At 41.2% G+C, this 288,358-nt stretch overlaps 2 protein-coding genes across 2 annotated transcripts; both read right to left on the bottom strand.

Annotated features, from left to right (window-relative positions):
• Positions 1-2,433: 2,433 nt before the first annotated feature.
• RNF146 (ring finger protein 146) lies at positions 2,434-14,299 on the bottom strand. The gene is made up of 2 exons (XM_082250006.1): positions 14,169-14,299; positions 2,434-3,733 (listed from the first exon to the last, which is right to left on the bottom strand). Exon 2 carries the CDS (start codon positions 3,730-3,732, stop codon positions 2,692-2,694), a length of 1,041 nt encoding a protein of 346 aa, XP_082106132.1. The 5' UTR covers position 3,733; positions 14,169-14,299; the 3' UTR covers positions 2,434-2,691.
• A 57,681-nt stretch (positions 14,300-71,980) lies between these two features.
• Positions 71,981-193,856, bottom strand: RSPO3 (R-spondin 3). The gene is made up of 5 exons (XM_082252401.1): positions 193,017-193,856; positions 113,677-113,868; positions 112,604-112,750; positions 100,404-100,593; positions 71,981-72,665 (listed from the first exon to the last, which is right to left on the bottom strand). Exons 1-5 carry the CDS (start codon positions 193,111-193,113, stop codon positions 72,533-72,535), a joined length of 759 nt encoding a protein of 252 aa, XP_082108527.1. The 5' UTR covers positions 193,114-193,856; the 3' UTR covers positions 71,981-72,532.
• Between the last annotated feature and the right edge of the window lie 94,502 nt (positions 193,857-288,358).

The following is a 288,358-nucleotide window of genomic DNA, read 5'->3' as shown; positions in this document are numbered from 1 at the left end:
TGGAAGGTTGATCTAAAATGGAAGCCATTTGCGTATTCGACCACATTACTTCAAACTTACAAATACATGTCATTAAATAACATTTACTCAGCTCCTGGGCTTTGAAATATGGTTTGTCTTTCTTGCAGTCAAACTCATGCAGAGTTAATGGACAAAGGTCTGGACTTCAACGAAGAGAGCTTTTAGATGGTGGATCTCTCTTGTCAATGAATATGTTGGTTCAGTTACAGCATCACAACAAATTGGAAAACATGCCAAGCTACACAGTATCGAAGTGAACACCTACAACAATAGTTGTAGACGATTTTCCTTTAATCCATATGAATTTAGCATTTATTTGTAGCATATTTAAATGGAATGGCAGCCTGTTACATCCAATTGATGGCTTGAACTGAGTGAGGGGAATTTTTGAGAACGGAATAGTTCTTCAGAAAGAACCAGGAGAAGCAATTACAAAGCTAAAACACACACACTCACTCACACACACACACACACACGAAAGACAAGTAAAGACAAAGTGTAAGAGGAGACTAAAAAAGTATGAGGTGCTGAACAGGCCCTGTGGTGTTTATTGTCATCCAAAAGAAATGACCACTTACATCAATGGGATGTCATAATAGCCAAAAATATATAGATGAACAAAAAAGAAAAATTAGAATGCATCTTGAACATAGTTTTGATGGGTTGCAAACTATGGAATTCTCATATCAGAGAAAGAGCCAGAATACAGATTCCAAGGCAAGAGAGAATAGCTAGGAATGATGGTGTGATTTTCTTGCTAATAGTCCTTAAGAAACATAAGAAGCCACAAAACAACTCAGCCCAACAGAGTCCAAACCTGCCTTTGGGGGACTGAGCATTTTACAGCATTTAAAACTCACTGGAGTGATCTAGTTCTTTTCTGGAAGTTCTTGAATGACCATGATTTGATTACTGCAGTACGGTATACAGTATAGTAAAAACCCAGCTCTGTATTTCCTCTACTAAAATGAATGGTGAAATCTGGATGCAGGAAACTGACCTGTGTGTTTCATAGTCAACTGCTAATAAAGTCAGGTAAACAAAGAACACTAATTGGGCAGATTTAGGAATGCTTTGGATCTTATGATCCATGCTTTCAGAACAAACCGTCCCCTATTGACAAACAGGTATTTATTAGGTGTGGCAAACACTTTAAACGTATGCTTTCCTGTGCTTCTCCATAAAATGTGCTGAAACTGTGATATGGCAAAGCCCTTTTCTATTGCAAAGGGTTTAAAAGCCTTCCTCACCATGATATACATAAAGGAACATTGTTGTCCCTACCTCCTCAAGGAATAAATGATTGTTCAGATATTTTTGATGGGGTTCTATTTTGCATCTTCAATACGAGGTGGCATGCTTAAAGAGAATCTGTCGCTGGAAACCGCAATTTACAAACTTCCATGCCACACCCAAGTTCAGTGGTTGTCAACATGCAAGGTATACCTGAGGGCCATACTTTATGTTCTGTTAATGAAATGCTACAGGCATCTGTCAGACTGCAGACATCATAAAGTAAATGATGATCAGAGATGGGGGGGGACATGCTATAGGTTGAATTAAGAGACATGCTGCTGATGACAGAGACTGAAGACATGGTATATAAGGCTAGTAGAGATCTCTGCTATTATATCTCTACAAATTACTCCCAGACTACAGATTTCTGACTTTAAAACCATGAGTTACTAACCCAAAAGAAAGTGGAGTCTGACTGATTTTAAAACCCCCGATCTCTGCACTTTTTTCTATGTCAGTGACAAAGGATTAAAGTCTGGCAAAAAAAAAATTAGTGCAAGGAACTTATACTTACAGTCAATGGGATCGTGTCCCTTATGCTGATTCCGCTTTTTTTTTTTTTTTTAGGTGAAATCCACCTCTGTCCATGACCCCCCACCCCTGCAGTGGGGAGTTATGTCCCAGGCATCAAGATTGCCTGACAATACATGGCTTTTCTGTCCAGCTCCTCCATACACAGAAACTGTACTACAGCTTTGAATAAAACAGGATCCATAAATGGAGGGGACGGACCTTTCAATCATCTGCCTGTTCTCCATTAACAGATTACATTTAATTTATGGAAAGCTGTAGTATGGCTTCTATAAATGGTGGAACTGGGTGGAAAAGGGTGGGCATAGTTGGGCACTCTTGATGAGAGCGTGACAACCCCTTTGTTTCTATTAAACCACTAACAGAAGAATGAAGAATATAGTGAGGGGGGTTGCTGTATTTTTGTAAGCCTATTGGTTATTGAATTTCAATTGGTCCAGCTCTGAGTGTATATTTTCTAGATTTATTCAATTATGACAGTGGAGCACGTAATTACTATACTATACAAATGACACTTTTGTTGTTTATTCTACTTTTACAAGACCAATTTAAAAGTGCTGTAACCATCAGACAGTAACTTAACAATACCTTCTAGATTAGCAGCACTATAAAACATATAAAAAAAAACATAGGCCAGTTCAGCACTTCAATTACACTAACTCAGTCTCTTCACTCATCTACTAATAAATAGACCTTCCAGCTTAAAAATAAAACAACTCAAGATATACTTTATGTTAGGGGGTCAGTACGTTTTATTCAAATAACCAGCTGTCTAGGTCTGAGCTCCAATCTAAATCAGTGACATCTTGCATGGCTTGTTAAAAGCACAGGAACCTCACTTCCTTAAACCTCAGTAACTGTGCACTGTCCATCAGGTCTCCTAGACCTCACACTGGCACTCTGTGCACCGTTAGCTGCTGCAACTGCATGATCTGGTGCTTGCTGTGTAGCGCCTATAATGACGTGTCTCTGCTGAGCAACAAGTGGGTTCTGTTGAAGTGAAAGAATCCCTTGATCGCGGCTGTCATCCGATTCAGGTTCATCTACAGTGGTATCAGGAGGTGGCACTCTGCCTCCAAGTTGTGGAAGTCCTTCTTCACCTTCCCCTATGTTATTTCTCCCCGTATCGTGATCTCCGATCTGAAGTTGGGAGAACGCACTGTCAAGTGAACTGCCGTCGGTTTGCGAGTTTGCAAGGGTTGGATTTGCAGTCTGACCGCCAAGGGCTGTATGATGTCTAACAGGTAAAAGAGCAGTAGGCTGGCCTGAATTTGCAATGTTATCTGCACCATCAGCTGAGCTTTCTCGAGCAGGATTTACATTTGCTGCATCACAGTCTAGTCGTAGCCCAGCAACGCCTTTTTTTGGTATGTCCACAATATCCCGTTTCATCTTTCTGCGGCGTCCATGCTCATTTCGTCGGTACTGTACCATGTTCTCAAAATCGGCTACATAAAGAAAACCAGCTATCAGCATCTCAGTGTTCTTTTTGCCTTTTGTGAAGGCATCTTCCAGCTCTCTGCTCGTCCGCTCATCATATTGCCACCAACCATTTCTTCCCTCATAGTACCAAGCATACTCCCCATTCCCACGGCTGGCAGACTTTAGCTCTTCGGGGGAAAGCAAAGTTGGCTTATCCAGGAAGTCCTCAGGAATCTCTTGCCTGCACAGTGCACATCGTCTTCCAAGCCACGATGCACCTTTCACACACAGATAGCAAAATATGTGCTTACAGGGAAGGCTGACTGGGTGAACACAGGTTTGGAGGCAGATAGCACATTCTGGAACTGGAAGGCTTGGGGCACCATTGGAACAAGCTTCTCCTAGCTTCTTATTTGTGGGCAACATATTTGCAGTGTGGCTAACTTCACCACAACCAGCCATCCTGTTAAAGATTTAAAAGATATTAGGTCAAAACTGTTAAATTAGGAAGGTAACTAATTACAGGCATACCTCACTTTTAAGTACACAATGGGACCAGAACATGTATGTAAAACGAAAATGTACTTAAAGTGAAGCAATACATTTTTTCATTTCTCAATGCATGTAAATACACTAGCTCCATAGGAAATCTTGGTCTGCTTGACATGGCACTGCTGACAAGGACACCAAGCTTGGGGAGCATGTTAAGGGGATCCAGGACTATGATATGGTAGATTACCTTGGCAAGCTGGCTGGCCACAAATAGGATATGTTGTAGTCCTGGGTCCCCTCTCGGCGCTCCCTACATTTGGTATCCCTGTCACTTATGGTTTGGGAGCAGTGCCATGTCAAACTGAACAGGCTGTGTCTGTACTCGCGAGTGTATGTAAAGTGAGTGTACTTAAAAACAGGGTATGCCTGTATAGCTAAATTATAGAGCTGTTTACTGTATTACAAATAAAAAATTAATAAAGGACCTGATGTATCAAAATAGTATATTTAGATCATTTCAGAAGTCCCATGACAATAGAGCACATTTAAAAATATTACTATAGTGTTTAAATCACATTTCCTTTCTGAAACTACTGGTTACCTGGCAATTATGCAAACCTCCTGTCTTAAAAATAAACTGGTATGGAAATCAGAAAAGTCCCCCTCACCCTCTCCATCAACCACATATGCCTCAAAACAGACACTGAATCAGCACATCACCCTTCTCATCACTTTGTTCAGGTTGGTGTGTCAAATTACTATACAAGCTGGATGGTCAGGTTGCAAAGCATGCATGGCTTTTTGCCATAGCCTCTCAATTATCTCCCCGGAGCAAAAAGCAATCACAGACTAAAACAACTCAAATGTGAAGACATTCATTAAAAATAAAAAAAGCTTTTCATTTCCCAATACTACTTCTTTTCCTAAAATCGGTGTATAGCATGTTAGTCCAAGTTCCTCTATTATAATTAAAAGGGATAATAAAAAGGAAGAATCAACAAAAAAAAAAAAAAAATAAAAATGCTATACTTACTAACTACTTTAGGGCTGAAACAACTAATCGACTAAATCGATAATAATCGATAATGACAATCGTTGTCAACGATTGTCATTATCGATTAGTTGCTCCGTCGATTAGTTGTGCTGCTTTGTGAACTTTCCCCGTCTGTCAGCGAGCTGTCTGCTCTGTGAAGCCGACGGCTGCATTCAATGTCTCTCTCACAGCACTGCACTTCCGTGACTTCCCCCCTCCTCCTCCCCCCTCCTTCCCTCCTCCTTTCCTCTGCCTTTCCTCTCCGCCCTCTTGCTGATGTCAGTGAGGGGAGGCAGAAAAGAGGACAGAAGCAGCAGAACGAGAGTGCCGAGATTAGAGCTACAGTGTCCTGTGATTGTCCATGCAATGCAGCCAGCCAAAAAATATAATAAAAGCTTCTCCAGATAAAAGTTAATATTCCTTATAAAGTGCAATATTCTAATAGAAAAATAAGTGATTAAAAACGTCCATATAGCACATAAAGGGGGTCTTTCTATGCTGCCTATTTCATATCTATGGCTGACAGGGATGTTTTTATTCACCTATTTTTCTATTATAATATTGCACCTTATAAGGAATATTAACGCTTTTATCTAGATAAGCATTTATTATATTATTTACAGTATATAGCAGCTTAATTAAGAAAAAAAAAAAAAAGTTTTGGTATAAGTCTCGGTTCACATTTGTGCGATGCGGGAAGGCTGCGAATATGCAGCGTGTTCCCGCATCGCATCCGCACAAGAGGCAGTTCACACTGCCATATGCGATATGCAGGGGGTGTCAATTAAATGTTAACGACACCCCCAGTTTGATTGCATATCGCAGTGCGATCTGACAGTATGCACAGAATCGGATCACACAACTGTGAACCACTGTGCGATCCGATCCTGAGGCGGCTCAAAAAATGCCTCGTGCAAAATTGCTGCGGAAGCGCTGCGAATTCAGCCATACAAAGTGTATGGCTGAACTTGCATCCGCACATGAGATCGCATGTAATTTAGGAACAGTGCGCTCCGAATTACATGCGATCTCGCAAACCGCACAAGTGTGAACCGGCACTAAGTGCTGGTTCACACTACTGCGGGTGCGCTGATTCGCACTGCACACGCACAAAAGTCGCACATGACCCTTTTTTTCAGCCGCATCAGGATCGGATCGCACAGTGGTTTACACTTGTGCGATCCGATCCTGTGCGAACTGTCAGATCGCACTGCAATATGCGATCAAACTGGGGGTGTCGTTAACATTTAACCGACACCCCTGCGTATAGCATATGGCAGTGTGAACTGCCTCTTGTGCAGATGCGATGCGGGAACAGGCTGCGAATACGCAGCCTTCCAGCATCGCACAAGTGTGAACCGGCACTTACACTCTGTTTGCTCATTATTATTTTAAATAAATGAAAAAAAAGGCATATTGAGTTTTTTTTATTATTTTATGCGATTAATCGAAAAAATAAATCGGCAACTAATCGATTATTAAAATAATCGTTAGTTGCAGCCCTAAACTACTTACCTGCTCTGTGCACAGAGCAGCCCCAATCCTCCTCTTCTCCGATCCCCTTCTGGTGCATCTGGCCCCTCCCTCCTGCCCCAAGAGCTAGCAGCTTGCTATGGGGACACCCGGGCAGGCTTGCTCCTGAGCAGAAGCTCTGTGTGTCCATTTACACACAGAGCTTCAGCTCAGCCTCCTCCCCTTTCTCTCCTCTTTCGCTCACTAGCTGTGACTGACAGCAGCGGGAGCCAATAGCGCCCGCTGCTCTCAGCTAATGAGGAGAGTGTGTCCCTGGACAGGCAAGGCTCTTGTGCACATCACTGAATCGAGAGGGAGCGCAGGTGGGTATTGAGGGATGGGGGCTGCTGCACACAGAAGGTTTTTTACCTTCATGCATAGAATGCAAGAAGGTAAAAAAACCTTGAGCCTTTAGCCACTTTAAAGCGGAGTTCCACCCTAAAAATTAACTTTCCACTGTCTGTTAGCTTAAAAAAACCTGAAAAAGCATTGGATAATTAAAATTTTTTTTTTTGTTTCACTTACCTTGTTTTTAATTAAAATAAACGTACCTACCTTCCTCTTCCTCCCCCTGCGGCCGTGGCCCCCCGACGTCACTTCCTCCTTGCATTGACTCCTGGGAGATGAGCGTCATCAATCCCAGGAGTCAATGTGCCTGCATCGGAATCACTCATCACTTCTGGTGCAGGCATCATTCCCTGCTGAACAGCTTTTGGGCATGCGCAGAACCAGCTGCGGGATGACGCGTATGCCCCTGAAGTGACGAGCAGGGCATTCTGGGACTCCGACATCACCGAAGAGAACACTCCAGCTTCAGCTGCCCACACCTGAGATGGCAGCGCTGGACAAGACAATTTTAAGGTAAGTATTTCTTCTTACAGGTAAATGAAACAGGGGACAGTTCAGAGGCTATCGTTGCTTAAATGCATTAGCCCTGACTGTCCCGGGGTATTTTTTATCTAAAAATATTTTTTTTTGCCCGGAACTCCGCTTTAAGTCAAACAGAAAGAAAGTAAACATTTGGAGAATTTTCTTTTTTTAAATCCTCCCATAGAACCCCTAACAACAATCTTCTTGGTATGAGGATAAGAACATTGGGCTGATATACTAAAAAGATGAAAGATATTCACACAATAAATGGTGTGATTAATAAGTTAGTGATATTGAAGGGTTGTTTTTGTTTTCCTAAATAACAAACATGTCATACTTACCGGCTTTGTGCAGTGGTTTTGCACAGAGCAGCCCCAATCCCCTTCTTCTTGGTCCCCACGCCGTCACTCCTGGCTCCCCCCCCCCTTGACAGGTGCCCCCAATAGCAAGCCGCTTGATATGGAGGCACATAGAGCCATGCTTGGCCCCATTCCCTCCTCAATGGCTCACCGGCTGTGATTGACAGCAGTGGGAGTCAATGAGGAGAAAGACTCAGGACAGCTGAAGCTATGTACATATCGCTGGATCGAGAGGGGACTCAGGTGAGTATTGGGATGGTGGGGCTCTGGAGACATTCTTCTTGCCACTCTTCCATAAAGGTCAGATTTGTGGAGTGCATGACTAATAGTTGTCCTGTGGACAGATTTTCCCACCTGAGCTGTGAATCTCTGCAGCTCCTCCAGAGTTACCATGGGCCTCTTGGCTGCTTCTCTGATTAATGCTCTCCTTGGCTGGCTTGTCAGTTTAGTTGGACGGCCATGTCTTGGTAGGTTTTCAGCTGTGCCATTTGCTTTCCATTTTCAGATGATGGATTGAACAGTGCTCTGTGAGAGGTTTAAAGCTTGGGATATTTTTTTTTTTTTTTTTTAAACTTAATCCCGCTTCAAACTTCTCCACAGCTTTATCCCTGACCTGTCTGGTGTGTTCCTTGGCCTTCATGATGCTGTTTATTCAGTAAGGTTCTCTAACAAACCTCTGAGGGCTTCACAGAACAGCTATATTTATACTGAGATTAAGTTACACACACAGGTGGACTCTATTTACTAATTAGGTGACTTCTGAAGATTTTAGTTAGGGGTATCAGAGTAAAGAGGGCTGAATACAAATGTACGCCACACTTTTCAGATATTTATTTGTAAAAAATGTATCATTTTCCTTCTATCTTGCAATTTATGTGCCACTTTGTGTTGGTCTATCCCATAAAATACATTTACCTTTTTGGTTGTAACATTAAAAAATGTAGAGAATTTCAAGGGGTACGAATACTTTTACAAGGCACTGTATGTATATTGGCCGTTTGTACCCGTAGAACCCACAAAACACATCTGCTGTTTGAGGCATCTGTTCATTGTTCGGTCGTGTTTTTGGAGAAATAAAGACTTTCTCCGCTGACACTGGAGTGCTGTCAAACCATTTCCTATACAATCGTTTGTACCCGTAGTAAGGCCCAAAAACAATAGTGCACATTGGGTGTGGTTTTTTTTTATCCTACCTAAAAAAAAAACACTGACACAAATACCCTGAGCTCTACTTTACTTTAACCCTGGCCTATTTTTTATCTTATTTTTTTTTACACACAACTCTTGTTTTTGTTTACAGTTTTCTTCTCCAGCAAATGAAATTCAAAAGAAGAAAAAAACAAAACAAAAACACAGGGGCAGGCTGTACAGTGACTGATCACTGTGATAGCCAATCGGAGGCTATCACAGTGATCAGGTGATTGGTAATTAGGCCTCCTGATTCCAACAGGCAGGTGCACCTATACAATTTACCGGTCTATGGGTTTGACCCTGTGCTAAAACGAACCTTAACTTACATGTGAGCTGATGTAGCCTTTGCTTAGGTTCTACACAAAAAGATACAGTAGAAGTGGCCCCGCTCAAACGATAATTGCAGACTTTTTTTTTTTTTTTTTAACATTTCAGCTGTCAGTGGGGAATCCTGCTGACAGCTGAAAGAACTGATTCTCTTCCTTAACCACTTTCCGTTGGCTTACTGTCTATTTAAAGCAGTAGTATACCGCTTTTTTTCACTTTTAACTACAGGTAAGCCTATAATAAGGTTTACCTGTAGATACAATTAATATCTCCTAAACCTACACGGTTTAGGAGATATTACCACTGCATGAAGCCGCTAACAAGTGCGGCGCATGCGCTCTGAAGGTTTGGAGGGACCTTCAGAGTTCCTTGCCGGGAATTGCCGGAAAATCACTCCCGGGAGTGACGTCATCACGGCTCCGGCCAATCACAGCGCCGGAGCCGCCGAACCCAGAAGAGACGCAGAGGGATCATGTCAGTGCCCACAGCGATGTCCGGGGGTCCGTGTCGGGGCTTCATTCAAAGGTGTTTCATAAAGAGCTAGTATGCGGTGCATACTAGCTCATTATGCCTTTGTCTTACAGGTTTTTTTTTTTTTTGGATGAGTATACTAACGCTTTAAGTCGGCAGAAAGGCTCTCCCAGGCAAAATCACGTTAATAAGTGGCATCTGCCTGGGAGGAGCTAGGGGGCGCGCCCCCGATCGTCAGCAGGGAAGCTGGCGCGTGTGTCAGGCGGCTCCGATTGCCACCTGACACCCTCAATCACTCCCCGCTGAGAGAAAAGGACGGATGGCTGATGTAAACACAGCCGACCGTCCTGTCTGCAATGATCACAGAGCCCATGGGATCCTGCTATATAGGATCGCATGCCTCTGATCATTTCAAAAGCCCAACCCCCCACAGTTAGAATTACTCCCCTAGGCTTACATTTAACCCCTTCCCTGCCAGTGTCATTATTACAGTAACAGTGCATATTTTTAGCACTGATTACTGTAATTCACTGATTACTGTAATAATGTCACTGGTACTCCCAAAAGTGTCAAAAATGTCAGTCAAGGTCCGATCTGTCCGCCGCAATGTCGCAGTCCCGCAAAAAAAAAAAAAAAAAAAAAAATCGCAGATCGCCGCCATTACTAGTAAAAAAAAAAAAAAAAAATGCCCATGTCTTTCCCGTAGTTAGTAGACGCAATAACTTTTGCACAAACCAATCAAAATGCACTGATTGAGATTTTTTTTTACCAAACATTTGTAGCAGAAAACAAATTGGCCTAAAATGTTAAAAAAATTTAGATTTAATTTTTTTTTTTGGAAATGTCATACAAAAGAATGTGAACAATATTGTTTTTTTTTCAAAATTGTCGCTCTTTTTTTGTTTATAATGCAAAAAGAAATATCACAGAGGTGATCAAATACCACCAAAAGAAAGCTCTATTTGTGGGAAAAAAAGGATATCAATTTATTTGTGTAGTGTCGCACGACTGTCCGTTAAAGTAACGCAATGCCGAATCCCAAAATAGGGCCTGGTCATTAAGCAGGAAAATCTTCCGGTCCAGAAGTGGTTAAAGGGCAATTTTTTTTTTTTGCTTTAAGTGTAAATGTGAGATCTGAGGTATTTTTGACCTCAGATCTCACAATAAAAATAGGACCTGTTTGGGCCCTTTCACACGGGCGATCCGATCAGATCCGCCTGTCAGTTTTTTAGGCGGATCTGATCGGATCCTCCATGCAGCTCTATGGGGCAGCGGAGACACCTCCGCTGACACCCGCTGCCATCCGCATCCGATCCTGTCCGTGAAATCCGGACGGATGGAAACCCTATTTTTCCATGCGTTCAGTAATCGGATCGGATCTGATGAGAGCAGACAAGCGGTCCGCTCTCATCCGATCCCCCATAGAGGGCAGCGGGTGCTGCGACACCTCCCTCTCCGCACTGCAAGCGGAGACGGAGCTGTCATCCGCCGGCTCAGCGGGGATCGCGGATCGATCCCCGCTGAGCAACACGGATCCGCCTACGGAGGCGGACCGTGTGAAAGAGGCCTCATGCTTATTTCTATTACAAGAGATGTTTACATTCCTTGTAATAGTAATAAAAGTGATAGAAAAAAAAAAAAGAAAAAAGGGACAGAGTGTAAAACGGTGTTCAAACCACATAGTTTGTTGCCATTCCACGAGCATGTGCAATTTTGAAGTATGACATGTGAGGTATCTATTTACTCAGCATAACATTATCTTTCACATTATAAATCAATAAAATTATATTAGACAAAAATTGGGCTAACCTTATTGATTTTTTTTTTTTTTTTATTAATGAAAGTGTATACAGTGTAACAAAATATTGCAACGACCACTATTTTATTCTCCAGGGACTCTGTTACAAAAAAAATATAAATATATATAATGTTTGTGGGTTCTAAGTAGTTTTCTAGCCAAAAATACAAATTTAAACCAGTAAACAAGTGACAGAAAAAAGGCCTGGTCCTTAAGTAGTTATATTATACGTACCTAGCTCTGATCCCCGCGGGTCAAACACAGAGATCTGAGCCATCAAACACCGCCGATCACTAGGTTTCAGTCACCGCCTCTCTGCTCCCCCCTCACTCATTGGACTGCGGAGGGTGGGCGGGAGTGGCCAGCTCAGGCTCTCGGCGACTCACCGAGCTGGGTGCCGGTCAAGGCATTTGGGCAGATCCCAACCATATATATATATATACATATATATATATACACACACACACACACACACACACACACATATATATATATATATATATATATATATATATATATACACACACACACACACGATCTTCGCCAAGCCTAGCTCAGCTCTGTGACGTCAGCCGGCTACAGCCTGCTGTCTGCTGAAAATGGGTCAAAGGAGTGCAAAATGTACTGCACTCCTGTGATCCACACTGCACCAAGTTGCATGGTATTGCATTATCATGCAATTTAAGGTGGTATTAACAATACATTGGAACCTGCATGCAGATCGTAGGGGTAGCGCATTCTAACATGGTGTAGGAAACACGCACAAACACATATCTTTCCTACACTGTGTTCTGGTGTGATCCGGCGCTTAAGAGGGACGAAAAAAAATAAATGGACATGGGGGTCCCTAAAAGTGAGATCTATTCCATTCTGCAACAATTTAGCAGGGATCAGTTAATGGATCCCCTACTGAAGGGAACTGACGCCCTTTATTAAGTGGCCTTAACGTGGTTGTAAAGCCTGAAGGTTTTTTTTACCTTCATGCATTCTATGCATGAAGGTGAAAAACCTTCTACATGCAGCCCCATCCACCCCAATCCTTACCTGAGCTCCCTCCGATCCAGCGATGTTCACGATAGTCTTGGTTGTCCTGGGACTCTCCCTCCTTATTGGCTGAGACAGCAGCGTGAGCCCATTGGCTGTCAATCACAGCCAATGAGGGGTGTCTTATTAATGCATAGAGCAGTGACTCCGTAGCGAGCATGCAGCAGTGCTCCCAGGGCAAGCAGCTTTCTCTTGGGGCACTGCTTGAGGGGGGAGAAGCCAGGATTTCCAGCGGGTGTCCCAAAAAGAAGATCGGAGCTGCTCTTTGCAAAACCACTGCACAGAGCAGGTAAGTATAACACGTTTGTTATATATATATATATATAAAAAACACATGGAAGCTTTATTACCACTTTAAAGTGGAGTTCCACCCTAAATTTATACTTACCTCCATCTTCTCGCTCCGGGTCACCTGAAAAACGGATAATCGCAATTTTTTTTTTTTTTACTTACCTCGTAAAGAAGTAAATATACTCACCTTACTTCCTCTTCCTCCCCTCTGCGGCCACGGCCCATCGTCACTTCCTGGATTTGCAATGATTCCTGGGAGCTGAACGTCATCGTTCCCAGGAATCATTGCGCCTGCACCTGCCCCGACGTCAGTTCCGGTGCGCGCGCGTCATTCCCTTCTAAACAGCTTCTGGGCACCGGAAGCGACGTCGGGGCCGTGCAGTGCATCGTGGGACCGAAGAAGACGCCGAAGAGGATCGCTCTGGCTTCAAGCTGCCCACACCTGAGATGGCAGCGCTGGACAATACTTTTTCAAGGTAAGTATTTCTCCTAAAAGGTAAGTGCAACCCGGGACAGATCAGAGGCTAGCTATTGTGGAATGTACTAGCCCTGACTGTCCCGGGGGTATTTTTATTAAAAAATTTATTCCCAGGGTGGAACTCCGCTTTAAGCTACATTCACACTGATGATTTAGGCCAGTGCAATTTGAAACAGCAGGAATCACAGAGGTATGCTGCGGCTCTGAGCAGCAAGATGAACTACACAAAGTGAGTCCAGCAGTGATTAATGCAGTTGCCGGGGACCTGTCACGACAGCCGACGGGGCCTGGAGCCAGCCGGCAACCTGTCAGAGTAAACGGGGCCAGCGACCGGTCATTACAGTGGATGGGGCCAGCCGGAAACCTGTCAGAGTAAACGGGGCCAGCGACCGGTCATTACAGTGGATGGGGCCAGCCGGCAACCTGTCAGAGTAACCTGGGCTGATGGCTACACCAGGAATCTGATTTCTGATGCTACAATTTGCACCATTTATATGGCCAGTGTGAACTTAGGCAGCCTGAGCTGTACTGTGCACAATAGGTTTTCAGGCACTGGGGGCTGATCAGACGAGGTAAGACCACAAAGCTGATCTCGGTGGTGTAATAAGGAAGAGGTGATCAGCAGTAATACTTCATAGTGATGTCATCGTCCATTCTGTGCAGCATAGCCCAGATATGTAAACCACAACAACAACTGAACAGGATTACACGTATTTTGGCCGATTAAACCTCTGACATCCATGGAGCCCTGAACTCTCTATCTGCTCGGGGTTCTACAACAATCCTACCAAAAAAATACACATCCATTGTGTAATGACAGGCACACCTCCCACCACTTACGCTTATGTGAGCGCCATTTGTGGTCCCCTCATAGAGCAGTGTAATGGGGGGATAGGCGACAGGACGAAGCATCATATTGGAAGAATGACGTACACTCGGCAAAACAAACGGGATCGGGCTCACCCCTATGGAAGCCCTCACTCCGCGGTAATAATCCCTGGTCAGACACAAAGGACACACACCATGACATACCTCTCCACAGTACCGTGCGAAACGGCACTACCCGCTGTCAATCCGAGGGACGGAACAATAACCCGGAAGTGAAAGCATGAACTGGTTAACCTCCCTCCCTAACATCATTTCCCTTCCGCGTCTATCCCCGCCCAGCGGCGGCTCAGCAGCCATTCCCCGAGCTGTGTGATTTCCGCCAGTAGGAATGGAGATTTTTGTGGCGTGAGAGCCGTGATTGGCTGCAGTGTTGGCAGGGCTGTGTGTGTTTCGTGGGAGCTTAGTGGAGTACTCAGTCAACAAAGAAACAAAGCATAAGTGTAATATATACACTAATAGAATATAAATGTCCAATGTCTCAAATAGCCCCCACCTCACAGGAATGAGATGAATGTGAAGTTATTTATATATATATATATATATATACACACTATCCGGCCACTTTTTTATAGGTACACCTGTTCTATTGCTTGGTAACACAAATTGCTTATCAGCCAATCACATGCCAGCAACTCAATGCATTGCATCTAGACCAGTGGTTCTTAACCTGGGTTCGATCTGCATGGAGAGTTTAGCGGTTGTGGGGGAAGGACTATGAGGTGGCTGCAGAGATAATCTGTGAGAGATTTGCTTTAAAGCGGAGTTCCAGGCTTTTCACTCACCTCCAACGGTCCAGGGATGCGGCCGCCCGAAGCCTCGATCCTCTTCCCTCTGGTCTCGGCGGCGCCGGCATCACTGCTGTGGGCACCCGGCTGTGACAGTTTGCGGCTTCACAGCCGGGTACCCACTGCGCATGCGCGAGTTGCGCTGCGCGTCTTGATTGGCTGGCAATCTTCTGGGACCTCTGACGTGTCCCAGAAGATTGCAGGGAGGGAGGGGGAGAGGAGAACTTCCGTTCAGGGCGCTCCGAGCGGAAGTGGGAGCGGGTACCTGTCAAAACTAGGTACCCGCTCCCCCCTCAAAAAAATGACATGCCAAATGTGGCATGTCAGGGGGTTAGAATACCTAAAGCGGAAATTCCACTTTTGGGTGGAACTCCGCTTTAAGTGAGACACCCAAAAGTCCCAAAATTGCCCATTTCTTGTATCTTACCAGGGATGGAGACGCTTGCTTTACAGGCGGGTGTCTCACTCAAAGTCCCCATTTGCTTTTAACATCTTTACTAAAGGGATGGGGGTGTGTGTTTCCCAGCTGATCACATCTAGTTTGCACCCTATGGCTATTATACAGCCATTCGTTTTTCATTGCCAGTCATGGATTGGAGCAGATGGGGGAGGATTGGGCCATCTCCAATCCCATCTGTTTCCCATCCATCTATTAGCAGCATGTTCTTCCTTTGTGAAGACACTCAGGTTGAGCCGTGTTATTTAGTGTTAGGTTCTGCAAGTTACACAGGATGCCTTGTTGTTGGCCTTGCAGCTTCCGCATGCATTTGCAAATGTGTGTTAACTAAACTCCTGTTTTTAACTTATATTGTTAGACAGGTTTATTTGGTTTGTTAGCAGACTGGTGGGTAAGTATTTCAAACTAGGGAACGGCTGTTTTCCACACACCTTCATTTATCCCCCTTGCTTTTCAATTGACTATTCACAAGGATGGAGACACTGAGCAGTGCTCACCAGTGTCTCACTTAAAGTCCCAAAATTGCCCATTTCTTGTGACTTGCTGAAGTTCAAACCGAGCATCAGAATGGGGAAGTGACTTTGAACGTGGAATGGGTGTTGGTGATAGACAGGCTGGTCTAACTATTTTAAAAAACTGCTGATCCACTGGGATTTTCATTCACAACCATCTCTAGGGTTTATAGAAAATGGTCCTAAAAAGAGAAAATATCCAGGGAGCGCTAGTTGTGTGGACGAAAATGCCTTGTTGATGTCAGAGGAGAATAGGCAGACTGGCTCGAGATGAAAGGAAGGCAACAGTAACTCAAATAACCACTCATTGCAACCAAGGTATACAGAATATCATCTCTTGATGCACAACCTTGAAGCAGATGGGCTACAGCAGCAGCAGACCATACCGGGTGCCACTCATGTCAGCTAAGAACAGGAAACAGAGGATACAATTCGCACAGGCTCACCAAAATTGAATTATAAAAGATTGGAAAAACGTTGCCTGGTCTGATGAGTCTCAATTTCAGCTGCAACATTCAGATGTAGGGTCAGAATTTGGCATAAACAACATAAAAACATGAATCCATCCTGCCTGGTGGTGGTGATATAATGGTGTGGGTGATATTTTTTTTGCACACTTTGGGCCCCTCAGTACCAATTGAGCATTGTTTAAATGTCACAGCCTACCTGAGTATTGTTGCTGACCATGTCCATCCCTTTATGACTACAGTGTACCCATCTTCTGATGGCTTCTTCCAGCAGGACAATGCACCATGTCACAAAGCTCAAATCATCTCACCACTGGTTTCTTGAACATGACAATGAGTTCACTGTACTCCAATGGCCTCCACAGTCACCAGATCTCAATCCAAGAGAGCACCTTTGGGATGTGGTGGAACGGGAGAATCGCATTATAGATGTGCAGCCAACAAATCAGCAGCAACTGCGTGATGCTATCATGTCAATATTTACCAAAATCTTTGAGGAATGTTTCCAACACCTTGGTAGATTTAAGCCACAAAGAATTACGATAGTTCTGAAGGCAAATTGGGGTCCAACCCGGTACTAGCAAGGTGTACCTAATAAAGTGTCCAGTGAGTATAGTATCTCACAAAAGTGAGTACACCCCTCACATTTTTGTAAATATTTTAATAAATGTGACAACACTAAATGTAATAAATGTAAATTTTACTAAATGTGACAACAATGAAGAAATAAAACTTTGCTACAATGTAAAGTAGTGAGTGTACAGCTTGTATAACAGTGTATATATGCTGTCCCCTCAAAATAACTCAACACACAGTCATAATTGTCTAAACCGCTGGCAACAAAAGTGAGTACACCCCTAAGTGAAATTGTCCAAATTGGGCCCAAAGTATTAATATTTTGAGTGGCCACTGTTATTTTCCAGCACTGCCTTAACCATCTTGGACACGGAGTTCACCAGAGCTTCACAGGTTGCCACTGGAGTCCTCTTCCACTCCTCCATGGTGATATCACGGAGCTGGTAGATGTTAGAGACCTTGCACTCCTCCACCTTACATTTGAGGATGCTTCACAGATGCTCAATAGGGTTTAGGTCTGGAGACATGCTTGGCCAGTCCATCACCTAACTTTACCCTCAGCTTCTTTAGCAAGGCAGTGGTCGTCTTGGAGGTGTGTTTGGGGTCGTTATCATGTTGGAATACTATACTGTGGCCCAGTCTCTGAAGGGAGGGGATCATGCTCTGCTTCAGTATGTCACAGTAGATGTTGACATTTATGGTTCCCTCAATGAACTGTAGCTCCCCAGTACTGGCAGCACTCATGCTGCCCCAGACCATGACACTCCCACCACCATGCTTGACTGTAGGCAAGATACACTTGTCTTTGTACTCCCGCACCTGGTTGCCGCCACACATGCTTGACACCATCTGAACCAAATAAGTTTATCTTCGTCTCATCAGTCCACAGGACATGGTTCTATTAATCCATGTCTTCAGAAAACTGTTTTCTTGTGCGTTTCCCCCAGTAGGCCATACCTTTACATTTTCTTGTCCCCATTGTGGGACCGTGGCTGCGACCCAGGGCGCCGCTCCGTTTGGGTTTGGCCCAGCCCTTAGATTCTCTCCCCTTGGGGGTGAGATATGTTTGCCACTCGTTGTGGCTTGCCTAAACTTTTTACTGTTATGTTTTTGTTATTACATGCCCTGCTCTTATCTTATTTTTCTCTTTTCTTCTTCCTTTTCCTGTTGTGCCTGCCAATCTGGATGTGTTCTCCTCTCCGCTGTCTGTGCCGTGCCCACCGCCTCCTGAATGTCCTTCCTCCCTGCTGGACTGCTGATGGCTTCACTTAAGGTAATATCCTACAATGTACGAGGCCTCTGCTCCCCGCACAAGCGTAATTGGCTTTCGTGGGAACTGAAGAAACCTAAGGCACAGGTGGTCCTCCTGCAGGAGACCCATTTCACCCCCAGGTCCCTTCCGAAGCTCCCCACGCACCTTTTTAGCCAGTAGTATCACAGCCCTTCCCTTGTCAGCAAATTCCGGGGTGCTGCTATAGCCTTCCATAGGACTTGCCCCTTTCAGCCTATGGACCACTTGGTGGACCCTCAGGGTTGCTATGTGTTCCTGAAGGGCACGATCATGGGTAAGGTGTTCACGTTCACCTCTGTTTATGCCCCCAATGCCGTACAGCTTACTTTTCTAGATGCGAAGCTCGATCGCTTGGCCGAGTTCAGGGAGGGGTCCCTGGTTGTCGGGGGCGACTTCAATGTCTGTTTTGACCCCCTATTGGATACTTCCCATGGCAGATCCTCCCACTCCTTTGCCTTTCTTAAGCACTACCGTAAGACTCTGCAGTCCCACCTCCTCGTGGATTCCTGGCGGATCCTGCACCCCCAAGAGAACGATTTCAGCTACTTCTCTTCTATGCATGAAGTTTATACGCGGATAGATGTCATTTATGTTGACCATCCCACCCTGGAGTGCCTGCTGGGGTCGTCTGTCGAAAATATGACGATCTCTGATCATGCCCCTGTCACGCTGGAGCTTGCCCTGCCGGTCTGCTCCCATAGGTCTTGGACCTGACGGCTGAACGAGAATTTACTAGATGACTCCTAGGTGGTCTCCAGGGTTTCGGAAGTCTTGCGGTTTTACTTTGCGGAGAATGGGTCGGAGGATCTGAGTGAGGGAGTGGTGTGGGAGGGTCACAAGGCCGTTGTGCGAAGGGAACTCATTTCCCTGGGTGCTAAGCTTAAGCGGAAACAACAGCGCTGACGTCCCTTCAGCGGGCTGAACTGTCCCATAAGCAGGCGGATGACCTTGTCGCTCTGGCGCGACTGACTGACTTGCGGATGCTCTTCTCTCGCCTTCTGGACCGACATACCCGCGTCCGACTGCGATAAATGTCTCATCATGAATTCTACGAACATGGCAATAAGTGCGGCCGGATGCTTGCCCGGGCCTTGCGTAAGAAACGGGTTCAGATGTGAGTGCCCAAGATACGTTCCCCTTCGGGTGGACTGGTTTTTAAACCATCTAAGATTGCGGAACAGTTTCGAGCTTACTACGACGATCTCTATGACTTGTCAGACCATGCCACTGCGGACTCCCAGTCAGCGAGAAAGACCGCGATACAGCACTATTCATCGGATCATGCCTTTCCCCCCTGGACTGTGGACCAACGTTCTGACTTGGACTCGATAGCCGAGCTGGAATAAACCGTACTCTCCTTGCCCAACGGCAAAAGCCCTGGCCCTGACGGCTATACTAAGGCCTATTATAAGACGTTCTTTCCTCTTTTACAGCAGCCCATGTGTGACTACTTCAATTCGTTGGCCACAGGTGGGGTGATACCCTCGGAGGCATTGTTGGCCCATATCACGGTGATCCCGAAAGACAACCACGATCCGGCAGGTCCACAAAGTTACCATCCTATCTCTCTGCTCAACACAGACGTGAAAATACTGGCCAAGATACTAGCGAACTGTCTGAAGCATCTCATGCCCCAGGTCATCCACCTTGATCAGACCAGGTTCATTACCAGTAGAGAGGCACAGGATAACACCATTAGGGCGGTGCAGTTGATACACTGGGTTAACTCCCGCCCCGATTGTCCACCCTACTTGATCCTCTCGACCGATGCTGAAAAGGTATTTGACCGCGTGGATTGGGGCTACCTGCGCGGGGTGTTGGAGTCACTGGGCTTAGGCTCCCACATGATGACCTGGATTATAGCGCTGTATGCGGATCCTAGTGCTAGGGTCCACGTTAATGGATGCCTATCCGCAACATTCCCGATCCGGAACGGCACTAGGCAGGGGTGTCCGCTCTCGACTCTCCTCTTCGCCTTGGTTCTGGAACTATGGACATTAAAGGTGTGACAGTAGGCACGACGGTACACAAGCTCTCAGCTTACGCTGATGATGTGCTGTTCCATCTCACTGACCCCCTGGTCTCCTTGCCGGTCCTGATGCGGGAACTAGAACGATTTGGACATATCTCGAATTTTAAAATTACCTCACGAAATCTGAGATTCTCCCTATCTGTGTGCCTTTGTCTTTATCTAGATCCCTTTAGGCTGCCTTCCGTTTCACTTGGACCACCTCCTCTCTGACGTACCTAGGGGTTCAAATTACCGACCGTTTTGACACACTGTACACGGCTAACTACCCACATCTACTGAGCGCTATCAAACAGGACCTTCTACATTGGACCAAAACGGCCTTTACCTGGTTGGGGAGGGTGAATATCATCAAAATGAATGTCCTTCCACGGGTATTGTTTTATCTGCAAATGCTGCCTATACCCCTGCCCCGGAGTTTCTTTCTCCTTCTCGATAGCATGATCACAGGGTTCGTTTGGAATGCAAAACGTTCCCGCATAGCTCTAGTGACATTGAAGCGCCCCAAACATCTGGGGGGTCTTGGCCTGCCAGATGTCCAACGTATTACTGGGCGATCATCCTTCAGTATATCCTGAACTGGCGCTTCCACACCCATTCCAAGTTATGGGTCTCGATGGAGAACGTACGTCTCTCCCCTCACGGTCCATGCACTCGCTGTATGGGACTGGGTGAACAGGCTGCTGGACCTGGCACCCCCTGTTTCCCTGTTGGCGCCACTGGGAGGCTTCCTTTGGTTCCCCCCTGGGGAGCAGTTGGCCTTTTTTGGCCCTTGGGTGGATGATGGAAATGCCAGTTGTGGTAAGCTGCTTGAGAGGGGCAGGCTCCTGCCCTATGAGACTTTGAGAGACCGTCATGGCGGTTCTCCAATGAACTTCTGGAAATACAGACAGTTGCATCACTTCTTTACAGTCCATGGCTCCTCTATCCGTCCGCCTGCCTCTCTCAAGCCTTTTGAATGATTGTTCATACAGGATGCTCCCGTCCCCGTATGGTCTCTGAACTGTATCAACTATTGGGTGCAGCATCGTCCACCTCTGAGCCCAAATGCGTTTGGAAGTGGGAGAGGGACCTGGGGTTGAGGTTCTCAGACACTCAGTTGGCCCATCTTTACCAACTCACCCACTCGAGCTCGGTCGACTCTAAAATGCAGGAGACAAATTAAAAACTGCTGATGCGTTGGTACCGTGTACCGGCGGATTTGGCCAGCATCTACCCTTCTGCCTCAGCCGCATGTTGGAGGAGCTGTGGGGGACGTGGTACCCTGCTCCATCTGTGATGGGAATGCCCAGTCATTGCCCCTTTCTGGCACGACGTTAGGGACCAGATCAAGTCCATTCTGGATCTTGATGTCCCGTTCGGTCCCCTCCACTTCCTCCTGCACGTTACCTGCATGCCGCTCAGCCATTACTGGCATAGCATACTGCCTCACCTCCTCAATGCTTCTAGGAGGCTGATCCCGATTTACTGGAAGCGGCCGCAGGTCCTGGGCAGGTCAGAGTGGAAACGTGTGGTGGATAGTATACGGAATGCGGAAGACTGGATAGCTAAATGTAGGGGGACGTGGGAGCGCAACGATGAGAAATGGCGGTCATGGCTCGACTATGCGGGCAACTTGGCCCTGCTGCCCTTGAGCCTCGACCAGGCCTTATTTGTGCTGGCTGACCCGTCCCTGGGTGGGCCCTCTTTGCCTCCTACTTAGACCATCTGCAGTACTGTGTCTTGAGCTTCTAGATGTTGGGGATGGCCTCGGCGGAGCGCGGCACTCGGAGGGCTCCGGATGTCGACAGGTACGACACTTTCCACCTTTCCTTCTCTTGCTTCCTTTTTTCTTTCTTTCTCTTCCTTACTCCCTTCTTCCCTTTACTTTCCCCTCCATTTTATGATGTTTATCCTACCTAAAGACGATTTGTTTTTGGACTTCACTGGGCGGCTTGCCGGCGCTTCAATTGCCCTCCATTTGTGCTGTGAGGGGCTGCCTGGGAGCTGCCTGTGTTTCCCACTGGGATCCGGGCTGCTACTGCGCTCCTCCCTTCTGCCCGTCTTGGGTAGGGGGGACAGGATTTAGGGGGTCCCTGGTTGGGGGGGCTGCATCGGGGGAGGTCTGATGGAGGCTAATCGGCCCCCCTCCCTCTGGGTGGGCCCTGACCTGGGGTCCCCTGGAGCTAGCTCTATGTCATGGATGGCGTTTGTGGCTGCCAGCGGTTGCCACGTGATTTTGTTTGCCGGCAATCTGTCCTCTGTCCTGTTCTGCTATGGTTATGCTACTTGCCAACTATGTGCCTTGTATTCTGACCTGATATCTTGTGTCCATGGGTGTGTGGCACTGTTTGGCCTCCCCCTTGCTCCTATCCTTCTGTTTTGTTGTTTCTTTGTATGTGTTTTACATGCAAAACTAAATAAAGATTCCTTAAAAAAAAAAGATAAAAGAGACCAGAAGAAGGAAAAAGAAGGCTAGGTTGAGGTCTGGATGGGAACAAAATCTGCAGAATTCAGCAAGAAAATTCAGGTACTGGCTCTGGAAACCCTGAATAGGCCAGGGATTTAATTTTACCTGCCCTTGCTTGGGGAGTCTTTATACAGCCCAGGTGGTAACCTTACCAGTTTTCCACAAGAGGAGCCAAAACTAACCTAGCTTGGGCTGGTGAATTTGTGTGTGAGATCAATGCCCAGAAAAGTAGTATGCACTTTTCATCTGCAAAGTAGTTATGCCTTTAGGAGATGCCTTATATTCCAAGACATTATATAATTTATGGAAAATACATTTGAACTGCTTTTTTTGTTTAGGATTGGTGTGAGAATTTCAGTGACAGGGTTAAGTGTGTTTAGCAGTGCCTTCTAAAGCTCCTGCATGCCACAGTTTTGCATAGAAACCTCATTGAACAGTTATTACCACATACTGTAAGTGAAATGGTAATAAGGGTGTTTGGTCCTTATCAATGCAAAGTTCTCAATGAAGTTTAAGACGTCTAGTTTCAAGTGCAGATGCCCTTTAAAGGACATTTTATCTAAAATGCTAGTTAGATGAATGTTATGAAAATCTAATGGTTTAAGCAATTTTTGAGTTACTGGCCAAGAACAAATAGTTATATCAGTTTTGACAATCTAAACTTATCTTGATTTTTTGAGTTGAAACATATTTGAATTTTTAATCTTCTTTAGTGTATTTGCTGCAGGGGTCAACGACAGTGACAGGGGGATCCGGTAAAACGACAGCTTCTCATGGCCCATCTCCCTGTCATACCTCAGAATGCGCCTGACCTCATCTTTTGAATCTTTATTCAAGGCAAACTACCCCCCCCCCTTATTCAGGGACTTGGTTGGTCTTCTTGACTCCTGAAGACCCCTACAGATCTCCTGGTTTGGCAGCATTTATGACCTCTGTATGACTTACCTGCCAAAACTCCTTTACTAATTCAGAAACTTACCAGTTCCCATACCAAACTATATGCTGAAAACTGAACTGAAGTTGCTCCACTTCACTTTTCAACATTACAGGCCAACACAACACTACCCACTCTTGTCCAATACCATGGAAGACTTGGCATTACCCAACTTCAAACATTATTATACCTCTGCACAAATTGCTCCCCTTATCTACCTCCACGCCACCTCTGAAATTCCCATTTGGGTCCACCAGGAAATTTCTGAATTCAACTTCTTCCCATCTATAACCTTATGTGGCTCCCCCCTGCCATATGCCTAGAATATTAGACCCCTCCCTGCTGCAATCCCTGCATCAATGGTACTAAGTTAAATACTACAGCAACCTGCTTTCTCCCCATTTGCCTCTTTCAGGTATCATGGACTCCCCCAAATGTTTGCAGCCTATGAAAACCCCTTGACCTTTCATTAGCAGCACAGGAGAGGGATAAAATACATCTACAATCACCTTGCCCTTGATGGTATCAAATCCTTTAGATATCTACAGGAGCACTGGCAATTGCTGTCCAAAGAGGTTTTTCAGTACATTTAAATAAACCACCACATTCACAGCCTTCTCAGATGCCATACGGGGCTACCCAAATGGCTTACTCAGTTTTAGAACCCGATGAGGGAAAGACCCCCACTTAAAGGGGTTAGTTTCTGACCTCTACACCTCTCTCCTTGACTCATTTAGCTCCTGCAAACTTCCCTACGTAGCAAAATGGGAAATGGATCTTGCCACAACCCCAGATCAAGTCACCTGGAATAATATTTGGCTTATTTTCTTCAAATGCTCTTGGAATATGAAAATGCCTACAAACTAATCTCATGATGGTACATGACCCCCTAACCTAATATCTAAGTTTGTCCCCACTGCATCACTGACCTGCTTTCAGGGCTGCAGAGCAAGCTTTTTCACATTTGGTGGTCCTGCCCAAAAACAACCTGATTCTGGACACAATTAGGACAGTCCTAAACATCTCCCTTGTTTTGTAACCCTTAAGAAACCCAACTATAAAAGCCAATCCCAACCCTCACCCGCAACCGGAGGAGGCTGGTGGGATTTATGTTCCTGGCAGCCCTGCAGACGTTAGCCAGAGCCTGGCAAGAGCCATTCCTCAATTTCACAAAGGTTAAACAAGGACTCATGGGAAATATGATGCATGAGAAACTTATATCTATACTTGATAATACTCGCACCAAATTCTTACAGATCTGGGACCCTTGGATAACTTACAATGATCGCTTGAATATACACTGCATCCTACTTTTGGTATAAAAAGCCATACATAGCTATCAGTGATATGCTTATCTGGTTGGGTCACATGGGAACATGCCTTATCTTTCTCCCCCGCATCCTTCCCCTTTATGCAAACACCCCCTTCTTCACTTTCCCCTTCCCGTTTATCTCTCTGTCTTTTCCCTTGCTCCTTTGGCCATATTCTTTCTCCACCCTCTTTTCTCCCCTGCCCTTGAACCCCCCCACCCCTTGGTGGCTTTCATTATGCAGAATTCGATGATTGGCTCAATTTTTACACCTGCTGCCCACAGTGTGCGTCCGCTCATACGTGTTGTTGTAATAACTGGGATTTTCCTATGTGATTGAGACTTACACGATTGAGAATATCAACCAAAAATTCAGAAAAAACACATGATACAAATGTTATGAATTGAGTTGCAGTTCAGTTAGTGAATTAAGTATTTGATCCCCAAGCAAAACCTGCCAACCCTTGTTGAGGTAAGACGTTTCTTGTAGTTAGTGACCAGGTTTGCACACATCTCAGGAGGGATTTTGGTCCACTCTTTTTTACAGATCTTCTCTAAATCCTTAAAGTTTCTTTGCTGTTGCTTGGCAACTCGAAGTTTCAGCTCCCTCCATACATTTTTTAAATAGGATTTTACAACACAAGGCCCCATCCATTGGCCCCTCAATGAGGCAAAGTTGGTGTGTACTTTTAGCAGAGAAACAGCTCCAAAGCATAATGTTTTCACCTCCATGCTTGACTGTAAGGATGGGGTTCTTAGGGTCATAGTCAGCATTTTTTTCCCTCCAAACACGGCAAGTCCCCTTCCTCAAGAAGGCATTTGTACAGTCATAATCAAAAGGGTAAAGTTTGTTATTTCTTATGTGCACAATATTTATTTTTAAACTCTAGTGGAGGGTAACTTACAAGGCTTCTGTTTCCCTCCGGTTGCTTTGAATGATATGTTTTGAAGTGATCTACACGGTCTCTCTGAGGACATCTTGTGGCGAATTACTGGCATCACAAGACCCTTGGGTCTTAATTTACTAAAGGTGCCGCCAATCAAGGGCCTTTATAAGAGAAAAGATGGGTCACTCCCATAGCTCTGAGGAAACCAGCGATTGGCTGGTGAAACGCTTCAACATCGTGTCATTCTGACAGCATCTTCTGGGACTTCAGTGATACTACGCCCAATAGCCGCGGGGAGAACGCAGTATTCACCGCTACTCTGCAGCATGCACATTTGGATTCCCTAAAATGTGACATTGGACGGGACAGCTCCTAATATCCAAGGAAGGTATCGTATCTCTACTCCTACTATACAGAGTCTCTGTGTCCCATTGAAATTGATTAACCAGCCTCCATGCTTTGGACTGTCTAACCATCTATACACGTGGATTGCCCCACTGGGCAGCCCCAGGACCAATGTCACCATACCATCTATCCTGATCTATGTTTCCCAACCTGGGCTAATATCGATCTCCCACTGGATCCAGTTTGTCTTATACTTAGCAATACATCAAGTGCAAGATTATTTGGGACTGTTTAACTGTTGGTGGAAGGTCCGTTTCCCTATATATATATATATATATATATATGTGTATACTGTAGATGCACCCCACGATCTGCACCCTATATGCTTGTTTTGCTGCAGCAAACCCCATTGTGTTTTTAACTACATGTGTTTTATATTATGGTGTTTTCTGTTTTTAACTACATGTGTTTTATATTATGGTGTTTTCTACACTACGAGTCACCTGTTTGAATAATGTTTTGTATATTTAAAAAAGTTTATTCACTTACCTTTTAGTGTTCCTAGTTCACTCCTTTAAGGAGAACCTCTGTTTCTCCTCTTTTTGATATTTATATGTACAGTCATGCCAATGAACATCTAAATCATTTAAGGAAGGATTGGGAGAAAGTGCTGTGTCCAGATGAGACCAAAATTGAGCTCTTCGGCATTAACTAGACTAACCCTGTTTAGAGGAAGAAAAATGCTGACTGTGACCCTAAGAATACCATCCCTACAGTCAAGCACATAGGTGGAAACATGATGCTTTGGGGCTGTTTCTCTGCTAAAGGTACAGGCCCACTTTGCTGCATTGAGGGGCCAATGGACGGGGCCATGTATTGTAAAATATTAGATGAGAACCGTCTTCCCTCAGCCAGAACACTGAAGATGGGTCATGGATGGGTCTTCCAGCATGACAATGACCCAAAACATACTGCCAAGGCAACCAAGAAGTGGCTCAAGAAGAAGCACATTAAGGTCATGGAGTGGCCTAGTCAGTCTCCAGACCTTAATACTATAGAAAATTAATGGAGGGAGCTGAAGTTGCCAAGAAAAAGCCAAGAGACAGCCATGAAACCTTAAGTTTTAGAGAAGATCTGTAAAGAAGAGTGGACCAAAATCCCCCCTGAGAAGTGAGCAAACCTGGTCGCCAACTACAAGAAATGTCTTACCTCTGTGCTTGCCAACAAGGGTTTCTCCACCAAGTACTAAATCATGTTTTGCATGGGGTTCAAATACTTATGCCTCGTACACACGCTACGATTATCGGCCGACCGATCGGCCGTCTTTTGTCCAGTATTGTTGTGTTGGTTGGAATGTGCTCTAGACTGCACACAAATTTTCTCGGCCAACAAAAATATACTTCAGAAGTGATGTCATGTGCTGGTTTACTTTCCGTGTGTTTTTTCTTCTCTGAGCATGCCCAGTCTTGCTCATCAGATTTTTGTCTGTCGAAATCTGTACTGATTGACGGAAAATCGGCCGTTGTGTTGACGGCCAACAAAAATTTTATAGCCTGCACACCAGATTTTATTCGGCCGAAAAGTCGGTGTCGGTTGTCGAAAGCATCATACTAACAAGCCGAAAATCGGCCGATCGGACGTTGCCCGAAAATTCCCGGCCAATAATCGATGCGTGTGTACAAGGCATTAGTTTACTCGCTGAACTGCAGCTTAGTTTAAAGCATTTGTTTTATGTGTTTTTTTTCTGGATTTGTGGTTGATATTCTGTCTCTATCATTTAAAATACACCTATGATAAAAAATTCGACCCTTCATTTCTTTGTAAGTGGGCAAACTTACAAAATCTGTAGTGGATCAAGTAATTATTTTCCCCATTGTAAATCAAGGGAAAACTTGTTCAAGTTGTACAGTATATATCTATTGCATAGAACATTTTTCTTGTTATTTACACATGCCAGGAGATGGCGATATTGTACTTTTAGGAGATGCCTCCTTTAATTATGTTTTGCTTCTTCATTGTTGATAACTAGTTTAGTAGCATGTTTATATTAAAACACTTTAAAATCCTGACACAGACATTTGCAATGTCTCTCAACCACCTATAAGACTTTCTATACTGGGTGCATGGGGTGAATGATGACACATATGGACATTTTAGGCAATGATCCTTATTTAAAGGACTTTGAAAGAGCAGTGAATATGTGTAAGTGATGAGTCAGCAGTTGGTGTTCTATAAGGGCTCACTACTCTGACAGTTTGGTCCGGTCATGAACTCATTGGAGACACAGCAGCTCCTACATGAACAACTTCAGTGTTTGGCGCTTAGAGTTGACATCCAGCAGGCCGATCAAGTGCTGATCATGCAATGTTTACTGTAACTTTCCTCCCATTTGAAAAGCTGCCTCTGCCACCTTTAGGCTTCATCAATCAGTGTTCAATTCATTTTGAATTTGCAGCCCGCCATTTCCTTACTGACCACTTCAAGGTGGTATACATTATACCACTTCTTGCCGTTGATGCCTTAGCCTGGGCCTCGCCACTGTGGAAGCATCAAGATCCTGTAATTTCCAGTCTTATTATCTTTTTGGGAGCTTTCCATAAGACTTTGGATGCACCACGTCTTACGGAAGCACTTCTTTGGCTTCATCAAGGAAGCAATACTGTTGGTCAGTGGTTCAGTTTCGCACCTTGGGTCCAGAACTAGCAAGAAATAATGAGGCCCCCTACTGCAAAGTTTTGGCAAGGCTTAGCGGATCATATTAAGGACAAACTAGCTGGCAGAACTTTACCCTCTACTCTGGATGATCTGATTATCCTTAGCATCCAAATTGATTGATCCAGGAGCGAGAAATGGAGAGGATTTATCCATGTCACCCCCAGTAGGTCGTTTAGCACCTGTGTTCCTGAAAACCTTTGAACAACCCACCTCTGCAACTATCCTGACATCAGAAGAAACCATGCAATTAAGGCTAACACGCCTCACGTCACAAGCGTGATCTTGTCGCCTATGCCTAAACTTGGCCTATGCCTTTACTGCCCTGTTTGCCTGGGATAAACTCTTAGGTCTAGGTATCCCAAAAGGGAGGTGATCTCAACCTGAAATTGAATTCTACCACATATGGTTACTAATGCCCCGTACACACGTGCAGATTATCTGAAGACTTTTGTCTGCAGACTTACCTTTTCTATGTAGTGCAAGGGCCTGCCGGATTGCATACAAATTGAAAGTGTTTAGGTTTGACCTCATATTATATGGTTTTTGGAAGTCTGCAGACAAAAGTCTTCAGATAATCTGCACGTGTGTACGGGGCATTAGTCAGTCTGCTTGAAAAAGACACAAGTCCATCTAGTTTAGCCAATAAAAGGGAAAATAAAAACCTTCAATTCTATATACATAATCTTATACCCACATGATCCAGAGGAAGGCAAAAAACCCCAGCAAAGCATGAGTTAATTTGAACCAGCAAGGAAAAAAATTCCTTCCTGATCCCCCAAGAGGCAATTGGATATTCCTTGGATTAACTTTACTTATAAATGTTAGTATCCAGTTATGTTATGTACATTTAGGAAAAAATCCAGGCCTTTTTTAACCACTTTAAGACCGGAGGATTTTCCTGCTTAATGACCAGGCCACTTTTTTCAACTTGGCACTGCGCGACTTTAACTGACAATTGCGCGGTCATGCAATGCTGTACCCAAACAAAATTTACGTCCTTTTTTTCCCACAAACAGAGCTTTCTTTTGGTGGTATTTGATCACCTCTGCGCTTTTTATTTTTTGCGATATTAATAAAAAAAGAGAGAAAATTTTGCGAAAAATTGACATTTTCTACTTTGACAGTTAAAAAATATCCAATATACTGTATTCAATTTTTGTCATATATTTAGGTCAAAATGTATTTAGCTACATGTCTTTGACAAAAAAAAAATGTATCAATTAGCATATTTTTAACCACTTTAAGAACGGAAGATTTTACCCCCCTTCCTGACCAGGCCATATTTTACGATTCGGCACTGCGCTACTTTACCGGACAATTGCGTGGTCGTGCGACACTGTACCCAAATTTACGTCCTTTTTTCCCCCCACAAATAGAGCTTTCTTTTGGTGGCATTTGATCACTTGTGCGATTTTTAATCTTTGAAAAAAAAGCGACAATTTTGAAAAAAAAAAACAATATTTTTCACATTCTGATATATAACATTCCCCCCAAAAAATGTACAAATCAAATTTTTTTAACATTTAGGCCAATTTGTTTATTCCCCTAGTTATACTCCCCCTGATATGTATGATGCATGCATATTCTTAGCCCCCAAGTGCATAACTTTACATTTATCAACATTAAACCTCATCTGCCACATAGTTGCCCAATTAAACAGTGCACTGAGGTCAGCTTGTAAGTTGGAGACATCCTGTAAGGACGTTATTTCACTGCATAGCTTGGTGTCATCTGCAAACAATGAATTATTACTTTTAATCCTAGACCCTATATCATTTATAAATATATATTAAGGGTCCCAACTTTACACTATTCAGAGTAAGGGTAATTAACCACTACTCTCTGAATTCAGTCTTTTAGCCAAATTTCTATCCATTTACAAACAGATTTTTCCAAGCCTTTCGACTTTACCTTACACTTTAGCCATGTGTGGGAAACTGTGTCAAATGCTTTGGCAAAATTCAAGTATACCACGTCCACAGCCACCCCTCTGTCAAAGGTTTTACTTACCTCCTCATAAAAATAAATCAGATTTGTTTGACAACTTCTTTCTTTAATGAATCTGCTGTCTGTTGCTTACATTTTTTTTTTCCAGAAACAAAATCATGTATGTGGTCTTCTATTAAACTCTCCAGTATCTTCCTGACTATAGAAGTTAAACTAACAAGTCTATATTTACTTGGTAAAGACTTTGATCCCTTTTTAAATATAGGCACCATATTGGCCTTTACGCCAATCTAGTGGTACTATTCCAGTATTTATTTAAAGAGTCCCTAAAATTAGAAACAATGGCTTTGAAATTACAGAGCTCAATTCTTTTAGGATCCGTGGGTGTATACCATCTGGTCCAGGTGCTTTTTTCACCTTTATTCTGTCTAAATATTTCTGGACCATATCAATTTTGAGCCATTGTGGATCATTTGGGTCTGTGTTAATACCATCCCCATTATGGATTTGAGCTCCCCCATGCTCCTTTGTATACACAGAGCTGAAGAAGGTATTTAATAGGGATAAGCTTCGAGTTCGAGTCCAAGCTAAGTTCGACTCCAACATCAGTTGCTCGATCGTTTGTCGAATGACGAACAAATGTGCTTCTTCGCGGGAAATTCGAGATTCCCATAATGCACTGCACGCGCGCCGTCAGTGAGAGTATTGTTATTCGGTCACTTGGGTACATCCTTTATGCAGCACAGATCATATATAAGGCTATAGATTACATCATATCAGTGAGAGTATTGTTAATCGATCACTTGCGTACATCCTATAAGCAGCACAGATCATCTATAGGGCTATAGATTACATCATATCAGTGAGAGTATTGTTAATCGATCACTTGGGTACATCCTATAAGCAGCACAGATCATCTATAGGGTTATAGATTACATCATATCAGTGAGAGTATTGTTAATCGGTCACTTGGGTACACCCTACAAGCAGCACAGATCATATATAGGGCTATAGATTACATCACATCAGTGAGAGTATTGTTAATTGGTCACTTGGGTACATCCTATAGCCAGCACAGATCATCTATAGGGCTATCGATTACATCATATCAGGTCATTGAGTATCTATTGGTCAGTTGCATATACCCTATATTGATCTGTATCAACATCATGTACGAAAGGCCGACAAGGAGAGGCCAACGCTTACAGGCCGCGAAAATTGGGCAAGCAGCCTCTGTGTCCATTGTGAAAAGTGGTGGTCACAGTCGACATAGTGCATCCTCTGCAGGCGGGGCACGCCCGTCCTTTATTTCCGGTGCTGCCCATGCTATTCAGCCACAACATGTGGAAGAGTTGGTGGAGTGGATCAATAAGCCATTCTCATCCTCCTCATCCTCTGATACCCATGCTCACAGTAGTTTGCCTTCCACCGCGGCTGCCAAAATGGCCCATTCTACAGGCTCCTTTTCCACAGCTACTCCTTCTGTCGCCCCACCATCATGCATGGAGGAGTCACCTGAATTATTTGATCATAGTGTCAGTGACATGCTGATGGAGGATGCGCAGCAATTTGAAAGCTGTGATGTTGGTTCGAAGGTTGATGAAGGGAATAACGGGAGCCTAGAGAGAGGGGGTGACAATGACGGACAAGAAACCAGCAGTCATGTTGCCACAGCTGAAGCATATTGCCAAGTTTTCTCCAGTGATGAGGAGGGAGGGGCTTATGAGGTCACTGACTGTACTTGGGTGCCTGACAGGATAGAGGAGGAGGGGGAGGATGAGGAGGATGCACAACTCCAATGAGGCAGGATGTGCTCCAGGGGCCGCCATAGGAGTAGCCAACCTATTGCATCACAGCACAGAGCTCCACAGGTGCAGGGTGCTGTAAACTCCCCGCGGACTCACAAAAGTTCATTAGTGTGGGCTTTTTACAGCACCTGTGCAGTAGACCGCAGCGTTGCTGTTTGCAACATCTGTTCTAAAGCGGATCAAGCCTGGCCAGAACACCAGCCGCTTGGGCACCACATTCTTGACAAGGCATATGACAACCTGCCATGCAGTCCATTGGCAACAGCACCTGAAAGAGGCACCAGATCAAAACAAGCATACATCACCTTGCTCCTCATCTGTGATCTCTAACCCTACTATACCTCATGCCTTCTCAAATACCAGCATTGAGAGGGATAATGGTATAGCAATAAGTGCCACAGAGACTTGCACCCAATCTGCTAGCAGTACACCACCGCTTGATTTGAGCAGCAGGCAAATTTCCCTACCCCAGTTTTTGAACCGTAGAAAGAAATGCTGTCCCAGCCATCCACATGCTCAGCATCTTAATGCCAGCTTGACCAAATTGATAGCATTACAGTTGCTTCCTTTTCATCTGGTAGACTTGGCTCACTTTCGCAAATTTGTGGAATGTGCTGCACCACAGTGGCAGGCCCCATAAAGGCATTTCTTTTCGCGTAAGGCCATTTTGGCTCTCTACCGTCATGTGGAAGGTAGTGTTTTGGCCTCGTTGGACAAAGCGGTCAGCAGGAAGGTGTACATTACTGCTGACTCTTGGTCCAGCAGGCATGGACAGGGACGTTACATTTCTTTCACGGCGCACTGGGTATCTCTGCTGGCAGCTGGGAAGGATGCAGGACAGGGTTCGGTGTTGCAGCTTGTTTTGCCACCATGCCTCCAAAAAGATGGTGCTGGTTCTGCCACATCTGGCTACTCCCCCACCTCCTCCTCCATGTCCTCTTCTGCTCAATTGTCCTCTAAAGCAGCAGTGCTCCCCTAAGTGTTCAAGGGGCTACGCAAGCAGTCAGGCTAAAAGATGCCATGCTGTTCTTCAGTTGGTCTGTTTAGGGGATAGGAGTCACACCGGTGCAGAGATTTTGTCAGCTCTGCAGGGGCAGGCTCAGAGATGGTTGACGCCACAACAGCTTGAGCCAGGGATGGTTGTATGTGACAATGGCACCAACCTTCTCTCCGCCCTCCAACAGGGACACTTGACACATGTTTCATGCTTAAGGATGCATGCATCGTCCTGTCACCATTTGAGGAGGCCACAAGGATGGTGAGCCGGGACATTGCATGCATCAGTGACACTATCCTGCTAGTCTACCTGCTGGAGCACACGCTGCGTGGAATCATGGACAGGGCACTTGAGGCAGAACAGCGGCAGGAAGAGGAGGACTTCCTTTTCTCACAAGGCCCCCTTTATGCAGATATCATTCCTGCAGGGCCACAAAACACACAGGAGGAAGAGGAGGATGAGGATGAGGATTTCGGCAGCATGGATGTAGAGGATAGCATACAGCAGTCTTCAAGGGATGGTTTTGATTCCCCAGAAACCCCAGGAGTTGTACGTGGTTGGGGAGAGGTTGCTCCTGCTGACTATGTCATCCTTAGTGACCCAGAGGATTTAGAAGCTTGTTATCAAGGAGAGGGATAATTACTGGTTGGCAACCCTTCTTGATCCACGTTACAAGGGTAAAGTTGCAGAGCTCATTCTTCATGCTTTCACAGACGGAGCAGAGAATGAAACATCTTGAGGAGGCCTTGAAAAAAAAATTGTGTACCACCTTTCCAGACACTGGGAGGTCAGCGATTTTGATAACGCTCTGATTGGCGGAGCGAAACGCGTCAAGCCGTCCGAATACGTAATACGTCACTTCCGGCCGCAACCACTTCCGGCTTCCGGCTTCCGGTTACACGGGTGGACCGCACGGCCATTTGTTTGGCGACCCGTGGGTTTGCTCAAGGCGGATTGATTCTTTATACATTGTAAGTGTATCTTTATGTTGCGTGTATAATAAATTGTTGAACATACTACACGATGATGGCCCTTTTCTTTACATGAACTTGGGGAGCAATATCTGGATAAAGTGTGGGGCAGTGGATCGGTACCCTCCTTCCGCTGACGAACTATAGAGGTGCCTGTCTCCTAGGACCACTTATAAGGCGAATTTATACTCAGCTTCTGGTGAGTGGGGAACTGAGAGGGGAGCACCAACCCACTAGGACTGAGCACCGGCACTTTATTTAAGCACGAGGCACTTGTATGAGCACAGAGACTTTTACTTTAAGATTATTGGAAGAAGATTCTACGAATTTTATGAACTATATAATTTTTTACACATGAAATGTTTTACACATGAAATTGATTTTGCAGTATTTATATTCAATATTTATTGTTAGTTAACTGTCGATATTCAGTTTGTTTGCACAATATCTGAATGCACATTGTTTATAGTTATACAAAAGCACAGTTTTGCACGAGCACTTTAATTATTAAGTCAGCACAAGTATTTATTTGATGTTAAGGGTTTCGGTTATAAGCAGCGCAGGTACATAGTGTTTTTACTGGGAGGTCAGCATTCTCTGGACGTGTTTCTGAGGCATCATTCAGCCAAAGGAAGAGCGGTGGAGAAGGCGGCCGGGTGACCGGTGCCTTTAAACAGTTCTTTTGTCCTCAGCAGCACCCAGGGCTGTTAGGTTTAAGCAACCATCGGCAGCATCTCCATCATATGGTGCATGATTATCTAGGCGCAAGAGCAGACTTGGAGACCTTTCCAGCTGAGCATCCGCTGGCTTACTGGGTTTTGAGGATGGACTACTGGCCAGAACTTACTCAATATGCAATGGACCTGCTGACCTGTCCTGCTTCCAGCGTGCTTTCCGAACGGACGTTCAGTGCTGCTGGAGGTTTTGTGACGGACAAAAGAGTGTGTCTGTCCACAGACTCTGTTGACCAGCTGACTTTTGTCAAAATGAACAAGTCCTGGATCAACAAGAGCTATCAAGCCCCTGATGCTGATGTAACTGATTGAATTTGCTAGGGGTCTGCCATCCATTGAAGACTGCATATGCTGCCTATCCTATTCCTCTACCTTAATTCTGCAAGCTTCCAACAATTTTTTTGGTTTAGGTCACTACCAACCCCCAAGGCCTAATTTTTCTGCACTTGTATGACAGGTGCATACAATTGAAATGTGATATGTCATTTTTAACAGCAGGCCCTGGGCCTGTGCCCTGCTAACTGTGAGGGGTTATGGTGTTCAGGCACCAACAACACCAAAGGCCCAAAATGTTTGCACCTGTATGACAAGTACATGCAATTTCAAATTTGTATGTAATTCATACCAGCAGGTCCCGTTCCTGTACCCAGCAAGAGTAACTGCGAGGGCTTGGTTACGGTGTTCAGACACCACCAACAGCAAAGGCCCAATTTTTGGCACCTGTATAGCACATGCAATTTCAAATTTGTATGGAATTCTTACCAGCAGGTCCCGTTCCTGCACCCAGCAAGAGTATCTGCGAGGGCTTGGTTAAGGTGTTCAGGCACCACCAACAGCAAAGGCCCAATTTTTGGCACCTGTATAGCTCATGCAATTTCTAATTTGTATGAAATTCTTACCAGCAGGTCCCAATCCTGCACCCAGCAAGAATATCTGCGAGGGCTTGGTTACAGTGTTCAGGCACCACCAACAGCAAAGGCCCAATTTTTGGCACCTGTATAGCTCATGCAATTTCAAATTTGTATGTAATTCTTACCAGCAGGTACCGTTCCTGCGCCCAGCAAGAGTAACTGCGAGGGGTTGCGGTGTTCAGGCACCACCAACAACCAAGGCCCAATTTCAGTTTCAGTTCCTGCCGATGCTAACCTTCCAGGTCCCCATCACTCCAGCCAGTTTGCATAGCCACCCAACCTTGGCCAGGTCAGATGACAGCACAGCGCCCCCACTAGATCTTTGATAAGAACACATACAACACTTAATCTTTGCAAATGTGAAATTATTATGGAATTTTTACCAGCAGGGCCCGTTCCTGCGCCCAGCAAGAGTAACTGCGAAGATTTGCAATGTTCAGGCTCCACCAACACCAAAGGCCCAATTTTTCTGCATATGTATGACAAGTACATGCAATTTCAAATGTGTATGGATTTTTTAGCAGCAGGGCCCGTTCCTTCGCCCAGCTACAGATACTGCGAGGGGTTGCGGTGTTCGGGCACCACCAACAACCAAGGCCCAATTTTTCTGCACCTGTATGACAAGTTCATGCGATTTCAATTTCGTATCTAATTTTGTAATGGCAGGGCCTGTCCCTGTGCCCAGCAAGAGTAACTGTGAGGGGTTGGGGTGTTCAGGCACCACCAACAACCAAGTCCCAATTTTTCTGCACCTGTATGACAAGTACATGCGATTTCAAAATTTGTATGGAATTTTTAGCAGTAGGGCCCATTCCTGCGCCCAGCAAGAGTAACTGCGAGGGGTTACGGTGTTCAGGCACCACCAACAACCAAGACCCAATTTTTATGCACCCGTATGACAAGTACATGCCATTTGAAATTTGTATGTTTGCTTTAGAAATGTCAGTATTGCCGCAGCAGGCTACATACATCGTAGAGATGCACTACTTTACAGGCACATTCAGGGGACCCCCTAGGCGAGATATTTGAAGGAATTTTTCAGTTTTAGAGTTTCACTTTAAGCCTCATTAAAATCAGTAAATCACTGCTCCTTTAAAAACGATCGTTTTTAAAAACTTTTTTTTTTCATTGCTACATGTTCCCCAGGTCAGTACCCGGACCCCCATACACTTTTTTGGGCCAATAACTTGCATTTAAGCCTTCAAAATGAGGCCATTTGATTTTTGAGGTTCGACTCCCACAGACTTCAATGGGGTTCGTTTGTTCAAACAAACTTTTCCTCTGTTTGCGGTGTTCTGGTGCGAACTGAATCGGGGGGTGTTGGGCTCATCACTAGTATTTCATAAATTTGCCTTTTCTTTGTCCCCAATCACCCACTCCAGATCATTTTGTAAAAGGCCTACTTGCTCAAACCTGACCTTTTTACTAATAATATATTTGAAGATTTTTTGGGGGTTTGTCCTACTATCTTTTGTAATCTTTCATTCCTTTTGAGTTTTTGCAGCCTTGATTTCCTTTTTACATATTCTATTATATTTTTTGTAACATTAAAACAATAATAGTGTTCCTTCATTTTTATATTTTTTAAAAGCTCTTCTCCTATTATTTATAACTTTTGAGCCACATAGGTTTTATTTTTTGCATTTTAAACCTATTGCCCATGGTTACATACTTTGTGCTTGTTGCTTACAGCTTACATCAGTGAAATAATGTAATGGTCACTGCTACCCAGATGTTCTTTTATATAAACATTAGTAATCAGCTCTGCATGGTTCAGGTGTAGCAGAGGACCATTCCTAGTCAGGGCCTCAATGGACTGTACCATAAAATTGTCTCGTAATGGGTTTATACATTTTTGCCGTTTAACTGTTCCTTCAGTGTCAACACTCCAGTCAATTTATGGGTAGTTAAAATCTCCCATTGTTATCCCTGTCCCAGCCACTGCAGCCCTTTCTATCCATGCAAAAAGCCGAGTCTCCACCTCCTCATTAACATTAGGTGACCTATACCAAACTCCAATGATTACTTTTTTAGTAAGCACACCCATGTGCAGTTCCACCCATAGTGCCTCATCACACTCTCCATCAACTAGGTCCTCATTCACTCTCACTTTGAGATCACTTCCCACATAGAGACTGACACCACCACCCCTCAGTTTTACCCTGTCTCTCTAAAAGAGAGCATAGCCAGGAATATTAATAGCCCAGTCATGTGAAGAATGAAGCCAAGATTCAGCAATACCAATTAAATCATACTTCTCTTCACCAAAGCTTCCAACTCACCTATTTTGCTTGGCAGACTTCTGGTATTGGTAAACTAACACTTTAAATCATTCCCAAATTTGGACACATATTTTGCTTATTTTTTATTTTAGTACAAATAGTACATTTTACAATGGTTGTTTGTAAACTTCCCTTGATTCATCATTCCTGTCTCCATTCACTTGGCCCTGAACTCATATCAAGTATCTGCATAAGTGGACTCTGGGGCAGCCAGGAATTTAATTGAGCAGTCCATGGCCTCTGAATAGGGCATTCCACTATTTCCCTTGGTGATGCCCCTTGGTATCTACGGTCGATGGCTCTACCTTGGCCTTAAGACCCCATGCGGTTCTGAACCATATCTGTAGTTATCCATGTCGATGTGCCTCTTCCTGAGCCTCCCCAAGTCTTCTAGTCCTATCATTCTTGGTCTTCTGTGGTTGCAAGAACACTTGCCCCATCTATAATTGGAACTCTGGTCAGGTGTTGTCATGGGGATCACAATATATCAGACATGATACCTGTGGCTTAGGTCCCCACCTCTCTGATGCTCCCATGATATTATCAGGCCTTTCAAGATTTCTTTTGTAAAAAAGCTGCTGACTGTCTACCCCTCATCATCCTATGACCGCCCCATTTATCTTCAACCTAGGACTACTCCGCCTCGAGGCTGTGTCTACCCTCTCTTCATTCTGAAGACTCAAGCCATGTCTGAGTAAAATCTACAAAAAGGATTAATCAGAAAGTCCAGTTCTCCTTCTGTTTCCGGCTTCTTCTTTGTGCAGAAAAAGGATGGTCTGCAAGGATTCATCACAATTAAGAATTGATATTCACTACCCTTGATTTCTGAACTTTCTGATAGGCTTCGGGGTGCTCAAATATTCACAAAGTTAGACCTTTGTGGTGCATACAATTTCATTAGGATCCGAGCGGGTGATGAGTGGAAGACATAGATGGTGTCACGTGCATCCCATGCCTTTGAGGAGGGGTAGGCTCCCTCAAGGCATACCTGCCCTCAATCTATCTATTCCTATATGTGCTCCCACTATGGAGGCTCTGGAAATTTAGAATTAGGACCACAGTATATACAGAGGTCCCTTGGCATGGACACTGTGGCTTATTCCTATACACTGTTCAAATAAAATAAAGGAACACTTTGAAAACACATCAGACCTCAATGGGGAAAAGTATCATGCTGGTTATCTATACTGATATGGACTAGGTAATGTGTTAGGAACGAATTGATGCCAGATAGTTTCATGGAAATTAAAATTATCAACCTACAGAGGGTTAAATTCAAAAACACCCCGAAAATCAAAGTTAAAAAATGATACAGCAGGTTAGTCCATTTTGCTAAAATTTCATTGCAGCAATCAAAAATGGTACTCAGTAGTTTGTATGGCCCCCACGTGCTTGTATGCATGCCTGACAACGTCAGGGCTTGCTCCAAATGAGACCATGGATGGTGTCCTGGAATATTTCCTCCCAGATTTGGACCAAGGCATCACTGAGCTCCTAAACAGAATGAGGTACAACCTTGCAGTGTTGAATGGACCGAAACATAATGTCCCAGAGGTGTTCTATTGGATTTAGGTCAGGGGAGCCTGGGGGCCATTCAATGGTATCAATTCCTTTATTCTTCAGAAACTGGCTGCATACTCTCACCACATGAGACCGGGTATTGTTGTGCACCAGGAGGAACTGAGGATCTACTGCCCCAGTGTAGGGTTTGACAATGGGTCCAAAGATTTCATCCCAATACCTAATGGCAGTCAGTCACAACAAACCTTCTGGCAATGGCACGTACTGATGTGCCATCCTGGAGGAGTTGGACTGCCTGTGCAACCTCTATAGGGTCCAGGTATCGCCTCATGCTTTCAGTAGTGATACTGACCCTAGCCAAATGCAAAATTAGTGAAAAACAGTCAGAAAAAATAAGTAGGGAAAAAAAAAATTTCAGTGGCCTCCACCTGTAAAATAAATCCTATTTTGGGGGTTGTCTCATTGTTGCCCATCTAGTGCACTTGTTGGTGATTTCATTAACTCCAAAGCAGCTGAAACTGATTAACAACCACCTTTGCTACTTAACTGACCAGATCAATATCTCAGGAGTTTATTGACTATATGCTGTACTCTGAATAAAAAGTGTTCCTTTTTCCTATTTTTTTTTAGCAGTGTATTTGCCAATGTGTGCAAACAAAACCCTCTGTTTTTTGTGTAAACTCTGTTTTTTTATGTAAACTGTTAGACAAGGTCAATTTGGTTGTTTTGCAAGATGGCTGGTAAGTGTGCTGGGAAATCTCTTTTGTTTGTTTGTTTGTGATGTGTATTGCCCTTCCATGTGCACCTTGCTGCAAAGGCCAGTTATAGGTTGAGGTGATTGCCACTTTTTTAGTGCAGATGGTTTAATTGGGTGCAGGGGCGCACTGGAAGCCTTTGCTGCCATTGTGCATTTGCTGGGCATTATGTGCATCCATGTGCCTCTAAGGAGGGGTGGGCTTCCTCTAGGCATACTTCCCCTAATCTATCTATTCTTATATGTGCTCCTACTATTGAGGCTCTGGAAATTTAGCACTAGGACCGCAGTATATACAGAGGTCTCTTGGCGTGGGCACTGTGGCTCACAGTTGGTTGAATTGGGTGTAGGGACGCATTAGATGCCTTCACTGCTGATGAGTGGCAGACAGCTTTTAACACCAGAGAAAGGTATTATGAGTATTTTGTGATGCATTTTGGCTTGTGTAATGCCCCAGCAATTTTTCAGAACTTTGTTAATAACATTTTCTCTGATCTTGTATACCTTTGTGTCATGGTTTATCTTGACAACATACTTATTTTCTCTCCATATCTGAACACTCATCATCAGCAGGTATGTTTGGTCCTTTGTGATGTACGCAAAGCTGGAGAAATGCCTGTTCGAGCAAACCTGGGTTCCTTTCCTTGTTTACATAGTTTACCAATTTCTATCACCAGTTTATTCCTGGTTATTCAACTGTGGTGACCCCAATCACTTCTCTGACACACCTTCTGAAGTGGCTGGGGCTTTCCACAAACTCAAAATGACCTTTCTCCCAGCATCTGTTTTCAAACGTCTCAACATTCTCCAGCCCTTCTACTTGGAGATAGATGCTTCATCCTTGGGTATGGGGTTCATTCTTCTCCAAGTGCATAAAGGCAAGCTCCACCATTGTGCCTTTTTCTCTAAAAAGATTTCAAATGCCAAAAGAAGATACACCATCAGGGACCAGGAACTTCTGGCTATAAAGCTGATGCTGCAGGAATGACGGCATCTACTGGAGGGATTTCCACACCGTATCCTGATTTAAACTGATGTCCAGTTTTTGCAATCCGCCCGATGCTTGAATCCTAGACACGATTGATGGGCTCTCTTTTTTGCCCATCTAGCCCTTCTTCTTGGAGGTAGATGTTTCATCCTTGGATGAGGGGGTCATTCTTCTCCAAGTGCATAAAGGCAAGCTCCTCCGTTGTGCCTTCTTCTCTAAGTTTTCAGATGCCAAAAGAAATTACACTATTAGGAATCAGGAACTTCTGGCTATAAAGATGGCGCTGCAAGAATTGGGCCATCTACTGGAGGGATTTCCACACCGTATCCTGATTTACATCGATCTCCAGTTCTTGCAAACTGCCCGAAGTTTGAATTCCAGGCAAGCTCAATGGGCTCTCTCTTTTGACAGCTTAAACATTGACATTACCTTTCAGCTTGGTTCCAAAAATGTCCACGCTGATGCCTTGTCCAGATCATTTGAAGTTGCTGGCACTGGGTGTCATATTGAACCAGAACCCATTATTCCTGACAATCATATCCTGGCCACTAAACATCTTCTGTTTTCACGTATCCCACCCAGAAAGACCTTTGTGGTGCCCGCCCTTTCCTCCAAACTCCTCAAATGGGCACATGACTCCAAACTCTCTGGACATCCTGGTGTACAAAGTACCTGTGCTTTCCTGCAGCATCCCTACTGGTGTCGCTTCCTTTGGAAGCATATTTAGGATTATGTTCAGGCTTGCTCCATTTGTGTGCATTCTAAGTCTTCCGCGTCTGCTCCAGCAGGTCTCCATTTACCTCTACATATTCCAGATGAACCTTGGCATTACATTTCCTTGGACTTTGTATCTGAACTACCACCCTCAGCAGGATCCACCGTTATCTGGGTGGTTTTGGACAGGTTTTCTAAAATGTGTCACTTCCAGGTCCACCTTGTCTTTTATAGAGGAGTTCAATTTACAGCTTGTTTCTGGAAGGCTCTTGCCACATTCTTTGGAATCAAGTTGGACTTCTCATTGGCCTTTTATTCACAGTCAAATGGGCAAACTGAAAGGGTCAAACTGAATGTTGAATGGTATCTTCGTGCCTTCTTTTCTGCCAATCGGGATCATTGGGTAAACCTTCTACCCTGAGCTGAGTTTGCCCTCAATAATCATGCTAATGCCAGCACTGGGGGGTCTTCTTTTTTCGCAATGTATGGTCGTCATCCTTTGGTACCATTTCCCATTCCCATGTCTTCTGTAGTACCAGTGGCTGCAGAGACTGAATGATCCTTAAATTCCATCTGGGCAGATGTTTTCAAGAACTTACATTTAGCAACTTCCAGGTACAAAGTAGCTGCAAATGCAAATTTCTTACTGAAGAAGTACAAAGTTCGGTCTCCACTAAGAATATTTGGCTCAGAGTACCCTCAAATAAATTCACTCCTCGTTTCAATAGTCCTTTTACTATCCTTTGCCAGGTTATTCCTGTTGCTTTCAAGCTCCATCTCCCTTCACATTTGAGGATTCCCAATGATTTCCATGTTTCACTCCTGAGCCCGTACATCATCACAATGTTTTCAAATCTGCATTAAATCAAGCAAATCTTGGATTCTAAATACACCAGGGGAAGACTGGAAGTCATATGGTCCTGAGGAAAGATGTTGGATTCCTTACACAGATGTTTCTGCTCACCATTTGGTGAAATCTTTTCATTTGAAGTTTCCAAGCCTGGCCCTAAATGGGTGGGGAGGCCTTGTAAGGGGAGGGAGGGGGTGGGCACTGTCACTGCCTAGTCTGCAGTTTTCTGTTTGTGAAATTCTTATCTCTTTGCTGCAGTGGTTCTGCTGGATCTGTGATTCCATTCACATGGGCTGCTGCCTTCTCTGTTCACCTATGGGCATCATCTGCTCTACTGTGGATTTATATCTTTTTCCTTTCTATCACTTCCTGGCCCAACTCCCAGTCTGCTTTCCTATATATAGCCATAAATCCAGACTGGATTGACTAAGCAACTTCCTAGTTTTCTGAGCTCATGTTTGCCTAGTATTACTAGTATTCAGTGTCTGACTTCCTGTGTATGGACCCCAGCTTTGTCTACTGTTTGTACTTGCCTTGCACCTGCCCTGACCTCAGTTTTTTTCCTGGATGTTTTTCATTATCCAGCCCTTGTCCTCTGCATGCGCGAGTGGTTCCGCATCCTCAGGTGGGCGTACTTGGGGACCCCACCTGGTTCCCCGAGTTTGCACTTTCCCACTGGCCACTGTGTTGGGGCCCAAATCCTGAGTTGGAGTGCTGAAATGTGAATCCCAGAAACTCAGGTGTAAGTTCCTACACAGTGTCCCAATTGGCAATACTGTTCCTTTGGACTAGTGTAAGCCAACCTATGAGCTAAAGGGGGCCTTTAAATGTGGCCCCCTGATATCACCAAAGGGCTGTACATAGTGTTCAATATATGCAATGCTTAAGATGACTGTCAGAAACTTCAGACCTAATACAGGAAATGAGAGTCAGAATGTGGGGACATGCTACATTTTTTTGATGGGGATATGCTGAAGAAGACTATAAGAAACTGGAAACATGGTACACGAGGCTGGTAGAGATTGATATTACCTTAATCAATGTTCCCACTACAGACTGCTGATTTCTAAGGGCCACATATCATATGAGAAATGGCCACATGTGGCCCTTGGGCTGCAGATTGGGCACCAGGGCTTTAGACTCTGCATCATCTTTAGAGGAGACTTCCTTCTGGGAGGACAGCCATGCAGACCAATTTGGTGCAGTGTGTAAGGTCTGAGCACTGACAGGCTGACCCCCCCTTCCCTTCAACCTCTGCAGCAATGCTGGCAGCACTCATACGTCTATTTCCCAAAGACAACCTCTGGATATGACGCTGAGCACGTGCACTCAACTTCTTTGGTTGACCATGGCAAAGCCTGTTCTGAGTGGAACCTGTCCTGTTAAACTGCTATATGGTCTTGGCCACCATGCTGCAGCTCTTTTTCATGGTATTGACAATCTTCTTATAGCCTAGGCCAATGATGGTAAACCTTGGCACCCCAGATGTTTTGGAACTACATTTCCCATGATGCTCAACTACACTGCACAGTGCATGAGCATCATGGGAAATGTAGTTCCAAAACTTCTGGGGTGCCAAGGTTTGACATCACTGGCCTAGGCCATCTTTATGTAGAGCAACAATTCTTTTTTTTTCAGATCCTCAGAGAATTATTTGCCATTAGGTGCCATGTTGAACCTCCAGTGACCAGTATGAGAGAGTGAGAGCGAAAACACCAAATTTAACACACCTGCTCCCCATTCACACCTGAGATGTTGTAACACTAATGAGTTACATGAGGGAAATGGCTAATTGGGCCCAATTTGGACATTTCCACTTAGGGGTGTACTCACTTTTGTTGCCAGTGGTTTAGACATTAATGTCTGTTGTGTGTTGAGTTATTTTGAGGGGACAGCAAATTTACACTGTTATATAAGCTGTACACTGATTACTTTACATTGTAGCAAAGTGTCATTTCTTCAGTGTAGTCACATGAAAAGATATAAAAAAATATTTACAAAAATGTGATGGGTGTACTCACTTTGTTTCTCAGGAAAACATCCATGCTTGTCCCAATGAAGATGGATGAGGAAGTCTTCTTTTGACACCTGGTCTCAACCCTTTACAGGTGAAAACCATAATAATCATGGGAAAACCCATCCTGGCTGATCAATTGCCCACCCAAGAATGTACAGCCAGAGAATGTTGTCGAAGGCATACATATACAGTGGGGATCGAAAGTTTGGGCACCCCAGGTAAAAATTTGTATTAATGTGCATAAAGGCAAGGAAAGATGGAAAAATCTCCAAAAGGCATCAAATTACAGATTAGACATTCTTGTAATATGTCAACAAAAGTTAGATTTTATTTTCTTCATTGACACTTTCAAAAGTACAGAAAACAAAAAAATGGCGTCTGCAAAAGTTTGGGCACCCTGCAGAATTTATAGCATGCACTGCCCCCTTTGCAAGGCTGAGACCTGCCAGTGTCATGGATTGTTCTCAATCATCGTCTGGGAAGACCAGGTGATGTCAATCTCAAAGGTTTTAAATGCCCAGACTCATCTGACCTTGTCCCAACAATCAGCACCATGGGATCTTCTAAGCAGTTGTCTAGAAAACTGAAACTGAAAATAGTTCATGCTCACAAAGCTGGAGAAGGCTATAAGAAGATAGCAAAGCGTTTTCAGATGTCAATATCCTCTGTTCGGAATGTATTTAAGAAATGGCACTCATCAGGAACAGTGGAAGTTAAAGCAAGATCTGGAAGACCAAGAAAAATATCAGACAGAACAGCTCGCAGGATTGTGAGAAAAACAATTGAAAACCCACATTTGACTGCACGATCCCTCCAGAAAGATCTGGCAGACACTGGAGTTGTGGTACACTTTTCCACTATAAAGAGATACTTGTACAAATATGGTCTTCATGGAAGAGTCATTAGAAGAAAACGTCTTCTACATCCTCACCACAAAAATCAATGTTTGGACTTTGCAAAAGTTCTGTGGACCAATGAGGTTAAAATTAATCTTTTTGGCCGGAATGAGCAAAGGTACGTTTGGAGAAGAAGGGGCACAATTTAATGAAAAGAACCTCTGTCCAACTGTTAAGCATGGGGGTGGATTAATCATGCTTTGGGGTTGTATTGCAGCCAGTGGCACAGGGAACATCTCACGAGTAGAAGGAAAAATGAATTCAATAAAATGTCAGCAAATTTTGGATCGTAACTTGATGCCATCTGTGAAAAAGCTGAAGTTAAAGAGAGGATGGCTTCTACAAATGGATAATGATCCTAAACACACCTCGAAATCCATGGGGGATTATATCAAGAGGCGTAAACTGAAGGTTTTGCAATGGCCTTCACAATCTCCTGACCTCAACATAATTGAAAATCTATGGATAGACCTTAACCACTTCAATACCGGGCACTTTCACCTCCTACCTGCCCAGGCCAATTTTCCCCTTTTAGCGCTGTTGCATTTTGAATGACAATTGGGCGGTCCTGCAACACTGTACCTACACCAAATTTATGTCAGTTTCCCCCCACAAATAGAGCTTTCTTTTGGTGGTATTTGATCACCTCTGGGTTTTTTCCTTTTTGCTAAACAAATAAAAAAAGACCGAAAAGTTTGAAAAAAAAAAAGTTTTTTTGTTTATGTTATCCAATTTTGTAAATAAATAAGTTTTTTCTTGCACTGATGAGCACTGATGAGACTGCACTGACAGGCACTGATGAGGAGGCACTGATGGGGTGGCACTGATGGGGTGGCACTGATAGGCACTGATATGTGGCACTGATAGGTAGCACTGATATGCAGCATTGGTGGGCACTGATAGGCGGCACTGCTGGGCACTGATAGGCGGCATTGATGGGCACTGATAGGTGGCACTGATGGGCACTAATGGGCACTGATAGGCGGCACTGGTGGGCACTGCTAGGCGGCACTGGTGGGCAATAATGGGCACTGGTGGGCGACACTGATAGATGGCAATGATGGGCACTGAAGGGCAGCACTGATAGGGAGGGCACTGGCAGGCAGCACTGATGGGGAGGGCAATGGAGGGCTCCCTGAGCCCTGATTGCCATCCCTGGTGGCCATAGTGGGCATCCCTGGGGTCATAGGTGGGCATCCCTGGGGTCATGGGTTGTCCTCCATGGTGGTTCTAGTGGCACCCCCCCGAGGGTCTGCACTGGTAATCAATGATCTGATTACCAGTGCCGACCCCCCCCCCCGTCAGGGGAGCCGCCGATCGGCGCTCCTTTACTTGTGCCTGTCAGGCACATACTGAGGAAAGCCGATCAACGACTCTTCCTGTTTACTATGTGACCAGCCGTGATTGGACACGGCTGGTCACATGGTAAAGAGCCTACGTCAGTAAGCTCTTTACCGAGATCGAAGATGCAGGGAGTCAGACTGACACCTCGCATCATCGATCGCCGCTCTGCGCACCCCCGGGGGGCACGCAGACCTGTATTATCCTGCCGCCGTCATATGACGTCCGGTCAGGATAATAAAACCACAATCCCGCCGTAAATTTGCTATAGGGCTGGCGGGATGTGGTTAAAAGAGCAGTGCGTGACAGACAGCCCAGAAATCTCAAAGAACTGGAAGACTTTTGTAAGGAAGAATGGGCAAAGATACCTCAAACAAGAATTGAAAGACTCTTGGCTGGCTACAAAAAGCGTTTACAAGCTGTGATACTTGCCAAAGGGGGCAGTACAAGATATTAACTCTGCAGGGTGCCCAAACTTTTGCAGACACCATTTTTTTTTTCTGTTATTTTGAAAGTGTAAATTATGGAAATAAAATCCAACTTTTGTTTACATATTATAAGAATGTCTAATCTGTAATTTGATGCCTTTTGGAGATTTTTCCATCTTTCCTTGGCTTCTTTATGCACATTAATACAAATTTTTACCTGGGGTGCCCAAACTTTCGATCCCCACTGTATATAAACCCTCCTTAGTTTGTCTATTTATGGTCAAAGAAGTTGAAAAAATACTTTGATATCTGTGTGTACCTTAACCTTAGGTCTACACAGGTGAATAAAAATCTTTCCTACTGAGATATGTATCCATGTTGATATCAGTGTGTTGTAGTGACTGCCAAAGTGTAGTTAAATCTTTCAGAAATGTTAGCTATAGTGAAAACATGTTTAGTATAACAAATATAAAAAATTGCATATAATTATTTCATATTACATTTGCAGGCAAGATTAAGCTCTTGGCTTATTATTTTCTAATATTTACTTATCTATTCTTAGCTGTTATGTTGAAAAAAAGTCTGTTGTTTAAAAAAGCTCAGTAGCTTAAGCTCAAGTTTGCACACCCTGACTAATCCCCCACCCTGCCCTCCAACCTGCTATTTTCAGAATAGACTGTATTCAATTCAATCAGAAAGAGATAGAGAATCTGAAGGCAAACAGCTTCTGTGCTCCCTCTTAAGAAAATCCTCAGTGCTATTGGGGCACCTTGTATTAAACATTTATTTATAAATTCACATGTGTACATAATATAAAGGATCTTTAGTGATTCAAAAAATGTTCACAGTAAATATTTTTCTTTGCACTACTATGAAAAGGATTAATTTTGTTTTGTATATCCCTTTTTTGTACTGGAGTGTATTTAGAATACCATATTTATCATTGGCTAAACTGGTGCAATAATATTTTTCTTAATATTTATGCATATTACAAACTGGTTTCTAACAACCAAACATCAACATAGTCTACCTTTTGCATAGTTCAGTGTTCTTCTCAGGAGGATGTAACTCTTTCCTTGAGAAAAAAAAAAAAAGTCTGCTGAAAACAGGTGATATGTTTCTCATGACCTCTCTGGTATGTTAATAATTACTTATCAGCATATGCATCTGGCTGGCTACTACTGATAACAGTTGTATATGACAGACCATCTTTTCCCAGTACTGATTTCTTCTTTAACCCACCATATGCCTCTATGTTCCTCTTGCTGGAGATCATATTCTGTTTGCAATTTCAATCATTTTTTTCATGATTTTTTTTTTCAACCATATGAATTAGATTAGATTAGATTAAATATATAAAGATATTTAAGAGTGTTGATAATGTAAGAAAAAATAAAGATTTGGACAGGTTTATATATTTAATAGTAAAAGGACAGCCTTAAGGAGATCATGTTAAGAAACCGTGTGACGTCTTTTTAGTTTGACATTTTGCTCCACATCTGTAGAAAAGCAAAAGCAAATTTAATTTTTTTTTTAAAGGAATATAAAAGTATTTCTTTATCATCCACTGAGGGACACAAGAATTTGGGTTATACTGCCGCTTTCAGGAGGTTTGAGCACTTACAAACAAAAAAAGCAGCCCCCATATAACCCTGTATCAAAGTGACCTGCCCTGGTTTTTTTGCTAGTATCCTAGGAGGTTGGATACCATTTCCAAAGTCTATATGTTTGCTAGCTTCAGGAAATAAATACTTCTACAGCTAATGCTAGTGCGCATGTGCCAGTACACAGATGGACTCTGTAACTAGCATGCACTGACACGTCGGCGCATTTGTGTGCGGACTGGCGCACACCGCATGCAATAGCGCATGCTTGCATACTCTCAATCCTGGGGATGGGGCCAATATGACTATTTAAAGATGCCAGTGATGTTTGGTAATCATTGAATGTTCTTTAGCTTCCTGTGACCTGTGTTCCTTCTTTCCTGCTCTTGCTGTCTGACCTCCTATTACTGACCCTGCCTGCTCCTGAGTCCTGACTTTGCTCTGTGAATTCTGGACTCTGACCCTGGCTTGCCTCTGATTACGCTCTGCTGTCTTCCTGGTATTGACCTCAGCCTGCTGCTTGATTATGTTTACTCTTGCTCCTCCTTGGCTACTGACTAATTTTCCATTGTCCAGTTTTGAGGTCTATCTGTGAACTGCCATCCTTAATCCTCTTCTGGTGTGCCTCCACTGCTGCTGGCTACAGTCTGGAGACTACTGCTACCTTCTTGGTATTGATCTCAGCCTGCTGCTTGAAAATGTTTACTGTTTTATGTTTATGTTTATGACCCAGGCTTGGCTACTGACTACATCCTTGCTGCCCATTCGTGTTGACCCTGGCTTGCAATCTGGTCAAGTCCTGGATCTTGATGGGTACCTTCCTTGCAGTCTCTGTATTGATTTTCCAAGGTCCAGTTTCCTGGTGTCATTCAGTGGACCTCCATCCTTAGTCCTCTTCTGGTGTGCCTCCACTGCTGCTGGCTACAGTCTGGAGGCTACTGGTACCTGGTTATTGGCACCTGTGCTACTTTGTGCCCTGTACCTCTGTCTCCATACTTGTGGTGTACTCAGACTAGAGCCACAAGGGGGACCCCTATTATTACTTCGTCCTCCCACCAAGGTGCATGGCAGCTAGCCTTTATTCTTGCTTTTGAATTTTAGTTTTTCTTTAATCAAGATACCTGGTACATCATAGATATTTTTTATCCGGATGCCTGAATCCTTCATTAGTACCAGCTGCCAGGGTTTGCTTGCTTTGCCTGACATTGGGTCTAGTTGCTAACTACCACACAATAAAATACATCTTAACAATACTGTTGACTTAATATACTTAACGGCACTGTACATGGCTGCATCTCTTCTCCCCTCATCTTCTTCACACAGCACTCAAGCAGCAGACTTTGGCTCCTGCTGCTGTTAAACAAAAGCAGTTAGGAGGAAGTGGAGGGCGGGGCTAAGTCCCGCTTTGTAAGTCTATTAAGCTTGTCTCTTTGGACATACAGCTTGGGAGTGCTCAGACACTGTAGGGTTGATTTACTAAAGGCAAAAATTCTCTGCAGTTTGCAAATTACAGTTGCACTCTGCAAGTACAGTTGCTCCAGAGCTCAGTAAATGAGCAGAAGCTCTGCTGACTTCCATCATCCAAGCATGTGCATGCAAAAATGCTAGTTTTCTTTGATTGGGTACTCTTTGCAAATTAAAGCCTTACCTCATTTACTAAGATCTGGAGAAACTGCACTTGCAGAGTGCAATTGCACTTTGCAAAGGGCACAGTCTATTTGCCTTTAGTAAATCAACCCCTGTGTGCCTCCATAACAAACTGCTTGCTATGGGGGCACACGAAGAAGAGGAGCTAGGAGTGCTGCTGGGGGACCTGAGAAAAGGAGGATTGGGACCGCTCTGTGTAATACCACTGCACAGAGCAGGTGAGTATATCATGCTTGTTATTTTAAGGAAAAAAAAATCTTTGACTTTAGTAACACTGTAAAAGAGATGATCACAGATTAAACTTACATTTTTCGAAGCAATGCAAACAATAGGTATTTTTGACAATCCAATATAATCTTACTTGGAAAATCTCTTTTCATGTTAGTTTTGCTTGTCTGCTGGTTCTCTTTCCAGAACTCCCTGGATTCCTTGCATGCTTTGCAGCTTCTCCTCTGCTTTTTACTTTCAATATCTAAGTGCTACATATCCCAGGGTACCTTGCTACCTGCACACTGTGATAATTGTAATGACTCTGCCTCCTGAAACGCTTCCTCTCAGCACCTCTGTTGTTCAGAAGGCAGGCTCTGTGAATTATGTGACACATCAGTGTCTACTCACAGAGCATTGTTATTACGTGTCACTGAATTCAAGAGAGTCAGTGAGGTTGATTTACTAAAACTAGAGAGTGCACAATATGGTCCAACTGTGCATAGTAGCCAATCAGCTTCTAACTTTACCTTGCTCAATTAAACCTTGACAATAAAAACCTAGAAGCTGATTGGTTAACCACTTCCCCACCAGCCTATAGCAAGACAACAGGTGGGCGGGACTCTCGCCGACCTGGGTGGCCAGATCACGCCTCGGCGGTGCAATCTGTTACTGGCTGTGTCCACCAGACACAGCCAATGACTGATCACTGTACCGGCTCACTGCCAACACCATGTGACTGCTGTAACTGATCACAGCAGATCACATAACAGTTGTAAACGATGGATAACTTCTTTTCAAGCCATCCATTGTGTACAATTGTGTTGCTTTTTCTGATTGGTCATAGTGATCACATGGTACAGACTGGGCCAATCTTAGCCCATCTGTGCAATATAATCAGCTGTTGCCAATCATAACTAATAGCAACAAAACAAACTGAATGAATCAATCTAATTCAGTAAAATGTCTACTTGTAGCAAAGATATTCATTCCTATAAGCAAACATAATGTGTAAAAAAAAATACTGATCAATTCCCCAGAACAGTACAGTGTTACTATGGTAACATTATATTGCTCTGGTCAAAGTGTATCAAACAAAATTGTAAAAAAAGAAAGAATATATAATTATATATATATGTATATATATATATATATATATATATATATATATATATATATATATATATATATATATACAGTATCTCACAAAAGTGAGTACACCCCTCACATTTTTGTAGATATGTTGTTATATATTTTCATGTGACAACATTGAAGAAATGACACTTTGCTACAATGTAAAGTAGTGAGTGTACAGCTTGTATAACAGTGTAAATTTGCTGTCCCCTCCAAATAACACAACACACAGAAATTAGGGAAATAGACTTATGAGTGCAGCCAACATTGCTGCAGAGGGTAAGTCTGTCAGTGCTCAGATCATACGCCGCACACTCCATGAAATTTGTCTGTTGGAAGCCTCTTCTAAAGATGATGCACACGAAAGCCCGCAAACAGTTTGCTGAAGACAAGCAGACTAAGGACACGGATTACTGGAACCATGTCCTGTGGTCTGATGAGACCAAGATAAACGTATTTGGTTCAGGTGGTGTCAAGCGTGTGTGGCAGCAACCAGGTGAGGAGTACAAAGATAAGTGTGTTTTTCCTACAGTCAAGCACGGTGGAGGGAGTGCCATGGTCTAGGGCTGCATGAGGGCTGCCGGCACTAAGGAGCTACAGTTCATTAGGGGAACCATGAATGCCAACATGTACTGTGACATACTGAAGCAGAGCATGATCCCCTCCCTTTGGAGGCAGTATTCCAACATAATAATGACCCCAAACACAACTCCAAGATGACCACTGCCTTGCTAAAGAAGCTGAGGGTAAAGTTAGGTGATGGACTGGCCAAGCATGTCTCCAGACCTAAACCCTATTGAGCATCTGTGGGGCATCCTCAAACGGAAGGTGGAGGAGCGCAAGGTCTCTAACATCCACCAGCTCTGTGATGTCATCATGGAGGAGCGGAAGAGGACTCCAGTGGCAACCTGTGAAGCTCTGGTGAACTTCATGCCCAAAAGGGTTAAGGCAGTGCTGGAAAATAATGGTGGCCACCCAAAATATTGACACTTTGGGCCCAATTTGGACATTTTAACTTAGGGGTGTACTCACTTTTGTTGCCAGCGGTTTAGACATTAATGGCTGTGTTGAGTTATTTTGAGGGGATGGCAAATTTACACTGTTATACAAGCTGTACACTCACTACTTTACATTGTAGCAAAGTGTAATTTCTTCAGTGTTGTCACATGAGAAGATATAATAAAATATTTACAAAAATGTGAGCGGTGTACTCACTTTTGTGAGATACTATATATATATATATATATATATATATATATATTTTTTTTTTTTCTTGTACTGTCACCAGTCAGTGCCCCTGATCACCGCCACACCAGTTATATGATGATGATGATGTACTGCACTGGTAAATTTCTTAATTTTTCCAAAACAACATGACAAAAAAGTTACAACTTTAAAAACACGCCATGCCTCCTACTAAATACCCTGGACTGTCTACTTTCCAAAAAGGGGTAATTTAGGAATATCTGTACTGTCTTGACATTTTTGGGCCTCAAGAAATGAGATAGGCTGTTAGTACATCAGGATTGATCGATTTTCAAATATATACCATAGTTTGTGGACTGTATACCTTTCCTTCAGATAAATAACATACACTGATTTGGGATATTTTCACCAAAGAAATGTAGCAGAATACATTTGGCTGAAATATATGAAGAACAATTATTTAATTGCAAAATTTTATAACAGAAACAAAGAAAAATATATATTTTTTTCCAAATTATGGTCTTTTTTTAGTTTATTTAGCAAACAATAAAAAACTGGTGGTGATTGAATACCACCAAAAGAAAGCTCTAGTTGTGTGAACAAAATTATAAAAATTTAGTTTGGGTACAGTTTTGCATGACTGCACATTTATCACTCAGCAAAAGCGCAAAGAATTGGCCTGGGCAGGAGCGGGGTAAAAGTGCCCTGTATTAACCACTTTACCACCGGAGGATTTTGCTGTCTTCCGTCCAGGCCACTTTTTGCGATTCGGCGCTGTGCGACTTCAACTGACAATTGCGCGGTCGTGCGACGCTGTACCCAAACGAAATTTACGTCCTTTTTTTCCCACAAACAGAGCTTTCTTTTGGTGGTATTTGATCACCTGTGCGATTTTTACTTTTTGCGCTATAAACAAAAAAAGAGCGTTTATTTTGAAAAAATAACAATATTTTTAATATTTTTTTATATGAAATTCCCCCCAAAAAAGATGTAAAAACCAATTTTTTTAAAAATTTTTGGCCAATTTGTTTTATGCTACATATGTTTGGTAAAAAAAATCGCAATAAGCGTATTTTGATTGGTTTGCGCAAAAGTTATTGCGTTTACTAACAAAGGGAAAGATTTCTGTCATTTTTGGTGTTTTTTTTTTAACGCGTAATGGCGGCGATCTGCGATTTTTTTTGCGGGACTGCGACATTGCGGCGGACAGATCGGACCCTTGACTGACATTTTTGACACTTTTGGGGGTACCAGTGACATTACTGCAGTAATCAGTGCTATATATATGCACTGTTACTGTAAAAATGACACTGGCAGGGAAGGGGTTAATTTTATTGGAGAGGGAGGGGTTAATGTATGCCTGGTGCTTACTGACGTGTAGGGGGGGAGGTGACTGTGTGAGTCATGGACAGATCGGATGTCCAGCTATGCTGAACAGTCCGATCTGTCACTCCCTGTCACTATGGAGATCCGCCCGCTGTGTTTACACACAGCGGGCGGATCTCCAGACTCGATCCCCGACGATCGGGTAAGAGCAGCGGCGATCGCCGCTGCTCCTCCCCTGGCCCGACTCCCGCTGTGAATGGGGGAGTGTCTAACGACGTTAATACTACGTCGCTGGACGATAACGAGCCACTCTGCCGCAGTAGTATTACTGTGAGCGGTTCTAAAGTGGTTAAAGTGGTTAATATGCACAGCTGCACCAGATTCTGTGTGCTCCAGTTTTAAGCCTGGTACGCACTACTAGTTTTTTTGGTTAGATTGAAAAAAAAAATCCTGACTGCTCCACAGAAGCCGCTGTACTAACCATGTGATGTTAGTACTGCGATCTCCTCTGCTGTTTTATTGTGTTCTGACAGGGGGACGACCCCCAAGCCAGAACACTCTAGTCAGAGCTGCCTTTGGTTGGGAGCGCTGATCAGGACCTGTTCGCTAGACCTTTTTTGGTCATGCCTCATCTACAGAAGCCCGTCAAAGGCTTCTGTCGGATCGGCTGCAGTACACAAATGTTGGCCAGTTTCTATTGAACCAGCTGATACCATCCGACATTTGGCCTTTGTGTGCTAGGCTTTAGTATAGCCCAGTGTGTGTAGATCATCCCAAAGTAAGCTTATACACCTCAAGATTGTTCAGATTTATAGGAGAGGCTAAAAAATAACTATAATACAATTCAATGCATTTTAACCTTAGATATGCATTAACCACTTAAGGACCGGGAAGATTTGCCCCCTTAATGACCAGGCCATTTTTTCCGATACAGCACTGCGTTACTTTAACTGACATATGCGCGGTTGTGCGACACGCACCCAAATAAAATTGATGTCTTTTTTTCCCCACAAATAGAGCTTTCTTTCTTTGATCACCTGTGCGATTTTTATTTTTTGCGCTATAAACAAAAAAAAAAACGACAATTCTGAAAAAAAAAAAAAAAACAATAATTTTACTTTCTGCTATAAAACATTCCCAATTAAAAAAAAAATAAATAAAAATGTTTTCATAATTTTAGGCCAATATGTATTCTGCTACATTTTTTTGGCAAAAAAATCCCAATAAGCATATATTGATTCATTTTCACAAAAGTTATTGCGTCTACCATCTAGGGGCAAGATTTGTCACACCTAACTGACATTTTTGACACTTTTGGGGGGACCAGTGAAATTACTACAGCAATCAGTGCTAAAACTATGCACTATAACTGTACTAATGACACTGGCAGGGAAGGGGTTAACACCAGGGGCGATCAAAGGGTTAAATGTGTGCCTAGGGGGTGCTTTCTAACTGTGTGGGGGTGGGCTCACTGGATGAATATAGAGACCTGTGTTCCTAAATAGGAGGAACACAGGATCCCTGTGTTCATCACTGACGGAACTGCGGTGTGCCGTGTTTACATCGGCAGACCGCCGTTCTGTCTCCATGGGGAGCAATCGTGGGTGCCCAGCAGACATCGCAGTCGCAGACCCGCTGATTGGCTCCCCCTCTAGCCAATCGGCGTATGCGCGCACCAACACTAACTGCTACACGAAGCGATTGCACGTTACGTTGTTTTGCGTAACAGAGCTGGCCTGCTGCAGTAAAACTACGGCAGCTGGTTGGCAAGTGGTTAAACACTGTTTGACACATCCCCTGGGTGCAGTTCTGGGTTGCAGAACAACATATTATTGTGCATTTGACGATGGAAAACTAATAGAAGTTGTGATTTGAGGATGTAGAGCTAACAGAGGGTGTAATTTGAGCAGTGGCGGGACAAGGTCACCTAGTGCCCAGGGCGAACATGCCAAACTGCGCCTCCCCAAAATGTATGAGCATTATGTCAGCAAAAGTCATCCCTAAAAAATTGAGCGCTAATCTGCATGCTTATCCTCTATGCATAAACCTCCTCCACCCAGGACAAATCCACTCCCCTGATGAAATACCCCCCCAGCACAAATATTTGTCCCCCCTATTCCCCCCTGGCTCAAATTCTCTCTCTCTTTCTGCAAATCCCCCCCCCCCACACGCAAATTGACCACCTAAAAATCACCCCTCCTAGCACAAATCCTCTACCCTTCAAATTTGCCCCCCCCCCAGTATACATCCCCCCACTCCTAATCCCCCTCCCAGCATGAATTCCCCCCATTAACCCTTCTAGCAAAAATCTCCCTCCCCAAATTACCCCTCCTAGCACAAATCTCCTCCCCCAAAGAAAAACTTCCCCTCCTAGCACAAATCCCCTCCACCATATCACTTTTTCTGGCATAAACCCCCCAAATCCCACCTTCTAGCACAAATCCTCTTCCCCCAATCCCCCTCCCAACACAAGTCCCCCCCAAATCACAACTCCTAGCATCCCCCCAAATTTGCCCTCCTTGAAAAATGTATACCCCCTACCGCCCCCAGAATCCCCCTCCCAACAAAAATCCCCTTCCCACAATCCCCATGCTGCACTTCCTCCACCTCTCATGATACCACAGTGACCAGGGCAGCTGTCCCCTCCTGCCCACCCCTTGTCCCGGCACTGCATTTGAGGATGGAGAGCTCATAGAGGGTGTAATTTGAGGATGGAGAGCTAATAGAGGGTGTAATTTGAGGATCAAGAGCTAATAGAGGGTGTCATTTGAGGATGGATACCAAATAGAGGGTGTCATTTGAGGATGGAGAGCTAATAGAGGGTGTTATTTGAGGATCGAGAGCTAATAGAGGGTGTCATTTGAGGATGGATACCTAATAGAGGGTGTCATTTGAGGATGGAGAGCTAATAGAGGGTGTCATTTGAGGATTGAGAGCTAATAGAGGGTGTCATTCGAGGATGGATACCTAATAGAGGGTGTCAATTGAGGATGGAGAGCTAATAGAGGGTGTCATTTGAGGATGGAGAGCTAGTAGAGGGTGTCATTTGAGGATGGAGAGCTAATAGTGGGTGTCATTTGAGGATGAAGAGCTAATAGAGGGTGTCATTTGAGGATGGAGAGCTAGTAGAGGGTGTCATTCGAGGATAGAGAGCTAATAGAGGGTGTCATTTGAGGATGGAGAGCTAATAGAGGGTGTCATTTGAGGATGGAGAGCTAATAGAGGGTGTAATTCGAGGATGGAGAGCTAATAGAGGATGTAATTCGAGGATGGAGAGCCAATAGAGGGTGTCATTCGAGGAGGAAAGCTAATAGAGGGTGTCATTCGAGGATGGAGAGCTAATAGAGGGTGTCATTCGAGGAGGAAAGCTAATAGAGGGTGTCATTCAATGATGGAGAGCTAATAGAGGGTGTCATTCGAGGATGGAGAGCTAATAAAGGGTGTCATTCGAGGATGGAGAGCTAATAGAGGGTGTCATTCGAGGATGGAGAGCTAATAGAGGGTGTCATTTCATGATGGAGAGCTAATAGAGGGTGTCATTCGAGGAGGAAAGCTAATAGAGGGTGTCATTCGAGGATGGAGAGCTAATATAGGGTGTCATTCGAGGATAGAGAGCTAATAGAGGGTGTCATTCGAGGATGGAGAACTAATAGTGGGTGTCATTTGAGGATGGAGAGCTAATAGAGGGTTTCATTCGAGTTTGGAGAGCTAATAGAGGGTGTCATTCGAGGATGGAGAGCTAATAGAGGATGTCATTTGAGGATGGAGAGCTAATAGAGGGTGTCATTCGAGGAGGAAAGCCAATAGAGGGTGTCATTCGAGGATGGAGAGCTAATAGAGGGTGTCATTCGAGGAGGAAAGCTAATAGAGGGTGTCATTCGAGGAGGAAAGCTAATAGAGGGTGTCATTCGATGATGGAGAGCTAATAGAGGGTGTCATTCGAGGATGGAGAGCTAATAGAGGGTGTCATTCGAGGATGGAGCGCTAATAGAGGGTGTCATTCGAGGATGGAGAGCTAATAGAGGGGGTCATTCGAGGATGGAGAGCTAATAGAGGGTGTCATTTGAGGATGGAGAGCTAATAGAGGGTGTCATTTGAGGATGGAGAGCTAATAGAGGGTGTCATTTGAGGATGGAGAGCTAATAGAGGGTGTCATTTGAGGATGGAGAGCTAATAGAGGGTGTCATTCGAGGATCGAGAGCTAATTGAGGGTGTCATTTGAGGATGGAGTGCTAATAGACGGTGTCATTCGAGGATGGAGAGCTAATAGAGGGTGTCATTTGAGGATGGAGAGCTAATAGAGGGTGTCATTTGAGGATGGAGAGCTAATAGAGGGTGTTATTTGAGGATGGAGAGCTAATAGAGGGTGTTATTTGAGGATGGAGAGCTAATAGAGGGTGTCATTTGAGGATGGAGAGCTAATAGAGGGTGTCATTCGAGGATGGAGCGCTAATAGAGGGTGTCATTTGAGGATGGAGAGCTAATAGAGGTTGTCATTTGAGGATGGAGAGCTAATAGAGGGTCTCATTTGAGGATGGAGAACTAATAGAGGGTCTCATTCGAGGATGGAGAACTAATAGAGGGTCTCATTCGAGGATGGAGAGCTAATAGAGGGTCTCATTCGAGGATGGAGAGCTAATAGAGGGTGTCATTCGAGGATGGAGAACTAATAGAGGGTCTCATTCGAGGATGGAGAGCTAATAGAGGGTCTCATTCGAGGATGGAGAGCTAATAGAGGGTGTCATTCGAGGATGGAGAACTAATAGAGGGTCTCATTCGAGGATGGAGAGCTAATAGAGGGTGTCATTTGAGGATGGAGAGCTATTAGAGAGTGTCACTTGATATTTAATGTACCTGTTTAGGTTAGTTAGTATTATTGTAGCTAGCTTGAATGTGTGCTGGGGGGACCCCCTTTGTATTGGTTTTTATTTTGCCCTGCACATGGCCGCCTTTCTCCTTTTAGCAAATTTTCAAACGAATTTGAACAGCTGCCATTGTCGGTTTCTGTTTTTTAGGTAAAATCAGTAAAGTAATCAAAGCAATGTTTGAAGAAGTAAAGTGTCTATTTTAGTTACAAATATGAATTACTGGTGATGTTGTTTCTCTCTCCCATGGCATCAGAAGCGGATGGTTGATGAAGCATAAAATGCTCAAGGCGAAGAGGTGGCCGTTTTATGACACGTTTTGTATTTCCTTTCTAAGATTCACCATTCATAGTAACATAAACATCAACAGAACACAACTGCGTGTGATGAGACTAAAAATAGGTATGAAGATAAAATAAATATTCATTTATTTAAATGTATACAAAGTGACATAATGGTTTACTAAACATGAAGAATGGTAAACACATTCATACTGATGTTGCTGCATAAAAAATGATCCTTTCTGCAATTACTTATTATTTATTTTTTGTATTGTAAATATTTAACAGTGTATAAAATGTTTATTTTATGTATCTAGATATTTTTTGGGGAATTTGGTCATGAAATTAAACAACAGGCTTTCAAAGAACTAGAAAAAAGAAACAATATTTTGCATTAATAAAAATTAGCCCATAGTGATCCAATTAACCCATGAAATGATAGTTGACCTTATTATCACTTTCCGTACAGCTACGTTTTTAGCCATTTTAAAATGTAAAAAGTAAAAAAAGGTCAGCACCACAAGGTGCCTTCTATTCACGTTACATGCCGGAAAATCTTTCTGTATGTGGATCTCTAAGGCTCCATTTACACCAATGCGTTTTTTCATGCTTTTTGCAGAAATGCATTTTTGGAAAAGATTAGGGACTTTAACGCAAAACGGTGCCTTTTTTGCTTTTTTGGTTCAATAGACTTCAACGGAGAAGCTGCAGAAAAGCATGTAGTGCGTTTTTACCGTAATAAAAAATCAATTATTTTAGGCCAATATTTATTCTGCTACATATTTTTGGTAAAAAAAAATCCCAATAAGTGTATATTGATTGGTTTGTGCGAAATTTATTGCATCTACAAACTAGGGGAAAGATTTATGTCATTTTTATTTATTTATTTTTTACTAGTAATGGCGGCGATCAGCGATTTTTACCGGGACTGCAACATTGCGGCGGACAGATCAGACACCTAACTGACATTTTTGACACTTTTGGGGGGGACCAGTGACATTACTACAGTAATCAGAAGACAAGAACACAGAGAATTCCCAACGGGGTTTCAACAAGGGCAAACACGTTAGGGGGGCTGTCATAACACTTCTCCAGCCTTTCTATCCATCTATATTTTTTTGCAAGGAAGGGGTTAACACCAGGGGCAATCAAAGGGATAAAAGTGTGCCTAGGGGGTGCTCTCCAACTTTTCGGATTTGTACTCACTGGATGAACACAGACACCTTTGTTCCTAAATAGGAGGAACACAGGATCCTTGTGTTCATCACTGACAGAACAGCGGTCTGCATTGTTTACATCAGCAGACTGCCATTCTGTCTTCATTGGGAGAGACTGCTGGTGCCCAGAGGACATCCTGGGTGCCTGACCCGCTGATTGGCTGCCCCTTTAGCCAATCAGTGCGTGCACGTGCCCACACTAACTGCTACGCAAAGTGACGTACATATAGGTTGTTTTGCATACAGAGCCGACCTGGCGCCGTATAACTACGGCGGCTGGTCGGCAAGTGGTTAAGCATTTTCCCCTAAGAAAGATAACTGCTTGGCCAGTACTTGAAGCCCAATTGAATCTTTAGTCTAAATTAGCTAAAAAAAAATCCAAGTGCATCAAAACAAAAGGTGTTCAATGTCTTACATTTAATTTTCTTTCTAAAGCAGCCATGGCCAGAGTAAAGTTACCTATTACCTGACAGCAACTCTGTATGGAAGCAGTGGTCTCACTGCAGAGGCCTGGCATGCCCCCTAGTGGGTTAGACCTATAGCTCTGCAAATAGCTTGCACTCGCCACAACTCTGGCTTTGTATGCTTCAAACGTAGATAGTGTATGTTTGCAGTGTACGTCTGTAAGCATGCAGGTGCTTTATGCAACCGCCGGTGCATAACTGTATACATTATCCAATTCATCTCAGTGGGTGGCTGTAGGTTGTATTAATGAGTCCCGGGAAAGTGATTACGCAGGGTCAGCACACTGTACGTACGTCCCCTGTATCTCTGTGTGCATGAAGCCTAACACAGAAAGTCTGGAGTTATTTTCAAAAAAAAAAAAAAAAAAAGAATTGATTTAAATAATACCTGCTGATGTTGTGATGAAGGGCCTTTTGCAAGCAATTCTTATTATGGAATGTCAAAACTCTGTCCTTGTCCTTGTCTCCCAAATGTGGTCCTGTGTTATCACTTGATCACTTTCAATGTAGACTACAAGTAGTAGTTTCAACACACATTGAACCACTTGCCAACCGGCCCATAGGAAAAATACGTCAATACTTTGACGTTTATTACCAGTTTTATGGCAGCAGCTAGCTGCCATAAACTCCGATATAATTTTTTCTAATGGGGGATTCCACGTCTGATAAAAGTTGATCACTTTTAGAGGCAGCAGGAGAGGTGCCCCCCCCCCCCCCTCTAACGCCCCTTCCGGTTCTTGGGCTTTTTTTTTTTAAAGTCAAAATGTCAAAAAAAAAGTGTTCTTTTGTTTTTAAAGGTAAATTAGAAATCTAGGGTCTTTTGGACAGACATGTGGAAACCTTACAAGCGGACCTGAACAAAATAACGGGGTGGGCAACTACATGGCAGATGAGGTTTAATGTTGAAAAATGTAAAGTAATGCACTTGGGGGCCAGAAACCAGAAAGCAAGCTACTCACTAGGGGGGGGAACCTCTGGGTGAGTCTAGGATGGAAAGGGACCTGGGGGTACTGGTAGACAACAGGCTTGGCAGTGGCATGCAATGCCAAGCCGCTGCAAGCAAAGCCAACAGAATACTGGGATGTATAAAAAAGGGGATTCACTCCAGAAATAAAGAGAGTATTCTCCCTCTCTACAAGACTCTGGTCCGGCCACATTTGGAGTATGCTGTCCAGTTCTGGGCACCGGTCCTCAGGAAGGATGTGCTGGAATTGGAAAGAGTCCAGAGAAGGGCAACAAAAATAATTAGGGTAATGGAGGACATCAGCTATGAGGAAAGGCTACAAGCACTGAACCTATTCTCTCTAGAGAAGAGACGCTTGAGGGGGGATATGATATCAATGTACAAATACTGTACTGGCGACCCTAGCATAAGGAACAAACTATTCAGAGAGAGGAGATACAATAAGACACGTGGCCATTCACTAAAACTAGAGGAAAGGCGGTTTAACCTTAAAATACGTAAGGGGTTCTTCACTGTAAGAGCGGTAAGGATGTGGAATTCTCTTCCACAAGCAGTCATATCAGCTGGGAGCATTGATAGTTTCAAAAAACTATTAGATGGGCACCTTGGAGACCACAACATACAGGGGTATACAATGTACGGTTAAAAGCAAACACACACACATCATAGGTTGAACTGGATGGACTGATGTCTTTTTTCAACCTCACTAACTATGTAACTAACTATGTAACTATGGGAGTAAGTCATACATGTGAAATTCCCAAGCAAGTTTCAAGTCTTAACCTTCAAGTCTCAAGCAAGTCCCAAGTTACTGTGGCGAAAAGCAAGCAAGTCAAGTCGAGTCCCTGCTAGAAGTCAAGCAAGTCAAGACAAGTCATTTATTTTGGTCAAGTCACAAATCAAGTCAAAATACTGATCTACCCCAATTTTCACCTTTAAATCAGTTAAAAGTCAGTGGTCAGGAAAGGTTTTGATTTATTTTCAACATTAACAAAACTGCTTAGTGCTTTTTTCTTGGCATATTAAAGAAACACTTTGAATGCCCAAACAGCTCAAAATCCTTCGTCCGGTCATGTTTCAACACCACAGTCACTAAAAACATGTTAAGTATTTCCAACATAACTTAAACAGCCAGTGTCCTAAAAATCAGAACACACTGAGGGGTTTTAGGTGACCGTGGTGTCAGAAACATAACAGGCACATTAATTTTGCTTTAACACATCTTGAGAAAATGCAAATATTTAATAACTTAAAAAAGTAAAGTCATTTTGAGTCATATGTCTCAAGTCAAAGTCAAGTCTCAAGTCATGAATACCAAGTCAAAGTCAAGTCAAGTCTTTTATTAATTTTAGTCAAGCAAGTCTCAAGTCCTCAAACTGTTGACTTAAGTCTGACTTAAGTCAAGTCATGTGACTCAAGTCCCCCACCTCTGCTTTTGGACCACAGTTCTCTCAATAAAGAGGACCTGTAATGTTTAAATTCCTTGTAATAGGAATACAAGTGATAAAAAAAGTGAAGAGACAGTAAAAATATAAACTAAAATAAATACGATAAAAAAAAAAATGAAAGCGCCCCATCCCTCTGTGCTTGGGTGCAGCTAACGCATATGTAGTTCGCGCCAGTATATGTAAACTGTGTTCAAATCACACACATGAGGTATCACCATGGTGTTTAGAGTGAGAGCAGAAATTTTACACCAAAACCCCTATGGAGATTTTTAAGCACCGTAGTTTGTTTTCATCCCAAGAGCGTGCGCAATTTTAAAGCTTTATCTATTTACTCGGCGTAACATCATCTTTCACATTATACAAAAATATTGGGGTAACTATTGTGGTTTTTTTTTTTCCATCTTGTATTCGTTGTATTCTTTGTGTATTTTTTCCCCAAAAATTGCGTTTGAAAGCAAATACAGTGAGACATAAAATATTGCAACGATTGTCATTTTATTCTCTAGGGTCTCTCCAAAAACAAAAAAAAAAAAAAAAAAAAAAAATATATATATATATATATATATATATATATATATATATATATATATATAATATTTTGGGGGTTCCAACTAATTTTCTAGCAAGAAATACAAATTTAAAGCGGAGTTCCAGGCACAAAATCGATCTTTTGTTTTTGTGCCCGTCCGCTAGTTCTGCATCACCTGAAAAGGAATTGGATAGTTAGGTTCTTTTTTTTTTTTTTACTCACCTTGTAATTGAAGATCGAAAATACTCACCTCAGAGTACTTCCTCCCTCAGCGCCGCGGCTCCGCCGTCACTTCCTGTCTCGCGATGATTCCTGGGAGCTGAACGTCATCGCTCCCAGGAATCAATGCGACGGCACCGGCCCCGCTCGTCACTTCCGGGCGACGCCACATTCCCCTGTTAAACAGCTTCTGGGCATGCCCAGAAGCTGTGTAGGAATGCGGCGCCACACCGGAAGTGACGAGAGGGGCCGGTGCAGGCGCATTCTGGGAGAAGAGCACGCGGAAGAAGACGCAGAAGAGGACCGCGCCGGCTTCAGCTGCCCACAAGAGAGATGGCAACGCTGTGGAAGAAATTTTATAAGTAAGTATTTCATCTTGCAGGTAAGTGCGAACCGGGACAGATCAGAGGCTAGCCATTGTGGAATGTGCTAGCCCTGACTGTCCCGGGGGTATGTTTATTGAAAAATGGTTTCTGTGCCCGGAACTCACCTTTAAACTTGTAAACAAAAGGTTTGAGAAAAGGCCTAGTCAGCAAGTGGTTAAGCAGGCGTGTCTAATGTTGTCACCCGTCCTGAGTAGTGACATGCAGCCAACACTGGAGTTACGGCACGTAGACGAAAAGTGGTTTTAGAGAGGCTGCAGGTGATCAGCAGCACTCTGATGCAACAAAGTATAAAATAAGTATTTCGATTAAAATAGGAAAATGGCAAATGATTATACTGCTTTAGCAAATTTAAAACGTTTGGTACCCTAAAAAAAAGCAAAAAAAAAAAAACAGATCCTGTTCCCTTGAAGGATGTTATACAGCACAGTGCTTATGCTGTATAATTTGGCCCCTTCTATCACCTACAATAAAAAGGAAAGAGGAAGGTGCCTCTAAGTACAGTGTAAAACTATTTATTGACATACACTTAAGAATCACTTACACGACGATCTTTGGTGACAGCAGGCATGAATGGACATCACGGAGGTTAGTTCCAGAAACTCCCTGTCCCTTTGACAGAAGCCATCCAGCAGTGTAGGGGGATGGAAAGGAGAGATGTGGAGCACTAAGTAGAAGGTCCCGAGCCAAGGTTGTGGTGGAATGCACACCTCGCTCAATGACTGCAGGAACATGGTGATGTCACGTATCACCTAAAATACCTGTTGATCCTGCCAGTTTCTACCCTCCTCCCTGTACACTGACCATGGTGTATCATGGCTGCTGAGCCCTGACACCGTGGTCAGCATACGTGTCTCCGTCATCCGCAGCTATCTGCAGCTCTCCTCTGTCTCCCTCCCCCCTCCTCCCCCCTCCCTGTCTGTCTGCTCACTAGCACCGCTCTGCTCCCCTCCCAGCTGCTACAAAACTATGTGATCTTTACATCATCTCCTCTGTTAGATTACAAACTGTATCCTAGTGCCTGTGCTTTATTAAAAAAAAAAAAAAAAACAGATTTCTACATGGTTTTACAATGCCGCTCGGCCGTCACGTGACTCACCGACTCTCTCCTCCTTTCCTCCCCGCCTCCCCAGCTGACATCAGATGAAGTTCTTGGCCCCGCCCCCTTGGAGATGTCAGATGGGAGAGAAGAGAGACGGGAGTCACGTGATCGCCGATAGGAGCTGTAAAAACAGGTAGAAATCAGCTTTTTTTTTAAATAAAGCACAGGCACGAGGATACAGTTTGTAATCTAAAAAAAAAGATCACATAGTGGCTTAACAACCACTTTAATGTCATCCGCAAAGGTTTGACATATACATTAATGAAGAATCTGACAATAAATATAGAAAATAAAATTGTTTCAAGGGTGAAAATGAGTGCATGTAAAAACCCATTATACAGTAGGTAGTAATAAATTATAGACAAATAATAATGTTTTGTTCTTACCAGCTCTGTATTTTGCTCTGCCAGTGTTTGAAGATGGCTCTTCAGCTTGGTGAATTTGCAAACTTGTGACCTGTAATTTTCAGGCAGCCAAACGATTACATTTGCCCACAGATATGCTTCATATTTTATAAAATATTGACATTTTTTTTGGCATGCAAAAAGGGGCAGCAGGGTCTACAAGCCTTTGCTCAACCTAAAAGAGTATTTTTTTTCTTATTTGCAGAATAAAGAAAAACTTCCAATGATCAATTAGTTCAGACTAATATTGCTAAAATGGGTTTTTAATCTCTGAGCTATTGATATTTTAATAATGAAAAGCAATGAATAGGTCAGCAAAGCAAATCCCAACAGTTCAAGGTTTTGCTTGCCTCCGCTTACTTTAATCGTAAATGGAACTTGGAAATCGCATTGTCATTCGATATTTGTCACTGTAGTTGTGGACAGTTAGGTGTTCCAAACAACGGCATCAAAGCACTGCTGATTATGGTATATTTTATATTTAGTGCATCCTTGTATGTTGCATAGTCATTTATCATAAAGGCAAATAACTGGCTCATGTGGAAGCATTTACTCTGTCATCTTCAAGAGAGGATATGTGTTGATGGCTGCAACAAAACTTCATGGTGCTAGACATGTTCTTCAAAACAATGCTTTTCATTGTAACAAGTTCAATAATGGGGAACACGAGGAATCCTTATGTTCTCTTATATTGTTATTTCCATATGAACTTTAAATACTAACCTTTGGCTCCTCAGCTGCTGTTGGATTGACACTCCCAACATGTTCTTTTAATGCAGCAGCTTTTATATATTTAACGATATATATATATTTCTCTCACTCAAATCTGTTTTTATTTAGGTAATTAAGCATTGGCTAGAAATGAAGTAACTAGTTTAATAATTTGCAATTATTCAGCTGACAGTCAGTAATATGCATAATGAAAAGAGTGTTGGGTTGCAAAACAGAAGGGAGAATTAACCAGCTATGGTGTCCTTTGAAGGGATTCCCTGTCGCCAAGAGGTCCCACTGGTTCTGGCTGCTGGCATAGCACATATATTCATGCTGTTAGACAAGAAAGACCAAGAACCAATGCATTATGTTTTCAAGACTTCTTGTAAACCTAAAGTAGAAGACAAGATATCATCCATGACCCAGATGGTACCTCTGACATGGCATCTTCAATCTGCTTTTTTAATCGGAAAAAATGCCGTAAAAAATACTTTTATTCTTTGTTTTTCATTACGGTCATATGAGTGCTAACCTTCACTGCTGGTCCTTCCTACAGTAAGCAGCGGGTGGAGATTTCCCTGAGGACACCGGGATTGGAAAGGACATTGCAATAGAAACAATGTGGGCAGGAAGGGAATTTAATTATAATGCTATTTCTAAAAAAAAATTTGAATTTTTACTAACAGCTCTCCTCTCCTTAATGCAAAAGTGTGGGATGAAAGAGGAGAGGAACTGTGTTTTTGGAGCTCATTCTTTAATACCAGAGCATGTACACTAGATAGCACAGTCTGACGGTCCCCAAAGACTAAGCATTCCTAAGTGGCATAGCTTTTGGGTCCCAACGGTGTGGGATTAAGGAGGGGGGGGGACTGTGTTTTTGGAGCTCATTCTTTAATACCAGAGCATGTACACTAGATGGCACAGTCTGACGGTCCCAAAGACTAAGCATTCCTAAGTGGCATAGCTTTTGGGTCCCAACAGTGTGGGATGAAGGAGGGGAGGAACTGTGTTTTTGGAGCTTATTCTTTAATACCAGAGCATGTACACTAGATGGCACAGTCTGACAGTCCCCAAAAATAAGCATTCCTAAGTGACATAGCTTTTGGGTCCCAACAGTGTGGGATGAAGGAGGGGAGGAACTGTGCTTTCGGAGCTCATTCTGTAATACCAGAGCATGTACACTAGATGGCACAGTCTGACGCTCCCAAAGACTAAGCATTCCTAAGTGCCATAGCTTTTCGGTCCCAATAAGGCTTGGGGAATCAGCCATTTCAATAGTGGCTGAATAGTGTTGATGGCCATGGACAGGAAACAGTAGGTCATTTTTTTTTGCAATTGCTTAAGCTAATAAAAAATTGCATAACAGGAATACATGCACATTTCCCTACCTTGTTTCTTCAAATATTCTGCAAGCACTGAAAATAATTGTCAATGTGCCTGAAATATAGCATGCTCTCAACTCGGAGACATGACAACACAGCTCTGAATTTCTTACACATGTTGTCAGCCTTGCCTACTTCATTTCTATTGTAGTACAAAGAACACAGACCTCTCTTCACCCCCCCCTTTTCCCCCCTTATCTCCATAATGGAATTATCTGCCTACATGTTTTATGGAAATATGGCATAGGTCCTGACATTATGGATACCAAATATTTCATCCTTTACCTACTTGACCTCTGGAAGATTTACCCCACTTCTTGACCGTTCCATTTTGCGATACAGCAGTGCATTACTTTAACTGACTGCGAGGTCGTGCAACACTGTACTCAAATAAAATTTATGTCCTTTTTTCCCCACAAATAGAGCTTTCTTTTATTGATATTTAATAACTTAATTGTTTTTTATTTTTTGCGCTATAAACTGAAAAAAGGCAGACAATTTTGAAAAAAAATGTTTTACTTTCTGCTATAAAACATATCCAATAAAAAATTAAAAAAAAAAACAAATATCTTTATCAATTTAGGCCAATATGTATTCTGCTACATGTTTTTGGTAAAAAAAAAAAAAAATTCCAATAAGCGTATATTGATTGGTTTGTGCAAAAGGTATAGCGTCTACAAACTATTGCATATTTTTTTTAAATAATTTTTCTACTAGTAGTGGTGGCGACCAGCGACTTATGTATAACGGGATTGTAATATTGCGGCGGACATTCTGACACTAACTGACACTTTTTAGGAACCAGTGACACTAATACAATGATTAGTGCTAAAAAATATTCACTGTATTGACACTGGCAGGGAAGGGGTTAACATCAGGGGCAATCAAAGGGTTAACTGTGTGCCTAGCCTGTGTTTTACTACAGTGTGGGAGGTACGTTTACTAGAGGAAGACATGAATCTTAGTCCCTGCTTTGCAGAGACACAGGATCCATACCTTCCCTCCTGTCAGGACAGCAATCTGCCTGTGTATAATCACAGCGGGAACAAGATGCTGGTGGCGTGCATTTGTGCCCCCTACCTGGAAGTGCAGGATCACGTATATATATATGATCCTGCGCACAGCAGCCACCCTATAGCAGTAAAAATGCTATAGGGCAGTCAGCAAGTGGTAATATACAGTAAACCCCCGCTCCATCGCGGTTCAGTTTTTGCGGTCCCGGTATATTGCGTTTTTTTTTTTGTAATGTTATTTTACTATATAAATCATTAAAAATGAAATATTTTTGTGTTTTCCATAGCTCTTGCTATGTCTCTCGGTATCTTTTATGTGTTTAAATGAGTTTCTATTATTTTAAAAGTGTGTTTAAAGACCTTAAAATGCTTTTACACGTAAAGTGACAGTAAAAAAAACATGCCTACAATGCATTTTAATAGGGTTTTTCTATTTCGCTGATTTTCACTTTTTGCGGCTGGGTCCGGAACGTAACCCCCGCAATGGAGGGGGGTTTACTGTACATCCTCAAATAATTTTGCAATTTAGCAGCATATAACATATTACCACAATTAAGAAAATGTGTAGCCAACTAAAAACTCAACTGTGTCATGAAATATATTTATTGTAGTGGAATTTCGCTCAATAGACACACACAACATTATTGAAGTTGTACCCCTTTCTCCATGCTGATCAACAAGCAGATTATAAAATAATATTTTTTTTTTCCAGAAGATAACAATACTGGAAAATACACAAAGTTTCCATGACATACTGCTTTTTTTTACTGTATTACTTAGCTCTTTTGCTATTCACAGCCAAATACTTATGTAGCTGTTAGGATCTGCTGTGACTGGCAGATCAATGCTTCGCAGATCCTTCCAGAAGCAGAAGGATTAAAGGTTTTGGTCTGTAGATTTTTTTTAACATGCAGACAGATGCATGATAGATATAGCAGTAAAATGAAAGCAGAGGGATAGAACATGTTGCCCTGCACAAAAAGCAATTATGTCTGGGACACTACGTCCGTCTGGAAACCATTCTGATGTTCAATACATTAAACAGCATTTCTAGCAAAGCACGATAATATTCCCTCCAAGAACGTCTTCCATGGTTGCAAAGAAACAACCACTACAAGCTTTTATGACTGCAAACTGCTCCTTTACAACGCAAGAGCATATTATATTTAATTTTTTTCACCAGAAAAAAAAAAAAAAGAATGGTAGGCCAGGCCCAGTGCTATTTTTGAATTTTTGTATTTGCCATCTAACATTATGTGGTTCACATCCTGCTCTTTGCTCAATCACACCATCTAGCCATACCTTTTTATAGGACTATGACAACACACTATGAGTGACACCTTGGACACATTTTGGAGACGCCCCAAAGGCACTGTTTAAATGTTTTTCACATTCTGTCCTTATTTTTGCATGGATGTGGTTAAGTCCTAGGGATGTAAGGAATTCAGTACTCTAGCTGATGTTAAGCCATATCCAATATGAATTTTAGACAAAGGATCACGGCTGTCTCGACTTGGTAACTTCTCCTTGTTATTCTTCTAGAGTTTACAGGGATATCCTAAGACGTCATTCTCCACGAATTTTTCCTTTGCAAACATTTAAAGGCTAAAACTACAACAAGCATAGGAAAATGTCATTGACCAAATTTGTGAGTGCTAATAAATTAAAATATGTCTAACCATAGAGCCGCTTTGCTTTGAGATTAGTACCGCATTTTGTTCCTATACAACATATAAATGTTATCCTCCAGCACTGACTAAACTTAATATTGCTCATTATGACTTTATGACTTATGAGGCAGCGTCGACCCAAATAAAACTCAGTTCACACTACTGTAACTGTAAAGAGAACCAAAAAAAAAAAAGAACAAATCTTGGAAATGTTCCAGTCCTACAGCTGGCATGGAGTGAGGTAACCATAATTTAGCTGGATATGGTATGATAATTTCCTCAGTAATGTGTACATGCTGGTAAATGCTTTTTTTTTTTCTTTTTTTTTTTTTTTTTTGTGATTCAACCACAGAAATGTGTTAGAGAACAACTGTGCTGTAGATTTCCATATATAACGTGTCTATAATTCTCCAAAAAAAAAAAAAAAAAACAGTTTGAAAAAATACTTTACAAAATAGGCTAAAATGTTGCTATTAATAATTACAAGGAAGAGAGTCTTAATTGAAGAGAGTCTTAATTGTCTTTTACCTATGCATAAAAGCATAAAAATATAAAGCATCCATGGAGCACATCTCATAATCCTTTCCTGTTAGGTGTCTCTGATTCTTTTTCAGCATATCAGTAATTCAAGAGAGAAGCTTGAAATGTTGTTAAGGCCTAAGTTGTATGAAAGCTGTCCACTCCATCTAAAGGTTTAATCAGCCAGGGATGTGATCAGTATAGCAGCATTCAGAAGTCGGTCATAGAGGCATGCGGCCTTACATGTCCGATAAGAGCACAAGAAGGTTATGGCTGCATCGTCTGCATTTTCCAATTTCTAGGCTTTAACTTCTCGTTGCTTTCCTTCGCCTCGCTGAGGTTTTTCTTGTTTTTTCTGCCTCTGTTTCCTCTGTACATCTCCTTCCTTTCTTCTCTGCTTGTTCTTTTTTGTCTCATCTTTGCCTTTTACCCTGAAATGAAAATCAAAAACTGTTTAGTTCCACCATCCCTCAAAAGTAAAGCATATTACCTGATTTCAATGGGTTTGATATTTTATCATTTTTTCTGTTTTGTAAATGTTTGTGAAGAAGAAGTAAATCAAGATGGAGGGTAGGAGTTGTCAAGAACAGTGGTTTTCAACCATTTGTGACCATGGTCTGGTAAATTTTCAAAATTGTCTATTCACCAACAGTAAAAAATACAGTTTATACTCAAACAATAAATGTGTAGGAATGCAAAAAATGTACAGAAATATTGGATGGCTTTGGGTGGGGCTGGGTGTCACTGTAGGGGGTTGGAGGTTGTGGAGAGGGCTAGGAGATTCTGCAGTAGACTTGGTTGCCCTGTAGGGGATGAGGTTTCTTGAGGAAGCTGGTTAGCACTATGAGACACTGTTGACGGTTGGGGGCACTATGGAGGACTGGAGGGTCTGCAGCAAGCTGGGGGGCACTGTGGGAGGCTGAGCTGCACTGAGAGAACCTGGGCATAACTGTGGATGCTGAGGGCTCTGTGCACTGAGGCAACTATGGGAGGTTGGGGGGCACTATGGAAGCTAGGAGGAACTGTGGGAGTTTAAGGGATCTGAAGCTGGCTGGAGGCCTGAAAGAAGGAAGGCTGCAGCCCAGAAATAGTGGCTGAGAACTACTAGTCTAGAACATTACAGAAAGCATTTATTGATGGATTGGAGCTCATTAGTAGAAATAGGAGGTAATATAAATTAAGTGTATTAAAGTGACCCTGTCGCAGGATGCATTAGTAATGTGTGGACGAGCAGGAGGAACCAGTGAGAGATGCGGGGGAGCCAGCAGATTGACACCCCAGGGAGTGTTGATTTCTTTGGAGACTTCAGGAGACAATTTTTATTGAAGGAAGCATTGTTTGGTGGTGCAAGTGGCAGGAATATTTTGCCATTTGAAGACTGTGCTGGAGAGAGGGTTGCTTTAATAGCTCATGCAATAGGCAATTTTTTATTTTTATTTTTTAAGCTGCACTATAAAATATGATAGGAATGTTTTTATAGTGACTAACTTAATTTTTCATTCCCTTTAGTTTATCTAAATGAGACAAAATGCAAAAAATAAGATAAATGAGATACACTTGAAACAGTATATAGTTATTGCAATAAATGTTACAGCTGAAACCATTTCAAGTAATGCATATGTTCAAGTACAAGTAAAAATTCACTAATGTGATGATATGAGTGACATAAATGTTTTTTTTGTAGTGATTATAGCTACTATATTTTCTTACTAATCTTCACATATTGCATTTTTTTTTTTCATTTTAGCTTAATATGTTAAATATCTTCTGTATACGGAAAAGCAATACATTGAAAATACAGAATGCCTTACAAACGGGGAGAATGAGCAAAGTTTGGTATAATGCATGAGGAAAAAGAAATGTAGAAAAATTCTTTAACCTGTGCCTGCCAGCAGAGCACATTCAGAGGCCTAATGTGATCCAGTTTTACTTTCTTTATGGAACCAGTCCAGGTATGGAATATTTTATATTATTCCCCAAATGATAACTTAACACTTTACAGCTGTCATATGTTCGCACCCAAAACCAATTATATCATACTTGAAAAACATGTTTGTACTATGTCTGTAGCTCATATGTTCAACAGCAGAATTTTGAAAATTAAGGGGGCAATCAAGCGACAGTAATCACTGAACCAACAAAATATAGCATTTCCTTATGACAGTTGATATAGTGCTTTTTATGTCTAAATACACATGCAAAGGTTGAAAACTGGTGTGGGGCTCTGCATTTGTCATATCTCAGACTTATACTACTATATATTTTTAGCTTGAAGTTAAAGTGTAACTATACCCACATTTTTGAGGAGTGGGGAAGGGTTAGAATCCCGTCTCTGGGACTCCCTCACTTCCTGTTCTGGGGCCAACATTTTACCAAAAATTTGCAACATGGAAAAAGACAATAAAATGCTGACAGAGGTTCTAGCATTTCCTTACGTAACTAAAAAAAAAAAAAAAAAAAAACATTTTTACTTCAGTCTTTGGTGCTGTTAGAGAGTTTCCTTTACTTTGGGTCTGGGAAAAGGTTGTCCCCTGGACAGTGAGTAAGAGGAAAGCTCTCTAATGGGGTCCTCGGACAACTGATAAACCTGTAATGGGCTCAGATCTTTTCTCATTCTATCCATAGCGAAGAAAAGTTTTGACTAAAGATATACTTTAAAGTGCATCTTCTTTACTGTTGATCCTCTCCTCTCATAACATAAAGAGCCATAGCTTTGATGAGTGTCATTTGTAGAGTCTTTATTTTTTTGAGCACAGAAAAAAAGAGCTAGGACCTCAAAAGTAAAGCATAATGCAAATGGAACAGTAGAAGTTATGGGTCTGGAAGTGGCTGTTGGAGAAGGGGTTACATTGTGGTCCTCCTTAATGCTTGGTCACAGTTGCCTGAAGTACAACATAAAACTTGTGATGCAACCTCAGTTACGTACTTAATTAACTTTCGTCAATGAAACAATTTGTGTCCAGGCCACTCTTGTAATACTTGCATAACTCTGACCATATAGGCAGCCATAATTCTGATCTAGAAAACATGCCTTTTGATTTGAACATTGGATCTACAGAATTTGCAAACTTTGTAGTGGGAGGGTCTCTCTAACTGGGTGCAGTAAAATTTGAATTAATTGTTCAGGCATGCCTTCATTTTACATAGTAATTTGTTGAACTGACAAATTAAATCCTAAAATGTATTTAAAACGAAATTCATTTATTTTTAGATAGAGTAGTTAGGGTTAATACCTATGGCAGGTGTTGATTGCTGTCTATGTCCCTGCTTGTGGCATTTTCCCTTTATTTTCCCTTTAATTTTTCTTTATTCGTACTGATGACCAGTGTCATTGGGACTAAAAGTAAAGGGATTTCAGTTGTCAACAGAACAGGAATAGAAGGGAAATCTTCCAATGAGAACAATTGTTCTGGTGACAAATGTCTTAGTGGGGATTTACTTACTTTGGAGAGATTTGCTGTAATTTCCTGTTGGAGCTACAGCACAGGAAGTGAAAGGAAATTTCTGGAGTGGGATACCAATAGCAAAAAATGTAGACAGGGTTTTACTACTCCCTATACACAATGAAAAATGTTTTAGCTATATTTTTTTAAGAAAAATATATGTTAGACCATCTTATTTGCGTATTTTGTAGATCTTTAACAAATTTTGGTGGGAATATGACGATACCTCCCAACTTTTTGAGATGGGAACGAGGGACACCTATTAGCAAAAGTATGTAGGCATAGGACACACCCCATACCATGCCCACTTTAAAGATAATTATAAAAAAAAAGATTAGGTAAGCCCATAAGTGCTTATTTTTACCACTACTATTCCTTTATACTGGCTTTTTACATTTACAAATGCGGCCATTTAGAAATTGGATGAAAGTTTTAGCACTAGGAAACACTTTTGGAAAGCTAAATGGTGCATTTTATATACAACTATAAAGATCAGACCAAAATAATGGACAAATGAGGAGGAAAGAGGGACATAGGGACTTTGTTTCAAATCAGGGACAGTCCATTAAAATCAGGGACAGTTGGGAGCTATGATACGAAAAGAGGGGCAGTGTTGTGTCCTGACGTCTGGGAGGCAAAATAGTTATAGAGTGTTTTATTAATAATTCTCGGATGTCAAAATATTTCATAACACTAATAAGAACTGAGAGAAATTTGGACAGAGTATAGACAGTATCAGGGCTGCTGTTAGAAATCGCGGGGCCCCGTACAGACTACCTGGCAGGGCCCCCCCAAGAAAATATTAAAGATATATTTAGCTAAAATTACAACAAAATCACTATTAGCAGACACAAATATAACATAACTCGCATACTTCCTGCTAAATCTAAAAAAAAAAAACTATGTTAACTAAAAATGAAGATGAGATGAGAAAAATATACAGACTGGGCAGTTGGAGCTCAGTGATCAGAGAGACAGAGTGAGAGAAACAAAGTTACAAATAAACTCCTGAGCAGAGATAACATTAGAGCCAGTGCTGGGAGGGGGGCCCAAACAGGGAGGGGGATTAGTGAGGGACAAATGTCTCTTTTCTCAGCAGATAAAAGCTGATAGCAAGGAGAGGGGGACAGATCAGATTCAGGTACTGGGGGAAGATTTCTGTATTTGTTGTTCATCACTAATCCCCCTCTCTGTGTGGGCCCCCCTGTGTGCTCGGGCCCCCTACAAAAGGGCTGGTGGTCCCCCCCTATCAGCGGCCCTGGACAGTATTATACATATACCAACTGTAAATAGTGACATCCCCAAGCCCAGAGGCAGGAGCTCTACAGGTATCATGTTTCCATTTATTTCATTTGAGTCCCTTCACGGTTTGATGGACTTAGCATGCATGATCCCAAAGCATGTTAAATTTAACCTATCATGCTTTTAAAATTATGGATAGCTATGATATAAATGGGAAGTGGTTCAATCTAGTGCCTTTGACCTCACAGGCTGTTAATAGGAAATGGAGGTTGTTCAGAATAATATTAAAGAAAGAATGTCAGGATGCAGAATTTATATTCAAACCTTTTCTTTTAGAAAATCCCACTGCAGTTTGATAACAAAAAATACTGTTCTTGGGGTCCCCTGTGGCTCTAACAGTCCCTGAAATTGGAGAGATCTATGGCTTACTCTTTTCTATAAAATATCATTGCAGACAGCTCAACCATACATAAATTTGTTAGGCTGGGTTCACACAATTGCGATGTTAGACATTGCATGTGATTCTCACCGCATTGCCGTGCAGATCACATGCAATGTCTATGTGATGCGAATTCAACCATATAAACTGTATGGCTGAATCTGCATCGCATTCGGACAAAAATGGCGAATAAACCCTTTTTTTGGTCCGCACTGGAATCAGATTGCTTGGGTGTTCACACCCATGCGATACAATTCCTGCCTCATTTGGCAGTTGGCCAAATGGTGAACCGATCTGGGAACCAATCTGGGGGTGTCATTAACTTTTGATTGACACCCACAACGGTTCGCATAGGGCAGTGTGAACTGCCTGCCAGAGAAATGCGATGTGGGAACCCCCACTGGAATGGCGCTGGTTCCCGCATCGAAATAGTGTGAACCCAGCCAGAAGTCTAGCATCCCTTTGTAGCTGTAAATATAAATATCTAATTAGATATCTAAAATATCTACTTAGACGATAGATAGTTCTGTACATTTAGATGTATAATCAGGACCAAAACTCAAAATCACATCCTATAGATACTACATTCCACAAAACATGCTTCATTCATCTACCTAGAGAGCAAATTTAGTACATAAAAAAGGGGGGGATTTTTGTAGTTTGGAAATAAAGGTAGGTCTCATTCCTATAATTGTAGACAAGAAAAGCAGATTCCCCACTAATTGGGACTATAACAACCTACATGCAAAGTATAGAGAGTAGATGTAGAAAAGTTGTATGAAAGTATAATTTTTTATTAAATAAATAATAATAAATGCATGAGTGATTTCAACAAAAAATAGAACATGGTTGTTCAAACAGCAAATTCATAAACATGTCTAATGCATGAATGCACACATGGACTTTCCATAAAAGATGGTGGCTCACACAGATGGAAAAATGTGGTACAAGGCAAGCAAACCCAACGCGTTTCAAAATAGTTAATTATTCCTTCTTCAGGGGTATCATGTGTCTCGTAATAACCTAGTTGCTTACAATGGAAGTCATTAGAGGCATAGAACAACCACATATTTAAATCCAAAAGTGGGATGATCAGCAGCAGAGAGAGATAAAGGAGTAGATGGGAATTGCCATCCCAGGATCCCCCACAAGCAACAGTTTCTCTGACAAGACCAGACGGACTTGAGGCAGGGTCAACACATGGGGGATATATAGAATAGTAGAATTGGTCTGTATGCAGCAAATTAATAAAGAAAAAGGTAGGGAAGAAATCCTCCTTGATGGTTACTCTCTGCAGCAGCATATAGACCAAACCGCCATCATTAAATGTTTGTCCATTGAAGACAGCAAATTATATCTAGTTTTTGGGTATGCTATGCAGGCGTTTTTCATATTAAATACCTAGGTAATTGTAATCAGGTACTATTTTAATAAAATATATTTCTACATATTTGCAGCATAGTTATGCAAATGTATGATCCTGTTTGGCTAATTAAAGACATCTTCATTAAATGCGGGTTGATCCTTGACTTTATTTTTATATACAGGTTTATAAATTATAGTAATGCAATCTACATTTTCAATATTTTAGCTTATAATCGATGCCCTTCTTTTGTGCTTTGCATTTATGACTATCACTTTTGCTGTTACTAAAGTAACTATTACTTTATTGGCAGCACCACCATCTAAATAGATTCCTAGCCACTATGGAAAGCTAGGAGTTTGTCTTTTTACTCCTGGTTGCCAGCTTTCTAGAAGAAGCCACCCAGTCACTTATAGTCCAACCATCAATCACTTCTACAGTGTTTTAAATAATTAGAATGTATTTATTACTCAAAATATTCATTCAATACACAATATCATGTGACAAAAAATGACAACTGCCACTAATGTTACCTGTGAGGTCTCTGCCTTTAGAAAATATATAATGTTTTGGGGATTTTTAAGTAATCTTAATGCCTTAAAACAGTTTAACTTATTGTTGCAAATAAAATAAAAGGTGAACTTATTATCTGTATTTGTATTGATTCAGTTCTGCTTTTAGTGCTTAAATCACATACTGTTTTATGAAATGTTTGTAGCAACTTAAAACACCAGGCCATCTGTAAGTATTGCCTAAGTTACAGTTCCAGCTGCAATGTATTAGGAACTAGTACATGAAAATGTTCCATTTCATTGCAGAATCAATATTGCTCTCATGAAGAGTTGTTTTTCTTTTCATTTGCTATTATAAGCCATTTTTCTTGCCATGTAAAACAACTTAGTTGTGAAAATACATTTATTTGGGAATCGAATTCGCTTATTGTTATGCGTTTTATTCTATTAAATATGACATCCTGATAAATGTAAGGAAGCTTGCACTGCAAGAAGTATTGGGCATGCTATTGTGAACCTCCTTCTGGAAATACTAGTTTCCTCCACTGGCCTAAATCTTTTCATTTACTGACCTAGAAAAAGTATACAACAAATGCAGTCAGAGTTGTGATATGCATGCTTGTTCCATGCCAGTGACTTAAAAAGTAGTGGTGTTCTTGGATCAGCATGACAGCCGTGCAACCAGCATTTTCAGAATGAAAGGTAAACATGGCAACTTACATGATTCCTTCATCCACCTTACTACCACCTTATGTTTAAGAATGGAGAAGTGGTGAATGTGTATTTCTGGAGTGCTGTTTATAAGCAGCACTTCAGAAAACACACAGGGGCAACCAGTGCATCCATGAATGGCTATTATCTGGGGTGTCATTGGAAGGCTTAGTTCACAGACACAATGTACAGAGCTAATCAGAGTGGCTCTGTACTTTGGGATGCCGTGATGATCATTGACGGTAATCACAATTTTAAAAAGTGCGAGCTGATGTCTTAAGCCCTCCAAAGACTCAATTCAACCATTTGACTATGCTCTGGAGGATTATTCATTCAGGAAATTTAAAAACCTGCTTTATTTACTATTGTACTCCCCTGAAGGTATTGGCAATGGTGTCTTCTGCTAAAACGTATCTACTCTCGCTACGCTAGCCTCTCTATTCATCTGAACAGGCCTCAAGTCTTTATTTGTTACCCTGGGAAAGGGGACCTGCATGTCTGCTAAACATTGGGGGATTTTTATCTGAATCACACGGATCTTCAGTAAACATTTCTGTTCACAATTCAAAATGCTGACCATCTACCTTCTGATATGCTTTGAACAATATCTCTCTAAGGCAGTGGTCTCCAAACTGTGGTCTGGGGGCCAGATGTGGCCCTTTGCTTGCCTTTATCCAGCCTTTGGAGCACCATTCCTCCCACTGATATGAGACACTATTCTGCCATCTGACACCAAAAACGGGGAAACATTTTCCCACCGACACCAATAATGGGCATATTATTCTTTCCTAGAATACGAACAATGGGGCACCATTTTTCCACCAACACCAATAATGGGGATACGATTCTTTCCTAGAATACCAACAATGGGGCACTATCCCCCCCCCCCCAATACCAAATGTGGTGATGTTTACTCCCATTTTTTCTCCGGCTGGCAACAATCCGGCCCTCCTAAAGTCTGAAGGACAATAAACTGGCCCTTTGTTTAAAAAGTTTGCAAACCCCTGCTCTAGGGTAGTATGCACCCACCAACATAAGGTGGTCAAGTTATAGGTACAGGACAGGCTGTTTGCAAATAACTACAGAAACAATTGGGTACAGTCTGTGATACTTTTTTTATTTACACTAACATACAATTTTTTTCAGGACAAGCTTTCCCTTTCATCATGGTCCAAGCAGTACTAATGCACAAACATACCCCAAAATCTTGTCCTGAAAAATGGCATATTCATGCAAACCAAAAACGGACGGACAGTACTCAGTTGTTTCTGTCACAAGTGCACTAATACGGCTACAATCACCTCAAGCAAAAAGCTGCAAAAACCTGACAGAGGTCCTAACCCCTCCCCACTTTATGCAATACTAAAGGAAAAGTTTTTATTTTAGATGCACCTCAAACTAATTTAACCATGAAACAGCAGTTAGGTCACTGAAGACGTGAGCCATTAATTATCGTTTCTGTTTTAGATGTTTAAAGAGGAAGTAAACCCTCCTCTGCAAGTTGTACCTATAGGTAAGCCTATGATAAGGCTAACCTAATAGGTACTGTAAATATCTCCTAAACATGTACCGTTTAGGAGATATTTACCTTACATGCAGCCAGTGACATCACTGGCGCATGCGCTCTGAAGGAACGGCCCCCGGTGCCGTTTCTTCATAGCCCCGTGCCGTGACCTTCGGCTCCCGCGCGCGCGCGGGAGTGACGTCACCGCGGCTCCGGCCAATTAGATTACCGGATGCCGCGATCCCGGAAGACGGGCGACTAGACATTTCGCCTGTCATACAGGTAAGCGGACGGCATGGCGGGGGCTCGTTCTAAGGTAAGTATTTCATAATGAGCTAGTATGCTGTGCATACTAGCTCATTATGTGTTTCTCTTTCAGGTAGCAAAAAGAAATAAAACATTTTTTGGGGGTTTACAACCTCTTTAATGTATATTTTTAAGAATCTGTAAAATGTATGTTTTTTTTTTTTTTTAGAATCCGTCTACCACTTTTGCAGCTCATACATCCTGATAATATACTTTGTAAAACCTATCTTCAATCTATTACATTCTTATCACTCCTTGGCAAGGGTTAACAATTTGGCTAACAGTCAAGTAAGATATGCAGCTATAGATCTTCAAAGACAAAATTAGTGCATATCATAGGTTACATGGATTACAGGATGTGAACTTCATGTGTTAGGGGCTCTGCAGTGGTCTGCATAGATAAAAGATAGCTACATTCCTGAGATATCAGGTCTAAAGCCTCCTTCTTCCTAAACAGAAAGTTGATGACTAATGGCTAAAAGTTATATCAAGGGAGCAGTGTTCAGTGCCGTAAATCTTGATGTTTGAGCTACTGTTTTTTTTCGTACTACCTAATACTCTGCAGTGTAAATGTGTGGCTAAGTAAAATGGTTGAGGGAAGCCCTCCTTTCTTGTAGACATGTTAAAAATCTTGCCTGAAGGAACTATTATTTTGTATTGTATTAACAAACCAAATGCAGATGTCAGCTTTAGTTTGGCTGTACAGTTGCGCTCAAATGTAAAACTTCAAAAAGACCAACTTAGTGGACATCCTTGTAAAATGAAAGATGATCCTCTGGTTCATCAACAAGCATGCTCCTGGATATTGTGAAAGGACGTATAAAGTTTTTTTTTTTTTTTTTTTGGGCAAAGAATTTGCATTTCACCTTGATGTGGGCAGGCAGTAACACATGCTTTTTTCAAATTGCACTATTCATTTATTGTTATACAGTGCTGACAGCATACTGCCCAAGAGAATCTAAGACACTAGACAGATTTGGAACTAATTAGTATGAGCGTAGAATAACGGATACACCACTGAGAATGTTGTTGCTATTGTTGTAAAGAAAATAAAATCTAAAAAAGACAGCACATGGACTTTTTTTCAAACTAGACCAATGACTATTATAGATAACCTTACTTCTCTTTCTTATTTATTTATTTTTATCTATATAATATATCTAGTACCTTTTATTTTATGTAATATTACACAGGAAAATTATTACAGGACAATTTAACATGAATTGCATTATTTACTGTGGAACTCAGCTTATATGTTCCTCCTGAGTACTTTTAAAATGTGTTTCTTTTTTTGTCCATTTTATTGCAGGAAAGCTTATGAATGGTGTAATTAACACCATGCTGCTGCTAGAATCCTGGGACATTTTTACTCTGGCTATAACTGTTTTTAATTTTTTTTTTTATAAACAGATAATTTATTAAACATTAGCCTACTTTGGTAAATGCCTTCCGGTAATGCTATAATTGTACTCTTCCTCCCCTACCCTGCTGCTCTGTAAATATAGTGAAAGAGAAGAAAATTGCTAGTACTTCTAGGTGATGGCCCCAGCACTGTCATACGAGGACAGGAAGTGAGTAGTAAGTCCTGTACAATTGTCATATAGAGTTTCTTGGTATGAGCCTATCGGGTTTATTGGATAAGTAGCCTGATTGGCAACTGAAGGTGCCCATATAGCAAACTAACAATGCTAAAGTGAACACCACTGTACTCTCGTTAAAGAGGAATTAAACCCATTAATTTAACGGTTTTAAAAAAAGTTACATTCCTGCCACGACGGGAAGTTGCTAACTCTCATATTTGCTTGTGCCCTCGACCAAACTGTCAAACCATCAAATGGCTGGTATCATAACTGATCACACGTGTAGCACCATGGCAGTAGCAGATCAAACAGATGCTAAGATGGCAGCTTCTTTGGCTGAAAAGAATAGTTACATAGTTACATAGTAGTTGAGGTTGAATAAAGACAATAGTCCATCCCGTTCAACCAGTGTAGGTGTGTGTGGACGTATTCATTTTCCATACCCCTGAATGTTTTGATCTTGGAGATGTATGTCCAAGAGTCTTTTAAAAGTAGGAGAAAAGACAAAAAAAAAAAAGGAGGGCGCACCGACCTAGTGCATTACCATTAAAACCATTTATTAAAATATTAAAAAGTGTACAGAATACTCACAAAACTGGTGTGATAATACACACATTAACATAGCATGTACAATCTCCAAGGTAGCCAAGGTCCCAAATGTAGCGAATAGGCATGCAGATGGTCGCATGGGGCTGCTGTGGCTAGGCTGACGCGTTTCAGGGACGAACCCCCTTCCTCAGAGCCAGCAGCATTTTTCTGGCTCTGAGGAAGGGGGTTCGCCCCTGAAACGCGTCAGCCTAGCCACAGCAGCCCCATGCGACCATCTGCATGCCTATTCGCTACAATTGGGACCTTGGCTACCTTGGAGATTGTACATGCTATGTTAATGTGTGTATTATCACACCAGTTTTGTGAGTATTCTGTACACTTTTTTAATATTTTAATAAATGGTTTTAATGGTAATGCACTAGGTCGGTGCACCCTCCTTTCTTTTTTTGTCTTTTCTCCCAGTTGGTCCTGGATACCCTTGATCCTAAAGGGGGCAGCAAGACCGGTAGCTTTTTTAACACCTGAGTTTGAAGTGTACCTCTTTCTACTCCGTCAGACTCTACTTGAGCGCAGGAGATTTTGTTTTACTACTTGTCTTTTAAAAGTAGCCATACTCCCCGCAGTTACTACCATTTGTGGAAGAGAGTTCCACAATCTTATTGCCCTTACTATAAAAAAAAATACCTGCGTAGCCTGAGGTTAAATCACTTCTCCTCTAATCGCATTATATGGCCTCTTGTCCTCTTACACTCCTTGCGACTGAATAGTTTTTTTTCTATGCTGAGATCACCTTTGAGGTATTTATAAATCACTATCATGTCTCCTCTCAGTCGTCTCTTCTCTAGGAAGAATAAATCGAGCGCTTGTAAAGGCTCCTCATAATTTAGGTCCTCCAATCCCCTAATTAGCTTAGTTGCCCTTCTTTGGACTCTTTCCAGTTACAGCACATCCTTTCTGAGGACCAGAACTGGACAGAATACTCCAGATGTGGCCAGACCAGAATTTTATAAAGTGGTAGGATTATAGTTTTATCTCTGGAATACATCCCTTTCTTTATGCATGCTAATATTTTGCTGGCTTTGGCAGCTGCAGTTTGACATTGCATGCTATTGCTTAGTCTATTTTCTACTAAGACTCCCAGATCGTCCTCCATTTTTGATTCCCCCAGAGGTTCCCCCCGAACGTGTATTTTGCATTTATATTTTTAGTCCCCAAGTGCAAAACCTTACACTTCTATACATTAAAACTCATTTGCCACGTAGTTGCCCACTTTGTTTTTTTGTTCAAGTCATTCTGTAAGATTTCTGCATCATGATGTGAAGTCATTGACCTGCTTAATTTTGTGTGGTGGATTTAGTTCCTCTTTAGCGCACATAGAAAATAAATCCATAAATAAAACACATATACATAAAAAAGATAACAAATAAGCAATTTTTCATGCCTTACATCACTATGACCTAGCACCCATTATTGTAGATCATATGCATTTGCATGTATTTATAATGTTTAAATAACAAACATTAATCGAACCCACATTCAGAGACATGGAAATATATGGGGCATTAACCTTCCCATACAAGACAATAGTCTGCTGTTCCCTGATATTCTTTTATATTGTGGTATCCATTGTTCAGGGCTCCCAAAACCACATGTTCTAACTGCCTACCTTTCCCCCCACTGAAATCAAGTTTTATGACAACACTCTTTGTCCAGATATATCTACATATTTCTGAGTCTTTAACAGACCTCTCAATATTTTATAAGCTGATAAAGTCATAAAAGTCAAAGGACTTTCTGCTCTGAGTACATTGTTGAGGTTTATACATTTGGCCGGGGAAGCTGTCCCCTCTGGGAGAAGACAGTGATTATCGATAGCAGCTATAGTAGCTGCTATCTATAATTGCACGTGAATTCTGCAGGCTGGTTGTACTCAAGTTGATCGATTGATCAACTTGGTACAATCAGCCTGCCCATTGATGGTTCGAATCTCAGGCTGTTCATTAGATTCGAACCCTGTATGGCGGTCCTAAGGGTGACTACTAACTCAATATTGCGTGAATGCTATTCAGTGCAGTAGCACTCTGACTAGCACTCAGGCTGTGTGATGAAACCTTCCCAGGGGGCAGGTCCATGGCATGCTGGACTCAGGGAAAGTGTATTGAATGATGCTGACTGTCATTCAACCCAGAAGATTGAGAACATCTAGTGGTGGAAAAGATTCACTTCTTTATTTTGAAGGTGATTGTTGCCACAGATTTGCTTTTTATTTTATTTATGGACTGATTATTTCTTTTTGGCTTGCTTTTTGCATTAACTTAGACACAAATAAGCAAGGGATCATTTTTGTTCTATCTGGAGATGCGCTTTAAAGTAACGTATTGGTTTTTTGCCTTGCTTACTGTTTGGTTTTGCTATAGCTTTTTGTCACCTGGTGAATTGATCACCAAAATTTTTGACAAAATTGATAAACCTCCCTCTTTGTGTTTTTTACTACTGCAATTTGTTTTGTTGTCTTGTTTTGTCATATAATTGTATAATGTTGTCCTTGGTAACACTCTGTACAGTACATAATAATTAATAATGAGCATATGCTTGCAAGATTCTTTACCCTATAAAAGATTCTGTTGTAGTTTTCTTACTATTCTGATTTTTTTTTCGAATCCGCCCAAGCATCAGTTGTTAATAACCTAATACTCAATTATATAGAGAATCACACATTCCATTTTGATAACTCAGGACTGCTCTGTATATACTATGAAGTAACTTGCTATGTCTGTAACTCATCTTGGAGGTGAAAGTTCACCTTGGCAAAGTTGTTGACCTCCTTATATTATAAAACTTGTTGAGTCATCGATTGCAACACTGCTAAAAATGTGATTCCCTTAAAGTAGAAAGTACTTAATTTAATGATTAAAGCAGTATTACCCCCCCCCCCCCCCCCCAAAAAAAAAAAAAAAAAAAATTATTATATTGCAGCTTAGAAGTCCTTCAATGCGATGGCCACAGTTTTCCTTTTTTGTAAGCCTTCTTTATTTCACCTGGTCTTAGTAACACACCTACTGTTTTAGGATGCCCATACTCTGAATGAAGGAGAAACAGAGACACCTTTGGACAACAGCATTGTCAGTATGGTGGGTAGGTGGTGTTAGACTAGCAGATTTAGATGGACTTGACAAAAAAAAAAATCTAGGCTGAACCTCAGCTCACACTTTAAAAGCAGCAACAGCAACAGTGTTTTTCTCCTTTTGGTATAAAGAATTTACATAAATTAATAAAAGCTGACCATTATAAGCCCTCCTTTCAGTGGTAAAGTGGAGTTCCACTCAAAAGTGGAACTTCCGCTTTAAGTGGTCCTGACCCCTGGCATGCCACATTTGGCATGTCATTTTTCTTGCGGGGGTTCCGCTCTGGCCGCCTAGGCAGCTTGAGCGGAAGTTCTCCTCTCCCCCTCCCACCCTGCAAACTTCTGGGACACGTCACTGGTCCCAGAAGATTGCCTGGCCAGTCACACCGCGCAGCGCGACTCGCGCACGCCCAGTGCGCACCCGGCTGTGAAGCCACAAGCTGTCACAGCCGGGTGCCCACAGTAGTGATGCCGGCCTTTCGGGAAGAAGACTGAGAGAACCGAGGCTCCCCCCGGCCGCATCGCTGGACCATGGGACAGGTGAGTATGTGTTTATTAAAAGTCAGCAGATACGCTTTTTGTATAAATAAATACAAAAGCCAGTGGAACTCTGCTTTAAGTGATTTTTCCCAACCCTCTAACTGCTACTGTGTCTGGCCAGCTTGGTCTGTTAAAGTAAGCTGAAAAATACTGAAAACTCACTGGCTGGATCACCAGGTGAAAATAAAATAAAAAAGCTTAAAAAAGAAAACAAATACCACATCTAAGAATTGGTAAGCTGCAATTTAATATATTATTGTTTTTGGGTTTAATGCTGCTTTAATAAGGATTATGGACAAAATGACTAAGTGACTAAATGGAACTAAATGACTAAAAAAAAAAATGTAGATCAGTGGTGGTCAACTTGTTAGTTATAGTGAGCCTACCTTGTCACGTTAACTCAAAGTGAATAATAACCATAGCTGAAGATTTTCCAAAAAATTATAGAATGCAAACTATTTATGAAACATATTTCATTGGTGTGTGAGTATTACCACAAAGGTGGAGTTAATCTTAATTTATTCCCCTTTTTTTTTTAATAAAAGAGAAGACCCAGCATAGGGGAAGATAACCGCTTTCTAATTTGAAAGCCCAGCACTACCAATGGCCCTTCATTTTAATGTCACAGTTTAAAGGAGTTGTAAAGGCAGAAGGCATTAAAGGCATTTAATGCCATCTAGTTGTAAAGGCATTCTATGCATTAAGATAAAAAGCCTTCTGTGTGCAGCAGCCCCCTTCAGCCCCCCCTAATACTCTATCCAGCGATGTCCACAAGTCCCTTGGCCATCCGGGACTCTCCCTCCTGATTGGCTGAGACACAGCAGCGGCGCCAATGCCTCCTGCTGCTGTCAATCAAGTCAGTTAGCCAATCACAAGAGAGAGGGGGCGGGGCCGAACAGAAGCTCCATGTCTGAATGGACACACAGAGCTGCGGCTCGGCTAGGGTGCCCCCAAAGCAAGCTGCTTGCTGTGGGGGCACTCGACAGGAGGGAGGGGCATGGAGCAGCGCAGAGGGACCCAAGAAGAGGAGGATTCGGGCTGCCCTGTGCAAAACCAACTGCACAGGGGAGGTAAGTATAACATGTTTGTTATTTTAGAAAAAAAAGCACAAGACTTTACAATCACTTTAATGTTTTGTATCTGCAGAGAGAAGTTCCTCCTGATTTTGTTCATGTTTTAACATAGTCAATTTGGCTATGTAACTGTCTATTTTTCTTGTCATTTCTAAAAAACAATAATTATATGCAAGTGAAAGAAAGCTCAGCACTAGCAATGTTCTTTTACAGCTCCTGCAGATAAAAGATCCAGGCACATTCAATAGCTATAATAAAAGAGAAAAGGTTGTGTGCACTTCCTCTGGTATATTCTGCCGTGTAATCTTGGGAAATCTTTCTAAAATTAGCTTCTGAAAAGTGATATAATGCTTTATAATAAGAATAAGGCAGACAATACATTATGCAATTTTCTTGTACAGTTTTTATTAAGATGTACCAAAACCATATAATAGGAGGTCAAACCTAAACAAATTGAAAGTTGTATGGAATCAGGCCGGCCCTTGCACTACATAGATCTAAAGGAAATTAAATAAGAAAATTGTAAAATGTACGGCCAGCTTAAGGGTATCTATTGTAGTGTGGAAGACAATGAGCAGGTCAAAACAGAAAATGGATGCTTAATTGTACCCATTGCAGAGTCACAAGCCCCTTCTCAGTTCTGAAACAAGATCCCAGAAAGCCTTGGAAATACCGGTAGATCTGTTTATACAAATAAGGGCTCCTGTATGACATTCCGAACAAGTAACATTTACCATTCCCACTGTAGTGTAAGCAGGCGAAGCCTACATGAGAGTGGCAACTCTGCTACATGAGAATGACAGTGCTTAAGAGCAATGCAGCACCGTTGCCACACTATAATAGGAAACTACATTAGGTGAACTTCATTGGCAGACTCAGCCTTTGTGGGATTTTCTGGGTGACTAATTTCATGCTTCAGAGGCCATAGTTCTACTTTAAAGTGTTACTAAACCCAGGACCCTGCATTCACTATATCTGGTTTCCCACAGTACACAGAACATAGAAATGCAATTATTGTTGTAAATATAAACTGCTAAATACCTTTTCTCATCAGCAGTTAGAGCAGTCTTGTGACTTCTATCAGTGTCTGCTTAAAGCTTGTAGGAGGGGTTTTCATACTGAACTGGCTGTCCTATCAGGATGCAGGACTCCTGACCCTCTGTCTGGAGAGTCCTGTGCTTATCACATGCACACTCCCAAGAAAAAAAACCTCTCTAGCAATACACACTAAACTGGGCATGTGTAGCCTGGCTCCAGTAACTCTGTCTTATTGGGCCTTGTAGTAATCAAGCAAGCCTTGTAGTAATCAAGAATAAGTTAGCTTTAATTTATTTGGATACATTAAACTTCCAAAAAACTGCAGTTTGAGTATCTAGAGTTTTTTATTATGCAAATTACACATTTCTAGCAGAGTATAGAAGGGTTAGTACTCCTGACAGTGTTTCTATCGCTTTCTGTGCTGTAAAGATGTCACCAATGGGGTCAAAGTTTGAATCAAAATCTAACAAAGTGTCACTGAGCCCACAACAGTGTAATCAGTCTGTATATGCAGTAAAGCATTCTTGTTATACTCACTGTGAAACCTAACAGGTTAATCCTCTGCATTGTGTAAAAAGGCTGTTAGATCCTGCCTTCTCTTATCCTCCCCTTCTTTTACTGTCCCCAATCCATCTGCTGATAGAACAGAGCCCTAGGAGGTACTGTGCACATGCTCAGTTTGGTGTGTATTGCTAGAGAGTTTTTTTTTTTTTTTTTGTCTTGGCAAGGTGCATATAATCAGCACTGTCCAGACAGAAAGTCAATGGTCATGCAGTCTCATAGGACAGGCATATGAGAATGAAAACTCCTCCTACAAGCTTTAACCAGTGCTTAGCCAGACACTGATAGAAGTCACAAGATTGCTATATACTGCTGATGAGAAAAGGTATTTAGCAGTTTATATTTACTAAAATAATTGCATTTCCATGTTCTGTGTACTGTGGGAGACCAGCATAGGCTTGCGCACAGGGTGTGCGTCGGCACACCCTAATCACCCTGTGTGACGCAGTTCCCCCCTGTTTAGACTCCTGATATTTCACCAAAGCCCCATAATAGGGCTCCTAAAAAAATTGTTAAAAAAATAAATAAAAAAAAATAATTGTAAAATAATAAAAATAAAAACTACTGACACCATCTACTGCCCTACTGACACCAATCCCTGCAATACTGACATTTTCCATTGCTCTAGTGACACCGTCAGTATATATACACATGCACACATATAAACTGTATGTGTTTGAGCTTTGGGGTGCACACCTTAATGCAATAGGCTGTGCATACCTATGGAGACCAGATATAATGAATGCAGGGTCCTGGGTTTAGTAACACTTTAACTCTTCTACGCTCTATCTATATCTAAAAAAATGGCTGTAATTAGGCTTTAAACATATCCTGATATGTCACAAGTTGAATCAATAGGGAATGTGAGCCATTATCAATAGCTCAAAAATAGAACGTCGACATAATGGGTTCTTAAACACCCACTGTTGACCTTGTAGTATATGCATCGTATAAACATCAGGAAACAGTAATTAGTTAATTTTAGAATCTAAGAGGCCCGGGGAACAATCACACAGTAAGGTCATTAACCAGCCTAGTGTCTTTAACATATAAAACACATCTCTCAGCTGTGTTACTACAATCTGCTGTCTGTTATTTTACAAGCTGTTTTGACTCTGATTAGTGTTCATAATGCTACATAGGCTTACGTGTTTATTTTTTCCACTGATTAACATGTCCTCTTGCTCTGAACCATGCCTATAATGTGCGCAAAAACACTCACTGCTCAGTTAAAATGTCATAATGATGGCTCTGTTAGCAGCACATAGTGGTTACCTTAAATAAAAACTCCTACATTTGAGTGTTTGACACCACTGTGCTTTGTTTATGCTGTCATATTTGATAAAGTAACCGGAAATATACCAGAACTCATTTATTTCCACGCTGCGTAAACTGTGAGATTAGGAACTAATTTTCCTGTTGATTTTGTAAGCTAAACATTTTTATTTTTAAAGTAAAACGATGTTTGTAAGCTCTGCATTTTAAATGTAGACATATGATTTTATTATATTAAGCAACTGCATGACGCACGTTAAGGGTTTTTGCAAACTGATGACAGCTAAGGCTCTAGATCAAACAATATATTTTCAAAAATGTGTTTTAAAGTCACTAACAGTAATTAATTCACTTCGTACCACGAAATTTACCATGGTGAGAGTCAGGGCTTTTTTTCAGCTGTAACATGGTGGAACTCAGTTCCACCACCTCTGGCTTAGGCCCTATGCTCCCTGCCTACCCCTATCACTTGTAAACATAGAAGACCAGCTTCTGTGTTTACAAGTGATAGCTTGTCTCTCAGTGGCTCCCACAGATCTTATCTCCTGAGTGGCTCCCATTGAGTGCAGAATGGGGACAAGGGAGATGTAGGTGCCCGGGGTGCAGTGCAGATGCCGACACCCCTCCTGATGATCTCCCTGTAAGTGAGAGAGGCAGAGCCAACTACAGTGTGTGGGGAGGTACTATAACTGGCTGCAGGCCTCAGCTTAATATGGCAACACAAGTAAGACATGTGGAACGTGGTTTGCTTCTAAGAAGGGGGGGAGAAGGTGGAGGGGAGGTAGAAGATGAATGCAGTGGAAGGAGGGGTTGCATGGAGAGGTCAGAGATGAAGAGGGGTGAAAGTGAGATGTGGATGGGGGATGCAGAGGTAAGTGGATGTGGAGGAAGGCTGAACTCTGCCCTCTGTATGCAGCGCATCCCTGAAATCTGCACTATGTACATAGCGCACCTCCAAACTTTGCCCTCTGTATGTAGCGCACCCCTGAAATCTGCACTATCTACATAGCACACCTCCAAACTGCACTCTGTGTGTACCCCCCGCCCCCCCCCTGAACTCTGTACATGTTCCCAAATCTGGGAAGATTGAACCATGGGGATTCATATTCTCAGCCACCCATGTCACAGGCAGAAATGTCTTGCAATCAGCATATGATGGAAGCCCTATCCCCTATCCAGACCTATACATGGATAGCTGTGGGTAGTGATGGTATAGGGCAGGGATCCTCTAACTATGGCCCTCCAGCTGTTGCAGAACTACACATCCCATGAGGCATTGTAAAACTCTTACATTCACAGACATGACTAGGCATGATGGGAATTGTAGTTCCTTAACAACTGGAGGGCCATAGTTTGAAGACCCCTGGTATAGGGACTGCAATAACTCCAACTACAGTATTGCAATGGTATTGGTGGAAGCTGATAAGCTTCCTGCTCTGTTTCCATCCCTATACCACAGAGCATGAGCCTGGACAAATCACATGACCTTTAAGAAATATATATACTTAAGGTATTTGGAGGCTGTTTTACAGAATATTGGTAGATAAAGCACCCAAAGCAATCAGCAAAACTCCAGACCTGTGCCTCTCCCTTGCTGCGGCAAAAGTAGGTTACCTGCTTGACCTCCATACCATTTACCTTGCTTCATGACCAGGCCACTTTTTGTGATAGGGCACTACATTATTTTGACTGACAATTGCAGGGTCATACAACACTGTAAAAAATTAAAATAAACAACTGCGCTAAACCAACCAAATAAGTGTGAAGCTGCAACTTCAAGTGTGACTGTCACCTTAAAAGTAGTATATATAAATAAGTTGCGCTATAAAATGAAAAAACATATGTGATTATGTAATAAAGTCCATATAAAGTAAACAGCATGTCTGACGAAATTGTCTGTACAGGTACCGCTTACCAAAGACAAATAGTATATAAGCCCAATAATACTTCAAAGGATCCACAGGAACCAGATATCAATCGGACTCCGTGTTTCTGGATGGATCTCCTCAGTGTTGGGTATTCATGTGGAATAAATAAAAAACGCCATAGCGTAAAACCACAATAAATTGAATAAACACCCCGAGTGATTGGAATGTCAGGAAAGTGCTAAGGTAGTGTAGATAGAAGACACAACACCTCCAATCTTGTGAAAATACTCCTTACCAGCGTAATAAAAATTGTGCAGAGAAAGCAGAAAGAGACCTCCCCCAATAGGACTGCAGCTTACCAAAAGCAAAACATATTATGCATATAGGTCCCAATCGTGTCACCAAAGAGGGCTGACATATATATGCCCTTACCAGCTCCAGAAATTGAAAGGCAGAAAAGATCCAGAATCCGACTGAGCACTTCCACTGATGGCACAGCTCCAGATAAAGTTATGTCAAAGACACTCCAGACCAGATCAAACGCCTCCAATGGGGACGCTAATAGAGGCTCAGCATACAGGGGATATCAGCCACTCGCCCGTTCCTTCGTGAGACTGTAGCGTATGGGTGACGTCAGCACGCCGTGACCTGACGCTTTTCATCAGAAATGATGTTCTCAAAGGTGTTTTCTCTGCACAATTTTTATTACTCTGGTAAGGAGTATTTTCACAAGATTGGAGGTGTTGTGTCTTCTATCTACACTACCTTAGCACTTTCCTGACATTCCAATCACTCGGGGTGTTTATTCAATTTATTGTGGTTTTACGCTATGGCGTTTTTTATTTATTCCACATGAATACCCAACACTGAGGAGATCCATCCAGAAACACGGAGTCCGATTGATATCTGGTTCCTGTGGATCCTTTGAAGTATTATTGGGCTTATATACTATTTGTCTTTGGTAAGCGGTACCTGTACAGACAATTTCGTCAGACGTGCTGTTTACTTTATATGGACTTTATTTTGGACTTTATTACATAATCACATATGTTTTTTCATTTTATAGCGCAACTTATTTATATATATCATACAACACTGTACCCGAATAAAATTGATGTAATTTCTTTTCTACAACTAGAGCTTTCTTTTGGTGGTATTTGATCACCTCTGCATTTTTTATTTTTGGTGTTATAAACAAAAAACGACTAACAATTCTGAAAGAAAAAAAACAATATATTTTACTTTCCGCTATAAAGCATATCCAAGAAAAAAAAAAATTGAAAAAATCAATTTCTTCATTAATTTAGGCCAATATTTATTGTGCTACATATTTTTGGTGAAAAAAACTCCAATAGGCGTATAGTGAGCGGTTTGTGCAAAAGTTATAACGTCTACAAACTATGGGATATTTTTATTTATTTATTTTTTTATTAGTAATGGTGGCCATCAGCAGCTCATAGCAGAACTGCGATATTGCGGCAGACATTCTCACAATAACTGACAATTTTGACACTTTTTAGGAATCAGTGACACTAATACAGTAATCAGGGCAAAAAAATATGCACTGTCACTGTACTAATGACACTGGTTGGGAAGGGGTTAACATCAGGGACGATCAAAGGGTCAACTGTGTGCCTAGCCAGTGTTTATATGTACTGTGGGAGGTGCTTTTACTAGGGGAACACTTTGGGTGATTGGAGAGGAGCGCCCGATGTCCAAAAAAGTGGACGGTCTCAATTGATGAATTTTATAGTTATTTTTTGGAGAAGTAAACAAGTTGAGCCAACGTGTTTCAGGGGCAATGCCTCCCCTTTCTTCAGGGCTGTATTTATATATATATATATATATATATATATATATATATATATATGTGTAATCGGGCGCAGAGGTGACACCCTGTAGCAATAAAACTGCTATAGGGCGGACCCTAAGCGGTTTTGGCTCCTGTCTAAATTGGCCCTAGTGTGTGTATGTATAAATGTGAGTTAGAGACCTTAGATTGCAAGTTTCCTAAGGGCAGGGACTGATGTGAACGTATAATATATATGTAAAGTGCTGCGTAAATTGACGGTGCTATATAACTACCTGTAATAAATAAATGCTTTTAAAACATGTGGAGCAGTGTACTGAAGTGAACTAATACAACTGCCTGGCCTCTGTTTCAACTATAGAGCAACAAAAATACCACTCACTATTTCACATGACAAGTCTACCATATACACTATATTACCAAAAGTACTGGGACTCCTTTCTTTTATACGCACATGAACTTTAATGGCATCCCAGTCTTAGTCCTTAGGCTTCAATATTGAGTTGGCCCACCCTTTGCAGCTTTAACAGCTTCAAATCTTCTGGGAAGGCTGTCCACAAGGTTTAGGATTGTGTCTATGGGAATGTTTGACCATTCTTCTAGAAGCAAATTTGTGAGGTCAGGCACTGATGTTGGACTAGAAGGTCTGGCTCAAGTCTCCCCTCTAATTCATTGCAAAGGTGTTCTATCAGGTTGAGGTCAGGACTCTATGCAGGCGAGTCAAGTTCCTCCACCCCAAACTCCCTCATTCATGTCTTTATGGACCTTACTTGTGCACTGGTGCGCAGCCATGTTGGAACAGGAAGGGGTCATCCCCAAACTGTTCTCACAATGTTGACAGCATGAAATTTTCCAAAATGTCTTGGTATGCTGACGCTTTAAGAGTTCCCTTCACTGGAACTAAGGGGCCAAGCCCAGCCCCTGAAAAACAACCCCAAACCATAATTCCCCTTCCACCAAATGATTTGGACCAATGAACAAAGCAAGGTCCATAAAGACATGGATAAGCGAGTTTGCTGTGGAGGAACTTGACTGGCCTGACTTCAACCCGATAGAACACCTTTGGGATTAATTAGAGCGGAGACTGCGAGCCAGGCCTTTTCTCTAACATCAGTGCCTGACATCACAAATTTGCTTCTGGAAGAATGGTCAAACATTCCCATGGACACACTCCTAAACCTTGTAAACAGCCTTCCCAGAAGAGATGAAGCTGTTATAGCTGCAAAGGGTGGGCCAACTCAATATTGAACCCTACAGACTATGACTGGGATGCCATTAAATGTCATGTGCGTGTAAAGGCAGTCGCAATACTTTTGGTGATATAGTGTATGTACATAAGTTACAGAATAGATCAGAGGCAACTTAGTTACACAATTGGACAAGATCTATTTTTCGACAGGAAGAAATATCGCTGAATATAGCGAATTCATTCTGCATTATCATCAAGCACATCATTAAACGTGATGGTTGTCTTTTGCCCTTCTGTGTTACATCAGATTGTGTCTGTGATGAGTGTGAGTGGGTGGATGAGAAGGGAATTTAACACTTAATATTTTAAGCCTCTCGGTATTATGTTACATTATCTCCAGCTAAAGTAACATTTACTCTAATCTTGATGCATGGTTTTGGGAATTTTTTTCCTCAGCATATTTTTGAACTCCAATCAAAGTATGATAAAACACAGCGAGTGTAAGCCAATTGCATACTTATCAAATCCTCTGCCTAGAAATTTCACAAACATTGCATGTAACTGCTGCTCTCCCACCCAGTCCAGCCACACATATGCTACAATATAACTATCTATTTCTCTGACAGGGGAGTATATAAGGAATTAACAACTTGTTTGTGAGATGGGGGATTTTATATAGTTGCTAATTCCGGCATGTTGATCACCTAGATTCGTAAAAAATCCTGATAGCAATCATAAATAATTTAGACAGCTCATCTTTTTTTTTTTTTCCATCGGTCTTACAGATTTTCTCCCTAGCACAATATGTATGCAGCTTGCCAGGAACACAAAACCAAAACTACTAATGTTCGAGAATGGAAACTTTTCTGTTGTGCCAGCAGATAGTAATATTATAAGTCGTATTTATTCATACACATCATCCTCCACTAAAACTACTATCTCTAGGAAACTGGAATAATCCATTGACGAAATGTTACTGCTAAACTTTACTGTGTATAATAAATCTGAAATTAATTCCAACCAATATTTTATTTTTATGACTATACTAACGAAAAGAGCTTTTCTGCTTTCTCTCCGACACTCCTTTAGAGTAAAATGTTTCTGCAGGATTAGGTTTTTCATGCTATCAATCACCATAATAATGAGCTTAGAATACACAATCACTGGCTGCCTTATTAGCTACACCCGTTCAATTTTAATCTGAGAAATACTGCATACAGCAACAGCCTTAATATATATATATATATATATATATATATATATATATATATATATATTTTTTTTTTTTTTTAATATGTTTTTGATGATTATTTTGTCTGGGTTTATTTTTATTTGTTCACTTTTCTGCCATACTTAAACAGCATTACACCTGTTCAATTGCTTGGTAACACCAATAGCTAATCAGCCAACCACATGGCAGCAACTCAATGCATTTAGGCATCTAGATGTGGTGAAGACAACTTGCTAAAGTTCAAACCGACCATCAGAATGGGAAAGTAAGGGTTATTAATGCCTCGTTTCCACTGAGTGGTACGGTGCAGTTCGGTTCGGTATGGTACGCAATTTTTGCTGTTTCCATTGTCAAAAGTTGTAAATGGTACGCTAATTCCGAACCGTACTGTACCACTTTTTTTGTACCCTTTCGATGGGGTACCAAGCACATTAGTACCGTACCAACAGGGTGGAGCAATACTGTTGAGGTACTGTTGAGCTTAGTTACTGTTGGCAGTGGAAACGCAAGCCTGATCAAAATGTACCGTACCGAACTGTACTGAACTGTACTGAACCATACCATACCGCTCAGTGGAAAGGAGGCATAAGTGACTTTGAACGTGGCATGGTTGTTGGTGCCAGACGGGTTGGTCTGAGTATTTCAAAAACTGCTGATCTACTGGGATCACGCACAACCATCTCTAAAGTTTACAGAGAATGGTCCAAAAAAAGAGAAAATATCCAGTGAGTGGCAGTTGTGTGGAGGAAAATGCTTTCTTGATATCAGAGGTCAGAGGGGAATGGGCAGACTGGTTTGAGATAATAGAAAGGCAACAGTAACTCAAATAACCAACGGTTACAGCCAAGGTATGCAGAATACCATCTCTGAATGCACAACACATTGAACCTTGAAGCAGATGGGCTGCAATAGCAGAAGATCACACTGGGTGCAACTCCTATCAGCTAAGAACATGAAACTGAGGCTACAGTTAGCACAGGCTAACCAAAATTGGACAATAGAAGATTGGAAAAACATTGCCTGGTCTGATGAGTCTCAATTTCAGCTGTGACATTCAGATGGTAGGTCAGAATTTGGCATAAACAACATGAAAGCATGGATCCATCCTGCCTTGTATCAATGGTTCAGGCTGGTGGTGGTGTTGTAATGGTGTGGGGGATATTTTCTTGGCATACTGTGGGCCCCTTAGCACCAAATGAGCATCGTTTAAACGCCACGGCCTACCTGAGTATTGTTGCTGACCATGTCCATCCCTTTATGGCTACAGTGTACCCATCTTCTGATGGCTACTTCCAGTAGGACAATGCACCATGTTAATAAGCTCATGAAAGTAGACATATAGGGGTTGATTTATTAAAGGCAAAAAGACTGAACTCTGCAAGAGCAGTTGCTCCAAAGCTTAGTAAATGAGCAGAAGCTCTGCTAACTTCCATCATCCAGCCATGTGCAAGCGAAAATGCTGTTTTTTTTTTCCATTTTCTTTGCATGTGATTGGGTATTCTTTGCAAAGTTAAGCTTTTTACTAAGCTCTGGAGAAACTGCACTTGTGGAGTGCACAGTCTATTTGCCTTTAGTAAATCAATCCCACACTCCACTGGCAACTTGAAGCCAGCTAAACAGCCTTACTAGAATTGATATATAGAAATTAAAAAAAAGGCTGAACTACTTATCGTTCATGAAAACATTACTGAACTAGGCTCTCTTTAGGGCTACTTGCATGACCAAAAGCCTATATTTTAGTTACTTATTTCCTGTTGAAGGAAAGTGTTCTGATTGGCTGCCCCTCACTTTAGCAAAGATAAAGTGACCAGATGATTAGGATTTTGGTCATGTGATCAATATTAAGTGTATTCTTCAAAAGTAGCATTCTGCTCCACAACTTTCTGTTAATCTTTATGTATTTCAACCAGCAAACCTAGCAACTTCGCAATCTGATGAATGATGTCTGGTCCAGTGGTCTCCAAATTTCATTGGAATCCAAACATTGGTGAGACCGCTTCCAGGTGAGGTATAATTCAGGTGCAGGTCGGATCCATCATCCGGTTAGATAATGAAATATAGAAGAAAGTGACCACACTCCGAAAGTTCAAATCAAAATAGGAGTAGTTTTATTCTTCATCACGTACATCAAAGATTAGACAAGTGAGACATGGGACAAAGGAGGTTGACGCGTTTCACGACACAAGGGGTCGCTTACTCATAACCATATGGTTATGAGTAAGCCACCCCCTGTGTCATGAAACGCGTCAACCTCCTTTGTCCCATGTCTCACTTGTCTAATCTTTGATGTACGTGATGAAGAATAAAACTACTCCTATTTTGATTTGAACTTTCGGAGTGCGGTCACTTTCTTCTATATTTCATTCTCCAAATTGCATCCCTGGGACCAGGTGTGACCCTTTGCTCAGTCCTGCCCTTGGGGCACTATTCCATCCAAAACTGACACTAATGATGGGGCACTATTCCTCCCACTGACACCAGTGGTAGGGCACTATTCCTCCCACTAATACCAATGATGAGGTGCTATTTCTTTCACTGGTATCAACAATGGGGCACTATTTTTCCCACTGATACCAACAATCGGGCACTATTCCTTCAACTAAAACTAATGAAGGGGCATTGTTTATTTCCACTGATGCTGGGACATTGTTTACTCCTACTGGCCACAGTCCAGCCACCCTAAAGTCTGAAGAACAGTAAACTAGCCCTTTGTTTAGAAAGTTAAGAGACCACTGGTCTGGTCTTTTTACTCTATTTGCCATCATGGCTAAAAACATTTTGGAGAAGCATTACAAAAAGAGAATACGTTACCTTTCTGAACATTTCTTTCTCTGCACTATGCATTTTCTTGTTTCGTTTGTTGGCGGGCAAGGTGTGCCTCGTGCTGAAGGGTGTTGTAGTATCTCACGGGTTCTTGTTTCATTCCCCCGCTTGAAGCCACATGTTTTCCCCCTCTTTGTACATGAACCCCAAGGACTCCACTCACTGACTGCGCAATGTACTGTGGGGGCAAAACAGAATTATGAGTCAAAAAAATTTTTACATTTTATTTAGCTTACAGACCTGCTTATTCACAAGATTGTTCAGTCAAAAGGTTACCGTGGCAAAAGAAAAACCATGAAAGAACACCTGAAATAATTATGAGAGATAATTTTAGGACCTAATCTATCACCAATTTAATAAAGTTAGTCAATTTTGTAAAAAAGAGTTCCAAACATACACAACTGTGGTGTCCCTTGGTGGCTCTGTCAATTCATTAAATAAGGGGAACCAACAAAAACCAACAGATATAGCCTTCAACTACAAAAATGATTGGACAGTACATAAAAAGTTGGGCACGTTTATGCCTAAACTGAAAAAGGAGCACACTATTACTACCTGTAATATTCAACTTGACATTTTAAGAGAAAGGAACATGAAATGATACTGAAATTATACTGAAAATGCATACATTTCATTGTATAGTTTCACTATACAATGAAATGTATGCATTTTCAGTATAATTTCATGATGCAGGTTATCACTTGCATTAACAAAGCAGTGTTGGTTTTCTGAGTCCCCCATGATTTTATTTAACAATTGATCCTGCTGTTATTTTTCAACTTCCCTTAACAGATCAAGCTGGACAGACAAGTTGGAAATTAGAGTGTTAAGACAAAACATTTAACATTGACAGGGGTGCTTACAGTAGTGAGCTTTGATCCATGTAGTTAAAACCTTTCTGTCAAAAGAAAACAAAACTGTTTCTATAATTGCTTAAAAAGTGTTAGCTGGAATTGGGCTTTAATTTGTTTTTCATTTATGTAAAGTTCTATCTATATATACTGGTCCATCCCACACTACCCTCAACAGACAATGCTGCTGTCCAAGGTAGACTATACAATAGACAGAGGATCCACCTTAAGAGAAAAGGAATGCAGCCATGACATCTAAAAATTTGCAAGCTGTAATATATTACATGTTTGTTTTTATGTTTAGATACAGTACAATTTAATGGCTCACATTTAGAAAGTCCCTTAAATAACTGTCATTGCTAAGAATGTCTGCATTAGCTAGAGCATCCTTTTCCAGAAATCCCTGAAGAAGCCACGTGAGCGGAAGTGGCGTAACGCGTAGGGACGCTAAACCGGAAGTGACGCATGTACGCGGAAGTGAGGACCGCGATCTTCCCCGTTTGCTTACCGAATGTGCAATGTTTGAGCGACAAATGTGAGTTTGTTTTATCCTTTTGAAATAAAGTCGATTCTATACGACAATATTGCACTATTCTGAGCCTTTTAATTTTGAGATTCGCTGGCTATCTGGAAAGGATAGGAGGCTGATCCATCCTAGGCAGTTCGAATACCGTCACTCATTAACAGAGTAGGAGTGGAGAGGAGCCCCTGGGATTTGTGATAAGGCGCACGATCTTAGAGATTAAGGTGAGCGACTAGCACACCCAGAGGGGTACACGAGAGAGAAGAAGCACCCCACTTGTATTTACACGGTGTTAGGTGGAGGGTCAACACCTTTCTGAAATCCCCTTATCTGGATACATCATTGGACTATTTTCTCACTTGAAATTTTCTTGGGTCACCTACGGCATTGTATAATGGACTGAGTGATCCTATGCACAGTTTGTTTAATGCACTGAGCACTTTACCTGTCACTATTTATTCATAGTTTTTTAGATTAGAGTGTGAATTTATATTTTACTATTTATTTAAATTATGAACTACACCAATTTACTTTACCCCTGATGTTTTATATGGAGATTAGAGTATTTTACATTTTATTTAGGGATTGTTTACACTATTACACTTTTTGGATATAAACCAACATCATTTAAAATTTCCCCACAATTTCCCCATCCTTTGAGGGATCTTATTCTATATCTATTCATATTTATATATTGCACATCTGAGTTTTATTGAGTATTTATTGTAAGTCTAGTCATAACACCTCCCAGAAGCGCAGTATCCCCCACCCCTTATTATCAGCTTTTTTACTGCATGGATTGCAGTACTGGTACATGCAGCATCTGGGAAAGGTATATCTTATGCCTCGTACACACGTGCAGATTGTCGGCCGAACGATCGGCCGTCTTTTGTCCAAGGGCTGTCGTGTCTGTTGAAAACTGCAAAAGACTTCACACGAATTTTGTCGGCCAACAACAGCCGACTGCAGAAGTGATGTCATGTGATGGTTAACTTTCCTTGTCTTTTTTCTTTTATGAGCATGCCCAGTCTTGCTAATCTGCTGTCTGTCAGCCGAATTCTGTACTGACTGGCGAACAATCGGCCGTTCTGGTGTCGGCATACAAAAATTTTAATGCTTGCACGACAGATTCTGTTCGGCCGAAAGTGCGCTGTCGGCTGTTGGAAGCATCATACTGACAAGCCTACAATTGGCCGATCGGTCGTCGGCCGAATCTTTTCGGCCGACAATCTGCACGTGTGTACGGGGCATTAATTACACAATTCCCCCAGACAGCGCGTGACTCTCCTCATAATTTCTGATCCTTTCTCAACCTTTTCAACACAGAGGAACCCTTGAAATAAATTTCTGGTCTCGGGGAACCCCTGCTAAGAATTAAAAATCTACAACTCATGACACATTAGTGTGACAGTCAGTGGGAAGAATGCTCCTTACTCTTGTCATCATTGGGAAGAATTGCCCCCTTACAGATAGCTAAAAGGAACAATGGTGTCATTGGGAACTTATATGAGAGGCAGAAATTGCCCATTGCCCAAGGAACCCCTAGCAACCTCAGGAGGAACCCTGGGGTTCCACGGAACCCTGGTTGAGAAATCCTGAGCTAGAGTAATGTACATATATATATACAAAAGCCAGTGCTACTGATAACACTTAACTGTTGGCAAAAAAAAAAAAAAAAATAGAACTGGATGAGGGTAAGCTTCCCTACGCACAAAAAGGCCACTTAACTAAAACTTACCTTTATTGTAAATCATAAAAGGTATGGAATTGACCATAACATGGATAACTATAGGATGAGGTCAATGCCATCATATATGAATCAATGTTCTATCTCTATGTGGTATTATGAACATCTACCAAGTTTAAATGGTGAAACTTGTCTTGATATATACATATAGACAATACAAGGGTTATAATCTCCTCCTTTATTCAATATAAAGGCTCCAGGCTGTTTAGAGGATATATAAACTCAAGGTCTACTCACCAACACCAACTGGTATAAAGAGATGGGGGTATATCTGTCTCTCCTCGCATCTATTGGCCACATATACAAATTAAATGAACAGAAAAAGAGAAAGTATACTAGTAAATACTGTCTTACAGAAGATGTGGGCTATCTGTCTTCCGGTCTCTCAGATATGTAATAGGGGTACACTCATCCACGTGGACACAAATAACCACTGATGGATGAGCCCTGAATATTACCATGTCCACAAAAAAGCTTCTCTCTTAATCAAGACTGCATTGACACAAGGCATATCTCACCTCCAAAAAAAGAAAAATGGTGGGGAGGGGGGAAAAGACAAAAATGAAATCATGTGAATCTAAATGAAAATAAAGTCAGAAGGTGCTCCTAAAATCAAATCACCCAAACCTAACATGTTTCCCTCTTCAAATAGAGCTTTGTCAGTGTTGAAAAAAAAAAAAATTTAAGAAAAGTGAAGAAAATGAGCAACCAAGAGTAGGTAACTGTCACATGGTGAAAAGAAAATGGAGTAATGTACATGTAGATGTCATGGAACATTTCTTTATCAGATTGCTTTCCTCAATTACTTTTGATGCTAAGTTAGGTACAAGGGTTTTTTATATACCCTCAGGGGTTGATTTACTAAAGGCAAATAGACTGTGCATGTGGCAAAGTACAGATGCACATTGCAAGAGCAATTCCTCCAGAGCTTAGTAAATGAGGTAAAGCTTCACTTTACAAAGAATACCCAATCACATGTAAGGAAAGTTAAAAAAAAACAGCACTTTTGCTTGCACATGATTGAATGAAGTCACCAGAACTTCTGCTCATTTACTAAGCTCTGGAGCAACTGTGTCTGCATATGTCTTTAGTAAATCAACCCCTTAGGCCAGGGTTTCTCAACCAGGGTTCCTTGGAAACCTAGGGTTCCTCCAGAGGTTGCTAGGGGTTCCTTGAGCAATGAGCATTTTTTGCCTCTCACATAACACCCTGCTGACACCATTTATCTATTTAACTATCTGTAAGGGGGTAGTTCTTCCCAATGATTACAAGTGTAAGGGGCATTATTCCCACTGACCATCACACACATGTATCCTGTGTTATAAATAAAGACATTTTTAGCAGGGGTTCCCTAAGATTGGAAACTTTTTTCAAGGGTTCCTCTGTGTTGAAAAGGTTGAGAAGGGCTGCCTTAGGCTCTTTTGGCTCTGGCACTTGCAAACTATCATTCTGGCTGCTAATTTGTATGAGCTTTACTGTTGGTAAAATTACAGCACACAACAAGCTTTTGCACATTGCTTTTTTATATAGGAAGGCCTCATGGATGGACTTCGGAAGCACATTCATGTGCATGTGAAAATTAGACAGGAGGTTAATATATTTTATTTTACTGTCCTTCCTTGAATTACCATATCAGCTTTGCAAGAATAGGTGAGTTGGGCTTCAAGCTACCAAGAATGTATTTAGTCATAACATAGAGAATTCATAGATGCAAGTTCATCTTTTAACAAGTTATTACATGTTTTTTTGCCATAAACCCGTGGATTACTTTCAGGTGAAAAACAATTTTCCACATGGCAAACACATTTTCTAAAAATAAAAAATAACATTTAACGTCTAATAACGTGCTTTGAATTCTAGATCATAACAGATGTTAGATTTTGCAAATACCTCTAAATTACCTTGTCTCAAGTTATGAGCAGAATTTTTTTAATACATATTTTTGTTGTTTTCTAACATCAGAAGTGTTGTTACAAAGGAAACACAAGGTACATTTTAACCAGTCGTAAAAGCATATTGAAAATGAGCCAAAACAGACAAAATTAACATGTTTATATATACATCTATTTCAAAGCCTAGATTATATGTTTTATTTCACACGTGTGCTTAGTCAAAGGAGCGTGTAGTGAGTTATATTAAGGCCAAGTATGAGTACATTAATCACACAAATTTACCAGCAAAGATGTGCTTGTCTATTAACCACTTTACCGCTGCTCACTAGAGCTCTACTGCGGCAAAGTGGCTCGATAACGTCTGGCGACGTAGACCTACGTCGCCAGACACTCCCGTCTCTTGGCGCTGCGTGCGCGCCGCCAGAGGCTCGCTCCCGCTGTATTCAGTCACAGCGGGAGTCGGGCCAGGGGAGGAGCGGCGGGGAATCGAGTGTGGAGATCGGCCTGCTTTTGTAAACAAAGCGGGCGATTCTCCTAAGTGACAGGCAGGGTCAGATTGCAGGGTTCAGCATAGCTGAACCTGCGATCTGCCCCTGTGTCACTCAGTCCCCTCCCCCCACACACGTCAGTAAGCACCAGGCATACATTAAAAAGGACAAATCCTGCACATGCTGATATACAACAAGTACAAAGAGGAGTACTTCACCAGCCCATGGCGCTGTCCATGTGTTCACCTCCTTTGTTTGTATGTTTTTTAGCTGAAATGTCCTGGTTGCTGCTGCTCCTCTCTCACTCCACTGGGGGGGGGGGGGGGGGGGGCGGATCAAAACAATTCAAATCTGTAAAGAAAAGCGCACGCAACCTCGGGCAATAACGCTTTAATAAAGGACAATAAAACAGTACATTGGAATTGCACTCACACTTTTTCTTTAAGACAATCGCTTTACAGCATTCCAACAGGAGGTACTCGCACCTCCCGTCCCTCCAGATGGTGACTCTGCCGTCTCCTCATCCGCGGCTGCCGCCACTGTATCCCCACTCTCCTTCACTTCCTGTGTTGCCTGGTCACCGGATGCCGGTTCTAGTGCGCCTGCACACTATACCGACGTGATCTACGGCGCCTCAGGAGAGCCTCAGCCAAAGCCGGAGCCACAAGTTGTACGGAGCTGCGAGGTGGGGGATTCAAGGCACGGGTGCACTGCCTCTGCTGTTACTACGGACCGCCGCGGATGAGGAGACCGCAGAGTCACCATCTGGAGGGACGGGAGGAGCGAGTAGCTCCTGTTGGAATACTGTAAAGCGATTGTCTTAAAGAAAAAATGTGAGTGCAATTCCAATGTACTGTTTTATTGTCCTTTATTAAAGCGTTATTGCCCGAGGTTGCGTGCGCTTTTCTTTACAGATTTGAATTGTTTTGACCAGGCATACATTAACCCCTTGATCACCAATAAAAATTAACCCCTTCCCTGCCAGTGTCATTTTTACAGTAACAGTGCATATGTATAGCACTGATTACTGTAGTAATGTTACTGGTACCCCCAAAAATGTCAGTCAAGGGTCCGATCTGTCTGCTGCAATGTCGCAGTCCCGCAAAAAAAAATTGCAGATCACCGCCATTACTTGTTTAAAAAAAACACCAAAAACGACAGAAATCTTTCCCTTAGATAGTAAACGCAATAACTTGCATACTAGCACATTATGTCATTGTCTTGCAGGGTTTTTTTCTTTTTTAAAGGATGTGGTTTACTACCGTTGTAATAAGCTGTTCCTAAAACATTTGGAAAGCTTAAATTGTCTGCCAGTTTGGTCCCTTACAAAGTCCATATAGTTCACACATCACAAGCCAGAAGTGCAGATCAAAATATTAAGGTCCCCTTTACACTATGCTGTTCCATTGTGGTGCACTACTGCATACAAGTTAATATGCATTGCATTAAGGCAGACGTTTAATCAAGAATGGGCTTCCAAGGCATTGAAATGGAAAAAAAACACCTTTTTTATTGTGGTGTGGGTCCGTTGGCACCTGCCGCATGTGAACCCCACTCTTAATGAACCTCAACACACCCCCACATACTGTATATCTTATGTTAGCATTGCAGTAAAATGCACATTACCACAATACATAGGTCTGGGGGGATATAAGTACAAGTATAATTTTAAATACTTTAAGATTGTAAGCTCTAACAAGCAGGGTCCTCTGATTCTTCCTGTATTGAATTGTATTGTAACTGTACTATAAATCCTGTATAATAGTAAAAATAATAATAATAATTCTAATAGCCTCTGTCCCCATTTTAACTAAATCCCCTTGCATTCACGTTAGATTAGAAGGTTATGCGATTGATTCTGCAGCCTGACATTGCACCCCCCTGTCACCCTAGACCAAACACCTCAACACCCTAGATACTGCACCCTAACACCTCAGACACTGCACCCAAACAACCCGGACACTACACCTTTCTGCTAGCCAGCACCTCCCCTACCAGCCATCAACTCTGCCACTGCATGATCCACCACATCTTCAACATTCCCTGCTCATCCTTGTCAACTTTGCTGAGACATGCAGAGAGCAGAAGAGGCTGAGCCTGGAATATATGGGCTCTCCACCCACTTCATTTCCCTCTGGTGCATCACCTCTTCTCCAGTGCAGCCTGTAGAGACCAGCCAGTCCACCTGCCTCGGGGGGAACTATGTACATTGTACATTGTGTGTGTTCCCGGGAAACGGGAGGAAGTGCATATTTCCAGACTGGGAGGAAGAAGGAAACTGAACACCTCAGGAGGGATGTGTTGGAGCTGGAGAGAGTCCAGAGAAGGGCAACTAAACTGATTATGGGATTGGAGATCCTTAATTATGAAGAGCGTCTGCAATCGCTTGATTTATTCTCCCTGGAGAAGAGACGCCTGAGAGGGGACATGATAGCAATTTATAAATATCTCAATGGTGATCTCGGCATAGAAAAAAAGCTATTCAGTCGAAGGGATTGCATGAGGACTCGAGGGCATACAATGTGATTAGAAGAGAAGCGTTTTAACCTCAGGCAAAATGGGGGATTCTTTACTGTTAGGGCTACAAGATTGTGGAATTCTTTACCACAAGAGGTGGTTTCTGCGGGAAGTATGGTTGCTTTCAAAAGACTCTTAGATGTACATCTCAAAGATCAGAACATTCAGGGGTATGCGAGATGATTACGGCCACACACACCTACACAGGTTGAACTGGATGGACTATTGTCTTTATTCAACCTCACCTACTATGTAACTATATGTAACTATGTAACACTGGGATGTTATAAACCTGCCCAAACCTCCATTACTACAGAATCCTTCCAATGTAGCAGACATTTTCTAGAATCCCAACATCAAAATGTACTCTTTTTTTCTTTTACTTTCAAGGTAAGCATTTTATTTTAGTTACAACCCCACTATTTATCACCCCTCCCTCTGAAACTTTAGAATCCTCTATCCTTGAAGGCTTGACCACCCTTGGCACACTTTGAAACCAATTGTAATTTTGCTGAAGTACAAGCTAGTATTTGATTCTTTTTTTTGTATTTTGGCATTGGAAACTATATATGTACTCTATATTTTATGTCTGATATGTTGACTGGTGTTTTATACCATTTTATTTATTTTTTTATTTGTTCTTGTTTTATTGTGGAATTTATTATACAACTTTATACCTGAAATGGCACTGAAATAGATTTTCTTTTTTAATATTATATGCAACTGAGTAAAAATAACCTAAACAAGGCCTAATGTATTTGGAGTGTTTAACATTGTTCCAGATAATATGTAGAACCAAGTTGATGGTCTGTTTGATTTAGCACCTTACTTTATACAGGACATAAGTCTTTTCATAATAAGAGATAAAGTCTGTTTTATACAAAAATGCAGAAGAGAATGTTTAGACTTCTGGATTTAGCTATAGACTCACACTGCCAAGCAATGAATTGCTTTAACAGGTATAAGATCTCTTAACTGAAACCTGTTATCCAAAATTTTCTGGAATGTGAAAAGACAAATAGAAGGCTAATAACCGAAGCTTCTCAGTAAATAAGGCTTATATATTATGGTTGCATTTACTATGAATCTACAGCTACAGGCTTTCAGATGATATTTTTAATGTGACTGGAAAGTGTTGAAGGCATCAGGGGCAATTTTTAGAAATGTAAATTATCCTGGAACAATATCAATAATTGTATAACCCTCATTTCCAAACCATCAAAAGCATGCTGGATAATAGATCCCATAACTGTAGTTAGATATTGCAAAATAAGAAGCTCGTCATTCAGGGGCAGTAGGTGTCTCTCAGTCCCATATTGTATATTCATTAAAAAAAGTTTGGCCCAAGGGACTTTGAAGAGCGATACCAAAATGCAAAAGAAAAACAAGAAGAATATATATATATATAAATATATATATGTATATATATATATATATATATATATATATATATATATATGTGTGTGTTTTATTCATCTGATGCACTCATATATAGTACAATAAAAACAATAGCATCATCTGCCAAATCATGTATGACGCAGCAAGGTTGGACCTGGAAACTGCACACTTATATTCTATCCTCTGTGGCTCTGCAGATTTTTCACTGGCCATTCTAGTGGTCCTTTTCACCGGGGATTTGACGATTGAACTCCCCCACCCCTCCTCATCTCTTGGAAGGAAACGAGATGACCAAGGGTGTGTCCCATTCAGCTTTCAATATGTCCATTTACTGAGAAGATGTTTTTGAGTATCTATGACCATTTAGGGTCCATCATGTACCATTGAAGACTACTCAGAAACCTTCATGATATTTTCCTTTTTGCACCTCCTGAAGAAGCGAGCTGTGATCTTGTGAAATGCGTAGAGGACTTCCAAGCACAGCACATCTTTGTTGGATGGCAATGCTCTTTTTTTCTGCTTTGTATGCCATTTAATCCTGTGTCATACATGTTTTGACCGAAATGATGCTGTTGTTTTTAATATATTATATATAAAGTGTATCAGATGATTAAAAACTTTTTGTATTATATATATATATATCTAGAAGAATATATATATTTTGGTATCTTTCACCAAAGTTCCTTGGGCCAAGCTTTTTTTTCTATGTAGTTAGATATTGATTGGAATGTTATGCAACACGCCGCACAGTTCCAGCCTACCGTCAGCAAGGCTGTATTAAAGGAGAATTATGGCCAAACCACTTTTGGCCATACTTCTGCTGTTGGTCACAGGACTGCACTTAGTTCTGCACTCCTGTGACCCAGATTCAGTGTCACAGGTCCAGGCTCTGTAAGGATCTCTACGATATTGTTGGGATCCACCCAAATGCCTGACCGGCAGCTGCTCTCTCCTTCTCCAGAGTCCAATGCTCCAGTGAATGCTGGAGGAGCAAAGCACAGAAAAATGACTGACAGTCACTCACCACTCTGTGTTCATAGCAGACACGAGAACTGAGTGATCTTTGGTCTTTGATTGCTTAATTCTTGGTGTAGAGTTGGCGGGGCAGAGCTGCAACATCAGATTGATGTTGCAGCCATCTAGGTGAGAATGTATGTTTGTTATTTTTAATTCCTGCACTACTCTTTTAAGACATTTTTTCTGCCACAGGCACATCTACTAGCTCTTGCCCTTATAATTAAACACTATCAATAGAATGAGCTATTGGAGCCAGCTTACTGTCTACTTTATATTCAGACCTACTTCTGCAGTGTACAGACCACCCAACTATTGATTACATAATCACCACTTTTCTTAGCTGCATAAAGGGTCTTTAGAGGTGGGGATGGAGAAACAGCAATATACTGATTTTCCCAGTGAATGGTTGTGCAGGGGGGGCTGTCAGCACAAGTCTGAACAGGCAAGTTGTGCTTCCAGCACAGACAAAAACTGACCACACTGAGATGAATGTGCTACCATGCCTTGTGTGGTCAGTTTGAAACATAAAAGCAGGAGAGAGCTGGCAGATTCACCAGGTATTACACACAAAGGAAACAATAAAAAGAGAAAATTACACTTTTTAACACAAGTACATGGCACAACAGGCACATTTTAGAAATATGAAATGATGGAGTAAGATATTCTTTAATGTTTCCTGACCAGCAAAGTGCCTCTGACTCTTCTGTCACATACTATGTCCTCTTTCACTCTGCAGTACTCCTGATTTAGCTAACACATGTCCAGAAGAGGGAAAAAGTACTGTAAGGCAAAGGAAGAGTGTATGCGATCTGCAAAAGAGTCAGAAGGCACTTTGCTAAAACATTAAAGTAGCTTTCATTTTTCTAGTTTGGTGGTACAGTTCAGAAGTAGCTCTGAATATATAGTGGTTTTCATCCCATACATTGGAAAAACATTTAACCAAGTAAAGTATTGCCTTTGTTTGCTTGCTTGCATCTATACTCTGTTTGGATCCAGTTTTGTAAAAAATAGAGCTCACCTAGTCTGAGTCAGTGCGTATGAGTGTTCAGAGATAATGCAATAAAAAATATCAGATTCCCCTCTGTTGATGGTCTATTTATTGCTTGCTTACACTGTCTGGTGCTTAGCAGGCTAATGCAAAGGGCTAAGGCATTGTACCTACTAATCAATCGTCTCTGGAGAAGAGAAGATTGAGTGGGGGGGGGGGGGATATGATATCAATGTAAAAATACTGTACTGGTGATGACCCTAGCATAAGAAACAAACTTTTTAGAGAAAGGGAATATAATAAGACATGTGGCCACTCACTAAAACTAGAGGAGAAACGGTTTAACCTTAAAATACGTATGGGGTTCTTCACTGTCAGAGCAGTAAGGATGTGGAATTCTCTTCTACAAGCAGTCGTATCAGCAGGGAGCATCAATAGTTTAAAAAAACTATTAGATGGGCACCTTAAAGACCACAACATACAGGGGTATACAATGTACGGTTAACAGCAAACACACACAAAATCATAGGTTGAACTGGATGGACTGATGTCTTTTTTCAACCTCACAAACTATGTAAGCATACGATTACATATACAGTAGTTGTGGCTGAGCTTTATGGCCCCTGTGGTTCTGGTGAGCAGAACTCAGCAACAACAGAACACGGGTCCAAAAAAAACATTGTTACACATATTATATATAATCCAAATGATTGTTTTCACTAATGCTCACATCTACTATGGTTTACAACATTTAAGTAATAACTTACCAATAGTACTGCATTCCATGCTGTGATTATTGTTTTCAAACCCATCCGGACATGTGTCAAGACATTTTCCACTGTGCAAATAAAAACCACCTTTACATTTCGTGCAGAAGCTTTTGTGGAAACATGTTTCACAGTCAGCTTTACATCCTAAAACCAAAGAGAAGACTCAATTAATTCCAAAGGGAAACGATAATGGAATTGTATCTATTTTAATGCCTAAAGGTTTATAAAATTAGTAGCAACCTACAAGGATCCTGGGTCCTTGCATTTGAAATATTGACATATTATCAACGTTTTTAGGATCACAGGATGGAAAAGTATCTTTGTTTTTTTTGTTTTTAAAGTAAACTTGTTTTCTTCATATACTTAACTTCCTTTCAACTCCCCAACACTCTGCCCAGCCCCTAGGAACAAAGCAAAATACCGGGTACTGGTACAAGATATGGGGAGCACTGGTGATTAACCCCCCCCCCCCCCCCAGTCAACATGCAATTAATTATTTTTTTATGAAATCATTTCATTTTCAAGAAATACCTCTTGTATGATTTAGTGGTGTCATCACTATGATTTTCTGCTGGCATTTGCTCTATAGCAAGTTTGAATTTAGTGGAAGGGGCTTGCAGGCTCCTGTAAATACCACAGAACCTTACTTCAGATCTTCTTTAAAAAGCCCTTGTGGCATATGAAAGAACACATCCCCAGCATCTCTTTATACAGGCATGCTTCTCTCTGCTGGCTACTGTGTGCTGCAGACGTTAGACGTTCAATCTGATTATCAATTGCTTAATTACACTCTAATAGAATGTAATAAAGCAACTAATAGATAATACTTTAATATAGTGTAGATAGGCAACTTATCAGTTCTGGTCGAACCAAACTTTTCAAAAGTTCGATCATCCCTAGTCCTAAAATGCACATAATATCAAACTATACATCTACTGCTGAAACGAATCTTCAAAATAATAGTCGTTTTTGGAGCTGTTTGTGCAAATAATCACATTGCTCACATATTGCATTGAAAGTGTAACAACTTTAGTAAATTGCGCATTATGTTCTATATATCCATTACTTACTTTTACACTCATTAACTCCTGGAGAGCGCATTCCATAGTATCCATTTGGGCAAGATGAAAGACAAACCCCAACTTGCTTCATACCATTCCTTACTAGAGCAAAAAACAGTCTTGGTTTACATGTTATGCAGCCATTGTAATCGGAACATGTGGCACATCCCCCTTGGCAGCCCTGGCTCACATTGGGATGCACTGAGAGAAGAAGATAAAGATAGATAGATAAGATTACTTTAGTATTCATTCAAAAAGTTTATAATATAATATAGTTCTAATATGTTGTTTTAAATCAAATATAATATTCACTATAAAATACAATATTCCATATAATATAATATCCCATATGAGTCTATGAGACATATGACATGTTAATAAAATATGCATATACACCCATACTAATATGGAAGTATATCAAAAATAGCTCATATTTTTAAATGTAGTGATTTTAAAGGTACCACATCCCATGCCATTCAAGATAGTATAGGAACAAAATGGGGCATATATCGGGATTTTAAGGGTACCGTCAAAGACCAATATCAATGGTGTCACACTGTTGCACAAATTGTATTAAAAATGTCCCTAGTGCGGTCTCCTGCGGTATCTGCAGATCAACAGCCTATCAGGTGGGATTATCCATGCGCTACTTTGATCTCTATGTCTACTTGAAAGTTGTGATTTTCTATACATACATATTTAGATGCTAATCATCTTGTGATACGTGTAGTGGTCCAAGTGGTTGTCTCCATATACACGTAAATAGACTATATATATTGTATTGCGTTTAAATGCACATGTTCTATTATAATTTTTGTTTAATTGTTCTGCAGCCATCCTCTTGAGTATCCCTCTATACCCCTATACCCCTGAAGAAGCGGTTCACACCGTGAAACATGTAAGGTAGCGGGTTGGGGTTCACCTTAGGAAATACCAGATTGGTTTGTCTGGCCCAACAGTACTTCCTGGTGACGCCTCTTCAAGATATGAGGATATGCACATGCTGATTTCATGTATTGATTGATTTTATGCATTGATTTATGTATAATTGATGTGTTCCCCTGTCTTTTCCGTGTAGTTTGTTGTAAATATTTATTTTTTTCATATTAAAGCAACATTTTTAATACAATTTGTGCAACAGTGTGACACCATTGATATTGGTCTTTGACGGTACCCTTAAAATCCCGATATATGCCCCATTTTGTTCCTATACTATCCTAATATGGAAGTATGGTCATGAGGAATCAAAACAAAGGTCTATGGACTGCATAGTAAAGTTTCATGTCCTTATAGCCAACAGTAAACAAGAAAGACATATGGAGAGAAGTCAAGGTATTGTGGAAATCTTCAGCACAATACCAACATTTATTCTTGTTAAATCATCTGCAGTCGTAGATTAACTTCTCCTTTGGTTGATAGAGGCCCATTAGTCCATTAGTGACTTGTATTTTATCACTGGGCAGACACATTGAGCCCTGAAGAAGACCAGGACAGTGTAGAAAATATATTGAGGCTCCTCCACCACAGTATTACCTATATTTGATCAGCCTACACCACCAAAACATTGATTGCATTGCCATTCATCACACCCCTGCCTAAAAGATAAAGAGGGAAAGGGTTCTCTACACTTTGGAGAGTGTCTTAGCAGTAATTAGTGCTTAGCAGTCATTTTAATAAATTAACTTTTTTTTTTTTTCACTGTAATCCATGATCTGAAAATGAAATTCTTGCATTGATAATCATAACAAAACACATTTTATTTTTGTAAAGGTATTTTTATAGCGCCAACAATTTACATACTGTACTTCACATCATGCCCTACTCTCTAGCAGCTTACAATCTAAGGTCCCTATTTCACATCCATATACTGTATACACACACACACCAGGGACAATTTGAACAGGAGCCAAGTAACATCAACAACATTATCAGCATATCATTGGAGTGTGGGAGGAAACCCACACAAGCACAAGGAGAACACACAAACTCCATGCAGATAGCATCCTGGCCAGGATTCAAACTAGGAACCAAACTGTGCTAACCACTAAGTCAGTGTGTGGCTTCTGTCAGGATTGTCAATTCTTTACAGAATCTGCAGCATAAAGCCATATGTGTAAATTAAAGATAGTCAGGGGGATAAGAAAAGGGGATTACATAATTTTTTTCAGAGTAAATATAAGTGCATTTACTGTGTGCCAAATCAACAATTGCATTACACAAATTCAATATCTTGCCACACCAATTGGACCAAATCACATCAAAAATGCTATGCGACACTTTCTATAAAAGTTCAACTGTGTGCACCAAAGCAATAAAGCTCTTGTGCCAATATTTTAATTTAAAAACAGTTCTAAATTATATAACATTACTAGAGTGACATAAGTACAGTAGTAGGGGGGGGGGGGGGGCAGAAAACAATGATCAGCACTGCAGCAAGGAGAGAGTATAACACCACCACCATGAAACAAATTAATGAGTTGCTGTGCATCATTTTTATTAGATTGTTACAGGAAGTGCTAATAAAGTGGTAATATAGATATATTGACACATTTTTGGCATGCACTAGTCATTGTTAATCCCCCATAATGTGCCACACATGTTGGAATTTCAGGTTAAATCAGCACAATTTTGAAATTGGATGTTGATATGTAAACAATCTTGGCTTGAAATAGTTCCCCAGTTTTAAAGCTATTTCCATTTGATGGGTATCATTCCTCTTAGGTTAGGTTTTATACTAATGTTGACAATGGATTCCCATCTGCAAATACTTATTAATATCCTCTAGTTCCTTAAAGGAGTTGTAAAGGCAGAAGGTTTTTTCATCTTAATGTATACTATGCAATAAGATAAAAAGCCCTCTGTATGTAACAGCCACCCCAGCACCCCATAATACTTACCTAAACCCAATCTCTATCCATAGATGTCCACGAGTCCCTCGACTGTCTGGGACTCTCCCTCCTGGTTGGCTGAGACTCAGCAGCGGCACCATTGGCTCCCACTGCTGTCTATCAATGTCAGTCGGACAATCAGGAGAGAGAGGGTGCGGGGCTGAAGGGCAGCTCCATGTCTGAATGGACACACGGACTTGCAGCTTGGCTCGGTTGCCCCCTTAGCAAGCTACTTGCTGTGGGGGCACTCAACAAGAGAGAGGGGCCAGCACCAGTGAAGAGGGACCCGAGAAGAGGAGGATCTGGGCTGCTCTGTGCAAAACTACTGCATAGAGGAGGTAAGTATAACAAGCTTGTCTAACCTTCCTTGGTGAGAGTCCATATTACATAGTTACATAGTTAGTCAGGTTGAAAAAAGACATAAGTCCATCTGGTTCAACCAAAAAAAAAAAAATAGTATTGAAAACCCAACCATACAATCCCATATACACAATCCTATACCCGCAGTTGATCCAGAGGAAGGCGAAAAAACCCAGCAAAGCATGATCCAATTTGCTACAGCAGGGGAAAAAAATGATTTCCTGATCCCCGAGAGGCAATCGGATATTCCCTGGATCAACTGTACCTAAAAAAAAAATGTAGTACCCACTTACTGTATATTAAGTACACCCAGGAAAGAATCCAGGCCTTTTTTTAAAGCAATCGTGTTTGTTATTTAAATAAAACACACAAGACTTTACAATCACTTTAATATGTGCTGCCCTGATCAAACATCATCCCACTATGCTATTGATTACTCTTTGCAAATTTGATTGTATCTTTTTTTTCCTGAATCCATGATTCCTTAACAAAGATTGACACCCAGTGGCTACCCATCAGCCTAGGACAACTACAAAGCAGGTCAAAGTGGACACTCCCTCTGCCACAACTAATGGCCCATACACATGATCAGAAAATGGTACAAAAAATACCACTTTTGAAGTACTCGTACGATAATCTGATCATTAGTACACATCTTTCAAAAACCGATCGTGACAATTTGTGCAATATTATCTGATGGGACAAGCACGAAAATTTTTCTCATACAATACCAGATAGTACGAATTTCCCTTTAATCAGTACAGTTATTGTTCGAAAATACAGCGCCTGGTTATGCGCATTTGCATGAAACCTACATAGAGCTACACTGTGAGGGGCTGGAGGTCGTGCTGCCATTCTCTGCAGGTTTGGTGGCCCCTTATAGCAGTCTGGTTCTGCCATCTGTGGAGCAAAAGTGGGGATGCTGGATGCCATTTACACAAAGCTCCTATTGTTGTTCTAGACAGCATATCCTCTGGTGAGTGTGTATTTTTACTGTTGGTGAAGCACTGGCACTACGGGTGTTTCCAAGCATTGGGTGAAGGCTGAAGTGGAGCACTTTTATATGTTTTACATCCATAGCCATAGCAATATGAACTGTTTTATTTTTGTTGTTTTGACGAACTTCAGTTTATGGTCAAATTTTTGTTGACACTTTATTATATTTTTAGCGCAGCATTTTTGTTGTAATTGGTTATTGGTGTACTATATATCTACACTTATTGCACACGGCTGTTTAAATTTTGCTGAAAGAACACTTACTTTATTTTGCTATTTTTCCATTTGAAAATACAATACAAAAACACTACAACACATTACATCACTTTTACATTTATATTCTGTTGTGTGAAAGTTTTCGTGACTTTAGTAAACTTCATTTTCGATATGAGACTAGCATGCAAAAAAAAACAGACGATCATTTGTCTGATAATCATATCCTGTGTACCAGGCATTAGATGAACATGGGGTTTTCCCTTTCCTCTAAGTAAAACACCTTTAACATAAGTAGCTAGATTATTGTAATGAAAATTTGCATAAAAGTCAAGTATATCTAAAATCAAGGATTTGATGAAGTAGGAAATGTGTAAAATCCCTGTTCGACACAACCAGAAGTGATGGAAATACCCTATTAGCAATTGTTACCGTAACTGTCTCAAAGATTTTCCCTCTGTTATGGTAAAACTCAAATTTGTGGATTTTCCCTTACTTTTATTCTTGGTGATAATTTTTACCAGGCTAAATAGAGTGAATCTCCATAACCTGGATGCAAATAGCAATACAAGCCTGACTCAGGTTTTAAACCCTTACCACCCTATTCAAAACAAAACAAAAAAGTTTTGACTTTAGATAGAATTTGATGTCCCACAACATAACGAGCCATTCTTACCTCTCATATTAATTTCCTTATAAATGAAAAATAAAGACAGCTGACATTTCATATTCAACAGTATCCAGCCACACATCAGTAAAGGAATGTGATTAAATAAAGAATGTAAACTGCTCGAAAGTTCACATTCATTGCTGGGAGCTTGTGGTTACAAGCAAATTACAATGGGGTATTTCCAAAAAAACTTGTCTATGCCTCATTAGAGTAAAAAAGAAAACTGTGAAAAAATTGTCACTTTGCATCACTCAAATTCCCAACATATTCCAAGCAGAAGTGATTGATGACACTAAAAAGATAACAGTTTGTAAAAGGATTGCTTGAGAATTTAGCAGAATCACAGTTTGAAATTGAGTGAAACAACTTGATAGCATTAAAAATTTGAAGGGTTTATATCACCTAAAACAATGGAACTCACAGCTTTTACGTTTTTAGCCAATACTTCTCAACTCAAAAGGCGATCCATAACTGACATCAAACTATATTTAAAGTCACATAAATAATGAAACAACAAATATAACTAATAATAACTTTCTCTTTTACCTGAAATCTGTAGAAATCATTAGTTTGTTTTGGGTGCTGAGAAAGGTATTGTCCTTTAGACTCTCCCAAGGCAGCACAAGTTGAGATTGTAAAAACTGCCACACCAGCTGGTAACTGATTCCAGTGTCCAGTAAAAGTTTTTTCCACCATCAGTTCACTTCTGAACAGGTTATACTGTTAGATCAATTGACATTAGGCTTGATTCACAAAGCTAACACACCAGGATGAGGTTCCTTTTCTTTAAAAAAAAAAGTGACAGTTATTTTAAGATGAGCCAAACGAGATTTGAAAATTACAATTGCATGGCTGAAATGAAGGATACTTATCCTGGTGTATTTGATTTGTGAATTGAGCCAATGGTGTGCTATCACTGTTCCGGCAGAGCAAGGACTTTAATAAAACACCTTTTTTTTCCTCCACAGAATCCTTAAAAAAAGACCTGAAAAATTCTAACCCAATAATATGTGAGATTACAGAATGAAGTTCTCCTTTAACAAAGATTTAAATCCTGAATAGACTCTAATAGTTTGGGAATTAATTAGATTTTGTTTCGTTTTTCATTTTCACCGGAATCAGGGAATTAGGGAGCTCACTTATGCTACTATTGTAAATAAGAGGGACCATCTACCCAATCTGGTATATAGTTCTGGCAAAGATTTCTGAAAAAAGGGCAAAAAAATATGTGACTATCATATATTGCTGAAATGTCATTGAAGAGAAGAAAACAAAGAATGAGAAGGTTGCATGTAATCTGACTCTGCTGATTACATACTTAGCTGTTCTATGTTTTTGTCCATAGACTAAAATCTTTTTCTGCACTCTCTCCTTTCTCTCATCACCATTAATGTGCTAAAATAGAGATGTTCTCCAGAGGCAACGTGGGACTTGTGCCTAATGTTTTTGAGTTCAATCTAATTTGCAGGGATAATGCTCCAGCACAGTGAAGATTCATGGTACAAGGTTCAAGCTAAGTAAAGTGTTTCATTATTTGCCAAAAATATAATGTCAATTGCACGAGTTTGTCAGGGGTTGCTGGCCATAGTACAGATGAAGCTTCAGGGTGCATACAGATGCTCATTTTATTGTGCATAGCCGTGTACCTTTTTGCACATGCACGTGTGCATGTGCAAGTTTGCGCGCACCCGCCGCTGACACTGGCACCAAAGGGACTATTTAAGTGCAGCAGTTGTTTTAGCCAGTGCTGTGTGTTCTGCGGCTCTTTTCATGTGTTTCTGTGCCTGTTCCTGAAGAAACTATGCCAGCACATAGTGAAATGCGTCAATGTCACTGGTAGGTCACGGACAGAGGCAGTGAAAGCCGTCTTTGAATTCTGCATTTGCGTGAAAGGCCGCAAAAGGACTTCCGAACTTCCGGTTTGGCACGAGCCATGGATAGCTGCAGTCAATCGGCATTCTGGACGCTGAACAGTGATCTTACCTACATCACCTTACCTTATCCATCTGGATACATTCACAATGGGATAACAACAGGACTATACACTTCCCTGAGAAGACCCTGTATCATCGACTACTAGACATCACTGCAAGGCAGTAAGTGACATCCTATGAACTATGGATACCGATAGGAGGGCAGTAAGATTCACTAGGGCCTTGAACATTGGAACTCCTTATAATCATTCTGTTATATATACAGAAAATGTCTTGGAACTATATACTTTATCCATATTAGCGTTCCACATCTAATTCTGCAGTTATCCATATTGCTAATTACCATCATAGTCCTCATCACATCCGTAGGTATACTGTTGTCATGCATAACAGGGGCCCAATCAATTTGGAAAACGCTGATAGTCACTATCCGTTCAGGATACGAAACTACTGGGTTCCCCTATGGACATTATGTTAACAAATAAGTGACAATGACACAATTACAGCTATACATGGATGTTATACTACATAAGATTACTTGAAATGGATATCTCCATAATCATCAGGCCGATACGGGCATAGTGCAATATTGATGTTATTTATTTAAATTTGCACCTCGTTGATCAATTTGCACATCATTTCACACACGTCCGGACGTTATCATGTGATTTCTTTGTTTTTATATTGTCTTATTTATTGCCTTAGTCTTGTGTGTCCATTCAAGTTTTTTTGTTGTTTGTTTTACTAAAAATATACATATCTGACCCTTCGGGCAGGTGTATGTGCACGCTGTGTTTATATCACTATTGTACTTTAAGTTCCTGTATTTTTCAAATAAAATATTCCCTTTCATTCCATTATATACCAGTTGAACTTGTCTAGTTATTAACCTCTTTGCTATACCCCTGTGGGGCTTTACCTCCATCAGTATGGCATTCTCTATATACTTGCCTGCTGTGATTGACCCGGCTCGTCCCAACCACGCTTGATCGCTATGTGCCCTGACCTTGGTCTGTCTTTGGATTCTGCTCTGCCTCTTGCTCATCTACCTGCTCCATTGTTGCTTGTTGATTCTGGCTTGTATCCTGAACATTCTTCTACCTGCTGTTCATGCCTGCACCTGAGTGTGTGTTGCTGACCTGGCTCGTCTGACCATTCACCCTGTTTTATTGACTGCTCGGCTCTGTATGCTACTTATCTGGTCCTTGCTGGTCATCCACCTGCCAGATGTTACAAGTCTAACCTGCACCTGTGACCAGTCACCTGCCAGCCAAGCAACCGCTAGCCTGTTGTCTGCCAAGTCCTGGGTCTGCTGCTCCTGCTGCTATCTTCTGTTTGGCCATCTGATCTGTTCCTGGCAAAGCACCTGCACCTCATCCGTGTGGTCTGCTGGACACTCTCCAGGTTCTTGTACCTCACCGTGCTCTTGTGGCCACTGTCTCACTAACAGTGGTCCCTGAGCCAGAGCTGTGGGAGAGGCCTTCCTCTACACTTCAGACTCTCCCATCAGGTACATGACCGAGTTCTTCAAACTAGCTGCAACATCATTAGGTAGTTTCTGTAGTGAAGGAAGCCTGAAAGTTGCCAATTTATACCTCTCCTTCCAAAAATGTATGCTTGCCTAATTTTCACAATGGTTTGGTGACTTTAATATCTTTAAGTCACTCTCTTATAACAAATATGCAGATTAGGAGTATTAAAACCAGTGATTGCCAGACAACTAGCATGATCGTAAGGAGGTATGCAATGGCTGGCCCCTCATATCTCTCTCAGTACTTGTTTTTTACTCTTGTTTAAGATAAATGTAAAGACTGTCATCACTAAAGCCTTTATGAATATGCTGGCTGCCTGGCTGTCTCTGCCTTTAATACCCCGAGTCACAGGCAAACAGCCAATAAAAAATAGTGAAGAAAGGAATCCTTATTTGTATACTGTTTTAGATCTAGAACTTGGAAACTCTTGAAACCACTAGATAAGCACATCAGCCAGACAACTAGATTTTCCATAAAAAAAGATAAGCAATGGTATGTTTGTTCTGGCAAATGAACTCTAGTGTAACCCAAGGTATCCGACCTGACAGTTCTGATCCAGTCTCATTACATGCTCCAAAATCGTATCACACCACTAGTCCAAGTCTGTTCATTTCTTCAGCGCTGATGAAGGGGGCGCAGAAATGCGTTGGAATTACCTGGGAACTGTGAACTCATATAAATTCCTTAAATTTACTTTCAAGTGTGATGTACCTTTATACCTAATGCACCTTTATACCTATTTAAAAGCCACTAAAATATAAGTAATGCTACAGTTACCAAACAGGTGAATTTGGAAGGAGAAATATAGTGGAAAATAAGCTTAAGTACCCAATTGAATAAGTATGCCACCTCGTATAACAGAATAAACTTCTGTTCTGTAAAGTGAAAGACAATCTGTATTCATGAAACATTTATAGTATACCTTGATCAATTATATTAAGAGTGTTTTCACATTGTTGCTTATTTTTATTTATTACAGGTATTTACAGTATAAAGAGCTGACAATTTATACATTGTAAGTTTTTATCAAGCCATGTCCTCAAAAAGCCAACAATCTAGGGTCCTTATCTCACATGCATACAGTACATACTGTGATATAGTGGGTGTTTAGCTCAGTGGTAGGTGTATTTTTACTGTGAGTCCATGGCAGACAGCATTTTGGTTTAAGGGCGTGACAGCCTGTTTTTATTACAAAGAAGAAGAATGATAGTTCTTATAACAGCAGGTTTTCCAAGCAGGAGTCCTTCTTCAGCAAACACAACAAACAAAAAATACTGAGCCACCTGGCTCACTCAGCCTTGCTGCCTGGGCCCACTCCTGGTCTCCAAACATGGTTCTCCAGCCCCCCCAGGGTTTCTTCACTCCCTCAGAGACTTCTGGACTTGACCTTCCCTGGACTCACTGGCCATCTCAGCTTTCCTAGCCTCCCAGACCATCTCTCGTACTCCTAGGTTGGCAAAGCCATCCTGACCTTCCCAGTTCTTTGGTCAAGAGGTCCCTCTCACCAGAGATGCAATTCCCAACAGAAACAACCAGGTCTCCTGACAGGGGTCTCTTTCTAAATGGCAGCAACTGCAACTGCTCCAACTCCACCTGCCTTGAGCTATGTTCAGTTCTGCCTTATATGGCCCCTAAACATCTTGCACAGGCTGCCGGTAATTACAACACCCTGGACAATGGACTGAAGGCTCCATCCCACCCAATACTCTTTGGAGCCTTTAAGCTTCCAGCCCCGATCTAGACTTACCAAATCCAGAGAAAACGTAAGACACAGTTTTCTCTGGTCACAACATATCTGTCCTGTGTCCAGTTAAAACCCATTTATACAGTGACAGGAACTATCACTCTCACAATACATATACTAAGGCAATTTAGACAGAAGCCATTTAACCTACCAGTGTGTCTTTGAAGTGTAGGGGGAATCTGGAGTATCATCCGGAGGAAACCTGTACAAGGAGAACATGCAAATTCCATGCAGCTAATGTACTGATTAGGATTTGAACGATAGCAAGACAGTAGTTTTAACCACAAAGTCACCGTGCTGCTAAAAATAAAATAAATATATATATATATATATATATATATATATATATATATATATATATATATATAGTAGTGTTGCCAAAGGGGTTGAACCCTAAAATTTATATCACCAAAAGTGAGTCAAGTCACCATGTGATGAGCAGGACTCTGTGTGCCATTCTCAGACTATTCTGACCATAATTCAATGGCTAGCTGTGGTTTGTGTGCTTTTTCCCACATAGACTCGGCAGGTCTATTGCAATGGACAAGCTCCTTTTTGGATAAAGTTTTTTTTATTGAAATTACACTATTTTTTAATAGATGTAAACAGTTCTGCTTTTGTCTTCATGTTTCCCATACACAACCTCTTTATTAATCCATGTGATCCTTTGTTAACAAAAAGGATACATAAAGACATATGTTTCATTCAAGCATATGCAGTGTGTATATATATATATATATATATATATATATATATATATATATATTATTATTATTATTATACAGGTTTTATATAGCGCCAACAGTTTGCGTGGCGCTTAACAAAATGAAGGCAGACATTACAGTTACACTACAATTTGGAACAAAAGGAATCAGAGGGCCCTGCTCGTTAGAGCTTACAATCTAAAATATATCTCACTATGGCACTGGAAGAATTTAAAAAAATCTGACCAAAGTAAAGAGCTATAGATGAGCAGTTGATTGTGGCAACCAGTCATATTCCTTTGCAACTTTAGGATTAGAAGCCAGTTTTGGCTGTAATGGGTAATGAGCAACAGCCCTATTTTTCTAAACTTTTTATAAATCAGCCCTATTGAGTCGCACAACCGTTTAAGATTAAACTTTGTTCTTTCACCTGGTTTATCACTTTTATGTAATGCAGGAGGTACCAATTGACCTGTACTTTTTTCCTCATTATTTTTTCTTCTTTTATAGGGGATTTAATGTTATTGCATTGAAGATTGCAGGTGATACACTCCATGTGTACTGTAAAGGAATTTTCTTTTGACATCAGGTTTGTATTCTTACATTTGTGCCTCTGTAATCTTTATCATAAACCAGACTTAGAGTTATTTCATCTTTTCCATTTCTGCTGTTATTATGTGTTACTATACTGTGTAAATTACACTATAACGTAAAGGTACTGTTACTTTAAAGTTTATCTATACCCATATATTTTTTTATTTTTGGATGGTGTAGGGAAAGGTTAGGATCTCTGTCAGGTTTGCATTACCTCTCTGGTGACCTTTATCAAGTGATGATACATTTTACAATTTATACCAGTTTTTATTACAAGTTATTTTACAAGTTTTTCCATTTGGTGTAGAACAAGTTTCCACAATGGGATTTCTGTTCTAGTCACAAGTTTTTATTTTGAAGAGATCTTCACTCACTTCTTGTTTCTGTGACAGGAAGTGAAGGAAAATCTCCTGATTAGATCATAATTCGATTCAACACCCCCTAAATACAACTTTGGTTGGGAAAAAAGGCTTGTTTGCATTGATTGCCACTGACATTTGTGCAAAAAAATATTTACTTAAGTGCCATACCATTTTCATTTGTTTTAATAGTTGATATATTCTGTTGAATCAAAAGCAAAATCAGATTTTATTAAATATAGAATAAACAATGATGGCTGCCAATTGCTTTTGTAAGTATCTAGTTATTTCAAAGAAAATTGTGGTGTTTTTTTATTTATTTATTTATTTATTTATTTTTGTAACAATTTATTTTTTATTTTTTTTAACAAATTTTTCCATGGCTGTACCAGACAGAAAGAAAAATAGAACTAGCACAACAAAATGGCAACAAAATGGCATTCTCTGTATAAAGTTATATTTTCAAAGATTCAGACAGTATATGGCAATACAGATTTTGACCCCTTTCACGCGTGTGCGACTTGTCCTTGGGACTGCAAAGTTGCATGACAAGTCATACCACATGATTTCCAATGAGTGCAATTCACAACTGTGTGACTTCAAGTCGCAGCGACTTCAGAGTAGTCCCTGCATTACTTTGGTCCGACTTTAAAGCGACTTGAGGTCCATAGACCTCAAGATTACACAGAAATTGCTTCAAGTCGCGGCAAAGTTGCGGCAAAGTCACACAGCAAAGTTGTGTCAAAGTGATGCAACTTTCAGGTCGAACAAGTGTGAAAGAGGCTTTATACATCTGACCATCGAAGTCAACAAAATACATAAATAGTTAGGCGCTAGTACATGTACATCTATGTATGAAACTGCACTGTAAATGCAAATGATAAGTCCATATAAAAGTCCTTATGAAGGAAGATGAAAGTCCACTATGCAGGGCTACCCTTTGGATGGGGGGGGATTATAAGCTGCTTCCCCAAACATGTAAAGAAAAACAAGCAAAAAGGCACCTCTGAATTAAGACTGTACAATTACATTTTATTGCAATAAATGTAAAACTCACATTGACGTTCGTGAGAGGAAGCATGTAGGGTGATGTGATGCCCAAAAAGGACGTCATCTACTACGAATGCGCCGAAACGCGTCTCGGACCAGTGACATCAGAGGAACAATGCTGCCTTCCATCGTACGTCTCAGCCCTTGCTCCCAGCTTGTGGTTTCATCGCTCTCCATCACCGGCCCAATTCAGTGGGAACTGAGAAGAAGACCCTGAGACAGCACCAGCACAGGCATCACTGCCCCAACTCCTCCAGATGTCATTTTTGGGCATCTCATCACCCTACATGCTTCCTCTCATGAACTTCAATGTGAGTTTTACATTTAATGTAATAACATTTATTGTACAGTCTACACTCAGAGGCACCTTTTTTCTTGTTTTTCTGACCATCAAAGTCATCCTAAGCAGACCGAGGCTACTCATATACAGAAGTTAAAGAATACAATTTGCCCCATGGGAATGGAGATCACGAGGCTAATTTACTAAAAGTATCCATATGCAGGTAAAAAAAAAAATGAACAGGGATTTTCTTTTCACATGATTGGATTATAAGTAAAACTCAACTGGACCAACTAACGCACCACATTCCTGGCGTAAATGTACAAACAGCAATCATTGGTCACTGGGACTTTTTAAGTGCTACTTCAATAGTTCTCAAAAGCAATACGACAATAAAATCAATGTAATTTATTATATTACAAAATTTATAAAATCAGCATTTTTAAAAAATAGAAGTGCTTTTGCTTATAAATAATACTAAGTCAATTATGTCCACAGGTATGATACCCTGATATACACGCACAGTTAGCTGATTTCTCCCTATCTGATTTCTGAATTATCCGATAAGGTAGTATGCATTTTGCAGTTGCAATACAATGGTTCTTCAGGAAAAGTTGAAGATTTATCTGCCAATTTTACGGTTGTTACACATAGATTCCACATATGAATTGTTACAAAGCCATAGATCAATGGATCAAAGTTATGCTTTCTGAACCATATGTCTCTGACAATCTTTATGTTTCCAATGTATAAAAGTGATAAAACCATCTAACCGGGAATTCCCAGTGAATGATAAGCAATGCATCTTAGGATCTCTCAAACTGGATACCCAGGTACAGCAGATACCTATTGTTGGCATTGCATGGCTGACCCCTCCACTTTTAGGCTACGTTCACATCTTGGCGTTGCTATTTACAGGCGTTTTTTAGGCGTTATTTCAGGTGTTTTTATGGGCGTTTTTTCAGGCGTTTTACAAGCGTTTTTACATGCGTTTTTTTTCAGGCGTTTTTAGGTTGACAAGTGACCAATGGAAAAAAATAAAAACACCTACAATCTGCCCAAAAAGAAGCTCATGTGCTTTTTTGAGCGTTGGGTGTTTTGCCTAAAACGTTTAAACGCTCAGATGTGAACAGGGGCCATTGAAATGAATAGGATTTGTCTTGTTGGGCGTTTTTTGAGCTGATCCCAGAGCAGAAAAATGCCCCAAAAACGCCCTAAAACGCCTACATGTGAACTTAGCCTTAACAGGAGGGATATATGTGGCAGATCTCCCAAATATACAACATTACAAACATGAAAACAAATTTACTTAAAAAGGTAAAAAAGGCTAAGGAAGGTGAATGAATTATCAAGAGTAATTAGGGTTAACTAAATTTTTAACTACAGATAGATGTTATTCTGCAATTTTTCCCTTTTATAAAGGCATTAGAATCATATTGCTGAGCATTTTTGAAACTTGGCTTCACAAACACAGGCATTCATGAAACTGATTAGGGTTTGCTAAGGGGAAAAAAAATATTCTAAAGGAAATGTTTTTTTCAATCATTTTTTTTTTTTTTTTAATGTTTTAAATCAGCCAAGGAGATATCACATTAATCATTACAACAGCCAGACCCTGGCACATGCTTTCAAGGACAGAGAATGATGAACAGGCATTGATTTGCAAAAAAAGTAGGCTAAAGTCTAAGTAACCTCAAACTATTTCCATCTCAAGTAAAGGTTGGGTAGCATCACAGAGCTTAATAAAAAATAATTTTCATTCTCTAAGGGGCTTAACCCATGAAATAATACAGTTGGATTTCCTGACATTCTTTTTGTTTAGAACTTAGAACAGTGATGTAACCAGTTATGCCCTGTTAGCTAACTCAATGGACACGTGGAAATACTCTATTATTTCATGGGTTAAGCCCCTTAGAGAATGAAAATGATTTTTTTTATTAATAAATATGTCATACCTACCTGCTCTGTGAAATGTTTTTGCACAGAGCAGCCTTGATCCTTCTCTTCTGGGGTCCCCAATCGACGCTCGTAGAACCTCCTACCCTTTGAGTGCCCCCACAGCAAGTTGTTTATTATAGGGACAAATGTGCAGGCTCACTCCTAAGCCATGCTGTGTGTGTCCATAGACGCTCCACGCTCTCTCCTCACTGGCTATGATTGATAGCAGCGGGAGCTAAAGGCTCCCGCTGCTGCCCTCACCCAGTGAAGAGAGAGATAAACACTGCTCTCGGGCACAGCACTGGATCGAGATCTGTCTCAGGTATAAACGGAGGTGGGGGGGCTGCACACAGAAGGTTTTTTACACACCTACCTAAACTACCTTGTGTTTTTCATGCTGAAGGGTCCAGAATAGAGCATTTAAAAGTAAGCTGCAATCTTTATCTTTTTAAGTTATGCTATGTAAAAAAATATATAGTAGGTGTTATCCCAATTTGGCTGCAAAAGCTGGAAATACGCTTAAAAAACTCTGTATTAATGCCTGAAAGTGACAGCTGCTCATGCTATTGGGGCAGGGAACTGAGTGTGCCTCTTTGTGTTCCTATAAGTGTAAAAGAAATGGTGTATGTTTGGAGGCAATGGGATTCATTTGCTAAAGTTGAAGGGAGAAATCACTTAGAAAAGCAAATGGTTACAATGCAAAGTGAAGCTCTGTTCATACCTAAATACTTTCAGTGAAGAGAAGATAACAAACAGGATTTTTTGGATAATTGACATGTTTTACTTTATTCACTTTGCTACATGGCCATTCTCTACTGCTATAAAGCTGTCAAAAATGTTGTCCACCAGATGTCGCTCTGGTTGATGATAGTATTGTGAATCCCACATAACTTATTCTTGACACTTCCTGTTGACCAATCCCTTTTTATTGTCACATTGATATAATAATTCTATATATATTTTTATGTAATTTGAAATACTTTCTTGACATTGATATATATTTGTGACCCCAGGTGCCTGGCACGTGTAGCCCCCTCTTGGGTTGTTTACCAAAGGGGGGCATTCTTGGTGGTGGTTGGGGTGCCTTTGGGTGTCCTGCACCCACCTGGTGTCTTGGGTGGCACTAGTTGTGTTCACACAACTGTCGTCCATCGCCACAACTACCCCTTCCCAAATGGCGGTGGCCTCACTTCCGGTTCCGGCTGTGATGTCACCGCCCCTGGCTGACTTCAACATCCGGCTTTTGATGACGGGTGACAATAGGAGACATCTGTCTCCAATTTCGGCAGCATTCAAGGAGGCGTTCCTTTTAACTTTCTTACTAAGTAGGTCAGCTGGAACTGGTTGCCAGCAAGAAGGATGGGATTGGCTCTGCCGAGTCACATTTAAGGGAATGTGTGTATGGCACTGCTCTCTCTTTGCTGTTTGCAGTTGCATGGTGGATGTATGCTATACCTGTTTGTGCTAATCAGCATCATTGGTAAGACCACATTTAAAAGAACTTTTTTTTTTTTTGCTTGCCTTATGAAAACCTGATCTGCTTGGTTGGCCATCGTTTATTGTGTGATCTAGGTGGAGCTGTGCGAGGCTAGATTGGGGGTCCATCTGTATCCTTGCTCCCACAGGGACACAAAACTGTACTTATATGACTAGGAGTCTTGCCTGGGAACTGGTCTCCACACACAGGTATGTGATCTATTTTTGTATGTTTTTTTTCTTAACTTCATGTAGTATAATTTGTGGGCCTAGGATTGGTATTCCTATAATTCCCCTCATGAGCGATATGACATTTATTCATATATGCTTTAAGAATAGGGTGAATACTGGATTGTATTTAATCTGATGAGGGCGCTCTTACCGGTATTGCTGCCAACTAGTCCAATGTATCTGGGTTCTTCTCCCTGGGATGTTCTTTTTGCCCCGGGTGTGTGTGTGTGTGTGTGTGTGTGTGTGTGGGGGGTACCATCGCCCCCCATTATTTGTCTCCTGTGCTCGGATGGATTCCCAGCACAACCTTTTGTCATTTTTGTAATTCTTTCTATCCATTTTGTGAGACCGCTTGAGTAGGTTGTATTCTCATATATACATATGTTTGAATATATGTTATAATTTCAGAGATATCAGTATTATCCTACTGTCCAGCATCCCCCTGAAGAAGACTTGGATAAGTTGAAACACGTTGGAGCTTTGGACAAGAACCAATGGGACTGTACTCTGCTGTGCACTAACACTTTCAGTTTCATGCTGTGTTGTGTTACATGGGTTTGATTGCCTATGTGGTTGTTTTAAACATTTATCATTTGAGTCCCACTTTGTGGGGATGTTTTAACTCATGTTAACAAATTTATAACTTTTTATTTAACATTGTTCCTATTGATTACGTGATTTTTGGCATCACTTAAAGTCCCACTTCTTCCCCTTCTGGCCTATTTGGCAATTTTTGTCTAAGCTGTCAACAATTCCTACCACTCCATTGTATCCAGTGTGGTGAATGTAGTGAGCAGAGCACAGCAAGGTAGAGAGCAGCTCAGAGCTCATGTCAGAGGGTCCCGACAAAACAAGGAACCTTACTAAGCCATTGCATAAAAACACAGATCCCATTTGTTGGACTCATTTAGGATGCAGGAGAATCAATTATTCAGCTCCAGTGAAGAGCTGCTATTTGTAAAACACAGTGAGAAGTTGGTCTGCAGGCAGTCCTCAACGGGCAGCCAAGAAAGTTCCTATATTTTTAGTTGTTGCAAAGCTATATAGTTTCATTAGAACCTTATTTACACACAGGAAACAAGTATTTTGCAAATGCAAATCCAGAGTATTCTGCAAGCCCAAAGTATCTTGCAAATCTGCATTCAACTAGCCATTTTTTCCTAAAGTGATTGTAAATCATCACCTTGTAAAACAACCTATTCCGTTTTAAAAAAAGAAATGAAAGGTAAAACATTGATTAAAAAACAAAACAAAAAAAAAAAAACCCTCGTAAATACCCTTTTCTCCCTTTTTTATAAGAGATCACATTACCTCTGTTCTCAGCTGCATAAGAGCTGGGGGAGGAGAAACAGCAGGACACTAATCTTCCCTGTGAATGGCTGGGCAGGGGGAGGGGGGCTGTAAAAACAAGTCTGGTCATTGGAGGAGAGTGGACTGATTTCCCAGCATAGCTAGAGAACTAACCACATTGTGCTCTCCTGCTTAGTGTGGTCAGTTTTTAATAGGAAAGCCATGGACACCAGGGATTTCACGCAAAGAAAGCAATACAAAGGGAACAGGATACTTTTTGTATGGAATATGAAATGTTGGGTTTACGTATTCTTTAATGGTATATAATGTATGTGAAAAAACTTAGCCCCCCCCTTTTAGCCCCCCCTTTTTTTTATTTCACTGTTCTTATGCTATTTTTATCTATAAAACTTTTCTTTATAAATTTTAAAGTGTAATGAAATTCATTTTTAGCATGACTTTTCACACCTTTCACACACTCTTTTTATATTTAAAATATGTCATATTTACTATACTTTTTTTCCAGCCTACTGTCATATACAACCCACTATATAGGCAAAATGACACATAAACTGCAAACTGCTATATAGACAGCCAGCAACATGATAAATATTTCTGAATGGGATGAGTTAAAACCTTATAAAACATTTTGATGTATATGTTTCCCCAATGTTAACAGAATGTGATAGACATTTTAATAATAGTTTGATTTATGGCCGAAAAGAATTCAGTTTTGCAGTACGGATTATTTTTAAATGGATGTAGCTGGAATTAATTTCAGACAGCGGTGTTGAAATTAATAATGTTTGAATGGTTACAATCTGAAATATTCATCTTGGTATTTATTGAATGGGATTTAAGGAGAATGTTGCGTGAAAGGGTCAAACTAGTCTTTTAAATTACACCAACACATTAGAAATTCATCTGTCACTGATAGGGGATATGCTTTACAAACGGTTTATGACTGCTAATTTAAATATGTGTTATAAAGGGAGAGTTCATGTTTACATTGCTGCACTGGCAGTTTCTCCCTTTACTGAAATATAAATATATCTGCACTTTGTGATATCAAACAATAAAAAAAAAAGTGTTCATAAATCTAATATTTAGCAGTCTGAATAAAAGACATTCATAAAATATATATAAAAAAAAAACAAAAAAAAAACCAAAAAAATGTTTCTTCAATCCTTTAAATATATGTGTACAATTGAAAATCAGATTATGCCTAAAATTCAGTGCATAATATTCAAGCAGATGTGTAATGGTGGAAAAATGTATTCATGTAAAGCAGGGGTGGGGAACCTTTTTTCTGCCAAGGGCCATTTGGGTATTTATGAAACCATTCGGGGGCCGTACAAAATTATCACCTTAAAAATTAGCCTGTTATATTTGGTCAAACATTTAATTAACTCACCCCTAATGTGATGGCTGCAACTGCTTCTCTTTGGTGAGGTGTGTGATGTTAGCTGGTACTGATGATGTTGCTACTCGCAACAGGTTTTCCAGGTTTGAATCGGTCAGTCTGGAGCGCAGACGACTTTTTTGTGGTGGTAAGTTTTGAAAAAGAACTACTGGCAGGTACTGCTGGTGGGTATAGCTGGCTGGTACTGCTGTGGGTACTGCTGGCTCAGGCTGGTACTGCTGGCTTGTACTGTGCTGTGAGTACTGCTGGATGGTACTGCTGGTTCAGGCTGATACTGCTGTGGGTACTGCTGGCTGGTACTGCTGGCTCATGCTGGTACTGTGCTGTGGGTACTGCTGGCTGGTACTGCTGGCATGTACTGCTGGCTGGTATTGCTGTGGGTACTGCTGGCTGGTACTGTGCTGTAGGTACTGCTGGCTGGTACTGTTGTAGGTACTGCTGGTACTGGCTAGTACTGCTGGCTCTGCTGTGGGTACTGCTGGTTCTGGCTGGTACTGCTGTGTGTACTGCTGGCTCTGTCTGGCACTGCTGGCTCTGGCTGGTACTGCTGGCTCTGGCTGGTACTGCTGTGTGTGCTGCTGGCGGGAAATGCTGGCTAGGAGAAGTGAAGCAGCGCCACGCTGGAGGAAGAGGTGATGTTTCCTGTATTGGTCACAGGCGGAGTGCATTTAATATCACTCCGCCTGTGACTCACTCAGACTGTCAGAACGGAGCCGAAACTATACAGGAAGCATTGGCTCCATTCTGACAGATCAGCTGAGAGACACAGACTCAGCTGCATGGGGGGCCGGACCAGATCACTTCGGGGGCCGCATACGGCCCCCGAACCATAGGTTCCCCACCCCTGATGTAAAGCATTGTTCCATAGTTTATAGTTTGATCCAAATAGCAAGTAAAAATAAAGTATAAGTTGGCCATTTCAGTGTACTGGTCCCTGAAAATATTCTCCTGTGATGAAATGCGTTGGACAGAGCCTGAGTGGTTGACGTAATCACCCACCGGAGGACAGTGTTTGGCTGATACTTGCTATACTTTGCCTTCCTATGTGAGTACCCATTGGGGCCTTTTATTACAATAAAAATGTGTATTGCAGTATTGTGCTGTGAGGTTGTCCTCTTCCTTGCTCTATGGTCCATTTATGATGTATTGAAGACATATGATGCCTGTTTGTGGGAATTCATCTTACAGTCATCCTGGTTAGTCCTCATGCACTTGTGTAGAGGTCTGACATTTCTGGTAAGATGTTGTTTTTAGTGTTGGAGCATGTGATGCTCCTTCGCCGTGGATTGACTCTTCCTATATTGTAGGACATTTTCACTTGTACATTATATTTACTTGCTTTTTTGGTGTTGTGGAGTAATATTTAATATGAATGATGTTTTATTATGGATTTTTTTTTCACCATTACACATCTGTTTGGATAATATGTACTGAACATTGGCATAATCTGATTTTCCGGTACTGTGTTTTTATTGACATATAAAGGGAAACCAGATAACAAATTCCCACGCAGGGGATTTAAGCATGAAGCATAAAACAGAAGTTCACACTAAACTTCAAAGTAAAACATGCTATATGATATAAATTATATACTAACAACGACCCTCAGGCCGGAGTTGGGGGTCTATGCGGAATGCCTGAGCCTGCAGACCCAGGGGCTGAGGGGGGCAAGGGGAGTGGAGCTGTCCTCAATAATGGGGAGAATAAAACCAAAAGCAAACTAAGCATGGGACAAACATAGAGAAACAAAAAAACAACAACAAAAAAAAACTCCCCACACACAATGGCGGGGGCGAGAACAGAGCGGCGGACAAGAAACCCAGAAATAAAAAGGGTAAGAGGAGAGGCAAAGAGGAAGTAGGAAAAGGAAAAGGATGGTCCCAAAGGCTGGGGATGGAGTCAAGTTAGTTTGAGAGGCCTACACTGGTTGGGTGCAGAGTAGGGAATGCATAGGACCACCACCATACCTTGAGAAATTTGGCATATGAGTTGTGGAGGCATAATCTGATTTTTCATGTGCACATTTTTTTTTTTTATATGGAAAAACAAAGAAGACTATTCATAAGTTAAGAAAATATGGGGTTGGTTTACTAAAGGCAAATAGACTGTGCACTTTGCAAAGTGTAGTTGCATCTGCAAGTGCAGTTGCTCCAGAGCTTAATACATGAGCAAAAGCTCAGCTGACTTTCATCATCCAATCATGCGGTACAGTATAATAAATAATCATCCAAAATCTATTAAACACCAAACTGCAGTAGTGGTGGCAAGAAAACTGCATCTTAGATTACTTTCTGTTGGATAAGTACATGAAAAAGAATTCTGATGAAGACTTGAATGGTGAAAGACAAATGAAGAAGATCCAACAGAGAATGTCAAATCATGGATCAAAAGCAATAGACAGATTTAAGATACAGTGGCTTGAAAAAGTATTCATACCCCTTGAAATTTTCCACATTTTGTCATGTTACAACCAAAAACTTAAATTTATTTTATTAGGATTTTATATAACAGACCAACACAAAGTGGCACATAATTTTGAAGTGGAAGGAAAATGATAAATGGTTTTTAACATGTTTTATAAATAAATATGTGAAAAGTGAGACGTCCATTTATATTCAGCCCCCTTTACTCTGATACCCCTAACTAAAATCTAGTGGAACCGATTGCCTTCAGAAGTCACCAAATTACTAAATAGAGTCCACCTGTGTGTAATTTAATCTCAGTATGTACAGCTGTTCTGTGAAGCCCTCAGAGGTTTGTTAGAGAACCTTAGTGAACAAGCAGCATCATAAAGACCAAGGAAAACACCAGACAGGTCAGGGATAAAGTTGCAAAGAAGTTTAAAGCAGGGTTAGGTCATTAAAAAATATTCCTAGCTTTCAACATCTCACGGAGCACTGTTAAGTCCATCATCCGAAAATGTAAAGAGTATGGTACAACAGCAAACCTACCAAGACATGGCCAGCCACCTAAATCGACAGGCCTGGCAAGGAAAGCATTATTCAGAGAAGCAGCCAAGAGGCCCATGGTAACTCTGGAGGAACTGCAGAGATCCGCAGCTCAGGTGGGAGACTCTGTCCACAGGACAACTATTAGTCGTGCACTCCACAAATCTGGCCTTTATGGAAGAGTGGCAAGAAGAAAGCCATTGTTGAAAGAAAGCCATAACAAGTCCCGTTTGCAGTTTGCGAGAAGCCATGTGGGGGACACAGAAAACATGTGGAAGAAGGTGCTCTGGTCAGATGAGACCAAAATTTAACTTTTTGGCCTAAAAGCAAAATGCTATGTTTGGCGGAAAACTAACACTGCACATCACCCTGAACACACCTCCCCATTGTGAAACATGATGGTGACAGCATCATGTTGTGGGGATGCTTTTCTTCAGCAGGGACAGGGAAGTTGGTCAGAGTTGATTGGAAGATGGATGGAGCCAAATACAGGTCAATCTTGGAAGAAAACCTGTTAAAGTCTGCAAAAGAGTTGAGACTGGGGCAGAGGCTAAGCTTCCAGCAGGACAATGACCCTAAACATACAGCCAGAGCTACAATAGAATGGTTTAAATCAAAGCATATTCATCTGTTAGAATGGCCCAGTTAAAGTCCAGACCTAAATCCAATTGAGAATCTGTGGCCAGACTTGAAAATTGCTGTTCACAGACGCTCTCCATCCAATCTGACAGAGCTTGAGCTATTTTGCAAAGAAGCATGGGCAAAAATGTCACTCTCTAGATGTGCAAAGCTGGTAGAGACTTACCCAAAAAGACTTGCATCTGTGATTACAACGAAAAGGTCATTCTACAAAGTATTGACTCAGGGGGGCTGAATACAAATACAAGCCACACTTTTCAGATATTTATTTGTAAAAAATGTTGAAAACCATTTCATGGTTTTCACATAAAATCACATAAAATCCTAATAAAATACATTTATATTTTTGGTTGTAACATGACAAAAGGTGGAACATTTCAAGGGGTGTGAATACTTTTTCATGGCGCTATATATATAATGTAATACCGGAGGCCACAGCCTTTTAAAGTCTGTAGTACCACAGGGAGACAGAGTGGTACCGTTCAATGCAAATATTACAATCAAGGCGAAACTTCTTTGAAAATTGAGGTGGGGCATTCCTTTTCAACAAAACAAACAAAAAAACATAAATTAAACTACAAGAATTTAAAAAAAGTTACTCCTTTATTACCTCATGTTTTCCAATTATCAAATGTAACTCTGAGTAAATATAATTTTTAAATCATTTGATTTAAAAGTTAGGCAGCCTAGCTTGTGAAACAAAAGTTTATTTTCTGCAAGAGAAGAAAATTGTCCTTTCACATGTAGTTTGTACATACAGGTCTATGTAAAAGTGTTTCCAACATCGGAGGTTATAGCCCAATAATGTCATCACACTAAGCTTGTGAGGACATGCCGTTGTCAACTGGTCCCAAACAATCGTGTTCCCCAAAAGTGATGTTTAGAAGCTTAGTTTTTTAGTGTCTGGTCAACATTTTTCCAGATTGAATCAACCAATAACAGTCCCATACAACTAACAATATTTAAGAGATAAAGAGATTTCAAGGTATATATGGCAGGGCATAATAAAAAAATAAATACAGTACATTTAAAAAAATGTTGTAGTTCAAGATAAGAAAAAGGAGGGCTTATTAGAGTCCTGGAGATAACATAGGAAGTGTGCACAGCATAAATGACAACTTTGAATTTCTAGCAGGACAAGTAGTTATGTTTTCACGCTTATTTAAAAAATATAACAAACTGATTCTAATAGTATATTTAACAGACCAAAAGGGACCAAAAAGAAAAGTTTGTTGTTAGGTTATACATACACTTTAAGGTTAGATTCTAGTATGAAGTGTAAGACTATAAATGGAGAAAGCATTTGCATGTAGCCAATTATCACACATTAGGAAAACAGAAATTGTACAAAGCATATGCCACCTTCAATCAACAGAAGCAATTTCAGTCCAGAAAACTGGAACTGTTGTGTCTAATGTCTTTTATATAATTCAAATACCATAATATTAAAAAGAACATAAAGCAAAACCAGATATAAAATTCTGTTGATTGGATGACGGGTTTCCAGGTGACAGCTATTTTGGCTTTCTTCACAGGAAATAAAATGTCCATGCCAAGCTTCAATGTTGCTTCTGGGAAGTGATTTACGGTTGCCCAAAAGAACGACTCAAATTAATTGTTTATAATCAGCTCTAAAATTGTACCAGTATTGGATTTTAGAACTAAATTAGAATTAAAGGGATCTGTATGAGCAAAGCACAGGTTCACTTGAAATATTTTCGTCTACTTTTTAATTAATTTAATTTAATTAATACTATTTATTCAACTAAAATAAGACTAAATTGTGAAAGAAAATAGGTGCTCGAACCTAAAAGTAATAGAAAGTGAAGTGAAAGCAGCACTGAAATATGAATTAAACGTGGAAAAATAGTAATATATGAAACATTACAAAAGTGCGCTAAACAAATTAAGAAACAGATGTTCAAAAATTCATGGATGGTGTCTGGGTAGACACCAAAAACATATGCATTCAAATCCAAACAAGTGCAAAAACTATAAAAAGTCTTTCTTTTCAAATTGGAGTGAAGGTAAGGGAGTGTTAGGAGGTGGGTGGGGCCTCGTCCCAAAAATGGTGATCCAAAGTGGTTTTCAGTGACCTGGTATACACATGTGAACACCCAGTGTTAGGAGTGGACTCTTACCACAATGTGGAGAGATGTGAGCATGTACTGTGTTATGTCCAGAAGTCCCAACTGATCAAGCTGACAGGGATGGCTCTCGGAATAGACCGGATCAATTGGAAGCAGCTGATTGATCCGGTCTATTCCGAGAGCCATCCCTGTCAGCTTGATCAGTTGGGACTTCTGGACATAACACAGTACATGCTCACATCTCTCCACATTGTGGTAAGAGTCCACTCCTAACACTGGGTGTTCACATGTGTATACCAGGTCACTGAAAACCACTTTGGATCACCATTTTTGGGACGAGGCCCCACCCACCTCCTAACACTCCCTTACCTTCACTCCAATTTGAAAAGAAAGACTTTTATAGTTTTTGCACTTATTTGGATTTGAATGCATATGTTTTTGGTGTCTACCCAGACACCATCCATGAATTTTTGAACATCTGTTTCTTAATTTGTTTAGCGCACTTTTGTAATGTTTCATATATTACTATTTTTCCACGTTTAAAATAAGACTAAAACTAAAAGAATTCAGATGAATAAATTATGACTAAAAACTAAAATCTCATTTTAGTCAAAAGACTAAAATAATTCTAAAGCTAAAATGGCATTTTAGTCAAAAGTCTATGTCTAAAACTAAATAAAATTTATATCACAACGGCTAAATCTGTGTCTGTAGTGCATGTTCAAACCTTAATACCATAAATAAAAAACATGTTATTATATTTTTACTCCAGGAGTATATAATGTTTGGCAGTTCTAAAGAAATAATGCATTAAAGTTTAAAGAGGTTGTAAACCCCAAAAAAAGAAAAAAAAAAAACCCTGTAAGACAAAGGCATAATGAGCTAGTATGCATCGCAAATTAGCTAATTATGAAATACTTACTTTAGAACGAAGCCCCTGCAGTGCTGCCCGCTTACCAGTGACACAGCCGACATATTCAGCCGACCATCCTGCTTCCTGGTTTGCGTCCTCCGACCATCTGACATGCATGCATGCGGGAGCCGCCATTTACTGCACAGGGCTCTGAAGGAACGGCACGGGGGGCTGTTCCTTCAGAACGCATACGCTGATGACGTCATCGGCTGCATGAAAAGTAAATATCTCCTACATGGGGCAAGTTTGGGAGATATTTACAGTACCTATAGGTAAGCCTTACTAGTAATGGCGGCGATCAGTGAAATTTAGCGGGACTGCTACATTGCGGCAGACAGATCGAACACCTAACTGTCATTTTTGACACTTTTTTTGGGGGGGGGGGGGGCAGTGACATTACTACAGTAATCAGTGCTAAAAACATGCACTTTTACTGTAATATTGACACTGGCAGGAAAGGGGTTAACACCAGGGGCGATCAGGGGGTTAAATGTGCATAGGGGGTGCTTTTTAACTGTGTGGAGGATGGGCTCACTGGATGAACACACAGACCTGTGTTCCTAAATAGGAGGGACTTAGGATCCCTGTGTTCATTACTGACAGAACAGCGGTCTGCCCTGTTCTTTCCCCACGAGGGGCGTTTGCGGCCGTCGGACCCGCTGATTGGCTCCCCCTCTAGCCAATCAGCGTCTGCGCGGAGGTCCATACTAACTGCTACACGAAGCGGCGTACATGCAGTAAATGTATATATTACTGTATATATATCATATCTGGTACTTTTCAGTTTTCCCTGTCTTATATGACAGTAAAATGATGTTCTTGATACATCACTTGGTTCAGTTATTTAAAAAAAATATTTTTTTGTTGTTCTAAACTTTACAGACAAGGAGCTGTTATTTTAAAAAAAAAAAAAAATAATAATTTTCTTCCAATATAATACAATTATATGGCAGTCAAGGAAATTATAAACATGTAAACAGAGATGTATAGTAACGAAGTAGAACTACTTAAGTACTGTACTTAAGTACCGAAATGCGGTATCTGTACTTTCCTAAAGTAGAATTTTTTTCTCCTACTTCTACTTTTACTTCACTACATTTTTCCGATGATTTCGATACTTCTACTCCGATATTTTTTTTTTGTGCTGCATCGTTACTCGTTACTTTTAAAAAAAATTACCACTGCCAGAACAGTAGATGGCAGGTTGCATAAAGCTCCAAAAAATGTGTATAATGTCATTCATTTGTAAATCAGCGCATACGAAAATAAAGGCAGTGTATAATAAAAGCTGCTATACCAAATCTTTCCAATAAAAAGAAAATATGAAACAAACAAAGGTGCTACAGCGGCAGCGCTTAAAGTGCATCAAGAAACAAACTACTAACAAACACAACTTGGCTGTGCGAATAAAGTGCCTGTGCAATCGATATAATATCATCGTTGCCCCCAGTGTGCCCTGCCCACACTTCGAGTCCACACAGTATCAAAAAAAACAACAGTGCTAAAGCCTAAATGCATTGAAAATAATTATTCCCACAATGTAGTAACAGTAAATTCAATTCATATAAAAATAAAATATGAAAATAAAATCACAATAAAATAAGTTATGAAATAATAAGTTAGGTGACTTAGGGTCAGGTCAGGTGCGTGCAACAAGTTGAAGTGTGTAAGATTAAAGATAAGATTGCTTTAGGTGATGAACTTCTTGGCGGCCCTGGCAGGATGACGGGGACACCCGCCATTTCTGGAGCCGAGCCACTGTGATTTCCCAACATGTGACAAAGTGACAGCCAGGAGATCTAGTGTAGTGCTCAGCTCAACAATACCGGTCCGCTTTTATAAAAATGAAATAAATATACATACTGACTCACAATTTAGTAGTAGTAGTAGTAGGTAGTAGCGTGTAGCAGGCAGCACAACTCAATTCAATCAATCCCACAGCTTCGCTCGCGCCGCGGCCCGCGGAATCACTGTCGTCATCATGATCATCAAGTTAAGAGACCGCACTGGAGGAGCCGTGCTGCCACTTCCCGCTTGAGGTCTCTCCGCCTCTAAACGTGATGTGTCACTCAGACTCCACCCCTTAGGGCCCTTACTGAGTCTGAGAGGAGTTGTGACGCGGGAGCAGGACTCGGAGCATTTTCTTTGGCATCTCTCTCATCTTCTTCTTCTATGAGGTGAGGTGAGTGAGGTGGACCGTGGAGAGACTGAGAGGGCCTAATCCTTGCCATCTGCCACCATGGCAATGTGCCATTTGAGAATCAAATATCAATATAAAATATATATATTATATTAATATACACACACACACGGGCACGGCCTGGGCCGGCCCGGGTCATGGGCGGCTGGGTGGCTTTTTTGAACCAAGATGACGGTGATGGCTATGATGATTATTTATCCGATCATCCATGGTCCATGGACTCACCTGGACCATAAGTGTGTTGTGTGTGTGGGTGAGGTGGACTGGTGCCTGTGCTTCCTGCGGCCTGCCTCTGCCTGTGCGGCTGTGCCCGCACTGCAGTGGCCACTGGCAGTGGCACAGGCACTTGACTTGAGCAAAGCAAATGAGCACTAGTGTGAAGGAGTCAGGACTCAGGACAGGTGGTGTAAGCATGTTCTGACAAGTTCTTATAATGAAAATAATATATATAGACAGGTTTTTGAACCAGTGCAGTGCCAGTGCTGCTCCTAAGGTGAGACTGAGAGAGGCTATCCAGTCCACCACTTTACTTGAGCAGATCACAGAAGAAAGGTGGAAGCATCTGACAGCAAGTGACAGCACTTCTTAGATTGCACACTGGAATTCAGTTATGGACTTTTCCTTATAAAGTTTAGTTTACACACTTAATCTTGCACCTAACTTATTCACAATCACAACTTATTTTATTGTGGTATTGTCATATAATATATTTTATATGAATTAAATTTACATTGTGGGAATAATTTGCACTGCATTTAGCACAGACATGTCACTTTATTTTTGATACTGTGGACGATTAATCTGATTTTGAATACAAGAAGAATATATATTATTATTATATAATTGCATTTGCAGGTACTTTATTAGCATTTTTAGCACAGCCACTTTGTTAGTAGTTTTTGATGCATTTTTCACTTTTTAAGCGTTGTAGGTTAAGGTTTGTGATTGTGAAGCTGGCCTGGCACATCATCATCCATCATCAAGCGAATCAAATCAATCCGCGGATTCCGTGATTAGACTGCGCATGCTCATTCTGCCTCAGCTGAAAAGATGGACGAACCAAAAACACCACCTTCCACCCCTGGCCCTTCAACTTCAAGTGATCTGCCTGGCTGTGAGAGTGAGGAAGCTCATGAAGGAGACCACCCCTGGCCCTACTTAGAGTCGATGTTCTCATATGTCGGTGTGAAAGACAAGTCATATAGAATGAGGTGCTTACTCTGCCGCCCGAAAGGTTGTGAAATACTGGCCTTCAAAAATTCACCGTCGAATTTGAAGAAACATATCAAGGTAAGTTACAATTTTTTACAAATATCAAAATCACACCAGCTTGAGCTATCAGCTGTAACTGTAAGCCCTTTAGCGTAGCGATTAGCGAGTTAGCGACATGCTTAACGTTAACGCGTTAACTAGCTGTCATAAATTTCATAAAGGCTATGACGCAGCGTTGAATCGTGTTTTTGACCCATCCAGTAAGATTTAATCTTACATTATGTTAAAAAAATCATACAAGTTTTTTTGGTCACATTAAAAAAGTTCATATATAAAGACACAAACAACAAGGCGTCTAAAAACAACACAGATAAATGAAGGAATGGAATACTTTCATCATGACTACCACAAAGGGACACACAGTGGAGTGCCTATGTGTAGATTTCTTGCCCTGTTGCTGCCTATTGGCATTGGCATTGCCCAACATGTTTCGCGGTATCTTCTCCGCTTCCGCTTCGTAAGGGCCAAGGGGTCTTATCATGTTAACAGAGACTTTTTCCTCCTACGTCCTTCCTAAACAAACAGAGAGCTTGCATTCAAAGCAAAGATCTATCAAAGGAATATAGATAAGTTAGAAAAATAATATAAGAGAGCAATATATCAAAAAAGCCACTGACCAAAAAGCAGGTCAGAGCCGCTCAGCCTGGTAATGTAAAGTAAAGCATAGCATAACATCATTTATTTTATTTATACTGTCATCATTATAGCTTGATGGTCCTATGTATGTTGGACTGAAATGGACGGTACAGTAACTAAAGCATAATATTGGAAATGTGTTGCATTTAATGATTTAATAATTAAAACACCTATATTAAAGTGTATCAAACTTGTAATGTTAAGGGATCATAGGACCAGTCCAGGACCAGGAGAGAAAGAGAACTTTCCTCCAAAATAGAAAGATATGTTCATGATATATATTCATATTCAATTAATTTGCCTCTATTTGCAGTTGATCATCCCTTGTTAAACAAAACAGGTGCAAGCAGAAAAATATATGTTAAGTAACTAGTTATTAAGTTAAGTACTGTCTTGTGTCTTGTTTCCCCTTTCCATCATGGCTGCTATATGGTTACGTTACGCAGCGCTGGTGAGTGTGACTGGTCAGATGCGCCCATAACCATAATAACCCGGCCGGAATGGCTCTCCATTCCGAATTTCCGGGTGCTGATTGGCTGGGCGGGGGGTGTGGAGATGTCCATCATCTGCCTCCCCGCCTGCCGTCGTACAGACAGTCAGCTGCGCTAGCCATCTGCGCATGCGCATTATGGGTCCGGGTCCGGCCGCGTCACACGCCGATGGGCGTGAGCGGCCGGACAGGACTCGGAGTCCTATAAAATGTTGGCAGATGCCTGTCAGCCAGCCTCGGCCACGACTACACAGACATTAGCACAGCAGGCTCCACGGACGGCCCAGGACGGGACGGAGGAGGTGGTTAAACTACTTGGTAAAAAATGCATTCGGGGTGACGGGGTCCACACTCTTGCTATCCTATCATGATGTCAGGCACTCTCTTTCTTGTGGCTCATTTAACTTTTATATGACTCTCTTTTCTTTGCAGTGAGCCCAGCATGGTAGTCTGACCACGTGGTCCCGTCCGGGCCGTCCGTGGCTTCCACAGTGTGTGTTTCTGTTTGTGACCTGCTGCTGGTCTTCCTTTTCTAATTGACCAGTTTTTTTTTGAGGCACCTCTCTTTGGCTCTTTACCATCCCTCCTTCCTTCCCTGCCCTGGTGAGTCTTTGTCTGCAGTGTGCTGAGCCTGAGTCTGACTGAGTGCTGCTGACTGGACTGTCTGCTGATATTATTATATAACAGTACTTTTTTACTGTGTGTGTAAAAATAATATATATATACATATATTTTTCTGCTTGCACCTGCTTTTGTTTAGCAAGGGATGCGAGGCAAACATAATGATCATGATGAACATATCTTTCTATTTATTTTTACAATATGGAGGAAAGTTCTCTCTCTCCTGGTCCTGGTCCTTATATCCCTTATTCCCTTTTAATTTTACAATTGTTTGATGTCTGCAGAGTGCAGACTGTGCAGCACTGCACATTTTAATATATGTTTTGAATCGATTAAATGCATATTTAGTAACACTTTTCCAATATGCTTAGTTACTTTCTGACTGCCATTTGTCCATTTCTTACTCCAACATAGGACTCCCATGTCCGTCTAGGAGGCGTTTCCGCTCAGTTTTGGTGGTTGCCTCCCCCTCCTGCCCGGCCTGGACCATCTTCTTGGCTAAGTCGTCGTCGTGGGGCCACCTTCCTTCGCAGGAATGTCATCACCAGCTATGTATGTATAAATGTCATGTTATTGCTGCTATAAATAAATCTATCTATCAAAGAAATAGATAAGTTAGAAAAATAATATAAGAACAAATCAAAAAGCCACTGACCAAAAGAAGGTCAGAGAGGTAATGTAAAGGCGTCAAGCATAGCAGTGCTATGCATGCTTGATGCCTGACCTTCTTTTGGTGAGTGGCTTTTTGATATATTGTTGTTATATTATTTTTCTCTAACTTATCTATTTCTTTGATAGATTTATTTGAATGCATTATGCAACTAGCTCTCTCTTTAGATGTTTAGGAACTCTCTGTTAACATAAGACCCCTATACGAAGTGGACAAGATACCGCAAAGCATGTTGGGCAAGAAATCTACACATTAGGCACTGTGTCCTTGTGGTATCATGAGAGTATTCCTTCATATGTGTTGTTTTTAGACACCTTGTTTGTGTCTTACTTACTCTTTCTGAACTTTCTTAATATATTGTTGTGAGTGAGAGTGACCAAATAAACTTATATGATTTTTTAACATAATGTAGCCTTAGTGTACCCAGAAAGTCCTCATGCCTCCTCCTCCCTTTTCCTTTCTACAATTGATTTTAGGACCTAGGTACTTCTTTATTGGGTATTTGTCATTATGACACCCCAATTAGTACTAGGATTTAACTTGGTGTACTGCAGTAATTTCAGGTTATTTATAAAATTATATATAAAATTATATATGACAATGTGTAGAAAAATTCCCTAAAAAATATTTTAGCCTAGTTTAGACTGGAGTGAGGTGAAAACAGGAAAAAAAGTGCAAAGTAAGTTGGCTAGCTGTTAATTTTATTCAATTATATGGTAGAAAATTAGACTATTAGTCAAAATAAACTTTTGGTGATGAAATCAAAGTGCTGAGTGCTGACTGACAACAACAAACAAAGCATCTCAAATTGTCTGCTCTGCATGCATCTCAAGTGGTCTTCTTCGCGCACTCATGTTTCTCATCATGAACCATGCTTGTTGTATCAAGTGTTAGGCCTACAGGGTTTTGCAGCAAGAATGCAGAGAAGTACTAAAGCAGAATCCATGAAGGATCTTTGCTTATGGGGGTTTCTTGCTTAGTTTTTTGTATATAGAATTATGGTGGATAAGTATAACTGACTTTAATTGAATTATTTTTGCTTTTTATTAATAGTGTGGGTTATACACTCACCTAGCTATGTTGCTCAGTCACGTAAAACTTTATAATTCTGTGAAGGTAAAACAATATATTTTTTGGTCTCTTTTCAGAGCAAGCATGACTGCCACTTGAATAGATACGAGGAACTCACATCTGCAAAGCGAAAGAAGAAGACACCGATTCCCTCCCCTTCCATCAAGCAGCCGACATTAATGGGTAGCTGGAGCACAATGCCTCAGAGATCCATTGACAAGGCAATCATGAAGTATGTTGTCCGAGGACTTCAGCCTTTCAACATTGTAGAGCAAGCAGCTTTCCGCGATTTTGTGTTAGACCTGGTACCAAATACCAAAATAATGACAAGAATCACACTCACATCTATGATTGATGATGCTGCCAAACAGATGAAGATCAAGATTATTGAGGCCATGCAAACTGTTGACCACATCGCGACAACCACTGACTGCTGGTCAGCCAGGCGGCGTAGTTTCATTGGGGTCACAGCTCACTGGCTGGACCCGGAAAGTTTAAAAAGGTGCTCAGTGGCCCTGGCCTGTAAAAGATTAAGAGGCTCTCACACTTTCGACCTTCTGGCAAATGCACTTAATGATATCCATGCTGAGTATGACATTCGAGGGAAGATAGTCAGAACAACCACGGACAATGGCTCCAACTTCATTAAAGCCTTCAAACTCTTCGGTGAAGATGGAAATGCTGGTGCTCTAGTTGAGGTGGAGGAGGAGGAGGAAGAAGCAGACAAAGATGAGGAGGAGGTCGAGTTTGTCGATGTATCTTCACTTTTGGATGAGGATGATGGTTTTGAGTTCCAGCTCCCGAAGCACCAGCGGTGTGCATGCCACATTCTTAACCTAATAGCCACTGCCGATGCCAGCAAAGCAGTGTCCAATGAGGCGTACAAGAAATTATACTACTCAACATTTGCCAAGTGCAATGCACTTTGGAATAAGTGTTCAAGATCCTCAACAGCAGCTGAAATTGTGGAAGATGCTTGCTCCCTCCAGCTCGTGCGACCAAATGCAACAAGGTGGAACTCTGTCTTCATGGCTGTGGAGAGACTGCTCAGGATAGTGAAAGAAAAGGGAGAGGCAACAATGAGAGTTTTCTGCACAGATTTGAAGGTTCCAATGTAAGTTTAAAAATGGTTTATGGTACTCTTTCTGTTCAAACTCAATTCTGGTCCATATTGTCTACTTGTACAACATTTAATTGAATGGTTAACATTGAACGATGTACCAAATTCATTGCATGATAATCACCACATCCAATCATGTAGCAATGCTGTTTTTTGTTTCTTATTGTTTATATGTTCTTGTCTTCTTCATAGGTTTAATCCAGCTGAACTCGCATTCTTGTCTGAGTATTCTGCTGTCATGTCTCCAGTCGCCCAAGCAACTAACATTTTGCAAGCTGAAACCAATGTCCAGATGGGGTGGCTGCTCCCAACCGTCAAGCTCCTGAAAATCAAGCTGAACAGGATCAAGATGCCTCTGAAGTATTGCAAGCCACTTGTGGATGCCTTGCAGGTGGGCATTCAGAATCGCTTTGGCCCTATGATGGAAGACCCAGAGCTGGTGGCCGCTGCTATTCTGCTTCCAAAATTCAGGACAAATTGGACACAGGAGGAGGAGACAATCAAAATGGGTAAGATATATAGTGTAGTATGGGTGAATTATTGTGTATTTTTTGTGCAATCACAAATTTACATACCATACAGCAGTACAGCTCAAATATTGGGGGATTACTTTTAATTTTTTTTTTTTTATATGAAAACAAACACACATGAGCTTGTCCTGCATAGAAGATATTGCAAACATACCAGGGCATTATGATGTTAGAGTGAGAAATGATGTGGTAGTATGGGAGACTTCCTCTTTAGCATAGCGGTATCATGGCATTGGCAGCCAAGCCTTCCTGTCTAAGGTCTGCCACCAGGCTGTAAATGCTGCAAAAGGCTTTTTGTTTAAGGGAATTATTTGAATTATAAAGTCGCCACTATTATTTCCATTAAAATCATCTACCGACAATGTCATCATGTCAAATCTGTGTTTACTTTCATGGGTTGAAACTCTTATTATTGTATAAGTTCCACAATAATTCTATATAAATCAAACTTAAGCAAGAAACCCCATAACCAAAGATCCTTCATGTATTCTGCTTTAGTACTTCTCTGCAATTACTTGCAAAACCCCTTAGGCCTAACTTCATACAACCAACCATGCATCTCATTCATGAGGAGGAGTGCGCGAAGAGTAGACCACTTGATGCAGACAAGTTGAGATGCTTTGTTGTCAGCACTTTGATTTCATTATTTTGACTAATAGTCTAATTTTCTACCATATACAATTGAATAAAATGAACAGCTAGCTAAGCTAACACACTCTTATATTTCAGGAATGGAATATATCAAACGAAGTATTGAAGACCCCTCGTTGCACTGTACAGAGGTCAACAGGTCCAGCTCATCTGATGAAGACTACTTCTTTTCTGGCATGCAGGGTTCGAAGGCACAAGACAGTGCCAAACAGCTAGATGCGTACTTGTCATGTTCAGCAGATAACATGGACTTGCTCAAGTCTTTTCCAGCTGTGTGCAAGTTGTCTGTTAAGTTAAACACACCTCTTCCAGCATCAGCAGCCTGCGAGAGGCTTTTTAGTATCGCAGGATTAGTCTTTAGCCCTAGAAGAGCGAGACTGACTAGTTCCAATTTTGAAAACCAACTACTTTTGAGGATAAACCAAAGATTTCTAACTTAAACTGGTATGCATTAAGCAGTCATATAAATATATTTAAGAAGGGAATAAGCTGTGGAGAAAAAAAACACAAGCAGGGAAGAGAGGGTAGGGATGCTTTAAAGGGGCATATTTGATCTGCTTTTGTTTAAGCTCAATGTTTTGCTCTAATCACTTTTGTTGTTGCATAAGAAATACTTGAATGTGGCCTACTGGCCTTTGAGATCTTTTAGTTGCCCTAACAAGTTGAGGATGAAAAGAAAATGCGTAACTTCCAAAAATGACTGCTTTATGCACACTGCAGGGAATAAGCTGTGGAGAAATAAATGTGAATATTAAGGGTGCGCTGCTGGCTGCTGATGCTGATATGTAAAAAAGCTGCAACCAGGACAAAAATAAATGAATATGTGATAAATTAAATATATGGTGCACTAAATCGTATATAAAGCAATATACAATATATTCCAATAATGGAACAGTGTATGAAATGAAAGTCCAAAATATTGTGAATCTTGAAATATGTGACAAAACAAGATGAATATATTTTCAAAGGTGCAGGAATCAAACAGGACCTATTCCAAATAGGTGCAGACTCCCACCACCTTGTGGATTTCCCCCTTACCCGGCAGATGAAGGTAAGTGCAAAATAATATCCAAAATAGATCCAGTGAAACAAAATTGCAAAACCTGTGCTCTTAACTTTCAGTGAAAAAAACAAAATCAGCCTCTTACCAGAAAAAATGTCTATGTACGCTTGTGACTCTCCTTGGTTGGGAGCAGGGCCGGCCTTTGGGGTGTGCGAGCTGTGCGGCCGCACAGGGCGCCATGGGCAAAAGGGGCGCCGTGCGGCCATCGCAGCTCGTACATGATCAGGCAGCACAGTGGGAGGTAAGCGGCGACCGCGGCATGGAGAGAGTTAACACAGGCCACGACCGCCGCTTACCTTCCACTGTGCGGCTGTGCCTGTGTCTTCTATAGCTGCAGGGCTGAGTGCCCGCCACTGACAGATCCCCTCCTCTCCAGGCCAGGGACGCCAGAGGAGAGATCGTCGGCTCCCCCTCCTCCCGCCCCTTCTCCTCCTCCTCCCGCCCCTTCTCGTGGTAAGCCTCCATACTAAGGTAAGTAAACTCTCTCCTGCATCAAATGTAAGGGGGGGCTCTGTGTGGGGGTCTCGGATGTAAAGGGGGCTTTGTGTGGGGGGGTCTTTGGTGTGGGGGGTCTCTGATGTAAGGGGGCTCTGTGTGGGGGGTCTCTGATGTAAGGGGGGCTCTGTGTGGGGGGTCTCTGATGTAAAGGGGGCTTTGTGTGGGGGGTCTCTGATGTGTGGGGGTCTCTGATGTAAGGGGGCTCTGTGTGGTGGGTCTCTGATGTGGGGGGTCTCTGATGTAAAGGGGGCTTTGTGTGGGGGGTCTCTGATGTAAGGGGGCGCTGTGTGGGGGGTCTTTGATGTAAGGGGGCTCTGTGTGGGGGCCTGGGGTCTCTGGTGTAAGGGGGCTCTGTGTGGGGGTCTCTGATGTAAGGAGGCTCTGTGTGGGGGTCTCTGATGTGTGGGGGTCTCTGATGTAAGGGGGCTCTGTGTGGGGGGTCTCTGATGTAAGGGGGACTCTGTGTGGTAGAGCTCTGATGTGGGGGGCTCTGATGTAAGGGGAGCTCTGTGGGGGGCTCTGATGTAAGGGTGGCTCTGTGGGGATGGTCTCTGATGTAAGGGGGCTCTGTATTGGGGTCTCTGATGTAAGGGGGGCTTTATGTGAGGGGTCTCTAAAGTAAGGGGGCTTTGTGTGGGCATGGTCTCTGATGTAAGGGGGCTCTGTGTTGGGGTCCCTGATGTGTGGGGGTCTCTGTAAGGGGGCTCTGTGTGGAGGGTCTCTGATGTAAGGGGGACTCTGTGTGGGAGGGCTCTGATGTGGGGGGCTCTGATGTAAGGGGAGCTCTGTGTGGAGGGGCTCTGATGTAAGGGGAGCTCTGTGGGGGGCTCTATGGGGGGCTCTGATGTAAGGGTGGCTCTGTGGGGATGGTCTCTGATGTAAGGGGGCTCTGTATTGGGGTCTCTGATGTAAGGGGGGCTTTATGTGAGGGGTCTCTAAAGTAAGGGGGCTTTGTGTGGGCATGGTCTCTGATGTAAGGGGGCTCTGTGTTGGGGTCCCTGATGTGTGGGGGTCTCTGTAAGGGGGCTCTGTGTGGAGGGTCTCTGATGTAAGGGGGACTCTGTGTGGGAGGGCTCTGATGTGGGGGGCTCTGATGTAAGGGGAGCTCTGTGTGGAGGGGCTCTGATGTAAGGGGAGCTCTGTGGGGGGCTCTATGGGGGGCTCTGATGTAAGGGTGGCTCTGTGGGGATGGTCTCTGATGTAAGGGGGTTCTGTATTGGGGTCTCTGATGTAAGGGGGGCTTTGTGTGAGGGGTCTCTAAAGTAAGGGGCTTTGTGTGGGGATGGTCTCTGATGTAAGGGGGCTCTGTGTTGGGGTCTCTGATGTAAAAGGGGCTCTTTGTGTGGGCTGGGGGGTCTCTGCTGTAAGGGTGATCTGTGTGGGGGGTCTCTGATGTAAGTGGGGCCTCTATGGGGGGTTTCTGAACTCTCTGTTGTAAGGGGGCTCCGTTGGGGGGTTTCTGTTGTAAGGGGGGCTCCGTTGGGGGGTCTCTGATGTAAGGGGGGTCTCTAATGTAAGGGGGGCCAAGTTTGTAGTGATCATAAAAAAGAAAAGTCAAATGAAGTGCAAGAAAAAATGTGCAGGGCGCTGGTGGGGGCGCCACAGGATCAGCTCGCACAGGCCGCTTGTCTTGAACACCTAAGGCCGGCCCTGGTTGGGAGGTTCACTTCTTTCTTTCCCATTAACAGCAGATATGAAATTATATTCATCTTTTGTCACATATGAATATGATATATATATTTGAAGATTCACAATATTTTGAACTTTTTATTGACTTAGATTTCATACACTCTTCCTTTATTTCATTATTGGAATATATTGTTGTATATCACATTGGTTTATATATGATTTTGTGCACCAATAAGCTGTGGAGAAAAAAAAAACAGGCAGGGAAGAGAAGGAGGGATGCTTTAAAAGGGGAAGGGAGGGACTTTATCTGTTTTTGTTTATAAAAAGTTACAGCCTAAGGAATTGTGATTGTCCTTTAGGTTAATCATTTGAATAAATCATTTGAAGTAATAAAAACAAATATTATGTTCAAACTTTTGACTTCTTTCTTTAATAACTACATAACACAGTACTTCTACTTCTACTTTCAGTACTTGAGTAGAATTTTTTTTTCAAAACTACTTGTACTTTTTACTTTTTCTACTTAAGTAGCAATTTTTTGGAAAAAACTACTTGCAATACTTAAGTAGAAAAAATGTTGAATACTTTTGTACTTCCACTTAAGTAACTTTTTCTGTGAGCACTTCCACTTCTACTTAAGTAACTTTTTGATCGAGTACTTGTACTTTTACTCAAGTAGAAATTTTGAGTACTTTATACAAGTCTGCATGTAAATAAATGTTATCTTCCCGACTGTGGGGTTGATTTACTAAAACTGGAGAGTGCAGTGTAGCTCTGCAAAGAAACCAATCAGCTTCTAACTTCAGCTTGTTCAATTAAGCTTTGACAAAATAACTGGAAGCTGATTGGTTTCTATGCAGAGCTGCACCAGATGTTGCACTCTCCAGCTTTAGTATATCAACCCCATTATCTCCAACATAGTAGACCAATGCCAATGAATGTGTGATTCATGCTTAAATGGTATATATACAGTATACACTTTGTACAGTATATATTAAATCTAGGCTTATCTTCAATTATTAAATATTTCTTTAAAAGTTTCAAGTGATACTAATAAATTATAATTTCATTTTTACATATGAAATATTGCATATGACTATCTCATTTTTACCACTCGCAGCAAGCAGCTGGACCCTCCCACAAATCTGAGCAGCTGGAGTCTAAAATAGCAGCTGTTGTGCTAAAAATAGGCCTGTGGAGGGGTAAACCCTTGCCCCATTTATAGCACAGACCGCATTGGCTTAAAGAAAACCTGTACCAGAGGAAGATGTAGGCTGCCATTGATGACCTTTCATTCTAAAACTGCTAGTTGCCTGCCTTTCAGTGCAGATCCAATGAATTTGATGCTTTTTTGTTTTTCTTACCTGGAACAGGTGTGCAGATCAAAATTTATGACTTAGCTCTAACTTCACTTGCTGCATGCATCGGAAGCCAGAGACTGCCAAGTAAGAAATATTTCCAGAGGGAGGTTACTAATGGTTGGTTACATAGTTCTCTTCTATAATAGTAATACATTTAAGTAAAGAATTAACACATTCTTCGAAATGTATGAAGGCAAGCTGAACCTTCATGTTTTCTAAAAATATATCATGCATCTTAACCACTTCTGGACCAGAAGGATTTGCCCTCTAATGACCAGGCCTTTTTTTGCGATTTGACACTGCTTTATTTTAATTGACGATTGCGCGGTCGTGCAACGCTGTACCCAAATAAAATTGATGATTTTTTTTTCCCACAAATAGAGCTTTCTTTTGGTGCTAATTGATTACCTGTGAGAATTTTATTTTTTGCGCTATAAACAAAAAAATGCAACAATTCTGAAAAATAAAAACAATTTTTTTTTCACTTTCTGCTATATAACATTCCCAATAAAAAAAATGTAAAAATCAAATTTTTTCATCATTTTAGGCCAATTTGTATTCTGCTACATATTTTTGGTAAAAAAAAAATCCCAATAAGTGAATATTAATTGGTTTGCGCAAAATTTATAGTGTCTACAAACTAGAAGAAAGATTTATGTCATTTTTTTTTTTTTTACTTACTATGACTGCGATCAGCGATTTTTAGCAGGACTGCGACATTGCGGCGGACAGATTGAACACCAAACTGACATTTTTTACACTTTTGGGAGGACCAGTGACATTCCTACAGTAATCAGTGCTAAAAATATGCACTGTTACTGTACTAATGACACTGGCAGGGAAGGGGTTAACACCAGTGGCAATCAAAGGGTTAAATGTGTCCCTAGGGGATGCTTTCTAACTGTGTGGGGGGTGTACTTATGGAAGGAACACAGGGACCTGTGTTCCTAAATAGGAGGAACACAGGATTCCTGTGTTCATTGCTGAAAGAACAGCAGTCTGCCATGTTTACAACGGCAGACCGCCGTTCTGTCTCCATGGGGAGCAATCGTGGGTGCCACCGGACCCGCAGATCAGCTGACGAATGGGCGACATACAGTTACGTCGTTTTGCGGGACAGAGCCGACCTGCCGCAGTATATGTACTGCTGTCGGTCGGCAAGTGGTTAAAACAAATGTTTAATTGGAAAATAAAGATTGGCAACAAATCTTATCAAATTCTAATAAAGTATAAATAAAGGCAAGCCCTTATTTATTTTTTCTTTTTTTCTTTTTAGTTTTGGATAGCACGGAGAGGAAAATCTTCAGTGATCAGCGGAGTGTGAGAGCGAGAAGTCAGAAGGACATACAGGAGAACCCACAATCAGGAATTGCGGGAGGACCAACAGTACCGCGGACCTTACTGGGAGGAGGAAAACGTTTCCCCTGAGCCTGAATGATCCCCTTGCCATAGGGTAGGAGTGGGTCCACCATCTCTGGTGAGTTTTCCTGACACACACCCCCCGAGCACAGCGGTGGTCCCTCAATTCCCACTCCAAGCACTACTCTGTCAGGATTTGTCCCTGGGCTCCTTTTGGATTTACATCCCTGCATGGCGTATATTTACATCCAGCACAGGCGGACACAGGATTGTTTTCTATGGACACCATATAATTGGTTACCTTCAATAAGGACATTATTTCTTCTTCTTTTTTTTTAATTTTCTTCTAGAGTTGTTTGTTTTATTACCTATTACATTAGTGTCTATGGTGTGTGCAGGTTTTTGCATTTATTTATAGTATTGTCTTACACCTCACTATACCAATTTTGTATTTATTGATATTTGAAGTATAACTCAATATTTGTATTTTAGTTGCAAGCGCAAAAACCATGGGGTATATTACCCCTCTTCATCTTTTTACTCTATTTTTCTCCGTGGCAGGAGGAGTTTTTTGCGGCTGCACATTTAACCAATATATTCACATTTATTCTTATATTTACACTAGATATCTATGGTGCACACATATATGTAAAAAATAATTATTTTGTTTAATATATTTCTTTATCTGTTATATTTTAGAGGTGACCCATAGGCGCAGGTGTACAACCCCCTTTTTTCATGGTGAAATATGTATGTTTTGCAGGGACGTGGTCATTTTTATTTTTTTGCACAGACATACCCTTTAATAATGGAGCACTCATGTATATACGATATAAGAATGCCAAATAACACTTTGGTTGCCAAAAGCAAATATTCCTGCTGCTGTTTTCCCATAACTGATCCATACATTCCAGACAATTCCAATGTCCTGGGTCTGCACATTATTATTATTATTAACATTATATGGTCAGTGTCAGTGGTATAAAAAGAGTAAACCCACTGTAAATAGTAGCAAAGAAATCATATGTTCAGGAAACGATATTTCTTGGGGCATTCCATACACAAAACACGTACAGAGTGCCTCCAGTGTTGTCATTTTTGCGCTACAAGGAGGCAACATTTTTGGAAGTTTTGAAGAAATGACATGGTTTTGATTGAAATGGAATGGCAAATTTTAATACTGCCAAAATAAAAAATAGCTTGTGTAGCGATTATAAAGGTTATATAATTGTTAATGAAATAATCGGTGCTTTAAATTATTTCCAAATGTAGATCACAATGAATTATGAGTTATCATGTGCTATTTCTGCAGCATTTTAAAAAAAGAAAAATGATGCTGAAATTTTTCTTTAAAATGTATCATTGCCTTTATTTAAAATAAAGCGCTGACATTTTGAAGAGAAAGAAGCCTATTTAAATAAAGAGACATATTTGCCAAAAATGAGTCAGTGGTAGAAGGCTGCATTTGATATTTTTCTTGTTAGAACTGCCTATGTACACTCTAAAGGTCTCTAAACTCAGGTGCATAATACTGTATATGCTTATTCTGACTTGTAGCCTAAGGTTGGCACCATGCCACATCACAAATTACAAACAGCATGCCTTTCTGCTTGCCAGCATGGTCTGTGGTGATTAGTATGCCTTAAAGTATGGAAATTGGGGTATGCCAGAGGTCTAAACTTGGGTTTAATGTCGGAGTTATCATTTAATGAACATATTGTAAAGGTGTTAAGTAGCATGAGAAAAGAAGATGTATGTAAGTACCTTGATAAAAAAAAAAAAGCGCATGATAACCAGGAGTAAGCTGTAACACCTATTTGGTTGCAAGGTTCCGGAGGTTCTAAAAGCAACATTTGTAAATGTCCGTGATATTACCAGATATTTTACAATAAAAATGTTCGAATGTGCAAACCCACAACCCAATTCCTCTAATCCGTTTATGATTGTATTAAAAAAAAAAAAAAAGAAAATCTGAAAATAAGTGAAAAAAGCAAACATGCCTTTGTCAGCCAGCTGTAGTCACTTTCACACATCTGTAAAATATTTGTGATGTGGAAAAAAAAATGTCACGAAGTTGATGACCAATGAGATAGACAAGCTTTTCCTGTATACATATTTGTAAAGACTTCTGACGTTGATTTTTTTCTATATGTTTTCCCATAGGCCTTTTGTTGCCACACATCTCATCTATCATTTTTAGCGCTTATCGTGTACAATAGAACTATATGTAATGACACAGATACCACAATAAATCACATATGTACCTAAAAGCTAAAAACCCACATAGGATCACATAAGAGTTATTGTCATCTGGGGAATATACAACCTACATGTGTGCAGGTTCACTATACATTGCCATCTGAAACAACTTATGTCCTTGGTCTTAGTTAGGGCTTTCAACCCTTATGCAACAATGGCTTGACGAGTGAGACAGTGGGAAGAATGAGAGAGTTATGCCCCATACACACGTGCAGATTATCTGCAGACTTTTGTCTGCAGACTTACCAAAACCATATAATATGAGGTCAAACCTAAACACTTTCAATTTGTATGCAATCCGGCAGGCCCTTGCACTACATAGAAAAGGTAAGTCTGCAGACAAAAGTCTTCAGATAATCTGCACGTGTGTATGGGGCATTAGAGGAGAGGCAGCTGCAGATTCAGAGAGGTAAAGAGATCAGCTTGATTTTATGTGATTGTAACCTTATGGGGAAATACATGAAAAATATTTAGGTCCGCAAGTACAATTATTCATAAAACAAAATTATTATCTGAATTTTCATCATCATCGTCATTGTCATCATCACCATTATCATTTTAAGTTTAGTACTGTTTATCCCAATGACAGTTCCAAAGTATTCAGGTCTAGCCTGAGGAATATAAAAATTATTTCTCAACAAAATAGAATTTGAAATCTTTCCACCTTGCCTAGGGTAGGACCCAGGGCTGCTGTTAGAAATCGCGGGGCCCCATACACAAACACGGGGCCCCAACACAAAGATTGTGTTCACTGCACCCCACAAAGATTGTGTTCACTGTACCCCACAAAGGTTTTGTTCACTGCACCCCACAAAGATTGTGTTCACTGTACCCCACAAAGATTGTGTTCACTGCACTCCAAAAGGATTGTCTTCACTGCACCCCACAAAGATTGTGTTCACTGTACCCCACAAAGGTTTTGTTCACTGCACCCCACAAAGATTGTGTTCACTGTACCCCACAAAGGTTTTGTTCACTGCACCCCACAAAGATTGTGTTCACTGTACCCCCCAAAGATTTTGTTCACTGCACCCCACAAGGATTGTCTTCACTGCACCCCACAAGGATTGTCTTCACTGCACCCCACAAAGATTGTGTTCACTGCACCCCACAAAGGTTTTGTTCACTGCACCCCACAAAGATTGTGTTCACTGTACCCCCCCAAAGATTTTGTTCACTGCACCCCACAAGGATTGTCTTCTCTGCACCCCACAAAGATTGTGTTCACTGTACCCCCCAAAGATTTTGTTCACTGCACCCCACAAGGATTGTCTTCACTGCACCCCACAAGGATTGTCTTCACTGCACCCCACAAAGATTGTGTTCACTGTACCCCCACAAAGGTTTTGTTCACTGCACCCCACAAAGATTTTGTTCACTGCACTCCAAAAGGATTGTGTTCACTGCACCCCAAAAAGATTGTGTTCACTGCAGCCCACACACAGAAAAATGGATGTGGATCACTGACACCTGCCTATCTCCTATCCCACACCACACAGCAATATCGATTGTAGTTTGTAGAACACACTTTCCCTAAAATTCAGCAGACTCTGTCCCTAACAGGATTGAGAAGAGATCGTAGATCAGGAGAACTAAGTGCAGACCCCACCCCACACAGCAATATCGATTGTAGTTTGTAGAACACACTGACCCTATAATTCAGCAGACTCTATCCCTAAAATGCCTACAACTCGCCCTGCCTAAACACTCCGACCTGTCCCTCAATTCTATCCGGACACAAATGGTTTTTTCCTGCCTATCTTTCCCTAATCAGCAGCCAGCACGTTGATGTGTGCTCTGTCCCTGATCTAAGCAGCATAATGACGCCGCTGCGGCTGCCTCGAACTTATAAAGACTTGGTCACATGCTTCAGACGGCCAATCACAGCTACTGAGACATTTGTAGGCATGGCTGGGATGGCTTAAGGCACACCAGTTAAACGATTGTTGATTGGCTGTTGAAAGCCCGCCATGAAAAGAGCGCCAAAGCATGCAAAACCCGGAAATAAAACGACCGAACACGGATTTTTTCCCGAATATACAGTAAAGTGTCCGTGTTCGTGTTCGGGTAACAAAAATCCAATTATTCGGTACGAACACGAATAATACAGTCCGTGTTCGCTCAACACTATAGGTTACCATTAGAAAAAGAAAATGTATAGACCATATTCACAGCTTACCTTTTTTATCAAATAATCTAACCATTGCTCATAAATTAATTGGTTTCAAGCAGTATAACGCTTTGTTTGAGTACACAGCTGGAGCAGAAGATTTTGCTAAATTTAAAGTAAACCCCATTTGACATCTTAAATATGTCCTGCATAGATAAATATTCCTATAGTCATAAAAAAGCACAGCATGTCACTTCCACCAACAGTCAGGTTAGGATTTTAAGCTCATGCACTAGCTAAGCATTGGCTCCTCTTCAAAGAGGAAACATTTTAATTAGACACACATGAGTTTAAAAATCATACAAATGTATAAAAATAGGGAATGGGCAAAGTTTAGATTTGCCAAGGGTTGATCAAATCCTGTTTTACCTTCATCGAACATGGAGGCAAACCCTCTTTAGGGCTATCTGTGGGGGGGGGGGGCATCCCTTTTTTAAATTCTAACCATTTAAAAAGGCTAATAGGGAAACTACTGTCCAAAAATGGCAAGAAAATCTGGGTATTGCCATTGTATATCAGTACAGAAAATAAATACCATACAATGTATGTGTGTGTGATCTTTCAGTATCAATAAACCTACATTATAAAAAATGGTCTATTACATGTTGTTCATACTCTTTAGTCTGCACAAAAAACCCTGCTGCTCTCTATCTCCACCTTCTGTCCATGTTCCCAGTTCAGCTAGGGATTTTGAAGCTGTGGTGGCAACTCTGCATGTGCTATTTTTTTCAGTGAGTTGCTATGCTGAGCATTTCCTTCCTATCACATCTGAGCAGCCCGTGTGACTATAGAGTCACACATGTGGGTGTATACACAGTGGTAAATGACAGCCCACTCTCATATTTCATTCCCTCCCTCCTCCTCCATGTCCACTTACCAGCTCAACACAATGGGCGCGCAATAATACATGTAGATTAAAGGAGGCTTCACCTCCCTCTTATTCTAAGACACAGGTTGGAAGAGCGTGACTGGCAAAAATCTGCCCACACCATGTTATTGCCAAAAAATAATAAAGATTTGATTTAAAATATATAGTTATATGACAACATTAAACATTCTGTTGATATGAATTTTTTATTTTACTCCATATTCCAAAGGCTGTTTTTTAAAAAAATATATATATATTTTGAACATGTGACCAGCAGCAGAGGACTAGAATCTCCTCCTGCTAACATTTCCCTGCAAACAGGCTGGGAAAGATTTGGGTCATGTTACAGCTGTATATCGATTAGGAAAACGGTAAAAAGATTTTTTTTTTTTTAATTAAAATAATTACAGCGCAATCTTTCATAAACAGAAATAGAAGGAACAATGAAAATTAAACAGTGTGTTTTGTACCACTTTAACATTGGAAATACACATATCCTTTAAATACCATGCTTGGGGAAACTAACAGACCACAGATGACACAGCAGTCTATAACTTGCCAACAGCAAAACAAAATACACAGCAAAGCTAAGCCTAAATTCACTAGAAAAAGCAGGAATGGTTGGGATGGATGGGACAGCAGCTAAAAGTAGCTATGCCTCTCAAATGAACCATACAAAACAAAAATGAACAAAAATGGTTGATTGCCCAATGAGCTAGCAATTAGAATTAGAAAAAAGATTTTTGTAAATGACCCTAATCTCTTCTTTTGACATTTGTCATCTTTCCGTATCCTATCCTTAAAGCAGCTCCCATACGGTGACACTATAACTGCCCATCTATTTTATAGTGAGGTCCAAAATCCCCTTGATTGGCTCTTCTAAGCCTGGTGACCATATTTCAAAGGTTATTCATTGTATTATGGTTTAACCAAATATTCTCCCAGGTGAATCTGCACACACATTCACCAATCCTACAGGATTCTCCTCAAACCCATGGTAGAGGAAAACCCAAACCGCATTACTATATACTTTACAGACATCACATAAATGCTTGTGTTAGTTGTCCAATATCTAAAAAAAAACATATTCACTTGGTATCCTTGAACTTCATTGTGCTGCCACTAGTAGTGGAAGGCACCTGGAAGTAACTTATCAAATGTTGGCAGATAAGGTTTGGTGGATTTTACACATGGAAAATATTATGTACATTCTAAGGTCAGACATGTATTACTTTGAACAGCATTGGCTCCCATGGTTGTCTCTGATGGTATTTGATCAGACTTCATCTTAAGCCAATAACTTTCTAGCTTATCTCCCCTGTGGCTTCGAGCCAAAGCATAGCTTTATATAACCTTATAGGTGTAATTTATTTTATTAATACTTGAATTTCTTTCTCCTATCACATGGTGTTTTTTGTACTTTATACATCTGTGTACTTTTATGTATCTACTGTATGTACATGCATAACACAGCAGTGGATTATTTTATATCATATAACTGTTATGGTTTCAAACAATAAAATATGTTTTATTATAAATGGATTGCGCAAACAACAAAACAGTAACAGATGGAAGATGATTGCTAAAGGTGTTTTTCTTTTTCTGCTTGTTTCATGAAATGGCCATAAAAAAAAAAGAAAAATTCACGAACCATGATTTTTTTTTCATTCTACAAAGAAAAAACATTGACAGTATAAGGATAGTCCTTGGAACTATGATTTATATATGCTGTATGCACATATATTTGCATGGTGATACAACACTCAGATTGTGTATGGCCCAAGAAAACTCCAAAGAATCTAAAAACACCAACATTAAATAAATGTAGATAAAGAATGTTAAAATGCTTGTCAATCAATTTCCCATTGACTTCATTGTGATAGAAAGACAAGAGTATACTGTTTACATCCTATAAAATGTTTGTATGTGAGGGGGTTCGCTTTTTTGGGTGAAAACACAATTGCACAAAAGAATGACAAAAAAATCTAAGCTACAGATAGATACCTGATTGCTATGAGTTATTGTGTATTTCCGTACATTTCTCTATGTCACTGGGCTATGCCCACTTACAGTATCTCACAAAAGTGAGTACACCCCTCACATTTCTGTAAATATTTTATTATATCTTAGAACACTGAAGAAATGACACTTTGCTACATGTAAAATAGTGAGTGTACAGCTTGTATAACAGTGTAAATTTGCTGTCCCCTCAAAATAACTCAACACACAGCCATTAATGTGTAAACCGCTGGCCACAAACGTGAGTACACCCCCTAAGTGAAAATGTACAAATTGGGCCCAATTAGTCATTTTCACTCCCTGGTGTCATGTGACTCATTAGTGTTACAAGGTCTCAGGTGTGAATGGGGAGCAGGTATGTTAAATTTGGTGTTATCGCTCTCACTCTCTCATACTGGTCAATAGAAGTTCAACATGGCACCTTATAGCAAAGAACTCTCTGAGGATCTGAAAAAAAAGAAGTATTTCTCTATATAAAGATGGCCTAGGCTATAGCAAGATTGCCAAGACCCTAAAACTGAGCTGCAGCACCGTGGCCAAGACCATACAGCAGTTTAACAGGACAGGGTCCACTCAGAACAGGCCTCGCCATGGTCGACAAAAGCAGTTGAGTGCACGTGCTCAGCGTCATATCCAGAGGTTGTCTTTGGGAAATAGACGTATGAGTGCTGCCAGCATTGCTGCAGAGGTTGAAGGGGTGGGGGGTCAGCCTGTCAGTGCTCAGGCCATACGCTGCACTTTGCATCAAATCGGTCTGCATGGCTGTCATCCCAGAAGGAAGCCTCTTCTAAAGATGATGCACAAGAAAGCCCACAAACAGTTTGCTGAAGACAAGCAGACTAAGGACATGGATTATCATGGTCTGATGAGACCAAGATAAACTTATTTGGTTCGGATGGTGCCAAGCTTGTGTGGAGGCAACCAGGTGAGGAGTACAAGTGTGTCTTGCCTACAGTCAAGCATGGTGGTGGGAGTGTCATGGTCTGGGGCTGAATGAGTGCTGCTGTCACTGGGGAGCTAAAGTTCATTGAGGGAACCATGAATACCAACATGTACTGTGACATACTGAAGCAGAGCATGATCCTCTCCCTTCGGAGACTGGGCCGCAGGGCAGTATTCCAACATGATAACTACCCCAAACACACCTCCAAGACGACCATTGCCTTGCTAAAGAAGCTGAGGGTAAAGGTGATGGACTGGTCAAGCATGTCTCCAGAACTAAACCCTATTGAGCATCTGTGGGGCATCCTCAAATGGAAGGTGGAGGAGCGCAAAGTCTCTAACATCTAGCAGCTCCGTGATGTCATTATGGAGGAGTGGAAGAGGACTCCAGTGGCAACCTGTGAAGCTCTGGTGAACTCCATGCCCAAGAGGGTTAAAAATAATGGTGGCCACACAAAATATTGAGACTTTGGGCCCAATTTGGACATTATTACTTAGGGGTTCACTCACTTTTGTTGCTGGAGGTTTAGACATTAATGGCTGTGTGTTGAGTTATTTTGTGGGGACAGCACATTTACGCTGTTATACAAGCTGTACACTCACTACTTTACATTGTAGCAAAGTGTAATTTTTTCAGTTTTGTCACATGAAAAGATATGATTAAATATTTACAAAAATGTGACGGGTGTACTCACTGTTGTGAGATACTGTATATAGTTTCCCAGGAATGTCAGCACTTTTATTTATTTTGATACATTTTAAATATCTATTTCTATTTATTTCTGTTAATTAGTTGCACCTACTTGCTTCTGACATTATCTGAATTAAAGAGGAGGCTCCCCCCCAAAAAAAATAAAAGTCAGCAGCTACAAATACTGTTTATTTTATTATAATTTTTTACATTTTAATAAAAGGACACTTACCTGCTCATGGATCCAGCGATGTCCTCACCCGAGCTGATTCTTCAATCAGCTTCAGGTGCAGGTGCAGGTGCCGGCATCTCAGGTAAGGGAAAACTTAACAGCCATTTTCTTACTGTGTATGCACAAAGCATGCTGCACCTTGTGAATGGTCCTGTAGTCTTCTGGGACCTGTGATGTGTCCCAGAAGACTGGAGGGAAAGGAGGGGGCACCACAATTCAGGCTCAGATCGCCACCAAGCATCTGACCGGAAGTGAGAGCGAACACCTGTCAAAACCAGACACCCACGCCTCCCTCCCCCCAAAAAAGTAACAAATATGGCAGTTAAGGGGGGGCTCAAACAAGCAGAGGTTCCCTTTTTAGGCGAAGTTCCGCTTTAAGGTGGTATTAAACACAAAAACAAAAAAAAAATGTATTGTATTTTTGCTTACCATTTCTTAGATATGGTGGCTGCATTAGATTTATTTTTTCAGTGTTTTCCTTTATTTTCATCTGGTGTAATTTCTTAGCCAAACCGATCAAATTCTGCTAGTTTATTCAACACTGCCCTCACCCTAGATTGACAATGTTGCTGTCTCTGTTGCTTCTCTATCCATATGCCTGATCTTTGGGAAGTGGCATTGACCACAGGTGAAACTGAAGTTACCCCTTGCAAAAATCTCAAACAAATCTGTTTCCAGGTATTTATATATATCTGTTTTGAACTACTTTATTGAATAAGCACAGCCATTTCTTTTAAGTGGTCCCATAATGGGAGAATAGTATTTATGTAGTCACTGTGAAGTCAAGTGACAGTTCCTGTTTAAAGCCCCCACTGATACTCACGCCTCTAATGCTCCCCTGCCACTTCTTCCCTTGTTAGAGCCACCAGAAAAATACAATGTGTTGGAGCCTAAAGGGAACCTAAAAGAAGCAGTGACATCATGTGAAGTTGCAGTTGCAGGAATTGGCCTCTACTGTAGGTCTGAGCACTGTATCATGGGAGGTCACATACTCCTCCACTGAAGAGGTTGAGTATCAGTGTGTGTATCTGTTGGGCAGGTGGGGGTTGGTTTACACAGACCCTTGGTCTTGACTGAACAAAACACTGTGGGCTAATCCATCGAAGTGGATGTGTTCTTAAAACGAAGCTAAAATGATTTCTGCCTAACTTAATTGTACAATTTTGTGAATGTTTGAATGTTTTTTAAACTAAACCTTTGTGCCATTTATTTATTTTTTTACAATATCTTTCCTTTTCAAATAAGCATTTCATACAGAAAGTGTCCATGACACTCAAATAACAGAACATCATGGGACCAGCATTGCCTGCTCACTTGCTCACTTGCTGAGGGTCCCTGTCTAACTGAATATCCAAACCAGTGCTAAATAAAAGAGAGAGTAGGTATTCGGTCATTTAGCTGAGTATGTGTATCATGTTCTCTTGATATTCAGAACGATGAACAAAAAAACATAACACAAACTTTAGAGCGGAGATCTAGGCATTTCTTACCCCCCATGTTTATGATCAGTCTGTCAATCTATCTGGACACTTTTTTTTTTCAGCAATGTAAATACCTTATATTTATGTTGAATCCTCCGAGGTACGTCATGTCTAACCACCCATTAGCTCCTGGAAAATTAGTAAGTGTCATCTATCCCAGGAGTCAATAGACATCTGCCGCTTGTAGCATTGCGGTATTTACAAACAGGAAATGACGTAATGCAAGCCTGAAACACAAATGCGCCACGCTTTGTACTATATGCGCATGCGCGAGAATGGGAGGCGCATGCTGGGTAGCCAGCATCGCCGTATTCGGAAAAGAGGAACGCGTGGGTTTCAGATGCCCACCCTAAAGATGGGAGTGTGCTCGCGGGGGACAACAAAGTGAGTTTATTTAAAGAGATCATGATTTATAATATCTACATTTCCTACACATACCATAGCATTAGGTGCGACGATCATTAGGAACAATAAAAAAAACAAGCTGGAACTCTGCTTTAATGTGCAAGATTTCATCATAATTATCTATGAAACAATAAACATTTAAAAAAATGTTGTTTTTAAGTTCAAAAAATAATAAATATATATATGTATTTATATATATATATATATGTGTGTGTATATATATATATATATATATATATATATATATATATATATATATATATGTATATATATATATATATATATATATATATATATATATATATATATATATATATATATATATATGTATGTATATATATATATATATATATATATATATATGTATATATATATATATATGTATATGTATATATATATATATAAACACGTTTTATTCCTTTTAAATGTTCTATGAAGTCCTCACATCTATTGAAAGCATTACAACCATGTATACAGAGGGAACAGAGTAAATCCGATACGTTCCAGGTTATCTAGATATTTATTTATATACAACATTCCAACATTTTTTGGTAAATTGTGCATGAGCCTGGAGTATATTTTTAAGTTTTTACTGATGCACATTTTAGAGCATAATAGTGGCCCTTAATGCCTTTTCAGAGATTTCAGTCAAAGCCTATTATTAAAAAAAACAGAACAGATTCAAAGTGCAATGTCCACATTCTTTCTGTGTGATTTACCAACACGTTTTTCATACAGACCGTGAAGCATCACCAGTTAGAATAACAGTCTCCGGCATCTGCAATTATTGTTGCTAATGATAACACAGTGTAACTCCCATTACTGCAGCTACACTCTTTAGTCCTGCTGATACATTATGCTTTTTTTTTTCTTTCTCTTTAGAGCATTAAACCATTCTGCCCAAGCATGACATGAGCCATAGCTTTTCACTGTAACTAAAATTAACTAGAACTTATCTCTTTGGAGTTGCTGCTTACACATTGTTTAATCTCAGCGAAAAGGATTAACACAAATATTTACAACAGATCATTTGAGTACTGCAAGGCATCCCAAGGAACGTGCTATGTAAGTTCCCATCTAGTAACATAGGATCTCACTCTCAAAGCTACTTCAGAAGCATTATTTTAATTTCATAAAGAATTTCTGTATTTGTGATTTATTTTGGCATACCTTAGCCATGCTTTTCTAAAACGCTCCTAAGACCTATCACTGACTATACTTTTTTAGGTTAAATATGTTTTTATTATTATTGAAGATTTCAAGAGTAATACAAAGAGAAATCCACATTACAATGAATGAATACAGTCAAAATGAACAACCCAAGACACTGCGTATATGGAGATGTCTTCAGGTTAACCTCCCAAGGTAGGGGTGGAAAGCGTGGATGGCTGTAATACTGCCAAGGCACTCACAATGGTGGAAAGTCAGTGCGGTGTCAAGAGACACTAAATAAATATTAAAAAACAACGCAGAAGAGGAGAATAAGAAGAAAGAAAAATAAAACCCAGAAGAAAAAGTCAGTAGCCAGAAAGAAGAGTGGTAGACATGAGGTTTCCAATATGAGGCAGTAATATAACTTGAAGAGGGTTTAAAAAGGGGAGAATATTGAGGAGACGCTGAAGCTAATGAGGACAAGAAAGTGGAAAGACAGTATCTCTCGCTTGAGACAAAAGCAGAGATGTTACCCTAGCTCAGTGATGGAGAACCTTGGCACCCCAGATGTTTTAGAATTACATTTCCCATGATGCTCAACTACACTGCAGAGTGCATAAGCATCATGGGAAATGTAGTTCCAAAACATCTGGGGTGCCAATTATCGCCAACTATCACCATTACTGCCCTAACTCTACTGCTTGATGTCAAAGTCCATTGACTCGAGTCTAGTGCTCTAGCCAGGGCATTCAACTCCCACCAATAAATATTCTTAATCAGGAAAGGCTGGCGACTCAATGTGCTCTTAAATAAAAGCACTTTATTTGCTACATGGGTAAAGGTACAGAGTAGATGTTCCTACTAGCATCTACTCTGTGCCTGTACCCATGTAGCAAATAAAGAACTTTTATTTAAGAGCACGCTGAGTCATCGGTTTTTCCTGATTAAGTATCTTTTGCTCCATGCTTACGCCCCATAGAGGCCTAATGAATAAGTCTATAAGGTAGCTTCTCTAAAGTGGAGTAGTGCATCCAAATGTACCACTGAGTGGTAAACTTTTCCCATGTATCCATTTCCCTAGCCTACATTTCTTCCATAAGAATAGTATTGTTTACTATATATACCCAATAAAATTGGAAGGGCGTGGTTGTAGATTTCCAAAATCTAAGATTTTGGAAACCTGAGTTCTGTGAGATTTAACAGAACCCGGTAAAATAGATAACAGGGCTATTGTAATGGTAGGGGTAAGTGAATCATCATAGATATCATTATATATCTGATAGATTGTAGTCCAGAACAAGTGGATCAGGTTGCAATCTCACCAGATGTGCAGGTATGTTCCCTTCACTCTGCGACAATGCCAGCAGATATCCGAAGATGTTGGAAAAATATGCTTAATACTACCTTGAGAACAGTTTATCTCTATCATTTCTTCTCTTGAGTGTAGCTGGAAACTGAGGATTTATGAGTTATGAGAAAGGGAGCGTGCCAGTCTTCAGGGTAATCTCATACTCAAACTCCCTTGACCATATTTTTAGGTATGTGGGGACTAGGGAGTGTGCTATGAGTAAGCGCCAAGATTAATTTGTTTACCAACTATAGAGTGATGGGCCACCTTTGAAAGAAGACACAGATGTTTAAATTCTGTCAAAGGTCTATGCACTAGTTAAACATTTAAGAATTTGCAGTAGTCGTCAGTTGGAGTTTCATCAACCAGTTTATGAGAGGCAAAACTATAGCAGATTGTCCCATAAAGGAGCCCAGGGTAGAATGCTTGACTATACTTTTTAAAGTCTCTCACAGATCTTAAGAGGTGGTAGGATATTGACAAATTACCTAGCTGACTAAATATTATAGACATATACACTGATATTCTGTTGGCCACCATGTTGTTTTTGCAATGCATACACCCCTGGAGCTCTTGAAAAAAAAGCTAACAAACGCAGGGCACTTTCAGGGTGCCAGAGCATAATGACCCACAAACATCCAGATAAGGGTTTCTCAACCAGGATACCATGGAACCCTAGGGTTTCTCCAGAGGTTGTTAGGGTTTCCTTGAGCAATTTCTACCTATCAGAAAGCTTTCCACTAACACCGGTGATCTTTTTAGCTATCTGTAAGAGGGTAATTCTTCCCAATGACTACAAGTGTAAGGAGCATTCTTCCCACTGACTGTCACACTAATGTATCATGATTTGTAGATATAGTAATTTTTTGCAGGGATTCCCAGAGACCAAAAAGTAATTTTAAGAGATCCTCTGTGTTGAAAAGGTAGAGAAAGACTTATCCAGATCATCATCTAATAATAATCTAATAGTTATCAATACTTAAAGTAGACCTTTGTGCAAATATTAACATAAACCCATATTACAGTCTTGCTACTATGGATAAAGAAAAAAAAAAATATTCAAACTGCCATTCCTGGAAAAAATAATGCTCCAGGCTCCCTTCAGTACTGATCACACAACCAAATACCTAAGCCTTTAGTCACATAATCTCTGTTGAAGATGAAGATAAGCCAATCTAAAATCTGATCCTACCATTTTACAGAGATCAGATGACCAAATTAAAACAAAGCTGCAGCTTAGTTTGATCCATACAAGAGATCCCAGAACCAGATTCAACTGATATATATGAGGTTACTAAAATAACTCAAAATAGATATATAAAACAACATCTAACATAGCATAACAATCTTTGAAAAGCCTTATTCTTTGTAGCTCAAACAGTCCCAGAATTGCTGCTCATTCAGTTGAGTGGAGTTTAGGAAGGGTATGCAGTGGCATAGGGCAGAACTTTTTTTAATTAAAAAAAAAATACTAAAAGTAGAAATGCACTCACAATTATAAGAGTGAAATCAGGTATGTAGCTGTTTAACATGTTTAATTTTTTTTTTTTTTAATGGTAGGTAAATGGTGCTGTGCTGCCAATTAAGTACTTTAATGTTCTATATATCAAAGTGCGGTGACTCAAAAAAAAAAGTATTTTTTAGAAGAAATGCTCAAATTCCTATTTGTAATGTACTATATATCAAAGTGCGATGTCTCAATAAAAAAAATTTAAAATAAATGCTCTTATTCTCTATACAGTTACGTCACGCCCATGTGACTTCTTCAGGGGATCACCTGTGGGCATGACGTAATGCGTAGTGCGTGAGCGTAGGTAGTCGGAAGTGACATAAACACAGAAACGTGTACGATGCTTGTGGATTGTTGCCGGATACATAGTTTTAAACGTAAGTTACTGCTGTTTATTTTTAATACATTTTATATAAACTTACTACACCATGAGACTATCTTTCATGAATCATATGGAGAGCGGACCCCTAGAAGTCTCCGAAGTACCCGTTACTCACACAGGAAATAGAGCAGTGGGGAACACTACAGAGGACACCTAGTGGCGATCAGGATATACAGCAACAACAACAGGGAGATAATACTACATGCTTATTTTAAGCAAAATTCAGGTGAGAGACCAGAAAGCACAGTGTTGATACCTGGATGAGGAATGAATTCCATATGGCAACTTAATATTAAACGGTGAAGGGATACACCATGGATATACATTAAGAATTTTTTAATCATCATTAAATACTTTGCAATTTATTTTTATTTATCATTATATGGCCTTATCTATGGACATTTTGAATTCAATATTATTCATTATTTTGTTATAAACATGATTTCACGGTGCACTTTATTGGCTTTATATGGAATTTATATGCACTTGGATTATATTGTAGCAGGATGTGTGATTCTGTATAGGAATTAGAGCATTTATTTTAAATTAGTTTTATTGAGACTTCGCACTTAGATATATAGTACATCACAAATAGGAATTCGAGCATTTCCTCTAAAAAATAAGTCACCGCACTTTGATATATAGAACATTATAGTACTTAATTGGCAGCGCAGCAACATTTACTACTTTATTCAGTAGCTGTGGATAAGCTATAGAGTGCTAGCTACAGCCAAACCACTTGTTTATTCGAAAGATACACATATTGATATAGCGCAAGAGTAACACACCTTATACACGGATCACTTATTTTTTTAATACTTTAATTGTATTTAACAATTATTGTATTAAACACAGGCAACTGCCATCTTTAGTCTGCAAGACTTATTTTGTGAATAAATCCCCTAGGTGGAAAGCTAGCAAACTATTCACAGTGACAACTGCTACATGCCAAGGGGAACAACATAGATTAATGTACCCTCAGCAAAGGGCATAATTTACAGATTTTGAGCAGAAAGGGGTAAAGTAATCCTGTAGGGAAATTAAGTACATTCACAATAAAGGTGATCTGCAGTCAATCCAATAGCTTTTATTTCTTATCTATATTGCTTAATTAATTTTTTATATATTTGTTCTAATATTCTGTTGTTAAATGTATTTAATACTTGTGAATTCTGAGAATTGGCATTTAAATTCAATATCAGTTTCAGTTGCTGACCAACCATGCAGGGCAGCAGCTCCTGTGAAACAGAACAAGGTACCCTCTGACGCATCCCATTCTCTGATTACATTTAAAGAGCATGCAGAGGATCTTGCTAGGCAGGCAGTGTTTTTCTTTATTCCTTCCTCATACCAGTTCCGATATCACCAACTTCTGCCAAAACTTATTCTATACATTTTTGAGAAAGTCAGGAAAAAATTTAACCACTGCTGTTTTTTTTTTTTTTTTTTTTTTACTGCTGTCTGTTGCTCCTTTAGAAAGATTTCCATTTCTAAGGGCCTGTGTCAAGAGACTTTCATATGCATTTCTCTTGCATATGAGATCAGTTTGAGGCACTTCTGAGATCATTCAGAGTTCATTCAGAGGTGCAACCACACCGCATTCCTGTGCAATCGACATGCAATTCAATGCGGTGCGATTTGAGCTTATTCATTTTGATTAATTATCAAAGAAATGCAAGCACCTTTTTCTGAGCTGCAGCGCTACAGGATCGCATGGTTTTGTACCACGCAATCCGTTGCAGGCAAACTGCTCCGCATTTGCGATGCATTTGGGGTGTCAGTAAATTCGTATTGACACCCACAGCGGATCACAAATACAGTGCGAATGCTATGTGGTGTGGGAAACAGGGATTTCTGCGTTTCCCACACAGCGTATTTTTGAACCTAGGTTTAAACATTTTTACAAATTATTGTTTTTCTTCCAGACTGAACATACAGTTTGTTACTACATTTTATGCTTTCCCTAAAGTTTACTGCCATTGCTGTAATTCTTAAAATAAATTATTATTTAATAATGAATTCATAATTTAAAAACATAATCTATATAGGCTGTTCTTGCCCATCATTTAAGTGCCTCATAATTCTAAAAAAGAAAGAGAACTAAAAAAAAAATGAATTGTGAGTTGCTGTTCTCAGCTTGTCAGCTGCAGTAAAATCATCATATAAAGTTTTACGACAATAGTCATTTAAATAGCTGAGACTGAGCATGATTCTCTGCACCGCTTATCTATAAAGTCATTTTTATAACCATGCAGTTATTATGAAATATTACATGTTATAATACCATATACTAATTTATAACAACATTTATTTTGCACTATATATCTATAATCATATAGCTCTTTAAATAAAATACAGTACATACAGAATATATCTCTATCCATATATATATACAGTATATATATATATATATATATATATATATATATATTTATATATTTATATTGCTATACTAATTAGCTAAATTCAGTCAAGCATAGCTTTTATCTACACAGACATTTTGATATAATGGAGCAAACCAAATAATTGTCTATGCTTTTTAAATCAGTTGTGCATACAGTTACATCTCTTTGATATACCCCTGATCATTGATTGCCAAAGTATTAGATAAAGGGATCCTCAAGTGTGGCACCTGCCATTACCAAAATGGCATACATGCTTCTCAGTATATGTTCTGCTACATTGTTCCAACTGTTAGAATGCAGACCCATTACAGTAGATGGTCAGAGACGGCAGACTTGTGACAGGACCCAATTAGAAACTGCAGACATGCTACAGGACATGGTCAGAGACTGGATACACACTACAGGAAATGGTCACATTGCAGGGGTGCTAGAGTAGATAGATACTGGAGACATTCTACCAGACATAGTCAAAGACTGTAGATGTGCTGCAGGAGATTGCCAGGGACTGCAGACATGCTACAGAAGATGAACAGAGACTGCAGACATGCTACAGAAGATGGTCAGAGACTGCTGACATACTATATTCAGTGGCCAGAGGCTTCAGACATGCTAAAAGAAATGGCCAGAGAATGTAGACATACAAAAGATAATGGCTAGAGGCTGCAGGCATACAATATTGGATGGGCAGAAACTGGGGACATGCTACAGGAGATGGTCAGACTGCAACCATGCTACAGGACATGGGAAGTGACTGTAAATATGGATCAGTAGATTGACAGAGACTGCAAACTTGTTACAGGACATGGTCAGAGATTGCAGACATGCTTTAGGAGATGGCTAGAGACTGGAAACATGCTACAGTAGATGGTCAGAGACTGCAGACATGCTATAGTAGAGAGTCATATACTGGAGACATGCTACAAGAGATGGTCATAGACTGCAGCCATGCTACAGGACATGGTCAGAGACTGTAGACATGATTCAGTAGATTGCCAGAGACTACAGACTTGGTCTGTAGTCTGAGACCAAGTTTGATGTTCAGAGACTGCTGACATACTATGTTCAGTGGCCAGAAGCTACAGACATGCTAAAAGAGCTGGCCAGAGAATGTAGCCATGCTAAAGAAAATGGCTAGAGATGGTCATAGACTGCAGCCATGCTACAGGACATGGTCAGAGCTTGTAGACATGATTCAGTAGAATACCAGAGGCTACAGACTTGGTCTGTAGTCTGAGACCAAGTCTGATGGTCAGAGACTGCCGACATACTATGTTCAGTGGCCAAAGGCTACAGACATGCTAAAAGAGATGGCCAGAGAATGTAGATATGCTAAAGATAATGGCTAGAGACTGCAGGCATACAATATTGGATGGGCAGAGACTGGAGTCATGCTACAGGAGATGGTGAGACTGCAGATATGCTATAGTAGGCGGTCATATACCGCAGACATGCTACAAGAGATGGTCATAGACTGCAACCATGCTACAGGACATGGTCAGAGACTGTAGACATGATCCAGTAGCTTGAGAGAGACTACAGACCTGATAAAGGACATTGTAAGAGATTGCAGACATGCTTTAGAAGATGGCTAGAGACTGAAAACATGCTACAGGAGATGGTCAGAGACTGCAGACATACTATAGTAGACAGTTATATACTGGAGACATGCTATAAGAGATGATCATAGACTGCAGCCATGCTACAGGACATGGTCAGAGACTGTAGACAATATTCAGAAGATTGCCAGAGACTACAGACTTGTTACATGAGATGGTCAGAGATTGCAGAAAAGCTACAGGAGATGGCCAGAGACTGCAGACATACTACAGGAGATGGTCACAAATGTAAAACCTTCTACTGGAGAAAGTCAAAGACTGCACACATGATACAGGAAATGGTTAGAAACTGCAGACATGCTGGAGGAAATGGCAAGGGACCGCACACATGCTACAGGATTTGGTTTTTGACTGCACACATGCTATAAAAGACCGCTAAAAAGACTTCAGACATACTACAGGAGATGTTTCGAGACAGCAGACATGCTACAAGTGATGGCCAGAAACTGCAGACATAATATGCATAGTTGGAGGTTGCCAATTACTGCAGAAGCTATTTAATGACTGGGGACATGTGACAAAAGACTGCTAGAAATCATATTACATCCTTCTAAAAAATTTAAGATGTCACATTTAAGTTTCCTCTCACTAAGGTTCAAGATAAAAGATCAGAGAAACTACTACACAGCAGAGAATTTAACGTTGACACAGAACAAAGTTAACATCTGTGAAAGAAATAAACCAACGTAACCATCAGAGGACAGTGTAATTAATGTTTTCTTTAACTGGCCTGAGTAGGTACCTAAGCAAGAAAAACAATGATTACTTGTTGCTGGGGCCCAGCATTGACAAAATTAATGCCAAAGGCTACATGGGTCGCTGATTGTGCACCAAGGCTCTATATGCTAGGAATGTTTAGCAATAGAAATTGTATTGACAGTGGCCTCTAGATTGTGACTGTGTTAATAAACATAAAAAACTAGTTTCCAAGTATATGAAAAACTCAACAGTACAGCCTATTTTGTTACACTCAAATATACAGACAGATATCAAATATATTAACTATTTTTAGATAATAGATAACTAGAAGGATGTTTTGAAGTTTGGACAAATATTTCTAAAAAAAAAAAAAGGCAAAGTGGAGTGTAGTAAAGTGCAAGATATCTGCATTTCCAGATAGAGCTCAGGCATGTCTATTCTTTACATGGAAACTAAATTATGTACTGTAAATCCTGCATTGTACAGAACTAGGTCTGAGATGCATCTGTAAAAAACAGATATGTTGCATTAACTGCATAGGTAACATACACTATACAATATACAGTATTTTGTGTGCAATTAATTGTGCGTAATGGTGCAATGCAGTTGTACGTTATACTTCTCTTAATATGCAGGCTCTATCTGCTTATGGCCACATGTCAATCATTGGGGATGAACCTTAAAGTTTTGCTATTAATCAAGAAATTTTGGGATCAGTTTTGAAATTCTCAAGACTCTGGACTTTCCTTTGTACAATTAAAAAAAAAAAAAGTATTTAGGGTCTATCGAATTTGTACAGCTGGAGTACACAAAGGTACAGATGTTTTTCTACTGAGGAAGATACTTAGAACTATTTTTAGTTATGTACCACCTTTGCCACGGACATAAGATGATCACATCTTCATAACAATCTTCTGTCTGTGGGCAATTGACAACTTCACAAATGAACACAGAAAGCAACACAATCTTTTATCTTCAAACAAAAACATTTGCTTGCTGAGTTGTGCATTCTTGTATATGGTGACAGAATCTAAGCATAAACATGACTGCCTAGATCATGCATGTCAAACTGCCCACTAGGTACTGTATGTAGCCTATGGCAGCATAAGTAATGCTACTAACATATCCAATGTTATACGAGATTAGTGCATTTTGCATTACAAGAGAGAGCAAATGCCAAGAAACTGAAAATTGACAGTTATAGACTTATTCAGTTGAAGAAGTTTTGCTCATGTAAAAAAGTCAGGTGCAGTATATGATATAATTCCATGTATACAAGGAAAAAGTAATGTGGGTTATGGATTGGGACTGTAGTGGACCCTTTGGATATGGAGTAATATTTTAAGAGTGCTAAGACCAGGTACACCTTGGTATTTTCTTTCTTTCTTTCTTTTTTTTTTTTTACAATATCATTTTTATTGAAAATAAGCAATAGAGGAACATGTACATCATAGATAAATCAATTTTGGTATTCTATTTGTTGAAACACCTCTAACAGAAGCATTATAATGCAATATGCCTTAGGAGATGACTTCTGCCTGGTACATTCTAAATCAAGCTGGAACTACTGTTAGTCATAGGTGATCTAGGTGTATATAATAATAAACTTAAGACTAAGTCCTGCCTGGATTCACCTCCACCTGTTTTTGTAAATCAAATTTTATAAACAAAAAGGGGATACATGAAAATATATAGACCAGGAAAATGAATAAAAAAGGTAATCACAAGGTAAGTATCCTGTTGATTGCAAAGTAGGACACTTCAGATGGACTCAACACAAGCTAACCCATCCAACTGAAATTTAGGGTGTTGTTTATTCTGAAACCCTCAGCCAGTAGTCAGCTGGGCATAAAAGGCAAAGTATCCATACATTAACCTTGCCTTAGTATTTTCTTTCATGCTTTTTATTAATAGGTTGGCTATTTCTGATATTTAATTTTACCACTTCAACTAACCTTCACAGCTACACTAAGAATCCTCTACAAATATTTTTTATATGGTTAGTCAATTGCAAGACTTTGATCTTTGTATTAAAAGCACTATTGCCAAGGCATCAAAAATATGTAGTACACATTACTAGTCTTTGACTATGGCACCGACTTTTTTACTTTTTGTAACTTGTATTTATGTTTTATAGCTTTTTGTAAGTATTGTCATTTGTTTAAATGAGTTCTAAATCTGTTCCCGATTTGTTTTTAATCTTTAAAAATCCAGTTGCATTATAGGATCTGCTAAAAAAGATTATGTGTATTAACATTTGAAGATATACATTTAAAGAGAGTGATTTTCCTTAAAACTGCGTACTTGGCAATTGGTAAGAAATAGACTAATTTGGAATTTTATTACAGTCAATTGGTCAGGAGAAATACTTTACACACTTATAACTTCTATCTAGTTCATGTTCGTAATAAAATGTTAAGGCATTTTCAGTAAACCCAGTTATCGGAATACTGAAGCATAACATTTCAAAGCAAGTACAACGGGTCTGGCCCAGAAGACGCCACATCATTATAATTCATAAAAGATATTCTTAAAACCAAGACCGCGAATGTAGACAAAGAATGATAGAGTTGGAGAGCATGTTCTAGCCGCACTGTGTCTGAAAGGCGCCTTTAGGATCACCAATTTGGGCGCCCTGGAATGTACTAAATAGACTTAAATACAGTTTCACTTTACACGCTCCTAAATCAATGGAATAATAAATCCCATTCTTTTTATGAGTAAGTCCTGAATTATATATTTTGTATACACAATACAAAATTATAAAATTCTAAAAACATTAGTGGTCTTGATCAAGACATGTATCATCATTTTATGTCTATAAGTAGTCCTTATTTTACATACCCCAGTTATAATGTTTTTTAACGATATTAACGTGTACTTACTAACTGCCCTATGTACTTTCAAATGTAAAATCTCTGCTCAAATGCTTTCCTATTCAATTTTTTTTCTTTTCAAGCCCCAAATGAGAAAAATACTACCATAAAGTGTAAATTATTTTATTGCTTAACCAGTATTTTACAAATTTCGCATTCCATTAACATATTATATCCTTGAATGAGAGTCAGGTTTGTTAACTTTTGTTTCCAATATGCTGTACCTACAGAATACACAGTTTGTAATACCTTTAGTAAAGCTTTAAATACATGGTACATATAATAATAAAAAAGGAAAAACACAGAGGGAGAAAGAGAGTCAGTATGTAATAAATGAGAAGGTCCAGAATGGAATCCACATGTTAATTGTGGAATGTAGCTGAGTTGATCTCTTGCATTGAGCCAGCAAGGAGGCATTGCATGTTACAGATGGGGAGGAATAGGCTTGGAATTTTTACTACCTCCTAAAATTAATGCATGGAAATTTATAATGGTTCTTAAGCAAGTTATTCTAAAACAACAAAACATTTTTTTCCAGTGCTTAAAGGCAATAACTTGCAGACCAGATACTTTTCACATTTTCAGTTTCAGCATTTTATATTGTAAGGATCACATGAAACAGGGTTGCTGGTTATGTTGTTTTATTTTGTGCTCATAAATTAGAATCTTATTTAGTTTTTTTTCAGACTCACAGGAGTGCTAAATATAAGCTCATTGGGTAAAGTTGTATGTAAGCTGTAAGTTGTAATAAGCCATGACTTTTCAAATTCCATACGAAAGAATATGAAGCAGCGAATAGAAAATTTACATCTGTAGCTGTTTTCTTGCTCATTCATTTGTGGGGTTGGCTATATAAAGACATATATTTTGTACAGTACAAATGTTTTAACTTCTAAATGGTCTCCATGCACCAAATTTATAAGAACTGTTAAATAAAACAAAGTGCAAAGCTTAATTACTCATATGAACAATTCAGAATTAATCTCTCAATGATCTCAGTACAGTAAACTGAAATCCACATTGTTCCTAGGATTTATGACTTTGAGCATTACCATTTGCTTCAGTGATGCATTCCCTTTACCATTTTTTTTTCAATTTCTTTTTTCATCATATCATTTTTGAGTTTTAAAATGTATTTATTTTCACAGGCAAACTATTTTGTCAGTGGGCCATTTTATTTACACTAGAAATGCTCAGCTAGAGGCTCAATGGCTATACGAAGACCTCCTGGTCAGGCCCAACTCCTGACTTTAGGTTTTTATATTTATTTACTAATTTTTCTTTTCTCACTCACATTAGATTTTATTAAAGGAAATGCCATTTAATAAAGTTAATGTTTACTGTGTACTCCCTGATATGGATCACCTGATCTTAGGTGTGCCGTGATGTACATTTAGTTTGGTTTGACCTCAGATTACATGTAAATGTTTTACAGCAATACATTATTTTTTGTAACTAAAAAAATAATTACTGGTGTGTTTATGTATGATTTTCTAAAACATTGAGTCAATAAAATACATATTATTTAAGAAGTGCAAGCAGCCTCTAAACCCATTAGCAGTACCTGTGCATCACATGTCACACATATCACATTACTCGTTCAGAATCAGTGATTTAGACATAATTAACGCCATGGCATACACAAGCTGACATGGTCCCCCAAGTAATATACATTTCATTTACTTAGAGGATTCAATGGGTATCAATACTGAGACTGCCATCACCCCCAACATCAAAACACAAGTAGATAACTTCCTACCAAGAGACAGGTGGAAAGATATCTAACCTTTGTCAAAGGAGTGTGGGGACCTGCTTCAATCCTCCCTCTTCACTGACAGCAGTCAATGCTCAGTATTTGTGTTTTTCACACTTCTCCAAAGATTAATAAGTTAAGGAATCCGATCACAGGCAGATTTTACATTTATACATTTACAAAGCACTCGTTAGTGCCCACTAGCAATCGTTCACAACAGCATGTATGATATATCACGACTGCTGGTGTGCGTTTTGAAGGGAGCAGATGATTCATTGTACTGTTTACTTTTTTAACTTTATCGAAATGACACAAACTACCATTTCATTCATCTTTATTCAATGCAGTTGGTTGCAATGTGGTATACTGTGTCACAACACACTACACTACACTGAAAAAAGTACAGCAAGACCCACTTTTTTTGCAATGCACACCACTGTACTGCCGTGGTTTCAGCTGAACTAATAGGACATAAGGCATATAGCTTTGCCTATACATTTTGACAGTGTTGGGTAGGGCTTCCCAGCACAGCCCAAAGCATACTGTGTAATTGGCCCATAAATTGTAACTAAAGGCTCTTTCATGTTCATCAAGTACCACATCTAGTCACTTTGTGATGCACAAGCCTCAAAAAGTAAACCAAAATCTTCCTTCACCTTCCCTTACTGAACCCCATTCTGCTTCAATTGTGTTGCACATGCTCCCCTTTCTAGATACAGCAGCTCACAATGGTAGGGTTTCAGCAACAGAGGCTGTGTTGTCAGTCCAGAAAGCAGTGGGCAAGACAGGATGGGGCCAGGAGCCGCTTGACCTTCCAAAGGCTTTTGATTAAGCAGTGACCACCCCCTTTTCTTCATCCCACTGTAGTGTAAGTAGGCACAGCCTATATGAGAATGGCAATTCTGCTCCAAATTTAGGAGCAGCGTAGCATTGTTGGCACACTATCATAGGAAGCTGAATTAGCCCTTGTTCACAATGCCATGGATTCAAAGTTGGTCAACCTTGAATCTGAAATCCCTGCGCAACTTCATCACGGCTTGCACACAACTTCTTTAACAGATGTCAATGCAAGTCAAGTTGCAGTCGCACCAAAGTAGCGCAGGAACCTTTTTCTAAGTCGGAGTGACTTGAGCCGCACTGATAAGAATGGTTCCGTGGCCGTTTTTGGGGCGTAACTTGCCATTCAACTTTGAACTCTCAAGTCGTAAGACAAGTCGGGGCAGTGTGAACCGGGGCTTAGGTGGACTTCACTGTCAGGCACTGCAGTTATTTGTAGGACTTTGCAGGGGAACTAAGAGAAAACTGTAAGTGCAGATGCATTTATGATTAGTCCAGCAGCACACATTTTTTAGTGGGAGGCCATAGTTCTTCTTTCAGAATCACTTGTAATTTTTGAACTGTATATGGCCTGCCAGATACTCAACACTCAAAATAAACATTCAGGCATAAACCAGGAGTTGCCAAGAAAGAAGTACATGTTTTTGGATTGTTCTACACTGTCAGGCTTGACACACCCAGTTTATAGAATTGGAAACTGATTTAATAAACTTTTTATTTGGCTGTCTGGTCCGAAATGGTACTATACGTATTATTTATTATGAAAAAAACACAAAATATAAAAGCACCCAAGAACATCAATTAACTTTATTAACTTAATTTAAAGAAATCAGATCAGGACATAATTTAATGTCTGTGAGTGAGATTAAACACTTATTTTGGGGTGCAATAATTTTTTGACAGGTTGAAAAACCTTGTTGCTATTATTTCCCCTTAAAATTAGTTGTTACTGGATGCATCTACTCACTCGTCCTCCATTGTTTTCTTTAGGCATAAATGCAAATGCTTAGGCTGTGTCAGCTGTCTTTGATGAAATGATAGGTTGTGTTCTTACTGATGTCTTTTGGAAGTGGACAGTTTGTTGCATTAAAAGACCAGGCACACTGTATGTCTATGAAAAGACGGCTTTTCAACAGTATACAAATGCCCCCCCCAGTTATTGGGGGGGGGATTGGATCTACCCAATTTGGCATCCCATTATAATATACTGTAATTGCTCTTGCTTATTTCTACAACATAGCAGCTCTCTTATAAAAAAATAATGTCATTAAAAAAAAAAAAATTGTAATTTATTGTGTATTTAGCTAAATATTTTGCAGTTGTGTAACATCTATAGTAGAATTCCAGCTTTAGACTAACTAATCTTAAAAAGCTTCCTACCCCCTCCTAACACCAATACGTAACTAATCTGTGTAAAAAACAACATACTTACCTATTTTCAGCCTGCTCAGGTTCCATCATGTGACCTGCTTCCCCTGTGTTGTTCAGCAGCGGCTGCAGGGGAGAGGAGTATTGGCCAGCAATGGCTGTACCATGGGAACCTATGGGTGATGTCATCAATCCCGGCTTTCCCAGCCCTTGTTGTGCACTCTTGCCATTTCCCAGCAGCTGTCACTGGCTGACACAGGGGATCATGTGACCAGACAAGAGCAGACTGAACATAGGGAAGTATATACATATTCCTTACCCAGGTTAGTTAGTATAGGTGTTGGTGGGGGTCATTTTAAGACTAGAAAGGATTTAGCTGGAAATCTACTTTGTTATTTGAAATATTTCATTCATGTACATTAATTGTTACAGTAAAATGTAACTATAACATATATTCAGTCTAACTGAAGGCATATTTCCTCTGCTTGGTCAGGCCAGATGTAGCGTACACCCTGTCATTAACATGAATGACTGTGTAGAAAATGTTTTTTTTTTGCAAATGCCCATATTCTGTACTTGTGTTTACAATAGCACCACCATATTCACGAGTATGTGTTAATGACGGGCTGTGAATTGCATCTGGGCTGCCTGAGTGAAGGAAATACACCAGACAATACGCTGAAGGAGCTCAGACAGCCTGTGCGCAGGAGCCCTAACATTGATTTTCTATTCATTTTTTTCTGCTCTGAGAATTGCGTTATATGCACAGCACACAAAGTTTACTCATATGCTTCCAGCAACAAATACCAGTGCTTAGCCTTCATTAGCATTAAGTTAGAGTAACCTTGGATTGTAATCTCCTCAAGGGCAGGGACTAATGTGAGCAGTGGCGACTGGTGCTAAACATTTTTTTGGGGGGGGGTGGCAAACAAACCCCCCCAGGTCTGCATTCACCCCTCCAGTGGGCACGATGCCGAGGCTTCCTAGCTACTCCTCCCGGCCAACCCAGTCTTCATTAGATCTGCTTCCTGTCCTAATTGGCTGGGAGGAGAAGCCAGAAACCAATAGCAAAAACTGATTCACTAGTAGCACAAGTGGGAGGGTTCTGAGCCCCGAGCCCATCCTTTTTCAAGCTAATTATAGCCTCAGGCTCTAATCATGAAAAAAAAGATTTAATAGAAAGACATTAGTCCGGCTCCCCGTGCATGCAAAATAGGGGGCTGCTAACTAGGGGGGCGGCGCCCCTGCGTCTCTTGTGGACCGGCCTCTCCTGAATGTGAGTGTTTAATTTATGTAATGTACTGTGTAAATTGTCAGCGCTATATAAATATCTAATTAAATAATACAAAAAAAAGACACTATTAAAACAACATGACTATATTCTATGTGTGAATATGCATTTATATAATGTAAGAGTGTGACATTGTCAAGTGACATTAGCTTGTTTCACAGTGATTAAGGTATGATGACTGTTGTATACAACACTTATGCTTAGAAGGTTGAAACAAATACTCTCAAACTACACCTAACATGGTATATATCATACTTTTTTTCTAACAGGCCTATAACAATGTACTGTATTTTACATTAAATATCAAGTTCCTTTGACATATACAGTAGTATCAACACATATTCACTACTCTGGTGATTGTAAACTGACATTTACAAAAAGAAACATACATTAAATAATATAGAACAGTTTCAGTGATGCCATAACCGTGACACAGAGGACCACGGATAGTCACCTATGTCACCTATTTGTTATAGTGTATTATCAGAAATTACTAAAATGTATCCCCAAAATTCCCTTGTGCAATTTCTTTGCAGGGGCAGCCACTGAAAAATCTTACTGTTGTATGTACACCCCCCCCCCCCCCAGAACTACTCCTCCCAAGAGTCCTTTCCTTACATACCAAAAAGATCTAATAGAAAGGCATTAGTCCGGTTCCCCATGCATGTAAACTAAGGGGGTGGTTCTGCAAACTAGGGGGGCAGCACCCCTGTGCCACTTATGGACTGGCCGCTCCTGAATGTGAGTGTACTGCACTGTGTAAATTGTAAAAAAACACATACATTAAATATTATAGAACAGTTTCAGTGATGCCATAATCGTGACACACAGGACCATGGATAGTCACCTATGTCACCTATTTGTTATAGTATATTATCAGAAATTTGTAAAATGTATCCCCAAACTTCCCTTGTGCAATATCCTTGCAGGGGCAGCTACTGAAAACTTAGTTCTAACTGTTGTATGTACACCCCCCAGAACTACGTCTCCCAAGAGTCCTTTCTCTACATACAGATTGTCAACAGACTCCTGGGGTTGATTTACTTAAACTGCAGCTTTGCATGGTAGCCAATCAGCTTCCATTGTTTTTTTCTTAAGCCTAATTGAACAAGTTAAAGTTTGAAGCTGTTTGGCACAGCTGTAATAGTCTTAGTAAATCAACCCCTAATGCCCCATACACACTATGAGAAATATGGGCGACCGATCAGCCCATTTATCTCAATGTTTCACAGCAAGTCAGAACCAAAAATAGAAATAATGTACAAAAATTCTCATATGACAAAGGCTTTTTTTTTTGTTTTTTGTCTGATCATGCGCAGGCTTTCGTATCTGATATTACTCGTATGAAAATCATACGAAAACGGTACACATTAAACAAGAATCATTCGGTCTGTTTCTGTACGAGAAAAACGTTTGGAGTTTTTTATTCGGAAGGTCGGAATGGACTGTCCAAAGTTGTGTACACCCTGTTAGAAAATCGTATGATCGTTCCTTGGACGATAATGTTTGCCCAATTTTCCTATTGTGTGTATGGGGCATAGAGTCCAGGCAGCTAGTGTTTTTCTGGGAAACTTTGCACTTTGGAATGGAATTTTCCCTAAACAGAGGTGAAACTCTGTTGATTTCCTTCATCCAGTCATGTACAAGAAAAAGTAAAATTAAAAAAAGATTCCCTGCATGCAATTTAGTATTCTTTACAATGTGAATTTTTACCACTTTACTAAGCTAAAGGAAAATTAGTGCAAATTCCTTTGCCAAGTAAAAAGCCCAAAGGGCGAGTTCGGAGCACACTGTGTTTCTAGTAGGTCAATAAGTATTTTTCTGTGCTCACACTTTTGCAAATTGGATGCGGTTTTTCCCGCATCTAATTCGCATGACAGTAGACTTTGACCGGCTCTTAATGAATCCGGTTCATACATCTCCGGGATGGCTGCAGAACGGTTTGTAGAAGATTCCTGTGCATCATCTGGTCCGTTTCAGCTAAAAAATCCAGCCAAAAATTCGGTCCTGATTGGTCCCTGAAATGGAGAACAGGGACGTATCAGACCCCTGCTGTGGGCCGCTCCACACAGCTGTGTGATCCAAGCCTGAAGAGCACTGTGCTAAAGTGCTACTTGTATGTATAATTATTATATAGAATTTATAAAGCACCGACAGTTTACACAGCGCTTTACAACTTGAGGGTAGACAGTACAAATACAATACACTTTAATACAGTAGGATTCAGAGTATAATATGTCAAATATCTGTTGTATCACCCAAAAAAATGCATATTTGCTCACTTTCGAAGCTAACTTGCAGGTTTTCTCTTTGATACTTTTAAATCTTGCTGATAATGCTTTTCCATTTGTGAAGATTTTTAAAGAAGCTTAAAAATGTAATTCATGTTAGTACTCCAAAGACATGCTGAAAGGTTAATTGGCTCCTGTCTAAATTGGCCATAGTATGTATATGTATGAATGTCAGTTAGGGACCTTAGATTGTAAGCTCCTTGGGGGGTAGGGACTGATGTGAATGTACAATGTATATGTAAAGCACTGGGTAAATTGATGGCGCTATATAAGTACCTAAAATACATTTTATAAAAAAAAATGTGTGCGAAATTTGAATTATGGCAGCAAACTGTGAGTGTCAAAACTACACACTTTAAAAAGTGAGATGGTGCTTGTAACAATGTCAATGTTTTTTATAAATCTCATTAAAATGAGGTTAAAGTCACACAACCTTACATTGCAGAATTTATGGTCCCTGACATTTCCACAATCACTCACTAGAGGGCACTATAAGACCCAGAATTGATAGCAGTGACTTCTGTTCCATCATGTATGTGGTCACAGTGATAAGGACAGTAGCAGAATGCTCCTGCAATTTTTCCCACTATTACACACTACATTATCACGTGTTTTCCGCTTTTATAACATGAAAATAAGCATAGGGACAAATAACTGGGGATTGAATTTTGCCTTTAACTACCAGTTACTTAAAGAAAAAACATCAGATTTATTTATATAAAAGAGAAAAAGAAATCAAAATATATTGGCATATTTAAATGAAAATAATAAAACTGGAAATTGCTGCTCCATATTACAGTCGCTATGTACTGCCAAAATGATACTAGTTGCAAATACCTGCTGATTGTAAGCTCTTGTGAGCAAGACTTTCCGGATTCTCTTGTCTTTGTTTTTATTTATTGTGTAATTTATTTTCTAAAGCACTGTACAAACTGTTGGTACTATATAAAGTCTGAATATTTATAACTAAAATATATTTTATACATTTATTATATCTTAAAAAAAAAAAAAACAAACAAAAAAAAAAAAACAAAACAAAACAGTGCACTGCACTGCCTACACAATGTATCATGTATTTCTATAACACAAAGTATCATTACAGAAAGTATCATCTACTTTGTAACAGAGAAAATGACAATTTGTAAAAGGCATTTCTGTCCCTTTGCTGGAAGTATGGAAAAGTCCCAGCTCCAAATTTATTTGCTCACACCTTACAAAACTTTCCTAGAGAGGAATTGTGATAACAAGGTATCTGCTAAATCTCACATCAGTAGAAATTAAAGTGCATCTCATTTTTTAACATCTTGTTTTAGATTAGGAAAGGATCAGAACCCATGTTAGGCTTTTATTGCTACCTGTGTCCCAGCTGGGAAGGTTCCCCTCTCTATTTATTCTAGTGACCACTGGAACAGGAATGTAGGGAATAACTTCCAATGGGGACAGCTATTCTGGTGACAAATGTCTAAGTGGGGATTTACTTCTCATTTCTGTTATATCCCCAAGGACAGGAAATGCAGGAAATTGTCCTCAATGGGACACATATAGTAAAAAAACAAAAACTGCATAGGGGTTTTACCCTTCCTTACTGTATCCAAAACAAACAAAATTTTGCATTTAAATACTTTCATTTGTACCTGTAATGAGATTCAAATCAAAACACATTGAAAACAGAGAAAGAGCTCTATAATTAGTCTAGACGTAACTAAAGGCAGTAAGGTTGATTTACTAAAGGAGTTGAGATTTGTTACTCAAAGTTATGGGAGTATTCTAGTCACTTATCCAATCCAATAAAACCTTTCTGCACATTTGAGTTTTTTGGGTTTTCAAAAGCTGAGTAACGTGCTTTTCACATGATTATACAATTGAAGAGAAATTTCACACAATTTTGGAGTGAAGGTTCTCAACTCCTTTAGTAAATCCATCTAGCAACACTAGGTTCGTCGGTTCGAATCCCAACCACTGCACTACCTGCATGGAGTTTGCATGAGTTTCCTCCCATACTCCAAAGACCTTAGATTGTAAGCTCCTTAAACGTGCAATATATACTTGTAAAGCTCTGCGTAAATTGATGGCGATATATAAGTATCTATAATAAATTCATAAATAAAATAATAAATCAGCCCCGCTGTGTCTATTTGGTTAAATGAAGCTGAGGAAAGTACAGAATAAACAGCAATGATGATAATGAAGATTAGTCTGATGGATACAATTTGCAATTACAAAGTTACTTTTGTGCTTATTTACTACTTGACGACCAGCCGCCGTAGTTATATTGTGGCAGGTCAGCTCTGCAATGCGAAATTACGTACCTGTACGTCGCTTGGTGTAGCAGATAGTGGGGGTGTGCGTGCACGCACCGCCCGAGGAGCACACATGCACCAATTGGCTAGAGAGGGAGCCAATCAGCAGGTTCGGCAGACATGATGTCCCCTGGGCACCCCCAATCGCTCCCCATGGAGACAGAACGGCGGTCTGCAGATGTGAACACGGCACATTGCTGTTCTGTCAGTGATGAACACAGGGATCCTGTGTTCCTCCTATTTGGGAACACAGATCTCTGTGTTCATCCAGTGATTACAACCCACATACAGTTAGAAAGCACCCCCTAGGCACACAATTAACTCTTTGATTGCCCCTGGTGTTAACCCCTTCCCTGTCAGTGTCATTAGTACAGTAACAGTGCATATTTTTAGCACTGATTACTGTAGTAATGTCACTGGTCCCCCAAAAGTGTCAAAAGTGTCAGTTAAGTGTCCGATCTGTCCGCCGCAATGTTGCAGTCCCACTAAAAAAAAGCTGATTGCCGCCATTACTAGTAAAACATAAATAAATAACTAAAAATGACATAAATCTTTCCCCTAGTTTGTAGACACGATAACTTTTGCGCAAACCAATCAATATACACTTATTGGGATTTTTTTATTTTATCAAAAATATGTAGCAGAATACATATTGGCCTAAATTGATGAAAAAATTTGATTTTAAATTTTTTTTTATTTGGAATGTTTTATTGTACAAAGTAAAACATTTTCTTTTTTTTTTCAGAATTGTCGCTCTTTTTTTGTTTATAGTGCAAAAGAAATAAAAATAATAAAATGCAGAGGTGATCAAATACCACCATAAGAAAGCTCTATTTGTGTGAAAAAAAGGACACCAATTTTATTTGGGTACAGCGTCGCATGACCGCGCAATTGTCAGTTAAAATAACGCAGTGCTGTATTGCAAAAAAATGGCCTGGTCATTGGGGGGAGGGGGGGGGGGGTTAACACCTTCCGGTTCTTAAGTGGTTTTGAGCAGGCTTTTTTTTTTTTTTTTTAGCTGTATATATAACAGTATTGCTTGGACTGATCCTTTGAGCAGAGTACAACCTCTAGCACCTGGGCTGATTTACTAAACGAGCTGAGAATCTTTACACAGTAAATTGTATAAATATTAATTCCATTGATCCAATCATGTGCAGATGAAAAAAGTTTACTGGAATTTTCCTTTTCACACAATTGGACAATGGAAGTAAATATTTGCCCAATTTTAGAGTAAAGATTTTTGACTCCTTTAGTAAGTCAGCCTCACCATTTCTATATGGGATTATCCAATCATGTGCAGATTAAATAAATTTACAGGAACTTGCTTTAAGCATGGTTGGACAATGGAAGTAAATATTTGCCCAATTTTAGAGTAAAGATTCTTGACTCCTTTAGTAAGTCAGCCTCACCATTTCTATATGGGATGATCCAATCATGTGCAGAGGAAATAAGTTTACAGGAATTTGTGTTTTTTTGCATAATGGGATGATGGAAGTAAATATTTGCAGAATTTTAGTGTAAAAATTCTTGACTCCTTTAGTAAATCAGCCTCACCATCTCTATATGAAATGATCCAATCATGTGCAGATGAAATAAGTTTACAGGAATTTTCTTTTTGCATGATTGAACAATGGAAGTAAACAATTGCTTATTTATTGTGTAATGTTTGTTGACTCCTTTAGTAAATCAGCCTTACCATCTCTATATTAGAAATGATCCTATCATGTGAAGATGAAATAAGTTTACATGAATTTTCTTTTCACATAATTAGACAATGGAAGTAACTGCTTGCACAATTTTTGAGTTTCTTTAGTAAATCAGCCTCTCCATCTCTATATGAGAGGCGATCCAATCCTGTGCAGATGAAATAACTTAACAGGGATTTTCTTTTGGCATCATTGGATAATGGATTGGAAGTGAATGTATTGTGTGAAAATTCTAAACTTCTTTAGTAAACCAGCCTCACCATCTTTATAGGATTTTGGGCTGATAACATGAACTTCCAGAACTTATCTCTCAGCCACACACTGCTCTATCATTCCCAGCAGGCTGCATCCTACATACCCTTAATAAGACAAAGTCTGGAGATTTGATCAGTTAGGAAGAGTTTAGAGAAAACACGTTGTTCTTGCCTGCTGGAGGGCACCACTTCCCTCACTTTCCAACCTTCATGTACCATCTGTAAGCACTTTGCTAGAAACACACAGAGGTCCCTTGCTGAGCTGCTGGTAGGATAGCAAACAGTTCAGGATAACACATGCATGGACCTTCCTCTCTCATTTAGCTAGAGAGGGACAGGTAACATGGCACTACAAAGAGGGAGTCATCTAAGGGGATCTCACACATGTATCAAATCTTTTTTTAGGGGGAATGCCAGGAATTTCCTGACTTTTATTACCCCTATCTTAATCTGATTGACATGTGCCCTCTCCAGGACCACAGAGGGTGACAGCACTAGGTGAGCCAGCCTTGGTCGCCAGCTCTGCATTTTATGACCCTCTACTAGCCAAGCTTATCTGTTTGTCCTTCCTTTTGAAAGCTCTAGGGGGGCAGGTAGAGGAATCTGCATGTAGCCCAACTGCCAGGTCTTTGATGCTGGAATATAAGCATTTATTGTAACTAAATAATAATCTCCAGATTTGTTTTCCGGCAGCCAAGAGGTGTGTCAATGAGTATTGAAGAGGTTAAATGAAATATCTAGAAGTGGGGTCTGTACACACATCTTGTATGGATGGGATCCTGGTTACAGCCGACCAGGCTCAGAAGCATTGATGCAAGGATTTCCTTGGTAATAGGATTTGCTAGCGAGTAGAGAGACGTTCCAATTACAAACTAATTACCACTGATCACCAAGAGGTACTGAGCAAATAAACTTAACTAGTGCAATGCCATGCCTTTGTTGCAGTCTGGAGACATTACTGATAGTGTCACATCAGTGTTGGGTATTAGCATAAGCTGAGCCTGGGGGACAAAACATAGTTCTACTTTATGCTTCTAAATACCAGTACATGCCAAATTGGGAACTGGGTGGTGCAAGCCTATAGGGGACATGGCAGAAATAGATATACAGAGTTTAATAGGAGGGAGTAGACTGTAACCTCCATTGCTCAGTGGCTGGGTGTCTACCACTGGTGTGGTCCTGGGCTTAATCTGACTTTAAATGAACTGATCCGTCGGTCAGAAGGTGAAACTGTATATGTTTCACCTATTAACCAGCTCACTTAAAACAAGACAAGCTCCATATGTATCTGATAAGAGGGGTACAGACTTTCAAATTAAAAAAGGTAATTTCTTGCCCCTATATCTTTCTGACTGCAGTAGCTGCTGAGTATGCCCAGTTCTGAAAAACTTTTTTTTTACTATATTCACATGTATTTGATTAGGGACTGTAAGCAAGAAGATTGTCTACCTTTCCACAGAGCTCTGTATTTGATATATAATAATACGATTTGGAGATAAACTATCCATGTAATCTGCATTGAAAGAATTTTATGTACTCCTTTCTTCACCCTAACTGATGGATATAATATATTCATCTAAAGCATGCTGATGAGTACTGTTAGAGAATATAGAGCATGTGCTCCTGAACAGCAGAGATCAGTGATTCCTCTCTTATATAATACTTTTTAATATATCCTATCGCTGGAACTATAAATTATTTAAAGGAATCCAGAAACAGAATAACTAAAAGTGCTATTTTACTATATTCAGATGTATTTGGTTTATTTCTGTATATGGTATTAGGACTCCATACACTGTATAATACCAGTTGTAGCTAAACTATTAGTGAAATAATCTTTTTTTTTCACAATAGGTTTCTTTTTTCTATTGAGAATAGATTTTGTGTCGAATACAAAGTAGCATAGAAAGAATCCTATGTAATAATTCCACCGATGGGCATAATATAGTCATCTACAAAGCAATTGGATGAGCACGATTATAGAACTTGGAGCATGTGCTGATCATCCTGATGTCCTGAACATCAGAGGTTTGTGTCTATATATATATATATATATATATATATATATATATATAATATATATATATATATATATATATATATATATATATACATATATATATATATATATATATATATATATATATATATATATATATATATACATATATATAAATATATACATATGTATATATATATATATATATATATATATATATATATATATATATATAAAATCAATTAATCAATGGGACTATATACTATATAGTAATTACAGGAATGCAGATTCACAATAGCTAGTTAGGTACCATTGGCATGAGTCCATCAGGATAGACAGATCTCTAAGAGGTCATAAACCTTCGACTACTCCTTAGAAAAAATTGGAACAATAGTGAAGCAGTTGCCTGTGGAAACCAAGCTTCAAATCTGAAGCTTAGTAACTCTCTCTCTCTCTCTCTCTCTCTATATATATATATATATATATATATATATATATATATATATATATATATATTCATTATGACTGTATATTATTTAAGGGTATAGCTAGTTAGGTACCATAAGCATGTGCCCATCCGGATAGACAGATCTCTAAGAGTTCATGTAAGCCTCTTACTACTCCTTTAAAGAGACTGGAAGAAAAGTGAAGCAGTTGCCTGTGGAGACAAATATATATATATATATATATATATATATATATATATATATATATATATATATAGTCACTATGACTATATATTATTTAAAGAAATGCAGATTCCCACTAGTTAGGCACCATTGGTATGTGTCCATCTGGATAGACACATCTCTAAGAGGTCACCTATACCTATACTCCTTTAAATATAAGACTGGAAAAAAAGTGAAGCAGTTGCCTGTGGAAACCAAGCTTCAAATCTGACCTGTTACTATGCAAAATCATCCCAAAGGGACAAGTGCACCTAGCCCTTCCTAGAAAGATTGCTGAAATTGACAACCAGAAGCTTCAGGACTCCATAGCCACCCAAGTCACACAGGCAACAGGTGAATGCTTGACCAAGTGACACTTACTTCTTCGATGTCGCCTCCCTCTAGGGATGTGTTGGCTCTCAATGTATTCCAAGAAGTTCACAATGATCAAACACAAAGAAAGCAGTCGCAATTGCATAGTAACCTTGTAATGATTTCCCCCCCTTAAGTTCTTTAGTATGGAGTGCAGTGTCCTCCAAATTCTTCTCTTCCCAGCGATCCAAAAAAGCAAACACAATCCACCAGGACTTTGAAGAGATAACGTGGACAGGGCAATTAGTGAAAGAGTGTGATAAGAAGACAGGACTGTTTGTGCATGGTGAGATAGGCAGTAGAGTACCTTACAGAGTCAGCAGGCAGGCTCCCTTGTTGGGATGCAGGTAGCATATTGCATGGAGGAACCTAAGTTCTTGGACATCCCGAGAGACGCAAGCCTTGACCAAGATAAGCCCACCAGAAACCCAACTCCGGCACACATGTGGTGCTGGTAATCCTGGGATCATCTGTCACTTTCCAAAAAAACCACAGGGTCAAGCCAGCAGCCACCTCCTCTTTGCAGTGTGTCCTACACAGGGAAAAGATCCATCAGACATCCAGCCATCTGGGATTGCTCAGCTCACAGGTAGACATAGGAGATGACCAGGGTCCTGTGCTGGAGCACTTCACCTCCAAATGTTGCCAAGAATACCATCCAGAAGCAGGGCTACTATAGCATTAGAGGGTGGTCTGTCTGTACAGAGCCATCAGTCTGGGAAGCTCATCAGACTGAAGAAGAGCATTTATTTGGGGGGCAGAGTGCCTTGTATAGGTTACTGTAAATCAACTGACTCCCCCCTGTAGCATACTGCCTAGCCTCTCTTACTCCCTGGCTGCACACTGTTAGGACTGGCTGCTTCTGTCAGACTCCCCTCACTACACCGATCATGTATTTAACCTCCCCCTATCCCTCTCTCTCCCTGCACACCCCCTCCTCTTTTTAAAAGAGAGCCGAAGATTAAGTGTGCAAGTAAACTACAATGGGACGTGGGCAGTGCTAGGGGGGAATGAAAAGTGCTAAGGGGAAGCCAAACCTTGTCTGTACTGCACTTCTGGGTCGAATTAGCCCATCCAGAGGGAGAGGGTGAGAGAAAATGGAAAAAAAAGCAGCTTGGAGTTTGCAGAAAAATGGGAAGCATATATATATATACCTTTCCCAAAACTTGCATGCCACACCAGCAATGCATGACAGAGATGCATCACACCAGACATGGAAAGCATATATATACATTTCCCAAAAATGGCATGCCACACCAGCAATGCATGGCAGAGGCGCATCACACCAGACATGGAAAGCATATATATACCTTTCCCAAAACTTGCATGCCACACAAGCAATGCATGGCAGAGATGCATCACACCAGACATGGAAAGCATATATATACCTTTCCCAAAACTTGCATGCCACACAAGCAATGCATGGCAGAGATGCATCACACCAGACATGGAAAGAATATATATACCTTTCCCAAAACTTGCATGCCACACAAGCAATGCATGGCAGAGATGCATCACACCAGACATGGAAAGCATATATATACCTTTCCCAAAACTTGCATGCCACACCAGCAATGCATGGCAGAGGTGCATCACACCAGACATGGAAAGCATATATATATACCTTTCCCAAAAATGACATGCCACACCAGCAATGCATGGCAGAGGTGCATCACACCAGACATGGAAGCATATATATACCTTTCCCAAAAATGACATGCCACACCAGCAATGCATGGCAGAGGTGCATCACACCAGATATGGAAAGCATATATATACCTTTTCCAAAAATGGCATGCCACACCAGCAATGCATGACAGAGATGCATCACACCAGACATGGAAAGCATATATATACATTTCCCAAAAATGGCATGCCACACCAGCAATGCATGGCAGAGGCGCATCACACCAGACATGGAAAGCATATATATACCTTTCCCAAAACTTGCATGCCACACAAGCAATGCATGGCAGAGATGCATCACACCAGACATGGAAAGCATATATATACCTTTCCCAAAACTTGCATGCCACACAAGCAATGCATGGCAGAGATGCATCACACCAGACATGGAAAGAATATATATACCTTTCCCAAAACTTGCATGCCACACAAGCAATGCATGGCAGAGATGCATCACACCAGACATGGAAAGCATATATATACCTTTCCCAAAACTTGCATGCCACACCAGCAATGCATGGCAGAGGTGCATCACACCAGACATGGAAAGCATATATATATATACCTTTCCCAAAAATGGCATGCCACACCACTAATGCATGGCAGAGGTGCATCACACCAGACATGGAAAGCATATATATATACCTTTCCCAAAAATGACATGCCACACCAGCAATGCATGGCAGAGGTGCATCACACCAGACATGGAAGCATATATATACCTTTCCCAAAAATGACATGCCACACCAGCAATGCATGGCAGAGGTGCATCACACCAGATATGGAAAGCATATATATACCTTTTCCAAAAATGGCATGCCACACCAGCAATGCATGCCAGAGGTGCATCACACCAGACATGGAAAGCATATATATACCTTTCCCAAAAATGACATGCCACACCAGCAATGCATGGCAGAGGTGCATCACACCAGACATGGAAAGCATATATATACCTTTCCCAAAACTGGCATGCCACACCAGCAATGCATGGCAGAGGTACATCACACCAGACATGGAAAGCATATATATACCTTTCCCAAAAATGGTATGCCACACCAGCAATGCATGCCAGATGTGCATCACACCAGACATGGAAAGCATATATATACCTTTCCCAAAAATGACATGCCACACCAGCAATGCATGGCAGAGGTGCATCACACCAGACATGGAAAGCATATATATACCTTTCCCAAAACTGGCATGCCACACCAGCAATGCATGGCAGAGGTACATCACACCAGACATGGAAAGCATATATATATATACCTTTCCCAAAAATGGCATGCCACACCAGCAATGCATGCCAGAGGTGCATCACACCAGACATTGAAAGCATATATATACCTTTCCCAAAAATGGTATGCCACACCAGCAATGCATGGCAGAGGTGCATCACACCAGACATGGAAAGCATATATATACCTTTCCCAAAACTTGCATGCCACACCAGCAATGCATGACAGAGATGCATCACACCAGACATGGAAAGCATATATATACCTTTCCCAAAACTGGCATGCCACACCAGCAATGCATGGCAGAGGTGCATCACACCAGACATGGAAAGTATATATATACCTTTCCCAAAACTGGCATGCCACACCAGCAATGCATGGCAGAGGTACATCACACCAGACATGGAAAGCATATATAGCATATATATACCTTTCCCAAAACTGGCATGCCACACCAGCAATGCATGGCAGAGGTGCATCACACCAGACAGGTAGAAAATTACTTTCACAGGATGGAAAAAGCAGTTTCAATAAAAGTGACTTTTTACCACTCCTCTCAACATTTCACACACTATGTGGCTGTGCTCACACTTCACTTAACTGTATTTATTTATGAGCATGGATCACTGCAACACCAAAGGAGGACTTGTCTGAAGAGTTAACCTTCTATAGTCCTAATGTGTTTAAGTTTCAATTAGGTGCAAAAACAAATACTTAGGAAAAAACCCTACAATTGGGATTTACTATGCTTAGTAAATATTAAGGTGATGTTTCTAATTGCTAATAATTATTACTATACTGATGCATCTAGTGATGAGCAAATTGGTTTAAAAACTGAAATTGGCAAAGCTGCAAATTGCTGTTTTTTTATTTATTTATTTTTTTTTATTTTACCGAATCTATGCATGTTAATCTGCCCAATCTGCAGAGAAAATCATATAGGCTATGGGGGTGATTTACTAAAACTGGAGAGTGCAAAATCTGGTGCAGCTCTGCATAGAAACCAATCAGCTTCCAGGATTTTTTAGCCAAAGCTTTAAGTGATACCAAATTCTCGTTTTCTTATTGTTTTTTTTTTTTTTTAGTTAAAAATAACAAACATGTTATACTTACCTCCTCTGTGCAGTTGGTTGTGCACATAGCAGCCCAATCCTCCTCTTCATGGGTCCCACCTTCGGCTCTCTTGGCCCCTCCCTTCGGTTGAATGCCTTCACAGTAAGCGGCTTGCCTTGGGGGCACCAGAGCCACAGCTCACTGTGTGGAGCCGTGGCCCGCCCCGCCCCCATTCCTTATTGGCTGACTGACTTTGACTGACAGCCACTGGAGCCAATGTCACCATGCTACTGTTTTAGCCAATGAGGAGGGGAGTCCTAGGCAGGGGAGACACCCCTGCAACATCGCTGAATCTAAATGGACCTTGGGTAAGTATTAGGGGGGCTGAGGGGGGCTACTGCATACAGAAGCCTTTTTATCTTAATGCATAGAATGCATTTAGATAAAAAAAAATACTTTTGCCTTGTTGATTCAACAACCTTAAAGTGATATTAAAAAAATATTTTTTTTTAAATAACAAACATGTCATACTTACCAGCCCAATCCTCCTCTTCTCTTGTCCCCCGCTGGCACTTCTGGCCCCACCCAAACAGACTTACTCCTGAGCTGCTGTCCATTCACACACAGAGCTGTGGCTCAGCCCCACCCCTCTCTCTCCTCATTGGCTCACTGTTTGTGATTGGCAGCAGAGGGAGCCAAGGGTTCCTGCTGCTGTCTCAGCCAATGAGGAGGAAGAGTCCCCTGAGAGCCGAGGTTCTTGTGCACATTGCTGGATCATGATGGGGCTTTAGTAAGTAATATGGTGGGCTGGGGGGGCTGCTGCACAGAGAAGGTTTTTTATAATGCATGAAGGTACAAAACCTTGGGCAATTAGAACCACTTGAAGTTAGAAGCTGATTTGCTACCATGCACAGCTGCACCAGATTTTTTACTCTCCAGTTTTAGTGAATCCTCCCCTGTGACTGCCTGTATTACACAACCGCCTGATTTTGCAGAGGCTGACAGATCTATGTGCCAATATTCGGTAAAACCAAAAAGTGATGAATCAGCAATACTTTTCCTTACTGACAATAAAAAAATAAAAATAACAGTAAAAGTTTTGAATGATAAAGATTGGGCTTGCTTATAGGACTGTTAAATCCATCACAGGAGGAAAATACATAAATACGAATGTTGTAGGAAATGTGTATATGCTGCTTATGGCCCCTTTCACACAGGCTTTCCGATCAGGTCCGCCTGTCAGTTTTTCAGGCGGACCTGATCCGATGTTCCATGTACCCATATGGAGCAGCGGATATCAGCGGAGACATCTGCGCTGACACCCGCTGCTATCCGATCTGATCCTGTCCGTGAAATCCAGACAGATGGAAACCCTATTTTCCATCTGTCTGGAGGATTGGAATGAAGGAATAGAATCGACGGTCCGTTTTCATCCAATCTGCCGTAGACAAGAGTGGGGATCTGACAGGTCCATCTTAGCACAGTGAGTGAGAAAAACTGAGTCCTCCGGGAGGAAAGCCCATGTGAAAGGACTGCAATTTATGCAGTAGGGCTGATTTACAAAAATTTGTGTGAATTTTTACTTCAATTATCAAATCATGTAAAAAGCTAATCCCTGTTCACTTTGAATTTCTAATCATGTCTAGATGCTTTTTACAGGATTGTTTAATTTAAGCAAATGTTCACACAATTGTTTTAGTAACTACTCTCAATTTTTTAATCAATCAGCCTCACATATATATCCAAGCAACATACATTCAGGTCCAGGTTTTATACATGAACTCAAAGACTACAAATAAAACACAGAACTGCTAATGCTACTCAGAAAGGACAGCAACAGACAGACATAATGTTTATCTAGCTTACCTTAAGGCCAAACTCTGGACAGAAGAAAAAAAAAAATGCCCTTGCACTGCCAGGGTTAAATGTAAACTAAGGTTGGGGGTTCATAGCTACTTTATTTCTTACTCTAGCAGAGTCCCTCCAGCTGTATGACCAGTGTAGCAAAGTCTCCTTTCTAAGGTGCTCCCGGCCGAGGTCACATGCCTCCTACACATACAGTATAGAGTTAAAAGCTCCACATTGTATGTAATGATGCCAAGGCACCCTACACAGACTGGAACTGTATGTAGAAGAGGACAGCACTGGAGCCTGCTGGAGCATGGCTTTGGGTAAGTAATACCACTTGTTCCTCAATCAAGGTTCAATGGAACCATAGGGTTTCTCCAGAGGTTGCTGGGAGTTCCTTGAGCAATGAGCAATCTGTAACTGGGTAATCCTCCCCAATGACCACAAGTTGAAGGAGCATTCTTCCCACCAATCATTACAGTTGAGTTGTAGATATAACATTTTTCAGCAGGTGTTCCCTGAGATATGAAAGTTATTTCAAGAGTTCCTCTGTGTTGAAAAGGTTGAGAATGGCTGCTCTACCCCCTATACATAAAGGGCATTTAACCCTTGCAGTGCGGGGGAGCCCCACTGTCAGGAATGATTATTTTTCTAATTGCCAGATTGGGTTTCAGAGGGTATCTAAACCCATAAACAAAACAAATATTTCCTGCAGCTTACCAGCCCCTAGATATAGCGGCTGCATTTATTACCTTTATTGAGTTTTTTTTTCCTTTATTTTCACCTGCTGATCCTGTCAGTATCCCACTCCTGGTCCTAGGGATGACAATGCTCATTCAGTTAGAATCTCAGCTGGTTTGGCAAGAAGTGGCCTAAATGCGAACCATGCATGGAAAGGCTGAATGTACCCAAGCTGGTCAATCAATTATATGCGATTAATAGAGAAAGGGGATCTACCACGTGTTGTTCCTTATTAAAGTATCTAGCTAACTCCATCCCTAATTGAATATGGCAAGGAAGGAAAGAGATGTGGGACTTTAAATGAGTACGGCTAGACACATAAGCTATCCTAGTATATATGGTGTACCATAATTAATCCATGTATTACATGATATACAAAATAATTGGTAACTTTACAAAATGCTTGATAATAAACGATTTTATTGTGAAAACAGATTATCCATTGGTGCACAAATATATAATGTATAAAACAAACTTTATATAAACCCAGATAATGGGGACCCTTGGAAAGCTGGCACAAAATCGAGTATCTAATACATCATATGTAGTATATAACACAAAATGTCTAAATATCAATCAAAGATGGTAATACATAATGTATACACAGGACATATGAATAGAAATACAAGGATAGCATATCCAAAATCATACATAGATAGAAACAGATTAAATATGAGGCTCTATTGGCTAAAAATACAACATCTGAAGATAAAAATCAGATGAAATTGTCTAAGTAATTGTCGGCTCATAATGGGAAGCCTTGGGTAGGGTTGTCTGAGTAAGTGTCGGCTCGACGCGTTTCGTGGACCTCCGTCCACTCATCAGGAGCATTGTGTTGTATCTATCAATGAGAATATGAGTTAAGTAATTGTATTCCTATGGACTCTAGTAGAGAAAATGATAACTCATATTCTCATTGATAGATACAACACAATGCTCCTGATGAGTGGACGGAGGTCCACGAAACGCGTCGAGCCGACACTTACTCAGACAACCCTACCCAAGGCTTCCCATTATGAGCCGACAATTACTTAGACAATTTCATCTGATTTTTATCTTCAGATGTAGTATTTTTAGACAATAGAGCCTCATATTTAATCTGTTTCTATCTATGTATGATTTTGGATATGCTATCCTTGTATTTCTATTCATATGTCCTGTGTATACATTATGTATTACCATCTTTGATTGATATTTAGACATTTTGTGTTATATACTACATATGATGTATTAGATACTCGATTTTGTGCCAGCTTTCCAAGGGTCCCCATTATCTGGGTTTATATAAAGTTTGTTTTATACATTATATATTTGTGCACCAATGGATAATCTGTTTTCACAATAAAATCGTTTATTATCAAGCATTTTGTAAAGTTACCAATTATTTTGTATATCATGTAATACATGGATTAATTATGGTACACCATATATACTAGGATAGCTTATGTGTCTAGCCGTACTCATTTAAAGTCCCACATCTCTTTCCTTCCTTGCAATTATATGCGATTATTGCTAGCAGTTATAGCCGCTAGCAATAATCACTGTTCTCCCAGCAGGGATGGCTTCGCTCGCCCTCCCGCCAGGAGAACACAATGGCTCCACAAGAGGGATTCCCCTGTCAACACTGTCTGGGTTAATGGGAGAATCGAGCAATTTTTTTGTCCTGCCACCAAAGAAAATCACTCCATTTATGGCCAGACTTAGACCACAAATACCCCTCATCTCATCATCGCCATTACATAGGGAGGAGGGGCTGTGTAGCTTACAGAAGATAGATTGGAAAGCTGATAACATTGTTCAGGATTTCACTTTCATACATAGGAAGTTACAAGAATAATGGATTTCTATCAGGATCAACAGATATCTTTCTGTACTTGCAGAAAATGTACTTAAGTGGGGTACACACTAGTAGAAAATCTGCCGAAAATTCCTGTCCGAGGTAAAATCGTACGATTTTCGGCTAGTGTGTACACAACTTTCAGCAGCCAATGCCGACATTTTCAATGAAAAAAAATGGAGGGACAAACACCAAAATTTTTATCGTCCGTCCCCAGACAACCAGTTTTCGTTTAATGTGTATGCAGTACGTCTGTTAAAAATTTGGATACGAAAGACCGCGCATGATCTGAAGTTGGTGACAACCCGGAAGTCTAGGAACAAATGTCCCAAAAAAAAAAAAAAAAAAAAAAACGGATTAGAAATTTCGTGAACATTTATGCACTGTCAACTAAAGACGGTTATGACCGCTGAGCATGAGAGAGAAAAATCAGAGGATATTTCGTCCGATTTCCATCAAGTGTGTACGGGCCTTTAGTCTGTAAAAGAAAGCTAATGTAGCCATCACATCTAAGGACATGTAAGCTTCAGTAAATTAATATTTTACTGTTGCATTTACATATACTTTACTTAGACCTTATTACTATCCACTGCAGATAAATTCCAGAGAGCCTCACCACTGTGTGTGAGTTGATTTCATTCCTGATGTGCCCCTTAAATTAAAATTTACAAGACAGGTTTATGTCTGATTAGTAGCTTTTAGTACTTTTAGTTGCACTACAGATAAAAATTTAAATTCCATTTTGAAAGTATGTATAATTACCATATTACTGACAAAAGAAAGTGGTGTGGTCTGTTGCCCTACAGCTATGCCTAGGTGACAAGTGCCCTGGACAGGTAGTCTGAGTTACAGGATGGGACTACAGGAAATAATACAAAGGTACTTAGCCGATAGCTCTGCAGCTCTTGTAAGCTAGGCTTGACTATAAAGACTTCCTTTCCTGCCAGATCTGTCCCATTTTCTATGGGTCAATGACATCATATACGTCATTTATACTGAAGGCTCTGTGTAAAGTGCTATTTATTGCTATACTGTTAAAATTGGTATTGTAGGAATAAGCTCCTATTTAGGTCCAAACACAGATTTGGACCGAACTTCATTTATTTGGGCATTTGTTCCAACCCTGGACTGTAGCCCATTCAGCGGGAGCTGAACATATATAGTATAAGTATATAGTAGCAGGTTTTTTTTTTGTTTTTTTTACCCCTACGCTATATTGCAAGTTTCTTCTTCCTTTCTGCACCCGCTGCATCCTGAGCAACCAGTGACATCACTCAACTCCATTCATTTACTGGCCAGGAAATACTGTGTAAATTAGGGAGTCAGGAATAGATTAAAAAAAGAAAAAGGCATGAAAAAACTCAAGAAAAAAAAATAAAACGTGAGGTTCCCACCAAAAATCCATACCAGACCCTTATCCAAGCATGCAGTCTTGTAGGCCAGGAAAGGAGGGAGGGTGATTTTGTCCTTAATGAGCATATAACCCTTGCAGTCCATGGGGGAGGGGGACTGCAAGGGTAGAGTTGGTGTTAAAACCAGAGTTCAGTCCGTTACCATTTGAAATTTTCAAGCATGTCTGGTTTATTTGGCTAAGACAGGGTAAACCATGGCAAGGTATGAGCAAGATTATCTGTGTAGCACTGCCCCTAGAGGCCTGCTGAGAATTACACTTTCTGGATTCCCCTGGGTTACCCTTAGCAACGGACAGCAGATAACAGCATTAAAAGTTCTTGGCTCAGTCAATAATCAATCCAGGGGATGTTGTTTTTTTGTGGTTTTATTGAGAACTTCGATAGGAGAAGGGATGAGTGGGATACTTCAACTGTTAACTATTCACAGTCTGAGGGACAACTTACTGTAGAATGCGGCAAGGCCACTGCTGCTTCACTTTGCCACTAAATGAAGATACTTTAAATGTTCCTGTGTAAATTCTCTTTAGGGTTCTGAAACTGGCACCCCCTTTTCTCTCAATGTCTGTGTGCTGACACCTGTCCACTGACCCTAGCTTCTGAAGTGGTCCCCTTCCTTGCAGACCCCCAGGCAGGTTCCTCTGTACTCACGGACACTGTTTTTCCAGAGTCACCGTTGTCTCCAAACTCGACTTGTCAGCATCCACTGGGCCTCTGGGTTCACCAACACCTTCAGGTTCACCAGGCCGACTGCCTGTGACCACCTTCCACAACTTCAGAAGGAGAGAAAGCCATACCCTCATTATGGGACTTGGCTTCCTGCCCAAAGACCACCTGCCACATGTGCCCTTGGCTTTTATAGCCTAACCCAGGATGAACCACTGTCTGGGTGGGTTCCCTCCACTGTCCAACAAGCCTCCCTATTGAACACAGTGGGGACACTCCCTCAGACCAGATGAATCACACATGGACACATGCAACAGGCATAACTGATAATCAGGCTCCCCTGATAAGCAGACAGAGCAAACTATATTTCACCTCCCTAGCACCTATCTAGGAGGGTGCTACATTTGTATCACTCCAGGTTGGTTTTCTCCCTAAGGGCTCATTCATACAGGAGCTCAACCCCTTGCAGCATTAAAAGCTGTTTGTTTACATTTTCTACTAGTGCAGAGCCTGTGCATCTTGGTCTGTGCACATGTACCTCCGTACCTGTCAAACCCAACTGTGTAGGTAAGTCCATACAGTCACTGCAGATCCATTCCCTTTATGTGAGTTGCCTACAGGCAACTAAGTGCTAGCAGAAAAAGTAAGCAAAATGTCCTTTTGACCAACACCATCTGTTACTAGAAAAATAAAGTGACATAAAAAGGACTTACATGAAAAGGACACACAGGCGGTGCTCTGGCCCAGTTTCACTTATTTTTTTTTTATCTCTATAGGTTTTTAAACTTTTTTAAATATGCATTTAAATTCTTTCTTTTGCAAATAAACATTTAGTACAGGGAACGCCCATGATGCTGATGTAACAGACTGTTATGGGTTTTCTTATTAAAGTTGGCCATAGGCAGTTTAAATCCTGTCTGGCAGGAAAGGGCCGAGATTCAAACCATGTATGGGCAGGCTGAATATAAGTTGATCGAGTTGGGTACAACCAGCCTGCCGGATTTCATTTCACCATGTTCTCCCTTCGCTTTCACTGCCCACGCCTCCCCCGCTGGGAAAACATAATGGCTCCACAGGAGGGATTCTCCCATCAACTTGTCTTGTGGGGGAATCAATCGATTTTCTTTCTTGCAACCTGTGGTTGCAGGAAAGAAAATCACTCCGTCTATGGCTGGCTTAAGTGCACAGTTAAAGCTGACGGTCTTCAGACTCTTTCTCTTTCTCAAATTCTGACTGCACTGCAGTTTAAGCTATTGGGCCTGTGAACAACAGGGTTGGTTTCAGAGAGCATCTGAGAAGAAAAAAACAGATAAACGTAAAAAGGAATGTGGAGCTTCTTTTGCTACAAGACAAAATCTAAAAGCAAAGGGCTACTGTTATGTTATCTCACTAGAAAAATTAGAAATCCAACATTGCTCTGTGACAGTGTATATACTGTATGTTAACACACACATGCTATATTTTATGGTAGAGAATAAGTGTGGGTGGATGGCCAATGAGTCAACGCACCACATCCCAAATATTTAAGGCAAGTTTGGAAAATGGATATTGGGATTTTTTTGGTGCTTTTCATCAAACGACACAGAATTATGTTAAAAGTTCATCATTTATTTCAACATCACTAAAAACATGTATTTAACTCAAATAAAAGATATTTGCACTTCATTCATTGCATGTTGGTCTTGCTTTACATAGTTATACTTTGATTGCAAAATCCCAACGTGTTTTGACCACTGGGCTTCTTCAGGGGAAATTTTGTCCGCATAATGTTCTATCAAATTATCGAATACTATATTATACTCTCTCTCTCTCTCTCTCTCTCTCTATATATATATATATATATATATATATATATATATATATATATATAATACAGAATGTATATTTATATGTATATATATATATATATATATATATATATATATACACACACACACACAAAAGTATAGTGCACTGTTGATCTAGGACATCAATACTTTTTTTTGTCAATGTTAAGGAATAAGTATGCAGCCAGTGAAGTCAGAATACCCTTCCAAACATATTCCTGCTCAGGGACTCAAAGTAATGAAATCAGCAGGAGAACCAGACATTGAGGATTTCCAGGTCAGCAATGGCAAGCCAGGCTCTCAGCACAGAATTTCCCCTAAACAATGTTCTCAGGAAATTTCATACTGTATATACATGTTATAAATGATGTGAATATGTCCAAAATGTATAATTTTAATTCAAATATATCAGTTTGCCTTTTTATTTTTATGGTGTTTTGCTGGTTACTGGTTTACTTGGTTTGTTTTCCACTTTTTTTGGGAATGTGGGAAAGTAATCCCCAAGCAGTCAGCGGGAAATTTAAATGATAGTTATTTTCTGAAGAGTGCATCCAAATTCCAGTCCCTGTAATGACACTCCATATGAGAAAGGAACTGTCATGTCCAACCATAATGGAATAGGATTGTTCTTTCACAAAGTAAACATAGGAAGATAGATGGGGAGGTAAGAAATTACAGGGATTAACCTCACCTTCCATATGCTAATCCCTACCTTCTTTTTCTACAATGACACTGCCTAAGGTGATAAAGTCATCAGTCGGCTATACTAAGAAGTTTATATATTGTTATTCAAGCAGGGTATGTGAATACCAGGGTGTAATGTAAATGTTTGAGTGCATGTAAATTAACTAAATTAAGTTATCAGTTGTAAAAATGTTCTTTTGTAACAAAGTCTTGTAGTATTGGAGTAAAGGTAAACCCTAACTGAATGAAATTTAGTTTGCTTAATAAGCAATTTGTATCATAAATGGTTGCCAATTTCATGTTTAATCATTTACATGTTTTTATGCTTTTTGTATCCTTTGTTGCACCTTAGTGCTGCTGAATATCTGCAGAACCCTTTGCAGCCACCTCCTATCTACATGCAGGCACTCCGGTGATGGCTGCATGTCATTTTTTAGGATGGGTGACAACAGTGGACCATGCTTGTAGAATGTGTGTTTTAATGACAACTTTAGTCCCCATTGATACTGCATGGGGTTTCAATATACACTGTCACTGTACTAATGACACTGGCTGGGAAGGTGTTAACATCAGGGGCGATCAAAGGGGTAACTGTGTGCCTAGCTGGTATTTTACTGTAGTGTGGGGGGGTGCTTTTACTAAGGGAAGGCATAGATCCGTGTTCCTGCTTTGCAGAGACACAGGATCAATGCCTTCCTTACTGACAAAAAGGCAATCTGCCTTGTATACAGCTTTCCTGCCCCCCCCCCCCATTATGAGAGAATACAATAGCTCTGTGGAGGGATTCCCCCATCAACACTGACTGATTTTCTTTCCTTCAACCCGTGGCCTTAGTGCCGGTTCACATTGGTACGATGCGGGAACCCTGCAAATCCACTCCGGGTCCTGCATTGCACCCAACTCACAGGCAGTTCACACTGCCATATGCGAACTGCTGGAAGTGTCAATACAAAGTTAACGACACCCCAGATTCGTTTGCATATTGCAGTGCGAACTTTCAGTTCGGACAGGAATCTGATCGCATAGTTGTGAACACCCATGCGATCCGATTCTGATGCGGACCAAAAAAAGGGTTCTGCGCAACTTTGGTCTAAATGCAATGCGAATTCAGCCATGCAATCTGCATGGCTGAATTTGCATCCCACAGACATTGCATGTGATTTGCACAGCAGTGCGGTGCGAATCACATGCAGTGTTTGACATTGCTATAGTGTGAACTGGCACTAAGTTAAAAAACGAAAGCAAATTACAATTTATACAACAACTAAGTCCCCATTTTACTAGCCACTTGCTGCCCACCCTATAGCAGTTTTCCTGCTACAGGGCAGTCGCTGTGCGCAGGATCATGTATATTCTGTATATATGTGATCCTGCACTTCCGGGTAGGGGGCTTGCTCCCGCTGTGATTATACACAGTGGGAGCTGATCGGCGGGTACTGTGGACTCGATGTCTGCTGGCACCCACCGATCATCAACCACAGAGACAGAACTGTAAACTGCCTATGTAAACAAGGCAGATTGCCATTCTGACAGGAGGAGGGCATTGACCCTGTGTCTTTGCAAAGCAGGGACACCGATCCATGCGTTCCCCTAGTAAAAGCACCTCCCACACTGTAATAACACAGTATCTAGCAACTTCAAAGTAGTCCTTGCACTACTTTGGTCCAACTTTGATGCCATTTGAGGTTGCGTCAAAGTTGCGTCATAAGTTGCGTGACTTTCAGCTCATACAAGTGTAAAAGGGGCCTTAGTGTCAGAATGTCCACCGCAATATCGCAGTCCCACTACGAGTTGCTGATTGCCGCCATTACTAGTAAAATAAAAAAATAGTCTGTAGACGCTATAACTTTTGTGCAAACCATTTACCATACGCTTATTGGGATTTTTTTTACCAGAAATTTGTAGCAGAACACATATTGGCCTAAATTGATGAATAAATTAGAATATATATTGGATATGTTTTATAGCAGAAAGTAAACAATTATTATTATTATGATTATTATTTTTTTTTTTTAATTGTTGGTCTTTTTTTGTTTATAGCACAGAAAATAAAAAACACAGAGGTCATCAGATATCACCAAAAAAAATCTCTATTTGTGGGAAAAAAAGGACATACATTTTATTTGAGTACAGCGGCGCACAACCATGCAATTGTCAGTTAAAGTAACGCAGTGCCGTATTGCAAAAAAAAAGTGGCGTAAATCTTCCAGAGGTCAGGTAGATAAAGGGTGACATACCACAAATAAGTGCTCATGATGGGTGGGGGGAGATTAGCTCTTTTGTTAACCTGACCAACAGCAGAAATACATGGGCTGCAGCCTCCAGAAACCATAAATACAGAAAGGTGTGGGCTACACCTTCCAGAAACTTCCAATACACTTGATCGGACACCTTTTGTAACGCTCCTGCGTTTTTGTAGTAGGCTGGATTTGCAGCTGCAGAATCTCCACTCAGTAGTCATGTAGAGATGTGTTGAATAACCAGATCCAACTCTCCAGACTCATCACTGTGGGCCTGTCAGCTTCAGCATACAGATATACACACACTCAATAAGATGTTCCTGGAGTGATAGGATGTATATGATAGTATGAAGGTGATGTGCTGAAGGGACAGGTGTGAACAGTGACAGAGATGGTAAGCACTTGATAGAAATGTTCAGGAGAGTATTAGATGGTATTTAGGTAGAATGCAGATAGGTTAGTAATCGAGTATGGTAACAGGTGGTAAGGACAGCAGATGACAAATACAGGATAGGCTAACCCAGTGCAAGGATAGATGGTAGTAGACTCAAGAGCTAGCAATCTATGTAACAGTGCAGATGATAGAATTAGTATGCATAGATAGTAACAGTCCTTAATGTGCAGAGGTAGGTAGTGTAAGTTAGGTTATGGAGGATTCCCCTGTGGGGTACTTATCACTAGTAAGGTTAGTAGTAGAGGGGTCCAGTAGTGAGGGAGTGATCCGGTAGCGAGATACAGGGATCAGTAGCGAGGTTCCGGTCTGTTCCAGGTAAAAGCAAATAGCTGGAGGTTCCGGCAGCGAGACAAGCTTGTAAGCATATAGACACACAGGCACATAAGCACAGGCACAGGCACATTGAACGAACAACGTGAGAGAGAACGCCGGCGGTTGAAATAGCCGCTCAGAGCGGCGCTCGGCGATGACGTCATCCGTCTTAAAGGTGTATGCGTACCACCTAATTAGAAAGGTGGGACGCATATTGGAAGGAAATGGAAATTAAGGGTACCAGAGGTACCAGAATCTTACACCTTTACCTGTGCAGGCAGAAAGGTGTAAGGGAAATTTAAATGGGCAGGGCACCAGAAATTCTCAATGCAAAATAACTACATATAATGTGTGAAAGAGACAGTAACTGTGGAAAGGGAGAGGCTGCCGTGCATCCATGCAAGTGTGCCCAGACAATTATGCCCACCTGTTAGCATTTTCTTTATAAAAATTAATGGTCCAAAGCTGGACATTAGAATATAATGTAGATCCACTAGTATATGTACATCTGAGACTCGCAGTGCTGCTTTATCTTTGAGTAACTAAATACTATAAGCTAACCTGTATGAAAGCCTTTTCCCCAGACTGGTCCACCAGATTCTATGTTGGTTTAACACCATGGGAGAGAAATTGGCCGCACACCTCTGCCTATCCAATAGATTTATTGAAACATGTATAAATCTGCCACCAGGACAAGGACACAAACCATGGAAAGGTTGATGCATTTCACACTGACAATATGCTTCTTCAATGTACATGTACATGTACACCGGCGGAGGTGTGCAGCCAATTTCTTTCCCAAGTTGTATACACGGATGCGGGCCGGGGCTGGGACCCGGTTCCACCTCTCCTCAGGATTACACCTCTCACCTGGAACAGCATATTGGCCTCTCTGTTTTCCTTGGTTTAACACCAACCATTAGCTACTTAAATTTTGGCTGATTCTTGCAGAATTGGGTAAATTTGAGCTGTGGGTGGCCCTGTAGCCCCCCTTCCAGCTTGTCAACAGTCGATTTTTTAATCAGTTTTTGTCGAGGGATAGGAGTCTAATTCAGAACAGTTCCTCTATATACAGCTCTATGGAAATGGAAAATGGAAATAATTTCACATGCGGAAATGAAGCAGAAGTCCTGTCCAGGGTCGATCTTGTTCTCCACGAAATGTCCTACAGCTCTCTACACTATAACGTCACCTGAACCCAGCAGCAAGATCTCAACTATCCTCAACGGAAACTTTGTAGCATGAAGAAAGCCTGTGATGTTTATGTTCCCAGCTAGAGAGAAGAAAGAACCCACAGGCTCAGGTAAGATAAATGAGGACAGATACAGAGAGCAGCAACTTATAGCGAAGTAAACTGCAGAAGAGGTCCTTGTTCCTTTAGGGCTCATTAACAATTGTAACCTGTGAGACATCTGCTCATTCTATGCCTTTATATTGTAGCATGCTTACTGTCACTTGAAAAGGCTTGGTGTTAATGAAAAGGGTTACTTGTAGCTGGTAGGATGTGTACATATAGTTTAATATAACTTTTGCATTTAAATTATATTATTTTATCTGCACACATGAATTTGTTTTTGGCCTGAATAAAGTAAGGCTTTGTTTGCTACTTAAGTAAAAATACATAGTTGAGCAGCTGTTTTACCACTACCCAACCACCCAACTTAAGCTACAATGGAGGCTGGATGGGGTGGCACATATGCCGCATATACAATGCATTTTCTTGCACTTGTGGCAAAAATTTGAATCCACCATTCAATTACATGGGGTTGCGCCACAACCGCTCTCCATCTGCATGTAATACTTAGAAACAAAGAAAACAGGCGCCTCTGAGTAAAACTGTGAAAGATTTAATGTTGCAGAATATAATAAAAACTCACATAGAAGTTAGAGGAATCAGACACATTGGATGTCCAGTGTACGGGGTCTGCTATGGCCGTCTTGTTGGTCTTGTAATGCCGCTCGTGTCGTGGTCCTGTCCGGCAGGAAGTGAAGATGGTATGGAGAGACAAATCTGAGGGCTGGAGCGCAGAGTGAGCCGCAGCGTCTTCCTTCATCGGCGTGCTTGCAACGCATTTTGGAGCATGCACACTGTGGTAAGCTACCAGCGCGCACTCCTTTTTCAAGCTTGTGCCGGTGACGCATACACGGAAGACTGTGCCCCATCTTCCACATGGACAACGAGGGTAGTCCCCAAGACTACTCTATGGACATTTCTCAGTTTTAACATGCCCTTTGCTTGTGCCACGATATATATTTTTTAATGCATGTAATACTTAGCGTTGTGGTGTGGCGGTTTGGGCTTTTCAGGGGGTTAATACATTAACTGAGGATTTGACATATAGCCTTCCAGCTGCCTGTCAACTGCTCTCTGAAAAGTGAACCACGGCAAATTGTTTTTCAAGAGCTGCCATTTTTGCCCTAAAAAGGGAGGAAATAGATTGTTCTCAAATACTACATTAAAAATATACAGCTGGAACAAAGCTAAATATACAGCTAACACAAAGGTAACAAAGAGAGTGCAAAATCGTATAAAGCAATGCCCTCATTCACATACATGTGTGCTTGACAAATTCCCCAAATGCACAAAGTTTTCTCTCAGGGAAGATGTTATATGTCCAGGTAAATGCTGATGCAAAAATGTACCACCACCATGTATGTACCACCTACAGCTCCCAAGCCATGAGAATAAACTGGTACTTTTACTCCAGACCTTGCCTGTGCCTCCAAACATCAATACCAATGAGGCCATAAAGTGCACTTATGTTGAGACTATGAACATTAAACTATTTACATCTTCCTAACAAACAGTAAAAGAGCTGTAAAAAGCAATCCCTAACCTTTCTAGCTGCCATTTATGAAAAATTAATTCCTTCTCAAATATCTTCAACGATCACATCTTTGGTCAGTTTCTACCAGCTTAGAAACACCTGCTGTGTGTTTACATTGGCAGGCAAAGGAAGGAAAAATGAAAACAGATTTCAGTGCCTCTGTTGTAAACTTGGAAAATTTATTTCCCCACAATGCCTATAGCTACAGAGGTGAATAATGTTTTTTTTTAAATTGTCTTCACTGCTTGTTTAGAATAGACAAATACTTTGGTGTTCAAAGTTTGGGCAAAGGTTCACTTTTAGAAACTGTAATAAATGATGTGAGAGAGTTTCTGAAAAGATCTCTTCTGTGCACAAAATATGGAATCAATAAAGCTGTTTTATCAATACAAATGTTATAAAAAACAAACTTCATTAACACTGCAGAACCCCACTTATTTATGTATACATAAATAAATGGGGCTCTGCGGTGTTACTGAAGTTTGTGTTTAGGAGAGCGACTGTCAGTCAGCAGCTCTCTGCTCTGTCCCCCGGTGCTCACTGGAGTGTTGGGCTGTGGAGGGGGGTTTGGCTGGCTCAGGCTCTCAGCAGCTTGCTGAAAGACTGAGAAGGATGCCAGTCCAGGCATGTGGGCGGATCCCAACTTCATTGGCGATCATGCCCGAGCCAGGACCGGCTCTGGGGCGGGCTAAAAATGAGTCACAGGAGTGCAGAATGAACTGTACTCCTGTGATCCACGGAAGAAGCACAGCCAAATGAGCTTTGGCTGTACTTCTCCTTTAAAGCCCAGTACACACAATGAGATTATCGGACGAATGATTGTCCTTTTTTTTGCATTCTAGTCTCTATATCGAAAACGAATAGGTTACTAAAATAAGAAAATTCTCATACAAGGCAATAAAAATTTGGAAGCAATGTAATGCAACTGTATTGCATTTTCAAAAGAAAACTGTGTTGAATTAAATGAAAATCATATGATCCAGTATCATACGAGAAAAAGGTTCCTGTTTGTTTCTTTGGATAATTTTGGACAAAAGCTGTGTACTAAGGATCAGATTATTGTATGATCGTTCCTAAAGCGTTTTTTTTTTTTGTACGATATTCTGATCTTGTGTACAAGGCTTAACACATTCTATAAACACAAGTAGGCAGCAGCAATATTCATATATACTTTATTGGTGGAAGCAGTATTAGGAGACTGGACATCTTTGTGAGGAATAAGGATAATAATAGAACAGCAGTTAACTTATTGTTGATCAAACTGAGAAAAGGTGCCTTTTTTTTAATTTGGAAGACACGACATACGGGGAGATGATTTGAGGTACAAAAATGCAGAATAGTGGATGCTTACTCACTTTATTCTACTGGTGTAATATAGTAACATGAAAGCGTTTACATTTTCTCCGCTGATCCACCCTTTTGCCTGAAAAGATGCAAAACATCTGATGAACAGTATATGAAAAGGGGAAGGCATGACAAATGGGAAATGGCATGTGTGGAGGCCTCCCTAAGAAAAAATTGGCCAGATATGATATATGCTGGCTTTATTAGGGGCAAAACATCGGAAGATTGTATAATAGTTTACTTTAAACTTTAGGGTCCATTCACTATGAATCATGTACATTATGCAAAGGTAAACACATGTGTTGATGTGCATTGGCATTGCAATGCATTGTAATTTAGAATGCACTTTTCTCTTCACTTCCTGCAACAAGCAAGAGTCTACTCTCTGTGTTGAAGTGCTTCTGCCCCTGTTTAACTGTGCAACCTAGTTTAAAGTGGATGTAAACCCCATTCTTAAAATTTTACCTGGGGACATATAAGGGTAGTGTTTACCTATCTTTCTCCAAAGCCCTAAGTCCTGTGTCTTTCTGCTGCTCCATTCCTCCGTTATCAGCATGATAACTTCTGACACAGGAGATAAAAGCAGCTGGAAATTTGTGTCAGGGTGGGTGCATAGAGATAGATTATCAGAGGGCTGGTCTATTCACAGCACAGCTCCGCATGTTTCTTCCTTCCTCTGCCTATGTGGAGATGGGGGTGTGTGACTCCAATCAGCTGTCAATCAGCTGTCACACAGTGTATGCCAAGACTCCACACCCAGTGCTTGAACAGGAAGAAAACATTCTAACACAATGTTCACTTTGTAAACAGTGTAGAAACCTGAAGACAGCAGATATACAAATAAAACCTATGTGGGGAGATTTGTTTGATCTCTGTGTATCATCTGAGGCTGTTTACTTCACTGGGTATATGGTACTGGTATATGAAGTGGGTTTACATCTGGGACAGAGGGTTTAAATCCACTTTAACCACTGGCCGACCACCCACTGCAGATTTACTGCAGCAGGCTGGCTCGGTTGCACGAAACGATGTAGCCCTACTAAGCAGCGGGAATGCCGATCCACTGGACTGGCGGCCGCTGAGAGAGAAGGACGGTCAGCTGTTGTAAACACAGCCAACCGTTCTTCTCTCTGAAATGATCACAGAGCGTCTGTGATCCTTCTATATAGGATCAAAGGTCTCTATGATCATTTAACAAGCCCATCCCCCCCCCCACAGTTAGAAAACACTCCCCTAGGCTCACACTTAACCCTTTTATCACCCCTAGGGTAGCCCCTTCCCTGCCAGTGTCATTATTACAGTAATGGTGCATATTTTTAGCACTGATTACTGTAGTAATGTCACTGGTCCCCCCAAAAGTGTCAAAAACATCAGTTAGGGGTCCTATCTGTCCGCCCCAATCCCGCTAAAAATCACAGATCGTCGCCATTACTAGTAAAAAAAAGAACTAAAAATTACATAAATCTTTCCCCTAGTTTGTAGACGCGATAGCTTTTGTGCAAACCAATAAAAATACTCGTATTGCAATTTTTTTCACCATAAATATGTAGCAAAATACAAATTGGCCTAAAAGAATGAAAAATTTAGATTTTACATTTTTTTGTTTGGGAATGTTTTACAGCAGAATATGAAAAATGTTTTTTTTTCAGATTTTTTCGCTTTTTTTGCTTCTAGAGCAAAAAATAAAAATCACAGAGGTTATCAAACACCACCAAAAGAATGCTCTATTTGTGGGAAAAAAAGGACATCAATTTTATTTTGGTACAGTGTCGCACGACCGTGCAATTTTCCGTTGAAATAACGCAGTGCCGAATCGCAAAAAATGCCCTGGTCATTAAGGGTGCAAATCCTTCCGGTCCAGAACTGGTTAACACGCTTAACACAATCATATCTGCTCTGCCTGTAGGAATGTGTAAAGTAAAGTTTTAAAAGGAAAATTATGTTTGTAAATTAAAAGTCAAACTTGGAGCAAGCCATAAAGTAATTTGAGAAAAGTCGTTTATACCGTTGAGAGAAATAATTTATACTTCAGAGATGACAATGAGAAAACGAACGAAAGAAAGAAAACAGACCATAGTCTACTGAAATGCTAAATGTGAATTTTATCACAGCAGACGTTCTTTTAAACCTAAGGGTGAAAGCCTGTACTCAGTGCTACGGGAGGTGAAACAGGCCCTTTAAGCACCGCAACATCATTTTAATGACATGATTGCATATGGCACAATGACATCACTGCAAACAAAACAAGGAATTGGCTAAGAAACTCATGTTTTGTTACTTTTTATCCACTGAGCCATTTTAATTTATTTTCTACTAATGTAGTGATTTAAAAAAGTAATTGTCCTCATCAGCTTTCTTGCTCTAAGGGTATGAAAAAGGGGGTATTTGATTCCCCCTAAATGTAGGACTCTCTATCCCATCTACACTCCAGGATATTGTTTTTTGTTCCATCACTTTATTCAGAGAACCTGGGAACTGCATTGTAAGCAACTTTTTCCACCTATGGCTTATATTACAATAGTATGTCCATTAGGGATGATCGAACTTTTGAAAAGTTTGGTTTGACCAGAACACCCGAACTTCCCGAAAGTTCGGCCCGGATTTCAGAACCCCATTGAAATCAATGGGACCCGGACTTCGGTTATCAAAAAACACCCTTTTGAAGCCCTAAAACCCAATAAATGCCCCTAAAAAGTGCCTAGGGTTCTGGGTCATGCCACAGGGACTATTAATCACACAAAAAAAGTTCTTAAAAATTGTCGTTTTTGATAGAGAGCCAATTATCGAAAAAATTATTGAACAAAAAAAAATGAGATTTCTTTGGATTTAGTGTCTGGGGGGTCTAAAACGTGTGTACCTGTGAAGTTGCAGCTCTGTAGCATGTCCAGAACCTGAAAAAAAAAAAGATTGTTTCTATTAGAATTGCAGTAGAGCAGGATAGTGGCTCCGCTCTTTTCACACCCGGCCGTTTTTGTTGCAGGCGTTTATTGGGCTTTTTTTGTAGACGTCTTTGGAGGCAGGCATGACTTCGGAAACTTCTGTGTAGGTGTATATATACACACACACATGTATGTATATATACACATACACATATATAGGTGTGAAAGTAGCAGAACCCTATGCCTGCGCTAATGAAATAATTTGCAGGCATAGGGCTGCTCCTATCACACCTATATGTGTGTATGTGTATAAATACATATAAGTGTGTGTGTATATATACCCCTATACAGAAGTTCAGATGTTATGCCTGCCTCCAAAGACGCCCAAAAAATGCCCAAAAAAATGCCTGCAACAACACACCTGGGCGTTTTTGTTGCAGGCGTTTTTTTGGGCATTTTTTGGGCATCTTTGGAGGCAGGCATAACATCTGAACCTCTGTATAGGGGTATATATACACACACACATATATGTATTTATACACATACACACATATAGGTGTGATAGGAGCGAAGCCCTATGCCTGCAAATAATTTCATTAGCGCAGGCATAGGGTTCTGCTACTTTCACACCTATATGTGTGTATGTGTATATATACATACATGTGTGTGTGTATATATACCCCTACACAGAAGTTCAGATGTCATGCCTGCCTCCAAAGACGTCCACAAAAAAGCCCAATAAATGCCTGCAACAAAAACGGCCAGGTGTAAAAGTAGCGAAGCCACTATCCTGCTCTACTGCAATTCTAATACAAACAATCTTTTTTCTATGGCGGTCACCCTGACATGGAAGAGTTTGGTCATCCTGCCATAGCAGTCAGAGTCAGTTAACCCTACACTACACTACGGTCACCCTGACACTTAACACTTTCCCTACAGAAACTAGATTATTAAATCTAACTATAGTGGAAAATAGTACCCTAACTACACTAGATATCCCTTTCCTCACACTAATAATTGCTAAATTACACTTTTGAAGCAGGAGTAACAGAGCTGCTTCCACTCTCTTCCACATCCCTGTATTACAGTGCTAGAGATTTGGCGGGGCTATCTTATATACTGGGGGGGCGTATTCACTACTGATTGGCCTCTGGACCCCCTAGTCACTCCAATCACATTCCTAGCATCCTCCTGCCCCCTCAATTGGCTTTTACTGATGGTTCTGGTCTAATCACAGGCTTTTAAAGCCCATTTCCTGTACCATTGCATTTTGGTCGGTTCTGGTTGCCGAATTCCGAACTTTTTCCCTCAAAAAGTTCAGAATTCGGCCGAGTTTCGAACAGTCAATGTTTGGTTCGAACCGATGGTCGACCCGAACCGTTTGATCATCCCTAATGTCCATACAGTGAGGGAAAAATGTATTTGATCCCCTGCTGATTTTGTACGTTTGCCCACTGACAAAGAAATGATCAGTCTATAATTTTAATGGTAGGTTTATTTTAACAGTGAGAGGCAGAATACCAACAAAGAAATCCATTTTAATGAGTGAAAAAAAAATATTTGATCCCCTATCAATCAGTAGGGATGATCGAACGGTTCGGGTCGACCATCGGTTCGACCCGAAAATTGACTGTTCGAGGTTCGGCCGAATTTCAAACTTTTTGCTGAAAAAGTTCGGAATTCGGCAACCAGAACCGACCAAAATGCAATGGGACAGGAACTGGGCTTTAAAAGCCTGTGATTGGACCAGAACCATCAGTAAAAGCCAATTGAGGGGTCAGGAGAATTGCTAGGAATGTGATTGGAGTGACTAGGAGGTCCAGAGGCCAATCATTAGTGAATACGCCCCCAAGTATATAAGATAGCCCCGCCAAATCTCTACCATTTTAATACAGGGCTGTGGAAGAGAGTGGAAGCAGTTCTATTACTTCTGCTTCAAAGTGTCATTTAGCAATTATTAGTGTGAGGAAAGGGATATCTAGTGTAGTTAGGGTACTATTTTCCACTATAGTTAGATTTAATAATCTAGTTTCTGTAGGGAAAATGTTAAGTGTAAGGTGACCGTAGTGTAGTGTAGGGTTAACTGACTATGACTGCTATGGCAGGGTGACAAAACCCTTCCATGTCAGGGTGACCGCTATAGAGAAAAGATCGTTTCTCTTAGAACACTTATAGAACCGGATAGTGGCTTCGCCCCTGTCACCCTGCTTTTTGCTGCAGGCGTTTATAGGGCTTTTTTGAGGACATGTTTGGAGTCAGGCATGACATCTGAATTTCTGTGTAGGGGTATATACACACACACACGCACACATGTATGTATATATACACATACACACATATAGGTGTGAAAATAGCAGAAACCTATGCTTGCGCTAATTAAATAATTAACACCCATATTGCTTCTCTGCTATAACACCTCTATGTGTGTATGTGTATAAATACATATAAGTGTGTGTGTATATATACCCCTATACAGAAGTTCAGATGTTATGCCTGCCTCCAAAGACCCCCAAAAAATGCCCAAAAAAATGCCTGCAACAACACACCTGGGCGTTTTTTTTTGGCGCAGGCGTTTTTTTGGGCATTTTTGGGGGGTCTTTGGAGGCAGGCAAAACATCTGAAATTCTGTATAGGGGTATACATACACACACACACTTATAATGTGTGTGTGTATATAGGCTGTGCATTAGGCTGTGCATACCTATGAGTATGTCCCATGTGTGGGCTTGCAATATGCCTAATATGATGCTAGTGCACTTTATATATTCATAGTGCATATATTCTACCTTTTCTGTTGATACTAACAGTCTAAAATATAAATAATATACTACAAACTTTTTATTGTTGTGCTAACTTATTTTCTTTAATATATATTATATTCAATATAATATGAATAAATTCAGTTGAAGCACCTATTAGTTCATATTGTATTGCATCTGTCTTTCTGGGAATGTGTGAGCTAATGGTGTCCGAACCTGGTCTCTAATAACAGCCAAAGAGGAACTTCTCAAACAAAGGATCCATTGGTATGGTGTAGCTGCCATAATGAATTTGGATTGCTTAATGTAGGTTGCCTCTCTTTATATGTTTTGATTGCTCTTACATAGTTACATAGTAACTATGACCTTTCACTGTTTTGTGAAATTAAAACTATGGCTTTTCACTGTCTTAATACATATACAGTACATTTGTGGGCGCTTAGGCCTGCCATACACAGTTGGAATCTCGGCCGGTTCCTGCTCCGGCCGAGATTTGAACCGTTAATGGTCAGGCTGATCGATCAACTTGGGTACAACCAGCCTGCTGGATTCTCTTGTGATTATTGCTAGCTGCTGCTATTACCGCTAGCAATGATCACTGTCTTCTCCTGGCGGGGGTGGCTTGCTCCTGCCCCACTGCCGGGAGAAGACAATTGCTGATAATACATATTAATAATAAGTGTGCTGCCAGAGCTTGGCTTCTTGGAAATGAAGGTTCTAATGGTATTTCAATGTTTAACATCAAAGGCAGGCAAACATAGGAAAGTCCTTGTTTAGAAGGCTAGCCATGCACATGTAGATTTTAACTTGTTCAGACCGACACTTAACAGCACAGATAGAGGAAGCTTCACTGTTGGCCATTGTATTAGGGCAGCCATGGCACTTGTAGCTGCCTGAATACCCTAACAGTGATTGCATTTGATACAGTCCACCTGGCCCAATTGATTTTTAAATAGAATTTTTGTGAGCTGAGTGGTCCTGGCAGTGTCACCCACAGCCTACATTTCAGCCAGTTCAACAGGAATTGGCTGAACTTCAAGCCTTTTATGGCTAGCTTAACTTCCCACTAAACCAGTCACTTACCACATCTACATATGTGGAAACAGTTGCAATGTGTTTCCTCTTGGTATTACACTCTTTTCTCCAGCAGTCAACACCTTCAGGGGTTTCCTCAAGATGGGAGATCCTTGCATCCTTCTACTGTATTTGCTAACCCCAAGGCCTAGAGGAAAGAGAGAGACTTCTTAAGATAGCATTCTGATAGGGCACAAGTCCAGGAGGGAAGGAACAGAACAGGAAGTACCTCAGATATTTAATATTCTCAGAGTATGCTTCGACAGGTTCCCTAGACCCACTGGCTCATCAGGCAACCAAACACCCTTAATACATAATGCTACCTCTCTAACACACCCTGCTGGAGTAAGCCCAAACAACATGTGGCAGAGAAGATACCCTGTATGCATACACGGTTCGAATATCAGCCAGTTCAGCAAGAACTGGCCAAGATATAAACCATTAATGGGCAGGCTGAAATACTAAATTGAATAATTTTTTAACTTGGGTACAACCAGCCTGCCAGATTTTCTCCCGATCATTAAGAGCAGCTGCTATAGATGTTTCTGTATTCTCCCGTCGGTAGAAGACAACTGCTGTTTCCCCTGTCAGCACTGTCTGTGGTAATGGTGGAATCCGTGGTTGCAGGGAAGAAATTTGCACCATGTATGGCTGGCCTTAGAGAAAAACTTCTGTTGAGGTACAGTTAGGCTGACTACAGCCCACTGCCAACTAAAGAATTCACAAAAATACAAATAAGTATTTAGCAAAATGAGTTCATCCCTACACATTTTAGCTGTCATTTAAAATGATTTATAGCAGGCCTGATATAATGAATTTAGCCATGATGTATAACTATAAGGAATACACCTTGTTTTGGACCACATACAAAGAAGGTAAGGTTAAGCAAAAGTTAACAGAAGGCCATAAATATCCTCAATGCTGAGGTTCACCATGGTTGTCTGTGTATGTGTGTCTTCATTCTGTTAAACCATATGACCACATGTTTTCATTAAAAGGCCTGTCCTTAGGATGACTTTCCTATATTCCAGCTTTGTGAAGAGCCTATGTTTGCTTTTGATGATCTCTTACAGTGCTACATTGCTCCCTCAGGCCATAGTAGAAACTATACACCCTACTTGGTGAAGAACCCATGCAGAGAGCCTTAATCAGAATGAGAGCTTCTCATTCTAGGCCAATGCTAATTAAAACTACTCAAGAAAATCAAAGTTTCCCAAAGTTTGCATAATTTAATTTACAGTAGGTGATATGTTAACTTAGTTATAAAAGCAACTCTCCTATTTAATTTAAGAAAAAGTGAACCAATGCGCTACCAGTGAGGTACAGAACAATTATTTGTATATGATTTATATTTGGCACTGATCACTTTATTGATTTATTCATTATCACTTTAGCACCTTATATATCGTCCACATTGTTATACAAGGATTGTCATTTTATTGTCTTAGATTATTATTGTTTTATTATCATCTTACGTTTACATTGGTCACATCTTTTTACCCACAACAATTTATCTGTGGTCCACCACTTTTAGAAATTAAGCGCTGATTCCCTCTTCTTTTAAATCTCCTATTTAATTGTTCTTAGAATAAGCTCATTGTTGAATTCTCAAGGTTGTACAGCGATGCCTTATTAAAGGAAAACTATAATGCTTTGAAGTTACTTTTATGTTAGTTGTTTTCTATATGTTTTTTAAACGGCTGTGTTATGTTTGTTTTCAAATATATGAATGTATAGAGTCTTAAGCCAGCCATAGATGGAGCAATATTCTTTCCTGCAACCACAAACTGCAGGTAAGAAAATCTCTCAATTCCCCCATCAACACAGTCAGTGTTGATGGGGGACTCCCTCCTGCAGAGCTCTTGTGTTCTCCCGATGGGGGGGAGGGGGACCTGTCCCTGCCAGGAGAACAAACAGTCATTATTGCTAGCAGCTATACCAGCCGGCAATAATTGCATGAAAGATCCGACATGCTGTTGCACCCAAGGTAATTGTCCTATCAACTTGGGTACAATTAGCCTGCCCATACATGGTTTGGATCTCTGCCAGTCACTGCTGAACCAGCCGAGATTCAAACCGTCTATGGGTGGCTTAAGGTTGCATGACTTTCAAGGGCCCAATACAGTACGTCTGTAACGCTTCCCAATGTGTGCTGCAACTTTTTATTGGACTCTACATATTAGGAGGTAAACATAGAAATTCCTTCTAGTTATGGCAGCACACTGCACAGCTTAAGTCATGTGTGCTTATCTATCTATCTATCTATCTATCTATCTATCTATCTATCTATCTATCTATCTATCTATCTATCTATCTATCTATCTATCTATCTATCTATCTATCTATCTATCTATCTATCTATCTATCTATCTATCTATCTATCTATCTATCTATCTATCTATCTATCTATCTATCTATCCATCTATCCATCTACCCTGATTGTAAGCTTGCTATATTGGTTGTGTGTGGGCCATCCTTGGCTATGATAAAAAGATTTTGGCAGCATCAGGGCTGCTGTTAGAAACCATTGGGCCGCATACATCCAACTTGACAGCTCCCACCCCCCCTCACAAATAAACACATTCAGTACCGACCACTCGTTGTGTTCATTCAGGAAAGGAAGGGACTGGTAAATGTGACATATTTATCGTACCCTCCCCCCACTCTCCATCCTGAAGGATCCTATTGTATGCTTGCAACTGCCAATGGGAAGAAGAGTAGGAAAGCCAGCAGCACTGTGGGGGTAGGGGTACCTGAGACAAGGGGTAAAAATATGGTGCACAGCGAGGGTGGGTGAAATTACTGGAACCAATCCCCTGTTTGCCTCTATCTGCAGCAGCTGAAAGCCAGCAGAAGGGAGAGGAGAAGATGCCAGCATTCAGCTGCTGCAGAGACATACAAGGGATCGGTTACAATAATTGCCCCCCCCCGCACGGATTACCCTCCCTGCCCACAATTCACCCTGCTGCCTGAGCCCCCCACTGGCCTGGGCCGCATACCGGAGGACTGGTGGTACCCCCTTATCCACGGCCCTGGCCAGCATTAGAAGTGATTTATGGAAAAATATACCAAGGTATATTCCACATGCAAAATATCAGTGACTTTTACAAATAAAGATAATCCAAATTAATCAATATAAAATAATAATAAACATTAAAGATGGCCTTGTGGTTCGCCCGGCAGTCGGTTCGCGGCAGATTTTGCTTGTTCGCTACCCGCCAATTTTGCGAACACATGGTGTTGTTCGCGGTGGCCATATTAGTTTAAATTGGGGAGAACTTTGACCCATGACACAGCCGTCAGGTGGAACGGGACAGCCAATTGAAACATTTCAGCACATGGACATGCCCCCTACCTTATAAATAGACCAGAGCAGGCGGCCATTTCACATTCTGCTTTTTGTCAGCGTAGGGAAAGGTCTGCTGTATGCATCAGGGAGAGATTGCCAGACACAAATAGCTCTGTTAAGATCCACAAAAGTCCTTTTCAGGGCTGGTATTTCAGTATAGGTCTACTACAGTCTCTTTTCAGTTTAGGGACAGGTATCCAGTCTGTGCTCCAGGGACAGATAGAGATTGGCAGTGACACAAATCGCTCTGTTAATGTCCACAAAAGTCATTTAAAGGGCTGCAATTTATTTGGTATAGGTATACAGTTTCTGTTCAGTTTAGGGACAGGCATCCAGTGTGCTCCAGGGACAGAGATCAGCAGTGACACAAATCGCTCTGTTAATGTCCACAAAAGTCATTTAACCACTTGCCGACCACCGCACGACTATATACTGCGGCGGTCAGCCCCTCCTGGGTAAAGTGACGCACCGGTATGTCGCTCACCCACGAGCCTCTAGGGGGCGAGCGCGCGCTGCCGGAGGCGTGCTCCCACCCCTTCTCATTCCCTGACATCCCCACGCGGGTGACTGGCGGCTCCGATGTCCGCCAACCACTCGCAATCTCCCGCTGGAGAGGGAGAAAGGCAGACGGCTGATGTAAACACAGCCGACTGTCATTTTCCCTGATGTAACTGCAGAGACTATACGATCCTGCTATGTAGGATCATATGTCTCTGTGGTTACATCACAAGCCACGCCCCCCACAGTTAAAATCACGCCCCTAGGGATACATTTAACCCACTGATCACCAATAAAGTTAACCCCTTCCCTGCCAGTGTCATTTTTACAGTAACAGTGCATATGTATAGCACTGATTACTGTAGTAATGCCACTGGTACCCCCAAAAGTGTCAAAAATATCAGTCAAGGGTCCGATCTGTCCGTTGAAATGTCGCAGTCCCGCAAAAAAATTGCAGATCGCCGCCATTACTAGTTTAAAAAAACCAATAAAAATTACATAAATCTTTCCTGTAGTTAGTAAACCCAATAACTTTTGCGCAAACCAATCAAATAAGGCTTATTGCAATTTTTTTACCAAAAATATGTAGCAGAAAACAAATTGGCCTAAAATGTTAAAAATGTTTTTTAGGGAATTGCATATAAAAAAATGTGAAAAATTGTCACTATTTTTTGTTTATAGCGCAAAAAGTAAAAATAGCACAGGTGATCAAATACCACCAAAAGAAAGCTCGGTTTGTGGGGAAAAAAAGACATCAATTTAATTTGGGTACAGCGTCGCACGACCGCACAATTTTCCGTTAAAGTCACGCAGTGCCGAATAGCAAAATAGGCCCTGGTCTTTGAGCAGCCAAATCCCCTGGGGCTTAAGTGGTTAAAGGGCTGCAATTTATTTGGTATAGGTGTACAGTTTCTGTTCAGTTTAGGGACAAGTATCAAGTGTGCTCCAAGGACAGATCAGCATTGACACAAATCACTCTGTTAATGTCCTCAAAAGTCATTTCAAGGGCAGATATTTATTTGGTATAGGTGTGCAGTGCACTATATAGGGGTGTAATCCACGGTATAATATACTTTGTAATATAGAAAGCATATTATAGTGGATTTGTATTGTGCACTGTGCAGCATTGTGACTGGTGTGGTGACTGAGCGTTGCTGCAGCAATACTGCAAACAGTGACAAAAGCACTTTTAATGTATTATAACTGGTGTGATAGACCAGTGGCCCCCCCAATACCATATATTGAAGTGGGGTGTTATCTGAGTATACTTTTACAAGTGTATTTGTGTCCTGCAACAATATTGCCTCTTTTGCTGTGTTAACTGCTACACACAGTGCCAAACTCACTGGCCAATTTTTTGAACAACTGGTGTGATAGACCAGTGGCCCGCCAATACAATTTAACAGTATACCTTTCTAAGAGTGTATTTTAGTCCTGCAAAAATGTGGCCTCTTTTGCTGTGTTAACTGTGCTACACACAGTGACAACAGTTACTGGCCAATTATTTGTAGAACTGGTGTGATAAAACTGTGGCCCCCCAATACCACATATTGAAGTGGGGTGTTATTTAACAGTATACTTTTCTAAGAGTGTATTTTAGTCCTGCAAAAATGTGGCCTCTTTTGCTGTGTTAACTGTGCTACACACAATGACAACAGTTACTGGCTGACTATTTGTAGAACTGGTGTGATAAACCTGTGGCCCCCCAATACCACAGATTGAAGCGGGGTGTTATATACCTTTTTTCAGATATACTGCGATTCTCTAGAGACTTTTGTCACAGGGTAATTTTAAAACATGACAGGCAGAGGAAGAGGCAGACACTTACGCAGTATCCAGATCAGCCCAAGAAGGTTAGCCACCGCTGTTGCTTCCTACTCCGAGATCTCGAATGTTAGTGAGGTGGAAGGTGACGTGGATGATGACGTGTCTATGGATGTCACGTGGGTGCCCACAAGAGAGGAAGAGGAGGGGAGTTTAGAGGGAGAGACGGACCGCCAGATAGGGAGGAGAGGCAGGCAGAACTTGCATTGCACAAGAGGTACAAAGCAGACTGCAAATGTATCAGGAGCGAGCCATCAACCATGTACAGTCACATCTGGCGCTCCAAGGACGCCGGCAAATTTTTTAATGTGTCCGTTGCTGATAACAGTGTTGTCATCTGCAGCCTTTGCAGTCAACGCATAAGTCGCGGTAAGCCCAACACTCACCTAGGGACGACCGCCTTAAGAAGGCACCTGAACTCCCATCACTGAGCCCAGTGGGAGCAAGACCGTCAGAACCCACAAAGCCACACTCCAGGCTCTCACCATACAGCCTCTTCTCCTTCTCCTCTCTCCTCACAATTGTCCTCCACTCCAACTTCCATCATGCCGTCGTCACGTTGTTCTGGAAAAAGGCAGGTTTCTGTGGCCCAAATGTTGGAGCGGATAAAAATGATGATGCCGGATATCTTGCCCAACGTTTGACTGCTGGCTTGTCGGAACTGATAGCCCGCCAACTACTGCCATATCAATTGGTGGACTTGGAGGCCTTTCGTATATTTGTGGCCATTGGAACACCACAATGGAAGGTCCCAGGCAGGAAATATTTCTCGCAGAAGGGCATTCCAGAGCTGTATGGCCATGTTCAGCGGCAAGTGAATATATCTCTGGCACACAGTGTTGGTGCCAAGATACATCTGACCACAGACACATGGTCTAGCAAACACGGGCAGGGAAGGTATATCACTTTTACTGCCCACTGGGTGAGCCTTCTGACGGCTGTCAAGCATGTAACCCGTGGCACCCATGTAGATTTGGTTGTACCGCCACGGATTACATGCAGGCCTGCCTCCTCTTCTCCTCCATCCTCCCTCTCCTCCTCGGCTGACTCCTCCTTTTCCGCTGCTACCGTCTCTTCCGCTGCGCCGCCCAAGATCCCCAGAACCTATTCCACATGCCAGGTGAGACGTTGCCATGCCGTGCTGCGTCTGTTGTGCCTTGAAGCCAAGAGCCACACTGGTCCTGCACTCCTTTCAGCCTTGTGTTCACAGGCCGATGTGGACGCTCTGAGGAGTGATGAACCCCTGGACTACTGGGTGGGCAGGCTTGACCTCTGGCCAGAGCTTGCACAATTTGCAATGGAAATGTTGTCATGCCCCCCGTCCAGTGCCCTGTCCCAAAGGGGGGAGCGTGACCGATAAGCGCATGACAGTGTAGACTACCTCACATTTATGAAAATGAATGAGGCATGGATCTCTGAGGAATTCAACACATGTGACCAGTAGACCATGTTTCATTGAAATTCATCATGCCAGGCCACAAATATCCGCCAGACCGCCACCCACCCACAACAATTCCTGGCCCCTGTCTTCGCTAAATACAGTGGCATAAAAGGCATTTCATGTCCATGGAATGCAACATTTTTGCGGCCTTTCAGGGCCGACAATTATTTTTTATGTGAATGCCTAATGTACCTCCAGCCACAGAATACAACTTTCTTTGCTGTCATGTAAACCCATGTGGGCTAATTTTTGGGGCCTTTACTGCCCGACAATTACTTCTGTATCCTGTGAATGCCTAATGTACCTTCAGCCACAGAATACTACGTTCTTAGCTGTCAGGTAAATCCATGTGGTCTAATTTTTGGGGCCTATACTGGCCGACACTTACTTCTTTATCCTGTGAATGCCTAATGTACCTCCGGTCAACAAATACTACGTTCTTTGCTGTCAGGAAAACCCAATAGGGCTAATTTTTGGGGCCAATACTGCCCGACACGTACTTCTGTATTCTGTGAATGCCTAATGTACCATCAGCCACAAAATTTTAGCTGTCAGGTAAACCTATGTGGGTAATTTTTGGGGCCAATACTGGCCGACACTTACTTCTGTATCCTGTGAATGCCTAATGTACCTTCAGCCACAGAATACAACGTTCTTAGCTGTCAGGTAAACCCATGTGGGCTAGTTTTTGGGGCCCGTACTGGCCGACACTTACTTCTTTATCCTGTGAATGCCTAATGTACCTCCAGCCACCAAATACTACGTTCTTAGCTGTCAGGTAAACCCATGTGGGCTAATTTTTGGGGCCTATACTGGCCGACACTTATTTCTGTATCCTGTGAATGCCTAATGAACCTTCAGCTACAGAATACTACGTTCTTAGCTGTCAGGTAAATCCATGTGGTCTAATTTTTGGGGACTATACTGGCCTATACTTACTTCTGTATTCTGTGAATGCCTAATGTACCTCCAGCCACCAAATACTACGTTCTTAGCTGTCAGGTAAACCCATGTGGGCTAGATTTTGGGGCCAATACTGCCCGACACTTACTTCTGTATCCTGTGAATGCCTAATATACCTTTAGCCACAGAATACAACGTTCTTAGCTGTCAGGTAAACCCATGTGGGCTAATTTTTGGGGCCAATACTGGCCGACACTTACTTCTGTATCTTTTGAATGCCTAATGTACCTTCAGCACCAGAATACAACATTCTTAGCTGTCAGGTAAACCCATGTGGGTTAATTTTTGGGGCCTTAATGGCCGACACTTACTTATTTATCCTGTCAATGCCTAATGTACAGAATACAACGTTCTTAGCTGTCAGGTAAACGCACGTGGGCTAATTTTTGGGACCTTGAATGGCCGACACTTACTTCTTTATCCTCTGAATGCCTAATTTTTAAAACTGGAATTGAAAATCAATGGGTCTGTAAAGGTTACGCCAAATTGTTGAATGGATGCGGACCCATTTTACAGATGTGTGAATGGACCCTATATGTATTTGACATGTATTTACCGGCTGCTGTCAGTTTTGGCTGATTTATGGAAAACATTTTTTTTTTTTTGCTGTAAAAAAAAAAAAAAAAACATTTTAGGGCAACTTTTCCAATTGCAATACTTCTGTTATGGCATTGTCCATGTGCTGGGACTATTTGTGCACAGCTAGTAAGTATTTTGTGGCTGCAAATATGACCTAAAGGTTTTTAAAGTTCGCCTCCCATTAAAGTCAATGGGGCCAGCCGCGAACTTGCGGTTCGCGGACTTTTGAGAAAATTTGCTGCTGACGTTCGCGAACCACACACCGGCCGATGTTCGTCCATCACTAATAAACATATAGTGAATGATCAAATATGAATGTATCAAGTCCAAAGTAAGTGGCTGTTGTGCCCAAACAGTTCAAATAATAAAGTCCTTGGGTGATTGTGTTTATCCAATAGCTTCAAAAGTCCACGCCCCACACTATAAAAGGCTGCTGCTTATATGGCAGCTGTGTATTGTGTGTGACAATAGAGATTAAGCAGGTAGTTAGTGGATAGTGAGTTCAGTCAGTTTAGTGCAGTCAGTGGAGTGTGCAGGCATACACCACTTTTAAAATGTATAGATATGTTGTAGTCCTGGGTCCACTCTCGGTGCTCTCCAAGTTTGATGTTCCTGTCACTTATGGTTCGTGAGCAGTGCCATGTCAAGCGGACCAAGATTTCCCATAGACGCCAATGTTAAAGACAGGGAGCAGTGCCATGCCAAGCCGACTAATATTTCCCATAGACGCCAATGTTAAAGACAGGCAGCAGTGCCATGTCAAGCTGACCAAGATCTCCCATAGACGCCATTGAGCACTGAAAGCTGAAAATTGGTCTGGGCAGGAAGGGGGTGAAAGTGCTCTGCCTTTAAATGGTTAAGAGAAACCCTATGACAGAATTAAAAAAAAAATGGCGTGGGTTCCCTCTAAAATCTATACCAGGCCCTTTGGGTCTGGTATAGATTTTATGGGAAACTCCAAAAAAATATAAAAAAAAAAAAACTTTGTGGACCACCCCCCCAAAATCCATACCAGGCCCTTTAAATCTGGTATGAATTTTTAGGGGCACTCCATGCCAAAATTTAAAAAGAAAACGGCATTGGGTCCCCCCTAAATCCATACAATACCCTTTATCCGAGCACCCCCCCTCCTGAACCATACCAGGCCGCTTGCCCTTAACATGGGGAGGGTGCTTTGGGGCATCCCCCAAAGCACATTGTCCCCATGTTGTTGGGGACAAGGGCCTCTTCCCGACAACCCTTGGCTGTGGTTGCGGGGGTCTGTGGGTGGTGGGCTTATCAGAATCTAGAAGCTCCCTTTAACAAGGGCCAGATCCCAGCCCCCCATATCTGAAAGGGTATTGGGTACATCGTTCCCCGACTCATTCACCAAAAATTGTAAAAAACCGAAAAACCACAGGAAACCGTTTTTGACAAGTCCTTTATTAAAAAGAAAAAAATATAATATCCCTCGATGTAAATCCATTGTCAATCACGACGCCCGCCGGACCCGAAAAATATAAAAAAATTAAAAAACTCTCCGCCTCTTAAGAGGCTACCTGCCGTATGCCCAATCCACGGCTTGGCTCGAGATGTTCTGGGGGGGGGGGTTATTTAGCCCATCCCTAGTGATATGACATGTGATCAGATCTTTGGGAAAATTTGTGGGAATTCTTCTATTTTAATATATGTTTCCAGCCCGAGAGACAACATTTTGAAAATATTAAGGCCCAGGTCATGTGGCAGACTATTTATGGCCAACAGTTGTCCTCAGGGGTACTTGCTGGTGTAAAGGGCCATTCCCTTAGTTAGTGATGAGAACTGGTTCAAATGATCTCAACCTCAATTTCAGCATCAGGGATGGAAAATCCTCTTACTGTTATTTGTTATATGTATCCACCTCTTACCATTAGATGTATTTTTTACATTATTTTAAATAAGTTTGTTTATTTTACATAGGTTTTGTGGGCTGGTTGGTTGTGGGCTGGTTGGCATTATTCAGTCAACAGCCCCCCAAAGACCTCTCTTTGCACTCACCCATTCAAATGTATTTGTCAACTGTGGTAATATTTTTCAAGCCTACAGTATCTCACAAAAGTGAACACACCCCTCACATTTTTGTAAATATTTTTGTATAACACTGTAAATTTGCTGTCCCCTCAAAATAACTCAACACACAGCCATTAATGTCTAAACCGCTGGCAACAAAAGTGAGTACCCCCTTAGTGGAAATGTCAAAATTGGGCAAAAAGTGTCAATATTTTGTGTGGCCACCAATTATTTTCCAGTACTGTCCTAACCACCTTGGGCATGGAGTTTACCAGAGGTTGCCACTGGAGATGACATCATAGAGCTGGTGGATGTTAGAGACCTTGCGCTCTTTCACCTTCCATTTGAGGATGCCCCAGAGATGCTTAATAGGGTTTAGGTGTGGAGATATGCTTTGCCAGTCCATCATCTTTACCCTCAGCTTCTTTAGCAAGGCAGTGGTCGTCTTGAAGGTGTGTTTGGGGTCGTTATCATGTTGGAATCCTGCCTTGCGGCCCAGTCTCTGAAGGGAGGGGATCATGCTTTGCTTCAGTATGTCACAGTACATGTTGGCATTCATGGTTCCCTCAACGAACTGTCGGCAGCACTCATGCAGCCCCAGACCATGACACTCCCACCACCATGCTTGACTATATGCAGGACACACTTGTTTTTGTTCTCCTCACCTGGTTGCTGCCACAGATGTTTGACACCATCTGAACCAAACAAGTTTATCTTGGTCTCATCAGACCACAGGACATGGTTCCAGTAATCCATGTTATTAGTCTGCTTGTCTTCAGCAAACTGTTTGCAGGCTTTCTTGTGTATCATCTTTAGAAGAGGCTTCCTCCTGGGATGATAGCTATGCAGCCCAATTTGATGCAGTGTGTGGCGTATGGTCTGAGCACTGTCAGGCTGACCCCCCACCACTTCAACCTGTGCAGCAATGCTGGCAGCACTCAAATGTCTATTACCCAAAGACAACCTCTGGATATGACGCTGAGCATTTGCACTCAACTTCTTTGGTCGACCATGGAGGGGCCTGTTCTGAGTGGAAGCTGTCCTGTTAATCTGTATGGTCTTGGCCACCATGCTGCAGTTCACTTTCAGGATCTTGGCAATCTTTTTTTTTTTTTTTTTTTTTATATTATTTTTTATTGAATTTTCAAAATGTAACAAACAGAGGAATACGTTCAGTATTACAGTGACAAACCGCACGTTCAAACATGTACCAATCAAACGTTGAAATAAACAATATGTGTTAAAACATGGTAAGTGGAAAAAAAGGGGGGGGGGGGGTGGAAGTCCGTCATCCATAGATAGTAGGCAACGTGGTTTTGGGAGGTGACCTAGTTTGAGAAGAAGAAGGCACAATAAATGGTACAAGAGATCCCTAGAAATAGCGATTAACACATGAACCATATCACATAGTAATAGCAATATTTGCTGAACCATTATTGTTAGAAACATTATGGCATTTAAGTCGAGGAGAGATATGTTATGTTCCGCAGAGGCGTTCCCACACAGGCAACAGGGTAAGCAGGGGGGGGGGGGTACATTACGTACCTGTCAGAAAAATGATGATATATGTTTGCCTTGTTTATAAGAGCGTATACCATGAGGGGGGGGGGGGATTTTGAGGTAGGGGGGTAGGATTGACTGTCATACACGAGCTGCCCATAGGTCTCCAGCCCGCGTATGTGTAGGGGTGGGGGGGGGGAGAGGAACATAGGAAGGGGGGGGGTGAGAAGAAGATAACAAGGGAAGGGGGGTGAGAGAAGGTATCCTGTTCATTTACACATATTTACGCAGATGACCAGAAGTCCCAGTGGTAATCAAATTTTTCCAGAGTCATATTATTTATGGCCAAGGAACGTTCATACCTGTGGTTGGTTTGTAACAGTAGAATCGTTTCTTGCATGGTGGGTGGAGAGGTTGTTATCCATTTGCGTAGGATTAATAGTCTAGTGGCTATCAGAATGTGTGTAATCCACGCATGGAAGCGACAAGGGACATTGTCAATTCCTAGGTGAAGAAGAGCTAAGGCCGGGTTTGGGGTTATGATACATCCGGTGTGTGTGGATATATATTTAAAAACGCTATTCCATAGGCTCTTTAAAGAAGGGCATTCCCACAGGACATGTAGTAGTGTTCCCGTATGTCCACAATCCCTCCAGCAGAGGGGGGAATAAGACTGAGAAAAACCTGCCAAACGATAAGGGGTATAGTACCACCTATTAGTAATTTTCATGGCCATTTCCCAGTGAGTGGCACAGTGGGTATGTTTTTGAACTGTCAGTAGGGCCAATTTCCATTGGTTAATTGTAAACACGGTACCTAGATCCTTATCCCATTTGAACATGGGTGGGGTTTTCAGGAATGAGGTGTTGTCTAATAAAATGTTATAATAATATGACAACCGTTTGGGTTTCCCCGAACAGTCAGTAAAGGCTTCCCAAATTCGCCTGTCTGTCAGAATTTCAATCAACGGGTGCTGGGTCAGAAAGTGGTGTATACGCGTGACATGAAAATGAAGTGATACGGGAAGTTCGTGCGTTTTCTGCAGGGTAGTGCAGTTTATGACATTGCCACCTTCGAGAAATTGGGAGATATGAGAAATTCCGTATGCGTGGAAGGAATGCAGGGGTAAATCCGGAACGTAAGAAGCTATAAGTGTCAAGGGCAGTTCAGATTGGGGTAGAAGATCCAAATTATAATGTGGAAGAGTGGTTTTCCTCCATGCACGTAAAGATGCTTGAATGGGGAGAGGGAAGGACCTAATGTCCCAGTGCAGCCATCTGTCTCCAAGTAGAAACAAACGGAGATTCTTGGTGGGGGTCAGGGCTGATTCTAAGTCTACCCAAAGGGGGGGGGAGGACTGTTCAAACCATTGTTTAATTTGTGATAACGCAGTTGCCCAGTAATAAGAAGGGATATCAGGCAGACCTGCCCCGCCTGATTGTTTGTTTTTTTGTAGGACAGAGGCAGCGCACCTCGCACGCTTGCCTTCCCACAAAAAGTGGTGTAGTTGTTTAGTGAAAAGGGATAAATTAGTATATGTAAAGGGAACCGGTAGATTCCTAAAGAGATAAAGAATTTGGGGGAGAATGATCATTTTATAGGCCGCCAGGCGCCCACACCAGGCCAGTTCCGATTTCTGTATGTGCTTTAGAGTGGCATTTGTTTTTTTGAGAAGTTGCGTTATATTTGCGGACAGTAACATGTGGGGGTTGGGAGTAATGTCTATCCCCAGGTATCTGATACTGTCCGTAGTCCAGGGGATTGGGACAATTTTCTGCAGGTAACGGTTCTCGCTGGCAGGCACGCCCAAATCAAGGATTGAGGACTTCGTTGCGTTAAGTTTGTAGTATGAAACAGCACCGAAAGATAACAATGTTTTGTACGCCACTGGAAGTGAATGTCGCGGATTCGTCAACATAAGAATGACATCATCCGCAAACAAATTGATTTTGTGGGACGTGCCTGCCACCGAAAAGCCCGAAATATCAGGGTTAGACCGTACGGATTCTGCCAGGGGTTCGATAACAAGATTAAACAAGGAAGGGGATAACGGGCATCCCTGCCTCGTCCCGTTGGTTATATGGAAGGGCTTTGAAAGGACGCCTGAGGTGTTTACCTGAGCCGAAGGGTTTGAGTATAGAGCGGAGATGGCCAATAGGATAGGTCCAGAGAATCCAAACTTTCGAAGGGCGGCTTGCATATACCCCCAATGTACCCTATCAAAAGCCTTCTCCGCGTCTATAGTCAGTAGAACCGAGGGTATGTTGTGAGTGTTTGCATGGGAAAAGATGTCTATGATTCTCCTAGTGGCGTCAGCGGTGTGACGGCCAGGCATGAATCCCATTTGATCACGCTTGATTAGTGTTGGCAATACGTTCTGGATTCTCTTGGCAATAATTTTTGCAAAGAGTTTTGTATCTGAATTAAGGAGGGAAATCGGTCTAAAATTAGCAGGGGTGACCGGGTCTTTTCCAGGTTTGGGGAGTGTGGAAATGTAGGCCTTAAGCATGTCCTGTGGGAGAGAGCCGGTGGATACAGCTTTAGCAAAAACTGATTCCAAATGGGGAGCCAGTACACCCGCAAATTTTTGGTAGTACTCATTAATGAGCCCATCTGGGCCGGGAGACTTCCCTTTGGGTAATGATTTGATAATAGTTTCTATTTCTGCTATTGTGATGGGAGCATTTAAAGCCTCTAGCTGCGTAGATGAGAGAGTGGGAAGATTGAGCGACTCTAAGAATCGGTCAATAGTATGTGCTGAGGGTTGTTGGTCATCATGGGAATCCTTAAGGTTATACAGCGCAGCATAGAAGTCAGCAAAAGCATCTGCGATGGCTTGAGGGTGCGTGACTTTTTGTGAATTTGACGCGTTTATCAAGAAAGGGATGCGGGATTTGGCCTGTTTCTGTTTTACCCTGGAAGCTAAATGTTTACCCGTCCTGTTAGCTTGCGTATAATAAGATTGCCTGAGCCTGTTGAGAAGCCTGTCAGATTGCTCAATAAACAATAGTCTAAGATCATGACGTAAGCTATACAATTGAGATGATTTCGCATCCGAGGGGGACTGTTTGTTCTCCAATTCAAGCAGGTGAATTTGGGACAAGAGGTTCTTCATTTTGGAGTTGCGTAGTCTCCGCACCCTGGCTTGCTGCTGTATACACACTCCTCTAATGAAAGCCTTGTGGGCAGACCACAGCATCCAGGGGTCCGAGACCGAACCCGTATTGAATTCGAAAAATTCGTGGAGTTGTTTGGCGATGTGGGCGGACGATGTTTTGTCCTGCACAGTACCGCTATCACAACGCCATATGAAGGTCGAACGGACCGGCGTCCCCTCCTCGATGATCAATTCAACCGCAGCGTGGTCCGACCAAGTAATATCTTTAATCACCGAGGAGGAGGACCTCTCCAAGAGGAATAGGTCAGTGATGAAAAGGTCTATGCGAGAGTAGGATTGGTGCCTGTTGGAAAAAAAGGTATAGTCCCTCTCGGATGCGTGTAGACATCTCCACACATCAAATAAATGTGACACATTAAGCATAGAAGACAAGGATATAGGTCGACCCCCGGATGGGCTCGTTGAGTCCAGCCCGGGTTCGACCACCAAGTTAAAGTCACCACATAACAGTAAATGCCCATATTTGATACGATCAACCTGCTTGAGCAATCTTCTCAAAAAACGCAATTGATGAACATTTGGAGCGTATAGCGCCACGATCGTCAATGGGAGACCATTAATATCACAGGTAAGGACGATATAACGGCCAGCCGGGTCAAGTATGGAGGATTTTAAAGAGAAAGTCAAAGTGTCTTTTAAGGCTAGCATCACTCCTGCTTTCTTGCTCGGGCCATTTGCCAAAAAAACATGCGGAAAGTTTTGGTGCAGACATTTCGGGTGGTTATTGAGATGGAAGTGCGTTTCCTGCACTGCTACAATATCCGCTTTGCTATCGCGGATTTCCTGCCATAAGGAGTGTCTTTTGGCTGGGTGATTTAGTCCGTTGGCATTTATCGTTAGGCACTTAATGGTCATATTTGGGTAGTAAAATAGTGATCATGACGATGAGGAGTTTTACACAAGAAGGGGCGACCAGTACAGTGAAGGTCGAGCGTGTCCAAAGGGATGACGGAAAGTCAGTGGAAGGATGACTAGGGAAGACAAAAGGGTAGAACCAGGGAATGAACTTTAAGAAAGGGACTGTCTCAGCAGTCCGCGGACAGTGAAGAACGTCTTGGGAGAAAAGGAGGGCCATATGAGGATAATTTCCTTAGGCCGGGAACACCATAAGATTGTGAAATGAGTAATAGGGGGTTGCCCCAAAGTCGGTGTCATTTGGATTTAGCGGAGCGCTTGCGGGAGACCACCTGCCATGGCTCCTCCTGGTATTCCAGCTGCGGCGGTCTGAAGGGGCCCGGCTCTGAGGGGGGAATAATGTTCCAAGAACGTAGAGCAGATAGACCTTCCTCCAGAGTGTGGATAGTGACTGTGGATCCGCCATGAGTGACAATAAGAGTGGCGGGGTATCTCCATTTGTGGGGGATGCTATTATTGCGCAGGGCCTTGGTGACCGTGGCCAAGTTGCGTCTACTCTGCAGGGTGTGCCGAGATAGGTCCGGCAGCAGTTGAAGATTGCCAAACTCCGCAGGTAATGAAGGGACATTGCGAGATGCACGCATAATTTGGTCCTTAATATGGTAGAAATGGACTCTTAGTAACGTGTCTCTCGGTAGTTCACCCGCTATAAAGGACGGCTTGGGGAGCCTGTGAATCCGATCGATTAGGAGATCTGACGCCGTTGCCGTGGGTAACAGCAGCCGGAAGAGGTTGGTAACATGAGGTAGTAGCTGATCTGGAGGGACTGTCTCTGGGATGCCCCTGATTTTAATGTTGTTTCTTCTGGAGCGGTCCTCCAGATCAGCCACTTTGTCCTTTAACCATTGAATGTCCTCCCTTTGGGCATTAACTGCGTCCACCATAGTGTTATGAGAGGAAGCCTGGGCAGTCACTACTTGTTCCACACTATCCACCCTGTGACCTAAGGACTTTACTTCTGATTTGTATTGTTGCATGCATGCCATCATGTCAGCATGCATGGATGTTTTCAATGTGAATAACATGTCCTTTATAAGTGACACTGACACAGGCTGATCTCCGGATGGAAATGAGCCAAAGGGGTCAGAGAGAGGGTGGGATATGGTTGCAGAGGCATGGGGGGACAGTGGGACAGTCATACTTGCAGTTAGTGGAGGTCTTGGAGGAGAGGCCGTCCTAGGCCTGTTCTTCGCCGGGCTCCTGGAGGTTGGAGACAGTGGAGGCGAGGGGGGTGAGGCAGAGCCGGAGGATGTCCCGCTGTCCGGGTTTGCAATCATCCTGCTGGGATGAGCCGAGGACGGAGCCGGATGCTGTGAGGCTGTTGCTGCGTTGTGATGGCGCGGTCCGCCGCCGCCATCTTGCCGAGGTCCGGGGCCTTGCGGGAGGAAGAACCCGGACAGTTTGTTTAGCTGTCCGGGGTCCTTTTTTCGGCGAGTCATCGCTGCTCCGAGGGCAGGCGGAGGTCTGCGGTGTGGCGGGTGGCTGTCAGCGGTGTTGTTGGGGCTGAAGATGCGGCAGTGTTCCCGATGGCCAGCGGAGCGGGACTCTCACACGTCCATTCACTCCGCCGGAAGCCACGCCTCCAGGATCTTGGCAATCTTTATAAAGCCTAGGCCATCCTTATAAAGACAACGGTTATTTTTTTCAGATCCTTTTATCCATGAGGTGCCGTGTTGAAATTCCAGTGACCAGTATGAGAGTGTGAGAATGATAACACCAAATTTAACAACCTGCTCCCCTTTCACACCTGAGACCTTGTAACAATAACGAGTCACATGACACCGGGGAGGGAAAATGGCTAATTGGGCCCAATTTGGACATTTTCACTTAAGGGTGTACTCACGTTTGTTGCCAGCAGTTTAGACATTAATGGCTGTGTGTTGAGTTATTTTGAGGGGACAGCAAATTGACACTGTTTTCCAAGCTGTACACTCATTGCTTTACATTGTAGCAAAGTCTAATTTCTTCAGTGTTGTCACATTAAGAGATATAATAAAATATTTACAAAAATGTGAAGGGTGTACTCACTTTTGTGAGATACTGTATATCTACACCTAGCATAAGTTAAGGGACTTAGAGTAGCCAATCAAAATTCAGTTTACTGAAGACAGATTTGTGAAAGGTAAATTCAATTTATCTAATATACTATATGAAACAGAGAGCATGCTGGCATAGACTAAGATCCTCAAAAATCTTTAATTGATTAAATGAAATATATTGCACTAACAAAAGTGGTAAAAAGACATTCTTCTCACTTAATTTCCATTAAAAAATTCTCATTGACCAATGAATACATTCATCCTTCCATTAGTGCTTACTTTGATGTAAAACCTACCTCTAATATACTGACTAACGCATTTCAAGGCAGCCCTTCATCATCAGAGCCAACTTTTTCTTCTACATTATGTTGAAGAAAAAGACTCTAATCCAATAGTTAGAACTTTGGCAGACATAGACTTGTAGATTCCATTGCTATTGAGCACTGACATTACTTTATTATTACTGTAGGATACTGCTCAAAGAACATTGCAGCGTGCCTTATTACACATAGCCAAATCATTCTAAATTGGCCAGGTTGTGTAATGACCATCCAGTTCCTATGGGTATCTTTTAATAAAAGAGAGAGAGACACTGTGTGCACGTATGTGTGCCAGTATATGTGCTAACCATTTGAATTACATTTTGGCACTAAAATGTCTAATTACTAAATGACTAAGTTTTTTAGGTTCTCAAAATAGGCAGTGGACCATAAAAATCTTATGTTTTTATATGCAACAATTCCTTTTCTCTATAGTTGCCATACAAATAGCTGTTTTATATAAACGTTCAGATATTTAGAGGTAGCAAACTTTTCACTATGAGGGCTTGCCTCCTCAATACACAATTTTAGTTTATTTTTTATTCTGCTGAAATCTGGTTTGGTGATCACAAACTTTTCCCACATAGGTCCAACACCAAAAATATGAGATTGTATGAACAATAGTTGGAAGAAATTGTGGGTATTTTTATTTAATCCAATACTCCTGTTTTTTTGCCTTTTTTCAAATTTAGCATTATCGACGGAGACAATTCCACTGTTATCCCAATCTGATGTTTCATTTGAGGTGCAGATATCATAGAATTTAAGGGCTAAATATAAACTAGGTCCTAATCAATTGAGCACCCCCCCCCCCCTCGTTTTTGGATTTTTGTTTTTGCTGTTTTCCCTTTTTTTTTTGGTTTCCTGCAGAACCTCCGTCCTACCCCACCATGACGAGGTACGTCATCTTCTTTTTTGCATCAGCCCCTCCTCCCCCCCCCCCCCCGCTGCCTTCTGGGACCTGTGTGTGTCCCAGAAGACGATGGGTCCATTAAGAAAGTGCAGCGCAACTCACGCTTGCTCAGTAGGAAACCGGCTGTGAAGCCTGAAGGCTTCACTGCTGGATTACCATAGTTGCAATACCCGTGCCTGCAGCAGAGCCAATAGACAAATCGGCTTTGGGGGGCCGGCATCACAGGATCCCTGGACAGGTAAGTGTCCTTATAATAAAAGTCAGCAGCTACAGTATTTGTAGCTGCTGACTTTTAAATTTCTTTTTCAGTGTCTGAAACTCTGCTTTAAGTTTTGAAATGCCCACCAGTAATAGGACACACACACAAAAGATACCCACACATGTGCAGATAGTATAGAATTTAAAGGCTAAATTTAAACTAGGTCCTAAAAAATTGAGCACCCCCCCCCCCCCCCCACTCATTTTTTTTTGTTGTTGCTGTTTTGTACCTTTTTTTTTGTTTCCTTCAGGACTTCTGTCCTACCCCGCTGCGACGAGGTATGTCATCTCCTTATTTGCATTGGCCTCTCCTCCCCCCCCCCCCGCTGACTTCTGGGACCTGTGTGTGTCCCAGAAGGCAACGGGGCCATTCAGAAAGTGCAGCGTGACTCGTCCATGCCCAGTAGGAAACCGGCTGTGAAGCCTAAAGTCTTCACTGTTGTTTTTTTCTTAGTTGCAATGCCAGCACCTGCACCTGAGCCGAAGGACGAATCGGCTTCGGGGGGCTGACATCGCGGGATCCCTGGACAGGTATGTGTCCTGATAATAAAATCCGGCAGCTACAGTATTTGTAGCTGCTGACTTTTAAACTTTTTTTTCAGAGGCTGGAACTCTGCCTTAAAGCGTAACTCCACTTTTGTTGAGAAAACAACATTCCCCTCTGGGTGATTTATGTACATTTCAAGGATTGTAACAAACTTTGTTTCAAATTCCCACATTTTGTTCCTCTGTGCCTCTGCTGAGTGGGTCAAATGGGAGTGGTTTCATAATTATCTTTCAGCTGTGGCAGCTGCAGGTCTCTAATGAGGGAATCTGCTGGGCCTGCATCCCTTTAGACGTGTTTCTATTGAGAGTATCTCACCAAAAATGACGCTTTTGTTGCAGGGGATGGCAGAAACATGACTTGTAGCTTAGGCAGACTTCTGGGAGAATTGGTGAGCCAATCATACAAGAAGGAAATTATGTTTCTGGGGTGTGGTCAGTACACATTCTGTGTACAGAACACCTCCAGGTAGCCATATTGCATTTTCAGAAAATTACAACAGCTGCAGATTGAAAAGGAAAGGTAATTTTAATAACATTCAATTACAATATGATTTGTGTCACAATTGTATAAGCTATATTGTTTTTTCTTTATTTGCTATTTTTTTCCCCCACGAAAGTGGAGTTACCTTTATCGAATGTCCACCAGTAATAACACACACACTTAATAAGATACCTACACATGTGCATGCACATGCACATGCACAAACATATACACTCCAATATTCTTGGTAAGACAAAATAATATGCATCAAATATATATATATACCCTGTGTATGTGCGACATAAACAAAAAAGAGCAGTTGAACTTTCCAATTCAGATGGTGTTCGTTATACCCATATAATTGTTTATGCAGCCACACTGAGGAGTTCTATAGAATAAATTACAGACATAATGGCAACAATATGCTTTCAGACTTCACATAAATATAGGCAATTGTGCAGCATGTAAGCAGTGCATCTGTATGATAGTCTAAAGAGCATCTATAAACACATGAGCACAGTATACTCCAGGAGTCTAGCTGGTCATATTGTGCACATTTGTACAATAGCCTGGAGAGAAATGATTCCTTTCATGTGCAAGATGACTGCTACAAGCTTTGGCTGATAGTGTGGGAAAATGGGGGAAGCTTGCGAGAGAAATTAATTGTTTAAGTGGATGAGATGTAAAATAACAAACCAGTAAAACAATTAGAAATGAAGAAACAAACAATCAATCTAAAATGAAAGGAAAAAAACATGTAAATAGAATTCATCATGGATAGGTAGATAGACACATACATATACACATATACACAGAATACATATCTTCCTCTTCAGAAGAGAACTCCATATGAAATGCAGCAATAAATATACTGTGTACATATTTATTTACTTGTGTCTGCTGATCATTTTGAATTAAAATAGCCCCATTGGCTATCTGTACTTTCAAAATACCATAGTTCGTTAGAAGAATATAGTAGATCAGGGATCTGGTGACTTTGCAAAAACAACCTCTCACCTCTTTTATTTCACTGTGCGTTCAGAGCTATTAGCACAGTCCTAGGCCATGCAAACATTGCATTGTTTAGATGCGCCATGTGTGTACCTGCACCTTAACTGTAGGCAAGCTCTGAGATTAATTAAATAACAGACCTGCTAGTCCTAGCACCTAGTCATGGTCGTATTTGTATGTGGGACTTTATAGGATTGGGTACACTAAGTAAAGAAGGTAAGCACATATAGAAAAAATAGAAAATATTTGTTTCAAAATTCATATTAAAACCAATAGAATCAATGTATACATTAAACTTTATATACAGATATGTAGATGAATAGATGTTTCGGGTTTGCCCATTCAACGCTTTTCGCGGACTGATTTAAACAGACACCGCTTCATCAGGAATAGGGGCAGTGGAATCATCTTCCAAACTTGAAATAATACAAAAGAACAAAAATAAGTCATAAAAGAATAAACAACTTTTTTGTATAACAATATTATCACAACTGAATTGTATTCAAGACATTATTCAAAGATATACAAGCTTACCATACTGTAGGCAAGCTCTGAGACTAAAGAATACATCTCCTTATTGATGCCTTGGTGACTTTTTTTTACATTCGAGCTTCTTGTATGTATTTTAAATGCTTGAGGTCGCACATTACCCCAGGAATTATCTTAAACCTTATCCCTATCCTTTTTTTTTTTCTCTAATTCCTATTTAATTTTCCTATTCTACTTACTTTTCTTGCTCCTCTTTTTCCCTTCTTTTACTCTTCGCATGGGGTTCAGGTAGCAACATTTATACCTAAGCTTTCTATACTTGTAACATTATATTGTTGTGCTTTAATAAGCTTCACATCTTAGTCGGTTATGATATACTAGATTTTGATCCTTTCTAGATATTTTCAAGGACGAATTTTCTTATTTGCTATACCTATTTTTGTACTATATGGTATTCATTATATTACATTGTATCTGTAATTATCTTTATACCCGTACTTTATGATGTTACTTTCTTATTGTTGCATCTAAGCCTCTTTGTATAACATGTTAAAACTCAATAAAACAAATTTGACAAGAATACATCTGCTCCACATGTCTGTATGATTTGAGCTCTTTATAGCCAGTTGCCATATTAATGATGATTTCTGTGCGGCACGGCACTCACATAATCACTGTAAATCCAGGGCCATAGATAAATTATATCTATTGGGACCTTCACAATTTTGAAAACAATAGACAACCTGTACATAAATGTTAGGAAAGGGGAATGGATGGTGCTGTACATTGCGATCTTTCAGATTCCAATCATTTATCTACAGTAGAGCTAGTAAATGTAAAAAAAAAAAAAAAAAGCATTTTTACTTTTCTATTCTTCCTCTGTTTAAACCATGATGACCAATACAAACACAGATACATTGCATGCTGTTTCCTGCAAATATAAACAGTTGCTAGAAACTAATGTTAACCTTCTGGTCAGGCAGTTTTTTAACTACACTGATAAACTACTTTATTAAGAAAAAAAAAATTGCTGAGCTTGTGTCAACATTATAAAATGTTGCAAACACAACTGTGAGATATTTATCACAAATAAGAATGTGAAAAATAAAGCGTTGCGCTATTAGGGTGACATATGCAAAACAAAATGTGCTCAGTAGTGAATAAAGTCTTAAATTGCAATCAATCTCAAAAAAGTGGTGTCAAAATACAAGTGAAATGAAAAAAAATGATGAAAAAAAGGAATTGGGCACTATTTGTGGATATTTGCTCCTTTTTTCATTTAAATGTTGTTCTCTTTTTTTCCCCCCCACTAACTACGTACTATGAAATTCATAAAACCGTACTCATTATAAATCTCTTTCACGATAGTGCGCAACTTGCGACAGATTAGTGCAGCCTTTCTCAACCTTTTCAACACAGAGGAACCCTTGAAATAAATTTCTGGTCTCGGGGAACCCCTGCTAAAAATTAAAAATCTACAACTCATGGCACATTAGTGTGACAGTCAGTGGGAAGAATGCTCCTTACTCTTTTCATCCTTGGGAAGAATTACACCCTTACAGATAGCTAAAAGAAACAATGGTGTCATTGGAAACGTATCTGAGAGGCAGAAATTGTCCATTGCTCAAGGAACCCCTAGCAACCTCAGGAGGAACCCAAAGGTTCAACGGAACCCTGGTTGAGAAACACTGGATTAGTGTATGTGTCAGTAAGGTGTACATAGATCTGTCACAGGCAAAAGACTTACACGTGTGACACAATTTTCTCCAACATGAAAGAGGTCTTATTTATCTCCACTTTCCTTATCATGATATGACAGTATTTATTTATTGGTTGAAACAATATCTCCAAACAGTAAAGCCTAGTACACTAGTTTTTTTTTCTGCTCAACCCAGCAGGCTGAATGAAAAATACTGAAGAGCTCAGGAGGGTCGCTGTACTAACTATTCGATGTTAGTACAGTGATCTCCCCCGTTGAGCTTGTGTTCTGACAGGGAGACAACCCCCCCCCCCTGTCAGAACACACCGGTCAGCGCTCTCAGCCATTGGTGCCAATCAGCAGACTTTTTCAGGTCATGGCGTGAACACAGGCCACATGCCGCGCGGTGTACGGCCCTTAAAAATGTGACAAATTAAACCAAATGAAACTGTCACATGTCAGTGCGTACAATGAAAATTTAGCACAGGTTTGATCAATTTGGTGCTTAGCTTCCGACTATATGCACACCACCAGAAATTAGTTACAAATGCCTTACTGAATCACTCCAAAAGATGAGAAATTGTTTTGGATGAGGATATTACAGGAAATGCATTTACTGAAATAATCATTGCTAAAATTTTCAAGTGGGTGTTCATAAAGTGATACAGGCCTCGGTGAGTACTCTGTCGCAAATGCATTGTTCCCAACTGTATGAGTGCAATCTTCGCTACAAATTTACAAATTCTAACAAATGTATTTATTGTGAATCATTTTAAGCTGCCAGCACTAGGGTCAATAGTTTGATTACCTACCACCTGCTTGCAGTTTGCATGTTCTCCTGTGTCTGCGTGGGTTTCCTCAATGTAGGCAGGTGCAGTATGGCCTTCCAGCAAAGGTGGCGCTGTGACAGCTGCCACTCAAAAGAGAGGGCAGAGGACAGGAGAAACTCTTTTTCTTCTGAGGCCTCCATAGGTGTCATCAGAGGAGCAGCTGCCTGATTGGAAGCTGCTACCCTGAATGAGGTTGGTGGCCATCTTTAGGGCTCTTTCACATGGTCTGCCTCCGTAGGCGGATCCGTGCTGCTCAGCAGGGGATTGTAAACACAGATCCCCACTGAGCAGGAAGGTGACAGCTCCCTCTCAGTTCTGTGTGCGGAGAGGGAGGTGTCAGAGCCCCATGCATCACGCCTGTCCGCTCTCATCCGATCCCATCTGATCCGATCCCATGGACGGATGGAAAATAGGGTTTCCATCCGTCCGGATTTCACGGACAGGATCGGATGCGGATGGCAGCGGGTGTAAGCGGACATGTCTCCACTGACATCCGCTGCCCTATAGGGATGCATGGAGCATCCGATCAGATCCGCCTAAAAAACTGACAGGCGAATCTGATCGGATCACTCGTGTGAAAGGGGGCTTAGTGTGTGCAATGCTAATACATTCTGCTGTTCCACTGAAGTTGCCACACATTTGCAAATTTGAAAGGCTAAGGACAGCTTGAAAGCTTGTCTAGCATAGGGAAAGGTTCCAGTGGAGGAGGAACAGAGTAGGGACTGCATGCCTGTGCCTCCAGCAGAAGCTCTCCCCATCTTCATGTGCCTTGTTGCAAGACGGCCTTCTAGACGCCTCTTTCGTCAGATGTTCCTAGGCATCATAAGCCATTCAGAATGTCCTCTGTGATACTGAAACTGTGTTTACAGGACCGTCTGTAAAGTGTTGTTGTGCCGGGTTACATAGATCCTATTACCACATTGTATGTTAATGCACTTTACTGCATTCATTGGTCTCCATGTGCATTTTTTCCACTCCGGGTACTCTGCTTTCCTCCCACTCACCAAAGACCTACTGGTAGGTTAATTGGCTCCTGTCTAAGTGTGAATGTGAGTTAGGAAATTTAGATTGTAAGCTCCTTGAGGGCAGGGACTGATGTGAATGTACGATATATATGTAAAGTGCTGTGTAAATTGTCAATGCAGTATAAGTACCTGTAATAAATAAATACAATTCTGTAGATATGGTATAACTCCACTTTAGTTGAGAAAAAAACATTCCCCTCTGGGTGATCTCTGTACATTGCAAGGGTTTTAACAAACTTTGTTGCAGATTCCTACCTTGTGTTATTCTGAAGAAACCCCTGTGTGTTTCTCTGTGCTCATGTGGGATAGTGAGTCTAATGGGAGTGGTTTCATAATTATCAATCAGCTGTGCACCTGCAGGATACTAATAAGGAAAGCATCTGGGCCTGCACTCCTTTACACATGTTCCTATTGGGTGTTTCTCACCAAAAATGACATTTTTGTTGCAGGGGATGCCAGAAATCTGACTTGTATCTTAGTGCAGACTTCTGGGAAAATCAGTGAGCCAATCACACAAGCAGGAAATGATGTTTATGGGGACGTTCTGTACACATTCTATGTACAGAACACCTCCAGGTAGCCATATTACATTGCACTTTACAAAAAATGACAGCGGCTGCAGATTGAAAAGGAAAAGTAAGTTTTAATAACATTCAATCACAATATGATTTGTGTCGCAATTGTATACGCTATATTATTTTTTTTTATTTGCTATCCCCCCCCCCCCCCCCCCCCCCAAGAAAATGGAGTTACCCTTTAAGGTTGCTTGTTTAAAACCATCATTTTACATATGGAAAACTCTGGTGGCATAATACACACAAAACTCTTGTTGGTGAATACATAGAAAAGTGTTACTAAAGTAATGCAATATTTTTTTTTTTTTGTCGTTTAGTGTATCAGCCCTGCCCCCACATTTGTAACATCTAATTTCACTCTAAAATAGAACTATTGGAAAAACTTTTTTTATTATGCTGGATAGAAAAGGGAGTGTTATAACTCCTGTCAGATTTTTTTTCGCCATCTGTGTGCCATCACAGAGATTTCCATTCACTTCATGTCCCACAGCCAAACAGGAAGTGAGAGGAAATCCCTAAAAATTAAGGGAATTCCTTATGGACCCCCAGGTCACCAGAACAAGTGTCCCTATTGGAAGATTTCACCTCTTTTACTTTTCTGGGGACAACCCAAAATTTGGGATACTTTCACTTTCAATGATAATGGTAAACAAGACAAATAGAGAAGGTGAATCTCCTCCTTAACGGGGGCACAGACAGCAAAAAAAAAAAAAACGAACAGGGCTTCTAATCCCTTTCCCCTCTATCCAAAACAAAAAAAATACTTTTTGACTTTAGTTATACTTTAACCACTTGCCAACCGTTCGCCGCAGTTTTACTGTGGCAGGCTGGCTCGGCTGCGCGAAACTACGTCAGTCGTGCGCGTGGTGCTGGGGGGCAAGCTCTCAACATAAATCTTTCCCCTAATTTTTAGACGCGATAACTTTTGCGATTTTTTTTTTTTAACCAAAAATATGTAGCAGGATACAAATTGTCCTAAAAGGATGAAAAAATTAGATTTTTGAATTTTTTTTTGGGGAATGTTATACAGCAGAATATGAAAAATATTGTTTTTTGTTTTCTTCAGAATTGTCGCTCTTTTTGTGTTTATAGCGCAAAAAAATAAAAATCACAGAGGTAACCAAATACCATAAAAAAAGCTCTATTTGTAGGAAAAAAAGGACATCAATTTTATTTGGGTACAGCGTCTCACGAGTCACGACCGTTCAATTTTCCATTAACCACTTTACCACTAGAGCATTTTGCTGTCTTACGTCTGGGCCACTTTTTGCGATTCGGCGCTGTGTGACTTTAACTGACAATTGCGCGGTCGTGCGACGCCATACCCAAACGAAATTTAAGTCCTTTTTTTCCCACAAACAGAGCTTTCTTTTGGTGTTATTTGATCACCTGTGCAATTTTTACTTTTTGCGCTATAAACAAAAAAATGCGTACATTTTGAAAAAACAACAATATTTTTCACATTTTTTTATATGAAATTCCCCCCCAAAAAATGTAAAAATCTAAATTTTTTTAAATTTTTGGCCAATTTGTTTTCTGCTACCTATGTTTGGTAAAAAAAATCACAATAAGCATATTTTGATTGGTTTGCGCAGAAGTTATTGCGTTTACTAACTAAAGGAAAGATTTCTGTCATTTTTGGTGTTTTTTTTTTTAACGAGTAATCTCGCGATTTTTTTTGCGGGACTGCGACATTGCGGCGGACAGATCGGACCCTTGACTGACATTTTTGGGGTTACCAGTGACATTACTGCAGTAATCAGTGCTATATATATGCACTGTTACTGTAAAAAAAGGCACTGGCAGGGAAGGGGTTAATTTTATTGGAGAAGGAGGGGTTAATGTATGCCTGGTGCTTACTGACGTGTGTGGGGGGAGGTGACTGAGTGACACAAGGACAGATCCAGGGTTCAGCTATGCTGAACCCTGCAATCTGACCCTGCCTGTCACTTAGGAGATCCGCCCGCTTGTGTTTACACAAGCTTCAAAAAGATATGCCCCAGCTATGTGGAAACTTGGAAGTGGTTTGCCAACATCCCTGGACTTAATAGACAAAAAATGGAGGGTCCCCCTAGGGTGTGGGACTTTAATGGCAAGCACACTTCCACAGATGTATAAAAGTAAAAATATTTTTATTATTAACAACAAGTTTAAAATAGATCTCAATGAATCTGAGATATTACATAAATGATAAGGAGAATACAAATAATGTGGTAACACAAATGATCTATATATGGTTGAAAGAAATGATGGTGCATATACTCAAAGGTATATGTTGGTTTCTTGAAGGAAATCCTCCCACCCGACGCGTTTCAGGCACGCAGGCCTTTCTTCAGGGGTCTGGGAAGTGGGGAGGTTTTTTTGATTTCCTGTAGGTTGCTTGGAATGTGACAAGAGAGTCACTGCTGATAAAAGTAAGAGAGAAGAGGGGTTCCGCTGTGCTTAGTGCCGACGTGTGCACCCCTAAGTCCCTGGGGGTGTAGATCTTCGCCAAAGTGGCCCCAGCGAGGATGCCTGAAAGGAGGCTGCACGTGTCTCTTGTAATAAAAGTGTTGACACTTCTGGTTAAGAGGATGTACTTGTTATGTTGAAGGTCACAGAGTAGGGGGTGTTGTAGGTTGGTAGAGTCAGCTTAATTGATTTGTTGCGTAAGGATTTCCTGACCAGAAGTCGTTTTGCTGATTGTCAGAAATTAGCAGAGTGTTGTCCCTAAATAGAATGAGTTAATCCGTGTTTTGGTTCTCTTCTCTAGGTTTGGAAGGTGCATCTGGTGATGTTTCAATAGCAAGAATTTTTCAAGTGTCAGTACTGTGTTACTGACACTTGAAAAATTCTTGCTATTGAAACATCACCAGATGCACCTTCCAAACCTAGAGAAGAGAACCAAAACACGGATTAACTCATTCTATTTAGGGACAACACTCTGCTAATTTCTGACAATCAGCAAAACGACTTCTGGTCAGGAAATCCTTACGCAACAAATCAATTAAGCTGACTCTACCAACCTACAACACCCCCTACTCTGTGACCTTCAACATAACAAGTACATCCTCTTAACCAGAAGTGTCAACACTTTTATTACAAGAGACACGTGCAGCCTTCTTTCAGGCATCCTCGCTGGGGCCACTTTGGCGAAGATCTACACCCCCAGGGACTTAGGGGTGCACACGTCGGCACTAAGCACAGCGGAACCCCTCTTCTCTCTTACTTTTATCAGCAGTGACTCTCTTGTCACATTCCAAGCAACCTACAGGAAATCAAAAAAACCTCCCCACTTCCCAGACCCCTGAAGAAAGGCCTGCGTGCCTGAAACGCGTCGGGTGGGAGGATTTCCTTCAAGAAACCAACATATACCTTTGAGTATATGCACCATCATTTCTTTCAACCATATATAGATCATTTGTGTTACCACATTATTTGTATTCTCCTTATCATTTATGTAATATCTCAGATTCATTGAGATCTATTTTAAACTTGTTGTTAATAATAAAAATATTTTTACTTTTATACATCTGTGGAAGTGTGCTTGCCGTTAAAGTCCCACACCCTAGGGGGACCCTCCATTTTTTGTGTTTACACAAGCGGGCGGATCTCCACACTAGATCCCCGATGATCGGGGAAGAGGAGCGGCAATCGCCGCTGCTCCTCCCCTGGCCCGACTCCCGCTGTGACTGAATACAGTGGGAGCGAGCCTCGGGTGGCGCGCGCGCGCCTCCGAGAAAGGGGAGTGTCTGATGACGTAGATCTACGTCGCCAGACGATAACGAGCCACTTTGCCGCAGTACTATTACCGTATGCAGACGGCAAGTGGTTAAAGTAACGCAGTGCCGAATTGCAAAAAAAAATGGCCTGGTCATTAGGGGGCAAATCCTTCCAGTCCAGAAGTGGTTAAGCTAATTTTTTGGGGGAAGTGGGGAAGTCTTGGGAATTCTAGCTGTTCAATTCTTATTTTGAATTAAAGATATGCAAATTATTTAAAAAAAAAAGTGTCTTTACTTATTTAATGTGCACTTTATAGTCAGATATTTGAAAAAATGCTGCGCTTTACACAAAAATAGACTATTCTGTTTTCAGTAATGACTTCAGTGTAATGGCTTTTAAATTACAATGCAAACCATTTGCTAACCAAAGACAAAAGTCACTTTAACATAAATTAGCTAACTGTATTCTAAAACAGAAGATACTAAGCATTTGACATTTATTACCGGGTACTAATTCAGTGCTGCACATAAAAACTAAAATATATTTACGAAAGCTTTTAAAAGCCCCAAAAACAAGCAACCACCCCTCCTTATTTCACTGCTTGGTCTAGTGCTGAATTACACATAAGTGATTTGTTTAGTAGACATAAATTAAGGTATATATCTATCAAGCTTTAGACCAATGAACTTTACAGTAACTCAATAGCACACAGAGGCAAAGGTTGGATGCCTTAGGCAACGGGGCAGATCAGCTTGAGAGTGTTACCAGCTTAGAACCCTTGATTCACAGTGTCCAGGGAGGTACAAAAAAAAAAAGAAGAAAAGGCATCAGAAGGAAGCCAATACCTCAGAATTCTCATGTTGCATGTTTAAATTAATGCAATATTTCTCAAGACTCTCCTTTGTCTCTAGAGTTTTTTTTGTTTGCACTCTTAATTGATTGACCTTACCCAGGTCTGGGTTCATGCACCATTTTCTGGCTGCCCTGGATGTCGAGTTTCCTACAGAATTTCATGCACATGCTGTTTAAAAGAGCATTTAGCATTTTCATTTCTTTTTACCAAGTTTTTGAATGCCTTAGGACATACTTTAGAAAGAGCCTTTCCACAAAATCATGATGTTGAAGTAATTCCAGGAGGATATATGGGAGAAACAACAGATCAGCTCTAGAAGTGAATTAGTCAAGGTTAATTCAGTACATACTGCAGTCAGCTCAACACATGTCATGTCACAAAAGTGATAAGCTAAAGGTTCACCTGCTGACTAGTTATCACTAGCCATGTTCTCAGTGCCTTCATTGTAATTTCATGCATGCTAAAAAAAAAAAAAAAAAAGCAGTGGAAGGTCTCTGCAAAGTCAATTATCAAAGTCAATCAAAAAAATACAATATGTAGAAGTAATGCTTAAAAAAAAAAAAAAATCACAAATGTATGGAAAGAGTGTATTTGTAAACTAACTTTTGTTAGGCACAATTTTGGGTAGCAGGTAGGGAATTCAGCTAACTGCCAAGCAAGCAAATTCTACTTTTGTAAAAATGCTGGCACTTGTAAAGCCTCAGAAGTCCTCTAAAGCCCACTTTCAAAAATGTTTTTTTGGTTTTATTTTAATGGGGGGTGGATATACCACCACTTTTTGTCCTTATGATGCCAGAACAAGAAATGTAAATAAAGAACAGGGGGCATTACTATAGAAAAGAACAATCAGCAATAAAAACCCAACAGAGTGTTTTAACCATTCCATACTCTGCAAAAAAGAGTGTTAGTGTTACTATCTATGATCACACTGGATAGATTTCCTATTGGGGGCGTGGCTAGCCAGTGGAGTGTATGGCCGCACATTGAAGCAGCTCCACGTTCCACAATAGAGAATTCCAGTGGCACAGAGCTCCAGACCTGGCCACCCTACCTGCCTTGCTGCAGTGGTGGGATTCAAAAATTTTAGTAACCAGTTCCGACTTTCCCAGCAGAATGACCAGCGTGCCCCCTTTCAATGCACAGTGACCAGCGTGCCCCCTTTCAATGCAGAATGACCAGCGTGCCCCCTTTCAATGCACAGTGACCAGTGTGCCCCCTTTCAATGCAGAATGACCAGCGTGCCCCCTTTCAATGCACAGTGACCAGCGTGCCCCCCTTTCAATGCAGAGAGACCAGCGTGCCCCCTTTCAATGTACAGTGACCAGCATGCCCCACTTTCAATGCACAGTGACCAGCGTGCCCCCCTTTCAATGCAGAGAGACCAGCGTGCCCCCCTTTCAATGCAGAGAGACCAGCGTGCCCCCTTTCAATGCACAGTGACCAGCATGCCCCACTTCAATGCACAGTGACCAGCGCTGCGTGCCCCCCTTTCAAGGCACAGTGACCAGCGTGCCCCTCTTTCAATGCACAGTGACCAGCGTGCCCCCTTTCAATGCAAAGAGAACAGCGTGCCCCCCTTTCAATGCACAGTGACCACAGCATTGTCCCCAATCATTGCCGAGTGCCCACAGCATTGCCCCCAATCATTGCAGAGTGCCACAGCATTGCCCCCAATCATTGCAAAGTGCCCACAGCATTGCCCCCAATCATTGCAGAGTGCCCACAGCATTGCCCCCAATCATTGCAGAGTGTCACAGCATTGCCCCCAATCATTGCAGAGTCCCCCAGCATTGCGCCCAATCATTGCAGAGTGCCACAGCATTGCCCCAATCATTGCAGAGTGCCACAGCATTGCCCCCAATCATTGCAGAGTGCCACAGCATTGCCCCAATCATTGCAGAGTGCCACAGCATTGCCCCCAATGATCATTGCAGAGTGCCACAGCATTGCCCCAATCATTGCAGAGTGCCACAGCATTGCCCCCAATGATCATTGCACAGTGACCACAGCATTGCCCCCAATCATTGCAGAGTGCCACAGCATTGCCCCCAATGATCATTGCAGAGTGCCCACAGCATTGCCCCCAATCATTGCAGAGTGCCACAGCATTGCCCCCAATGATCATTGCAGAGCGCCACAGCATTGCCCCCAATAATTACAGAGCGCCACAGCATTGCCCCCAATCATTGCAGAGCGCCACAGCATTGCCCCCAATCATTGCAGAGTGCCACAACATTGCCCCCAATGATCATTGCAGAGCGCCACAGCATTGCCCCCAATAATTGCAGAGCGCCACAGCATTGCCCCACAATAATTGCAGAGTGCACACAGCATTGCCCCCAATGATCATTGCAGAGTGCCCACAGCATTGCCTGGAATCATTGCAGAGCGCCACAGCATTGCCCCCAATGATCATTGCAGAGTGCCCACAGCATTGCCCGGAATCATTGCAGAGTGCCAGCGTTCCCCCCGCGAGACCCGTTTACTTACCTCACGGACAGTCACGGCAGCTTCTCTTCAGTCCCGGCTCCCCGCGTCTCCTCAGTCCTCCCGCCTCCTCGGCCAATGGCACGGCATTTGCCCTTCGGCCAATCAGGAAGCGGGAGGACCCGCTCCCTGATTGGCCAGGAGGAGGATCCTTGTGACAATAGCGAATTTTCATTCGCTATTGTCACAGAATAGGCGGGCTCGGCCTCGGGGGCGCACTGCTCTGCTGCTCCCCGGCCGCCAGCTTAGAGGGATCAGCCGGTTCTGCGAACTTGCAGAAAGTTCCATAGAACCGGTGCGAACCGGCTGAATCCCACCACTGCCTTGCTGCTACCTCATACACCCCAATGTTAGTCAGGAAAAGAAAAGGCCCAGCCAGACCTGGAAAGATAAGAAGTGATGCGCCAGAAACAAAAGTGCACAATAATAATATGAATAAAGCAATAGTGGTGCTTAATTAGTGACAAGTGCTAAGCAATCCGTAAAAGAGTGTTCATAAAGTGTCCATCAAATGCAGGTATCCAAGGTGTTCAAAGAAATCCAGAAAACCCCCACGTGAATCCCTCCACCTAGTGAAATGATCTCTCACCTCAATTCAGGACCCAAATGGGCCAGCAACGGCATTTAATCAACAATGGAGACCCGGACCAGGGGGACTCTCTCCAGCCTCTCACCTCCGAATTGTAGATCAGACATATGCAAAGGGACAAATGAAGAAAGAATCTAGTGCTCTCTGTATAGATCCCACAATTTTACTAATCGTATAGTGGCTGTACTCACATTTAGGGAGCACTTCAGCAGTGCTAGCTCATATGGCGGAAAACACAGCACTAGGAAGACGCACGGCGTCGGGTACGCAGGCTCTGCCCCCTATACGCGTGACGTCAGAGCTTCAGCAGCATTGACTTCTTCAGTAGGGTCATACCTGGATACATGCATTTGATGGACACTTTATGGACACTCTTTTACGGATTGCTTAGCACTTGTCACTAATTAAGCACCACTATTGCCTTATTCATATTATTATTGTGCACTTTTGTTTCTGGCGCATCACTTCTTTTCAGTTTATCTACTTTTTGATTGTGAGGTGTGGACACAATTAAGTGGATGCTGCCGGTCACCTTATATTTTTATGTTTATTTGCACTATATTGTGCATAATCATTTATTGGTTTTTCACTGATCACTGTTGGTTTGCGCTGATAGTTTTTAATTTGATTTTAGACCTGGAAAGATGCCAGATTTCTTCCCGCACCAGCGCCGCTCAGTCAGCCAAGATGGCGCCGGCGTCCCTGCAGGCTCCTCCACACAGCGCAGCCCAATATACCACGGCATCCAGGCACTGAACGGCGGCTCTCCCCCACCCTCCTCATCCTCCAGCCCTGCAAAAAGCAAGCCTAAAAGGTCTGACAACACAGAACTCAGCCTGGAGGTAAGCCCTTTTGAAACCTCATATCTGACTTTACCACAACTAGCCAGCCTGTAATGAACACTCTGCTAAAAGACATGTTAGTGTCTCTAAGAACCGCCATACATGCTGACATAATATCCCTTGCACAGCAGTTTAAAACAGAGGTCTCTGCTGTTACTTAGAGGGTCACATAGAAACGAAAATGGGGGAATTTGCTGCCACTTTTAATGATCTCGTTGATGCGCATAATGACAGGGATTCTGACATTTTCCAGATACAGAGGAAATTAACAGACCTGGAGGATAGAACCCGATGGAATAACGTTAAAATCCGTGGGATCCCTGAATCTGTCAAACTGCAAGATTTAAAGTCATACTTCACTGATGTTCTAAAAGAGGCACTGCCTGATGCTCCATTGGAGGATCTCATCCTCGATCGTATTCACAGGCTGCCAAGACCAAGCATATCCCATCTCATCTACCCAGGGATACAATTGTAAGAATTCACTTTTACCACATAAAAGAACAGTTTATGCTGATTACAAGACGGCCCGAACATTTGTCGCCAAAGAACTATCTTTCTTTGCTGATTTATCAGCCTTCACCCTGCAACAATGGAGACAATTAGCCACCATCACCAAACCACTACATAATCACAAAATCACCTACCGCTGGCTATATCCCGCCAAACTTCCAATCACCAAAGCTGGCGACACTCACGCCATAACTACTGTAAAGGAAGGTATCCGCTTGTTGAGAAACTGGGGAATCATTGACCCATGACACCCACAAGATGGAGGCCCCTCTCACACACCCTTTCCCGCAAGGGATTCTTCTGATGCAGGTAGGCATTAGACCTGGAGCTCCTCCTTACTTCGTTATACTTTTCCTACCTATGGTCCGGGAGGACAGCTACATTGTTCACCTTCAAGAAACCCCATGTGCTTTAGTGATCATTCTATCGCACAGGTTCTACACAGAATCGTCATTTTTTTTTATGTTATTTGTGTTCTTGTTTCTTTTTCTTCGGTTTACCAATATCACCACTGGACACCTGCACAAGCTCCTGCCTCACAGATCCCAGCCTCTTCAGCAATCCTTCCATCTGACTGATCTCAAGTCTGAGCACCGAATCCACACCTGCGAATCTTCATCAGTGGATAGATTTCCTATTACTTTTTGGGGGAGGTTTACTAAAACTGGTGCACACAGAATCCGGTGCAGTTGTGCATAGTAACCAATCAGCTTCTAACTTCAGCTTGTTCAATTGAGCTTTGACAATAAAAACCCCAGACATTTTGCACCAATTTTCGTAAATCTCCAGTAACAAAGAAATGGCTCCTGCCCCCATCTATAACTGGCCTTCACAACAAGGAGCACATGGACGGGCAAACACATGAAAGACAAAAACAGAGAAAATTCCCAGCTCAACTCACCAACCAGTCTGCTTACCAACCGAATTAACCTGTCCAACAGTGTGCGTTAAAAACAGGGGTTTAGTTAGCACGCATTTGCTAACACATGTGTAAGCCGCAAGGCTCCTTCCGGGCACCCTGTATTACTTGCAGTCCTAACACTACTAATTTATATGAGTCTCCACATTGGAAGCACATTAGCACAATGGAAGTAAATCTCCCCCTTTGTCTCTGTGGCTCATACAGGAAATGAGAGGTAAATTCCCAGTAGTAACAAACATAGCAATAAATATTTCACAAACACCTTGCAGAATTCGAACACATTTCCACCCTATCCAAAAAAAAATTAATTTGCTGAACTTGGGCTTCATGACCACTTTTATGTTTGCAGTCTTTTACTAAATGCCAGTATAAAGTAAAAATAATATACTCCATTGGGCTAAGGAAAGAATAAGTGCCAGTTTGCAGTCACCTTGTGGATAGAAAGTGACCTGTAAGTTGTAAAATATTTCTTTCTGCCATGCCAGCTTTGTTCTGATTGATCATTTTCTGAAAATTATATGTTTTAGATGGATTGTGTTATGTGTATATGTGTCCCTATCAGATTTTGTAGACAATTGCAGAAAATCTTGGGAAATCTGTGAGTGCAAGAAGTCTTCACAGAGAGATGGGAAGTATGTTGAGGAAGGAGCAAAATAATGAAGAGTGGAAGTAGGTAACACTGTCAACATGATTATGGAGCCTCCAGACCCTTCATGAAATCCAGCATGTGAGAATTTCTCAATTTAAGCATTACATGTGTTCTACAAGCCCACAACCAGCTATTAGCTGGCCTATCAGAGATGCACCTTTAACCAAAACAGGTTATAGACATATACTCTATCTGATGCTGATGCAAAAATGGGAGTCTTTACACTAAAACAGAGGCTGTGGTGTTTGCATAGTTTTGCTTATTTGTACATAGGCAATGTATTTTTTACTTACAGCATAACACCATTTTTGTTGAGAAATATACAGTCCCCTCGGGGTGATCTATGTGCAGTGCAAGGTTTTTAACAAACTTTGTTGCATATTCCTATACTTTGTTATTCTGAAGACATAGGTGTTTGTTTGTATGTGCACAGTGAACCTGTATGGGAGTGGTTTTATAATTATCAATCAGCTGCAGCATCTGCAGGGCTCTTATGAGGAAATTAGCAAGGACTGCATCTCTTGATATCATTTCTCTTTGGTAGTATTTCACCAAATATGACATTTTTGTTGCAGGGGATGCCATTAGGCTGACATGTATCTATTTTCAGACTTCTAGAAGATCAGTAAGCCAATCCCTCAAGCAGCAAATTAAATTTTCAGGGGGCATTCTGTACACCATCTGTGTACAGAACGCCTCCAGGCAGCCATATTGCATTGCATTTTACAGAAGGTTACAGCACTGCAGATTGAAAAAGAATGGTAATTTTTGGTAACATTCAATTACAATATGACTTCAGTTGCAATTTTATACACTATGTATATATATTTTTTTTTTATTTGCTAGTGGAGTTACCCTTTAACTAGACACTGCGCCCTGTACACTTGTATACACTTAAAAAAGCAAGTATTTAGTTCAGCACTGTGTTTGCACTGTGATAGGAGGATTTGTACAACTGGATGTACTTCACATGTTATTATTACCATAGAAGCACAATGGTTTCCAACATCAATCTCTTAAGAGTAAATGCTGCTAAGAAATTTTTTCTTTGAAAGAACAGCTCTGGTTTACAAGGTTAAGTAGGTGCTCATCTGCTTAAGTTTACTTTAACATTATTACATTGAAAAGCCTGAGACTTGTTGCATTCCAGTCCTCAGTTTCTTTGAAGAGTAAATATTTTGCAATTGATAGTCTTGTCTTGGTTCTAAGTCGGGTGCTATCTAGGTTGCAGGAAAACAAAGCACCATATTCCCAATGGTGGTAAATGGCTCTTTGGATCATATGCAATTCAGACCAGCTTTTCAGAAATGTTTGCTACTATATAAGAGTCAAAGGATTGTAGGATATATGTCTGCTCTCAGTTTAACAACCAGAATCTTTATATGTGCTCCCAAGAAGTGGCACTTTTGCTTTGGAGTCCCATTACAGAAAAGATTAAACACACCTCTTGAGAATTTGCACCATTAGGACAAAGCAAATAATTTCAGATACTGCAGTTGCTTGCAATGTGGAGAACTGGAGGGTACCTTATTGCATCTGTGGTGGACTTGTTCCCTAGTTAGGCCCCTTTGGATCACCATCTTTAGGTTATGTCATCAGATCACTGGTCGAACATGGCAAGAAACTCCAGAGGTGACTCTCCTTTCCACTTCCACCTGTCTGCAGCATATGCATTAATCCCCAGACGTTGGAAAAAGACCACCGCCCCTACCATTATAGAATGGGTAGAAGAACTCAACTCAGTTATATGGATGGAGGAAATAACCGCTAGCTTGCATGATCAGAAATCTGAAATTTGTGTAAATGTGCTATTCTTGGATCGAATTTTCCACATAAACTAAAATTTAATCATATCTCTGACAACCTTCACTAGCCCAGCTGTTCTGCCAGAGGTTTTGGTGGAGCTTTGGTAGTGGATTCTCCTCTCTAGAATTTTCCTGACATCTTTTTCTTGTTTTTGTCATCCTTTTCCTGTTCAAAGCACTGACCTTATAGGTACTGATGCTGGTAATGTTGTGATTAGTCCAAATGGTAAATATAGCCCACAGCTTACTTTTTTAAGATATGTACAGCATCATAACATGGCTTCTAGGCCACAGAATGGTCTGGACATTCCTAATACACACATGATAATTGCTGGTTGTGGTTGTATACTGGAGCACTGAAGTACCTTCTTCTGTGAGTCTGTAAATCCTGTTGTTTCTCAAACCTTTGTGCTGGTTCGTGTTAGTAAACTCAAAAAACATTTATTATGTAAAAAAAAAAGATGATGTAGATGACGTAAATCAGGAGCAATAAGACGGATTTACTACAGAATTGGAGCTGGCTTTATGAAATTTCCATTCTGCTGCTCAAGAAGAAACGAAGAGTCAATACGAAGCCTGCTTATGACCATTTTACAATTGTATGTACGTTGAGGCAGAGCTACATTAAGTGATGTAGTTCCTCTGGGGACACCCAGAAGTGGTGACAAACCCGAGTGATCATAATTGTTATAGTGGAGCCAGCTTGTTATACAAATACGTTATTTAGCCCGGGTGCAGGGAAGAATGCACAGGCAAATGTTAACACAATAGCTAATGGTTTATATTGATGTATGTAAGAAGTTGCTTTATTAAAAAAGGTTTTACACTATTGGAGCCTTTTTCTCCTCTGATTTTATGATATCCTTGATGATATTGCGAGGAAAAAGTGGTATAACCCTAGATGTTTAACCCCTTGGGTTAATAGACCTACTCCATTGTGGGGGGGGTCAATTTTGTCTTGTGAGTTCTTGAATGTGGTGGTGGCGGCTCATTGAGGTGGAGTGGAGCATAAGAATACTTTGTGATTAGCAAAGCACTTTATAATTGGGAGAGCTAGTATTTTTGCACAACTTGCACGGAGCACTTTATAGTCTGTAGGATGTAGGACTATGTAGGACTATATAATCTGTAGGATTGATTATTACACAAGGAATAGGAACATGGAAAGTTGCACTATTGATGGACGCTATTGATTTAATGGACTTTTACATTAATGTTGCACTCCAAAGGACACTTAATTTAAAATAACATAGATTGTTTATTTTATGTTTTTTGACTTTTTGATGATTGGAGCGCTGTGATTTGAAACAACATTTCGTAATTGTGTTTTCAACCTAAATCTGTTTCAGATTTTTAGATAACTGCACACATGCTAAACATGATGTCGACATAGGTTGCCCACCACTGCTGAAGTGTAAGTTGGAGATACAGCTTATATTTTCTGAAGTCTTTTAGACATACTCAACGTATAAACATAAATATCAGATGAACTCTGCTAAATAGGCAGCTAGAAATGAGTAAGGACAGTTTGCTAATTAATGTTCAGTGACCCAGAGTGCAGCAGCTCACATGGTGCCTAACAGGGTGTAGCCCTTGACATTCTAGCACAGGATTGTGATTTTCTAACAGCTATACAGGGGGTTGTAAACCAGCAGGACTCCATCAGAGTTAGTAATTAATGAGGTGCTAAAGCTGCCAAACCAGAGGATCCCAGACACAAAAACTACAACTCTAGTGGATAAGAAAGCACCACCTTCTCAAACAGCAGTGTTATTAAATAAACAGAAAGGGCAGGAAAGTTCGAAGCTCCAGTCTATGATACTCTGAGTGGTTCCGCCAGACCTCACTTCAGTGGTTTAAAGCATGTAGCCATGGAGTAAGGTTGATTGCCTGTGCCATAATACAATTGCATTTACAATACAAGTGAACTAAATGTGCATAGCAGTGAACTCTTCAGGAGCCCCTCTACAAATATTACCATGTTTAAGACTCAGGAAATGTACCACTTGTAAAAATATCCCGTCACCTTGTGTAGTTTGTCTTTTCTTTGCAAATCATGCAATCAGCATTTTACTATACTAAATGGTAGTGTGATTTGTGTGGAAGCACACAGCACCTGACCTAATAAATGAAGCAGACTTCTAGCCTACTGTGATAAATGTAACAACGTATGAAAGAAAAATATTTCTGATGTTAATTGCTAGCAATCTGTTTTTAAGACATTAATTCTTTAAAGGTTAACGCTATGTAACAAGTAAATGAATTTAGTGATTTGCCAATGCTATCCATAAAACAAAACCTACCATTCACTCAGTTTGGCTTAATGCAGAACTCTAAAGTAGGCTTGTAATGCATTTTTAGGCTGCTGTATTGCTTTTTATTTATTTATTCTCCTGCTCCTGATACCCTCTTTCAGGCCAGGAAGGGGCGCAACATACTCTTCATCTGGTTGACACAGAAAGGATGCAATGGAAGTGGTGGGAGTTATAGTTGGGTTTACTAACATTGGTCTGTGGCTAAACAGGAAAATAATGAAAATAATAATAGTATTTTTAATAATAATAATAATAATAATAATAACAATCTTACCAAGAGCAATGTACAACTACTGTCAAATAGGATAATTAAAGTATTTTTTTACCCCAAAATTTAAAGTGAAACTAAATCCTTTTCCCTGCATTCACTATATCAACAATCTTACCAAGAGCAATATACAGCTACTGTCCAATAGGATAAATAAAGTATTTTTTTACCCCAAAACTTAAAGTGATACTAAACCCTGTTCCCTACATTCACTATATGAACAATCTTACCAAGAGCAATGTACAACTACTGGAGCAAAAAATGGGGAATAGATCTGCCACATCATATCGTTGGAAAAATGTCCAGCTGTCTCCATCCCTAATAAATTATATATGTCATATTTGTATTATGAATGTAAAATTGGATTATTGAATGTGTCAACGTCCTATGGGTCCCCATTTTCTGGGTTATATTAAATTTTGTATATCAAATTATATATGTTTTAAGATTGAGCACCCATGGATCATTTGTTGTCACAATAAATCTGCTATTTATGAATATGAATTTTAGATATGCTATTATTACATTTATCCGTTTGTACACCTATTATATGGATGTCCTTACTGAGACTCACATCTGTCATGCCTTTTATTACCAATCATATATCTATTATCCTATCGCCGATGGGTTCCCATTATTCGGGATCTTCTAGGCTATAGATATTATATACTTATTTAAATTTTTATGTCCAGCTAAACTCATTTAAAGTCCCATATTTTCTTCCTTTTTTGCAATGTACAACTACTGTCAAATAGGATAATTAAAGTATTTTTTTACCCCCAAAACTTAAAGTGATACTAAACCCTGTTCCCTGCATTCACTATATCTGATCTTCCACAGTACGCAGAACATGGAAATGCAATTATTTTATTAAATATAAACTGCTAAATACCTTTTACCATCAGCAGTACTGTATATAGCAGTCTTGTGACTTCTATCAGTGTCTGGTTAAAGCTTGTAGGAGGAGTTTTCATTCTACTATGACCTATGAGGTTGCAGGACCCCTGCTTTCTGTTTGGTCTGTGCTGATTGGCCCTGTGCAGATCACATGCAGGGCCACTGATAAGGCAGTACAGCCAGCCCTCCTGTACTGGGCCAAGGTCTCATCAATTCAAAAGGGGGGCCGAGGCACCTGCAGAGCAGGAGGGCCGGCAGTACTGCCTTAATGCTGAACCTTATGACTCTTGTGCAGTGCTCCTGGCTTCTACTTCTCTTTTCTCCCTCCAGTTGTGCTGCAGGTGAATCGGTTCTAGAATCTGTGCTCCCTGCTGTCTGAGACCCCTATGTGCCTCTTTCCCTGCAGTGCTGCTGGTTTCACACAGGGTTTTTTTTTTCAGGGTGGTGAGCAGTCACTGTGGGAATGCAGATATTGCCTCCGTTCCAATACACTTCACTTGAGTGAGTCTTGTTCAGGGTATAATTTCTTCCATGGATGCAAAGCATAGCATCACGGCCATTGCATTTTAGCAAAAATATAATTTGATATTTTCAGAAGAGGGGGGGGGGGGGGGGCTTGTCAGAAAGGCTGTACAGGCCCCGTGAATTCTATCAGCAGCCCTGATCACATGCACCCTCCCAAGAAAAAAAAAAAGCTCTCTAGCAATACATACCAAACGGAGCATGTGCAGAGTGCCTCCAAAGGCTCTGTCTTATCAGGAGATGGATTGGGGGCAGTGGAAGGGGAGGATCAGAGAAGATAGGATCAAACAGTCTTTTTACACAATGGGGATTAACCCCTTAGGTTCTACAGCGAGTATGACAAGCATGCTTTACTGCATATACAGACTGATTTTACTGTTGTGGGTTTAGTAACACTTTAATATTGAATATGTGTGTCTGGGTTATTTTACATTGAGGAGAAAAAACCTGGTATTCCTGGCAGCCCACCTCCTTTCCTAATTCAATCTGACTACACCAAGCATGGAAGCAGATCTGTGTGGGCCTGGTCAATTTATGTACTGTGCATCCTGCTTGGAGTTACAGGATGCTGTGCTTGTATCTCCCATAGTCAGTTTGGTCACCACTGTCCCCAGTCCAACCCTGCTGTGTTGATTGATAGCAGCTTCTGCTTGAAGCCTGCTTAATAAACACAGCAGGGCTGGAAATTGGAAATGGTGAACAAATGGATGGTACAGTATCATGCAAGTCCCAGCCGCTGTGTGTGACCTGACCCATAGATACATGGCCCCCTGCTATGAGGAAAAGGGGCAAACAGAGGCTGTGTGGTCATGTAATCACCTCTAGCATTATAATAAAGATATCCAGCTTCTTTTTGAATATAGCAAATGCAATTATAGTTAGAAAAGACTTCATACTGTATTATAGTTGGCCAGGATAGCAGTTTGTTACAGATATGGATCATATCAACAGTACATGTTGGTTTATTTTTGATGTGGTCTCTGAGCACAAGAACAAGAGCAGATTATGCTTTCCCTATTCTTTGACATTTGATTGGATTGAGTATGCAGCTGCAACACAGCGATCCTACGTTGTATTATGAATGTGAAACCTCATAAAGGCAGTCTTGCATAAATGGAAATTAACCTTTAAACATGTGCAGTACTAAACTATACTAGAAAAAGACACAGGGCACTTCTAAAAGAGAAAAGTTCCTATTTACCCACCTCCGGACCTCCAATACCGGACGCTTTTACCAGCTTCCTGCCCAGGCCAATTTCAGCTTTCAGTGCTGTCGCTGTACCCATATGACATTTTTATAATTTTTTTTCACACCAATAGAGCTTTCTTTTGGTGGTCTTTATTCACCACTGTTTTTTTATTTTTTTGTGCTATAAATGAAAAAATACAGAAAATTTTGAAAAAACATTTGTTTTTCTAACGTTCTGTTATACAATTTTGCAAATAAGTCATTTTTCTTCATAATTTAGATCAAAATCTATACTGATACATTTCTTTGGTAAAAATAACCCAAATCTTTGTATATTATTTAGTCTGTGTGAAAGTTATAGGCCCCTTTCACCCATCCGTTGACGGATGAAAAATGGACATCAATGCATCTCTATGTAAAAACGCATGACAACGGATGATCATCCATTAACATCCGTTTTCATCCGCTTCCGTCAATGTCCGTTTTTTTGGAACGGAGGAATGCCCTATTTTTCATCTGTCAAAAAAACGGATCAGGCAAAAAACGGATGTAAACGGACAAACAGTCAGTTTTCATCCGTTTTTGCATTGGTAGTGGATGTAAAAAAACGGATAAAAAACAGATGAAAAAACGGATGAAAAACGGATGAAAAATAGATGAATACATTTTGACGTGACTGAACCGATGAACTGAATGGACCGTATCGGTGAAAGGGTCCTATAGTCTACAAGCTATGGTGCCAATCATTGAAAATTGATCACACCTAATCACACCTGATGTACTGCTGGCCTATCAAACTTTCTGAGGCTTTAACAAGTCAAAACAGTACAAATACCCCCCAAATGATCTCTTTTTGGAAAATAGACAGTGCAGCGTATTCAGTAAGAGGCATGGTGATTTTTTTTTATGTTGTATTTTTCTCCCACAATTCTTTGGAAGAAATTAAATAAAATGTGTTTTTTTTTTTCTTTTAGTTTTTTTAAATGTCATAAGTTATTTCTCACACACGACATAGGCTAGGCATATTTGCAACTACACCCTAAAACACATTATGCTACTCTTCCTGAGTATAGCAATACCATATGTGTGAGACTTTTCCACAGCCTGGCCACATAGAGAGACCCAAAATCCCAGGAGCACCTCCAGGCATTATCTACTTAAAGACCAGGCCGTCTTCTGACACGTTTTGTTTACAGGTAAAAATCTGTATTTTTGCTAGAAAATGAATTACTTAGAACTCCCAAACATTATATATCTGTCCCTAGAGAATAAAATAGTTGGTTTTGCAAATTTTTATGTCACGCGGTATTTAAACAGCGGTTTTCAAATGCATATTGCACACCAACGCATAAATACACGGTAATGAATTTCAATACACACAAAGACAACATAATACCCACATTTTTGATATAATATAAAATATGGTATTGTGCTGGGTAAATAGACACCAAACATGTCATGCTTTAAAATTTTGCATGCTTGTGAAATGGCGCCAGACTTTGGTATTTAAACATCTCCACAGGCGATGCTTTATAAGTCTTTATTGGTTATTAGTTTAGACTTACACATGGGATCTGGTGCTAGAATTATTGCTCTCACTCTGACATTTGCGGCGATACCTCACATGCGTAATGCGATTGCCGTTTACGTATTCGTACGGGGCAAACGTGTGCGTTTGCCTTTGCATGCAAGCACAGGGGATGGGAGTGCTTTACATTTTTTATTTATTTATTGGTGGGACACTGGTACACTGACAGATGATTTTGTGCACTTGTACACTGTGACAGATGTTGATCGCCTACTGGCGGACACTGACAGATGTTGATATTGCAATTGAACCCTATTGCAGATTTTTTTGTGCACTGGGACACTGGTACAGATGTTCATAGGACACTTGGACAAGGGCAGTGGTGCTTGCTGTACTGTGTGTGGGGATGGCTGCAGTCTGTGTGATCTCTGTTTAACTGAACATTAAAATCATCAGTTATAAGAGAGCTGTCACAGAGGCTGCAGCATCCCCCATTCCTCCCTAAGCTCTCACTGAGCTCCGCTGGGAAAGCTGACACAGTGGCGCGTGTCTCGGTTTACACTGTTTGATGGCTGTGATTGGACACAGCCATCACGTGGGCCAATTACAGTGGCCACGACTCAATCTGTGAGCTCTGTGTCCAAAGGACACAGCCCTCACAGGATTGCTCCGCTGCGCAGCCTGAGGGATGTACGGGTAAGTCCAACCAGAACGGGGAAGCTCCAATGGGGTTGTTTATGTACATCAGGGGTGGGGAACCTGCGGCCTGACCAATTGTTGCGTCCCCCCCCCCCTGTGCCGCTGTGTCAGAAGGAGCCGATGGCTCCGTCCTAACAGTGTAAGTCTCAGAAAAGGGTGGACCCGGGGCACAGAGCAGTGCGCCCCGAGCCCGCCCATTTGTGTGACAATAGCGAATGAAAATTCGCTATTGTAACAAGGATCCTCCCCCTGGCCAATCAGGAAGCGGGTTTGAAACCCGCTTCCTTATTGGCCGAAAAGGCGAACACATGCCATTGGTCGAGGAGGAGGCGGGAGGACTCGAGGAGAAGCCGCCACTGCAGGTAAGTGCACTGGCTTTGTGCATTGAAAGGTGGCACGCTGTGGTCAGTCTGGCATTGAAAGGGGGCACGCAGTGGTCAGTCTGCATTGAATGGGGGCACGCTGTGGTCAGTCTGCATTGAATGGGGGCACACTGCGGTCAGTCTGCATTAAATGGGGGCACACAGTGGTCAGTCTGCATTGAATCGGGGCATGCTGTGTTCAGTCTGCATTGAATGGGGGCATGCTGTGGTCACTCTGCATTGAATGGGGGCACGCTGTGGTCACTCTGCATTGAAAGGGGGCATGCTGTGGTCAGTCTGCATTGAAAGGGGGCATGCTGTGGTCAATCTGCATTGAAAGGGGGCACGCTGTGGTCAGTCTGCATTGAAAGGGGGCACGCTGTGGTCAGTCTGGCATTGAAAGGGGGCATGCAGTGGTCAGTCTGCATTGAAATGGGGCACGTTGTGGTCACTCTGCATTGAAAGGGGGCATGCTGTGGTCAGTCTGCATTAAAAGGGGGCACACTGTGGTCAGTCCGGATTCGAAAGGGGGCACGCTGTGTTCAGTCTGGCATTGAAAGGGGGCACGCAGTGGTCAGTCTGCATTGAAAGAGGGCACGCTGTGGTCAGTCTGGCATTGAAAGGGGCTACGCAGTGGTCAGTCTGCATTGAAAGGGGGCACGCTGTGGTCAGTCTGGCATTGAAAGGGGCACGCTGTGGTCAGTCTGGAATTGAAAGGGGGCACGCTGTGGTCAGTCTGCATTGAAAGGGGGCATGATGTGGTCAGTCTGGCATTGAAAGGGGGCACGCAGTGGTCAATCTGCATTGAAAGGGGGCATGCTGTGGTCAGTCTGCATTAAAGGGGGGCACGCTGTGGTCAGTCTGGAATTATAAGGGGGCACGCTGTGGTCAGTCTGCATTGAAAGGGGGCACGATGTGGTCAGTCTGGCATTGAAAGGGGGCACGCAGTGGTCAGTCTGCATTGAAAGGGGGCACGCTGTGGTCAGTCTGCATTAAACGGGGGCACGCTGTTGTCAGTCTGCATTGAAAGGGGGCACTCAGTGGTCAGTCTGCATTAAAAGGGGGCACACTGTGGTCACTCTGCATTGAAAGGGGGCACACTATACCTTGATTACGGAAGGCCCCTTTCACACTTTTGTGACCTCAAATGCGTTTTTTGCCACAAAGCAATGCCTATTACATTTATGCATACATTTTGTACGGCCCCCGAATTATGTTACAAAAATCCAAATGGCCCTTGGCAGAAAAAAGGTTCCCCACCCCTTATGTACATGGACCGGGTGGGAGGCGGTTAAAGTATAAAGGGATTAGAACACCTCGGGTTTTTACTACTGCCTGTGCCCCTTTTATGGTAGATTCATCCTCTCTATTAGTCCTGTCTACTATTATCAAAGAAAGTGATAGTAAAAGAAAATCCCACATTTTGGTCCCCAGAACAGGAATTAAGGGGAAATGTTCCAATGGGGACACTACTCCTGGTAACCCAGGTGAGAACCAGAGATCGCCCCACTTTAGATTGATTTTCTGTCATTTCCTGTTTTGACTATAGGAAAAGGTGAAGAGAAATCTGCCTAATGGGACACAGATGGCAAAAATAAAGCTTACATGCATTATAACATTACCTAATCCAAAATGAAAAAGTGTTATCACTGCCTAATTCTAAAGGATAAGTCCACCTTTACAAAACAAATAATAAATGTACATTTTTGTTGTAGGTAAGCCAGAGAGCCAGTGCATTTGTAACATGTTACATGCTATACCCTAAACATTGGTGTAACATGTAACATGTTACAAAAGGTGAACTTATCCTTTAACCACTTGCCGACCAGCCACTGCACATATACTGGCGAAATGACGTACCCATACGTCGCTTTGCGGGATCGCTTGTGGGGGTGCGCGTGCATGCCCATTCACCAGAGGGGAAGCTGATCTGCCAGGCCGTCGGCCATGATTGCTGCGGGCAACCCGCAATCACTCCACGTGGAGATAGAACAACGGTCTGCCGTTGTAAACATTACAGACCGCTGTTCTGTCAGTAATGAACACAGGGCTCCTGTATTCCTCCTATTTAGGAACACAGGTCCCTGTGTTCATTCCATAAGTCCATCCCCCACACAGTTAGAAAGCACCCCCTAGGGACACATTTAACCCTGGTTTTAACCCCTTCCCTGCCAGTGTCATTAGTACAGTAACAGTGCATATTTATAGCACTGATCACTGTATTAGTGTCACTGGTCCCCCCAAAAGTATCAGAAATGTCAGTTAGGTGTCTGATCTATCCGCCAAAATGTCGCAGTCTCGCTAAAAATCGCTGATCGCCGCCACTACTAGTAAAAAAAAATGGCATAAATCTTTCCCCTAGTTTGTAGAAGCGATAACTTTTGCGCAAACCAATCAATATACACTTGTTGGGATTTCTTTTTTAACAAAAATATGTAGCAGAATACAAATTGGCCTAAAATGATGAAAACATTTTTTTTTTTTTTTTTTATTGAGAATGTTATATAGCAGAAAGTGAAAAATATTGTTTTTGTTTTCAGAATTGTCGCCCTTTTTTGTTTATAGTGCAAAAAATAAAAATGGCAGAGGTGATCAAATACTACCAAAAGAAAGCTCTATTTGTGGGGGAAAAAAAGCCATCAAATGTATTTGGGTACAGTGTTGCACGACCACGCAATTTTCAGTTAAAGTAACGCAGTGCCGTATCGAAAAAAATGGCCTGGTTATTTTGGGGGTAAATCCTTCCGGTGCGGAAGTGGTTAAAGTGAGACTGTGCTTTCCCCATGCAGGGTTTTACATGGGCAATCTGCTGGGGCAATTAGCTAGCAGGAGGAGGGTGGTTTGTAAATATTAATCTGGGCTGAAAGTTGAAATTCAACTTGAAAGCAATTTTAAACCCAAAACAAAAAAAATAATATATTGCAGTTTACCCATCCTTAGGCTGCATTCACATGTCAGCGTATTGATCGCGAGCAGAATCGCTGCGATTCCGCCCGCGATCCGGAAATCATTGCAAATCGCGGGACGCCTGTGCGTTGCCCATGATTTGCAATAGCACCCCAAACGCTGTGCGATGTTGCCGCGATTTCCGCCTGCCGAATCGCGGTAAAATCGCGCAAAAAAAATTGCGGGACGCATAACGCTCCAAAGAAGCTGTTATACTTTTTTGGGCGTAATGCGTCCTGCGATTTTTTTTGCGCGATGTTACTGCTATTCGGCAGGCGGAAATCGCGGCAACATCGCACAGGCTTCCCGCGATTTGCAATGATTTCCGGATTGCGGGCGGAATCGCAGCGATTCTGCCCGCGATCAGTACGCTGACATGTGAATGCAGCCTTAGATGTGGTGGGAGTATTTGTTTTCATTTTCAGGCTTTTTTTTCTTTCTTTTCACCTGCAGATAGTGTCAGTAACATACTTCATGCCCTCGTCTCTTCATCTTCATTACATGGGGGAGGTGGCAATTTGTAGTTTACAGAAGATGGAGGATAAAACAGATAACATTGATTGAGATTTCAGTGCAGCTCACTGAACGATACACAGCACTGCATTTCTATCAGGATCAACAGGTATTTTCTGTACTTGCAACAAATTTTCTTAGCTTAAAAAATAAAAATAAAACTAACACAGCCACCACATATAAGGTATGGAAACTACAAAATATTACATTTATTTTCTTGGGGTTAGGTATCCTTTAAATTGTAAAATGTAATATATAGAAGCTTACCAGTCCTAGATATAGAGTTTGCATTATTTTGTATTTTCCAGAAAATACCTGTTGATATTAAAAGTAGTGCAGTGTCTTTGTCACCTCATATGGGATTAATTTAAAGCACATAAAAGTTTATCTTATTTCTGTAAACTGCTTATCTCTCTACTTGTCATGTAATGGAGATAAAGAGAGGAAGACTTTTTTGAAGTGCAGCCTGGGTAACAAGCATAGCTGCCTCAATAGGTACAGTGGAGGGGTGAGCACAGCCACCTGGGGAAAGGAAGAAATACCAGGTGAAAAAAAGGGAAAAAGCATAAAAAAAAGGAAAACTAGTGCAACTAGTACAGCTAAGGACTAGTGAGTTGTAATATACAGTAAAACCTTCCCATAGGAAATAATGGAAACTCAGATGATACATTCCACAACTATTTATTCATAAGTCTTTCATAAGTCTTTCAGTTTATAGTCTATATACAAAGATTATAGCAATGTGATAGGTTGTATCATCATAAAATGTCCATCCACAAATGGCGCCTCCACAAGGGGATTAGAAGCAAAATCCAGCAGGAGCTACAGAGTATAAAAGAGAACAGAGGCGCCTCTAAGTGTAGCAGTATGGGGACATTTAATGAAGGTACAACATTTAGCAACTCACATGGTTGATGATTAAAGAGGCACATCTAAGTATGCAGGCATTAGGGGTAAAGCTGTCCACATAGACCATCTTCTGAACCACTGGCTCTCACCGATGTCTGTCTGCAATTGTGATTGGGAAGACTACCCTGCAGTAGAGTGATCTGAAAGCGAGACTTTGAATCGCTCGTGGAGCGCAGCGTGGAAGGGTGTGATGAAGATGGCAGTGCGGAGGATGGTCTATGTGGACAGCTTTACCCCGGATGCCTGCATACTTAGATGTGCCTGTTTTAATCATCAACCATGTGAGCTGCTAAATATTGAACCTTCATTAAATGTAACCATATCGCTACACTTAGAGGCGCCTCTCTTCTCTTTTATACCCAGTTGTGACATGACGCTACTTGTATATCAAGACATTGCTTGCATATCAAGTCAAATTTTTTTTAAAAAATTTGCTTGTCTTGCAAAGCGCTCTCAAACCAAGTTACTCTCAAACCAAGGTTTTACTGTATACTTTTTTGTTTTTGGTTTGAGATACACTTTCAAGTGGTGTTAAACCCAAAACCAAAAATGTAATATATTGCAGCTTACTAATCGTTAGAAATGGTGGTTGCATTTGTTTTCTTTTTTTTCCCCTCTGTTTTCAGCTGTTCATCTGATCAGTAACACGCTTCCTGCCTTAAAGCGCCCCAACTCTGGATGGAGAAGAACAATGGGCACCTTTGGACAGCAGCATTGTTAATCTGGCAGTAGGGAAGTGTTAGATACACTGGAAAAAAATTATATTTAAAGTGCGCTATCCTAAAGGTGCATGTATATCATCAAATTCCTTCAATGAAACGTAAAATATGACATGACATTAGAATATAGAAATTCTTACAATGAAAAAGAAAAATAATATATGAAAAATTGGTAGAAAATGACTTCAACTTGTACCATTAAGAGTAATGAAATTCAGTGAAATAGTTTATTATAAAAGGCTGTGTCTAAAAACCAATAACAAGTTCATAAAAAGGTTTCACAAAAGCAGTCCTATATAAAATTCCACTCGGTGATACACTGTGAATATATGCTGAAAAATAAGCCAGGTGCTCAACATGTGAATTAAGGCAGTGGCCGCTTACCAGCAAGCTGCGAGTAAGCAGCTTTGAATTGCCCGACTTCCCAATGCAGGAACACGATCCCTGTCCACTTAGGCTCTCAAGCCGACATCATCTACACAGAAACAGCTCATTTAGAGATGAACGACCAGGCTCTTCAGATAACGGACCCAATCTTCTTCCAATCTCTGGATATACTAGAAAATTTTAATATGTTGACAAAAATAAAGCCAAACTCCAGCTCACACTGCAGTTACAGCAACATTTTTTTGGGGGAATAAAGATTTGACATGAATAGATAAATGCCGATCATTGCAAGCACCCAGTCATAGTAAATGGTTTGTCTCAACCCTCTTATATATTTGCAGGAGAGCTTGTTATTTGGAAAAACAACAGACTTACTGGCCAGGTCACCAGGTGAAACCAGGTGGGTTTTGTACCACTCTAAGGCTATCACTCTCTTCTATAGAGACATATTGCTCACAAGAAAGGTTTTAACACCTTCTGTCTATCACCATGGGGTTTATTTACTAAAGCTAGAGAGTGCAAAATTAGTCACATTTCTGCATAGAAACCAATCAGCTTCTAACCTCAGCTTGTTCAATTAATCTTTGGCAATAAAACCTGGAAGCTGATTGGTAAAATGCAGAATTGTGACTAATTTTGCACTCTCAAGCTTTAGTAAATAAACTCCCATGTGTGCTTTGTGTATTTAGGTGCAAACATATCTGCAACTCCATGTGCCTTGTAGCAGTATACACTTCATTAGTAGATTTTAATAGATATTGGAATTAAGTCCTAGAAATACAGGGGCTGATTTACAAAAACTGGGTATGGCAAAATCTCGTGCAGCTGTGCATAGAAACCAATTAGCTTCCAGGTTTTATTGGCAAATCTTTTTTTTTTTTATTAAACACTTTATTGAAAGTTTTATAAGCATACAAGTAAGGTTACAAAAAGTGTACAAAAATCCAAGACCAAGTGGTAACAAACAACCTTAGTTAGGACAATAACAGGTACCGAATGACATGTAATATATGACTAGTAAACAAGTGAAGGTCAGTTGGGGAAAACACAAAAGCGAACAGAGAGAAGAAACCCAGGAATAGGGCAAGTTGTGCATGGAAAGCAGCGCTCGAGTACCAGTAAGTGTCTGAACTGAATGCTATAGTTCTCCCATTAGAAAAGTGAACCCCCAGAACCCCTCGGCCAGGTCACGGTCGAGAAGCGGATCCTGCAAATGGAACCAGAGGGACCCCCGGGCACACGATCGGGGGGTCGGGCACCCCCAAAGGGAGCACACTGTGCCCAAGACCCCCGAGCATGCACCAGAGGAGGTTGAATGAGGACCAGCCTAGGGGCACAATGAGCGGGGAGGGGGGTTATGCCGATAATTAAGCCGGGGAGGGCTGGTACACAGGTAAGGGCAAATGGTAAACTGGTATCTCCTCTTACCAAGGTACAGGAGGTAAGGGAGAGGTAGAAGGGGTGGACGTTGGGATAAGGATGACGAGACAAAGACAATACAATGGGAAAGGAGGAGAAAGAGAAGAGAGAAAAAAGGGGGGGAAGAGGAAAAGGGAAAGGAAGAAGAAGAAAGAAAGAAAAAAAAAAGGGGGGGAAAGAACATTGAGAGCCCACCACATCCATGGCGAAAAGAAGGGGACGCAGCCAATTAGCCTATTTAGCCTGAAGCTCCCATTAATTTGCCATATTTGGAGGAAAGTTTATTGGAAAATCTTAATTAAACAAGCTGAAGTTAGAAGCTGATTGGCTACCATGTACAGCTTCACCAGATTTTGCACTCTCCAGTTTAAGGAAATCCTCCCCACAGTCTCTGGCAGAACTCTGAATTTCCAGTATCAACATTATTGTGTTCATTATCCACCATCCACCAACCATCATTCTTTATCACTACCTCCATTAGTCAAAAATAGACATCATACTAACAAAATTCAAATACAAAGATCATGTCAAACTGAACATGCATTTTGGTAACATAACTAATACTGTACATTTTAGGAAAATCTACCCTCTGCATAAGTAAGCTAGACAAAGAAAGCCTTGCATGAACTGTTCCTTAGCTGCACAGTTCTTAGCAGGTTAGCAGGTTAAGTCAGGCTTGGCAGCAAATTCTAATGAAAGACAAATGAGATGAACAAATGTAGACTCAAATATTTAGATGTAAATGTACATCCTGTAGCTTAACATATTGAGCTTGTCTTTATATACCATTTCTCAGAGGTGCTACACATCCCATTTCTCAACTTATGTCTAATTCAAACATGGTATCCCATAGTATTTATTGAGTTTAGTATTGCCAGAGATAAGTGCCTTCAACTTAAAATGCATTATAGAGGTCATTGATGTACAATATGACCATGAAAAATAATATCCAGTAGTCAGATCAGTTTTGATTGTATGCCATAGGTTACTACCCTTTGCACAGTTGCTGCGTTTATAGAGATATATTTTATGGTAAAGTTTGTAATGACATTGGAAACAAGGTTCAAAAAAAGGTTGGCTAATCCTTGGCATATCTGTATTGCTTGGACCAAGACTCCTGAAAACTTGTCCTGAAAATGTTAATGCACATAATAAAGTATCACAGTTAGTACTCAACTGTGTTAATTTAAAATAAAGTAACTAAATTATCTAGCACCATATGGTCTTTTGCACACTGGCATCTGAGCTTGTGTAACTTAAATTCCCATGGATTTCCCACACCCCAAAAGCCTAGGTGTGGCTTACAGCCATCCATAGACATGAATAGCTGTGTGAGGCTCTACTCAGTTGTACATCACTGTTCACGGTAACACGTAAAGTGTACGGACAATGTACATGCAAAAAAAAAATATATATATATATATATATATAGGCAGTCCCTGGGTTACAAACATCCGACATACAAACAACTCCTACTTACAAACGGAGGGAGACAACAGCAAGTGAGAAGAAATCTCCCCCTGGAAAGGGAAATTCACTCCTGTAAGAGATCTCATGGGAAAAAGGTGTCTCCACTGAAGCTTTATCACTAATCCTTGTTTCCACAACATTTTCAAAATCCAATTGTCATAGGGACAGAAAGCGAGATGAAATCTTCTGAACAGGGGTTGAGACCAGTGTTGGGGGTAACTAGTTACAAAGTAACTAATTACAGTAACTACATTACTTTTTTTGGTAACTAAGTAAAGTAACTAGTTACAATACTAATATTGGTAACTACACTACTTTACTAGGCTATAGGAAGTAACTACACTACTTTACTAGGCTATAGGAACGCGCTTTCCTGCGTTACCCAAGCCGTGCGATACAATCGTTATTTCGAAGAATAGAGAGGGATGAAGTTTATGACTTTTTGTTGCACTTTATGTTTTATTCTGTTTTTCAGCTTTTGTTCTCATGTTTCCCAAAGCCTGTGTTTATACAATAAACTCTATGCAGAAAGAGTGTCATGTATCTTCTTCTACACGGTCAATTAAGAAAGAGGAAAGTAAAGTAATAAGTAGTGAAGTTACTTTTCAAATGCAGTAACTAGTAAAGTAATCTCATTACAATTTACAGAAGTAACTAGTAACTAGTTACATTTTTTGAGTAACTACCCCAACACTGGTTGAGACAGCAAAATAAATGGTACAGGGGTGTAAACCCTTCCCTACGCTATTCATAAAACTTAAAAATTATTCTTTTGGCTGGAGTTACACTTAAAAAATGTATCTGTTCCGACTTACAAACAAATTCCACTTAAGAACAAACCTACAGTCCCTATCTTGTTTGTAACCTGGGGACCGCCTGTATATGTATATATATATATATATATATATATATATATATATATATATATATATATATATATATACATATAAAAAATAAAATATAATGCTAATAAATGCAGCATTTATTGTAGAGGGTACTTTTTTCACCTTATCCTGGACTGACAAGGGAGAGTGAAGCCCATTCAAATCTATTCAATGATGCTTGAAGCAAGCAAGAGTAGGAAAACTTTTGATTGGGAAAAATCAGTTGCCATCACCACTAAATTCTGTTCTCGAAATCTTGCACTTCTTCATAAACTTATGTTTATTAATGGATTATAGATTTTAACAAAAACAAAAAAAGTTAATTTCTGGAACTTGCTGCAAAACATTCATAAACAACCTCTATCTGCTAGTCTGTGTCTGTTGATTTTTTTTTTGTCTTTTTTTGCAATGGGGCATTAATTGTGCAAGCATAGTGCTGAGCTAATACCAGACCATTTTGCAGTTTATTGATGAAAGGAAACTGTGGCATATTAAGTACTGGCAGAGCAGCGAATTCGATCTGGCAAGACAGACAGTAGAAGTGAAGTGGATAAGACACTGATGCAGCAAATTTTAGGAACATCATTCTGCTTTGCTACATAGAGTATTAATAACATGCATTTTAGGGGGATTAAATAAGAATGTTACTAGCACTTCAATATGAAATTATTCAATCTGAATCTGATATAAATATACACTATCACTACATCTTATATGTTTGGGTTGGTTGGCCAGAGGGGATTCAATCCCTTTCCTAAGCTATACAAGGTAAGGTTAGATGCCTCTCCTTCCCCCCTTCCATCATACCCAGGGAGACATCTCCCCATACGTGTCTAACTTAAAGTGTTACTAAACCCACAACAGTAAAATCAGTCTGTATATGTAGTAAAGCATGCTTGTTATACTCACTGTGGAACCTAAGGGGTTTATTCTCTGTATTGTGTAAAAAAGGCTATTTGATCATCCTCAGCTTTTTCCAGCGTCTCCAACTTATATCTAGATATTATAGAGGCCAGGGGACAAGCTGCACATGCTCAGTTTGGTGTGTATTGCTAGAGAATTTTTTTTATTTTCTGTGATCAGCACAGGGCCAATCAGCACTGTCCAGACAGAGGGTCAGGGGTCATGCAACCTCATCAGATAATGAGAGCAGAATGAAAACTCCTCCTACAAGCTTTAACAAGACACTGATAGAAGTCACAAGACTGCTATATACTGCTAAAGAGAAAAGGTATTTTGCAGTTTATATTTACTAAAACTAGTACATGTCCATGCTCTGTTTACTGTGGGGGACCAGATGTAGTGAATGCAGGGGCCTGGGTTTAGTAACACTTTAATAAAGGATTTACTTCAGTGTTTTTTGACGAAGCCCGGATTTTTACAAGTCACCAAACAGGGTAAAGTCAGGCTGGTGCATTATTTACATTCCTTTCCTCTTTTTGCTTAGGCAATAATGAGGTCACATAGAGATACTCCAAAAAGGAGTAAGGTCTCCATGTTCATCAGTTAGCACTTTTGACCAGGCACCCAAATGGCCTGACCCCATGCAAATGTCCTATTCCTTACCACATCCATATTTGTTTAACTAATTATGGAATTTCCCAGAAAGGCAGTTGTATGGCATATGACTGCACAAATGGGAGCTTTATGGCTTCTTGTAAAGAAAGTACTGTATTGATGATGGAACACACAGGTGCCCAAAGGTCTCATTCTATTTGTCTGCTTGGAACCTAGGCAAGATAGTCAACTGAGTTGGGAGGGGGCAGCACAAGACAGTTGCCTTGGGGGCAGAAATATAAATTCAAACAGAGTCTTTCTAAGCCAACACAAGTTTTATATTATATAATTGATATTACACCACAACAGAAGATAGCCACAATATTACCCATCAAAGACAATACCTGTAATCCTATAATAGCATACATTTCAATATTTATGTATTCATTTTTTTTACATACCTAATTCAAATTGTCAGTGTTGTGAAAATTCAATAGTGTGTGGTCAGCACAGCCTATGGCTGGAGTGCATTATCAGATGAGATTGGTAAAGATTCATTGTTTGCCAGTTGGCCCATTAAGCTTTCTGGGATGTCTGACTGTTCTAGATTAGACCTTTAGTTCACAGTGGTATTACATTGGCCCCATGCACATCCCAATGCGGGGGTAATTTACATGAACAAAAAAATGTAGTCTAATTACTTCATGCATGGAGAGTACACTTCGGATAATAGTCTATGCCCAGTTACAGCCTGGAATTCATTATGTAAAATTTTGTTGAAAGGTTTTGTATCTCTGGCAAGAATGAGAAATGTTTCTTTGCTCTCATCATCAGTTTTTGATGTGATTGTCAAAACTGAACCAAATAATGAGAAAAAGAAATCCTCAATATTCAGAAACAATATATCAGAGACATCCCAGAATGTGGTTTGTTAAAAGCAAGAAAAACAAAACACTGACCATTCCACTAGTATTGAGGGCATTTTAAATATTTCCCTGGCCCTAACACGATGGGAGGTTGATGCAAGCACAGATTCTCCAAGCCATTGTAAAATGACTCATTTGATACACTGCCCGCGTGTTTTTTTTTTTTTTTTTTTTTTAGTGGTCCAACAACTCTGTATTTGCCTTTAGCAGCCAGTAGTCAAGAAAAAATTTTGTTCCCTAAATGTGTCCTTACATCAGTATGTTCTAAAATATCCATCTTGGCTTTTGCTTGCCATATCACTTAAATTGCAAAAGGCAGACTCTTGTAACACCCACTTTAGATTTTCTGCAGATTGTCAGCATTTGTTAAAGGCTGAAACATGTATTGGTTCATTTGCATGTTATTCTGTTTCATAACTCTGGCTATATTCTGGCTTGACTTAATAGACAATAAAACAATTCTAGTTTTGCCATCTCCTGGTTAAGATAGAAAACAAAAAAACATTTTTGTAAAAGTAGGTAGCTTTTACTATTCCACACCTTTTCATGATTGTACTGTTATTTTGACATGATAACCTTACATTAAGTTATGTAGCTCTCTGTATTGCACCCAATGCCGAATAATGTGGATACGGCTCTCAGATAAACTACTAATGTATAAGCTACTATTATAAGCAAGGGCATCTAAAGAAACTGCACAGTGCAGTGCCTCTTCATCTTCAGGATCCCCCAGTTGTTGACCAAAGCACTGCTTGTGCCCACCACTGTAATGCAGGCCATACACTATACGAAAAATTGTTCAAACTCATTTTAGAAAAACGAACACTAGGCCGTGAGAGCAAACGATACTGCCATCATGTAATGACCGATAAATCTTTCAATGGACATAAATTAATCCGTTTTTTTGTTCCTTTTTTTTACATATACCTAGTGCAAGCAGTTTGGACTGGAAACACTTTAACCTTTCAATTTATCGTTCGTTCGGCAGAAAATTTCCAAACATGTCCTTCATTTTTTTGGCTCAAAAACGTCACAACCAATTACCGATTTGTGGCCATTAACTGGACGAAAAAGGAAAGAACTGTCCAAATGATTAATTTTGGCCGATTTTTCGTATAGTGTATGGCCAGCATAACCTCTCTACAAGGATCAATGTAATGCTGTAAATGCTCCAACCCATGCCATGCAGTTACATTTATTAATGATTTGGCTATGTTAAATTCAAATCTTTTTAGCCAGTAAGGATGATCGAACGGTTCGGGTCGACCATCGGTTCGACCCGAACATTGGATGTTCGATATTCGGCCGAATACCGAACTTTTTGCGGCAAAAGTTCGGTATTCGGCCACCAGAACCACCCAAAATGCACTGGGACAGGAACTGGGCTTTAAAAGCCCGTGATTGGCCCAGAAACGTCTGCAAAAGCCAATGAGGGGGCAGGAGTCTCCTAGGAACGTGATTGGAGTGACTACGGGGACCAGAGGCCAATCAGGAGTGAATACGCCCCACACTATATAAGATGGCCCCGCCTAACCCCTAGCACAGTTATCCAGATCCTGTTGAAGAGAGTTGAAGCAGTTCTGTCTGACTCCTGCTTGCTACACTACATTTCCTATATATCGAGTGGTTCTAAAGCTCCATATAGCAGAATTGTAGTTAGCTTACAGCCAGTGTAGATAGATACAGCGATTGTGCTGGTTCTTAGAGTTACAAAAAAAAAAAAAAACTTAAGGGACAGTGTCAGTCTTCTGCTGTATGGAGCTTTCTATTTAGTGGAAAGGGATATCTAGTGTAGTTAGGGAACTTTGTACTACATTAGTTAGATTTGAAAATTGAGTTTCTGTAGGGAAAGTGTGAGGGTTCTGTTTAGTGAGCACGTGGCACAGTGCTGCTCTATCACAGCAGGTATACGTGCTTGCTAGGCAGCAAAATACAGTGACAACTTAACGCCTGTTGTTCAAAGCGTTAGGTGCACTGTACAAAAGCCTTTGCAACTGTGAGTGACACGCAACTGCTGTGCTGTATCCAGCGACAACTGTGGGTCGCATAGCAGTGTGCGTTTTTCACTGCACACAGTTGCCAACGCATCAGTGACAACCTAACGCCTGTTGTTCAAAGCGTTAGGTCCACTGTGCAAAAGCCTTTGCAACTGTGCGTGACACATCTGCTGTGCTGTATCCAGCGACAACTGTGGGTCGCATAGCAGTGTTTGTTTTTCACCGCACACAGTTGCCAACGCATCAGTGACAACCTAACGCCTGTTGTTCAAAGCGTTAGGTCCACTGTGCAAAAGGCTTTGCTACTGTGCGTGACACATCTGCTGTGCTGTATCCAGCGACAACTGTGGGTCGCATAGCAGTGTGCGTTTTTCACCGCACACAGTTGCCAACGCATCAGTGAGAAATATGCCTGGTAGACCAAGAAAAGGCATACGTGGCCCTGCTGCGGAAAGGGGCACAGCTTCTAGGGTGTCTAGAGGCCGGGGTGGACGTGGTGGTCAGTCCTCAGCCAGGCCACCATTTGGATTGTTCTCCGGCAGTGGCCAAGCTATACGTCCACAGTATGTACAGGAGGTGGTGGACTATATGACCAAACCCTCATCATCGGCATCATCTGCAACTACAGTGACCCAGGCAGAGAAAAGTGGTCAGTCTTCTGCAGTTGTCAGAACAAATACAGATGAGTCCATGTCCACCTCATGTCCTCCCTTAGACCCAACTTCAGACATGGCAGAGGAGTCAGCTGAGCTGTTTGACCACAGTGTCGGCCATCTACTCCAGCCTGATGCTCAGTTCTTTATGGAGTCTGATGTTGGGTCTGAGTTTGAGAAGGAGGCAGAGCAAACAAGAGGGGAGAGCAGACGGGCCGCTCCATCTAAGGCCGCACCTGTTGTCTCCCGGGCCAGGCCTGATGCTCAGTCTTTGATGGAGTCAGATGTTGGGTCTGAGTTTGAGGAGGAGGCAGAGCAAACAAGAGGGGAGAGCAGACGGCCCGCTCCATCTAAGGCCGCACCTGTTGTCTCCCGGGCCAGGCCTGATGCTCAGTCTTTGATGGAGTCAGATGTTGGGTCTGAGGTTGAGGAGGAGGCAGAGCAAGCAAGAGGGGAGAGCAGACGGCCCGCTCCATCTAAGGCCGCACCTGTTGTCTCCCAGGCCAGGCCTGATGCTCAGTCTTTGATGGAATCAGATGTTGGGTCTGAGGTTGAGGAGGAGGCAGAGCAAACAAGAGGGGAGAGCAGATGGCCTACTCCATCTAAGGCCGCACCTGTTGTCTCCCGGGCCACTATACACACCTCATCTTGCTGGGCCTTTTTTGAGACATCCCATGCAGATAAAACAGTTGCGATCTGCAAGATTTGTAAGAAGGGTATAAAACGTGGCAAAAATGTCAACCACCTGGGTACAAGCTGCCTAAACAGGCATTTGACAACCCACCACTCGGCCCGTTGGCAGGAGCATTTAACCACTTTACCACCGGAGGATTTTGCTGTCTTCCGTCCAGGCCACTTTTTGCGATTTGGCGCTGTGCGACTTCAACTGACAATTGCGCGGTCGTGCGACGCCGTACCCAAACGAAATTTACGTCCTTTTTTTCCCACAAACAGAGCTTTCTTTTGGTGGTATTTGATCACCTGTGCGATTTTTACTTTTTGCGCTATAAACAAAAAAAGAGCGTTTATTTTGAAAAAATAACAATATTTTTAACATTTTTTTATATGAAATTCCCCCCAAAAAAGATGTAAAAACCAATTTTTTTTAAAAATTTTGGCCAATTTGTTTTATGCTACATATGTTTGGTAAAAAAAATCGCAATAAGCGTATTTTGATTGGTTTGCGCAAAAGTTATTGCGTTTACTAACAAAGGGAAAGATTTCTGTCATTTTTGGTGTTTTTTTTTTTAACGCGTAATGGCGGCGATCTGCGTTTTTTTTTTGCGGGACTGCGACATTGCGGCGGACAGATCGGACCCTTGACTGACATTTTTTACACTTTTGGGGGTACCAGTGACATTACTGCAGTAATCAGTGCTATATATATGCACTGTTACTGTAAAAATGACACTGGCAGGGAAGGGGTTAATTTTATTGGAGAGGGAGGGGTTAATGTATGCCTGGTGCTTACTGACGTGTAGGGGGGGAGGTGACTGTGTGAGTCATGGACAGATCGGATGTCCAGCTATGCTGAACAGTCCGATCTGTCACTCCCTGTTGTCACTATGGAGATCCGCCCGCTGTGTTTACACACAGCGGGCGGATCTCCAGACTCGATCCCCGACGATCGGGTAAGAGCAGCGGCGATCGCCGCTGCTGCTCCCCTGGCCTGACTCCCGCTGTGAATGAAAACAGCGGGAGCGAGCCTCCGGCGGCGCGCAAGCGCCGCCCAGAAGGGGGAGTGTCTGACGACGTTAATACTACGTCGTCAGACGATAACGAGCCACTCTGCCGCAGTAGTATTACTGTGAGCGGTTCTAAAGTGGTTAAAGAACCCACAAAAGGGCCAAAGATCGGTCAGTCGGCCTCCTAGTTCTCCTCGCGCTCCTCCTCATGCTCCATCTGCTCCACCTGCACATCAGTCTGTTCCTGGCCCTGCTATAGTCACTCGTCACCTGTTGGCAGCCTCCACTGGCAGGGATGATGATATAGCAGGCAGTGTCGCATCTACCTCCAGCACACCACCAGCTGTAACATCTAGACGCCAAATTTCGATTCCACACATGCTGGAACGAAAAAAAATGTATACTCCCCGCCACCCACATGCCCAGCTTCTAAACAGTAGTTTGGCTAAACTACTGGCTCTGCAACTATTACCATTTAACCTGGTAGAGTCTGCTCCCTTCCGTGACTTCGCAAAATGTGCAGTTCCACAGTGGCAGGTGCCAAGTCGGCATTACTTTTCCCGTAAGGCCCTGCCATCCCTATACCAACATGTGGAAGGCAATGTAGTGTCGTCCCTGGCCAAGTCAGTCAGCCGTAAGATACACTTGACGGCTGACACTTGGTCAAGCAAACATGGGCAGGGACGGTACATTTCTGTCACTGCTCACTGGGTGACACTGCTTGCCAGCGGAAGGGATTGTAGCCAGGGCTCGGTGCTGCAGCCAGTGTTGCCCCCACGTCTGCAAACAGCTGGTGGTGTCGCTGATCCGGGTAGATCGATCACTTCTACCCCCTCCTGCTCCTCCTCCTCTACCTCCTCCATGCCCTCCTCTGCAGAATGGTCCTTTGAATATGATGAGGTACCACGTAAACGTTCAAAGGGCTATTCTATGTCTCAGGCCAAAAGGTGTCACGCAGTGCTGCAGCTTGTGTGTCTAGGGGACAGGCAGCACACTGCCCCTCAGATTCTTGGGGCTCTGCAGGCACAGGCCCAGAGGTGGTTGACACCACGCCAGCTGCAGCCAGGGATGGTGGTTACTGATAATGGGTCAAACCTCCTGGCCGCCCTTCGTCAGGGAAAGTTAACCCATGTGCCATGCCTGGCGCATGTCATGAATCTCGTGGTACAGCGGTTTTTGAACTCGTACCCGGGAATGCAGGATGTGCTAAGGATGGCAAGAAGGGTGTGCAGTCACTTCAGGCGGTCGTACAGTGCCACTGCACGTTTGGCCGAAGTGCAGCGCGAGTTTCACCTGTCGGTACACCGCCTCATCTGTGACATGCCCACCCACTGGAACTCCACCTTGGCTATGCTGCAGCGCCTGTACACGCAGCAGAGGGCCCTCAATGAATACCTATGCGAGTACGGCACCAGCACTGGCTCTGCGTGCCTGGGCTTCTTTTCACCACGGCAGTGGCTTTTGATTAAGGATGCATGCGCTGTCCTCTCTCCATTTGAGGAGGCCACAAGGATGGTCAGCCGGGACAGCGCATGCATCAGTGACACCCTACTGGTACTGTTTTTGTTGGAGCACACTCTGTGTGGCATTATGGACAGGGCACTGGAGGCAGAGCAGCAGGAGGAAGAGGAGGACTTCCTTGCCTCTCAAGGCCCCCTTTATCCTGAGAATCCTGACCCCATTATCCCTAGCTCCCAGAGGCCCGAGCAGGATCCAGGGGTGGAAGAGGAGGAGGAGGACGATTCTGCGGGAACTTTTGCAGGGTTTGAGGAGGAGGAGGAGGAAGACATGCGGCAATCTGCAAGGCCTAGTTTGACTCCCTCGGGACACTTTGGAGTAGTACGTGGCTGGGAGGAGGAGGAGCCCGTTGAAGATAATGTCGTTATGAGTGACCCCGAGGATTCAGCTTCTCAGGCCTTTGCTAATTTGCGACGCATAGGAAACATCATGCTTCAGAGCCTGCGAAAGGACCCCAGAATCAAGGCCATTAAAGAGACTAACCACTATTGGTTGGCCACCCTACTTGACCCCCGGTACAAGTGTAAAGTCTCGGAGCTTTTCCCATCCACCCAGAGAGTCCACAGGATCAAATCCCTTGAGGACAGTCTCAAGAGGAATCTGGTGAACATGTTCCCCGACTCCCGTAGGGTGCAGGGGCGGGGACAACCTACCACGGATTCTACTGGTGGTCACGAGAGGAGCGTTGGAGAAGGCGTGCGGTTGACGGATGCCTTTCGGTCTTTTTTTAGTCCTCACCGCCCAGGCCTCTCAGCTGCCACATCGCATCGACAGCGTCTGCATCACATGGTGATGGACGATTACGTGAGGGCACAAAGTGACACAGAGGGCTTTTCATGTGACGAATCCGATCCACTGGCATACTGGGTCTTAAGATTAGACCACTGGCCAGAACTGGCCCAGTATGCCATGGAGTTGTTGGCCTGCCCTGCTTCCAGTGTCCTATCGGAACGGGCATTCAGCGCAGCAGGAGGATTCGTCACAGACCATCGAACGAGACTCTCCACCGACTCAGTCGACCATTTGACATTCATTAAGATGAATCAGTCGTGGATATCAAGCTTTGATGCACCTGATGCAGACCTTGTAGACTAGGCTATCGTTGTGATGTGGCAGTTGAGCCTCAGTTTAAGCCTGGACCATAGTGCCACCCTCAAACCCTTCTCTCATTCTCTTTACGTTCACAGAACCTCATTTTGGTTATAACAAAAACTACAATGTTTGCGCACCTGTTCCACAGGGGCACACCTTTACAATTTTTGGGCCTCCTTCAACACCAGCTCTTTGGGGTTAAGGTGGGGAGGCTATGCTAAAACAAAAACTACAATGTTTGTGCACCTGTTCCACAGGTGCACACCTTTACAATTTTTGGGCCTCCTTCAACACCAGCTCTTTGGGGTTAAGGTGGGGAGGCTATGCTAAACAAAAACTACCATGTTTGCGAACCTGTTCCACAGGTGCACACCTTTACAATTTTTGGGCCTCCTTCAAAGCCAGCTCTTTGGGGTTATGGTGGGGAGGCTCCGCCAACACCAAAACTACCATGTTTGCGCACCTGTTCCACATGTGCACACCTTCATAATTTTTACGCCTTCTTCAACACCAGCTCTTTGGGCTTACAGTGGTATGGCTCCGCCAACACCCAAACAACAATTTTTGCGCACCTGTCACACAGATGCATATCATTGTAATTTTTTTCCTTACAAAGGCAATTATTGCCTTCATTACCAGCACTTTCATAGGGATATGGTGTCAAGGCATCGTCCGCACCACCAAATGCCCAATTTTTAAGCATCCTTTACTTCTATTCAAAGTCAAGAGACAACAGTATTCATCCAAAACATCTCTAATCTTGTTCACTATGCACTACATTGTGGCCCCTACCCCTAACCCTCAATGTATCCGTGCATATATGTCTGTTTCTTGTGAGAATTCAAGTTAAAGTGCACCAAACACCATTTTACATGAAATAAAGTGCAATTACATACATCTTTGGACTTCTTGAAACATTTGGTAATAATAGCCCCATTGTGGAAATACACCCGTTAATTATATGCACATTTAAAGAGACAGCACCTTTTTCCAAAAAAAACTCTAATCTTGTTCCCAGTGCACTGCATTATGTCCCCATCATACACATTGGCTGAGCCGTTGATTAGGAGCAAAAGAAAGGTGCGGTTAAGCAAAAAAGTCATTTTTGAAGGTTTGGTATGCTGTAATTCTGGTTCTGGACATGCTACAGAGCTGAAACTTCACAGATACACCTTTTAGACCCCCCAGACACTAAATCCAAAGAAATCTCTTTTTTTTTTTTTTTTTTTCAATAATTGGCTCTCTATCAAAAACGACAATTTTTAAGAACTTTTTTTTGTGTGATTAATAGTCCCTGGGGCATGACCCAGAACCCTAGGCACTTTTTAGGGGCATTTATTGGGTTTTAGGGCTTAAAAATTGTGTTTTTTGATTCCAGAAGTTCGGGTCCCATTGATTTCAATGGGGTTCTGAAATCCGAACCGAACTTTCGGGAAGTTCGGGTGTTCTGGTCGAACCGAACTTTTCAAAAGTTCGATCATCCCTATTAGCCAGTTCTTGGAAGCCCTTTATAGTCCTGTTTGACTTGGTAAGGCTAAATTATCCTGGATAATGATTAATAAAAGACTTTCCGCTATCTTCAATGATACAATTACAGAGTTTGAAAAAAACATGGGATCCATGGATCCAATATTTCTCGGAGAATGCCTAGTGCCCCCTTGGCTTTTTAACGCCTTTGATAGCGGTGTGGTTGCACAGTCACTTTTTTTTTCCTCCTCTTTTTACTTTCTGTTCCTTTTCCTTCCTGGAGATAAATGTCCTTGCCTGCATTTAAATCTGTACAAGATGACATACTTCGGGATTTGTTTACCCAAACTGTTTCCTGTATTGTGTGTGGATGTACCTAATGTGTATTCTATAACATTATAGATCAGTTTTATATTGGCAAAAATGTCTTTGCCTGCATAGAAATCTGTATGAGATGACATACTTCGGGATTTGTTTAACCCGATCTGTTCCCTGTATTATGATGTGGATGTACAGTTGTGTTCAAAATTATTCAACCCCCAATGCTGTAAAGGGTTTTAGGGAATTTAGTGTACATTTGTAATTGTATTCAGAATGAAATCCTACAAGGACTTCTTAAAGAACCATATGCAACTAAAATGACATCAATTGGTTCTTTAATACAGTAGTAAATGTTTATTTTGTGAATTCTTCATTGACACAATTATTCAACCCCTTAAAGACTACCACTCTGAAGAACAGAGAGGTTCATTGAAGTGTTTGAAGTGTTTTCAATTAGGTATTGAAAACACCTGTGGATGTCAGGGAGCAGCAATAAAGCCTAATAAGCACCAATTAGGCAGCTTTAAAATGACTGTGATACTCAGCTCCTTCTAGACATTTACTGGTGTGGTTACAAACATGGTGAAGTCAAGAGAATGGTCCAGGAAGACAAGAGAAGAGGTGATTACTCTTCACAGGAAGGGCAATGGCTAGAAGAAGATTGCAAAGATGTTAAACATACCAAGAGACACCATAGGAAGCATCATTCACAAATTCAAGGCAAAGGGCACTGTTGAAACGCTACCTGGTCGTGGCAGAAAGAAGATGCTGACTTTGACTGCTGTGCGCTACCTGAAGCGTAGAGTGGAGAAAAGTCCCCGTGTGACTGCTGAGGAACTGAGAAAAGATTTGTCAGATGTGGGTACTAAAGTTTCCCCTCAGACAATACGGCGCACACTGCATAATGAAGGCGCACCCCCCTTGCTGTCTCCAAAGAATAAGAGTCGACTGCAGTATCCCAAAAGTCATGTGGACAAACCACAGAAGTTTTGGGATAGTGTTCTGTGGACTGATGAAACAAAATTAGAACTGTTTGGGCCCATGGATCAACGCTATGTTTGGAGGAGGAAGAACAAGGCCTATGAAGAAAAGAACACCTTGCCTACTGTGAAGCATGGTGTGGGGTCAATCATGCTTTGGGGCTGTTTTGCTTCTGCAGGTACAGGGAAGCTTCAGCGTGTGCAAGGTACCATGAATTCTCTTCAGTACCAGGAGATATTGGATGACATTGTGATGCAGTCCGTCACAAACCTGAGGCTTGGGAGACGTTGGACCTTTCAACAGGACAATGATCCCAAGGATACCTCCAAGTCCACTAGAGCATGGTTGCAGATTAAAGGCTGGAACATTTTGGAGTGGCCATCACAGTCATCAGACTTAAATCCGATTGAGAACCTCTGGTGGGACTTAAAGAAAGCAGTTGCAGTGCACAAGCCTAAGAATGTGCCTGAACTGGAGGCTTTT

This window comes from Pelophylax lessonae, assembly GCF_965119305.1.
Source record: "Pelophylax lessonae genome assembly, chromosome: 3".
NCBI lineage: Eukaryota > Metazoa > Chordata > Amphibia > Anura > Ranidae > Pelophylax > Pelophylax lessonae.
This window is presented reverse-complemented; position numbering and strand designations above follow the sequence as displayed.

What these genes read in the sequence shown, in the direction of transcription:
- RNF146 (XM_082250006.1), bottom strand. Translation starts at nt 3,732, where the DNA reads ATGGCTGGTTGTGGTGAAGTTAGCCACACTGCAAATATGTTGCCCACA.
- RSPO3 (XM_082252401.1), bottom strand. Translation starts at nt 193,113, where the DNA reads ATGCAATTGCGACTGCTTTCTTTGTGTTTGATCATTGTGAACTTCTTG. An exon ending in AGGAGTTAATGAGTGTAAAA is followed by an intron (nt 112,751 to 113,676) that starts GTAAGTAATGGA and finishes CTTTGGTTTTAG; the next exon opens with GATGTAAAGCTGACTGTGAA. An exon ending in AGAAAGAAATGTTCAGAAAG is followed by an intron (nt 72,666 to 100,403) that starts GTAACGTATTCT and finishes TTTTCATTTCAG; the next exon opens with GGTAAAAGGCAAAGATGAGA.